Source organism: Macaca fascicularis, chromosome 14, assembly GCF_037993035.2.
Source record: "Macaca fascicularis isolate 582-1 chromosome 14, T2T-MFA8v1.1".
Lineage (NCBI taxonomy): Eukaryota > Metazoa > Chordata > Mammalia > Primates > Cercopithecidae > Macaca > Macaca fascicularis.
Window position 1 is genome coordinate 72,201,769 of NC_088388.1, and position 250,732 is coordinate 72,452,500.

The 250,732-nt window shown below is 43.9% G+C and overlaps 2 protein-coding genes and 1 pseudogene across 25 annotated transcripts; 2 read left to right on the forward strand and 1 right to left on the reverse strand.

Annotated features, from left to right (window-relative positions):
- Positions 1 to 6,107: 6,107 nt before the first annotated feature.
- RELT (RELT TNF receptor) lies at positions 6,108 to 26,403 on the forward strand. 15 transcript variants are annotated; one of them, XM_074014681.1, is made up of 12 exons: positions 6,108 to 6,247; positions 18,840 to 18,909; positions 20,287 to 20,361; positions 20,491 to 20,657; positions 20,880 to 20,959; positions 21,255 to 21,562; positions 21,952 to 22,209; positions 23,574 to 23,654; positions 23,972 to 24,053; positions 24,234 to 24,491; positions 24,843 to 25,041; positions 25,200 to 26,403. In XM_074014681.1, exons 7-12 carry the CDS (start codon positions 22,107 to 22,109, stop codon positions 25,245 to 25,247), a joined length of 771 nt encoding a protein of 256 aa, XP_073870782.1. In that variant the 5' UTR covers positions 6,108 to 6,247; positions 18,840 to 18,909; positions 20,287 to 20,361; positions 20,491 to 20,657; positions 20,880 to 20,959; positions 21,255 to 21,562; positions 21,952 to 22,106; the 3' UTR covers positions 25,248 to 26,403. The 15 variants fall into 15 exon arrangements, 13 of the variants coding, with proteins under 13 accessions (XP_073870782.1, XP_073870783.1, XP_045227273.1 ...); XM_074014682.1 differs by having other exon boundaries at positions 21,465 to 21,562; XM_045371338.2 differs by lacking the exon at positions 21,255 to 21,562.
- Positions 26,404 to 31,223: 4,820 nt separating this feature from the next.
- FAM168A (family with sequence similarity 168 member A) lies at positions 31,224 to 229,708 on the reverse strand. 10 transcript variants are annotated; one of them, XM_065528704.2, is made up of 10 exons: positions 228,626 to 228,826; positions 137,890 to 137,951; positions 99,205 to 99,292; positions 59,482 to 59,562; positions 55,199 to 55,225; positions 50,061 to 50,186; positions 41,876 to 42,018; positions 39,982 to 40,156; positions 38,010 to 38,140; positions 31,224 to 37,183 (listed from the first exon to the last, which is right to left on the reverse strand). In XM_065528704.2, the coding sequence occupies exons 3-9, from the start codon at positions 99,272 to 99,274 to the stop codon at positions 38,028 to 38,030; spliced, it is 735 nt and encodes a 244-aa protein (XP_065384776.1). In that variant the 5' UTR covers positions 99,275 to 99,292; positions 137,890 to 137,951; positions 228,626 to 228,826; the 3' UTR covers positions 31,224 to 37,183; positions 38,010 to 38,027. The 10 variants fall into 10 exon arrangements, with proteins under 10 accessions (XP_065384776.1, XP_065384775.1, XP_065384777.1 ...); XM_065528703.2 differs by lacking the exon at positions 137,890 to 137,951 and adding an exon at positions 188,891 to 188,966; XM_065528705.2 differs by lacking the exons at positions 137,890 to 137,951; positions 228,626 to 228,826 and adding an exon at positions 229,499 to 229,708.
- LOC123568840 (non-histone chromosomal protein HMG-17 pseudogene) lies at positions 210,574 to 211,254 on the forward strand (annotated as a pseudogene).
- Positions 229,709 to 250,732: the final 21,024 nt, after the last annotated feature.

Consider the following 250,732-nt stretch of genomic DNA (forward strand, 5'->3'; position numbering starts at 1 on the left):
CTGGCAGCAAGGAGCTGTCGTCACAGGGCATAGTGGTCCAGACATCAGAGCTGCATCTTAGGACATCTGGCCTCTCCACTTGAGTCGCCAGTGCCTCCCACACTGCCAGTCAGTTGCTGTTCCACTGCTTTCCAGCTTCTCCTACCTCAGGGGCTCTGCCTCCTCCACTCAGAGGCCCCTGGGCAGACTTCAGTTTTAGCACAAGATACCCAAGGCCAGATCCTCACCACTTCCCCGACTCAAGTGCCTCAGTAAGAATGGGCTTGGCCCAGCCCACTGTTACTTAGAGGGCCACATTCCAGGGCACTGGCCAGCCTGTGGACAGCCCAGACCCCGTCAGCTGTGGGCAGGGAGGCCCTGGAATGAGTGTCAGACCCCAGGCTCCCGGCCCAGGGGAGGCTCCTGGAAGGATTAGCTCCTCCGAAGCAGTGGTTCTCAGCCTGGGATGTGCATTATAATCATGAGGGCCCAGGCCAATCCCAAACCAACTAAATCTGAACTCTGAGGGTGGGACCCAGGTGTCTATATGTTTTTTAGAAACCTTTAGTTGAAATATAACATTTATACAAAAAAGGACACAAATCATTAGTGTGCAGCGTGATGGGTATTCATAAAGTGAACACACCCAGGTCAAGGAACAGAAAATCTCATCACCCCAGAAGCTCTCCTTAGACCTCCTTCTTGTCTACCCTTCAAGGGTAACCACCACCCCGGCTTCTGACACCATGATCTACCAGCCAAGGTAGAGAACTACTGCTTTAAAGGGTATGAGTATGGTTAGCCACTGGAGTGGGGGAAAGTGGGGCTTGGGTTTGATGTTAAGAGGGAACACCAGCCTGGCCAACATGGAGAAACCCCATCTCTACAAAAAATACAAAAGTTAGCCAGGTGTGGTGGCATGCATCTGTGGTCATAGCTACTTGAGAGGCTAGGGCAGAGAATTGCTTTAATCCAGGAAGCCAAGGTTGCAGTGAGCCGAGATTACACCATAACACTCCAGCCTGGGTGACAGAGGGAGACTCTGTCTCAAAAAAAAAAAAAAAAAGGAACAGCTCAAACCAAGGCAAGGAGGGGTAGAGGAGCCTGGTGCAGGCCTAGGTGGATGGGGGAAGAGGAAAAGGCAGGGGAGGCTAGATTGGGAGCTCCGTGAGCGTGGGATTTTGTTCTTTGCTCCATCCCCAGGCCTGCCACAGTGCGTGACACACAGTAGATGCTCAGTAAATATTTGTTGAATTAAATCTGGAGAATTCAGGTGAGAATCAACTGTAAGTCTTGAATAAACCCGGCTTCCACTTAGTGTTTGCTGCAAGCCAGGAGCATGGATCATCTCGAATCCTCACAATGGTCCTGGGAGGTTGGTACCATTATTACCCTCCTTGTCAGATGAGGAAATTGAGGTTCAGAGAGGTTAGATGCCTTCCTCAAGGTCACATACCCACTAACTGATAGAATCTGGAATCTGTCTTCAGGTCTCTGTATGTCATGGAAGAGGACGGCCAGCCGCCTGGTGTGGCTGCAGGACAGGAGAGACGGCCTGAGCACCCAGAGCCACACACAGTCACTCCTGAGGCTGGACTAATGTTCCTTAGACCAGCCCTGGGAAGAGGATCCAGATCCCAGATGAGTGAGGAGAGTCAAAGCCAGAGGCCATCTCCTCTTCAAGGGAGTTCTCTAGGTGGTCCCTTGGGTTAGGGACAGGGGGCAGGGTTTAGCTAGACCATCTACCTTATGGAAAAGATGAGGCACAGAGAGGGACAGGGACATACCTGAGGTCACACAGAAAGGCAGCATTGAGGCTGGGGGTAGCTGGGGAGGAGAGCCCAGGCAGGAAGGTTACCTGTGGTCAGAAAAGCCAGGAAACGACCCTTAAAGCCAGGGGAGGCAGAAGGCTAAATGAGCTGGCCTCCAGGGGCCCTGTCACACACCTCAAACCAGCCTCAGCACTGGGCTGGTCCAGAGGGCTTGGAGGGAGCAAGTCTGGCTAAGGCCTTACCTTAAACCATCTGGGCAGGGCCTGGGGAGGGGATGGGGGACCCCAGGGCCTGAACTCAAGCTCCAGCCTGGCCTCTCTGCACTGTGTGATGTCAGGCAAGTGTCTGTCCCTCCATGGACCTGGATGACCTCTGTGAGCCCTTCACATCTTCTGCACGCCTGCCAAACACCAAGTCTGTGTCCCCACAGACCTTAAGCCACAGGCCAGGTTGCAGGAAGCGGCAAGGGAAGTCTATTTTAGGCCCGATTATAGCCAGTAAGGAGTCCTGCCTGGCAAAGGCAAGTGAGCCGGCATCCCAAGCTGGGTCAGAGGTAGTTTGATGGGCTGGACTCGGGAGGGAGATAATGAGCAAGCATCAGGGTAAATTGGGCAGAGTCCCTGCTGCCCAGGACAAACACTCCACCAAGGGAAGGGAGAGAAGAGGGAGCTTCTGAGCCCAGCAGCCTGGAAGAAGCTGGTGCCCCCGATATGAGGTCTCAGCAGATCCTCATTACACGCTTGGATGGGCGAGTTCTCAGAGAGGTGAAGTCATTTGCCTAAGGTCACACAGCCTGGCAATGGCAGACGTGGGACTTAACCACTATCTATGTGACACCAAAGCATATATTCTTCCATTTTCCCCTAGATTTTCTTTCTCCAGGCTCCTTAACCTCAGATGCTTCAGCAAGCCACCTGCCTCCCTGGGCCTGGCTCACACTCCCTAGCTCTTGACCTGCTCATATTCTGGGCCCAGAGAGTAACTGGACTGCAAGTCTCACCCTGACAGTCCCCAGGGTCCCCACCAGCCCCATCGTCTGCAGTTCATGGCTCTGGGTTCCTCTCTCAGACTCACCATGGGACCAGGAAGACCCCACACCTGCCTCCCTAAGCACCAGTCAGGTGGGCAATAGAACCTGGGATGGATGGAACTGAGAGTGCTGGGCCTCCCGTGAGGGAACCAGTGAGGCAGTCACCAAAGACTTGACACCTCCACCCCAGTGGGATTCCAGACCCAGGCCAGGGTCTGGACCTAAATGCAGGTTGAACCTGGTCCTGAGACCCAGATAGCCCCAGCTCAGCTTCTGGCCTGGCCCCAGGCTGAGCCCCATCCTGGCCTCCTAGCCTCAGTTTCTCCTCAGATTGAGCCCACCCTCCCCTGGAGTTAAGACACAAACACAAGACAGCAGCCCATCTTCTTAGGGTTAGGACTTGGCCTGCTGGTGGTTAGCCTAGTTAGGGTAGAGCATTGAATTTATTTTTATTTTTATTATTTTTTTTGAGACGGAGTCTCGCTCTGTCACCCAGACGGGAGTGCAGTGGCACAATCTTGGCTCACTGCAGCCTCTGCCTCCTGGGTTCAAGTGGTTCTCCTGCCTCAGCCTCCTGAATAGGTAGGATTACAGGCGCCCACCACCACACCTGGTTAATTTTTTTTTCTTTGTATTTTTAGTAGAGACGGGGTTTCACCATGTTGGCCAGGCTGGTTTCGAACTCCTGACCTCAGGTGATCCTCCCACTTCGGCCTCTCCAAGTGCTGGGATTACAGGCGTGAGCCACTGCGCCTGGCCTGGAGCATTGAAATTTAAGTCTGAGCCTCCCATTCCTCCAGGCTTGTACTGTATGTACTTCCTTTTGGAATTCCAGCACAGCCAGCAAGTAGAGTGGCACCCACTACCTTTGGTCCATGACCCCAAGGCAGTCATCTACTCAGATCCCCGGTATACAGCCACACTGTGGTGGCTCTGATCCTGTGACCCAGGATCCCCACCCCAGACAGGGCCTGGCTGGGGCATGGCGCCTGTGCCCCTGCCTCCAGATCCCCATCACAGCTCATCCCAGTTTACTGGGACCTTGTGCTGTGTACCTACAATGAGGTGCACACATCCTCTGGGCCCACTTGCCCAGCTGTGGGCCATGTGAAGTTCAACAAGATGGTCTCTGAGGTCCCGGAGCTCAGGGATTCCAATGCTGACTCCATGGGTTCAGTTGAGATGCCAGGATTTTAGAAAACCTGTGACTCTGACAGTCCTTTGTTCTCAAGCCTGTGGTTCTCCAAGCTCCATAAAAAGCAAGTCTAAATCTTTCCTGTGGCTTCCACAACTCCTTCCGTGTCTACTCACTGTGGAGCAACCCAGATGCTGGTAGACTCTCAGGGAGGGGCTCACGTCACAGTGGTTTCAGAGTCAGAGCTGCCTGCAGGAGAAGCTGGCCCATCCACCCAGCAGTAAATAATAATTAAGCCACCTCCTAACCTGGGGGTTGCAGGGGCGAGAAGTGTTTGGGCTGTGGCCCCAGGAGATCTACCCTATGGAGCTGCTGCCAGGGCAGCCAGGTAGCCGCCTCCCACAGAGAACTAAAATGACCTTCAGGCAATATGTCTGGCACCCCAGTTTTCAGATGAGGAAACTGAGTTGGGGGTGGATTTGATCAAAACCTCACAGAGAGCTGGTGGTAGAGAGGGGCCTGGACCCTCTCTAGGATGTCTGATTAATAGCCAGTGCTCCTTAACCAAAAAGCATTTCCCCATTTAGTTTATTGATTGAGACAAGGTCTCACTCTGTCACCCAGGCTGGAGTGCAGTGGCACAATCGCAGCTTACTGCAGCTTCAACTTCCTGGGCTCAGGTGATTCTCCCACATATTTTTGTAGAGACTGGGCTTCATCATGTTGCCCAGGCTGGTCTTAAACTCCTGGGCTAAGTGATCCTCCCACCTCAGCCTCCCAAAGTGCTGGGATTACAGATGTGACCACTACACCTGGCCTTCCCCATTTGGTTTATTGAGTGACACCTGAAATTGCCACCATTTGAACTCTCGAATTTAGAGCTGGGGTGTAGATGGTCCCCTCACAAAGAAAACATTTCCAGGAGTGGAGGGCATTCTGGCTGCTCTGGCTCTCCATAGGCTGGGATGTGGGACCCTGGAAGAATCCCTGCCCTAGCCCTGGAGGTCTCCACTAACATATGAGGGTGCTGATGTCATGATCCTGACATCAATAACCTGCAGCTCCTTATGCCCTTCCCCCACAACCTGGGCATGACCCAGGGGAATGGAAACTCATCCCGGGCTCCCCTCCTCGTGCGGTGTCCAGTTCTCTTCCTGGAATCTCCTGGACCCTGGGGACCTGACCTTTCCTGTCCCCAGCCCCTGGGTTCAGATTCTATGATTGTTTAGAACCCCACCCCAAGCTATCTATCCCCAGCAGACTTATTTACCTTCCTTTCTCCATCTCTGTCATGGGCTGTGATTATCCTGACCCTAGCCAGGCCTCTGGCCCAGCACTAGGCCCTCCCTGGTGTCTCAGTCTCCCATCAGCCCTACTGTCCCAGGAGGGCCGCTTGAGATCCCCTGAATAGTACTGAGAGGGGGAACAGGCCACTGAGCTGCTCCCTCCAGTCCTGGCACACCCTGTAGCACAACTCCAGGGGACACGATTCAGAGTCGGAATACAGTGTGAATAGTGGCTGGAGTTTGTGATGACTGGCGTTGGAAACTGGCAGGATGGGATGGCTGTACTAGGGAGGGGGCACTGAGTCACCTGTCCTGCTGGAGGGAAACTAACACCCTGGCAGAGAGAAGTGCGGGGAGTGGGGGAGTGAAGGTAGGAGACGCCTCCCAGAGGATTTCACTAGGCCCGGAAGGATGTGCCGAAGCCCACTGTGTGGGTTTCCTTTATAGACTCACCTTCACCAGGCCTTTTCACCAACTAGGTGAGCGTTTCCAGGGTTGGGCCTGGGCCTCCTCAACAAGGCAAAGTGAGGTTATTCTTCCTGGCCACCAACTGGCAGGAGGAAGATGAGGCCCAGAAAGGGGCAGAGGTGGCTCTAGTTACACTGGCAATGGTAAGAGGACCCAGAGAAGTATCTCAGTCTCCAGTCTCCTTATCTTGCTTCGCACAACCCCTTCTTTCTTGGTTCGGAGCCCTGAAGAGGCGGATTCAAGAGGCCCTCTGGGCCTAGTCTCCCAGTCCCGCGCAGCCCCCTGCAGTTCCCAGGGGCGCGAGAGAGGGCGACGTAGAGCAGCGCCGCCCGGCGGCAGAGCGGCCAGACTCTCCGCGGCTCGGGGTGAGTGGGGCCGGGGGCGCAGCCAGGGCTCTGACGTCGGGGGCGGGGCCGGAGGCCGTGACGTGAGGGGGCGGGGCTGCGCACCTTCCCGGCCCGGCAGGCGATTCATTCAAAAGGCGCGCAGGCTGCGCTGCTTCACTGGCGCTAGCCGAGCCGGGCCGGGGCGCCGAGTCGAACGGGGAGCCGAGCTGGAGCTGCCGCGGCGCGGCCAGGTAAGGAGGGCGCGCGGAGCCCCCATCCAGAGTCCGCTCGCCGCGGCCGGGCCAGCGGGATACTGACCCTAGAGGCGCCCCCTGCCTCCCCGCGTCTCTGAGGAAGTTCGCGGGCGCGGCGGATGCTGCAGCCTTGCCGCGCGCCGCCCCCCCACTCCCCCAGTCTCGCGTCCTGTCCCGGCGCCTTCCGCGCACCGGCCCCCCCCAGTCTCCGAGCCCCGGGACCTGCAGGTCCTCCGGCCGCGATTCTGGGCCGGCCCTGCGCCGTGGCTGTCGGGGGGCGCGCGGGGAAGCAGCGGAACTTGCGGTGTGAGGGGCCGGTGGGGCCCGGAGAGATCCCTGACCCGGGAAACTTGGACGGAGACCAGGTTGGGGTGCGGACTGGACGGCGGCGCCTCGGCGCGGCTGCGGCGCGGGGCGGCCGAGGGGGGGTCTGGACGGTGTCAGCCCGTGACTGTGGGTGACACGGCGCGTGAGGCGGCCTGGCCGGGCGAACGTGTGGCTGGAACACTGGGCGGTGACGCCGGGCCGAGCAGGCGACACAGAGGGGCTCTGTGTGTGGGAGACAGGCAGCGTGTGTGCGTGTGTTGTGAGGGAGAGACCCGGGGTCACTGGGGTCACGAAGTGCGTGGCCTGGGGCGTGACCGACGCAGGGCCAGGGCCACCCGTTACTGTGAGTGTGAAATAGAGGGAGAGGAGACCAAGTGACTGAGAATGAGCCAAGCTAGCTGGCGCCATGGTGTGCGTGTGGGGTCAAGTGGTGTCAGAGCGTGTGTGTGTGTGTGTGTGTGTGTGTCTGTCTGTCTGTCTGTCTGCACCTAGGGCGATGATGAGTAAGAGGCAGGAGGAGGAGAGACCGGACCTAGGACACCTTCCAGCAGATGGGGGGTGATGAGGAAGTTGGGGAACCAGGAGACAAGGGTCTCCAGGGCTGTCCCCACGAGGGCACCCCTTAGGAGTTCAGCTTAGTGAGGAGATGGACCCTGAGGGACGTGCCCTGGCTGAAGGAGAGAGCCGACGATGGGCGACATCTGCTGGGGTGGCCCAGCTGGCAGCAGGGAAGGGGCCCTGTGGTAGTCTCAGCGTGTCCCCGCCTACCTGCACCCACACACCCATGCATCGAAGTCCCTACACCTGGCAAAGTTCTGCCCCTGTGTAATCTGTATTCTCAGTGGACCCAGGCACAATCTTGCTCTCAGACTCCCCCCGCATCCCCGCGCAGGCCTCAGTCTCCCCATCTGCACACTGAGGTGCTGGGCTTTGAATGGACTGTGAATCATCACTTTGGGATCCTCTATTGTTTTTGGGTCAACCGCCTGTGTTCTCCCTTCAGGCAGAAAAACTGCAGTGGGGGGGTTGGGCCAGGCTTCTCTTGGGGACACAGTGGCCCAGGGTCTGCACTCAGTGGCTACTGATAGGGTTGGAAGCTCAGCCTTCTCCAAAACTGGTCAAGAAAACATTAGCCTCCCACCCAAAGGCTTCTTGGTCCTCTGTCATGAAATGGATTGATAGACAATATGGATCCCAAATCCATAGACATTCACTTCTCTGTCTATGTGTCCTTTCTTCAGTTCCTTGGGTTGGGGAGAGTGGGGAGACTTGTTCCCCAGGAGTGGTCTCTGGTCTGGGAGGCTGAGTTCTTGCTGGAGAGCATGAACCCTTTCGCCATCTGGGCAAGACCCTTCTGAGGCCCCTTCTCCCATATGGGGCCTGTGGGGTTCATGCAGGGTGGGGTGAAAGCTGGGCTCCCTAGTCTGGGAGTGGGTGGCACTTGCTGTAGGATCTGGAAGTTCTGTCTTCTGCTGTTGTCCTCGGAAAATGCTGATTGCATTCTAGGGATGGGGGACAGGGTCGGGGACAGTGTCAGGCACTGTTCTGAACACTTCATGTTCTGTCTTGTTGAATCTTCTCAGTGATTCTGAGATGTAGTGACTATGTTTCAGAGAAAGGAACTGAGGATCAGAGAAGCAAAGTGACTTGGCCAAGGTCGTACAGAGTCAGGACAGTGCCAGGACTGGAATTCAGGTCTTCTGAACCCAGAGACCTGAGAGAGAGGATCACCCACCTTCCTAGTAACTGCTCCTGGCTTTCCTGGGCTTCTGTCTCTCAAACTTGGGCTAATAGGCATGGCCTTGCCACGGTGTCCCATTGTGAGTTCTAAGTATGATGTGTGTGTGTACACACATGTCTGGAACACTGGGGATGGGTGGGTTACATGGTATTCCTGTTCCTCCCCAGACCTCACTCCCAACCGGACATCATCAGAAAGACCTGTCCCCTGCCTTCTAGAGCCTGGACCTGGCTTTGGGAGTGTCCCCATGGCTTTGAAGAGTGTATGGAGTTAGCAGCACAGCCTAGGGGTAGCAGGGAAAATTGAGAGTCCCAGGTGACCTTCATCATACTTGAGAGGCCCCCTTCCCTTCTTTGCAGTTGCTCTAGAGGCATTTCCCCAAATCCATCTGCATGTTGTGGTGGGGAGCAGACAGGGAGTGACCTTGAGCTGATCTCTACTGTCTCTGGGCCTCGGTCTCCCTCTTCTTCCCAGAGACCCCTTTTGGCTCTGACCACTGTTGCCACTTGGCCAAGAACTGGAACTGGGGATCATGGTGTCTGTCCCTCGGTCCTCTCTGCAATGACTGAAGCTGTGCTGCTTGGGGCTGATGAAAATAGCTGTCATGGTCTCTAGGGGCTGAGCCCAAGTTATTTCCATCCTCAGCAATGAGGTGGAAATAGCTTAGGGCCTGGGAGGGGGAGCAAGAGGGGAAGGGTTAACTTCTCCTTATCCCAGCCTTGAAGGAGGCCCCCAGCCTCAGCCTGTGCCCTAGCCAAGCCAAACCTTTCTGGGAACTTGGGCCTCTGGGGATGACAGTGGGGCCAGGCTGGGTTTCCACTTGTGGCCACAGTTGGGACTGGTGTGATAGCTGCTAGAGGGAGGGGCCTGTGTCTAGCCAAGAAGGGGAGACATTGAGGGCCAGTCAGCACCTGCCGCTACTCATAGGGTCAGGTGCAATCTCATTTCACAGAAGGAGAGACTGAGGTTCTGAGAATTCAGGGACTTACCCAAGGTCTCCCAGAACCTTCACCCTCCAGACACGGTACCTGCCTTCTGTCCTGAGTTGGCCATTCTGTGTCTACACTCTCCCTGGCGGCTGGAGGTTGGCCAGCACTGGAAGTAGGCCCAAAACACACCTTCCGACGTCCGCCTGCCTCATATTCCAGCTCCGGCCTTACCATCCCTGCCCGGGCTCTGGTTCCAGCTTCTCTGCTTCCACATCGGTTCTCCCACACACTGCCAGAGTGACCTCCATAGAGTAACTCTTGCTTTTTGCCTACAAAGTAAAGTTCAAACTCCTCATCTGGCACTGAGGCCTTTCCTTCCAAGGTCTTTCAGAATTTACATCTTCACCCTTGCCTCTCCTTGCCAGATGCCTCGTCTGCCTTGCCTTTGCTTTTAAAGCTTCCCTCTTTCTAGAACCCTCTTGGCCATTCAGAGTATAGCCCCAGCTCTGCCTCGCCCAGGAAGCCCTCCCGGCCCAAAATTAGTCTCTCTTCATTGTTGCGGGCCACCGGCCAGGTGTCCTCCCTCACTGCTGGGGAATGAGCACAGGTTTGGGGCACCTGTGGGCACTGTGTGCTCAGCTTGGTGGGGCCAGTGTGGCCAGCAGCCCACCCCCTCCCACTGCCATCTCTGTGCTGGCGAGGCCTCTTCCTGAGGACGGGCAGCTGCCCTAGGATCCCGGCACCTGTGTGCTGGGAGGCACCGGGAGATTTGCACCCAGGTCTCTGGTGCTCACCATGACCTGAGGCAGAATGTGTGCTGGGGTTGGGGGCAGAGACTCACGGCCACTCCTGTGGGTAGGGGGCAAGTGTAGTGCTTGCCATGGTCCTCGACATCTTGTGTCAGTAGAGGAAACTGTCCCTGCTCAGGTCCTGCTGTGCGCCAGGCCCTGGGCCCAGCATTTCCTCACAACAGCACTCACCCGGGCCCTCTCCTTTCCAAGTTGGTATGGGGGAACCTGGACTCAGAGAGCAACCCTAGGCTGAGTCACGCGGCCACTCGTGTTGGAGTCAGGCCCTCCAGATCCCACCCAGCCCCCAGCCTGGTCTCCAGGCAGGAGGTGAGGGTCAAAGGGTTTGTCTGACAATTCTAACATTAGTTTCTTGAGAAGGGCCAGGCTGGTCAGTACCTAGTCTGGCTGGGTGGCACCTGACTACCTCTGTTATGGGGCCGGCCCTTCTACCAGGTCAGCAGGAGCGAGGACCAGAGAGGAAGGGGTTTTGCCTGAGATCACCCAGCAGGGCATGTTTGGCGCCATTCCCCACTCAGGATCGATGGGGGAGCAGGGATGTGGTCTCTGGACAGAGAGAACACCCACTGTGTGCTGAGCCTGTGTCTGTCTGGGCCTAGGCTTGGTGCTGCTGAGTGGGGCTGGGGTGGCAGAGAGGACAGAAGCCAATGCTGCATCCCTACTCTGCCCATCCCTGGGATTACGGCCCAGGAGGCTGTCACATCCTCAGCCTTATACTCCTGGGGGTCATCATTCCCTCCAAGCACAGGCAGGGAAACCAAGGCCCAGAGAGGGGAGGCACTTGCTAGGCCCCAGTGTCACTGGGATCCAAACCCAGGTCTGCTGGCCTTGAAGACCAGAGTTCTTTCCTAGGCCATCCTGGGAAAGATGAGAGCTCTATAAATCAACTGCCCATGTGGCTGTGAGCAAGTGCCCTGGCTAGTTGTCACAGACAGAGGGGGACAGTGGGGACCTCTACAGCCAGTTAGAAGCAGGGTCTGAGTGTGCAGGTAGAGAGAGGAGTGGGGGCTTCCAGAGGAGGGACCTGTGCTTAGCCCAGTGCATGCCCTGTGAGGAGGAACAGTGAGAGGGGAGGACGTTGGCCACCCGCACCACCGGCGCGCTGTGTGTCTGGCCTCCTGCACGCACCCAATCCCTCCTTCCCTCAAGGAGCCTCAACCCTTCTAGAGGAGTCAAGGGAGACTGAAAACTGATGGCGGGGGTGGGGGGTGGGGGAGTCTGGAGAGGGGAGGGGGCCCCCTTGACAGGGAGGCTGGGGAGGCTTCCTATAGGAGGGGATGCCTGGCCCAAGGCCTGATTGTAAGAAGAGCCCCTGTTGCCTGTGAACACTGAGTCCTCCACCACACCATGAGGTCAGCTGCACTGGCGCAACTGGGAAACAGGCTTGGGAAGTTGGGGCTGGGTTCCTGACTGCTGAACTACCCCTTACCTTCCTGACCGTGGCCCTGGCTGGTGTGGGAGCAGATGGATGCAGGCCTGCACAGAGGCTGGGACATGGGCACCCAGGGCCCTCCCAGAGAGGCCAAGGCCCCTCTACTCATGCTGCCAGGATTTACATGGAGTTCCCCAAAGCACTCTTGCCATACCCAAGCCTCTGGGTGACCTCGGCTGGCTGTTGCTTGGTCCTGAGCTTGGGTTCCTCTGGTCCTAGTGGGGCTGTGTTGAGAGCCCTCAGTGTCCCATAAGGCAGGGACTAGCACCCCTGTTTGCAGAGGAAGACCCTGAAACTCAGGGAGGGTAAGTAACCTGCCCAAGGCTACAGATCCACGAAGTGACAGAGCCAGAGTCTGAACCTTGGTGGGCTGCTCCAGGGCCCAACCTTGTCTCTTCCCTGCCCCATCACTGCACATGCACTGACCCCAGTCCTCAGCATAGCTCCACTGGGTAGGACCTGACCTGGGATGGCCCTGGAGGGGTGGGGGAGGCCTCTTTCCGCAGCACCCCAAGTCTGGGGAGAGTTGGAGAATGGGGCAGACCAGGGCTGTGGTCTCCCCCAAGTCCCTCCCAAAGCCTCCGCCCAGGTCTTCCAGGTCAGGGTGATTGGGGGCAGGGCCCATGCTGAGCACATTAGGGACTCGGGATCAGATTTATGGCCGGGGCAGGTGGCAAAGGTGGCTTCTTGGAGGATGTAGCAGAGCATGAGCTGGATTGCAGTGAGGTGTCCTTCAGCACCCCCAGACCCGTTGCTGTTCTGTCTCTGGGCCAGGGTGGGCAACACGGCTGTCCGAGGTGCTGACAGGTCGATGGTGGACCAGAAGCAGTGGAGATGCCAGGCCTGGGTGGCACAGGCAAGGGCCGCCTGCCAGTTGCCCCTGCTCCAGGGTAGGTAAACCTCATCTCCTTCAAGATGAAGTTGTTACAGGCTACCACCTGGCCTCTCTGAGCCTCAGTTTCTTCCATGTGAAACATGGAACACTGTCTTTAAGGGGTGAGACCCAGCCTACAGTGGGAAGGGGACAGGCAGTAGTGCTCAGTGAGGAGGGTTAGGGAGCCCCCTCTCTGCCAGAGATAACTGTCTGGGCTCAGACATCCCTCCTCCAGCCCCAGACTCGACCCAGGAAGTGGGGCGAGGACTGCACCTGTACCATACCCAGTCTGGGAGGAGCTGGGTGGGCCAGGTGTGGCCACCTCAGCCCTTTTCTTGGCCTCAAGGGGCCAATTTAGCCCCCTTAGCCTCAGCCCCACCCCATCCACCTGAGCCACTGAAGCCCAGGCCCGGTGGCAGCCAGGAGGTCTGAGGTGCGGAACCATGCCCAGCTTCTAGGGGTGTGGCTGAGGGTGGGCTGGGGAGCAGCTGCTGCCTGGCCACGAGGTGGTACAGGATTAGGGGTCTAGGATTTGAGGGGTGCATACCCCAGTGTGGTGACCTGGGAGCTCATGGCTGCCCAGACCTGTGGGAAGGGGCGGGAGTGGAGTGCCCTTCTCACTGAGTGGCCCTGAGCCAGCCTCCGCACATCTCTGGGATCCCAGCAGCAGCCCTAGTGAGCTGGGGCTCCACCCTGGGACCTCTTCTTCCCCGCTCTGGGAATTCCCAGACTTCCCTGGTCTTCCTGTCTCTTTCAGTTCCCAGCTCCCTTTCCTGCCAGAGCTGGCACAGACTAGAACAATATGCAAAGGAGTATAGATGCAGGCAACTCCTAAAGGCCCCATGGGATGGCGGTGCAGACAGCACCTTCTCCTGGGGCCCTCCTGGGTCCTTAGTAACAGACCCTCAGTTGAGCCGCCTACTGGGTGCTACTAGCTTGCTGGCCTCCACCATCAGGTTGGCAAACACTGCAAGGACGTTTACTATGTGTTAGGTCCTGGGCTAAGTTGCAGGGTGAAAGGATGTGCCAGGTCCTGGGCTAAGTTGCAGGGTGAAAGGAGGCAGAAGAGAGACAGTCCTGGGCTCCATTCCTGCTTCATCTCTTACTGGCTCCGTGACCCCCGCCAGTGACATCCCCTGACCTCAGTTTGCCCAGCTATGAAACAGGAATGCTCACTTCTCCTGCAAGTAAAGGCAGCAACCCAGGACGAGGGCCTGGCCTGCACAGGGCTGGGGTCTGTTCCATTCCCCGTGAGTGTGGAGGAGGGAAAGCCACCCAGTGTGGTCACTGCCCTACTTCAGCCCCAGTTGCCAGGGAACCGCTGGGCTCCTTGCTAACCTGGATTTCTCTGTTGATGGGTGGCCTTTGTCTTCCTGCCTTGGGTGCGGCCACCGCCAAGGGAGGCCTGTGTCCAGCTCTGTTTCCAGGCAACCCTAGCCTCTGAAGGCCAGAGGGAGGTCCACAGGCTCAGGAGCCACTATCTGGGAAGCAGAGTAGCTGCCTCCCCACCTGCCCTGCTCCAGGTGGGCGCTGGCCCCCACCTCCATCTCCCCCAGTGTAGCCTCTCTTGGCAGGCAGCCCGGGGAGCCTGCTGAGACCAAACTGTTCATTCTTCTCCCTCCCCTGCTTAACCCTTCCAGGCTCCCATAGGCCCTAGGGAGAAGTACAGGCTTTTTGGCAGGCAGCTGAGCCTTGGTGTGACCTGAGCACTGCCCACCAACCTTCCCAGACTCCTCCAGACTCCTACCGTCTCCTCCACCCTCCCGCCCTCCAGATTCCCACCAGGGCGAACCCAGCACCACCTGTGTACCAGACTCTGCGCCAGGCACTGAACGTAAAAAAAGTTGTGTGCCCTTCTCCACATTCCACACGTAGGGAAACTGAGTCACAGTGAAGTGTGGGGAGTGCTTACTCTGTGCTGAGTACTTAATGTGATTCTCTCCTTTCAGCCTCACCACAGCCCTCTGCAGGCGGGCCACAGAGCCAGTGCAGGACAGAGCAGAGCAGGACTGCACCCCACACTTTGTATCCCCAAGTTAACCCAGGGGTTCAGATCTGGGTTCTGACCCACCCCAGCCTCTGGGCTCCTTCCCCCTCAGCCTGCTCACTGGCCCTTCTAGCTCGGCATAGCTGGGCTCTCTACCAAGAGCGCCTTTTCTGCCTTCTCCCCCAAATCAGCCCATACCCGCCCGGGTCAGCACTGGGCATGGAGCAGGCAGCTCGTGGTGGGGAAGGGGCTGGGTAATGGGATCTGCATGGCACCATGAATGCTGAGGGGGAGGTGGGGGTGAGGGTACTCCCAGGAGGAGGTGACTTTGAGCTGAGCTCTAAGGAAGAGTGGGTGCTGGCCAAGCGATGAGGGGAGAGCAGAAAGCAGGTGCAGTGTGTGTGAGGGTGGAAAGCACTCAGCATGGCAGGTGTGTGGGTGGGGGAGGTTGGTGTCGGTGCGTCAGGACAGCATCCTGAGGGTGGTGGGAGCTGGCCCAGGGCCAGGGCCAGAACTAGGTGTCAGGGCACCGAGGCTGCAGGGCGGGACTGACCTGGAGGTCAGAGACAGGGTGACGGGGCAGGAGCAATGGGTGCAGGCCCTGGGAGAGCTTAGGGACTGTAGGGAAGGGGAGGGCCCCGCCTAGGGGAAGGGGAGTGGCATGGCAGGGCCCAGGTGACCCCAGTGAGCTTCAGTTCTGGGAAAGGGGAAGCTGCCTGTGGCCTGGGCTGGTGACACAACTTCCTCTTTCTCTGAGGCCTCTGGGGCTGCACCTCACTGGGGCTCCACCGCCTATGGCCTCAATCACGGTCTGGGGCCCTCAGCTTGGGGCCGTGGCCATGGCCTTTGCTAGTTGGCTTTTCTCCAGGGAATTTCTGGTTCTCATTTTTCGGGCATTTTTTTGGAGGGCTGAGTCTGAGGAAACCCTCCCCGCCTCGTGAGCCTGTTTGGAGGCCTCCTGCTTCAGACATGGGGCTGGGTGTGGAGTTTTGTGGCAAATAAAACAGACGTCCCTGGCCTCACCGCTGTCTGGTGGGGGAGCAAGGAATAAACAAGTAAGCAAACAAATACTTAATCACAGCCCTCTGCCAGCAGGGCAGAGGAGAAGGGCTGTGGAGAAGGAAATCCCATGACCTACTTTAGCTTCATTACCTCCTTTAAACCCCATGACTGGCTGGGCATAGCAGCTCGCACCTGGGATCCCAGCACTTTGGGAGGCCAAGGCCAGAGGATCGCTTGAGCCCAAGAGTTGGAGACTAGCCAGGGCAACGTAATGAGACCCTGTCTCTACAAAAAATAAATTTAAAAATTCAACCATGGTGGGGCATGCCTGCAGTCCCAGTTACTCAGGAGGCTGAAGCAGGAGGATCACTTAAAAGTTCAAAGTTGCAGTGGGCTGTGATTGTGCTACTGCAGTCCATCCTGGACAGCAGAGTTAGACACTGTCTCAGAAAAACAAAACAAAACAGAAATCCCCCAAAAACTTCGTGACAGCCTTGCCAGCCAGATGAACATCCCCATCTTGTAGATGAGGAAACTGAGACCCAGTGATGTCAAGGTCCCACAGGGAGTTGGTGGCAGTGGAGACTGGGCCCTAGGCTAGGAGACATGGGAGGAGTGGCCTCTAAGCTAAGTTCCTTCTCTGCTACTCCCTGGGGCCCCTCTTCCCCATCCACTGTGGCTGGGTGTGGCTCTCCTCTGTCAGGCATCAGAGGCTCTGGCGCCTCACTGACTGCCCAGCCTTCAGGGTGAGGCAGAGGTGGATATGGGGCCTTCACAAATCCCCTCGCAGCCGAAGGGGCTTCCATCTGAACTGTTTTTTTGGTCACGGTTCCAGGGCTGATTTAGATAGTGGAGGCCTCATGGGGCAGGGGGTAGGGGTGCTGAGCAGCAGGTGTGGACGTGTGTGTGCACCAGGCCTTTCTACCTGACTGGGCAAGTCCAGCAGGGGCTCAGTCTGGGCTGAGTGTGGGGGCCGGGCAGCCAGACTGGAGTAAGTGCTGATTTGGGGTAATGAGAAGGTGCATAATTAGAAGGCGCAAGGCCCTAGGTGGCAGTGTCTGTGCGTGTGCTGGAGTGGGCCCTTGCTGGCTTTGAGTCTGGGCCTTTGGACCCTGCTTTCCTCCTGGAAGGTTCTAGATCACACAGCTCTGCATCTGTCTGCAGATAAGCAGCTGCAAATCTGCTCCCTGTGGGCTAGCAGGTGCCACCTGGGGTCGGGGTGGTTATAGGGCTCTCTGCTGTGGTTGTTTGGCCTCTTTTCACCCCCGCATCAGCCCTCTGGGCCTACCTTGGGGACATGGAGGGCTGCTAGAGCTGGGGGCTGGGCTATCGGGTTGCCCCTGGCTTTGTCTTTTTTTTTTTTTTTTTTTTTGAGACGGAGTCTCGCTCTGTCGCCCAGGCTGGAGTGCAGTGGTGCGATCTCAGCTCACTGCAACCTCCGCTTCCCAGGTTCAAGCGATTCCCCTGCCTCAGCCTCCTGACTAGCTGGGATTACAGGCATGCACCACCACACCTGGCTAATTTTTGTATTTTTACAAGAGACGGGCTTTCAGCATCTTGGCCAGGCTGGTCTTGAACTCCTGACCTCGTGATCCACCTGCCTCCGCCTCCCAAAGTGCTAGGATTATAGGCGTGAGCTACCATGCCCACCACAGCCTGCCACCCCTCCTCCCCTACCATCGGGCTCTGTCATACACAGTCAGGCCTAGTGGGGAAGTGAAGCCTGAGGACTCGGGGCTCATGGTCAGGTCTGTGGGTTAGATCCCTCAAAGGACAGGGGAGGGGCCATGGGGAGACAGGCTCGAGGTGGAAGCTGGGCCCTGGCAAGGGGACAGGACACTTTGGGGCAGAAACTGGAAGGAGGACTTGTGACCAAATTCGAGGAAGGACAGGGGGCCCTCCCCACATGGCCTGGGGGTGTCATTTGTTGGGTGTTGACTGTGAAGTGTGGCCTCCACCCTATACTGTAGCCTTACCTTCTCCTGTCCCTGGCTTTTCCCTGAGCTGGCCTGGGACCCAGAGTGGTTGCCAGTGACCTGGAGAGTCCCGAGATGATGTGACCGCTGCCCACTCCCTCCCCTGAGTGTAACTCAAACCCTGGGCCCCTCTGAGGTCTGCCAAGAGGGAGGGTGGGTGGACAGATCGGTTTCCTGGGCTGCTATTCTAGGCGGGAAGGCCGGGCTGCCTGCAGGAAGAGGGCTCTGAGTGACCTGGGACCTACCACAGGAGGCGCTTTTCTCACCTCACTGGGCTTGGAGTCACAGCGGGGGGCCTCAGCCTGCGGCAGCCCTGAGCCAGTGGCTGGGTTCCCAGGCTGCCCCTGGGCTTAAGAGGCTGCGTGTGACCTGAGGAGAACAGCTTCTCTCAGCCTGGTGTCCCTGAAGCCAGGCCTCCAGGGAGTACACAGCGGACTTCCTTGCTCTGCCACCATACCTTCTGCTGTCTGATGTGAGTCCTTTGTCCTGCTGTGTCCACCTCCTCCACTGGCTGAAGGCTTCTCCAGAGCAGGCCACCATCACCTGGGGGCCTCAGTCTCAGACCGGTGGGCTGTGGCGCCACCATGGATATTTCTCTGAAGTATCACACACTGCACTCCCACTCTATTTTGTTTCTTGGCACTTACCACCAACTGGTGGGGACACCTCTCTGTTTGCAGTTAGGTCTCCCCTGGGCTGGAGCTCCTTGCAGACAGGGACCTTGTCTGTCTTGTTCATACTGATTTCTCCAGTGTCCGCACGCATTAGGTGCTGGAGAGATGACAGAGACAGAGCACTGGCTGCCATGACCACCCCAGCCCCATAGGTCTGCCTGAGGCAGAGCTGTGGCCAGACATGTCCCAGCCTCAAGGGAGGAGTCAGCCTCCCTGGAAGAGGTATGGACAGTGGCCATGCAGAAGGACCAGGACCTAGATGGGGTGGGGAGCTGTGGGAGCCAGACCCACTTTGGGGAAAGCTTCTAGAGAAGCTTCTGGAAAGAGAGGCCTTCGCATTGGGCTTTGAAGGGTAAAGGAAAAGGCCATCCTTGGACCAGAAGCTGCAGGAGTGAAGGCAGAGGCCGGGCATGCTTACAGACCTGTGAGGAGGAGGCGGCGGGAGCCTGAGCCTGGCGCACTGGGCTGGAGTGTGGAGGCGGGCTGGGGTGTTGGGTGTTGGTTGCAACCCTGTCATCAGGGACACAGGCCGCCACACGCACTTCCTTCCCCTCCTGATGCCTCGGGGCACCTGGCAGTTTAAGGAAGGGGAAGGAAGCCCTTCCTCCTCTGGGAAGTCTCCCAGCCTGCAGAGCCTTCTTCCTGCCTTCCCGCCTGTGCTGCCCTGTGAGGCCGGCTCCCAGGCAGGGCAGCCCCCTCTTGGGGGCTTGGGGGTGTGGAGCCAGCAGCACCTTGCCCGCTCCCCATGAGTCCTGTTATCCTGGAAGTGGTGCTGAGGGGACAGCAGCCGCCTGCCTGTCCCTGCCGCTCGGCCGAGCCTCCTCTCCATCTGCCCTAGGCCAGCGACCACCAGGGGCCTCAGGATGAAGCCAAGTCTGCTGTGCCGGCCCCTGTCCTGCTTCCTTATGGTGAGTTGGGGATGGTCCCTGGGAAGGAGAAAAGTCGCACGTCTGCCCTGCAGCCCTCCAGCAAGAGGGTGCAGACACTTCCCGGGAACCCCATGCCGGGCAGGGCTCAGTGACTCAGCTCTTGAAGACTCTGAGGCAGTCGGACCCTAGGAAGCACCTCTGGGCCCACCCAGGCTTGTCAGGGAGATGGAGAAGGAAGGGCCTGCTGGCATTTATGGGCAAGGCAGGCATGGCTGAGGGCAAGATGCCCGTTGGCACGCAGGCATGAGAACAGAGCCCAGCCTGGAGGGTAGGCTGGGCACCAAGAGGAAACTGGGCAAAAGAGGGCTGGGATTTGGACCCTGAGAGCCATAGCACCTCAGATGCTGGGGTTCAAGATCTGTATTGTTCTGGGGGGTCCCAGATTCCAGGTCCCAGGATCATAGGATCAGGCCAGCTGCCTGGAGCTTCTGGCGAGTCTGCATTACAGACTTACAGCATCTTGGGGTCTGCTCTGGGGCCCATCTTTCTGCTGTGACGCTAGAAGCTCAGGGAGGGCGAGACTTGGCCTTGGGCCTTGCTAAGGGTTGCTCCTTACAACAGGAGGCCTTCCAGCCTTAGCAGGTGCTGGGAGCCGCTCTGGGGTCTGAGGAGATCCCTGTTCCATCTCCAGGGCAGCTGATGGTGGCCCCATCCAGCCTAGGCCAAATTGGGGGACTGAGGTCTCCTCCAGGAGGGATTCAGGAGAGACAGTTCATTCCTAACAATGGGAAACAGAGGGAACTCCTAGTGAAATGGGCTGGGGACACACACTGAGAAGACGGAGCTTTCCTTTGGGATGTGGCTCCCTGTTTGGGTGTGTGGATGTGAATGGAGTGGCCTCGCGTCGAGGGGAGGTGGCAGAGGAGGATCTGGTCCTGGAGACTTTCGCTGAAGGGAGGGCCCAGAATAGGAAGCGCCACCTGCAGACTTGGCTCCAGGGATGATAAATGAGGCTGGTTAATGATATGCCCAGCTGTGATGGGGGCACAGATGGACCCAAGGCGGGAGGAAGGGGGACAGAATATGAGAGAGGATTCGGAAGCATTTCCTCCTCATTGTTCTGGTTAGCTGGAAGGGCTTGAGATCCTGATGTGGCCTTATCTGGGGTTTCCAGCACTTTCCAGAGCCAGATGTGGCTCTCTCCATCCCCAGGTACTGGCCACGCAGCAGGTCTGGGACAGGACAGGTTTTCCTCAGTGTGAGGGATTGAGGTTAGAAGAGTGTGTCCCTGAAGCCCGGGTGGAGTGGTCAGTGGTCCTCACCACTGGGCTTTCAGGAAATAAGTGGGGGATAGATGACCCCAGAGACCCCACACCCAGCACTTTCTGCCTCTTTCAATGCCTACTGTTCTTCCAGCTGCTGCCCTGGCCTCTGGCCACCCTGACATCAACAACCCTTTGGCAGTGCCCACCTGGAGAGGAGCCTGACCTGGTGAGCATTGCCCTGCCTCCTACCTGTCCTGGGAGGGCCCTGAGGGCCGGGGGCAGAGTCCTGTGCCTGGCCCCCCAGGGATCCTCAGACTTGACTCCTGGCCGTGCTCTCACCCTTTACCTCCCACAGAACCCAGGTCAGGGCACATTATGCAGGCCCTGCCCCCCAGGCACCTTCTCAGCTGCATGGGGCTCCAGCCCATGTCAGCCCCATGCCCGCTGCAGCCTTCAGAGGAGGCTGGAGGCCCAGGTGGGCACGGCAACTCAAGATACACTCTGTGGAGACTGCTGGCCTGGGTAAGCCAAAGGGAGTGCGGGGAGGGCTCCTGGCTGGGTGACCAGGACTCTGGATCCTGGGGTCCCAGCCTTATTGTATCCTGAGCAGGCCTCAGTTTTCCCATCTGTGAAATGGGATGGGGCAGGACCAATGAGGGTGCCTGGAAGGAAGGCATCCAGCCTCTCCTAAGGATAGTGTTTGGGGAAACTTCTGGGCCTCAGTGGTATCTTCCTTCCTCGCAGGTGGTTTGGGCCTTGGGGGGTTCCCCGTGTTCCATGTCAACCGTGTTCCTGGGCACCTCTGGGTATTCACGGCTGTGATGGTGAGTGGCAGACTGGTGCTAGGACTGGTGCAGGCGTATGTGCGGGAGGGGGCCAGTGAGCTGGAGCCCAGCAGCCTCTGCAGTGTTCATGTGGGGGCAGTGGGGTCCTTCTTCCAGCCCAGGGCAGGGCGTGTAGCCAAAGGGTCTCCAGCAGGGCACAGTCAGCCGCTCCCCTGGCTGTTTCTGTCCACCATGCTTCCAAGTGGCAGAGAGCATCCTGCAGGTGGCAGCCACAGCTGGGGGCTGGGGACTCACATGCTGACCTGTCCCCTGTACCCTGTCCCCATCTCCTCAGAGATTCATGCCAGCCAAGTGCAGTGGCTAATGCCTGTAATCTCAGCACTTTGGAAGGCCAAGGCAGGAGGATCACTTTGAGACCAGCTTGGGCAACACAGCGAGACCCTGTCTGCAAAAAATAAAAATAAAAAAATTAGCCGGGCGTGGTGGTGCTACTTGGGAGCCTGAGGTGGGAGGTTTGCTTGAGTCCATGATTTCCATGCTGCAGTGAGCTGTGATCACACCACTGCACTCCAGCGTGGGCAACAGAGCGAGACCCTGCCTAAAAAAACCCATGCAGATGAGTGAGCTCACGCACACACTCAGGTACACACATGCACCTCCTCCCGCTGCTGAGTCCGTCACCCCTGAGGCACTGGATTCACGGCCAGGCCACAGGGAGGCAGATCCCATCACCCTGTGCTGAGGCACGTGCCCTGTGTGCCGTCTCTTCACTCCCTGACCCAAGCGTGAGGGGAGGGTGGGGCTGGGTGTCTGAGCGTCTTGAGGAGGCCTTGTTCAGGACAATGCTTTGATGGCCAGAAAGGAAAACAGGAGGGCAGCGGGTTGACCTTTGCATCCCCAGCATGGCGGGGAGTGGGCTGCCCTGGGTGCATTGGCTCTCCTGCAGCCCCCTCTGACTCAGGCCCTGGGCCCCTGTCTCTCTGTGTTTGTGTCACTGCCTCTGTCCTGCCTCCATCGTCTGTGATGCTCAGAGTGGGGTCGGCGGGCCCGACGTGGCGTGGAGGTGGCAGCAGGGGCCAGCAGCGGTGGTGAGACACGGCAGCCTGGGAATGGCACCCGGGCAGGTGGCCCAGAGGAGACGGCCGCCCAGTACGCGGTCATCGCCATCGTGCCTGTCTTCTGCCTCATGGGGCTGTTGGGCATCCTGGTGTGCAACCTCCTCAAGCGGAAGGGCTACCACTGCACGGCGCACAAGGAGGTCGGGCCCGGCCCTGGAGGTGGAGGCAGTGGTGAGGCCCGGCTGGGGTCCAGGTGGGGAGGATGGGGGCATGAGCCCAGCCCCAGCTCCACTTGAGGGCTGCCAGCAGAACCTTGCCTGGCCTCTGGGGTCTGAGAGGGAGAGGCCTGGGAGGTGACAGCTGCAGACTGACAACATGGGAGGAAAGGTGAGGGGACAGAGGTGTGGCCGTGGGGGCAGAGCAGAGGCGGCACAGCTGGTCAAGCGGCTTCAGTGGGATCCCGCCCTGGGTGAAGCCTTGCCCAGATGTGGGGATCTGGACTCTTTAGAGGCCACAGTTGTGTGTATGGTTCCAGGGTCAGATGGCCTTGGAGTTACTCAAGGTGACCTCTGACCTCTGGCCTGCAGTAGGGGGAGTGCCCTGTGTCAGGAGGGCTGGTAGGGCAGCTGTTCTGTTCTGGGTAGGCACCACGAGGGGCTTGGGTTTCAGTTCCAGGCTGTCGTTTGAGTTACAAGGCCTGGAACCAGAGGGACAGGCATGTGGTACCACCTTCACCCCCAGGGCCCCGGGCCCCTTTCCTTCTTCCCCACACCACCACTCCCCTGCAGGGCAGGGGCCCACGTGCACACACCCTCCCCTGGGCCCATGGGATCCTATGGCCACATCATGAGTGAAATGGCATCTCCCTTGCTAGCACGCTGGGCTGTCTGGGGCTGGCATGGGAGCCAGAGCCCCTTCTAAGTCCTGACACTGAAGTCTGGCAGGGGCAGGAAGGGGACAGGATCATTAGGCCGGCAGGAGGGAACGTGGTGACTCAGGGCCATTTTGCCTGGGACTGCGCTTGTTTTCCTAGAGACTTCCTTTAACTGCTGGATGCTGCCTCGGTGCAAGTCCCAGGAGCTCTGTTTGCTGCTGGGCGCAGGGTTGATCACCGTGGCCCATTCTCACACTCTTGAGATTTGGGCCCAAAGCTGACTAGGGGCCCTCATTTAAATTGTTACACAGACAGGGCACGGTAAAGAGGCCATGGAATGGCAGTTTGCTGTAGATTTGGGGAGTTCTGGGTAGGGTGGCAGCCCACAGCTCCCTGAGGCTGAGGAGACAGTGCAGACCCAGTAGATGCTGATGCACCGCCCCCTCCCCTGCCCAAGTCAATGACTGGAGTTCTCGTGGCCCTGAAGCCTGTATGCACCCGGGCTCTTAGTGCAGGAAGCAGCGGCATTGAGTCGTGAACGTGATATGGGCTTCTCTGAGCCTGGATCCCACATTTGCAGGGCTCTAGGAGACTTGTCACCTAAACGCACATGCTTATGGCCCTTAAGAAGGCCAGGGGTGCCCTCTGCTGGCAGACGTGGTTTAGCTCAGGAGCGTGACTTCCCCCTCTTCCTGAAGATCAGGGCCCTTGTCTTCCCCAGGAATCAACCCTGCCTACCGGACTGAGGATGTCAATGAGGACACCATTGGGGTCCTGGTGCGCCTGATCACAGAGAAGAAAGGTGAGGAGAAGGTCTGACCCCATCCCAGTGCCCAGGAGAAGAGGGTTTCCTCCAGAAGCCTGTGAGGCAGCCGTGGTGGGCAGAGTACCCCCCTGCTCTGCCTTCCCTGCCAGGGTGCCTCGAGCCGCCTGGTGCTCTCTGACCCAGGAGTGCACACCTCTGCCTCCTGTAATTGCCTGATGAAGTGGGAGAAAAGGTGCACAGCCCAGGCTGGGTGCGGTGGTGTGGAGGGTAGGTGGGGGGTTCTCTGCTGAGGCAGGGGGTGGGAGGCGTGTCCCATCTGGCCAGAGCGAGGGTCTGACTGCAGCTGCCCACAGAGAATGCTGCGGCCCTGGAGGAGCTGCTGAAAGAGTACCACAGCAAACAGCTGGTGCAGACGAGCCACAGGCCTGTGTCCAAGTGAGTGGGCTGGTGGGAGATGACGAGGCCAAAACCCCATTAACCAGCCTGCCTCCTGGGGATCTCCCACTTGGGTCTCCCTCCTCGAGTCACCCTGTTCCCTCCACTGCCTGCTGGGGTCTCCTGCCCCTGGCCTGGCCTGGCCTGGCCTATGGCCACTTCTGCCTGTGCCCCCTGCAGGCTGCCGCCAGCGCCCCCGAACGTGCCGCACATCTGCCCGCACCGCCACCACCTCCACACCGTGCAGGGCCTGGCCTCGCTCTCTGGCCCCTGCTGCTCCCGTTGTAGCCAGAAGAAGTGGCCTGAGGTGCTGCTGTCCCCTGAGGCTGTAGCTGCCACTACTTCTGCTCCCAGCTTTCTGCCTAACCCGACCAGGGTTCCCAAGGCCGGGGCCAAGGCAGGGCGCCAGGGCGAGATCACCATCTTATCTGTGGGCAGGTGAGGTGGGCACAGACACAGCAGGGGCAGGTAAAGACGTGACAGCCTGGAGGCCTGGAGGGGGAGGCAGGGCCCCAGCTTGGGCCCTGAGCACCCTGCTCATTGGGAGCCCTGCCCTTATTGGGCCTCTCTGGGCAGTGGGGGTGGCCAGAGAGATCAGGACTTCCCAGTGACGCTGTGTCTCACATGGAACCCTTGTGTCCCTAGGGCAGCATCTTGGCCCCCATGGCACCCGGGCCTCCAGGCTCAGGCTTTGGACCATGAACTTGCTGTGTGACCCCGGGCATGTGCTGCCTTCTCTGTGCCTGGGGTTCCCCGCTAACGGGGATGATTGCCCCACTCTCCTCACAGGTTCCGCGTGGCTCGAATTCCTGAGCAACGGACAAGTTCAATGGTGTCTGAGGTGAAGACCATCACGGAGGCTGGGCCCTCGGCGGGTGATCTCCCTGACTCCCCACAACCTGGCCTCCCCGCTGAGCAGCAGGCACTGCTAGGAAGTGGCGGAAGCCATACTAAGTGGCTGAAGCCCCCAGCAGAGAACAAGACCGAGGTGAGGGCCAAGGAGAAAGGTATCTGTGGGCACCTGGGCCAACCCTGACCAAAGACGGGGTAGGGTTGGAAGTGCGGTGGGCCCTAGGCAGGGGCCACTTTCCTGGAGCCAGAAGCCAGCCCCTGACTCAGCTCTGACCCCTCACCCCTGTCCACCAGGAGAACCGCTACGTGGTCCGCCTAAGTGAGAGCAACCTGGTCATCTGAGGGGCGGTCTAGTCTGAGGACACTGCGGCCCTGCCCTGGGAGGTTCCGAAGGCTTCCTGGAGGAGGTGGAGCTGCAGCTGGGACTGTGAGGACCGAGAAGCAATGGCCCAGCAGACAAGACAGCAAAGACCAAGGCCTGGAGGTGGGAGTGTCCGCCCCAGTGAGGAGGCAGGTGGCGGCGGGCACTGTGTACAGGAGCACACTGAGCCCCGCCCCGGCCCTGCTGCCAGGTTGCTCCCCTGCAGGATGCCCCGACCCCCGTGCTTGCCCTGGCTGGATCCTAGGAGCCCACGGGATTCTCTGTATCATCAGAGGGCTGGGCTTGGCAGAGGGGAGGGGCCCGTGCCATCACCCCTGGCCCCATTCCTTGGTAATTAGCCACACCCTTGCCTCTGTACAGGGCCCTAGAGCAGATGTGCCTCCCCCTCCTCTTCCAGCAGGTCTATAAAGGGAAGGGGCAACAGAAAGTCCTGGGCTAGGAGAATGAATCCCTGGGTTCTAATCTTGGGCACGTCTGTGGCCATCGCTGGGTCCACTTTTCTGACTGTGAAGTAGGGAGAGACGTTCTCAGTACCCAGGGCCTCTTCAGCTCTTTGTGGGTTCTGGGCTGGGTTGTGGGGGGCTGGGGAGCTGGGCTCTACCATCCCTCCTATTAGTAGCTTTATCCAGCCCCGTTTTTGCTGCTTCCAGGGCCTCTGCCTTCTAGACCCCAACGGGGCTGTCCATCCATGGCTCTGCTACAGAAGGGGCTTAATGCATGTGCCTGCCCCTCCCCCAGCTTTTTAAAATGAAACCGAAAAAAACAGACTTGATCCCGGCAGGACTATGATACAGAGCCCTAGCCTGCCCAGCCGGCCCCAAGATCTCAGGAGCTTTAGGGAGAAGAGTGTTGGTGGGGCTGGAGCACACCTTGGGCCTCAGTGGTTTCTGCGTCCCTGTGGTGCCAGTGCTTCTGGGCAGTGCAGGTAGCTGCCAGGCCCAGCCCTGACCTCCACTGTGGCTCAGCAACCTGGTTATTTATGTGGGGCCGTGCAGGCATGGGCCCCGCTGCCTGTCCGTCCTGTTTCTCTTATTTATTGAAACTTGCCGTTGCCCTATCCTTGTGTCTCCATCCCCTTCCATGTGTTGAATAATAAAAGGTGGGAAAGTGCTGTCACGAGGAGCTCTTTTTCTCTGTGCCCTTCCCAGCTTATCTGCCTGTTCCACTTGTACCTGTCCAGCCCTGCCCTGTGTTGGGCACCATGGCAGGCTGCCCTCCCCTTGCAGTTCCTGCACCTCAGCAGCCGGGGAAGCAGGGCCCAGAGAAGACCCATCAGCTCATCTGGTTCTCACCAAAGCCCCTAGCTAGAGGCAGGGCTGTCCCACAGAAATAGTGTGAGCCACATATGTGACTTTAAATTTTCTGACAATCACATTTCGAAAAGTAAAAAGAAGCAGGTAAACTTAATTTTAATACATTTTTTAACCCAGTCTATCCAAAATATTTTCATTTCACTATAAAATCAGTATAAAAATTGTGAATGAGCTGTTTTTGCTTTTGCCTTGAAATCTGGAGTGTATCTATCTTACACATCTTGATTGGAACTCGAATATTTCAAGGGCTCCATAAGCCATGTGGCCAGCAGCTACCACGCTGGTCAGCGCAGCACCTGAGGAAGTGCACTGTGTGGAGCCCGGGAGGTGAATGGGGGTGAGGAAGATGTGCGGGCCAGGGAATGTGTTCCACAGAGAGGGACAGCATGTGCAAAGGCCAGGCACCAACACATAGTGGGCACCTGGGCCTTATGCCAAGGACGCCAGGGAGCCTCCAAAGCATTCAGTTCCCGCTTGGCCAGTGTGGAGAGGAAAGGAGCCACAGGAGTGGGTGCCACAGGTGAGATGGAGCCTCCGTCTCCATCTAAGATTCCTAGGGCAAGCTTCCAACCCGGCCCACGGGCCGCATGTGGCCCAGGACGGCTTTGAATGGGGCCTAACACAAATTCATAAACTTTCTGAAAACATTGTAAGATTTTTTTTTTTTTTTGAGACGGAGTCTCGCTCTGTCTCCCAGGCTGGAGTGCAATGGCACAATCTCGGCTCACTGCAAGCTCCGCCTCCTGGGTTCACGCCATTCTCCTGCCTCAGCCTTCTGAGTAGCTGGGACTACAGGCGCCCGCCACCGCGCCCGGCTAATTTTTTGTATTTTTAGTAGAGACGGCGTTTCACCGTGTTAGCCAGGATGGTCTCGATCTCCCGACCTCGTGCTCTGCCTGCCTCGGCCTCCCAAAGTGCTGGGATTACAGGCATGAGCCACCGCGCCCGGCCCATTAGGAGATTTTTTTGCTTTTTTCTTTTTAGTTCATCAGCTATTGTTAGTGTTAATATGTGGCCCAAGACAATTCTTCCAATGTGGCCCAGAGAAACTAAAAGATTGGACATCCCTGTGCTAGGGTTTGGTAATGGGAAATGGGTCAAGGACTTAGAGCCAGCTGGGTGGGGCAACAGGAACAGTCCTGGGGGCACCTGTGACACAGCCGTGGAGGATGTCCCAGGCCATCTAGGTGCGAAGGCCCGGAGCTCTCAGGAGACAGACCTGGAGACAAGAAGACCTACAGGCACTCAGGTGTTTAGGCCAGGACTAGGCTGGGAGGAAATGTCCTGGGGACAGGGCCTGGGGCGGATGCCTGGGCTGCTCCAGGGCACCACAGAGAAGGCACTGCCAGGGAGGCAAGAGAGAAACCAGGGAGGGCAATGTCCCTGGCAGTGTCCTGGCAGCCAGGGGAGCGGGTGAGGAGGCGGTGGGCGCAGGGTAGCCTGCAAGGCCAGTTGCTGCTGGGGGGTGAGGAGGACCACTCTGTGCCCTGGTGAGCAGCACAGGAACTTGGTGGGATTCATCTCAAGGGAGGGGGGAGACCAGGGCCAGGTGGGTTGAGGGAGACGGTTCCCTGCTGAAGCCTGGCACAGGCCATAGCTGGGTGGGGCCTCAGGTTCTGAGGAGAGACAATTTTCAGTTAATTTGAGGTTTTACTGGTGTTATGTTGTTTAAAGATGGAAGAGAGGGATATTTAAACTAACGGCCTCATGGAGAGGCTGAAGAACAAGAATGACTTTTTTTTTTTTTTTTTTTTTCCTTTTTTTTTTTTGGAGACGGAGTCTCGCTCTGTCGCCCAGGCTGGAGTGCAGTGGCCAGATCTCAGCTCACTGCAAGCTCCGCCTCCCGGGTTTACGCCATTCTCCTGCCTCAGCCTCCCGAGTAGCTGGGACTACAGGCGCCCGCCACCTCGCCTGGCTAGTTTTTTGTATTTTTTAGTAGAGACGGGGTTTCACCGTGTTAGCCAGGATGGTCTCGATCTCCTAACCTCATGATCCGCCTGTCTCGGCCTCCCAAAGTGCTGGGATTACAGGCTTGAGCCACCGCGCCCGGCCATGAATGACACTTGATGGAACCTGGGGAGGTGTGGAGAGGACCAGCCTGTGGGAGTCCCTGGTCTGCCTGCAGCTGGCACAGGGCAGCTATAGGGCGGCCATGCTGGGGCTGTGGGAGGCCTGGCTTCACGGAGGGCAGGGGCCTTTCTCCTAGGCAGAAACCAAGTTGGGGTCCTCCTCCTGCCCTGGGTAGACGTGCTTTGGGATTTGACCTCTCCTTGGGTACCTAGGGCACAGGTGTTTCTCTCGGGGGCTTCTCAGGTGGGCAGGAAGGGGAGGGACACCTCTGAAGATCCAGATGTTTCACTCGTACCAGAAGAGGGAAAGGAAACAGAGGGTGGACATCAGGAGGGATGTTCTGGAGCAGAAAAGGATGCCAAAGTGTAGGACAGGGTGTCCACTGTAGGGGACTAGCAGGCATCACCAGTGTACCCAAGGAAGTATTTCCTGCGGCTACCAGAGTGTGCTTGGAGTCCCTATTTGCCAGCTGTTCAGCTGCATCTCAGGGTCTGCCTTCTCCATCTTGGCTGGCCTTCGGCCTCCTTCCCCAGGGGAAGGCTGGGCTGTGGGGTCGAGATGCCCTCTCCGCAGCCTGCCCGTCTCGCCTGGGTAGAGGCACACACACACATGCAAGCCAGGGTGCACGGGGGCTGGGTGCAGGCTTCCAGGCCAGGGCTGAGCGCCCCCTCACAGTAAGCACTGTGCTCTCCTCCAGACCCCCGCCTCCAATTTTCTGCTTGATGAAAGGTATGGCCCTGGCCTATTTCTTCACCTGTCCCTTGGGGTATTGAGGCTAGCCTGCAAGAGTGGGATGAAGAGCTGAGGGCTCAAGTAGGAGTGTGTCTGATGTCCTTGGTCTTTAGGGCCCATACCCTCACCTGGAAGCGTTTCTGGCTTGCTCCATCTAAATCCCTGAAGTTTTGTCAGCTCTTGAGTTCAAGAGGCCCACGCAGAGGTGGGAGCTGGAGGACAGGGTGGGGTTCTGGGCTGACCACTGAGGGGAAGAGTTCTGAGCTTGACCTCTGTGCTCCACCCCTCTTCCCTATGGGCCAGAATGGTAGGAGCTGGGACCCAAGTCTCCACCTCCCCTCCTGGCCCTCAGCTCCTCCACTGTGACCTGGAGCTGAGCCTCTGGGAGAAAATCCCTTCCTGCACCGGATAAACTTGACTATGGTGACTCAGCCCCAACAATGCCTGTGGCCAGAGGTGCCGCCTCGGACACTGTGGGTGGGTTTCATATTGGATCAAGGACAGGAAGGGAGGCTGGGTGGAGGCACAGGGTGAGATTTGGTGAGAGGCATTAGAGAGTAAGGAGGTCTAAGTTTTCATTTCAGCTGCAGTGTGAGCCAAGCTACTTGGCCTCTTTTGGCCTGTTTCCTCTCCAGGTAAGGAGGCTGAGTTCTTGGAGATACAGCTATGAAGCATGAACTGTAGGCGCCCGGCCCTGGGAAGGAATGGTGGACAGATAACCAGGAAGAGAAGCCTGCACCTGGGCTAGGGCAGTGGCTTCACCCAGAGGGGAGATAAGAGATTCAGATGTTTAGGAGGCAAAACTGATAGCACTTGATGGGACTGCTTTGGATGAAGGCACCAGAGTCTCTCAGCTGTCCTTTTTCTGTAACCACAAACCACCAAGTCCCCCTTGGTTTCCCATCTGACAAATCCATCTTTTAAGAAAGCTCAGGGCGCTGGGTTCAGTGGCTCATACCTGTAATCCCAGGACTTTGGGAGGCTGAAGCAGGCAGATCGCTTGAGCCCAAGAGTTCAAGACTAGCTTAGGCAACATGGTGAAACCCCGCCTCCACACACACACACACAAAAATACAAAAATTAGCTGGGAGTGATGGTGGGCACCTGTAGTCCCAGCTACTCAGGAGGGTGAGGTGGGAGGATCACTTGAGCCCAGGAGGTGGAGGTTGCAGTGAGCCGAGATTGCGCCACTGCAGTCCAGCTGGGTGAGAGTGAGACTGTCTCAAAAACAACCACCACCACCAACTTGGGCCTTGCTTACTCTGAGATAGGCAGAACATGGGGCTTGGTGCGTGGGCTATGGAGTCAGACCAAATGCCAAATGTGAGTTCTAACTCTGCGCCTCACCAGCTCTGTACCCTCGGCCAAGGTACTTACCCTCCTCAGCTTCCCCATCTAAGATGGTGCTAACAACAGGGCTCACCTCATCTGTGCTGTGAGGACCGAACAACATGAGCAGCAGGCGCCAGCCACACACTAGGCAAACATGAGCAGCAGGCGCCAGCCACACACTAGGCACTCGATAGATGTCAGCTTCATTGAGCAGATGGCTCTATGGATTTCAACTCTGAATGGCCTCACTGTGCTCCCACATCACACACTTAGGGTAGGTGCTGAAGTTGTCCCTTATAGCTCCCCAGCAGCTGTGAGACCCTTAGGACAGACCCTTGTCAGATCAGCTGTGAGATGCACCATAGGTTTTTCTTGACTGCTGAGAACAAGTTTAGCATCAACTTGGGGAGAAGCCCAAGGGACTCACTGGCCCGGGACAGTCCTCTGTGCCTCCCTCCCCAAGAACCACTCAGTCTAGTCACCTAAGACTTTTTTTTTGGGAAACTTTTTTTTTTTTTTTTTAATAGTTATTGAGTGTTCTACAGCTTACAGTAAATATCATAGTTACAAATTCTTGGCTTCAATCTTTCAGAGTGATCACTGTCTGATCTTCAAAACAAAACAAAAACCCAAAAGAATCCAAAACAACAAAACAAAACCAGATTTACACTTCATACACACAAGCGAGGCCATGGGGCTTTCCAATCTTTACACTCTGGACTGTGTTTTGAAAACACCTATAAATTCTTTGATCAAACTACTTGGAAGACACCGGTCAAAGGTTTATTATTATTATTATTGTTATTATTTTAAATGTTTTTATTTCTTTTTAAAATGTGAGTTCCAATAAAATTTAAAAATTAGATTCCAACCTGTAGATTAAAATGAATTAAAAAATACAAAATCATATACAACGCTGTCTTCACAGGGATGTTACATGCCATGAGAACAGCTTTCTCTGTCATGTGGTATGAAACAGGGAAGGAGATGCCTTGAAATCAGGATGGGGACAGGCCCGTGGGCCTTTCAAGATTATTACAGACAACTCCAGGTTGCCAGAGGCCTGGCCTTACCTCCCCCTGGGTAAGGAAGAGCTTGAGTCACGCCATAGATCCAGACTATCTGGCTGACCCCAGGAGGTGGTCTCTGGGACAGTCTCCCCTCTTTCCCTGACTCTTAGGCCTGAGGAGAAAGGCTGGGGCCTGGAGATGCTGGTCTTGCTGGGGTCAGGCCCAAAGTGGGTTTCACCCATTTGATTCCTGTGGGCTGGTACTTATCTGCAAAGCTGTTACATCTGTTCTCCTCAGGAAGGAAAATCCTCCCACTATCAGTGGCTGGAATGGGGTAGAGGACCTCACTACCACAGCAAGAATATCCAGGGACTATCCATGTGGCCACAGGGAAGAAGGTGCTGTCTTGTCCCTTTCTAGCTTTGTGGCAGCCAGTCCCAATTCCTGTGTGCCTCGGTTGGCCTTTGGGTTGGACTTAACAGCATGCACCACAGCATATATCCACTGGAGAAACTGAGGGACCGGGACCCAAGTCTGGCTTAGGCAGGGCTGGCCATGGAATGTTGAAGCTGGCCTGCCAGGAATTTTGAAGGCTGGGCCCTGGAACCATAGAATGCCTAATTTCAGAAACAAGTTTTCTAGGAGAGGGGCAGATGGATAAGTAAAGGACAAACCCTGCAGCCCACCGGGCATGCCTGCCTGCGCTCAGAGGCTCTGGGGTGGAATCCCATCAGTTAGTGTGGTGTGTTTCTTCAGCTCTGCGGATGGGTCCACTGGCCCACTCTGCTACTGCCCCTCTCTGGATTCCCAAACTTGGCAAGCAGCAGAGGCTGCACAGCCAGTAGTGATGTGGGAGAATACAGGATAGAAAAGCAGACTTCCACGTATTTTCACTTAACTGCAATTGAGGAGGGATTCTGATACAGATGGTGATATAGAAGACAAAGTTCACTCTGGGCACAGAACAAAGCTGAGGAATTTGATATGGAAGCTTAGCCAGTGCCTCACTGGAATCCTGGATGAGTCCTATCTGTATGAGGAGCCAAAACTTGGTGACCAAGGGGCCTGTCCTTTTATACTTCATGTGATTCCTTTCTGAAGGCCATCAGAACAAAGTAAGCCCTCCAAAGAAGGACCCCCAGATCTCTGGGAACGGGGTACCTCAAATTTGGAACAATCTGGGTGGCCAGGGGTAAGGATGCTCAGAGTCTGGTTCTGGTCCTCACCCATGGGAAAAGCAAGCCCAGAGACTTCAGTCTGTATGCTTTTGGCCAAGGCTACACCAGATCCTCTTGAAGTACCAACTCACTGGATCTGGACAGTGGGCAGGCTCTCAGGGGATAGGAAGCCAGGTGTGCATGCTTACCAAGGACATGGGTCTCCCAGTAGAAAGATGCCTCGTGCTGTCCTCGAACATGTCTTCAGTCCTGGGCATTGTGACCCCAAAGTGTTTTGTCCAAGTGAGGCCTTTAGTTGCAAATTCTCATCCTCCTTGTGCTGCCAGCTAGATGTGCCTCTGGGTCCCTCCCCAGGGCTCATTACAGGTCCTGGCCCAAAGCAGTTCATAGAAATACGCTCAGCTCAGAGGACTGGGCTTCCCAGCTCTCTATAAAGTACAGTGAGCCCCTCCCTTCATGCTTGCCAAGAGGCCCAGCAGGTGGCAGCAGAAAGAGCAGAGGATTTGAAGAATCACTTACAAGCTGTGTGACCTTTTAGCAAGTGTCAAGCCTCCTGAGCCTTAGGTTTTTTGCCTGTAAAATGGAGGACTTTCGCAACCAATGTCAAAGTACTTTGCATACCAAAAAAGCTCTGGACGGTGTGTATGTCCCTGCTAGATATTCAGGAAAGGGGATATACATTTTTAGAGTCATTGCCAGGTAAGAAAGAACAGCAACTCCTATCTCATGAGGAAGAAATTAAATATGCATTTTTTTCAAAACACGGCAAACCATTATGTTTCAGGCTTTCACTATTTGCAGGCAATCCAGCTCCCAGACTCAAACTTCCTCGGCCCCAGGCCAGTGAGGAGAGGGGGTCAGGTAGAAGAAGTAGAGGAATTCAAAAGGGTTGGCTGGTGACTGGAACCATCTGGACCCCGATCCTGGCCACGGGCGTTACACCTGGGGAGAGGCAGTGGCGTGAGGAGGAGGGAGGGGTTTGCATTCTGGGGCCAGTGCTGTGCTCATTGTCGGCGGCCACATCCCTTGTCCTCTCTTGCTTGCCTGCCTTCAATGAGAGGGCCCTTCCAGCTCTGACTTTTTATCTCGCTTGACCACCGCGCCGTCTAGAATCTTTGGAGGATACCTATGGTACTTCCCACTAGATCTCTGTGTCCTTACCAGTAACTGTGCCCTTCCTACCAGAGGCACATGACTGCCCCCGCTCTCCTGGGCTCAGTCCTTTTGCAGTGACTCCCCAAGCTTGGCCAGGCTTGTGGATCTCCATCATAGCAAGAGGCTGAGGCCGGCTGAACTGGGGCTCATACTGAAAAAGGGGTGCTGGACCTAGGCTCCTCCAGACCACAGCCTTTCAGTGCCCTATTTTCACCTTGGGGCCTCCCTTTGCTCTTGAATTACATAGTAGGGGCTAAGATAGGGCACAGAGCACAAATGCTTTAGTACGTGAGCCTGTGTGGGGATCAGATGGAGGGGAACGAGACAGCAGACAGCCTGGGATTCAAGTGGCTCTGTCACTTATTAGCAAGTCACTTGACTTTTCCAAGCCTTGATTTCCTTATGGATCAAATAGGAGAAATAACCTCTGTTTCATCGGGTTAAACCAGATAATTTATGTTCAACTGTTCTGTGAACTCTGAGGTCCAGCTGTTAGTTTTACTTACTGGTGTAGAAAGAACAAAAGTTACAAGGTCATTCCTAGGTCTCCTCTTCTTCCTTTCTCCTCTCTGTGGTTCCACCCCAGCCCACATGGAGGCAGCAGGGTTCTGGGAAGCCTGGCAGACCAGCATGCTGTTCACTGTGGGCCTGTTCCCTTCCATAACCTGTTTCCTCATTTGTCAATTGACTGTAATAACTGTGATCCCATCCCTCTCAGGGCGAGTACATGAAAGGCTGTGAAGTGCTTTGAACTCTGTGATGCACCTGACAAATCCAAAGGTTTCTATTATTATTATCATCATTATCATTATTATTATTTTGGCATTTTTCAAACACGTATGACATAATCCAGAACAACCTTTACCCACCTTTACAAAACCAAAGCGGGTGGGAGGAGGTATTTGCAAAAAGTGAATTAACACTGGAAAACTTTCTGTTGTTTTAAAGTGAAACTTCATCAGCACCCCGGAACAGACAATTTAGAAAAGCTGAATTTTTTCTTACTGGTCCTAAAGTTCCTTGGAAGCCCAGGAAGGTGGGCCCCCAAACTCCTGGCTCTAGACCAAGGATGCTGATGGGCTTTACCCTCCTGGGAATGGCTAGACAGCTTCTGAGCTCCTTCCAACCCAAGGGTTTCCTGATTTTTCCCTCCCTTGGGGAGACATGGGGGGTAGGGGTAAGGGTATGTCCAAGTTTGCGTGAATTTAAAATGAAAGCAGTTTTTTAAAGTCCCAAATGTTGTCAATGATCCCATTTTGTACAGTGAAATGTTCGTGCCCCACCCCCAGAGGAGCTGCTGGCCCAGCCAAGCGCTGGGTGCCAGAGGCTGCTCCTGGGCAATCCAGGCTCCTGGCTGAGACTAGCAGGGACCTCCTGGTCCCAGGGGTCCCTCTTCTCCCAGATGAGCCTGTCTCCTGGGCCTCATCCTTGTCCTCCTCTCCTGATGACTCCCACTCTCTTCCTCCTCTTCCTCTCCTCTCGGGATGAGGGGCTACTGTCCTAAAAGTATGGCCTCTCCTTTTCAGCCAGCCCACCTGCTCCTTCTCCTGGAGGTGGAGTCAGGTACAGGATGAAAGTTCCAGATGTCTTCACAGAATTTCCAAATGCTATTTCTTCATTTGCCATTTCTGTTCCTGCCATCTGCCCCCATGTAGCTTCTGCCCAGTCTTCAACCCCCGCCTTTGGAGTCCGTGGAGGAAAAGGGCAGAAACAGGAGCCCAGAGACCGTTCCAGACTCACCAGGTATGGGCGCTGCCGACTTAATTTTTACAAAACCAAGCCAATCTGTCCCTAGGTACATTTTTGTAGGCAAGGTGCCCACTAGGTAGGAAGGCTGCATTTAATGCTAATTTACTGTAAGGTCTAGGGCAGTCCTTTCCTCTTCTCTGGGCCTCAGTTTCCTCATCTGCCAAATAGGGGAATGGATGAGATGATTGCTAAGGTCCCTTCAGTTCCATGAGTCTATGAAATGTTTATTGCTATTGCTTTTCCTTCACTATCCTGACCTTCAGAACTGCCAGCACCCACCTGGAATATGGTTCCTTCACTTGGGCCATGAATGGCACAGGTAACCAAGAGCTTGGCCTGCCTGCAAGCTCTACAGTCAGACAGGTGAGTCCTGGCACTGGGAAGGGCAAAAGGAAAGGGAGAGAAATGCCCTAGGTTCCCACTCCAGTCAGGAGGAAGCTCCTCATCAGAGTGGGTCCATGACAGCTCAGAGGCTGAAGTCTGGATGACACAGGGCATCTGGCCTTCCAAGGCCTCGGGATGCCGGGATCCCACCACCCTGCAGCTGCTTGGCAGGTCTAAGGTCAAAATCACCTTTTGAGGAAGTGCCAGGTCAGTTAACATCACTGTGCAAATCAGAAGGTCCAGGGCCAGATGCTTTGACCAGAGACCTTTCAAACCAAAGCCATGAGGCAAACACTGCTCCCTTCTCCCCTCTCCCCTCTCCTTCCCCACAATGCCCTCCCTCCCCCCACCCTCCCCCAAATTCTAAAGACTTTTTTCCCCAGGTTCTTGGCCTGGGGTATTAAGCTGCTAATAACATTCCTACATACTCAGGTGGTTTTGTTCTTGGTCTGTTGCAATGGTTCTCAGGAGACATTTCATTTGTGTCCAGGACATGGGAATGTCCTGAACTAATCTTGCTTAAGAAAAACAACCAGAACACTCCCCTAGAGATGCAGCCTGCTCAACAGCTCTGAGTTCCTATCCTGGACCACATCTGTTTATGCTCTTCAAATGGAATCCAGCCTTCAGATGAACCATTGCAATAAACCCTACTCTCTGCTTGCCTCTAGACTGGGATCCCCAGGGACAGGACACTTAGGGAAGAGCAGAGAGGACATGGCCTGGTCAGGTAGGAGGAAGTGGGTAGAGCTGGAAGGGCAGCGGCTAAGAGGGGTACAGTCGGGGAGAGGCAGGAGATTAGAAAAAGCAGCTTTTACAAAAACCAAAAATAAAAATCAAAACCATTAAAGATGCATAAAGTGACCCTTGCACTTCCGTTGTCTCTTCTTGCAAATAGAGGTGGTGCTGCTAGGGAACTGCTCCAGCACCGGTGTAAGACTTGAGTAGTTGCATACAATGTGTGACTCCAGATCTGTGGAGGGAAAGGGGAAAGAAACAGTGTCAGTGATATTCCAGAGGCCCCAAACAGTGTCAGTGATATTCCAGGCTTCCTCAAGGAAACCTCTGGACCCCTTCCCCTCAACTTGGGAGCCCTCAATGGAGCCTCTGTGACTTCCTAGTGAAGCTGCCCGCTTCCTGCCTGTGGAAGCTGTTGTACTCTGGTGCCAAGAACCCTGGAGGAGATAGGGGAGGCCAGATGATGTGGTGGGCCAGAGGATTTCAAAGTGACATCCCTGGAGCACTATGGTTCACTGTCACTGCCTCAGGAGCTGCTGAGGGGACCAAGGAAGCCAGTGGCCTGGGTCAGCCCAAAGCCTCCAAACAGCTCCAATCAAAGCTCTAACATATGATCTAGGTAAGAGTTCATTTGAAGAATGGGGCCCAAAGTTAAAAGAAATCTGAAGACCATAAGGTAAATGGCACAGAATTCAGTACTAGAGAACTGAAGTTTAAGCCCTAGCTTAATTTTTACTGGCTAAGTGATACTGAACTACATATTTATCTGTAAAATGGAGCTAATGATCCTTATTTCAGAGCAACTATAAGGATTATGAGATAACATAAACAAAGGGATAGCTACTATTATTTCTGTTCTTATTTAGATTTCAACAAGCAGTCAACAGAAGTGATAGCTATTATTAAGAGTGATATTATGGACCTTGGAGCAGGAAAGCAACTGATAACTTGACAGCTGTTACCTGCCCCAGCTGACACCTGTGCGCCAGACCCAAACCAGGGACTTTGAGGCAGTTCCTGTGTGTATCCCCCCTCCCACTTCTCACCCTGGCCACACTCACTTGGATGGGCTGCAGGCTTTACCAGTGTGGGGGCACGTAGCTGTACGCAGGGGTTCCTTGGGCCCTATATGTTGGCATGGAGACAGGGTGTGCCCCAATCGCCGTGTGCTGGGGTGTAGTCAGCAGGGTACCTGAGCATCCAGAGAGAAAAGAGTAACCTGACGAGGCTGCACCAGACACAGGAACGAAGAGGATGAAGCTACAGTCTTTCACACGGCTGCTCCCTCTGCCCAAATCCCCCACAGCTCCCTCACCTTCCTGATGAACTGCTGTCCGCCCTTCTCCACCTTGCCAGACTTCACCTCCTTAGGAGAATCTTTTCTGATGCTTGAGGACAGAATCAATCACTATTCTAAGTCCTCCTTTTCCCTTTTTCCTTGAGATGGAGTCTCGCTCTGTTGTCCAGGCTGGAGTGCAATGGTGCGATCCCAGCTCACTGCAGCCTCTGCCTCTTGAATTCAAGCGATTCTCCTGCCTTAGCCTCCTGAGCAGCTGGGATTACAGGTGCCCGTCACCACACCCAGCTAATTTTTTAATTTTTAGTAGAGATGGGGTTTCGCTATGTTAGCCAGGCTGGTCTCAAACTCCTGACCTCAAGTGATCCGCCCACCTCGGCCTCCCAAAATGCTGGGATTATAGGTGTAAGCCACCATGCCCAGCCTTCCTTTTACTTTTCCTTGTATGCTTCTCTTACTGCACAATCATACTGAGTAGTAATTGTGATGTGTGTGGTTGTATTTCCCACACTAACCTAGGTGTTCCTTAAGGACAGTGTTCTGATCTGATCTATTGATATTGGGTTCCCAGGACCTGAACAAGGCTGACACTGAGTCAGTTTGCCAACAGTTTGCCAACTTGATCTGGGGAGTAAGAGGCCTTAACCATACCCTTACGTTAGGGGCAGAATAAAATCCAAATGCTCACTCTACCCCTTATACTTTCTTACCTCAGATGGTATCCTACCTGGTTCTTTAAAAGTTGGGTCTCTAGGCTAGGCATAATGGCTTATATCTGTTACTCCAGTACTTTGGGAGTCTGAGGTGGGTGGATCCCTTGAGCCCAAGAGTTCAAGACCAGCCTGTGCAACATGGTGAAACCCCGCCTCCACAAAAAACCACAAAAATTAGCCGGGTGTGGTGGCGCATGCCTGTGGTCCCAGCTACTTGGGAGGCTGAGGTGGGAAGATCACTTGAGCCCAAGCAGATCAAGACTGCAGTAGGCCAAGATCGTGCCACTGCACTCCAGCCTGGGTGACAAAGCAAGACCCTGTCTCCAAAAAAAAAAAAAGGGGTCCTTGGGGACTTCTGCTTGTCTCATCCCTCATAATTATTATAATTATTGCACAGGTTCTTAAGCTCCTGCCTAATAAAGAGCATTGCCCCCTGTGTCCTCTTTTTTGGTGCCCCTGCTGTTATTGGAGTGCTAGCATCATCTCTCTCCCCTAAAGTACACTGACAACCTCCTTACTGAGCTACTTGCTTCCAAATCACCCCTTCTAATCCTGTCTCCACTCTGCAGCCAGAGAATGTTTAAACCTAACTGCATCCCTGCCCTGCTTGACCCCCTTTGTGCACAACAGAGGTACCACAAGGTGTTCAAGACTTTCCACCATCTTATCCTTGCCAGTGATCCAGCCACCTTCCAACTCCAAGCCCCTATTTCCTAAGGGCCATGGCTCCATTCCTCCATTCTGTGAACATGCCATATTCATGTTCCTTCTACACCGCCCTTCCCTCTTTCACTTCTCTAGTTAGTCTGTGTTCACCCTTTAAGGCCTAGCTCAATATGCCCTTTTTGGTGAAATCTTCCTCATCCCCACAGACAGATTTAGAGGCTCCTTCCTCTGGGTTCCCAAGCCCCCTGGCGCAGGATCTCTTGTGCTACGCTGCAGTCGATTCTATGACTGTGTTCTCCGCTCCGTTTTGAGTTGATAGAGGAAAGGGATGGACACTGATGCAGAAGCTGCCCTCACCTGCTGACATTGCCATGGTGGTGCCTGCCACCATGCCCATGGCCACGCCGTTGGTCCTGGGGGCGGCAACAGGTGCCGGGTAGATAGCAGAGGGGATGCTGTTGGGCTGGACGACCGTGGTGTGGTGGATGACATGAGGCTGGGCAGCATACACCGGCTGTGTGTAGTAGGCTCCCTGGGGGAAAGAGGCTGAGGTCACACAGGCATTTGGAGAGGTAGGTGGGATATGGAGAGAGCAGCACTGGCTGAAGGACACAAGGTCCGGACCCCAGCTGGGGTTCTGCTTGTCTTACTTTGTGACTGTGGTCAGTGCAGTGCTGGGCTCAGCTTCTGGTCTGAAAAATAAGGCCCTAATTCTGTCCTGCCTTGCTCCTAAGGCTGCTCTGATGATCTAACGGGATAAGAGCTCTACCCCCTTAACCTTGGTTTTAGCATTTTAAAATGTTTTAACTTACTGCAATGAACTTTTATAAACTACCTAAAATTTAAAGTTAGGAATAACAGTCAATCAGTTACCAAGCATGTGAACAGCGTTGGTAAACTCCAGAACACATACACGGAAGGATAGTTAGTAGTAGTATCATACTGGTACAAGTGCACGTTGTAAAAAAAGTACATGTTGAAAAAAAAAATGGCGGCCGGGCACGGTGGCTCATGTCTGTAATCCCAGTACTTTGGAGGCCAAGGCAGGCAGATCACTTGAGGTCAGGAGTTCGAGACCAGCCTGATCAGCACGGCGAAACCCCATCTCTACTAAAAATACAAAAAAATGAGCCAGGCATGGTGGCGCATGCCTGTGGTCCCAGCTACCTGGGAGGCTGAGGCAGGAGAATGGCTTGAACCCGGGAGGCGGAAGCTGCAGTGAGCTGAGATCACACCACTGCACTCCAGCCTGGGTAACAGAGCAAGACTCCATCTCAAAAAAAAAAAAAAAAAAAAAAAGGCATACATGGATAGCATTTCCCAGGATGTCTCTTATTAGCTATTTCCCTTTAGGTAAAAAGGCAAGGATGAAGACAGTGGTCCGAGGTGACTCCCAATGCCTGAATCACATGGCTGCTTCCTGCTACCACAATCCACTGGCCCACTGACTTCCAGGGGAAGTAAACAGGAGCCCCTGATATCATCTTAATTCAGAAATCTTCAAATGTTTCTATTAAATGAGATAAATTGATCTCAAGCCTCTTATTTTTTTAAGTTTTGTCTTCTACTCTAAAATATAGCTGTTTTTTAAACTAAAAAAGTATTCTCCTTACCACTTATACTTCCTATAGAGTTGTCACTCCAGAAGAATGTGTCATGGGTGTGCCAGAGCCCCATATGGTCCCCTGTCTCATACCAATCCTGAAATGCATACATCCTCTAGCTGAAGGAGCCCAGAAAGGCCCATCAGGCACAGAAAGAGAGAGTAACTTGCCTAAGGTCACAGAGCTCTGGTGGCAGAGCCTGTGTACTTTCATCCTCCCCACTCAGCTCACAGACTGAGGAAGGGTAGATGTGGGGGTTAGAGAGAAAAGACTAAGACATTGGGGTCTCATCTTGACCAACCAATAGCTCATGGTGTAACCCTGGACAAGTCATTCCCCTCTTTGGGTCTCAGTTTCCCCACTTGTTTAACAAAGGAGTTGAGCTAGAAAATCTCTGAGGGCCTTTGTCCTCTGACATTCTGGGCTCTGTTAATCTAAATGACTTCATGCCTCACCCCTCTAGGGGCTGAGGTGGAATGAGGGAGTAAGCAGACTGCAGGGATATCGCTTCCGTGATGCAACAAGGACAGCTAGCTGAGCCACTAAACATCCTCTCCTTCCCTCACTTCCTCACCCTACCCCACCACACTGCGCCCAGGCTGGAGGCTCCTCTACCTGCAGAAGAAGTGGCTTTGACGTGTACCTACCTGGGCATACAGATTCTGCTGGGGGTAGGCACTTCTGATTGGATACATGGCCGTCTGATAGGGGTTGGGTGATGGGGAGTAGGGGGGTGGAGCAGTATTACTCTGGGTCGGTGGGACCTTGTATGGTGTCCCCGCAGTATATCCTGTACCAAGGCAATAAGAGAGACTTCCAGTTAGTTGGCAGAAAAGCATTGCTAGAAGGCAGCAGGTCCCAGTCACAACTCCCCAGTCAAAGATGGGCTGAATCCAGGCAGGAAAGATAGATGAGAACAGAGAACAGGGCTCCACCCAGAAAGCCCTGGCCCCAGAGGCAGCTCCCTCAGTCCTGGTGCACAGGGCTGCATGGATGATTCTGGGCATCTTTTCTTTCTCTGGGTCTCAGGGCTCTCATCTATAAAATAAGAGGCTAGAATCAGATGGTCCCTTTTAGCTCTGACAGCCTGGGATTTGGAGCTGCCTTGTGAAACGGGCAGGTGCCCAGAGATGGAAGCCCTCAACTCACTTGCTCTTTATTGCTACTCTCTATCTACTTGCTTTTCTGTCTTCTCACACAGCATCCAGGGTATCCTTTTGCTACTGTTTCTCTCTTTTGCTCTATTTCTTTTTCTCCTTATCTCTCTCTCTTCTTGGACTTCCCTCCATCATGTTCCCCTGCCTCCCCACCAAGTTTGAAGGTGAAAACCCCATACAAAACACCATTCGGAGACCCTCATCTTCTGGGATGCTGACCATACAAAACACCATTCAGAGATTGTCATCTTCTAGGATGCTGAAAAACTGCTCTGCAAAGTTGGCTTCTCCTTCTCCCCTGGGCTCTAGGGGAAGGCCACCTCTGCCTGAAAAGACCTGAAGTCAGGGATCGCAAAGATTCACATCAACCTGGAACGTGGGCCATGTCTGTCCCTCAGCAGGACGGACAAAAGCTGGGGCTAAGAATGGAACTGAGAAGTCAGGCCCCAAGAAGCTCACAATTGCCCAGGTAAATAAACTGTGCTGCCTTTGAATCCTCCGGAAAAGAGTGACAGACCCTTTGTTCACAGAAAAAAACTTGAAACATGAGTCCTCCGTCTCAAAAAATAAATAAAAATAAATAAAAAATAAAAAGAAGCATGAGTCATTCAGGAACAAGACTGTCTTAGAATCACAAAATGGAATCATTCTATGGAACCCAAGTGATCGTCAAGTGACCCTAATCCTTGCATTTTACACAAGGGATCCTGGGCTCAGAAAAGGCAAGTGTTTTTAATAACTTCTCCTAAAAACTCTAAACTCTTCTAAGTTGAAGGGGCAGTGCCAGGGGACCCCAGCTTTGAAGCCCTGCTGGGGAGGTGCTGAGGTGACTTCTTTCCTGTGGTTCCATCTTGGGTAGGTATAGCAGACCTCACTGAAGCTCTCTGGGCTTCAGCTCTTTCACCTATAAGATGCTCACCAAGGACCCTTTCAGCTCCGAGGTGCTGTTTCTATTATACAATAAGGGCTTGGGGCAGAGTGGAGGGAGTGCTTTATTGGAAGAGAAGATATCTAGTCTTCAGTCCTGGCTTTCTCCCTAATTTTTGGTGACAACTGTCAAGTCTTTGGGCCTTAGTTTCTTATTTTGTAAAATCAGGTGGCTAAGAATGAAGATTTCTTCCTAAACAAAAATTCCATGGTTCTAAAGATCCTGGGTCTCTTCTACCTTAACCCCAAGTAAAAGCAAACTACCACATGGTCACAAATCTCTCTCAGTCCACATCACACCTCTTTGGCTTGGCACCTCCCTGCCCCTGATGACCCAGGAGGATAGGAGAGCTGCTGCACAGCTGCCACAAAAGTCAGACTATTCCCTGGATTCATGACATTTATTTTTTCACCTGCAGATCCATAGTTTTTTTTCCCATAGTTTTGTGGTCAAATATGCTTGGGAAGTAAGTAGCAATGACGACAGAGTGGAAAGGACATATTAAAGAGAGGGAAGCATGTTAAAGAGAAGTAGAAACTAACTGGAAGTGGGACTATGAGCTGAGTGAGAAGTCTAGAGCAGATTCCTCAAAGTTGCTAAATTATGGAGCTAATCATGAAATGTGGTCATAGGAGGAGAAGCAGATTCTGTGAGGGAGACAGGGAGTCCAGCTTTGCAGATGTCTAGAAGGAACCATCTGATGTGTACGGAGACACAATTTACTTATCTATAAACAAAGGGGTTTATAGATAAACCAGAGATAGACATTTCCCAAATGCGGACAACAGACTATAGATTCCAAGGGATCTTAATAGTTGTTTTTGCCAAAGAAAAGGAAAGAAAAGAGTTCTGTAGTCCCATATGTTTGTGAAGTCACAATGTAAAACAGAGATTAAACAATTATGATTTTGTTTTTATTCCATGACCCTGAGAAGTTTTTAAAACAATAGGGTGGGCTGGATGTGATGGCTGTCACCTATAATCCCATCACTTCGGGAGGCCAAGGCGGGAGAAGCACTTGAGACCAGGAGTTCAACGCCAGCCTGGGTAACATAGACAGACTACACCTCTAAAAAAAAAAGAAAAAAACGTAGCCAGGCATGGTGGCTGGTGCAGTGCCCAGCTACTTGGGAGGCTGAGGCATGAGGACGGCTTGAGCCCAGGAGTCTAAGGCTGTTGTGAACCATGATCACACCACTGTACTTCAGCCTGGGTGACTGCAGGACCCTGTCTCTTAAAGAAGGTGGGGGGGTGAACTGTGAATCTCTAAGATGGGAATATGTACAAGACTGTGTTTTCCAAATTAATTTTACCACAGAATCTTTTATTCATACTATAAACATTTACAACAATTAAATTTCAGCCATGTTTTTTGTAATTGAAGCTAGTTTTGGTAAACAAAGTTTTACTGTAACACACCCACATCCACTCATTTACATATTGACTAAGGCTACTTTCCTGCTACAATGGTAGTTACTGATAGAGAGCATATGGCCTTTGAAAAGCCTTTACAGGAATGTTTGCTGACCCCTGATTTAAAGGAATATATCAAGGTGTAGAGAATCCTAGCAGAGCTGAAAGCATCCATTTTCTATGCAGGAGAGTAGGACCCCCCTGAATCAGAAGACGCCTGTTTCTGAAAGCGCTGTAGCACAGAGCCGTGGTTATGAGCAGTCTGGAGACAGACTGACTGCCTGGGTCCAAACCCCCAGCTCTGCAACTTAATAGCTGTAGGATACATCAGTCTCCTTGTGTATGATATGGGAACAGTAATGGTACCTACTTCATAGGGTTCCTGTGATAAATGCATTAATTGTTAAGTAAAAAGCACTTAGAACAGTACCTGACATATTAGAAGCACTTTATAAAGATCAGTTATTATTATTTTCTTTCTCACTTTATAGAAAGACAGTAAGCTTCTGTCCTAAGGGTATGCAGGCAGAGCCTGGTCTGAGAGACTAAAGCTAAACTATGACTACTATGGTCTGTCCCAGCTTGAAACACAGACTCCAGGATTCTAAGATTCTAAAATGTTATGGCTTAAAATGCTATGATTTTATGATTCTTTAAAGTTAACAGGCCAACGATGCTGATGACTTTCCTTTATGCTCCTGGAGAATGTGCTCTGGAATTTTTCTCTTCCCTGGGGAAGCTGGATTACCCACTCTATGCCACAAGGACAGCCATATTACAAAGTGGTGAGACCATCCCTCTGAGGAAAATCAAAAAGCTCCAAGACACTGCAGCAGAATTTGGTTCCCACATCTAAGAATAACCTTGTCTGAGAATGTTTCCCTTTCTTTATGTTATGAAATGAGACACACACATACTCAGAATACAAATCAGTAGCCAAAACACCCTTGGCAGTCAAAGAGATGATGCTGCAGAAGGCCTTGCTTGTTTGTCCAGACAGTCTGAGATGGGAGAAGCAGAACTGCAGAGCTAGAAGACTCAGAGATCATTAAGACCAACGTAAACATTTCACAGGTGAGATAATGAGTAGTTGCTGAAAGAGAGAGCTGCTTGTGGGGATCTAAGACTCAGAGCTACTTCCTCTAACCACAGTGGTTCTCAAGGTTACTGTTTGTCAGGAGGATCTTCATGAGGCTGCAGAAACTGCTTGGGGGCCCTCATCCTAGGTTCTGTCAGTAAGTCTGGTCAATTCCTCTCTCAGGGAATATCCTCATTTGGATTACACAGTATCAGAGAACATTTCTAGTGCTGACATTCTAAGTCACTGAGTATTTCAGAAGACTTTCATGAGGAAATCATTGCAGAGGACTTTCCATAATTTACTGGTGGTCCTGTCAATACTGTTGAGGAACACTAAAAATTCCCCTGGAGCTCTAGCCTGAGCTTGGGTAACACAAAAATCAGGATTTATTACTTTGTGCATCTAAGTAAAAGAAGCTGTTGGGCTTGCTGCAAAAAAGGCTCACAGATTTTGCCCAAATGAACTTAGACTCAATTCACTCACTGGAGGCCTGGCTATCCTGAAAGGAATTCTAAGTCTAAAGGTCACAGAATTAAGACTTTGGAATGTTGTGCCTGAAGGACATTAGAGGTTTATATTCAACCTTCTCCCTTTCCGAGAAAGAATCTGGAGCCCAGAAGGACGGATTTTCCCCAAATTGTACAGCATATCAGTACAGAGCTGGGCCCAAAGTTCAGGGCTCACCATGCCCTAGGTAGAGCTTTTGCTGAGTTAAAGTCTCTGTAGTCCAATCTTGGGGATTTAATATACTGGCTTTTGTTGTCCCCATTTCACTAAAGGCAATATCATGAAAGAAAAAAGGAATTCAATCACTAGAAGTCCCAGCTCTGCCTTATAAAAGAGGCTTTGTTTATGATGTCCTATTCTTTCTCTTAGGTTCCTAACCATAATTTTAGAATCCATCAACTGGGATAATAAAAGAATATGTACATTAACAAGATAAAACCTTTTCAACCCTTTCTGCAATCCTTTCTTGCTGTCATAAATCTTTTTCAGTTGTAGAAACCCTACCACCTTCAAAGGCATTGATCCTCACATTACGGATGCCTTTTAGACTAATCGGTTTATTGATCATCAGATTTATATGTCTGGACAAAATAGAGTTCTATGTCTGAATCTTGCTTTGACCCCTAAGACTCCTTGTTGGTAGCCAAGTAAGACAGTGATGAATAAGTAGGAAACCTAATTACAAACAGGCTTGGCAAGTGTCAGTGAAATTGAACTGAATTTGTCAAAGTGCCCTGAATTTTCTGTGGTACTAGAAGCCACAAAATCTGAATGCTGGCAGGAATCTTTTTGAGTATGGGAGGGCCAGTCAACCCCAACTACATTAAAAAATGGCACAGGTTTATACATTACTTGCTTAAAAGAGAGGTAAGACAGGCATGGTAGCTGGTGGGCAGACAGCTTGAGCCCAGGAGTTTGAGACCAGCCTAGGCAATGTGGCAAAACCCCATCTCTACAAGAAATTAAAAAATTAGCTGGGCATGGTGTTGCATGCCTGTGGTCCCAGCTACATGGGAGGTTGCGGTGGGAGGATTGCTTGAGCCTAGGAGCTTGAGACTGCAGTGTGACGTGATTGTGACACTGGACTCCAGCCTGAGTGACAGAGCAAGCCCTTGTCTCAAAAAAATGGTGGGGGTGGGTATATTTTGGTCTTTTTCAGGGACTGTGATAGCCTGTCTGGGAGGGAACAGTGGGATGTGGCTGCTGGACACTTAATGGGAATTCGGAAAGATTTCAACGTAGTAGAAGGCAAGGCCTTCTGTTACTCAGACTTTCCAACTGTGGAAAGGGTTGCCTCTGAAGGGAATGAGTACTCCATTTTTGGAGATGGTTTGCTGGCCAGCTACTGTTAAGGGCAGCTAGAGAGGAGGTCCCTGTTGGGGTGGAAGACACTCAGTACACATCATCTTGCTGAGAGATAAGGAGTCTGATTGCAAGAAAGAACCTTCGAGATGATTTAGTTCAGTTCCCTCATTTTGCAGTTTGAAAAATCAAGGTCCAATGCATGGACATCAATTATCCAAGGTTACACAGAACCCAGTCTAGGATTCAAAGCTTTGGGCTTCCACTCCAGGTTGCTTTCTGCTACACTACAGTAGGTATGCCTATACACATCTATATCCAGATGTTTAGATGTAAGAGAGAATATGTTTATCCACATATATATATATATATATATATATAATCTTACGTATGTTCATTCATTCTACCTGAGGTATCTGGAGAAACTCCTTATGGCTGACATACTCTTTTTTTTTTTTTTTTTGAGATGGAGTCTCGCTCTGTTGCCCAGGCTGGATCTTGCAGTGGCGCGATCTCAGCTCACTGCAAGCTCTGTCTCCCTGGTTCATGCCATCCTCCTGCCTCAGCCTCCTGAGTAGCTGGGACTCCAGGCGCCTGCCACCATGCCCGACTAATTTTTTGTATTTTTAGTACAGACGGGGTTTCACCATGTTGGCCAGGATGGTCTCGATCTCCTGACCTCGTGATCCGCCCGCCTTGGCCTCCCAAAGTGCTGGTATTACAGGTGTGAGCCACCACGCCCGGCCTGACATACCTCTCTTAAAGAGTCAAATCAATCTCATGAAAAAAAGTCAGTAATAGAATCTTAACCTGGGTGATACCTTTTTCTGGCTGTGCTGCTTACTACCTGGGTGGCGTTGGACCTATTACCTTTCTGAGCCTCGTCTTTCAAACTAGGATGAAAATCCACCTAAGTAACTTAGTAGGAGTGTAGTGTAGATTAAATTAGAGGGTGATTATGAAAGTACATTTTACAAAAGGTGAGTTATGTTGTATAAACATAAACTGACGTTGACATCTAGGGGCAATGAAAACTCAGAAGAAAATGACATTGGATGTTGATATGGTTTAGATGTTTGTTTCCTCCAAATGTCATGCTGAAATGTAACCTCCAGTGTTGGAAATGGGGCCTGCTGGGAGGTATGGGATCATAGGGGTGGATCCCTCATGATGGCTTAGCACCATCCCCTTGTTGATGAGTGAGCTCTGATTATTTATAGAGTGTGGCACCTTCCCAGCCCCTTGCTCTCTCTCTCACCATATAATATGCTGGCTTCCTCTTTTACCTTCCGCCATGACTGTACGCTTCCTGAGGCCCTCACCAGAAGCTAAGCAGAGGTTGGTACCATGCTTGCACAGTCTGCGGAACTGGAAGCCAATTAAACCTCTTTTCTTTATGAATTACCCAGCCTCAGGTATTTCTTTATAATAACACAAGAACAGACTAACACAGATGTTTTAAAGAAAAGAAAAAAATACAATGAATTATTCTAGTCTACTTACTTAGTAGATTAATAATTTGTGGAAACACACACTATCAGGCCTTGTCTGGAATATCCCTGTGAGGGCTTGTCCAGCCCTTACAACTTAAGAGCTAAGTTCTCACCACATCCAAAGTCAGTCATTCCTCTATTGAACAGCTCCGACAAGACACAAAGTTCTTCCTTATATGGAGTCAAAATGCCACTCAGTAATTTCTAAACATTCGTCCTCATTTCCCCGGTGGAACCACTTTGTGTTAAAAATTAGATGTGAAGGTGACAACATCAGTTACCCTACTGAGCCTCAGGATGAATATGACGAGTCTGACTGGCTAGCTGGTTTCTGGCCTCCCTGAAGACTCCTCATACACATCTTGGTCCCACAGTGCAGCTTCCACTAGGGCAGTGTTTCTCATACAGAGGGCATTTGTGCCCTGTAAGGGACATTTAGCAATGTTTAGAAACATTTTTGGTTGTCATAATGAGGCTTTCCTACTGGCATGTAGGGTAGAGGCCAGGGATGCTGTTAAACATCCTATAATGCACAGGACAGCGCCCCCATAACAAAGAATGATTTGGTCTAGATGTTAATAGTGCTGAGACTAAGAAGCCCTGTGCTAGAGGGGGAGCCCTCTCTGTCCAAAGACCCACAGACCTTCAAAATGTGCCCTCTGTCTTTTCCCCCTAAAAAGCAGTAATAGTCCTTCCCCAATCAACTTGTTGGCTAGGTGAGTATTTCCTTCTCCCTCCCTCAGTGCTTTGTGTCTCCCCAAAGCTGAGTGCATGATCAAAGAGGATGACCTTTCTTGAATAAGGAGGGCCAATTTTTTGCCTGGGTAAAAGAACCTCTTAAAACAGTATTTATCTCATAAATGTCATTTTTAAAAGCTCCTTTCCTTTCTTCCTAAGAAACAAATCAGTCCCAACCAAGGGGAACAAGAAAAGGAGACAGGCTGTATTTACTGAAAGCCGCAGAGGATGCTTGGTAAGTTCGGTTCTCGGTCCCGGTGTCCACTGGGAGGTGGAAGGTGCCTTCAGTGCCACAGGAAGACGAGTTCTGTGGCCAGGCCTGTTTCATCAGCAGAGTTGCTTAAGGGAAGACACAAGAATGGCATTAGGCAGAAATAAGAAGTGGCCACCACCAATCACAGACACAAAGCAAGGGTCTTGTGCTGGACAGAAACATACAACCCAAGGGGCTTGTTCAGACACACAGGATGGCTCAGCCTTTCTGAGATGGTTAAGTGGGTTAGGAGGAATGCTGAAGTATGTTTCCAAATGATTGAAATCAGGGAAATCTGAATTTATACTAAAAGAGTCAGGATTTTCTACCTACTACTAAAACCACAAAGATGCCCATGAATGCCATCTCCTACTACCTGACACTGTGGCCTAAGGCTCTGATATATTCCTCAGTCACTTTCCCATTAATGTGTAGCAACGTGGGAGCCTTTGTGTGTTCACCAGATCAGCTGAGCACTCTTGGTTGTCTGAAATACCATCTGGAGGTATATTTATAAGCTGCTTTCAAAGACAGGCCCACAAATAATGACCACATTACATGAACCTTGTTGGACTACCATCCCTTCTGAAGGGACTGAGCTGTGGCCATGGTAGCTTAAAAGGCACTGGGCACTGTGTTACACTGAACCTAGTTAGCTAGTGGGTACTCCTTGCTAATAACTCCTTCTCCTGTATACCCAGCTGAGGCCAGACATACTTCTTGCATACCCCTGAATATCTCCTACTCACGTGTTACTGGGTGCCCCATGTGGGATATCTCCTCATGAATTAGAGGTGGTCCTTTGGGCCATTAAGAAAGCACATATGAAATTTGGGGTAGGTATGAAATATAGATGAGGCCCAGTTTAAGATGTGCAGAGACTTCCCAGGCTGACTCAAAGCTCAGCTCGAGACATTTGAAGGATGATAGGTTTTAGAAGTGGGGAGAGACTCAAATAACTTACCTTCGTGGTGTCCTGAGGGGGAAGGAGAAAAGAAACAGAGTTCTGAAGTGGGACTTGCCTAACTTTTCAGACATTTTCTTTGTTATAATTTCAAACACTAGAGGGGAAACATTCTTGACTCAAATTTCTGTTTATGGTAAAAAGAATAATTTTAGCAACATCTTTTCCACTCAAAGTCTTGGGGGGGTCATGGATACGGGGTGTTACATAGTATACTAGCAGAAGGTGGGGGCTACATTGGCAATACGTAAAACATTTAAATAAGAGGTTAAGACAGGGTGTTATGAGAATAAAGTATGCCTATACACTCTCTAATTCCACCAGGACAAGGACATTCTACCTCTAGAGAGATCCCGTAACCCTCTCTGCCCATTCAGGTTACAGGTAATACCTCTGGTTCCTTCTATCCCAGAAGTACTAGGGCCAGAGAAGGTCAAGGACTGTGCTGTTTTTGTTGAACCAAGACTAGAATTATAGCTATTGTAGGCTGACTCTGTGTTTGCATTAATGGCCTGCGATATATACAGCAGATGCTGAGAAATGAGAAGGAAATCATGGGCAGGAAAGTCACACTAAAAGGATAATTCTGTTAAGAGAAATGGAGACTCAGCAGAACTCCATGTAGAGCCCAGGGCCTTTCCTGGACATCAACACATGGCTCTGCAGACAATGCAGGAGGAGGATAGTCCGTTTTAAACAATCATTTTGCGTTTCTTTTCTTTGGGGGGTGGGAAACAGGAAAGGGGTAAAGAATCCAATTAGTGTTAACAAATCTTATAAACATGTCTCCAAATTTAGACTCTGCAACACATGTGGCTGGAAAGCAGTGGCCACCCAAAACAACTCTCTAAAAAGTAAAACATGTAGCTCTGAAAAGTCAGATAAAGCAAGCCCATGCCCTTAAGACCCCACAGGAACACCATCAGGGGGCAGGAGGCCTGAATTTAGCTGTAAGAATTTAGAGAATTTGGAGGTTCTATTCCATTCAAATTTTTTCCTCCAAGTGGTATATACTTTACCATAATTTTCATCATAAGCCAAAAGTCTGACATTAGGCTGAAGGACTGTGTGACCATTAAAGTTAGTAAGTCTAACTTAACTTACTCTTTACAAAAGAGTAAATCACTCTTTTATCCAAAGAGTGACTGAGGCCTACACTGCACTCAGCACTGAGGGGAGCGCCGCGGGTGGGAGGGAACACACCTGGGTCACAGTCACCGCACACAAGGTACTTATGGTCTAGCTGGGGATGCAACACAGCCACACGCCAACCAGGGAGTGAACAAGACAGCATGATACATAGTAAAATAATGTTCCAGGTTAACCAGGAAAGAAGCAAGTGCGACTGTGCCTTTGGTTACTATGTCTTTTCCAACTGATGACGTGAACTATACTATATCTTTTTCTGAATAAAAATATTTTTCTTTATTTTCTTCTGGTTTCATTATAAAGAAAATGAATTAGTATTTTCTGTACGTCTCTGTATGTTTGAATCCTTATAATTTAAATAACTAGATAAATGTGAAAACACATGAAAAAACAAATACTAGCTGTCAACTTGACCTCCCCATTAGTTAGTCGTACCATGTGATCCAGCCCCTCTGTATATAATTCTAAAGTCACCTGTTCTATTGGTGGGAACAATTCAGAGCTCAGCTGTGGGATGAAGACAATTCCAACTGAAGCTTTTAGAGGCATAGTCACAGAGGAGGCTGCTCAGAACGGCATGCCTGCCTTTGCGTGCCTGAAAAGTACCACTTCCTAGAGATGTTTTGTATTTTGAACTGAGGTAGTTAAATATAGGCATATACATATGTAAAGACATTATTAAGCTGTACACTTAAGATTAGTGTACTTTATATACTTTGCTGTCTATGTGTTATCCCTCAATTAAATGAGAGAGAGAGAGAGAGTACCCTTGGCAGTGAAGGGCCATGGGCCCAGTCACAGCATGCTGCCCACATCCAGGTGCTGGGTTGTTCACTTTCCTGGATACGGGGCCCTCACGCCCTCTGACAGTTGAACAATCTGTTAAGCACATTTACAAGGAGACAAGGCAGCAAGGGACCATCATCCTGAACAATGCACTGAGTCAGGAAATCTGAGTTGTAGCCTGGGCTCTGCCACTTAATAGCTGTGGGATCTTGGGCAAGTCACTTAACCTTTCTAAGCTTCAGTTTTGTTGTCTCATAAAATGGCAATAATCATCACTCCTTGATTGCTTCATAGTACTGATGTGAGGGTCAAAAATAAAGTGTCACCTAGTCTTCTAATTTCTAGTTCTGGTATCCATCCCCTCTCCCATCTCCAAAGTTATAGGCTACAGCTCTAACTGAAGCTCTCATCATCTCTCATCTCAACTACTGCAACTGCTTCCTCATGTTAAATCTGCTCCCTCCAATTTTCAAGCTGCATTCAGAGCGATATACCTAAGACCTAAACCTAACCATAAAACCCCCTTTCTTGAAAACATTCCATAGTTCTCCACTGACTCTAAGCTAAAGTTTGAACTCCTGTGTAGCACTCAATGCCCCACCATGATCATCTTGTCCCAGTGACCTCTCTAGACTCTCTCACTGTTGTCAATCTCCTGCCCATACTACAGCCACAGAAACTGCTTATCATTCCGAGAATATGCCAAGGAGCTTCACATCTCCATGTTTTTGTCCACACTGCTACCTCTTCTGGCATGTCTCTCCCCAAACTCCATCTGGTAACATTAATTAATCCATCAATCATGAGCTGAAGACTCACACCTACTATGAAGCCTTTCCTTCTCCCCACCCCTTAAACACAGCTCTCTCCTGCATCCCTATAAACTGACTATCCCAATCCCTGTGATTCTTGGAAGCACCTGTGCTTAACAGCATGTCTTCTCTCCACTAAACTGTGAGCTCCTTGAGAACAAGCCCCTTGTCTTACTAGTCTTCATATTTTCAAAGGGCCATCTTAGGGCCTGGCACAGAATTTTATAAAGTGAAGAGCTCCATCTGTATTCTTTACGCAGATCTATTTCAGATGCTATAACTGGAAGGGGAAGAATGAGAACTTCTCTAACTTATTTTATGCACCCTTCTGTCCAGGTTCACATATCCTGAGGCAAACAAAAAATGACTATATGAGAAACAGGTCTGCGACTAACAAAATTGAAGTAATAAAATTATAAGAGGACAATGTATTAGCATTTAAAGGGACCTCAGAGATCATGTGAAATTAAACAATTTATCTATGGCCTGGAGACATTAGTAAATTGCCCAAGATCACACAGCCCACAGCAGTGGCAAGGAGAAATTTCACAGCTCATCTCCTGACAGATGCGCGATACACAAATTCAATTTCCAGCATCCAAATAATTCAAGGTTAAAAGTTGAGAAAGGGTGCAGAGATTTTACAAAAACATTTTCCTGAACAGCCCAGGTGAGGGTGGTGAAAGTTGCAAGTCCTTCCCATGGTCCCTTCCTGTCTATGACAAAAAGGACCTAGTCAAGTTATACTGCTGGGACCCTCACAGGTGCCCAGAAGTTCCCGTGGTGCCTTGGGCCTGGAGTCCACACTGTCCAGAGAACCCAGTTCTGGTTCCTCATTTATTAGCACGCTTGCCCCACCCACCCCCCTCCACCTCTCAGCATCTTCTAGGAAAATGAGCCCAGAGCTCAAGTTCTGGGCTAAGGGAACAGATTGTATCTCAAATCAACCAGGTCTTCAAACATGTCAGACTGCCGATGGAGATGGAAAATCTGATCCTGGGGCAAACTAGTTTTTTGGGTTCTAATAGGCATAATCCAGGTACTCCTTCACAGAGGCTGCCACAAAGCCAACTGAGGAGCTGTGTACAGGTCCTGGAATTTTTGTTCATTTGTTTGAATTCAGCAGCCAGGTTAGGGTGACAAGACACCTTTTAATGCCATGATCCTTTGCTGCTGCCCTAGGGACGGTTCATGTGTGTCTCCAACCCATGATTTTGGCACCATCAGACATGTTCCTGCATGCTTTAGGAACTGCTGCTGAGCCACCTGGGGGGAGCCCAAGCCTAGGGGATGGGATTTGGGGAGGAAAGGAGAGGGGATCTATCACTGTTACAAGATTAACACATTCATAGGCTGTAATACAGATGAGGAAAAATAGCTTTCCTACCATAAGCTGAATGCAGGAACTGAAACTCTGTTGGATAGAAATGTTAGTTGAAATTACCACTAAGAATTTGTGCAAGGTTGTATACATTGCAGTTACATAAACACGTTTTGCAATAGCAGTTTCTCCCCAGCTTCACAAAAACAGTAAATAAAGATGTGAAGCACTTTTACCCTAGAGAGGGTGACAGACTTGTCATCTGGGAAAGTCCATTCAATGCAGAGAGCCCCTGGATGCCATAGTATCTTCCAGGCAGCTGACCCAGAGCTGCCTGGATGTGAACAAGCCCAAGTTCCTGCTTTTTGCTTGTCTCTTATAATACATTTCAGTTATCCCAGGAACTGCAGAGGGATTTCACATATGACAGAGACTTTGTGTTAGAGGAAGTGAAGGTTCAGAGACAATATCACCATCTTTGGCCTCTAAAGAGCTGTCTGTAAAACCTCTGAGATACGACCAATGCAGAGGCACTCCATCCCTGAAGCCTGTGGGTCACTGTGGTGCTATAGAAGGAGCACAGGTTGTGGGGTCAGACAAGTTGGGTTTGAATCCCAGCTATACTGCTTTTTTTGGAGACGGTGTCTCACTTTGTTGCCCGGGCTGGAGCGCAGTGGTGCAATGATAGCTCAATGCAGCCTCCAGCTCCTGGGCTCAAGTGACCCTTCTGTCTCAGCCTGCTAAGTAACTGGAACTACAGGTGCGTGCCACCAAGCCTGCCTATTTTTTTTAATTTAATTTTTTGTAGAGACAGGGTCTTATCATGTTGCCCAGGCTGGTCTTGACCTTTGGCCTCAAGGGATCCTCCTGCCTTGCCCTCCCAAATCTACTGGTTTTTAGCTGTATAACTTTGGGCAACTTATTTAACCTGTCTGAACAAAGTTGGAGGCAGGAAGCCCTAACTTACAAGACTAAGGTAAAAATGAACGTTTGTAACATGACTTGTGCAGGGCTTGGAACAGGGCAGCTGTTCAGAAAGCACAAATTCCTTTTCCCTACTCTTCTCCAAGTCTGTTGCATGTAAAATGGGAATAGTGTATTTCTACTTTATAGGGATGCTATGAAATCAAATGAGACAATAGGGGAAAATGTTTTTGTCAACAGATTCTCATGAGGAGGTTATTTTATTTTTATCTGTATTAGTTAATCTGTTTATCCATCCCTTCATTTATTTTCAAGCCAGGTTACCATTAATAGGTCCCTAGATTCTAAAAGCCAAGTCTTGATTGGCTCCTACCTCTTATGGGGCCAAAGAGTTCTTAAATAAGATCCCTGAAATCATTAAGAACTTGGGAAAAAGCTCCAAATACCCACATTGCTTTCAGAACCAATGAAAAGAGTGAAATGTTTCCCTGCATCCTGGACAGATGACATCTTAGGATACTCAGAGCTGCTAAAAATAGCTTTCTCTCAAGCAACTTCTTGGTCTCCTTAAAGCAGCTGAAAGAAATTTAAACCTAAGAGCCTGGTTCCTTCTGAAGGTACCTCTCTGCATCACAAATGGCTGGCTCTGGCAGGAAGGTGAGAGTAACCTACACCGTCCTCTCTGACCTTGAGCCAGCTTCTCCATGGTAGGAAGTCCCCCACAGTCAGGAAACCTGCACTGTGAATCCAGAGGCCAGCATTCCAAAATATGCTCTGTGTGTGTGTGTGTGTGTGTGTGTGTGTGCGCGCGCGTGTGTGTAAGTAACTCAAAGGGAAAGGGATCTTCCCAAAGTCACACCAAAATCAGAAGCAAAGCTAGTGCTACAACCTAGGTCTTTCAACTCCGAGTTTGGGGTCTTTAAATACAGTATTCTAGCATTACCCTCTCTTGTGGATTTTGTGCGTTTTTGAGAAAACAGTCTGGGTGACTTTAGTAGAAATATGTTGACTTTTAAAAACAAAATTGGGGAAAATCAAGTTAGATGAGGGCTTACTTTTTGCTTGTTTTAAAATTAAAGCTGAATACACATGCCAGGATGCACTCAATCTCAATCTCTCTTTTTTTCCCTACAGTTTCAGCCTCCTCCTATCTGCACTCCTTTCCCTCTTTAGCCAGTCTAATGCCTTAATTTCTCTCTGGCCCACTGACACAACTATAGTGTAGCAGTTAAGAGCTCATGTGGCACAATGGCAAGGTGCGGGCGGGGCTTGGATCTTTGGGCTAGTTATGTAAATTCTCTAAGCTTTAGTTTTCCCATTTGGAAAATGGGAATAATAAGGGTACCAACCTCAAAAGTTTATTGCAATATGCAACAAGCTAATATAGATAAAGAACTTCAAATAGTTCCTGACATATAGAAAACATTCAACAAACAGTAGCTATTTATTCCATGTCTTTCCACTTATTGGCAAACTGATTCTAAAACAATCCCACAATCTATCATTAGAAGTGCTGAACATTATGAGAAAATAGCCCAGTGCTGGGCATGAGAGCCTGGACAAATTCGCAGCCTCCACCACTCAGATAGGCCCCCAGTGTGACCCTACTCTGTTATCTTTTGGTAGTTTCCAGTCCTACTCCTTCCTGTGAGGCTCTCACATCCTGACCTCCCTGGTTAAGAACCCTCCCTTGATCCCTACTCCCCTCTGTCTAAGCAAATCAAGGTCATTAGATGAGAACTCTCCACTTTCCACTGGGCAATTTATTCTAAGCATATCTACCTGTCACGTTTCCTTTAGTCTTTCCTTTAGTTGCCCTCCTGCGTGTGGCACCCTGTCTCCACCCGCTACTCAACTTCCCAAACCAAAGAAGAGAACTGAGCTCCAGATTTCCCACCCCTACAGCAGCCTCTGTGGAGGCCTGGCTCTGACTGGCACCACCTCTCCTGTGTCTCTGACTTGTCCTCTCCACTTGCACCTTCCTATCAGTACCCCACACTCATATCCGAGAAAACCTTCCTTCAACCCTACATTCACTTCTAGTCAGTGTCCTTTTGTTTTTCCTTTCCTGGTAGCTAAGCTTCTAGTAAGAATAGGCTATATATGCTAAATCTACTTCTTGACTCCTGATTCACTGCACTCTGGTTTCTAGCCTCACCACCTCACTGACAATGCTTCCAGTGAGGTCACTGATGGCCTCCTGACTAGAAAGACAATGAATCTTCTTCATTCTTGATCTTACTTGACCTTCTGCAACAACTCATTTTGTTTTAGTCTAGACAGTTTACAAAGTCAGTTCACAGATCTCATAGCACTTAAATTTAAATCATTTATTTATATATGATATGCATGATCCTCGAAGCCATTGTACTTAAGATAGAACTTACCAAATTTGATTATCAGAGAGAATTTCTGTAGCTTTTATTATTTCTGTCTTCTATCATAGATCTTGGGGAAAATATTATATGTCATATTGACTAAAGGTAAATATAAAACCAATGCTGAGATACCATTATAGAACTTTAGCCCATGTGTCACTGCTCCCTTCAAAAGCTTTCCAAAGGCAGTGATTACAGCTTCCTCAAGTTTGAATCCTCTACAAGGTCTTCCAAAGTGCCTTGGGCATAACAGGGTGAGTCAAAATGTTGAGTAAATGGAACTTACATAAAACCATCCACAACCCTGAGGCAGGCAGTCACATCTGAATCTTAAGAGTGGTGAGGTGACTTGCCCAAGGCCTTAGAACTAGTGAGTTGGGGAATCAGAATTCAAACCCAGGACTTTCTAACCACAGAGCCCATACTCTTTCTCCTGCTCTTGAGTATTAGAGCACCAACTGAGCATGAGGGTTAAGATCAGAACTAAGACTGCTGCAATGCTCCGAGCCCAAAATAGAAAAAACCTTTTCAACATTTTCAAACCCATTTCAACCTCAATCCAAGTGTTGGGCCTTTATTACTTTTGAAAAACAAGTAGCTTATCTCAGCTTGAAAAACAGCTCTTTACTCTCTGGTGGCAAGAGCATGTGTGTGTGCCCCAAGGTGTGTAGGGGTGTGTGTGTGTGTCCCAAGGTGTATGTGTGTCCCAGTGGCAGCCTCAGGGAAAACTCAGCAGAGAATGAATTTGGACATTGCTTGGGAGAGCAGAAAAGGTTCCATGAGGAGGATGCAGGTCTCAGATATTCCAGCGTGGGAGAGATGAGTCAACCTTAAGTCCCAGACAGAGTGGAGGAGATTCTATTCCCGCCCCCACCCTGAGGCTGATTGTCCCAGTTCCCAGAGGGGACTCCCAGGAAAATCAAGCCTGGACAGGCTGGGACTGGAGCAATTAAGAACAGGAAAAGGCCAGCAAGTGGTTTTGTTTTTCCAAATAGAATCCCCCTTCCTACCCCATTTGCCACTGCTAGGTCCCCATTTTCTCTTTACCTGGAGCATAACTGGGACTATTGGTGGGGTACAGGCTGGGATTGTAGGCAGGGGCAGCTGCTGGATAGGCTGTGGGGTAACCTACAGAGAGATAAGAAAACGCTTATTTAGTTAGGCAAAAAACAAACAAACAAAGCAGATTTTTGAGGAAACAGAATCCAAGTCCTAGGCTTGGCCTTCAGTCTCTCCATGGGCTATTTCAGATAGCATATGTGACCAGTTTTCAGCCTCTCAAGAGAAAAGTTACCAATACCAAAATCCCAATATATGCAGACTTTTTGGTCTTTTTTTTTTTTTTTTTTTTTTTTTTTTGAGACGGAGTCTCGCTCTGTCCCCGGGCTGGAGTGCAGTGGCCAGATCTCAGCTCACTGCAAGCTCCGCCTCCCGGGTTTACGCCATTCTCCTGCCTCAGCCTCCCGAGTAGCTGGGACTACAGGCGCCCGCCACGTCGCCCGGCTAGCTTTTTGTATTTTTTAGTAGACACGGGGTTTCACCCTGTTAGCCAGGATGGTCTCGATCTCCTGACCTAGTGATCCGCCCGTCTCGGCCTCCCAAAGTGCTGGGATTACAGGCTTGAGCCACCGCGCCCGTACAAGAAATATGTCTATATGCTCACCATAAAAAAAAAAAAAAAAAAAAAAAAAAAAAGGAGTGGCCAGGCACAGTGGCTCACGCCTGTAATCCCAGCACTTTGGGATGCTGAGGCAGGTGGATCACGAGGTCAGGAGTTCGAGACCAGCCTGGCCAAGATGGTGAAACCCCGTCTCTACTAAAAATACAAAAATTAGCCAGGCGTGGTGGTGGGCGCCTACGGTCCCAGCTGCTATGGGGACCGAGGCAGGAAAGTCAGTTGAACTCGGGAGGCGGAGGCTGCAGTAAGCCGAGATCACACCACTGCATTCTAGCCTAGGTGACAGAGCAAGACTCCATCTCCCCCGCCCCCCCCCCAAAAAAAAACAACAAACAATGGAAGTAACATAGAAGTTTATAGTTTTTATGTTCAAGTTTACTTTCACATTCCTGCCACAATACTACTCTCCTCCCCAGAGGTAACATCATTAACAGTTTGACATCTATCTTTCCAGATGGCTTTCTACACATTTTTATACACATATATTCAGTGGTGTGCTGGTAAATATTTAACAACAGGCTCGAAGGGGTTGGCAACGGGAGCTGCTTTGCAGCATTTGCCAACTGCCATGGCATAAATGCTTCCACCATGACCAATTTGATGCTACCAACATCACTGAATGAGTAGCTTGGAAGAGGTGCCCACAATCAGCTCTCAAGAGCTTACACAGACCAGCTCCAGCTCACCACAGTATACTATATTCGGTTTGGGAGATTTTTTTGAAATTTTTTTATCATGGTAAAATACGTGTAATATAAAATTTACAATTTTAACCATTTTTAAATATATAATTCAGTGACATTAATGACATTTACAATGTTATGCAACTATCATCACCCTTTGTTTCCAAGACATTTTCATCATCCCAAACAGAAACTCTGTAACCATTAACAATACATCCCCCAATACTCAGCCTGGTAACCTCTAATCTACTTTCTGTCTCTCTGAATTTGCCTATTTTATGTAAGTGGAATCATACACTATTTGTCCTTTTGTGTCTGGTTTCTTTCACTTAGCATAATGTGCTTAAAGTTCATTCATGTTGTAGCATGTACCATAACTTTGTTCTTCTTTATGGCTGCATAATATTCCACTATGTGTATATGCCAGATTTTCTTTATGCATTCATCTGTTGAGGGACGCCTAGGTTGTTTCCACCTTTTGGCTATTGTGAATAATGGTACAATAAACAATGACATGTAAGCATCTGTCTGAGTACCTGTTTTCAAATCTTTGGGATACATACCAAGTAGTAGAATTGTTGGGTCATACAGTAATTTTATGTTTAGCTTTTTAAGGAATCACCAAACTGTTTTTCACAATGTCTGTACTATTTTACATTTCCACCAGCAATGCATGAGAGTTCAAATTTCTCTACATCCTCAACAACCCTTGTTCTTTTCTATTATTATTATGATAGCCATTCTATAGTTAAAGTGTGAAGTGGGATCTCCGTGTGGTTTTGATTTGCATTTCCCTAACGACTAATGATGCTGAGCATATTTTCGTGTACTTATTGGCTATCTTTATATCCTCTCTGGAGAAATGTCTATCCAAATCATTTTCCCATTTAAAAATACAATTATTTGGCTGGGCGTGGTGGCTCACGCCTGTAATCCCAGCACTTTGGGAGGCCGAGGCGGGCAGATCACGTCGTCAAGAGATTGAGACCAGCCTGACAAACAAGGTGGAAACCCTGTCTCTACTAAAAAAATAACAAAAATTAGCTGGGTGTGGTGGCACACGCCTGTAGTCCCAGCTACTAAAGAGGGTGGGCTGCAGTGAGCCGAGATGGCACCACTGCACTCCAGCCTGGTGACAGAGTGAGACTCCATCTCAAAAAAAAAAAAATAATAATAATAATAATACATTTTAAAAATACAATTATTTGTTTATTTTTTAGAGACAGGGTCTTGTTCTATTACCCAGGATGGAGTATAATGGCAGGATCATAGCTCACTGTAGCTTCAAACTCCTGGGCTCAATCAATCCTCCTGCTACAGCCTCCTGCTGGGCCTACAGGTGCGTGCCAACATGCCCTGCCTTTTTTTTTTTTTTTTTTTGCTTTGTTTTGTTTTTGTGTTTTTTAGAGACTGGGTCTCATTATATTGCTCATGCTGGTCTCAAACTCCTGGCCTCAAGTGATTTTCCTGCCTTGGCTTCCTAAAGTGCTGGGATTACAGGGCATTTTCCCATTTGTTCACTGGGTGGTTTGTCTTTTTGCTGTTATACTGCAGAAGTTCTCTATACATGCTGAATATTAAACCATTATCAGATGTATTACTTACAAATATTTTCTCCCATTCTGTGGGTTGTCCTTTTACTTTCTTGATATTGCCTTTGATGCAAAAAAAAATTCAATTTTGATTTAAGTCCAATTTACCTATTTTTTTCTTTTGTTGATTATGCTTTTGGTGTCCTATCTAAGAATCCACTGCCAAATCCAAGGTCATGAAGATTGACCCTTATGTTTTCTTCTAACGGCTTTATAGTTTTGGTTTATATTGAGATCACCGATCCATTTGAGTTAATTTTTATATATGATATGAGGTAGGGGTATACACCATTATATATTCTTTTTCACTTTAACATTATAAACAATTACTCATGTAATCACATATTCTTCGAAAGGCTTATTTTAATATCTTTATGATATTCCATATGTAGATATATCATTTAACCATTACCTGTTTTAGTTGTTTGAAAATTTCACTTTTGGGCCAGGCACAGTGGCTCACGCCTGTAATCCCAGCCCTTTGGGAGGCCTAGGCGGGCGGATCACTTGAGGTCAGGAGTTCGAGACCAGCCTGGCCAACGTGGTGAAACCCCATCTCTACTAAAAATACAAAAATTAGGCAGGCATGGTGGCGCATGCCTGTAATTCCAGCTACTTGGGAGGCTGAGACAGGAGAGTTGCTTGAACCTGGGAGGCGGAGGTTGCAGTGAGCCGAGATCGCGCCACTGCACTCCAGCCTGGATGACAGAGCGAGACCCTGTCTCAAAAAAAAAAAAAAAAGAAAATTTCACTTTTATAATAGCTAACAAACTAAAATAACCTAAGTAAATCTCTGACTGATTATTTCTTTAGGAATGAATTCTAGAAGTCAAATCTCTAGATTAAAGGATAGGCCTTTTTTTTTTTTTTTTGAGATGGAGTTTCACTCTGTCACCAGGCTGGAGTGCAGTGGCGCTGTATCAGCTCACTGCAACCCCTGCCTCTTGGGTTCAAGCGATTCTCCTGCCTCAGCTTCCCGAGTAGTTGGGACTACAGGTGTGTGCCACCATGCCCGGCTAATTTTTGTATTTTTAGTAGAGATGGGGTTTCACCATGTTGGCCAGGATGGTCTTGATCTCTCGATCTCATGATCCACCTGCCTTGGCCTCCTGAAGTGCTAGGATTACAGGTGTGAGCTATCGTGCCCGGCTGGGTAGGCCTATCTTTAAAGTTCATCCATCCAACAATTTGAGTATCTACTTGGTGCCAGACACTGGTTTAGGGGCTTTTGTCAGTGAACAAAACAAAGATCCCTTTCCTTGTGGAGTTTATATTCTAAGAGGGTGGGAGAAGGCACCCTTGGATAAATATTAAACATAAAGTCTTCAGTGCTATGGAAAAGAGCAAATGGGCAAAGTAAAGGGAATCAGAAGTGCCAAAGTGTCGAGGGTAAGGGCACTGCAATATTAAACAGAATAATCAGAGTAAGACACATTGAGAAGGTATTATTTTTGCAAACGCTTGAAGGAAATGATAGTGTTAAGCAGATAGCTGAAGGAAGAGTGTTTCAGACAAAACAGTCAGTGCAAAGGCCCTAAAGTGGACAGCATATGGGACAATGTTGGAGGAATAGCAAAAAGGCCAGTGTGGCTGGAATGGAACAAATGACGGGGCAGCAGTAGTAGAGGAAGTCGGAGAGGTAAAGGGCTGGCCAGTTCATGTAGGACTTTACAGGCCACTATGAGGACTTAGACTTCTATTCTGAGTGAAATGAAAAGACCTCATGGTTTTCAGCAGAAGAATAACATGCTTTGACTTATGTTTGAAAAGGGTCACTCTGATTGATGTGTTGAAAACAGACTATAATGGGGTAGAGAAGCATAGCAATCAGCTGAGAGCCTACTGCAAGCTCCTAGCAATAGATGTTGGGACTCAGACAAGAGAAATAGCGGAGGTGAAGAGACGTGACACGCTAAGAGCCTTCACATACTTTGCCATACTGTTTTCTAGAAAGACCATCAATTTGTACTTGTTCTAACCAATGTATAAGTGCCTGTCTCACTGCTTCCTGCAGTTGTTAGATGCTCACTGGTATTTTGTCTGACAATGAAAAGCTGGTTTTAAAAGTCAAAGATTAAACCCCTAAGTCCCTAAAAGCTTCTTTGGGATTTGTAAATATTGGAGCTTTAATAATGTATCTTTGTTAATATGCCTTTCCCTGAATCCTTTCCAATTCCAAAGAAAATTCACCTCTTTACCCCCCAATCATTTTCTGATTTTAGAACTGAGGTAGCTAACTTGTCAATTAATTAGCAATCTGGAGGCGTGCTACCTCTCAGGAAGAAAGTCAGGGGTCTAATCCGGGAAGCCAAGTGATCCAGTCTCATAGCCAAAATCTGTATTCAGCTTCATGTGAGAAATTGTGCAGCCACAGGTAATCACACTCCTGTTTTGTCATTTCAGATACCTTTCACTTTAGGGGCAATTATAGGATGTTCCTTCAATGTTTCCAAGTGGAATTATTTTTAATTCACTTGAACTTGGCAGATATTATATAATGGCAGCATTACGGGGAGCTTTATTTGGTCCTCCCTCCCTCTCTTTCCTTCCTTTCTTACTTCTTTTCTTACCTTCCTTCCTTATCTTCTTACCTTACTTACTTCTTTATTTATTTATTAATTACAGGGTCTCAAGCGTTGCCTGAGTCCAGGAGTTTTATAACTGTTAATACATTAAGTCTGATCAGGCATGGTGGCTCACACCTGTAATCTCAGCACTCTGGGAGGCTGAAGTGGGAGGATCGCTTGAGCTCAGGATCTCTACAGTCTTCTGACACATGACTGTCATTGAGACATACCATGTATATTTCACTCATTGCTCATACAAAAGATATTTTCACACTTGCTTTTCATTTGAGCCTCAGGTCAATCCTAATGTGATTTCTCCCATTTTATAGCTAATCAAATAGAGGTTGAGAGGTGAAGTAACTTTCTGGTTAAGATTATTCAGCAAGTCGGCTGGGCGCGGTGGCTCACGCCTGTAATCCCAGCACTTTGGGAGGCCGAGATGGGCAGATCACGAGGTCAGGAGATAGAGACCATCCTGGCTAACATAGTGAAACCCCGTCTCTACTAAAAATGCAAAAAATTCGCTGGGCGTGGCGGCGGGCGCCTGCTAGTCCCAGCTACTTGGGAGGCTGAGGCAGGAGAATGGCGTGAACCCAGGAGGCGGAGCTTGCAGTGAGCCGAGATGCACGCCCACTGCACTCCAGCCTGGGCGACTAAGTGAGACTCTTGTCTCAACAACAACAACAACAACAAAAAGATTATTCAGGTAGTCAGTGGTCAAATTGGGAAGGGAATCCCAAAAGCAATACCTTTTCCACACCTACCAAATAATTATCACTTTGTCCTTAGAAATAAACCTGCCCCTTTTGTATTGGTATTTTTTGAAGGTCAAGAGTGAAGAGAATAAATGGACACAAGTTAGCCTTTCTCCTTTGTATCCTAAAGGCTGCAATAGTGATCAGGTATTCTGGGATTTTGATGTGTACATTTTAATTGCTTTACAGATGTCAATACAATCTAATCCTCTTTTCTTGTTGGTACTAGGATTAGGACTAAAGAAATATAAAGCTATTTTTTTTATTAATATGGAAATTAGAAATTACTTTCAACAGAAATCAGGGGACTATTTCTGAAAATACTTTACCTTTAGGAGCTAAAAATAGCAGAGCATCAAAAGGCTAGAGGAAGACAAACTCCCTGGCTCAAAAAGACAAAGAGGCTTACTTCTTTGTGAGTAGGAGAATACTTAGGCAATGAAGACATTTTCGGTTTGAAGCTCACAATTAAAAAGAAAACTGCCCCGCATATGACCCCCTAAGGTGATCAAAACCAAAACAAGACCAAAAAAATCTTTATTCTCTCAAGATAATAAAGAAGAGCGCAAGAGGAAGGATGTAATTTTGAATCTGTATTATGTTCTGGCCACTGTGCTAGGCACTTCTTTATCTGATACAAAATATATTACTAGTTCCATTTTAGAGACGAGGATATTAAGACTTCTCTTACAGAGCTAATAAGTAGAGAGTGGCTGGGCGCGGTGGCTCAAGCCTGTAATCCCAGCACTTTGGGAGGCCGAGACGGGCGGATCACGAGGTTAGGAGATCGAGACCATCCTGGCTAATACGGTGAAACCCCGTCTCTACTAAAAAAAAAAAAATACAAAAAACTAGCCGGGCGAGGTGGCGGGCGCCTGTAGTCCCAGCTACTCGGGAGGCTGAGGCAGGAGAATGGCGCAAACCCGGGAGGCTGAGCTTGCAGTGAGCTGAGATCCGGCCACTGCACTCCAGCCTGGGTGACAAAGCGAGACTCTGTCTCAACAAAAATAAATAAATAAATAAGTAGAGAGTGGAGACAGAACCCAGACCTGCTGAGTGAGACAATATCCATTCCTACCAACCTCCCTGCCACTCCTCAAAATGAGTCTACTCAGAGAAAATCTCTGGATTTGGCTTCCATTTACTTTGCCAAGATTCTTTTACTTCATCTTCAAAACCAAGGAAAATAGGAAATTACTCTAGAGAGTCAATTTGGTCAAAGATGGCTGCGTTTAAAAAAAAAAATAAAACAACAACTACTGTTTCCACTCAGTGGAAAGGTCATGGTCATGTTATTGAAAAGTATCACAGGCACTGAATTATAGAGTTGGAAGAGGTATTAGAGGTGATTGAGGCCAATTTGTCACTCAGCACAGGAATACCCTTTACAGTGGCACACATGACTGGCAGCATAGCCTCTGCCAGCATACTCTTCTTTTTTTTCCCGAGATGGAGTCTTGCTCTGTCGCCAGGCTGGAGTGCAGTGGTGCAATCTCGGCTCACTGCAACCTCCGCCTCCTGGATTAAAGCGATTCTCCTGCCTCTGCCTCCCAAGCAGCTGGGATTACAGGCACATGCCACCACACCTGGCTAGTTTTTGTATTCTTAGTAGAGATGGGGTTTCATCATGTTGGCCAAGCTGGTCTCAAACTCTTGACCTCGTGATCCACCCACTTCAGCCTCCCAAAGTGCTGGGATTACAGGTGTGAGCCACCATGCCAGGCCACTCTTTTATTTATTTTTTTTTTTTTGAGATAGTCTCGCTATGTCGCCCAATCTAGAGTATAGTGGTGTGATCTCGACGCACTGCAACCTCTGCCTCCTCAGTTGAAGCAATTCTTCTGCCTCAGCCTCCCGTAGCATACTCTTCTAATGATGGTACACTCAGAACCTCTTCAGTGAGTCAAAGCACAGACTGGAGAGCTCTGAAATTAGAAAATTCTTCACTCTGAGCTAAAAATCTGACTTATTAGGTATCTCACCCTGAACACTTTTTCAGCCACTGGAGTGCAGAGGCTGAGGCAGGAGAATTGCTTGAACCCAGGAGGCAGAGGTTGCAGTGAGTTGAGATCACACCACTGCACTCTAGTTCCTGGTCCTAGTTTTCCCCTCACAGAACATGTCTGTTTCCTCTCCTCCAGGACAGCCTGCTAGAGATATGAAGACATCCATGATTCCTCCTGAATTTTCTTGTGTCCAAATCCAACAGACCCAGTTCCTTCAATCTTCCCTCATCCTGATTGCTCACTAGTGATCAGACTTCAATTTACAAATCCCCTTCCCTTAAAACAATTCAATTATTCTTCTTGCCTTGTTCATTCTTCTGCTGATAGTTTTTCCCCAATTAAAAAAAGATAATTGAACTGACATAACAAGACTATGGTGATTGTGGTCAGTGAAGGCCTAAAGTGACTGCATCCAGATTTCATCATCATCATCATCATAGCATCTGGCAAATACTCTGTGGCAAGCAGGGTGCTAGGTTCTTTACAGAGGCACTTACAGTCTAATGGGGAAATAATATAGTTATTTAAATTAATCTACAGGTGTAATATATGTAAGATATATTCAGAGAATGCTGAAAGTGTTATCAGAATGCTGAGGAGGAAATGAAGAACATGTTTAGAATAGTTGGGAAAGGCTTCTGAGAGAAATAAACATTTTAGTTGGCTTTGAACAATGAATGGGAGGAGTTTGTCAAGGTGTGGAGAGGGCAGGGACAAAGAAATATATACTGATTCCATGCATGAAGGTATGAAAGTGCATATCACATTAGGGAAATGGTAAATAGTTCAGTGCAGTTGAATTTACTGCATGTGGGGAAAAGTGGCAGGAAATAAAGATAAAAAGGTAGACTAGGGGACAGGCTGTGAAGGGATCTGAATGCCAGGCTAAGGGATGGAATTAATAAAAAAAAAAAAAAAAAATAGGAAAACATTGGAGGGTTGTAAACTGGGGGTTTCATGTGTGTGTTTTACAAAAACTACTCCGGCGGCAGCATGAAAAGTTCAGAGTGGTTAAGATCAGAGAAGGAGGAACATGATAGTAAGTCACTACAGTAGCCCAAAGGAAAAGTTAAAACACTAGCAATAGGATGAAGAGGGGGGACTACAAAGATGTTTAGGAGGCAGAGCCTACAAAATTTGATCCTGAGCACAAAAACCCCATTTTAGTCCTGTGGGCTAAAAAGCTACAAAGAAAGATGGGAAACGTTCTAACTGCAGGGTTTGCAAGTACTAGCCCCCCGCCCCACCCCCGCTTCTTTTCTTTGATAGGCAGAAGGAAATAAAATAAATAGACCCTTGAATCTGTTAGTTCCAGAAAAATGCATGAATCTGAATTTCTCTTACTAGCTGGGAGGCTTGGCTGCTGAGAGTGCTATACTGGTGAAAATGTAGGTCAGCCCAAGCAGGCAGCAGTTCTGTAGTGCTGGCTCTGAACCTGCCCACCAGACCTGAATCTAAGATAGCCTGTATATTAGATTCAAGGCCCAGCCACCCAGCCTTCCACTGGCGAGCTGCAGGGAATTGTAAAGGGTGTGAACTATAATAAATGAGGCACTGTTCTCATCTAGAGCAAGGCAGGTCCTCCTGAGGTAACAAGACAGGAGGAAATATCCAGTAATCAATTGTGCTCTGAGTTGTGCTGCATCTTCGGAGAAAGCATACCTATCCAGGTTAAAGGCCAGCAACCTCTGGGTCATTCACCTAGGCTGAGCCCTCGCACAGAAAGGCTGCTAAAACCAGATCAGCCTTAACTTCCTATGTCATTAGTGTACAAACAGTATCAACAACAAAAAAAGGTAAGAAAATAAGTTGCTTAGACGTTAGTAATATAACTGCTCCTAGGTAAATATATAAGGCCAAGTGTGTGCTGCTGCCTCAGGACAAATTTTTTTTTTTTTTTTTTAACTAATCTAAAAATATCTCTGCAGTTCCCTATCCGCCGGTAAAGGAGAGATTTTAATGTGAAGCAGATGGCTTATTCTCTCAATCCCCATTCCAGGAGTGTGCTGTTGCTTCTTTTTTCTCCTACATTTACAAGGCACTTCGGAGGTACTCAACACTTTAGAGGTTGTTTGGTGTCTCTAACCTCTGCGCATTTATCTTCTAAAACAGATCAAGGAGCAAGGTGAAATGTTGTGAATGGATAATCTGGTCCATGAATACCTTTGTCTCTCAGGTCAATTCACTCTTTTTTTTTTGAGTCGGAGTTTTACTCTTGTCCCCCAGGCTGGAGTACAATGGTGTGATCTCCGCTCACTGCAACCTCTGCCTCCCAGGTTCAAGCGATTCTCCTGCCTCCGCACCTGCTACTGCGCCCAGCTAATCTTTGTATTTTTAGTAGAGACGGGGTTTCACCATGTTGGCCAGGCTGGTCTTGAACTCCTGGCCTCAAGTGATCTGCCTGCCTCGACCTCCCAAAGTGCTGAGATTACAAGTGTGAGCCACTGCACCTGGTCCACTCTTTTATTCTACTGTTCCATTTAAAGACATTTACTAAAAGGAAAAATCTTGCTCAGATTCAATGTAATGTATTGGAACACTTGTTTTCCATGTAAAATAATAAAACTAGACATCCCCAACCCCACACCTCACACTTCTCCAATTCTAGAAAGACAAAAGATTTAAATATAAAATAAAACAGGCTGGTCGTGGTGGCTCACTCCTGAAATCCCAATGCTTTGGGAGGCTGAGGAAGGAGGATCGCTTGAGCACAAGAGTTTGAGACTTGCCTGGGCAATGTAGCGAGACCCTGGCTCTACAAAAAGTGGTGGCATGTGCCCATAGTCCCAGCTACAAGGGAGGCTGAGGTGGGAGGATCACTTGAGCCCAGGAGATAGCGGCTGCAGTGAGCCGTGACTGCACCACTGTACTCCAGCCTAGGTGACAAAGTGATACCTTGTCTCAAAAAAAGAAAAAGTAAAAAAAAAAAAAAAAAAGAAAAAGAAATAGGAGAATCTCAGAGTCCCAGAGAATATCAGTATAACCTTGGGATTACAAAGTGTTTCTTAGATGATACCAAAAGGAAGAACCACAAAAGGGTGAAAAATTTAATTAAAACATAAAATTCTATATGTCAAAAGATGCCATAAACAAAGTTAAAAGGCAAGCACAGAGAAATAAAAGACATTTGTAACATATGTTAACATTGGACTAGAGGCCAGATTAAAAAACTCATATTAATCAAGAAGAAATGAAAATAAGCCAATAGAATCTAATCAGGCAACAAAACACAAAAGAAACCAGACAGCTGACTGGGGAGCAACAGAAAAATGTTCAACCACAACAGTAATCAGCAAAATGCACATAAAAGGAATATTATATTATTTCATACCTATCAGATGGTCTTTTTCTTTTCTTTTTTTTTTTTTTTTTGAGAGGGAGTCTTGCTCTGTTGCCAGGCTGGAGTGCAGTGGCGCTATCTCAGCTCACTGCAACCTCCACCTTCCGGGTTCAAACAATTCCCCTGCCTCAGCCTCCCAAGTAGCTTACAGGGGTACAGGCACATGCCTATACCACTTGGCTAATTTTTTCTATTTTAGTAGAGAAGGGGTTTCACCACGTTGGCCAAGATGGTCTCGATCTCCTGACCTCGTGATCCACCCACCTCAGCCTCCCAAAGTGCTGGGATTAGAGGCGTGAGCCACCGCGCCTGGCCTAGACAGGCAAAAATTTTAAAGTGTGACAATATCAGGTGTTGAATAGGACCCAAAACAATGCTCATATTTTGTTCGGGGTTTCTACATTTGTATTCAAATGGGATACTGGTCTATCCACAGTTTTCTTGTGATGTCTTTGTCTGGTTTTGGTATCAAGGTAATATTGGCCTCACAGAATGAGTTAGAAAGTGTTCCTTTATCTTCTATTTTTTCAAATAGTTTGTGCAGGATTGGTGTTAGTTCTTATTCAAATATTTGGTAGAACTCACCAAAGACGCCATCTGGCTTTTCTTTGTAGAAAGTTTTTTGATTACTAAATCTCTCTCTGTTATAGGTCTGGTCAGATTTTCTATTTCTTTATAAGTCGGTGTTGGCAGTTTGTGTCTTTCTAGGAATTTGTCTGTTTCACCTAGGTGTCTAATTTGTTAGCATACAATTGTTCACGGTCTTACCTCATATTCCTTTTTATTTCTATAAAAGTCAGTAGTAATGTCCTCTGTATCATTCTTGATTTTAGTAATTGGAGACTTCTCTCTTTTGTTCTTCATTAGCCTAGCTAGAGCTAAAAGAGTTTGTTGATTTTGCTGGTCTTTTAAAATAACCAACTTTTGGTTTATTGATTTTCTCTATTGTTTTTCTCCATTTTATTTCATTGATTTCTTTATCATGTCCTCTCCTCTACTTGATTTAGGCTTCATTTGCTCTTTTTCCCCGCAGTGTGTTAAAGTGAAAGATTCAGTTATTGAGTTGAGGTCTTTTTTTTTTGAGATGGAGTCTCGCTCTGTCACCCAGGCTGGAGTGCAGTGGCGCAATCTCGGCTCTCTCAGCCTCCCAAGTAGCTGGGACTACAGGCGCCTGCCACCACGCCCGGCTAATTTTGTGTATTTTTTAGTAGAGACGGGGTTTCACTGTGTTAGCCAGGATGGTCTCGATCTCCTGACCTTGTGATCCGCCCACCTCAGCCTCCCAAAGTGTTGGGATTACAGGTGTGAGCCACCGCGCCCAGCCTCTTCTTTTTTAATGTAGGCAATTACAGCTATAAATTTCCCATACGTTTTGGTATGTTATGTTTCATTCATCTCAAAGAATTTTCTCATTTTCCTTGTGATTTCTTTTTTGACCCACTGGTTATTTAGGAATGTGTCATTTAATTTTCACATAATTGTGAATTTCTCAAATTTCTTTCTGTTACTGATTTCTAATTTTTTTCCACTGCAGTCAGAGAACATATTTTGGTATGAGTTCAATCCTTTATATGTACTGAGAGTTGTTTTATGGCCTAGCACACTGTCTATCCTGAAGATTGTTGCACGTATTCCTGAGAATTATATTCTTCTGTTACTGGAGTGCCCTCTAGGTGACTGTTGGGTATACTTGGTGTACAGTGTTGTTCAAGGCTTCTGTTTCTTTTCTTTTTTTTTTTTTTTTTGAGACAGAGTGAGTAAAGATGCTGACAGTAAAGGAAAGGAGAGGAAGTGACAGTTTGAGGAGACAGAAGAGTCCACAGGAATTTTCCCTTATATATATATAAAGGATATATATAGAGATATGTGTATGTGTATATATAATATAATATAGATCTGTGTATATATAGATATACAAGTTTTTTTGGCCAAGCCAAAAAAGGCTTGGCTCCTTAATACATACATAATATATATTATAATATATAATTATATATAATATATATAACATGTAATATTATATATTTGTAATATATACACAAATATATATTTGTAATATATATTATAATTTATATATAATATATAATATTATATATTATAAAATATATTATGTATATATTAAGGAGTCAAGCCTTTTTTCGCTTGTATATCTATATACACATATCTGTATTATATAATATATACACATACACATATCTATATATAGATATTATATATCTATATATACACATACATGTATTATATATTATATATAATGTTACATATTAAATAACATATAATATGTGTATATATTATATATTATATATCTATTAAGGAGCCAACCCTTTTTCTCCCCCTTAAAAATGAAGGAAATTAGGGGCACAGATCTAAAGGTATCTTTGTTTGCATTTACACTCAGATTGCTAACATTCACTTTTATATTTATTTTATCATCCTGAAGCCTGTATCCTACCTTTCTTAGACCTTTCCCAGTGCTATAATTAGTTGTGGGCTGGAAAGCCAAAAATCCATGCTTTTTAGAATTGTGTATATATTAAATGTTAATACTTGAGCAACTGCCTTCAAAAATGAGCCAAGTGCACAAACTTTGGCCAATTCAACTAAATAAATACTTATTTGAACACTTAATGTGTGCTAAGTGCTACAATGAATGCAAAATGAAAAGACATAATTCTTGCCCTCTATGAACTCACCATCTAATGAGAAAGACAAGCAAGCATATAAGTAACCCTGATATTAGGCTGCCAGGGACAAAGGCCATCACAGAGGGAGATATTAGGGTTGTGGGAGAACAGGGAAGAAAGACAAAAACACTTTTAATCTGGTCTGACTTCTGGATTGGAAAGGTTGCTGCAACTCCAAGTTAGTGACAGGAGATACCTTAAATAGAGTGTTACCTGTGCTCAGGTCATGTCCCCTTCCCTACTGTTGTGGACACTGACAGCAGGTGTCAAGTTGAGACAAACTGTACAGTGTTATGCAACAGTGGAGCTTCATTTATAGGCAGACCTAGGTTTCAATTCCAGCTCTTTTACTTTTTAGCTCTGTGACTTTGCGTAAATCACTTCAATTTTCAAAGTCTGGGTTTTGATATTTTAAAAAATAGACACAATCAGTTAACTTACATATTGATAAATAATTTTTGAGTACCTACTCTTATGTTGGCACCAGTGTCCCTTTTTTCTTCTGTATCTGCATGTGGGCTGGCTAGGAAGGTGAGCAGGGCCAGACTAGAGTAAGTTCAGAGCAAACCCTAACCTTACTTTGTAGAGACCCATCTAAACATTCTTACTGTGAATCAAAAGAAGATATTTCCTCCTCTGGCTATCCTAAAGGAGCCATCACAGTCCAGTGGGAAGAACGGGGGTTCTAAAGGCAGACAGTGTGGATTCAAAAGTCAGCTGTACCATTGACCAGATATCGTATCATAGGAAAGTCCCTTTACCTAATCCTCATGAACACAAGGATATCCTATACTGCAGGCTAGAAAATTTTAAAAGATGGCATGCAAAACACCTAGCATAAATACTTGGCACAGAGCAGTAAGTACTTCAGTAAATAATAGTCTCCCACCCATGCCCTTTTCATTAAAAGTTCCCTGTTGGAAACAATTGTGTTTGCCCATAGATTTTAAGATTGTTTAATGAAAAATCTTCCAGATCTCAATCATGTGCCTTATCACTCTGCTTTTCCCTCAACTCTCACATGGATCCAGTTGGTTAGGCCTATTATTGTTTGACCAAGCACAAGCTGGACAAAAGCAAGCTTCAAGTCAGCATGGCTTTTTGTAGAAACAGTAAATTAGTCATTCTCTGAATACGGGTAATTTTTTGTATACTGTTGTGTATATGTGTATTTACAATCTTTTGTGCATTTTAAAACATTTTTGTCCCTCTTTAAAAAATTGTAAATGAAAGTGTCCCCACATTTTTGCCTTTTTATTTGTAATATTTCAGTCTATTATTTCTGTTTTGTGCTACTAGCTAACAGGGAAAGTTCAAACAACCTAACTGTCTACCAACAGGGCATTAGCTGAAACAAATCTAAACCCAACCTAGAATTCCTTAAGTAAATTAAGGTGAGTTATAGAACTGTACATAGCATATAATCTCATTTTTGTTGAAAAACAATGTATGTATGTTCATTTTAAAAGACCTAGAAAAATAGATACACCAAAGTGTTAACAGTGATTGTCTCTGAATCAGGGGAATTATTAGTGTTCCTCTATGTTCTTCTCACGTCAGTATCCTCTAATTTTTCTACAATGAGCATACACTGTTTTGGAAATAAGGTAAAACAACAAGAGAAGCCATAAAATGATTACATTGGCTGGCTGCAGCGGCTCATGCCTGTAATCCCAGCATTTTGGGAGGCTGAGGTGGGCAGATCATCTAAGGTCAGGAGTTCAAGACCACGCCGACCAACATGGAGAAACCCCGTCTCTACTAAAAATACAAAATTAGCTGGGCGTGGTGGCGTATCCCTGTAATCCCAGCTACTTGGGAGGCTGAGGTAGGAGAATTGCTTGAACCTGGGAGGTTGAAGTTGCGGCAAGCCGAGATGGCGCCATTGCACTCCAGCCTGGGCAACAAGAGTGAAACTCCATCTCAAAAAAAAAAAAAAAAAAAAAAAAAAAAAGATTATTGGACATTAGATATTTTCAAGTAATCTCTTATTGTTAGACATGTCATCTGTTCCAAATAACTGCCACTCATACTTCTGGCAGAGCCAAGACTAGAACACAAACACCCAGATTTTCCAGATAACATGTAAAAATGTCTTTTTTTTTTTTTTTTTTTTTTTTTGGTAGAGACAGGGTCTCAGTATGTTACCCAGGCTGGTGTCTCCTGGCTTCAAGAGATCCTCCCTCCTCAGCATCCCAAAGTGCTGGGATTATAGGAATAAGTCTTAGGTCCAGCCTTTAAAAACTCTCATTGGGCCCTACAAATTTAAAGAGTTGTTGTTTCTACAGACCTTGTGAATACGCTGGTGAGGTCCTAAAGCAAGTAGGGGGGAAATATGTGCAACATGCACACCAGGACAGGATTTTCAATTAAAGTGAAATGGAACATATCTTAGGTCAATGATCTCTAGAAAATACTACAATTTCAACACTTCTTTGTTTAGAGCTACCACTAGGTTACTATATGACCTGGGCAAGACACTTAGAGCCCTTATCAAATTTTCTATCTCTGTTTCCTCATCTGCAAGATAGTAACAACAGCTACTACTAAATGAACATCTCCCATAATGTTTTACAAACGGGAAAACTGGGGCTCTAAGAAGTTAAGTAATTTGCTCATGGTTATGTAAGTGACAGTTAAGATTGAAACCAGATCTATCTGACAAAAGAGAATGAAGGTAGGGAAATGTTTGGCTCTATTTCTATGAGTTATTTTATTTTTTCCTTTTAACATTAAGGAGGTATCAGCAGAACTTTTTTTGTACAATGCAAATGACACTGTGTACTCTGTGGGACTGAATTAGAAGGTACATTGAATTACAATTAACTCAGGCCTCATCCTAACAGCTGAGTAATTAGATCAATCTAATCTGAATTTTATTGCTTGTTTTATTATGACCTATAATCGTTGAAATTACAACAGGAAGTCTAAAAGTCTTATACAAAGGCAACATGCTGCAAAGGGAAGAACATTTCCTAACTCTCAGTAGCTGGATGATTCAAGGCAAGTTACTTAACTACTTCGCACCACAATTTCCAAATCTATTAATATAAAATAGGAAGACCACTGTCCCACAATTACCAAGGTATACTGTTTAGAAATGCCCAAGAACTAGAAAAAGAGGGATTCCTCAAGGGATATGAGAAAATTACTTGAGCAACATCTAAAAGGAAAGATCTCTGACACACAGTCTGGCCTCAGTACTCCCAAGAACTCAGTGAAAGTCATGACCATGCAACCTGTCACCTTTGCTGGAGGAAGCCTGAGGTAAGTCCAGATTCCTCCTTCTCCCTCACTCCCTAAGTCCAACATCAAGTCCTAACTTCATTCATATTCCACAAATACTGAATGTCTACAGAAGGCTAGACACTGTTCTCTCTAAAAATGTCTCAAATATGTCCCCACCTCTGCATCTCAAATACAGCTTCTAGTTCAGGTCTCTTGACTGAAGTATCAATACCCTCCTAACTGGTCTTCTCCTTTTTCCCACTCTCTCCAATCCATCCATTTCGTTACATCCAGAGAGATCTTTCAAAAATGCCAACCTATCCATCATGCCTAAAAGCCTCTGGCAGCTTCCCACCACCAAGAATAAAGTTCCAAACTACTTATCATGGCATAAAGACCATCCAAGTCTAGCTCTTGCACATTTAGATGTCCTATTTTTTCTCCTGCCAAGCCGGGTCTGGCATCTTACACTTCAACAACAACACACAGCTGTTCTAACATTTGATTATTCTACTTTCATGTCATTGATCAGGCTCTTTTCAATGCTCAGATAGTCCTTGACCTTCTCCCCTTCAGACTAGATTAGGTGTTCCTTCTGGTTCTTATTCCCTTAAATAGTTTTTCTTATATTCCTTATCAAATTACATTTCCAGTTTTCTCAAATATTGCTGGGCATGGTGCCTCACACCTGTAATCCCAGCACTTTGGGAGGCAGAGGCAGAAGAATTGCTTGAGCCCAGGAATTTAAGACCAACCTGGGCAACATAGCAAGACCTCATCTCTACCAAAAATTAAAAAAAAAAAAAAAATTAGCCAGGCATGGCAGTGCGCATCTGTATTCCCAGTTACTTGGGAAGTTGAGGTGGGAGGATCACTTGAACCCAGGAGATCAAGGCTGCAATGAGCTATGATCATTACACCACTGCATTCCAGCCTGGGCAACAGAGTAAGACCCTGTCTCAAAAAACAAACAAACAAAAAGTTCATCGCCCAATTTGTTAGGTCTAGTATCAGTCCAGTGTTGGCCCCCTAAGTTGTGGTTCTCTTTGTCCTTGTATGTCCCACATGGGAGTTTCTGCTTGGGCTCTCACTGCCCAAACCTATATTTTTTTTTTCAGTCTTCCTCGCTCTCTAATCACTAAGCCCTGTGGCTGATAAGACCCCTTGGCCTGGGTCTGGCTAAGACAGACCCATCAGCTAACTACCATTTCCCTGCTGATTCAACTTCCACTGCAGAAAAAGCTGAATGGACTTTAGATTCAGAGACAGACTCAAATCCTAATTTTGTCATTTCAAACTGTAAATTCAGGCAAGTTACTTCCACTCACTGAGCTTTAGCTATCTCATATAAAATGGGATAATAATCACTTTGCAGAGTTGAGATGATAATGCTAATAATAAAAACCACTATTATTACTTATTATGTGTCAAGTTATTTTTTGTTTGTTTGTTTGTTTTGAGACACAGTCTCACTCTGTTGCCAGGATGGGGTCAGTGATGTGATCTCGGCTCACTGCAACCTCTGCCCCCCAGGTCCAACCAATTCTCCTGCCTCAGCCTCCCAAGTAGCTGGGACTACAGGCACACGCCACCACACCTGGCTAATTTTTGTATTTTTAGTAGAGATGGGATTTCACCATGTTGGCCAGGATGGTCTCGATCTCTTGACCTTGTGATCTGCCCACCTCAGCCTCCCAAAGTGCTGGGATTACAGGCGTGAGCCACTGTGCCCAGCCCCATTTGTCAAGTATTTATGCTAAGCACTTTACATTAATCCCATCTAATCCTCACCACCCCTTCATGAGGTAGGTCCTACCATTATCTTTATTTTAGAAAGCAACTAGAGAAGCTAATTTACTTGCCTGGGTAATTGTGATAGACAATGGGCTCGCTAACCCAATGATCATTCCCAACACCCTTTGCCCTTACCAAATGCTTTCACTACTAAGGCTGGAAAAGCTAAATACTCACTTTCTCAGCTTTCCTAGCACTTAGGAATAGCCATGTGGCCCAGTTCTGACCAATGAGATGTACACAGAAGTCGGCTGGGGGTATTTGGGTCTTTGCTTTCCTAGGAAAAGAATAGACATTACTCTTGTTCCTCTACACCCCTTTTTTCCTACCTCCATCACAGACATAATAGCTAGAGCTACAGCAGTCATCTCAGAGCAGGAGGAAAAGGCCAAAGAATCATAGAGACACTGGTCTTGTATTCCTGATCTAATAAATCAATGCCACCTGCCACTGACCTGCAGCCTTCTTTTTATGTAAGAAAAATATACCTCCTATTTACCTATTTAAGCTCCTGTTTTTTTTTTTTTCTCTCTCTCTCTCTCTCTGTCTCTATCTCTATCTTTCCTTTCCTTTTTATTGAGATGGGGTCTTGCTGTGGTGCCCTGGCTAGAGTGCAGTGGCATGATCATGGCTCATTGCAGCCTTGACCTCTCGGGCTCAGGCAATCTTCCTGCCTTAGCCTCCTGAGTAGCTGGGACCACAGATGTATGCCACCTAATTAAAAAAAATTTTTTGGAGAGCCAGGGTCTCTCTCTGTTGCCCAGGCTGGTCTCCAACTCCCGGGCTCAAATGGTCCTCCTGCCTCAGTCTCCCAAAGTGCTGGGATTACAGGTATGAGGCACTGCACCTGGCCAAAGCTACTGTTAATCAAGTCTTCCAGTAGCATATTCTGGCATTTATAACTGATGCACAGTGAGTGATCAAAAAATGGAGCTGAGATTCAAACATAGGCAATTCTTACCTACTAAGCTACATGAAAAAAAAAATCTGGCACTGGATTTATTAGGGAATGGGTACTCAAATGATGAAAATAACTATAATAATATGAATCACTCAGCCTACCTTCTTAAGGCTCCAAGCTCCTCTGGAAACTCAGGATGGTTAGTAACCTAAATTACAACAGAACTGCTTAGGATCAGGTCCCCTCTTTGGACAGTTTGCCCAGCCCTCTTGTCTGCATTTCAATTCAGAGCTCCCAGGTCAGGGTCCACACTAAGGCGGGAAGAGGGCAGGAAGGTTTGGAGTCAGGTCTTGACTCTCTGCCCATCCCCACCTATCTTATGGTACCACAAAGATTTCAGGCCTCCTGCCATGCAGGCATAAGGCAACAGAGTTCAATGAACTCAGCATAAACTTACAAATTGTGACAGCACTTGTGGTGACAGTGAAGGCCAGCTTCTCCTTGGTAGACAGAGACCTTTGGAGGTAACAAGAAGTATGGTTTTATAACTTGAACATTACCAAGGACTATTGATTTTTCTGCATCTTCTCCTGCTGACAGCAGTAATAGCAAAAATCTGATTTAGACACTTAAATTCAAGTACATTCCCCACCAGCTGAGTAATTTTCAAGTAATCACACTTTCGACCTTACCCAACATGAGTCCTTTTAAAGCCAATTTTGGGGGCCAATTATTTAGTTTTCCTAAAATGTGCAAAGAAAAAGAGAATTGTTCGCTATTCTGCTGGAAATTGGCTTGCATCCCTCTGTCCAGGGTTTAGGACACCCAGACTGTACTGAGAAGGTGCCAGCAGCCCCTTCTGTCATAGCTGACACATGTGTGACAGTTGACACATAACCTTTGTTTCTAAAGCTGTTCTGAACTCAAAAGAATTATGACATTCATGATGGCAAGATTCCTAGACAAGCTCACAAAATTGGGAGAGAAGAGGAAGACTATGGCACATTTACTAAATGGGAGATAGGTCCATTAGAATCATCTAGAGAGCTTGTAAAAACACCAATTTTGCTGGGAACCACCTCTAGGGTTTCTGATTCAGTAAGTCTGAAGCTGAGGCCCAAAAATTAGCATTTCTAGTAGGTTTGTAGGCCCAGGGGTTACATTTAGAAAATCACTGCTATAAAGTATAAATCAATTATTAGTCACAGAGACTTTGGAAACCGACAATTGGGCACCTCCAGATGCTGGAAAAGTTTCTCCATCCATAAGAAAAGGTTCACTGTATCAGGATATTCACCTAGCTTATAGCCTTTTTTTCCCTCCAGAAAACAAAACAACCCCCCTTTCTCCACTCCCCCCAACAAAATCTAAACACCAATAGCGACAGGTTTCAACTGGTTTCTTTTTATGGACCAGACAGACCCTGAATGCTAACATAGGGAAATGCCTGTGGGTTTTCACAAGGCAAAGCTGTCTCTTAAAAAAGATGCTCTGAGTTCAGAAGAGGAATTCTCCTAGAAGTTCCAGACAACATACCCTGAAAGAAAGGACAAGTCTACAGTGGAGGTTCTCTAATCTCCCAAAGTATGCATATACTACCACTAAGAAAAAAAAAAACTCTTAGACCAGCTCTTTCCAAAACACACCTGTGCTTACCATAGTAAGAACCAGGAATGAATAGGTGCAAGGATGGAGACGAGTGTGTGCATGTGTGAGTATATATTAGGGGTTGGGGAGACAAACATAAACCAGATAATTCTGAGAACTCCTTCATGGCAGCTTAGGAGCTATCTAAATGAGTTACAGGTGAGTTGAGATACTGATTCCTTAGGCTCTTAGGCTGTCTGGGAAGAAGGTGAGGCATAAGAGCTCCTAGGCAGCTTTGTCTATCAGAGTTCCCTACAAATAACATCATTTTCTGTGTGAAAGCACTGGCTTAGAGCTAAATGTGAATCACTGTTTAGAGAAGACCCTCGGGACAAAAAGTCTATTCCAAACTCTGAGGTCAATTTGCCAGAGAGATTTAGGGACCTCTGAAAAGGCTTCATTATTAGTGGTTTGATCATTCAGTCCTTTATTCACTCAACTAACCAATATTAGTTGAGAGTTCACTTTGTGTTAGGCACTTTGTGTTAGTACTGAGAACACAATGACCGCCTGTAAGAGCAATGGGTATTACTAAAGATATAAACAATTATAAGACAGTCTACAGTCATATGCTGCATAATGACATTTCAGTCACTGACCGCATATATGAAGGTGATCCCCTAAGATTATATTGCATTTTTACTGTACCTTTTCTATGTTTAGATACACAAACAACCATTGTGTTACAATTGCCTACATTATTCAGCGCAGTAACATGCTGTACAGATTTGTAGCCTAGGCTATATCACATAGCCAAGGTGTGTAAGTAGGCTGTACCATCTACGTCTATGTAAGTATACTCCATGATGTTTGCGCAACAACAGAATTGCCTAATTGTTGCATTTCTCAACATGTATCCCCCTTGTTAAATAGTCCATGACTGTAAGTTAACTATGTAGCTTCATGGTTAAGAGCATGAAACATCCTAACTTAAGCTTGATTCTGGCTTCTCTACTTCCTGGCTCTGACAGAAACAAGTCCTTTCATCTTTCTTGATTTGTGTCTACACCTATTAAAACTTGGATAATACAGATTAGGTAAGAGAAACCTTGCAGCACAGCTGCCAGCACTGCCACCACCTTGAGTCAGGAGAACCAAGCCCAGACTGGGGTGTTGGAAGTCTGGGGATTCCAGCCTCAGTCACTATGGACAGCTTTTTCTTTGTCTGTAGCTCTCTGGCCACACCCACTCCTTTACATTCAAGGTAGAGAAAGAAGATAATATGAAGCATGTGCTGGCATTAATTATGCTCTGCTTCACCAAGGGGGCTAACAATGAGTGAAATGTGGTAGAAGTTGTAACCTGGAACTATGACCACCAGGAGATTACAGTCTCTGTGGCGAACCTCAAGTTGTCCTGTCAACCCGTTACAATACGCAATGATGTTTCTGAGGAAGAGAAGGAAGCTGAGTTGTGCCCTATCCTTTCTGCCAAAAAGCAGTGGGGATAAGCCCTAACCCTCATTGTTTAGCTAGCTGCCTGCTACATGTGCCATATACCATTTTCATGGACAAGATTAAAGAATTCTGAATGTCTCTTCTCTGATGAAAAGGAGAGTCTGGGGTGAGTGGGTGAGTGGGAGGGACTTGGGCCAGTGCTAGAAGAGAAGGAGGCCTGTTCTCCATAGGGCCCTGGTGTTCTGGTCCTATACCATGTCTAGGGCTTACCTTTTCTCTAGGGGTGGGAAGCACTCTGAACTTCTATCCTGACCCTCTCTCCTCATCTATCTATGAAGATTGGAGGTCAGTATCCAAAGCTCAGGACTATACATTTTTAACACAGTTTACATTTTTGGATGAAGGCTGAAATAAAATGGTGTGGAATGTTTTGCGCAAAAAAAAAAAAAAAAAAAAAAAAGATTAAAATAATGACATAATTCTCAAACTGGGTACAGGAACTCCTGTGGTACTCAACAGTATGCTGGAGGGTACAAAAAAAAGTACTGAATAAATAGTAGTACCTTCCTGGGGTATTAATTTTACCAAACGGTAAATAATTTAAAGTGTTTGTTTTATGGAAAACAAGTACGACTACATAATGGTGCCTTAAGGCAAAATCCTTATGAATTCTGAAGATAAGACATAGACTTCAAATAAATGTTAATCTTGGAGTAGCTGCTGTGGGCTATTCACTCCCCCATCAATCCAGAGATGAATTCATTCTCCTCTGACAGCAGGTACACTTTGGTAGAAAAGTTTCCAAAGCACGGTGTATGGCCCATAATGGCCCTCAACAAACAGCAACCATTGTTATTCACAGATAGCTGTTATAATAAACTCATCCACTGGAGGAACAAAATGGGTGGGGAGGGGCTTCCTCTCTACCCAGACACCATTTTTTCCCCAAGCTCTGGACTTCTCTGGTTCCTGACCAGAATCCCTGTGATTCCATGGGAAGTAGAACTCTGGGAAGCTGGCCAATTCTGACCCCAAATGCCAAGGAGTTCTCTTCGAAAGAGAGATCAGCACTAGTAAAGTTACTAATCTAAACAGCCTCCTGGGGACCCAGCCTGCAAGCAATTAACCCTCAAGATAAGAACAGTCAGTCCAATGATCAATGCAGCTCTACCCCTGACTAGACATGTCACATTTAAAAGGTTCTTTGAGATCGATTATCTCCTTAAAGTCTCACAAACAAGTGATAGACAGGGTAGGTACTATTATTTCTACCTTTATAGAAGAGGAAACTGAGGCCCTTGGAAGTAAAGGAACTTATTAATAAGTTTTTAGAGGCAGAGCCAGGAGTCAGACTCAGGTCTTCAGACTTCAAGAACAGGCTCTCTCCACTACATTAAGCAACAGAAACCATTTCAATGAGAATCTATGCAGCACAAAAGCTCTTCCAGTCCTGGGTCCTGGGTCAACATCCCACTGATTTTCAGCTGTATTCAGGGCCACAAAAATTTTATTACCATTGATGGTCCTATATAAGGACCATAAGTAACTAATAGAAATCTAAATTAAATTGCATGCACTTAATTAGCAGGAAAAGGGAAGTCACTCACTGGTGGTAGCTATGGCTATACCTGTCCTTATATAGGATACTTACGGACAGGCTTTCATGGTCTCCTGTCGAGCTTGCCCAAGAATGTCAGAAGCTCCAGAGAAAGAAGCCCTGGACTGTCACTACAGGAGAGGGCTCTGAGTAAGGATACTGAGCTCACCTCATCTTATTTGTTTCTGAACCCTTCATTAACACCAGGGATTCCAAGAAGGAACACAGAAAAATTGCGTTCACAAGAAAATGCAAAAGAAAATAGACTAAGGGAAGGAGTCAGCCAGTTGATTTAAAATAAAAGAGATCTGGCCGGGCGCGGTGGCTCACGCCTATAATCCCAGCACTTTGGGAGGCCGAGGCGGGTGGATCACGAGGTCAGGAGATCGAGACCATCCAGGCGAATACGGTGAAACCCCATCTCTACTAAAAATACAAAAAAAAAAAAAAAATTAGCTGGGCGTGGTGGTGGGCACCTATAGTCCCAGCACTTTGGGAGGCCAAGAAGGGTGGATCACGAGGTCAGGAGATTAAGACCATTCTGGCTAACACGTTGAAAAATCCGTCTCTACTAAAAATACAAAAAAAAAAAAAATTAGCTGGGCATGGTGGCAGGTACCTGTAGTCCCAGCTACTCAGGAGGCTGAGGCAGGACAATGGCATGAACCCGGGAGGCGGAGCTTGCAGTGAGCCGAGATTGGGCCACTGCACTCCAGCCTGGACGACAGAGCGAGACTCAGTCTCAAAAAAAAAAAATAAAACAAAAAAAAAACCTTCAGATTCAGTTGGTAGACGGGACTACGGCTAGACATTGGAGAGAAGTGGCTTGACTTCAGAGGTACAGCTTAACAGCAAAACTTCAAATGATCTGGCTGGAGACAGTTGAACTTCGGGGGAAGATTACCTACCCAACCCATCCCCTTTTCAGCCCCTCTTCCCGTTGAGCCACTTTCATCGTCAATAAAATCTCCTGCATTTACCACCCTTCAATTCGTTTAAGCGACCTCATTTTTTCTGGACGCCAGAAAAGAGCTCGGGAGCCACGAGTGCAGGTACAAAAAGGCTGGCACACTGGTCCTTTGCACTCGCTGGTGGAAGGCAGCCTCACACAAAAAGGCAAAGGGCCCACTGGGCTGTTAACACCTAAACTGTTCATGGACAGCAGAGCTAAAAGAGCACTGTAACATGCCCTCTGGGGCTTCAGGAGTCGCAGGCACCCCCACCTGGACACTGCCTTGGGGCCCACACACAGTTCACTGATGCCGGAGCCCAAAAGCGGCCGGCTGGATCCTATACTCACTTGCCTACTGCTGCCTTCCACAAAGGGTTGAGCATGGTGAGCTGAGTAAGCAGAGTTTGTTCCTGCCAGTGCCCAAAAGCACTTGCTCCAGTTCCTGCACTGGTTCGCTCACACACTCCCTCTCACAAAGGGTAGACGAGGGTGGGATGAGTAAACGAGGCACCCCTGTCACAAGTCCCGCAAAGGGGTCAAGAAAATATCCTGCTTCAGTCTGACAGCGTTGTGGCCCCCCTCCATACACACCATGCTTCCACAGCAATTTACACATCTATTTATTATGTTAGGCTTTTGGAATACAGTGGCACATCCCTCTGAGATAATACTTGTCTTGGTGTATTCCGTCTTCCTACACTTCTGTTTTTCCATTTCTTACAGATCTGTGCTGGTTAAGGTGGAGTCTATGGAGGGACCATAAACACGAAGAACACACAGTCACTGTGTGTATGAGTCTTTATAAAACTGGTAATCTTACAATTTAAAGAACAGAGTATATAACAAAATTGGAAGGTCAGAATTCATCCAGTCCAGTTCATTTAGGCCCCCTCCTATGGCAGTAGAATCCTTCTCACCTGGATGCCTAACCTATAAAATAGGCAGGAGCAGATCTCTACTGGAGGGGAAGAGAGCACTTATGTGGCTTACTCCTTTCTCTTTTAACAGCTCCTAGGCATCTTGAGGCGCAATCTCCTAATTTTCTGAATGAGGAAACAGCTAAAATAAAGGAACTTTTTAATTCTAGGCTCTCCCTTCATTCAGCATGAAACAAAGAAAAAAGTAGAGCTTTTGAAGCCAGGCAAACTGGAAGGGAATCTTCTATGACCTTGGAAAAGTCACTTAACCTCTCTGCATCAGTTTTTTAACATCTATCTTCTAGGGATGTCATAAGGATGAAATGAAATCAAATATATAAAGCAACCAGCTAATGCCTGGTACAAGCTCAATAAATAGCCACCATGGAATTACTCTTACTTGATTCAGGGCTGGAACCTGGTATTCCCTCGAGTTCTGTTCAGCAAACCTGCCACCATCAAAGATTGGCTTGCCAGAGAAAAGATACGACCACCAGCACCCCCGGAGGGTGGCAAAGCAGGTTTAAAATACCTTGATGCAAAACCTTAAATAAAATCTCTCCAGATATAAGCAGGCACCTATATATTAATTCAAAACTCTCAGCATGGTAACGACTAAAGATTTTTTTCCCCCTACCAGGGCAGAAGACAGGTAAGAAAGTGAGCTAGGACAATTTTCCATCATTTTAAAGAAATTTACCAATGACTGAACATACTGCTATGTCCTGAGCTAATTGTGAGAATCCATCATTGTGAACAGATACATGGAAAGCATGTCTCTCACTGTCATGCAGGGTGATTATTCTTTATTTGCAAAGAATATTGTGATATAGCAAGACTTTAGCCAGAAAAAGAAAAAAAATCCTTACCTGATACTTTTCTTTTATGCAATGGTAACAAACTACATGACACGGACAATTTTTTGTTGTTATTGTTTTAAGGATACCTACACTGGGAGTGATGTTATGGACAAAGGCAGAATAGGAAGCTCTTTTCCTATTCTGCCTTTGTCCATAGGATTTCCTATTCTGCCTTTGTCCATAACAATCCTCCACCTAAACAACTACTGAGCCAACAGAAACTATCTAAAGTAACGATTTTGGAATTCCGAAGTCTAATCAGAACACTTGCAGTATGCAGAGGGAGAGTTTAATGAAGAGGCTGATAAAATTTTCAGAGAATTTCAGCCCAGGGGCTACCATCTTCCAAGTCCCTGGTGCAGATTGCTGGAGCTAGATGGGCAATAAGGACCTTGGCCTCCAAATATGGGGGTTATGCGTTCTGATTGTTAGTTTTGATCACTGAGAGGCCAGCACAGAGGCTGACAGCCATGGTTTCAACCTCTACTGGCCAAAGCAGATTCCAAGGCATTTAAAAGAACAGATGAATGAATGAATAAACAAATATTGTACGATTCTACTTATATGAAATATCTAGAATAGGCAAATTCATAGAAACAGAAACAGCCAATTACAATGGCTCATTCCTGTAATCTTAACGACTTGGGAGGCTGAGGTGAAATGATTGCCCCAAGTCAGAAGTTTGAGACCAGCCCTGGTAATAAAGAGAGATCCCTTCTTTTAAAAAAAAAAAAAAAAAAAACTTTTTAAAATTAGCCAGGCACAGTGATGTACACTTATAGTTCCAGTTACTTGGGAGGCTGAGACTGGAGGATCCCTTGAGCCAAGGGACTTCGAGGCTGTAGTGAGCTATGATTGCACCACTGCACTCCAACCTATGGGACAGAGTGAAACTATCTCGTTTTAAAAAAAGGAACAGAAAGAAATTTAGGGGTTACCAGGGGCTAGAGGGAGGGCAAAAGATGAGTAAAAGGAGAGTCACTGTTTAATGGTTACAGAATTTCTGCTAATGAAAAAGTTCTGGAAATGGTGGGGATATTTATACATTGTGAATGTACTTAATGACACTGAATTACACACTTAAAAATGGTTAAAACTGGCCAGCTGCAATGGCTCATGCCTGTAATCTCAGCACTTTGGGAGGCCGAAGTAAGAAGATCAACTTGAGCCCAAGAAATGGAGGCTGCAGTGAGCTATAATTGTGCTACTGTACTTCAGCCTGGGTGACAAAAAAAAAAAAAAGAAAGAAAATTTTAAAAAAGGCTAAAATGGTAAATTTTGTATTACATATATTTTAGCATAATAAACTTTTCATAAGTATACCCATATTTCACATAAGCTGGCTCTTATAAGCTATATGACCTTAAGAAAGTTACTTAACTTAGCTGAACCTGATTCCCCCATATGTAAAATAATAATAGCTCTCCCTTGAAGGATTATCACAAAAATTGGAGACAACATTTGTAAAGTGCCTGGCACTCCACTGACAGTAATTAATGGTAGTTATTATTATAATAACAGCAACAATAATATAATTTGTATAAACTAATACTGATAATTTAATTCAACATATATTTAATGAACTAACTGCCTACTCTGTTCTGGGCACAAGAAGTGCATAATTGCTGCCCTCAAGGAGCTCAAAGTCTAGAAAAACATACAAATAAACAACTTTTTGTAGAGAACAGGAAGCCAAGGAGAATTTAGGAGCAGAAAAACAGTAACCCAACAACAGCAATACTTCTTTGTTTGGGAGAAAAAGTTATTCTTCTTTACAGAGGTGGGAAATCATTTTGTAACCCAGGAAAGTAAATCAGTCACAAGCAAGGGGGTGTGGCTCAGTGGTAGAGTGGGTGCTTCGCATGTAAATCAGTCACAAGCAAACATGTAATGTGCATGATTCTCGCCCTGACAAGGTTTAATCCATCTGCTTTTAGCATCACACACAGTATATGAGACAGATACAAAATCACTGCTTATATGGACTGCAAAACCCAGAGAGGACTTGCCTGACACTTTGGTGGAGTGGAAAGAGCTTGGATTACTGAGTCTTTCCTCATCTGTAAAATAAATGTTCTAATATAAATTTCTTTCTTTTATTTTTTTTTTTTTGAGATGGAATCTCGTTGCACTGTCGCCCAGGCTGGAGTTGCAACAGTGCGATCTCAGCTCACTGCATCCCCGCCTCCTGGATTCAAGTGATTCTCCTGCCTCAGCCTCCCGAGTAGCTAGGATTACAGGCGCTCGCCACCACGCCCGGCTAGTTTTTTGTATTTTTTTAATAGAGATGGGATTTCACTATGTTGGCCAGGCTGGTCTTGAACTCCGGACCTCATGATCCGCCCGCTTCGGCCTTCCAAAGTGATGGGATTCAGGCGTAAGCCACTGCACCCAGCCTCTAATAGAAATTTCTACCTCACAGTGCTGTTGTAAGGATTAAATGAGATCACAAATGGTAATTTTAAGTTGTAAAGTATTGTGCTTCTTATGTATTATTATATGGCGTTTTGTAAGCCTTTGTTCTCACATGCTTCAGAGAAAATTTATCATAGGAAAGTCAAACTTTGTTTTTGCTTTGTTTTGTTTTTAGAGATGGGGTCTTGCTCTGTCACCCAGGCTGGAGTGCAGTGGCATAATCATGGCTCACTGCAGCCTCGACCTCCTGGGCTCAAGCAACCCTCCTGCCTCAGCCTCCTGAGAAGCTGGGACAACAGGCATGTGCCACCAAGTCCAGCCAATTTTTAAATTTTTTTTGTAGAAATGAAGTCTTACCCATCCTGGCTAACACAGTGAAACCCCGTCTCTAGTGAAAATACAAAAAAAAAAAAAATTAGCCCAGCGTGGTGGCATGTGCCTGTGGTCCCAGCTACTCGGGAGGCTGAGGCAGGAGAATGGCGTGAACTCGGGAGGCGGAGCTTGCAGTGAGCTGAGATAGCGCCACTGCACTCCCGCCCGGGTGACAGAGCGAGACTCTGCCTCAAAAAAAAAAAAAAGAAATGAGGTCTCACTATGTTGCACAGGCTGGTCACATTTTGTTTTCAAAAGTCAAATCTCCTGAGCAATGAAACTGCCACTCAAAATGAGCTAGCCTAAGGCCGACTACATAGGTAATATAAGAGGTTTGAAGACAGCTCTTTCTTGCTAAATAGCTCAAAGGAATTGTCAAATTTCAACTATCATTGTTCTAAAAAAGAATAATTCCTATAAACCAAGTAGGCAATGAAAGAGGGTCTCTTGCTTTCTCTGAGGGTCTCTGCTGTCTCCATATGACTCAAAAAACAGAAAAGTCTCCCTGTTCCATCTAGTCCATCCAGAGGGGTTGACCAGTCACAACAGATAATCCAAATGATTTTTTTTTTTTTTTGAGATGGAGTCTCTGTCGCCCAGGCTGGAGTGCAGTGGCGCCACCTTGGCTCACTGCAAGCTCCGCCTGCCGGGTTCATGCCATTGTGCTGCCTCAGCCTCCCAAGTAGCTAGGACTACAGGCGCCCACCACCACGCCTGGCTAATTTTTGTATTGTTAGTAGAGACGGGTTTCACTGTGTTAGCCAAGATGGTCTCAATCTCCTGATCTCGTGATCCGCCCACCTCGGACTCCCAAAGTGCTGGGAATACAGGCATGAGCCACTGCACCTGGCCTCCAGATGAATTTTTATTCACCTACAAAGCAGAAAAAATCTCTCCCATACTGGCTACCTGTCCCAGACTCTCCTTGCCATATCAGAGTACTACTCATTACCAAGGACAGGCAAATCACAGGAGTCTTTTTCTCAAACCCATCTCATACTTCTCTGCTGTGAACTCCTTCACTCATTAGAGTCTCATCTCCTTCCCTTTATTTCTTTCTTCTCCCCATTTTCTTCCTTCAAAATTTACTGAGAGTCAACTCTGAACCAGTCCCTGTGCTAGGTGCTAGGGATATAATGATCATGAATAATAAACAAAGGCTACTAATCCTTTTTTTTTTTTTTTTTTTTTGAGACAAAGTCTCACTCTGTCACCCAGGCTGGAGTTCAGTGGCACGACCTCGGCTCACTGCAACCTCTGCTTCCTGAGTTCAAGCGATTCTTCTGCCTCAGCCTCCTCAGTAGCTAGGACTACAGGAAGGTGCCACCATGCCTGGCTAATTTTTGTATTTTTAGTAGAGATGGGGTTTCACCATGTTGGCCGGGCTGACCTCAGGTCTCGAACTCCTGACCTCAGGTAATCCGCCCACCTCGGCTTTCCAAAGTGCTGGGATTACAGGTGCAAGCCACTGTGCCCAGCCCATCAAAGCACTTTTGAAGTAAGCAGACACTATTATCCCTACTTTATAGAAGAAACTCAGAGAGGTGGGAAATGACCTAAGATAGTAGAGTTACCTTGTTTAAAGAAATCTAACTACGTGTCTTAGAAATTAAAAAGCAGCTACAAGGTGAGTAGAAAGAGAGCTAGATCGGCTGCCAGAGGTCTGGGTTCTACTTCCAGCTTTGACATCTATCTGTCCATCCATTTGTTGAAAAACTAGTCAATATTCACGGCACGCAGGGGCCTAGCTGGATATTAGAGATACAGGAGTAAATCAGATACTGAATTCATTGTCAATCTCTTTTTTTTAAGACAAGGTCTCCACTCTTGTCACCCAGGCTGGGGTGCAATGGTATAAGCATGGCTCACTGCAGCCTTGACTTCTTGGGCTCAAGTGACCCTCCCAACTCAGCCTCCTGAGTAGCTGGAACTACAGGCAGGTGCCACCACATGCAGCTAATTTTTACATTTTTTGTAGAGATGAGGTCTTGTCATGTTGCTCAGGCTGGTCTCAAACTCCTGGCCTCAGGAGATCCTCCTGCCTCACTTTAATCCTCTTAAAGTGCTGGGATTATAGGTATGAGCCACAGCCCACGGCCCACTGTGTATCTTCAGTGCTTTCCTTAGGCACTTATTAGATCTCAAGTTTCTCATCTAAGAATAGGGTTGGATTCGATAGTCTCTAATAATCTTATAATTCTAGATAAAAACATAATACCAGCCACCAGCTGGACTGAGAATATAGATAAATAGGATGAGCAGGAGATGGGCTGGAGATATCTGAATGGTAAGGTCATAAAAACTTTCTACTGCAAGCTAAGGAGTTTGGACTTTATCCAAAGGACAGTAAAGAGTCATTGAAGGGTTTTTTAAGCTGGAGTGATGTCAAATTTTCAAGAGAGAAAAATGATTATGGCTACATTATGTAAAGAATAGACTGGGGACAGGGGTATATGAAAGGAGTTAGGAAGTCCAGTTAAGAGGCAACTTAAATAATCCCAGAAAGAGTAATGATGGCCTGAATGATAACAGTGGAAGGATAGGGAAGAAAAGTCTAATCTAAGAAAGGTAAAGGAGGTTTTTTAAAAATAAAAAGAACATTTCATATCCATTATGATAGCTATTATTTAAGGAGAGACAGAGACAAAAATAAGCATTGGCAAAGCTGTGCAGAAACTGAAACTTTTATAAACCACAAGGGAGAATGTAAAATGGTGCAGCCACTAGGAAAACAGTATGGCAGTTCCTCAAAAAATTAAAAATAGAATTACTGTATGATCCAGCAATTCCACTTCTGGATACATACTCAAAAGAATTGAAAGTAAGGTCTTCAAGAGATATTTGTACCTCCATGTTCATAGCAGCATTATTTACAATACACCAAAGGCAGAAGCAACCCAAGTGTCCACATACCACCGCACACAGTATACACACACAATGGAATATTATCATTCAGCCTAAAAAGGAAGGAAATCCTGATACATGGATGAAACTTGAGGTCATTAGGCTGAGTGAAATAAGCCAGTCACACAAGGACAGATATTATATGATTTCAGTTATATGAGCATCTAGACTAGTCAAATTCATAAAGATAATAAGTGGGTTGGTGATTGCCAGGAGCTGGGGGGAGGTTGAAATGAAGAGTTACTGTTTAATGGGTATTGAGTGTCAGTTTTGCAAGACAAAAGGAGTTCTGTGAATCCACAGTGATGACAGTTGCAAAACAATATGAATGTACTTAATGCCACTAAATAGCACACATAAAAATGGTTAAGATGGCTGGGCACAGTGGCTCATGCCTGTAATCCCAGCACTTTGGGAGGACGAGACAGGTGGTTCACCTGAGGTCAGGAGTTCGAGACCAGCCTGGCCAACATGGTGAAACCCCATCTCTACTAAAAACACAAAAATTAGCCAGGCACAGTGGTGCGTGCTGGCTACCAAGGCAGGAGAATTACTTGAACCTGGGAGGCAGAGGTTGCAGTGAGCCGAGATTGCACCACTGCAATCTCTGGGCTGAGGAGAGGAGAGGAGAGGAGAGGAGAGGAGAGGAGAGGTGAGGAAAGCAAGAAAAGGTTAAAATGGAAAATTTAAAAAAAAAATTTTTCTTTATTTTTTGAGACACAGTCTCACTGTGTTGCCCAGGCTGGAGTGCGGTGGCACGATCTTGGCTCTCTGCAACCTCCACCTCCCAGGTTCCAGCGATTCTCATGCCTCAGCCTCCGGAGTAGCTGGGATTACAGGCATGCGCCACCAAGCCTGGTTATTTTTTGTATTTTTAGTAGAGACGGGGTTTCGCTCTGTTGGCCAGGCTAGTCTGGAACTCTTGGCCAAGTGATCCACCCATATCAGCCCCCAAAGTGCTGAGATTATAGGTGTGAGCCACCATGCCCAGCCAAGATAGTACATGCATTTTACTACAATCTTTTTTAAAAAGGCAGGACTTAATAACTGGCTTTAGAAGGCAAAAGAGGCAAGAGTATCAAGGATGATGTTTTCTGATTTTAGGAATAGGCAGATATTGGTATTAATCACAAATGATAAAAAATGGGTTACAGGGGAATGATAAGATAATGAGCCCAGTTTTAGATGTAATAAGTCTGAGCAAAACATGAGACATTCATGGAGGAGATTTTCAGAAGACAGCTGGATAAACTAGTCTGAAGTTCAGAAGAACGGTTTGCCACAGTGCTAGAGTTTATGAATCATCAGCCTATAGATAGCAGTTGAGGCTAAGGGAGAAACAGAGCCCTTGTGCAACATCAACTTTTAATGGGTGAGCAGGGGAAGAAAATTCTGAAAGGCGACGAATTCAAGAACAGCTGGAGAAGAAGAAAGGGAAAACAAACAAAAATAAACAAACAATTACGGTCAATGAAAATTATGGAGGCAATGAAAGCTTGCTTCAAGACAGGGGTCAGGTGTCAAATGATATAGAAGAGTCAAATTAGGATAAAGGCTAAAAAGGGTCCACTGGATTTAATCACAAGATTATATTCATGAGAACAGTTAATAAATCTCTTTAGATGCTCTTCTTCAACCATAGGTGAAAAAGTAATCAAGTAATCTTGGAGTTCTCTCCTGAGCAGAGGAGATCAGTTTGAACATCAAAGGGGGAGTTGCGAGAGCAGTTTCAGGAATTAGAATCCATTTTCCAGGCTCATCTGAGATCCTAATCACTGTACTGTCATAGCCATGTATGCTAGAGCAGTAAAAGCACTTACTTTGTAACTGGGGTTAGTTTGGGCTCTGCTATACAGTGTGACCTTAGAGAAGCTTAATTTCATCTGGAAAATAAAGACTATCTTCCAGAGTTGTTATAAAAAATATATATATACGAAGGGAAAACCCCCACAAAAGTTCTTTGCAAAGAACAAACAAAGTACGAATGTCAGTTAATCAAAACCTCCAACAGGTGATCCTTACAAAGTTTTAAGCAAAAGCAGCAATCTGGGGGGTGGGAGGCGGGGGGAACCACCACTGGTTTAAAAAGAAAAAAAAAAAAAAAGATGGTAGTCTTTGAACAGATTAATTTCCTAGCCTTCTAACCTTGAGAGCTATATCTTTTGTTAGTGTATTTGTAGCATTTGGACTTGTGTTTTCTACTGGCTGAAACCAGGATATTCATTAAGGGTCAACACAGGAGGAGTCAGAAAGAACTCTTTAATTGGAGTGGGCTAGCAGAGGAATGTGAAGTGGCCACAACGAAATGAAGAGAAGGGAGGACACTTGTTATTCTGTGGTAGAGAGACAATGAATACACAGACCCAGATGGGGAGACACAGGTTCCAGACTCAACCCCAACACTTTCTTCAAAACACTTCTTATACTCCATCTTTTTATAAAATGATGGATTCATTTAGGGGCTTCATCTGTTCTCCCATTTTAGAATTATTTTCTAATTGTGTTTTGGAAACTTCATCACAAGTCAGTGGCTAGCCCTGTTACATTTATTAGTCTCAGCTGTCTTGTGAGGAAGGCATTCCCAACCCTGTTTTATCTTTTTTTTTTTTTTAAAGCAAATGATAGATTGAGGCCCAGAAAGTTTGAAAACTTATCTGATGTCACAGAGCTCTTAAGTGGCAGAATAAGGTCTGTAATCTAAGTCACTAACTCTATGACCCACGCTCTTTTCCCTGTAGGTGTATACTCATTGCTATGCATTACAACAACCATTAACTGAGTGTCCACTATGAGCCAGGCATGACACCAGAAGCTTTATAAACATTTTCACCGATTACAAACCAACCATCTGTATAGGTCATTATTCCATTTTACAGTCGAGAAAACTGAGATTCAGAAAGATAACTCAACCAAAGTTCCAAAGCTAATTAGTGAGAGAGACCAGATTTCAGCTGAGATCTGACACACTCCAGAACACATACGAGACCCCTGGGTGATGCTTGGACACTGACACCATCAGAACATTTCAGAAAACAAAAGACAAGAAGAAGATTGAGGTCTTGACTACCCTCCAAAATTCTAGCAGAAAAACCTTTATGAAGCTTTTGGAAAAAGAAATGCTCTGGTCTATAAACAGCCCACTGTTATGGTGAATCTAGGTAAAGGGTATTCAAGTGTTCACTGTACTCATTATCTGTCCGAATCAGCTTGAGTTGTCATAACAAAATACCAGACTGGGTGGCTTAAGCAACAGACATTTATTTCTCATAGTTCTGGAGGGTGGAAGTCTAAGATTAGGGTGCCAGCATGGTCAGGTTCCAGTAATGACTCCCTTCCTGGCTTGCAGATGGTTACCTTCTTGCTGTGTTGTTACATAGCAGAAAGAGCTCTGGTGTCTCTTCTTCTAAGGGAACTAATCCCATCATGAAGGCTCAACCTCATGACCTCATCTAAACCTACAACGGTTCAATCTCCAATTACCATCCCACTAGGGATTAAGGGTTTCAACATACAGATTTTGGAGGGACACAAACATTCAGTTCATAATATATAGTCTATGCTTAGACATTTGAAAGTATATGGCATATTACGTTCTCTAAATTCACTCTGCCAAAATATATAAGGAGCTAGTTAAAACCATGTTATAAGATTGCTGCAAGTGTAAAAATAGGTATTTTTTGTAAAATACTGAGCTCAGGCCGGGCATGGTGGCTCACGCCTGTAATCCCAGCACTTTGGGAGGCCAAGGTGGGCGGATCATGAGGTCAGGAGATCGAGATCATCCTGGCAAACATGGTGAAACCCTGTCTCTACTAAAAATACAAAAAAATTAGCCGGGCGTGGTGGCGGGCACCTGTAGTCCCAGCTTCTCAGGAGGCTGAGGCAGGAGAATGGCGTGAACCCGGGAGGTGGCGGAGCTTGCAGTGAGCGGAAATCGCACCACTGCACTCCAGCCTAGGCAACAGAGCGAGACTCCATCTCAAAAAAAAAAAAAAAATACTGAGCTCAGGTTTTGGCACACAGTAAGAACTCAGTAAAGGGGCTTTCAAAGGGAGAGAGAGAGAGAGAGAAAGAACACTGTCAACTGGCTAGAAGACAGCTGCTTACTGGAATACATTGTACCACAAAGCTATATTTTATTTCCCATCTTCAGACTTCAAGATAATTTCAAACCAGGAGTGTTTCTGACTCCTCTGTTCCCTGCGGCCACCATCCCATTTCCTCGGAAGCAGATGACACTACAGTGGACTTGACCCCCTGTACTTTTGCCCTCCTGAGCCTACCCCAAACTGCTGGGCAGGAACAGGCTTCTAGCTCCTCAAAGGGAAGCTTTCCTAGTCCTAGAAACGAAAAAGACAATTCTCTTCTTTAATTTATCATGGAGAAGAGAGAAAGTAGCACATATTTTAAGACAGATTAGCTTACTGTAACAGAAAGCACATATACTTTGAAACCACAAAGAATTGAGTTCAAGTATTTTCTCACCCCTTAGAAGCTATATACATTAGTCAAGTCACATGACCTGAATTAAACTACCATAGTTTTTTATCTATAAAAGCTACAGCATTTATGATTAATAAGATTATAATATATAGTACCTAGTATGTTCTTACCAAATGATAAGACTTTTAACATAACCATATAAATGTTTACTCTAACGTACTATATTTGGCATTTGTTTATAAATTATCTTCACTTAGATCTTCCATTTCCAGTAACACAGAAGAAAAATAACCTGAAAATCTGCCTACTGCATAATACCTAGAAAAGCTGGATGAAGTATAACAAACATCCTATGAGGCAGAGTTGAGATTTTAAGAAAGAAAAAGGAATCCCTACTACTCAAAAAATAAAGAGGAAACTAAAAATCAGGAAGTCTATGTAGTGAGCTGTTATCAGGCTGCTTTGGGGAGATTTTTTAGTCTAGGCACTCAAAGGGCTTGCTTTTTATAGCCACCAGGGGTAGGAGATAGGCTGTGGGCCCTGGAGCATCCAAGAGCTGCAACTCAAATTCCCCTGCACAAAGCTGGGACCTTGGAGGAGTCATACTGTCAGTTAAAAAAAGAAAAAAAAAAACCCAAAAGTACAGAGATACAACAGTCAAGGTTGGGTTAAAAAATAAAAAGTCTCCCTACAAATTTGAAACCTTGGCCTGTATGAAGTCTGAATTTATACTACTTATGTGGAGTTTATACTATCTGTGTGGTCCTAGAATCTACAGCAGGGAATTAACTTAAAACAGTTCCAGGCTCATAATATTCCTTGGTGATTAGTAGAAACAAAAAAATATCCTCCTTCCCTCTACAGGAGTACAAATAACCTTGTTTGATTCTCACAACTGTCCTATGAAATGGATAATATTTTGTCCCATTCCCAGAATTATCTAGTATGAAATAGATAATATTATCCCAGTTTATCAAAGAAATTAAGTCTGGGGAGGTTAGGGCAAGTTGTCCAAAGTCACCCAGCTATTCTTCTGACAGAGCGGGGATTTGAACCTGGTTGTTGTCCAGTCAGTCAAAACACATTACAAAGTCCTACTATGTGCCAAGCAGAGATAAAGTCTGTTCCCTTTCCAATTTTGGAAATTTGGAAAATTTGACAAAATCAATTCCCCTTCCAGATTTGCATTGCTTAATCTTGATGTAAATCAATAGATAAATGCAACTGTTCTCTTCCTTCTCTAGTTTAGCAACTTAGTAAGAATGAAGGCAGCCAGGATCAGAGCAAATAGGAAACCAAAGCTCCACAGGGTTCCCCTGGGCTCTGTCTGCCAAAGCAGTTCAGTTCCCTCTGGCAAAGGAATTTAAGTTGCTGGAACACTCTGAACTGGAAAGTGGAAAAGCAACAAGCTCCATGAGCTAGTAGGGTGTAGAGTACTGCCCCATGAGTCCTGGTTACTGGAAATTAATTTTGTTAGAATAAATATACAAATAGAAATTCAAACAGAAAATATTTACTGTTAAGGTTAAGTAATAAGGACAATGAAACTATTGTGATAAACACAAACATGTGAAACAGAAACTTAGGGATAACAGTTACAGTTATATCAGGCTCAAACTCCAATATATTTCTGAATGTTAATTTGATTGCATAGCACTGAGAAAACCCTGATTTAAAAACATAAGCAGATGTAAATGGTAGCATTTAAAAAAAATTAACAGGCATTCTTAGAAGCTTAACACACTGATCATCTAACACATATTCATGTTTTATAAAAATAGTTCTCAATATTTTAAAATAATCAAATCAAATGTTTATGGACTCTCTAAAACACTCTCCTGGTATTTTTGTAGAACAAAGTTTGGAAACAACCACACAACAGGTTCTCTGAGATCTTTCTACTGGACCTCAGACATATCTTCTGCATGTTCCCAAACTTTACCAAGACTTTTGGAGGTGTATGTTAGGAGGATGAGCAAGTTATTTGGTAATATCCTTAACTACTATTTCTCCAAATGAGAGCCATTCTCACACTACTCACCCGTGTAGGCCATGTTCTTAGGGTTGCCATAAGGAGCCCCAGGCTGCACGGGGCTGTAAACAGGGTTCATTGTGGAAGACTGAGGATCCTACAGAGAAAACAAACAAAACAGCACTGGTTATTGATTGTTCATTCTTCCTGACATCAGCTTCTCCTCTATAATCTTCAGTTTTCCCTGAAAGGAAAGCATCAGGGTATAGTGGAAAGAAGACTAAACAAAAAAGCTAATTTGCTTGTGCTTGGCCCTATGCTAAATACTTTCCCCATTTTACAGATGAAAATAGTAAGGAGCAAGGAAGTAATATAACTTGCCTAATGTCAACCCAGGCATTTTGGCTCTCAGTTCAGTGTTAGTCCCACTATCCCACAGACAGCTCTGGCACTAGATAGAGTACTATGTGGCACTGGCCATGTCACTTCCCCTGTCTGGACTTCAATGTCCTGATACAAAATGAATTAGTTTAAGATTTCTGAGGTCCTTTCTAATTCCAGTGTTGTTAGTTTAAGAGTTGGAAAAGGATATGCTTTCCATGGTTCACTAGTGGAGCCTGGTGCCTGATGATGAGCAAACAGACTGCTGGAAGGAAAAGCAGCGTCTCATCTGCCCCTTACACCTGCAGAGGACAAGATACCAGTTACCAGCAGCTTTAAAAACAAAAAAGGGAATTTGTTGCCACTGATAATTTTAATGCAGACAAAGAAATACAGCTAGGATTTCTCTCCAAATTTATTCAAGGGAAAGAAATAAACTTAGAAATTTGTGTGCAATAAGTATCACCTGCACAAGTGCTCTGTTAATTATCTTAATGAAGCACATTCTCCATTCTGATTAATGGAAAATCTGTCATTAAGCTCTATTAGCCAGCCAATTTGTCCCACCTTGTTTAGGGAGCCTTTCCTTACTATATAGCCTGACACATTTGTAAATGTGTCTCCAAATATATTATTTACTCATCATAAAAATCAAACAGTTCCTTCCTAACTAGGTTCACAAGATAGATGGGCAATTTTTTAGGTCATTAACTTCTCTTGTATCACTTCAAAATCGGAAACAAGTCAAACGTTGAAGGCAGGCAGTGAACAGCTGGTGTGATGACACTGCTCTGCGATTAGTCTGTCTAGGGTTCCAAAATGAGATGTGGAGAAAAGGGGGGCTAACAAGGAGAAGAAGCTGGGACCAACAGATAAGCAAAAGGGAAAATGCCACTGGCCAATTTCAGAGAACAGAATGTCCTAAAATGTACCTGATGTGTAGCCCTAGCAAACTACCCCAGGGCAACGAGCTAGATAAAATTACCATCAGCCAACAAACTGAAACTAGAACAACTTGAGGATGAAAGTTAAAGGAGTTATATACATTTCAGTTAAAGGAAAAAAATATTCTCACAGCCAGAGTTATCTAAAAATATACCCAAGTAACATGCACTCTCTCTAAATAAAAGCACTCTCCTCACAGAATACTAAGACATTAAAAATGAAAAGAGATCATAGATGTTAAAATAAGTTGCAAACTGTCAAGTGACATGCAAATGTAAACAATGATGATGTGACAATGTTGCCCATGTGACAACAGCAACACAGAGACTACTTGTACTCTTTTGGCTTTGGGTCTCTCTTCTCCCCAACCAGTTCTTTGCCTGGTACATCAAGGTGAGGAAGACTGATAAAGTGCTGCAGTGGTGTGAATGTTTCCCCCCAGAAAGCACGTGCTGGAAGCTTAATAACCATTTTAACAGTAATTAAGAGGTGGGACTGTTAAAAGATGATTAGGCCATGAGGGATCTGCCCTGATGAATGGGTTAATGCCATTATTGCAGGAGTGGGTTTATCACGGTGGGCATGGGTTCCTTATAAAAGGATGCGTTTGGCCCCCTCTTGCTCTCTGTCACCCTCTTTTTGCCCTTCTTTCTTCTACCATGGGATAGCACAGCAAGAAGGCCCTTGACAGATGCTTGTACCCTGGTATTGGACTTCCCAGCCTTCAAAACTATGAGCCAATACATTTCCATTCGTTATAAATTACCCAGTCTGTGGTATTCTGCTATAGCAGCACGAAAAGGACTAAGACAAGTGCTAAGCAGTACAACTTGCCTGTAAACATCTGAGCACTCTCCTACTGAGAAGAAACTCTGTGTTGCTGATTGGACAAAGTACAAAATTGCTTTTCATAATCAAAGAAACTCATCAGCTTTGAAACTGGTCTCCTGCTGCTCCAAAATGAGGGCCACTGCCACAGGAGGAGATCATGCCTGGGGTAGCACTCCATAACAGCATCAATTCCAGTCTCAACTAATGACTGACAGAAATGAGATCTGCCAGGGTTTCAAAATTTAGAATATGACAACCACTTCTAGGGAGCTGCTCAAGGGCAGACAGGATTCCTAGCTTCTAAAGGAAGGTTGGTCTTTTATAACAAAATCTGTACTGTTAATAGTTTCAGGGACAGGCTAAAAATGAGTAGGAAGATCATAAACTCTACAATCAGGCAGATTTAGGTTCAAATCCTGGAACTACCACATACCACGATGCAATCACAGGGTAGTCCCTTAACTTCTGAGTCTCTGTTTCCTCTAACCGCAAAATGGGGGAAAAAACAAAAAACATACTTTGTAAAAAAATTTTTTTAAATGATAGGTTTATTAAAGTATAATTTACGTATAGTAAAATTTTACCTCTTTTAGGTATATAGTTCTATTAGCCCCTGAAAAATGTATTCAGTTGTACAAACATCACCACAATCAAGATATAAAATATTTTCATTACCCCAAAAAGTTATCTTATACATTTGTAGTTAATACCACCCCGCCTTCTTCAAAAGCCTTACGAATAAAATCCAAACTCTTTCACAGAGTATACAAGATCCTTTATGCTCTATCTGGGATGTTGCTCAGAAATCTGTGTATTTATGTTCCCAAGGAGATTCTGATGCCCAGTTTGAGGACCATGCCTTAGACTTTCTTTCCCAAATGCCACTTCTCTCATATAGGCTGTCTAGGGGAGTTGAGATACAGCAGAGAACAAGAACAACAAAAATTTCTGCTTACATGCTAGTTGGGAGGAGGAAGAAAGAGAGATTTTTTTTCAAGTGAAAGATTTTTTTTCAGATGGCAATAAAAACTGTAAAGCAGGGGTTCCCAACCCTGGGGCCATGGACCAGCATCAGTCCATGGCCTGTTAGGAACCAGGCAGTACAGCAGGAGGTGAGCAGCAGGCAAGCAAGCATTACCACCTGAGCTCACCTCCTGTCGGATCGGCGGTGGCATTAAATTTTCATAGGAGCGTGAATCCTACTGTGAACTGCATATATGAGGGAATCTAGATTGTGTGCTCCTTGTGAAAATCTAACGCCCCCCCTCTCTGCCCCAACCCTACACATACCCCTGGTCCATGGAACAACTGTCCCGTGCCAAAAAGGTTGGGGACCGCTCCTGTAAAGAAATCCACTCAAGCTGTTTAGGGAGTGCTAAGGGCAGGCTGTTGCAATTTTAAATAAGATAATTAGAGAAAGTGTCATTGAGTGACATCTGAGCAAAGACCTGAATAAGTTGAAGGAGCAAGCCATGGAGATCTCTGGGAAGAAACTGTCTAAGTAGAGGAAACAGCAAATGCAAATGCCCCCAAAGTAGAAGCATTTTTGAGAAATAGCTTAGAGGCCAGTTCAACTGAAGTGGAGTAAATGAAGGGGAAGAATACGAAGTAAGATCAGATAGGTAATGAAGGCCAAATCATGCAGGGCCTTGTAGGCCACTATACAAACTTTGTTTTTTTCTAAATAAGATGGGAAGCCACAGGACTGTTTTACAAAGCAGAGTGAAATTATTCGTCTTCATTTTAAGAAGAGGTAGATTGTTGTACTGAGATCAGACAGCAGGAAAGCAAGAAGAGAAGCAGGGCAGTCAGGAGGTTTTAGAAACAGTTTAGATGAAAGATGATGGTGGCAGTAGCAGTGGTGGTGGTGGTGGTAGAAACTAGTCGTGTTTTTTATATATTTTGAAGATCAAGATGATAGGAATTGCTAACGGATTTAATATAAGGTATGAGAGGAAGAAAGACATCAAGAATGATGCCAAGGCTTGAGAAACTGGAATAATAAAAATGCCATTTACTGGTGAGAACTATGAGAGGAGTAGGTTTTGGGTGAAGAACAGAAATCTGGATTTGGACTTAGATTGGAGATGCCTAAGAATTTTGCTTAGAACAATGTTTGATACACAATAAACACCCTATAGAAGGTTAACCATTAGCACTACCATAAACATTACCTCTTTGGGGGTTCTGTGGAGGTTAAAAAAAGGAAAAAAGAAAATAAATAAATACTACCCCTACTACCAGCAGCTACCATTTACTGAACACCTACCATGTGACAGGTACTGTGCTAAGGACTTATTAAGTCCCTATAAGTCTTATAATACTTGCAAAATAAGTGTTATTTTTATTATATTACAGATAAGTAAACTGAAGTAAAAAAAAAAAAATGAAATGACTAGCCCAAGATCTCATAACTAAGAAGTGAGGAAAAGCCCATTTCAAAGCCAAATCTGTTTGATTTCAATGTCCAAGCTACTTTCACTATACTAGATGAGGCTCCCAGGCTCTCCAGTCACCTACCCCAGTTCTAGGTTCGCCTCTGGAACAGTAGGCCTCAAACCCTTGTTCAACTCAAGAGCCTAAGTGCTCTGCTTGGACCCTAACAGATCCCAACATGGAGGCAGTTCATATCTACCACAGTACCTGGCACCTGCTGGGTCACTGCTGGGCACCATGGGCAGTTATAACTGTATGATATGGCCTTATGTGATTACCTCTCTGGTTGCAACTTCTACTACTATCTTTTTGTTTTCTTCACTTCAATCACAATGACTTCCTTGTTGTTCCCTAAGACACCATGCATGCTTGTGCCTCTTGGTCTTTGCACTTGCTTTTTCCCCACACCTATGATGCCCTTTTCCCCAGGTATCCAAATGGCACAGTTTCTTACTTCATTCAGGTCTCTGCTCCAATGTCACCTTATCAGAAATGCCTTTTTTAACCAACTTATCTCAAATAGGTCCTCCACGTGCTGTTATTCTCTGTTCTCTCATACTTTCTAACCTCCCCCTTTTGTGGGGGGGCGGGGGGGGGGGGGAACAGAGTCTTTCTCTGTTGCCCAGGCTGGAGTACAGTGACGCAATCTCGGCTCACTGCAACCTCTGCCTCCCAGGTTCAAGCAATTCTCCTGTGTCAGTCTCCCAAGTAGCTGGGATTACTGGTACCTGCCACCAAGCCCAACTAATTTTTGTATTTTTAGTAGAGACGGGGTTTCACCATGTTGGCCAGGCTGGTCTCAAACTCCTGACCTCAAGTGATCCACCCACCTCGGCCTCCCAAAGTGCTGGGATTACAAACATGGGCCACTGCGCCTGGCTTACTTTTCTCATTTATACCTATTTTCGTCTGTTTTGTGCTGCTATAACAGAATACCTGAGACTAGGTAATTAACAATGAACAGAAATTTATTTCTCACAGTTCTGGAGCATGGGAAGTCCAAGATCAAGGGGGACAGCATCTGGCAAGGGACTTCTTGCTACATCATCCCATGGCAGAAAATGGAAGGGCAAGAGAGAGAATCTATTCCTGAAAGTTTTTTTAAAAAATGATTTTTTAAAAAAGAGATGGGGGTCTTACTATGTTGTTCAGGCTGGACTGCAATGTCTATTCACAGGCACAGTTATGGCACACTACAGCTTCAAACTGCTGGGCTCAAGTGATCCTCCTGCCCTAGTCTCCCAAGTAGCTCCCTGAAAGCTGGCTCCTCAAAAGCCTGTTTAAAAAGACATTAAGCCCACCTCTGAGGACGGGGCCCCCAGAACCAAAGTACCTCTTAAAGGCCCCACCTCCCAATACTGTTACATGGGCAATTAAATTTCAGCGTAAGTTTTAGACAATCAAACCACTACAATACCTATTACTGTCTGACCTATTTTCTTGTTTATTCTTTCCCCCATTAGAGTAAGATACATGAGAATGAGATTCGGTTTATCTTGTATCCCCAGTGCACAGAATATTACTGGCACAAAACAGGCACTAAATGCATACTAGTTGAATGAACAATGAGCTTTCATGCTTCTCCAAAATAAAACTGTGAAAAAAACTTCAAGATGTTTGGCATTTCTTGGCATATCCCAGTCAACTTCTTGGCTCCCTATCTCTCCAGCAGCTGCTTCCAATGCCCAGAGAAGCCTCTACTAGGAGCTCATCTTGGGCAAAAAAAGCAATGGTAAGGCCCAGTAGTTGCATGGTATGTGAGAGAGAAAAGAGAGGTGCTAAAGATTCCTCCTGGTGAAGCTGATTTTTCACTTCTAGACTCCTACCCACTGTTCTGCAAATGGCTTCCTGCTACCCTCAAAAACATCTGAACTATTTCTTTCAAAATAACAAAATCTATGACCATTAAATGACAAGCAAAAAAGTCCAGAGATTAAAGTAATATTTGCACAACATGTTGCAGTGTTTAAAATTAGTGTTTTAGTTTGCAAACTACTACTACATTTTGCAAACTAAAATGATAAAATTCTTTGAAATTCTACCATTTGAAAAATGGTAAAATGGTAAATTGTTCAAGTAATTTTACCACTTACGCAGTGCTTTAGAGTTTACAATGAGATTTTAATCATTATCTCACTTGGTCCCTTGAAGTAAGCAATGCAAAGATTATTAATTTCATTTGAGAGACCAAGAAACTAAAGCTTAAAGGTTTAATGCATTCTGGGATAGATACTGTTGGGAAAGGAAAAAGATTGTGTTTGCCTAAAAGAGGCTATGGTCTAGCTAGGAAAGTTTAAAAGTTAAATAAAAATTAAAATGCCAAAAGTAATAGAAGGAGGTGGAACTTCTGGAACAAAGTGCTTAGCAAACCCTTTCCCCCAAAAGCAAAAATAAAATGAGACGAAATGGTAAAAAACAACCATTTTGGGCCAAAGTATGAAACGTCTATTCAAGAAAAACTTCTGAACCACATTAAGAACAGTGAAAGTCCGTGGCATTTTACCCTGGGGCTGCCCCTATCCCAATCCCCAGCTCCATAGGGGGCCTGCTACTAAGGCAGGCTAGACCAGGCTACAAGGACTACTGCTACCAGAGTGGGCTGATTTAATTTGAAACTGAGCACAGAAAATCCTATGCCCAGAGTCATTGTCAAAAACAATAGTGAGGCAATTTGGGGAACAACAGCAAATAATCCAGGAAGGCCACTACTGCAGCTACTCTGAGGTCATAATACTAATTGGTGCAGGCAACAGACCTGCAGATAAGCCAGAATTTTTAAAGGGAGTTCTGGGGAACACAACAACCATAGTGGGTCTTGATAAACTTTCACAGGATCCCTAGCGGTCTGTAGAGGGCCTTCTCTATCTACTGATTCTGGGTGAATTTAAGGCCTTGAACATAAAACTAAAAGTTAGAGCATAATTGTAAATAGCCTGAATTTTAAATGCATTCCCTAAACCACATACAGATCCACTGGTAAAGGGTGGAAACCTTCCTGTCCTACGTTTAAGCAGAACTCCTGATCAAACATTGGATGGCCACTAATCTGTGCCAACCCAGGGGTGACCTTTAGGAAGCCAAGTTTAAAAATTAAAACAGTAATTAAAAAAATATGGCCAGAGACATCAGAAATCACACTGCAAAGGAGACAGACTCTACAGAAGAGTCTGAGCAAGTCACTAAACAAAAAATCCCAGCAACAACCTCCTGGTGGTGGGGCAGGCATGGGGCGGGCGTGGGGTGGGTGGGTGGGTGGAATCTGAATCAAGAGTTGCTACAATGTATTATCTAAAATATGTAGTTTTCAACAATATGGACAAAATCATGAAACATGCAAAGAAACAATAAAGTATGCCCCATCTGTGGGGGAAAAAAATAGGTAACAATAAATTTTGTTCTTGCAGGGGTCTAGATATTGGAATCAGCAGATAAATATTTCAAAGCAGCTATTAAAAATGTTAAAAAAAAAATAAAGAAAACCACACTTAAAGAATTAAAAGAAAGTATAACTTATCAAATAGAGAATATCAAAAAAATATATAAAAATAGAAAGAGCCAAATGGAAATTGTATTCTGAAATGAATCATTCAAGAGAGGCTCAGAAGCAAACATGAGCTGGCAGAAGAATCATTGAACTTGAAGACATAGCAATAGAAATTATACAATCTGAAAAACAAAAAGAAAACAATGAAGAAAAATAAACTGTGAGAAACTAGCAAGCAAAACAAAATAGAAAGCAAAACAAAACAGAAAGAGGAGAGAAAGAAAATTAGGTGGCAAAAATGGGAACACTATGCCATTAAAAAAATAAAACAAAAAACAAAATCATGTTCTCTGCAGTAACATGGATGCAGCTGGAGGTCATTATCCTAAGCAAATTAACCCAGGAACACAAAACCAAATACCACATATTCTCACTTATAAGTGGGAGCTAAACATTTGAGTACACATAGACGTGATGATGAGAACAATAGACATTAGGACTTACTTGAGCAGGGAAGGTTGAAGGAGGGTGAAAGTCAAAAAAAAAAAAACTGTCAGGTATTATGCTCGCTACCTGGGTGATGAAATCATTTGTACACCAAATCCCAGTGACACACAATTTATCCATGTAACAAATCTGCACGTTACCCCTGAACCTAAAATAAAAGTCAAGGGGGAAGAAAAAGAAATTATACAGCAAATTGAAAAAAAAAAAAGAAGACATAATGTCCAAAAACTTCCCAAATTTGATTAAGACAACAACAACAACACATATTAAACTACACATCCAAGAAATATCATCAACTTCAAGTTGGATAAACACAAAAAGATCCATAACCGGACACAATATGGTAAAACTCCTAAAAGTCAAAGAGAAAATTTCAAAAGTGGCAAGAGAAAACAACTCATAAGATAAAAGGGAATAACAATAAGATTAACAGCTGACTGGAGGCCAGAAGACAGGAGGTTGGTATATTCAATGTGCTGAAAAAATAAACAAAAAAAACCTGTCAACCAAGAATCCGAAATCCAGCAAAACTATCCTTTGAAACTGAAGTCAAAATAAACACATTCCCAGATAAATAATTGAGACAATTCGTTGCCAGCAACCTGCCTTTCAAAAAATACTAAAGAAATACTAAGTATTTATGACTGAAAGGAGTGATACTAGACAGTAATTCAAGTCCACACACAAAAATAAAGAGTACCAGGAAAGCTGATATGTAGAGATAGATATATATATATTTTAAAAAGTATAAATATTTTTCGTGTTAACTGGCTTAAAAGACAATTGCATAAAACAATTAACTATAAAACTGAATTGCTGGCCTTATGATATATAAAGATAACATTTACAAAAAACCAAAGAGTCCAAAGCAAGGAAGTATGGGAATGCTGCTATACTGGAGCAACATTTCTACATTTTACTGAATTACATTAATTTGCATCTGAACTAGACTGTAACAAATGCAATAAGTTATAATAAATTAAGATGCATATTTAATCCCCAATCAGTGAGAAAATAAATTAAAAATTTTTAAATATCAACAATATCAATAAAAAGGAACAAACTACTGATACATGTCACAACATGGATTAACCTTGAAAATATTATGCTAAGTGGAAGAAGTCAGGGCAAAAGAACACATATTGCATGATTCCATTTGTATGAAATGTTCAGAAAAGACAAATCTGTACAGGCAAACAGTAGATTTTTGATCATCTGGGACTCAGAGTAGGAATGGCGATTGACTGCAGATAGAAGAAAGATATTTCTTTGGTGTGAAAAAAAGGTCTAAAATGATTTTTGGTAGTTATAAAATTCTGTAAATTTACTAAAAAGCACTGTACACTTAAAAAAAACACTGTACACTTAAAATGAGTACATTTATCATATATAAATTATAACCTCAATAAAGCTACTAAAAATACAAGTTGGTGATTCAATAAATAGTTAATAATTTTTAATAAGCTAAAAGAGATTAAGTCATTTACTTCAGCACCCTCACTTTATATAAACTGATAACTTGCTGTGCCAGGCCATGCATAAAGTATTACAGATTCAGGGGTAAGAAGGCACAATTTCTGTCCCTGGGGTATTTATATGGGGGAAACAGCCTTGGAATTAATAGCAATATAGTACTGTTGTTATACTGAAAGCTAGAATTTAAAGAAAAAAACTATAGTGGGGTGATAGGGGAGCAGGTGGGCAGTGCTGTGACTGCCACTAGATGGCAACATGCTCAGTTAAAGGATTCTATTTCCCAGCTTCCCCAGGAATAGTTAGGTGTGGCTGATTAGTCTTGCTCATGATACTCTGTAGAACTTCTGAGAGGGCTGCTTAAAGGGAACTGTGTTACCTGGGGAAGGTGTCTTTCCTCTCCCCTTACTGTTTCCTGCTATCTAGAATTAGGACATGATGATTATAGCTCAGCAGCCTTCTTTTCCATGAAGTGACCTTGAGAATGGAGGTCTTAAACTGAGAAAGTTAGAAACAACCTCGATTTCATGGAACAATCATTTCAGCTCTGCTATATATATCTCTGTTCTTCTTTTACATGAGAAAATAAAACTATATTTTAAAACCACTATTATTTTTTATTACTGTTATATGTAGCTGAACTTAATCCTATTTAATTGGGAGGATAATACAGGTTTCCAAAAAATGTGTCATTTGATCTGTGTTTTAAAGGATGACAGGAATTCTAGAGAGAGAGGAGGAAAGGCCATTTGTGAAATTACACCGTGAGAGGGCAAGAAAACATTCAGAAAATATCAAGTAATTTTGGAAGGTTGGAGCATACAATCTGCGGGAAAACACAGCAGGGATTTTATTCCTGTCCCCATTTCTCAACTGAGTCCACTTAGCTCTTAGAAAAGATCTCAGAAAGGCAGACTGTGCATGGCTACAGGTAATTTTATGATCCCAGAGCTCTCTAGAAGTCTGTGTTATAAATACTCCTTGCAACTGTAATTTGCTTGCCCAATTCTTTTCTTCTTGCTACATTTTAAGCACCCTGAGATCAACAAACTATCTCTTTTATTTACTACTGAATTCCTGGAAAAGGGCCTGATATTAAAACAAGGTGCTCAATAAACATTTGTTGACTAGATGAATGAATGAATGAATGGATGAATAAAAAGAAACAGTTTACTGGAATTCGACAGCTTAATTTTACTTTAGAAATAATTTCTTCTTACCAAACAACTTTAACTCCATTTCAGTGGTTTTTTTTTCTTAATTCTATCAGTATGATACATAAGAAAGCCATTTTTATAGTAGCTGTCTGAGTCTTTATATTGCCTGCCAAATATAATCAGACAACATATTAGATTTCTACATTTTATAATACTGTATATAATATTTCATCTCAGAAAATGTTTCAATTTAAAAATGAAATGGAGGAGAACCCTGATTTCTAGGAATCTGCCACAGAATCTCAATATCTGAAAGGCTTCCACAGTTACCAGAAAGATCTTTCATGCAAAAGCTCAACACCCAGCTTTGTGCATGCCTGTAAATGAGATGCTTGTCTGCAAAATGTCACATTTCAACCACCAGAGCATTCAGCCCATTAAAATAGCTTTAAGAAAATGGCTTTTCAGCTAATCAAAACCACAACAAAATTACCTCTAAAGCAAATGCTTACAAATAATAGAAAATTTCTCTCTCTTTTTTTTTTTAAGAACAAACAAATTTCAGAGAACACCTCCCTAAATAAAGAACCTAACTAATTCACTACACCACACAAGTACTCGGACCTTACTACATGCCAATTCTCTGACCTTAAAAGAACTCATCTTTTAGTGGGGAAATAGTAGTATTTAAGATTGACTGTAATACAAGGTGCTGCATTAGAACAAAGTGCTGGAAACAGAAAGAGGATGTCATTTTTCTTGGTATAAGGGTTGAGAAAAGCTTTCACAGTATAGCACTTTTATAGCTTATAAAGAGGCTGCAAGAGTTAACAATGCCCATGACCATTTTACAAACAAACAAACAAACAAACAAACAAACAAAAACAAACAGAAGTTAAGTGATTTGTTCAAGGTCCCACAGACAGTGGGATGCCAGAAACTCAAACCTAGCCACAGTTAACAGCTGTGAGGCCTCAGATAACTTAATCTCAGTTTCCTCTTCTGTGTAGTGGGAAATACTAGTGGTATCAATATTCCAAGATTGCTGGAAAAATTAAATGAAATAATATATGTTCTTCCTGAGCACATGCAAACACAATAAATTGTAGTTTTTATCATTATTTTGCCTAGAGAAACATCCTCATCACATGCAACTGTCAACAACCAAGACCTACAGTGTCAATAGGGACCCAAGCCACTGGACTGTCCCTTTCCCAGGTCTAGGACTTTAGAAGGGTAATTACAGAGCCTCAAACGAGTAAGGACAGTGTTCATTTCACCTTGAGGCTATCTGCTACAGGAAGACAATTACCTCCCTTTCTATAAAACTGAAATACTGGCTGGGCGCAGTGGCTCACGCCTGTAATCCCAGCACTTTGGGAGGCCGACGCAGGCGGATCACGAGGTCAGGAGATTGAGACCATCCTGGCTAACACGGTGAAACTCCGTCTCTACTAAAAACTTCAAAAAAAAAAAAAAAAAAAATTAGCTGGGCACGGTGCGGGGGGCCTGTAGTCCCAGCTACTCGGGAGGCTGAGGCAGGAGAATGGCGTGAACCCGGGCGGCGGAGCTTGCAGTGAGCTGAGATCGCACCACTGCACTCCAGCCTGGGCGACAGAGCGAGACTCCGTCTCAAAAGAAAAAAAAAAACAGAAATACTACCACTTAATATAAAGAATTGCTATGAAGATGCTATGGAGGATAAAAGTAATGCTATGGAGAATAACAAAGTAATATAATCATATCTGTGTTCTAGAATAATATTTCATGGGAAGATGAAGGATGGGTTAGCAAAGGAGAAACAAAGTCTTAAAGCAGCTACCCAGGTTAAGGAAATTAAGGTCTGAACTAGAAAGGAGAGCTAAAACGGAAAAGAAGGAAAGAACATAGGAAAATATTTTCCAGTCAGAACCGACAGAATTTGAAAATTCTCTGTACACAGGGCTTGATGAGAGGAAAGTCAGAGGTTTCTGAGGTAAGCATTCAAGGATGGTGTTCATTTTGAAGAAGTAGAGACAAAGATGTCCAACAGACAACTGGGAATTTGGAAATACTGATTTGGGAGATGATGGCTGCTGTGAACTAATTACCCACCAACCATTATTTTTATTAGCTTAGAGGTTAGCAGAAGAGTCCAGCAAGAGTATAAAGGTAGTAAGGAATGAACATTGTATGGAAGAAGTATAATAGCACAAGAGAATATTCTGTCAGATGTAATAATTCAGAGCCAAACAGGGCTCTCAGAAAGAATGTCTTTTGAACCTTCTCAGTCATTAAAGAAGCAAGCCTGCTTGGTTCCCAATGTGCTTTCTTGCTGCTTCCTTCCTCCCTCCTTATCTTCAGTCAATAAACCTCTACTGGGTCTTTATCTTATGCCAGGACCAGCATCAGCACTGAGGATACAGAGTAAGTTATATACCATAACTGTTATGGTATATGCCCTTAAGGACCTTGGTGCTACCAGAAAAGAAAAACATGTAAAGAGTCAAATAAAAACACCAACATGCTACAGTAGAAATGAGTAGAGTGGTCTAAAGAACCTAACTCCAAGCATCCCTTCTCCATGATGTCTTCCTTGAATAAGATTATCAGCTAACAGAGCTTTAAAGATGTTAACATCTTTTAATTTTCACAGCAACTTTATGTATGATCCCCATTTTACGGATGTATAAGCTGAATAACCCAGCCTATGATGAACACTCTCCTCTGAGCTTTCACAGTCCTTACAAATTTTATATCACATAGTACTCTGTATCATCAGGTTTTCTTAAATAACCATAATTTATTCATATCCTTTTCTTCCCCAGGGTACAGCACAGGACCAACTACACACTATAGGTATTCAGTATTTGATGATTGTATTAGTCAGGGTTCTCTAGAGGGGCAGAACTTATAGGATAAATAAATATATAAAGGGGAATTTATTAAGTAGTATTAACCCACAGGATCCTAAGATTCCACAAGAGGCTGTCTGCAAGCTGGGAAACAAGGAAGCCAGTCCAAGGAGTCCGATGTTCAAGGACAGGAAGCATCCACCACAGGAAAAAGATGTAGGCTGGGATAAGTCAGTCTGGCCTTTTCACATTTTTCTGCCTGCTTTATATTCGCTGGTAGCTGATTAGATGGTGCCCACCCAGATCATGGGTGGGTCTGCCTTCCCCAGCCCACTGACTAAAATGTTAATCTCCTTTGGCAACATCCTCACAGACACATCCAAGATCAATACTTTGCATCCTTCAATCCAATCAAGTTGACAATATTAACCACCACTTTTATTTTAACAACCATCATGTTGTTAAATATACATAACACATCTAAAGGACTGTTTTAAAGTCATTCCATTGACCAAGTTTTTACATGAGATCCTAAAAAGTAGTAATTTCTTACTAATTCATTCGGCAAATCCTTAAGTACTAGATCTGAGCTAATCACTGGTACTAGATCTAGGAGAAACAAATAAATCACACACAGACCCTGCCATCAGGTTTACTATGGCACCCACTAACGTCATCTGTTGTTTAAAATGAGTTCTACTTCCTTCAGACATTAGAACCAGAGATACACATGTGTCTTTTGAATATTCAAACACTTACTAGGAATAAATTATCAGCTCAAAGAATAAATGAACGAATCATAGACAATCTGAACCTTGGACCAGGCCTTGCTTGGTCTGGTCACTGGAAAGCTGAGCATTCTTAGCAATAAGCAAAAACTTCTAGTACTAAATTTACCCTGGCTTCATTTACTATATTATCCTATTTCCCCTTCACTGTTAATCTGTTTGTTTTTCATCCTATTTTATTACGTGCATTTTAAAATTCATTCCCTTTAGGAAAAAACCATAGGTGTACAGAATGTAATCAATCAACCTGAAGATGGTATAATAAGTCTCCTACTTTGTCCAGATGCCCTGCTGAAGGTTTGGAGTCAAATCAGGCCCAATGTGCAAGCCAGCAGCAAAGTCAGTAGCTACTACTACCTAAGTTTAATAAAAAGGGTCTCTGCTGGAGGAACTGTGTTGCTTCAGAGCAGCCAGGGAATTCTATTCTTCAAAGCCCACCCTCTTCAAGTTTTCAGCCCCCACATTTATAAATAGGGAAGTTTTGGAACTAGACCATGGAGGACTATGTGTGTATCTCTATCCCTGACCTACCAATACCTTAGAATCAGCTTCTTATTTATTCTTATCTACCTACTACACAAATGTAAAGTTTGGGGGAAAACGGCTCATTACTGGTAATGCAATATGGGTATGGTTGACTCAGTTTAGACAAGCAGTCCTGTAAGCACTGAATACTGAAAACACTGGGGTTTTTTGCTTGTTTTGTTGTTAACATATACATAACACAAAATTGACTACTTTAATCATTTTAAAGTGTACAGTTTTGAGGCATTAAACACATTCACATTGCCACGCAACCATCACCCCCATCCATCTCCAGAACTTTTCATCTTTATGAACTAAACCGGACTCTTCATACCCATTAAACACTAACTCCCCATTCTCCTCTTCCTACCCAGTCCCTGACACCACCATTCTACATTCTGTCTCTAAATTTAACTATTCTAAGAACCTAATTTAAGATGATTCATACAATATTTGTCCTTTTCTGACTGGCTTACTTCATTTAGCATGACATCTTCAAGGTTCATCCATGTTAAAGCATGAAAATGCTGGTTTTTAATAACATTCCAGACTTCTCATTTCAGACAAAGATAATCACAAACTGTAAGTCTGACCATCATTTATTAGCTTTTAGAGATAACATTAAAAGCTCACTGTAGAATTTTTCCCCTTCTGTGCCACTGAGATTTCCACATTGATTTATAATCTGGAACAAGTATTTCTAAACAGATCATTTAGATGGAGCATCCTGCTACTTGGAAAATAAGTTCTAACGTGTTCATAAGGAAGCAAAATGGCCCTCAATAAAAAGGACAATGTGGTATCAATGTTTGAATAAAGATTAATGCCTAGCATAAGCTACTCATCTGTTTTGATATCCCTAGACATATTTTCTTGCAGGCGAACAAGTGTGCATCTGTCTGGTTTTCAGAATATATGTACAAATATTTCTTATTATAAGTAGTATGTTTTCAGTATTAATAAATTTATATCATCCACACTGATGAGTCATGGATTATTTTTTTAACCAGCAAGACCAATGTGAATAAAATATGAATGATCTTACTAAAAACAAACAGAAAAGACCTCTTCCTTCTCAGTTGGGGATATCATTTTTTGTTTGCTTTTTTCCTTTTTTCCAACTCTTATCTTCCAGACTTTAATCCTATATGGCTCTGTACATTCCATGTTCCAACTCTCATCACTCTCCCCTCTTCATCTCCTGATCTTTTTCTACTATATTCTCTGGAACTCAAGGTTAGCAAAATCCTCTACAACTTCAACCTCTCCTAAGAATGTCCTCTGCTCTAAGTGAAATCTGGCTGTCTCACATAATAATGCTTTCCTGTGCAGCACTTACAAGTAAGGGCTGATTTTCTCTCACTTGTCACCTTCCCCTGGGCCTTGAACCTCACTGTTGCTTCCAGAGCCTTCTCCATAAAAACATTCAGTTCTGAATCTCATATCATCAGATTCAACATCACCCCTCTTTGTAGCCATTTACTACTTCCAAGTAACTTTCCTCTTATGCCTTAAAGATTGTGGCTCCTACTTCACTATCATTCTCTCCAGTATATTCTTATAATTCCTGGTAATTTCAATAACTACATAAATAATGATTATAATGCACTGCTCTCTCAGTTATTCGACCTCTCCTCCACTGACCTTGACCTCAGCCTCTCATTTCCATGGTTATAATCCTTGAACGTGTTATTACTAATAACTGAAAGCTTTTTTCTCTAATCTTAATTTCAAATATCTCATTTGCCAAACACCATCTCTTATCTTTCAAGTTTGCTCACTATAGTACCCCAATTCTAACAATCCCTCAACCTATGAGGACATTCAATCTACTAATTCTACCTATATTTCATTGTCCATCACCCTCCTCATACCCTCACCTCTCTCCTAACCCTGGCTATCCTAAATTCCTTGGTCAATTTTGTAATAATCATTCCCTTGCCCCTCTATCACTTGTATTGACAGTAGTTTGGTTAAACCACAACCCTGGTTAAATTCAGTCACCATCTACTCTCTGCCAACACTGGTACAGGTCTTGGGAGCAGGAAAACACACAATTATGCTTACTAAAGTTAAAATGTAACTTTAAACTCATGATCACTATTTTCATGTGGGTCCTTTTTTTTTTTTTTTTTGAGATGAAGTCTCACTCTGCTGCCCAGGCTGGAGTGTGGTGGCACGATCTCAGCTCACCGCAACCTCTGCCTCCCGGGTTCAAGCAATTCTGCCTCAGCCTCCCAAGTAGCTGGGATTACCAGTGCCTGGGACTACCGGTGCCTGCCACCGTACCTGGCTAATGTTTGTATTTTTAGTAGAGACAGGGTTTCACCATGTTGGCCAGGCTGGTCTTGAACTCCTGACCTCAGGCAATCTACCCACCTCAGCCTCCCAAAGTGCTGGGATTACAGGTGCGAGCCACCGTGCCCAGTCTCATGTTGGTTCTAAATGAAATCTGACAATCATTCTATATTTGCCTCATCCATCCTATACTATTTCACGCTTTCTTTGCTAATCTCACTCTCAACTAGTGATTTTGCTTATTTGTCCAAAGAAAATTAATCATCCAGAAGAGAGCTTTCATGAGCTCCCACCACATTTACCTACCAAACTGCACCTGTACCCACATACTCTTAACTTCTCTCCTATCACCATAGATGAACACTCCACATCCAACCTTCCAGTGGTACACTAGATTCCATTCCCTCACCAAACAAAAGACACTACTTCAAGTCATTTCACCCCTCTTTCTTAAGCATTATTAGGACTTCATTTCTCTACAGGATTATTCATATATACATACTGTTACTTGTCTCACCTAAAAATAAATACATAAAATAAACAAAAAGTTATTTCTTGATTCCATCTAACACACCAGCTATCTTTTTTTTTTTTTTTTTTTTTTTTTTTTTTTTTTTGAGACGGAGTCTTGCTTTGTTACCTGGGCTGGAGTACAGTGGTGCGATCTCAGCTCACTGCAACCTCCGCCTCCCAGGTTCAAGCAATTCTCCAGCCTCGGCCTCCCGAGTAGCTGGGACTATAGGTGTGCACCCGTCTAATTTTTGTATTTTTAGGAGAGACAGGCTTTCACTATGTTGGCCAGGCTGGTCTTGGACTCCTGACCTCTTGATCTGCCTGCCTTGGCCTCCCAAAGTGCTGGGATTACATAGGTGTGAGTTACCTAAAGGTTACCTATGTAACATGAAAAGGCCCCAGTTACCATTTCATGTCTCCTTCCCTTCATAGCAAAATTCCTATAAAGAGTTGGGTTTTTTTCTTCTTTTAACCCTCCTGTATTGAGAATTCTAGAAAGAGCTGTTTTATACTGTACTTGCTTTCTCTCATCTTTCTTCCTATTCTTTTGAACCCACTCCAATCAGATATCTATTCCCACCACTCTACCACCATGTTCTAATCAAAGTCACCAATGACCTCCACTATGCTAAAACTAGTGGTCAATTTTCAACCCTCATCTTACTTGACATGTCATCAGCAGCATTTAATGTAATTGATCATTCTCTCCCCCACACCCATCCCCCACTTTTTCTTTTTCTTTTCTTTCTTTTTTTTTTTTTTTTGAGATCAGGTCTTGCTCTTTTGCCCAGGCTTGAGTGCAGTGGCATAATCATGGCTCACTGTATCCTCAACCTCCTAGGCTCAAGCGATCTTCCCATTTCAGCCTCTCGAGTAGCTGGGACTAAAGGCACACGCGACCACTCCTAGCTAATTTTTTTTCTTTTTTTTTTTTTTTTTTTTGTATGTTTTTGTATAGATGCCATTTTCCCTGGGCTGGTCTTGAATCCCTGGGCTCAAGTAATCTGCCCACCTCAGCTTCCCAAAGTGTTGGAATTACAGGCATGAGCCACGGTATCTGGTGTCTCCCCTCTTTTCAATACTTTTATCACTTGGCTTTTGGACACTATACTCACCTGGGTTTTGGTATGTTTGATTTTTCTCCCTATCATTCTGGCAGCTCTTTCTCAATTTCTAAACTTTTTGGTGACCTAGGCCCCTTCTCTTTTCTAAAGTCTCCATATACTCTCAAAGCCCCCTTATCTAATTGTATAACCAAATACCATCTACATTTTTACATTTACCACCTCCCACTCTTCTAAAATCTGTTTCTCCTGAAGTCCTCCCCAGTTCACTGAATTCCAACTCCATGCTTTTAATTGCACAGATAAAACTTTTGGTGTTGTTCTTGACTTCTCTTTTTCTCATACCTTACAACTAGTCCATCAGTAAATCACTTTCAGCTCTGTCTCTAAAATATATTCAGAATTCAATCAATTCTCACTACCCTCACTTCTACCATCTTAATCTAAATCACTATTATCTCTCACAAGTATTACTGCAACTACCTCCTAACTGGTCTCCCTGTTTTTGCATTTACTCCTTCTTTTGTCTATTCTCAACACAGCAGCCAGAGTGGCTCTCTGAAAACATAAGTTAGATCAGGTCACTCGTCTAATCCTCAATGACTTCCTACCTCACGCAGTGGGAAAGCTACGTCTTTACCAGGATCTAGAAAACCAAACAAGAACTGCATTTATAATGCCACACATTATAAATTACCACCTCAGCCTTCTGACTCCTATTACTCTCCTCAACTTCAGGCACTTCACTTCAGCCATCCTGTTCCCTGTTCCCCTGCTATTCCTTAAAATATACCAGGCCTGGCCTCAGGGCTTTGGCATCTGTTCTCTCTGCCTGAAATGTTCTTCCTCCAGTTCATTCTCTCACTTACTTCAGGTCTTAATTTAAACTCACCTTCTCAGTGAGGCTTTCCTTGGCTCCCTATCTAAAAGTGCAAAGCTTTAACAAACCGAACATTATAGTTATCTTCCTTGCTTTATTTTTCCTCTTTCCCACATATCTATTGTACTTAATATTTTATTTTTTATCTTCTTGTATGTCTTCTGCCCCCTTCACCCAAAATGTAAAGCTCCATGGTGATTCAGATTTTAATCTGTTTAGTCTACTGTTGCATCCCCAGTGCTAGAATAGCATCCAGAATATTGATCACTCTTCTCCCCACTTTTGAGAGAATAATTGGAGAGGTGTCCCTGTTCTATGACTCAGATGATACACAGATTATACATAATGAAAGCTCCCATTAGTCAGTGCCTACTGACAAATACTACTTTCAGTTGGCCTCACTGATATTATTATATTTACTCCTCATAATAATCCTGAGCCTTCCAGGACCAGCTGACGACAAAGAAAACACACATATAGACACATACTCCCCAGACAGCTGAGCACACAGGGAGGTTAGGAGCTGATGGGAGATGAGAAAAGAGCCCATGGAGAGTTCGGGAAGACCACAAACAGAAAAGAGACATGATGGGAAGTTACTTGTGGTAATACCACTCCAGCGGGAAGCAGACTTAATGTTTGGTCATCCATGGTGGAAGCCTGCATGTCTGCATAGTACTAACAACCAAAAGATGCTCTTACAAGGCACAATTCTTCCTACTGGACTGAGAGTTCCTAGAAGACTCTCCTTTCACTTCTGAAACTTCAGAATTCAGCTAGCACAGAGAAGACTCCCATAAATGTTTGTTAAATTGAACTCAATAATTATTGAGGTATTTATTCTTCTTTATTCAAGACGAAACTGAGTTTTCAACAGTATTATGTAACATATTCAAGGAGGATACATAGTCTCTAAGTAACAGACTGGGAACTTGAACTCAAGTTCCCTATTCTTTCTCCTGCACCACACTGTTGGCTGCTGCTGTTGTATAAAAATGATAATCTCTAGTAGAACACTGACTCTCATCTCATATGTGGAATGCAGACCTGTTAACCCAGCTACAGTCTAAGATGTCATAGAAAAAATCTTCACAAAGCAAGCCAGATCTCCAAACTGAACCACATAAGCTGGCAAGTCCAACATTCATATTCTCCAATTCTTTTCCCCATCTACCTCCTTTGTTCACTCCCTTGTTCCTTTGTGTTCATAACCGCCTGACCAATAAGGTGTGTAAAGTCCTTGGAGTACAAAGGCCATGTATGATTCTTCTTTCCATTCCTCCAGCACAGGGATGTTATATCAAAGGTACTTTGTGAACATTTGTTAAATTAAAAATGCTAAAAGCCAAAGAAATAAAAAGATAGCTTTATGATTTCCAAAGCATTTCCATAGTCTCCATGGAGAATCAGGGGTGGTATTAGCATCTACTTTACAAATGAGAAAAGCCTAAAAGGAGAGAAGCAACTTGCCCAGACTTTACCCTGACTCCTCACACGCCAAGCCCAGTGTTCCTCCCATCATGCCATAATGTTCACTGCATTTCTTAGAGCCAAGAAGATGGCTGAGGCAAGAAAGAAGGATCAAGATACACAAAAAAGAATGCTACACATTATAAATTAATCACTTAACAACATAACCAGCACATCCTGAAAAAATAAGCAAATATGACATTCATATCAGAGCAAAAGACTTGGTTTAAAATAAACAAACTCACTGAGCACGGTGGCTCATGTCTGTAATCCCAGCACTTTGGGAGGCCGAGGCAGGTGGATCACGAGATCAGGAGATGGAAACCATCCTGGCTAACACGGTGAAACCCTGTCTCTACTAAAAATACAAAAAAAAATCAGCCGGGCGTGGTGGTGGGCGCCTGTAGTCCCAGCTACTCAGGAGGCTAAGGCAGGAGAATGGCGTGAACCTGGGAGGCGGAGCTTGCAGTGAGCCGAGATCATGCCACTGTACTCCAGCCTGGGTGACATAGCGAGACTCCTTCTCAAAAAATAAATAAATAAATAAATAATAAACAAGCTGAGCCTGGCGTGGTGGTTTATGCCTATAATCTCAGCACTTTGGGAGGCCGAGGCAGTGGATCCCTTGAATCCAGGAGCGTTCAAGACCAGCTTGGGCAACCCGCATCTCCATAAAAAAATACAAAAAAATTAGCTGGGCATGGTGGCGTGCACTTGTAGTCCCAGCTACATGGCGGGGTGAGGCAGGAGGATTGCTTAAGCCCAAGAGGTCAAGGCTGCTGTAAGCTGAGATCATACCTCTGCACTCCAGCCTGGCGACAGAGTGAAACCTGTCTCAAAAGAATAAAATAAAATAAAACCATATTTAGTGATACTCTGCTCTGGATTATTCCTTACGTAAATCACTTACAGGTGGCATGGATGATGACAGAATAAGATATGTTTTGCCCTTAGAAGCGGATAGTCTAATAGCAAAAATGTGACTCAAATACTCAGAGTTCAAAATCCTGGTGGCAATGGAACACAATGCAGCCATAAAAAAGAACAAAATCTCGTCCTTTGCACCAACATGGATACAGGTGGAGGCCATTATCCTCTACTCATTCTGGCAAATGAATGCAGAAACAGAAAATCAAATACCACATGTTCTCACTTATAAGCAGGAACGAAACATTGGGTAAACATGGACATTAAGATGGCAACAACAGACACTGGGCTCTACTAAGAGTGTGGGGAAGGGTGGACTGAAAAACTACTTATTGGGTACTACGCTCACTACCTGGGTGACAGGATCATTTATACACCAAACTTCAGCAACATGCAATTTATCCATGTAACAAACCTGAACATGTACCTGTACCCTCAAACCTAAAATGAAAGTAGGAAAAAAAATCACAAAGTGAAAAAAGAAATTCCTGGTGGCAGACAAAATGAGAGAAGTAGCTTGAACTCATAGTTCCAAATAATAAAAGAAAGGCAAGAAAACAAGAGCTAAACGAACTTTACAGGTAGCCTGTAGACCATACATATACAGTTATTGTAGGGGTTCAGAGAAGGGAGGAAAGGCTCACTCTGACTATGTCTGTATCTTCAGTTTTTAGGGTCTTTTAAGTCTGTTTTGTTTTACGTTTTTGGGACTGGGTCTCACTCTCTCACCCAAGCTGGAGAGCAGCAGTGCAATCTTGGCTCACCACAACCTCTGCCTCCTGGGCTCAAGTGATCCTCCCAAGGCCTCAGCCTCCCAAGTAGCTGGGACTATCAACGTGTGCCACCATGCTTGGCTAATTTTTGTATTTTTTTGTAGAGACAGGGTTTCACCACATTGCCCAGGTTGGTCTCGAACTCCTGGGCTCAAGCAATCCACCTGCTTCTGCCTCCCAAAGTACTGGGATTGCAGGCATGAGCCACCACGCGCAGTCTTGTTTTGTTTTTATTTAAGGAGGAACATAATTTATCCTGAAAACTGTCCCAGAGCTTAAAAAGAGAACAGGTTTGGGAATTCACATGGAGATGGGGAGAGGAAAGAACAACAGAACAGAGGTGAAGACGAGACCGAAGACTCAAACACTGTCTCCTACATGAAGCTTCACAGACCCTTACAACTAAAACTAATCACTGTCCTCTATCCCAAAAATACATGGTGACAGTGCCATTCTAGAAACACTTCATATTAGAAGACCTAGTTGCTTATGCAACTGCTTCGCTCCTGGACTGTGAGCTCTGAAAGCAGAGGCTATTTTATTAACTTATGGAGTGCCCCACTGGCTAATAAAGAGCCAAGAATACCAAGACATGTACATTATATACACTACGTATATATACGTGTACATGTATGATTAACAGAATTGAACCAAAGAAAGTTAAAGCTTGGTAGGACCTCAAAGATCATTTAATTTAAGCCCTTCATTTTGCAAATGGGAAAACAAAGACTAAGTGACTCACTTAAAGTCACAGAGCAGGTCACAAATCCAGAACAGGACCTCAGGTTCCTAGAGTCCCAGCCAAAAGAATGGCAGTGAGGCTGCTCTTCTACTCAAAGGACAAGAGATCTCCCATGCTTATTGGTTAGTTCAAAGGCACTGAGCCATTGCAGAGGGAGGTCTAAGGCTCTGAATCAGGAACTGTTACATTCCAAGCGGTTGACACTCTGAATACCAGGCCAAGTCCTTTGTCTCAGGACAGAAAGGCTCAGAAAAATCTGGCAGAACCACCCTTGTCTGATGCAGAGGCCCCAGAACATTTTAGGCTGCAGACTTGGGCAAAGAACCAGGAAGAGTTTTGTTGTGATGAAGACGTAGAAAAGTTGGGGAAAAAATGGAGGATGGGAGCAATGGAGAGGTAGAGTCCTAGCAGCACCAACACCAGGAAAGCACTCTTGATGGAAAAGAAAGTACACTTTTAGAAGAAGTTAGCTCACGCCTGTAATCCAACACTTTGGGAGACTGAGGAGGGTGGATTAGTTGAGGTCAGGAGTTCGAGACCAACCTGGCCAATATGGTGAAACCCCACCTCTACTAAAAATACAAAAATTAGCCAGGTGTGGGGACCCATGCCTGTAATTCCAACTATTACTTAGGAGGCTGAGGCATGAGAATCACTTGAACCCAGGAGGTAGAGGCTGCAACAGTGAGCCAAGATCATGCCAATGAACTCCAGCCTGGGTGACAGAGTGAGACTCTGTCTCAAAAAGAAAGAGAAGGAGAAGGAGAAGCAGCAGCAGCAGCAGCTAAAGGCTCAGAAAATGGAAGAGAGGGTAATTTCAGGACTCAGTAAAGACTCCCCAGGGAATCACCTAATTTGAGGCTTAATGGTACAGACATAAAAAAAATCAAACTGACTCCGTCTCTACTGAAAATACAAAAAATTAGCCGGGCGTGGTGGTGGGCATCTATAGTCCCAGCTACTTGGGAGGCTGAGGCAGGAGAATGGCGTGAACCCGGGAGGTGGAGCTTGCAGTGAGCCAAGATTGCGCCACTGTACTCCAGCCTGGGGGACAGAGCAAGACTCCATCTCATAAATAAATAAATAAATAAATAAATAAATAAATAAATAAAATCAAACTGAAGAGTGTGTGATGCCAAGAATAACCCAATCAAGAATAATGCAGCTTGAGCAGCCAAGCCTCCTCATTCTCCATCACCACTGCTGGCCCACTCACCACCACTCTCCATTGAAATCACTTGGGGTGCTCTTCCAGCCTCCTTGAGTGACACCTTCAGGCATGGGAGCAAATCAGATGGATAGGGGTACTATTTAAGACATCAAGTTTTACAAATAATACAATTTAAAAATGGATAAAGAACTTGAACAGGCATTTCTCCAAAGATATACAAATGACCAACAAGCATATGAAGGTATGTTCAACATCATTAGTTTCCAGGGAAATACAACTTAAAACTACACCGAGATACCACCTCACACCCATTAAGATGACTATTATCAAAAAAACAGAAAATAGCAAATGTTGATGAGGATGTAGAGAAATTGGAATCCTTATTTAAAATTTGGTGGTAATATAAAATGGTGTAGCCACTATGGAAAACAATACAGAGGTTCCTCAAAAAATTAAAAATATAATAACCATATGATCCAGCAATTTCACTTCTGCATATACATTCAAAAGAATTAAAAACAGGATCTCAAAGAGATATTTGCACACCCATGTTCATTGCAATACTATGGACAATAGCCAAGAAGTGGAAGCAATCTAAATTTCCACTGATGAACAGATAAAGAAAATGCTGTATACACACATGCATACACACAATTCGCACACGCACACACATGCACGCTGGAATATTACTCACTCTTTAAAAAGAAAATCGTGCTGTATACTACAATATGCATGAAACTTAAGTAAAGTAAGTTACTCACAAAAAGACAAATACTGCATGATTCCACTTATATGAGGTATCCAAATAAGTTAAACTCTTAGAAACAGAAAGTAAAATGGTAGTTACCAAGGTGGAAGGTGAAAAGGGGAGTTGTTGTTCAATGGATATGTTCGGTTGGTGCAAAAGTAATTACGGCTTTGGCCATACTTTCAATGGCGAAAACTACAACTACTTTTGCATCAGCCTTTAGTTTCAGTTTGGCAAGATGAAAAAGTTCTAGAGATCTATCACACAACAAAGTGCATATAGTTAACACTACTGTAGTCTATACTTAAAAATGGTTAAGATGGTAAATTTTATGTTTTTGTTGTTTGTTTGTTTCTTTTGGTTTTTTGAGACAGAGTCTCACTCTGTCGCCTAGGCTAGAGTGCAGCGGCGCGATCTCGGCTCGCTGCAAGCTCCGCCTCCCGGGTTCACGCCATTCTCCTGCCTCAGCCTCCCAAGTAGCTGGACTACAGGCGCCCACCACCGCGCCTGGCTAATTTTTGTATTTTTAGTAGAGACAGGGTTTCACCGTGTTAGCCAGGATGGTCTCCATCTCCTGACCTCATGATCCACCCACCTCGGCCTCCCAAAGTACTGGGATTACAGGTGTGAGCCACTGCGCCCAGCCCTATATGTTCTTTTACCACACACACACACACACACACACACACACGAAGTTTTAGGTGTAACACCAAAACTACTAAGTCAGACCACCTGAGAATCAGAATTTTAAACAAACTCCTCACGTAGTTTTGAAAAATGGCCGAATTCAGAAAACACTTGCTTCAAAATAAAGTCCAGATTTGATTTCTGCATCAAAAGCCCTGCGTGATCCCATCCCTTTTTATCTTTCATTCTCACCACTTGCTCTTGCCTCAGGTCTCACTCTGTTTTGGGCCTCCGGCCTACGTACCAGGAGGACTACTGTCGGCTGTACTACTGTCGGCTGGGCACGGTGGCTCACACCTGTAATCCCAGCACATGTGAGGCCCAGACGGGCAGATCATGAGGTCAGGAGATTGAGACCATCCTGGCCAATATGGTGAAACCCCGTCTCTACTAAAAATACAAATATTAGCCGAGTGTGGTGGCGCGTGCCTGCAGTCCCAGCTACTTGGGAGACTGAGACAGGAAAATCGCTTGAACCTGGGAGGCGGGGGTTGCACCACTGCACTCCAGCCTGGTGACAGGGAGAGACTCCACCCTCCCCCCGTCCTGCAAAAAAAAAAAAAGACACACTGTCCAGCTGACCCTTCTATAATGATGGAAATAATCTAGTATATCTGTGCTGTCCAATATAGTAGCTATTAGCCACATGTAGCTACTAAGTACTTGATATGTGGCTACTGAACAGCACAGGACTAGAGCAATAATTAGGTCTCTAGAAGAAAAAGAGAGGACATGGTTAAAACTCAAAACAGAAAACCAAACACTGTATGTTCTCACTCATAGGTGGGAACTGAACAATGAGAACACATGGACACGGAGCGGGGAACATCACACACTGGGGCCTGTCATGGGGTTGGGGGATGGGGGAGGGATAGCATTAGGAGAAATACCTAACGTAAATGACAAGTTGATGGATGCAGCAAACCAACAAGGCACATGTATACATATGTAACAAACCTGCAAGTTGTGCACATGTACCCTAGAACTTAAAGTATAATATAAATAAATAAACAAATAAAAGTCAAAACAACTCCATGTAATTTTTTCTCACATATTATTGATATGCATTCATTCATTTAGCAAATATTTATTGCTTACTACATGCCAGATACTACTCTAGATACTGGTGAAACAGCCATGAACAAAACAAACACCCCTGCCCTCAAAAAGCTATGCTCTAATGAGGCCGACTAGTTCAGCAGTTAAGAGCAATGACTCTGGGGGCCAAAGATGGCCGACTAGAAGCTGGAGCGTTTAGAGGCTCCCATCAAAAAAAATATAACTATGTGAATCCTTCACCTGCCACCAAGGTATCTAGGTTCTCTCATCAAAATTGACTAGAACGCTGGCCTGGCACACAGAGAAAAGGAAGAGCAGTGCAGTACAGCAGCCCACCCAAGAGCTGTACAGAAAAGGGGACCCCCCTCCCCCCAGCCAAGGAAGGCAGTGAATGAGCACGCTACCCAGCCAGGGAAAGTGTGCTTTTCCCACGGAACGTTGCAACCCACGGATCAGAAGATCCCACTCGTGAACCCACGCCACTGGGACACACAGATTCTTACAGCCTCTCAGCTGGAATCTGCTTAAGCCTACCGAACTCCCTGCAGGAGGGGTGACCAGCACGGGCTGCGGCTGCCTGGCTGCCTGGCTGCCTGCTGTCTAAATCGTTTCAGCTCCTTGGGGAGGGGCAGCAGCCAGCACTGGAACTCGCAACTGCCTAACACGCTAAGCTCCCTGGGCAAGGTAAGGGCAGCACTCATTTCTATAGCTCCAGGCTGTGCTTTTTCCCTGCTGAAGCCCGGGAGGCTGAATGGCTTGGTCCCAAGACTTGTCCCCACAGCCCAACACACAGGCTGTGGCAGTTTGTGGGCAGAGTCCTTCTTCAGGTCTAACCCTGATCCATCCTTCCTCAGTGGGCGGGGCTTCCCTGCAGGATCTCCAATAACTCCAGCCAGAGGCTCAGGGACAGAATTCAGATCTCCCTGGGCCTGAGCCCCTAGTGGGGAGGGGTGGCCATAGTCTCTTTGGACCAGCAGACTTAACCTCTCCTGGTAGTTCTGAGGAATCTGGGCAGCCCAGACGAGTGAGTTTTCCCCCAGCGGAACATACCCTCTCTCCACCAAGGGACAAAGTGCTTCATTAAACAGGTCCTGCTCCCCATGCCACCCGAGACCCTTCAACAGGGTTGTCAGACACCCTACACAGGAGCAATCCTACTGGCACCAGGCTGGTGCCCCTCAAGCTCAGAGGTCCCAGAAGAAGGAGCAGGCACCCATCTTGGCTGCTCTTCCAGCCTCCTTGAGTGACATCTCCCAGGCATGGGAGTGAATCAGACGAATAGGGCCTGAAGTGAACCCCCGGCAAACTGCAGCAGCCCTATAGAAGAGGGACCTGATTATTGAAAGAAAAACAAACAAGCAGAAAGTGACAACAACAGCATCAACAACAACAAAAAAAGGCCCCCACAAAAACCCCATCCAAGAGTCAGCAGCCTCAAAGACCGAAACTAGACAAACTCACGAAGATGAGAAGAAATCAATGAAAAAATGCTGAAAACCCAAAAGGCCAGAGTGCCTCTTCTCCTCCAAATGATTGCAATGTCTCTCCATTAAGGGCACCAGAACTGGACGGAGGATCAGATGGATGAATTGACAGAAGTAGGCTTCAGAAGATGGGTAATAAAAAATGATGACCAAAAGGAGCATGTTCTAACCCAATGCAAAGAAGCTAAGAACCTTGATAAAAGGTTGGAGGAATTGCTAACTAGGATAACCAGTTAAGAGAGGAACATATATTACCTGATGGAGCTGAAAAACACAGCACAAGAACTTCGTGAAGCACACCCAAGTATCGACAGCCGAATCGACCAAGCGGAAGAAAGGATATCAGAGTTTGAAGACCACTTTACTGAAATAAGACATGCAGACAAAAATAGAGAAAACAGAATGAAAAGGAAAGAACAAAGCCTCCAACAAATATGGGACTTCATAAAAAGACTGAACCTACGGTTGACTGGAGTACCAGAAGGAGATGGAGAGAATGAAACAAGCTGGAAAACACACTCCAGGATATTATCCAGACAACTTCCCCAAACTAGCAAGACAGGCCAACATGCAAATTCAGGAAATCCAGATAACACCATTAAGATATTCCATAAGAAGATCAACCCCAAGACACATAATCATCAGATTCTCCAAGGTAAAAATGAAGGAAAAACTGTTAGGGCAGCCAGAAAGGCCAGGTCACCTACAAAGGGAAGCTCATCAGACTAACAGTGGACCTCTCAGCAGAAACTCTTCAAGCCAGAAGAGATTGGGGGCCAATATTCAACATTCTTAAAGACAAGAGTTTACAACCCAGAATTTCTTTTTTCTTCTTCTTCTTTTTTTTTTTCTTCTTTTGATACAGAGTCTCGCCTAGGCTGGAATACAGTGGTGCGATCCCAGCTCACTGCAACCTCTGCCTCCAGGGTTCAAGCAATTCTCCTGCCTCAGCCTCCTGAGTAGCTCGGACTACAGGTGCCTGCCAGCACGCCCAGCTAATTTTTGTATTTTTAGTAGAAGACAAGGTTTCACCATGTTATCCAGGCTGGTCTCAAACTCCTGACCACATGATCCGCCCACCTCGGCCTCCCAAAGTGCTGGGATTACAGGTGTGAACCACTGCGCCCAGCCTCAACCCGGAATTTCATATCCAGCCAAACTAAGCTTCATAAGCTAAGAAGAAATAAAATCCTTTCCAGACAAGCAAATGCTGAGGGATTTCATTACCACCAGGCCTGCACTGCAAGAGCTGCTGAAAGAAGCACTAAATATGGAAAGGAAAAACTGATACCAGTCACTGTAAAAACACACCAAAATATAAAGACCAATGACACTATGAAAAAACTGCATCAACTAGCGTGCAAAACAACCAAATAGCATCATGATGACAGGATCAAATTCACACGTAACAATATTAACCTTAAATGTAAATGGGCTAAATGCCCCAATTAAAAGACACAGACTGGCAAATTGGATTAAGGAGTCAAGACCCATCGGTGTGCTGTATTCAGGAGACCCATCTTATGTGCAAAGACACACACAGGCTCAAAATAAAGCGATGGAGGAAAATTTACCAAGCAAATGGAAAGCAAAAAAAAAAAAAAAGCAGGGGTTGCAATCCTAGTCTCTGACAAAACAACCTTTAAACCAACAAAGATCAAAAAAGACAAAAAAAGACATTACATAATGGCAAAGGGAACAATTCAACAAGAAGTGCTATTATGAATATATATGCATCCAATACAAGAGCACCCAAATTCATAAAACAAGTTCTTAGAGACCTACAAAGAGACTCAGACTCCCACACAATAATAGTGGGATACTTTAAACACCCCACTGTCAGTATTAGACAGATCAATGAGACAGAAAATTAACAAGGATATTCAGGTCTTGAACTTAGCTCTGGATCAAGTGGACCTGGCAGACGTCTACAGAACTCTCTACTCCAAATCAACAGAATATACATTCTTCCCAGTACCACATGGCACTTATTCTAAAATCAACCACTAATTGGAAGTAAAACACTCCTCAACAAAAGCAAAAGAACTGAAATCATAACAAACAGTCTCTCAGACCACGGTGCAATCAAATAGAACTCAGGATTAAAAAACTCACTCAAAACCACACAATTTCATGGAAATGGAACAACTTGCTCCTGAATGACTCCTGGGTAAATAATGAAAGTAAGGCAGAATCAAGAAGTTCTTTTAAACCAATGAGAACAAAGAGACCATGTACCAGAATCTCTGGGAGACAGCTAAAGCAGTATTAAGAGGGAAATTTATAGCACTAAATGCCCACATCAGAAAGCTAAAAAGATCTCAAATCAACACCCTAACATCACAATTAAAAGAGCTAGAGAGGCAACAGCAAACTAATCCAAAAGCTAGCAGAAGACGAGAAATAACTAAAATCAGAGAAGAATTGCAGGAGATAAAGACACAAAAAACCCTCCAAAAAAAAAAAAAAAACAGATCCAGGAGCTGGTTTTCTGAAAAAATTAACAAAACAGACAGACTGCTAGCTGGACTAATGAAGAAGAGAGAAGAATCAAATAGACACAATAAAAAACGATAAAGGGGATATCACCACTGACCCCACAGAAACACAAACTACCATCAGAGAGTACTATAAACACCTCTACATAAATAAACTAGAAAATCTAGAAGAAATGGATAAATTCCTGGACACATACACCCTCCCAAGTCTAAACCAGGAAGAACTCAAATCCCTGAATAGACCAATAACAAGTCTGAAATTGAGGCAGTAATTAATAGCCTTCGAACCAAAAGAGTCCAGGACCAGATGGATTTACAGCCAAATTCTACCAGAAGTACAAAGAGGAGCTGGTACTGTTCCTTCTGAAACTATTATAAACAACTGAAAAGGAGGGACTCCTCCCTAACTCATTTTATGAAGCCATCATCATCCTGATACCAAAACTGGGAAGAGACACAACAAAAAAAATTCAAGCCAAATACCCCTGATGAACATCGTTGCAAAAATCTTCAATAAAATACTGGCAAACTGAATCCAGCAACACATCAAAAAACTTACCCACCACGATCAGGTCAGCTTCATCCCTGGGATGCAAGGCTGGTTCAACGTACGCAAATTAACAAACATAATCCATCACATAAACATCCAAAGACGAAAACCACATGATTATTTCAATAGATGCAGAAAAGGCCTTTGATAAAATTCAACATTCCTTCATGTTAAAAACTCTCAATAAACTAGGTATTGATGGAACATATCTCAAAATAATAATAAATATTTGTGACAAACCCACAGCCAATATCAAACTCAATGGGCAAAAGCTGGACGCATTCCCTTTGAAAACCAGTACAAGACAAGGATGCCCTTTCTCACCACTCCTATTCAACATAGTATTGGAAGTTCTGGCCAGGGCAATCAGACAAGAGAAAGAAATAAAGGGTATTCAAATAGGAAGAGAGGAAGTCAAGTTGTCTCTGTTTGAAGACAGCATGATTTTATATTTAGAAAACCTCATCATCTCAGCCCCAAAACTTCTTGAACTGATAAGCAACTTCAGCAAAGTCTCGGGATATAAAATCAATGAGCAAAAATCACAAGCATTCCTCTACACCAACAATAGGCAAGCAGAAAGCCAAATCATGAATTAACTCCCATTCGCAATCACTACAAAGAGAATAAAATACCTAGGAATACAGCTAACAAGGAATGTGAAGGATCTCTTCAAGGATAACTACAAACCACTGCTCAAGGAAATAAGAGAGGACACAAACAAATGGAAAAACACTCCATGCTCATGGATAGGAAGAATCAATATCATGAAAATGGCCATACTGTCAAAATAATTTATAGATTCAATGCTATTCCCAAATAATTCACTGATATTCTTCACAGAATTAGAAAAGAAATATTTTAAATTTCATATGGAATCAAAGAAGACCCTGGATAACCAAGACAATCCTAAGCAAAAAGAACAAAGCTGGAGGCATCATGCTACCTGACTTCAAACTTAACTACAAGGCTACAGTAACCAAAACAGCATGGTACCGCTACCAAAACATAGAGACCAATGGAGCAGAACAGAGACCTCAGAAATAACACCACACATCTACAAACATCTGATCTTCAACAAAGTTAAAAAAAACAAGCACTGGGGAAAGGATCTCCTATTCAGTAAATGGTGCTGGGAAAACTGGCTGGCCATATGCAGAAAACTGAAACTGGACCTCTTCCTTACATCTTATACAAAAAGTAACTCAAGATGGATTAAAGACTTAAACGTAAAACCCAAAATCATAAAAACCCTAGAAGAAAACCTAGATAATACCATTCAGGACATAGGCATGGGCAAAGACTTCATGACAAAAATGGCAAAAGCAATTGCAACAAAAGCCAAAATTGACAAATGGGATCTAATTAAACTTGCTTCTTTTGTACAGTAAAAGAAACTATCATCAGAGTGAACAAGCAACCTACAGAATGGGAGAAAACTTTTGCAATCTACCAATCTGGTAAAGGTCTAATATCCAGAATTTACAACAAATTTAAACATATTTACAAGGAAAAAAAAAAAAAAAGCAACCCCATCAAAAAGTGGGCTAAGGATAAGAACCGATGCTTCTCAAAAGAAGACATTTATGTGGCCAACAAACATGAAAAAAAGCTCAACATCACTGATCATCAGAGAAATGCAACTCAAAACCACAATGAGATACCATCTCATGTCAGTCAAAATGGCAATTATTAAAAAGTCAGGAAACAATAGATGCTGGTGAGGCTGTGAAGAAACAGGAAAGCTTTTACACTGTTGGTGGGAATGTAGATTAGTGCAACCACTGTGGAAGACAGTATGGTGATTCCTCAAGGATCTAGAACCAGAAATACCATTTGACCCAGTAATCCCATTACTGGGTATATACCCAAAGGAATATAAATCATTCTACTCTAAAGACACATGTACATATATGTTTACTGCAACACTATTTACAATAGACATGGAACCAACCCAAATGCCCATCAATGATAGACTGGATAAAGAAAATGTGTTACATATATACCATGGAATACTATGCAGCCATAAAAAGAAATGAGATTATTTCCTTTGCAGAGACATGGATGAACCTGGGAGACATCATCCTCAGCAAACTAACACAGGAACAGAAAATCCAACACCACATGCTCTCACTCATAAGTGGGAGCTGAACACTAAGAACACATGGACACAGAGAGGGGAACAACACACACCTGGGCTTGTTGAGGGGTAAGGGGTGAGGGAAGGGAACTTAGAGTACGGTTGCAACAAACCACCATGGCACATGTATACCTATGTAACAAACCTGCACGTTCTGCACATGTATCCCATTTTTTAGAAGAAATCTTTTAAAAAGAAATATTATGCATACACATAACATGGACATTTTGCCAGCAACATTGGGATTAGTTCAAAAGTAGAAATTAAATGTCATGGAGTTTTGCAAAAAGGAAAAAAAAAAAAGAGCAACGACTCTGGAGACAGAGAGCTCAGGTTCAGATTCTGGCTCCACTGCTCACCATGTGTTCTTTGAAAATCACTAAACTTCTCTATAACTGAAGTTTCTTCATCTGTAAAATGACAATAATAATAGTACCATCTAACAGGGCTTTTGTGAGGATTAAATAAGAGCTAACATATGTAAAGTGCTTAGGACAATGCCCAACACATAAAAACTAGCTATTATCATTATCATTTTATTTTGTTGTTATTATTATGAATGGGGAGGAGGACAATTAGCAAACAGCAAAAAGTAAAGACTATTAGTGATACAGGAGAAAAATAAAGCAGGCCAAAGGGACGGAGAGTACCAGGACAGAAGTTACAGTTTTTAAGAGGACAGTCAAGGAAAGCCTCACGGAGAAGGTGCTACCTAAGAAAAGACCTAAAGGAGGAAAGAGAACAAGCCAGCAGGTATGTGAAGAAGAATGTAACTTCTTTGTGAAGTACTTGGTGTTATTAACACAATTTTATAGATGGGAAAACTGAGTCTCAGACTAAGGAAACTGTTACATGGCTGATAAATGACTGACCTGGAGTTGAATTCAGGACTGCCTGATTCTAATCCCTTCTTCACTGAGACACTGACTTCCATTCTTTTCTGGACCGAATCAAGATCAAAGGACCCTTTTCACATCAGCTTCCCCTTTTGGAACTGAGATTTATAGATTCAATACGACTATACAAGCTCTCTAGGTTAATGGGTTAACCAAAGAAGTTAAAGGCATAGGCCGGTTAACCCACTTGCCCACTCTCACATGCACTCTCTCTCACCCACCACTTCCTAAGAAGTTCTACACCAGGACCTCCATGTTAACTGCAGGCAGGGCATAGAAAACAGGCATTTATCAAGACCAACAAGGCTTAAATACCAAGAAGAAGAGGTAAATTATACATCAGAATCAAAGGCCACTTCTTCCAACCAGGTCTTCGAGGGGAAAAGCTCTGCTAGATGTGCGCTGTGAAGAAACTTTGATCAAAAATGAGGTTCAACCTACTGAATCTGATCTAATCTAACCTTGGTATACAAGATATATAGAAATAAGGAGAAAGGAGCTCCAGTGGCGCAATCAGTTAGCACATGGTACTTATGTGAAATAAAGAGAAAAAAAAAAAAAACCCTCCATATCTCACCTTAGCTTTAAAGAAGGCAGTGATTCAAAATACTTTCAACAATATTTTCTCTGTATGTTTTGCCTGTGCTCATGAAATCTTTGTGAAAATATTAGAAATCTATTACAGGAAATCATTAGTGCTTCCAGGAGCAGTAGATTCTGGTCCTCCTCTACAACTTACTAGGAAAGTCACTTCAACTTTCTGGGCCTCAGTTTCCCCATCAGTTAGAAGCAGAGAATAGACATGATATTCTTTCAAGGTCTTCCATCTTTAGCCCTCTATAGCATACTATGTTAATATGATAATGTATAACACATTTAATGTATTATATATTCACATACATAATAATGAAACAGTACTCTGCACCTTCAGACTCAGACCCAAAATTCACTCAATCAATAAACACAAGTACTAATAGTAAATCAGGCATTGAAAACACAGATATGGGCCGGGCGCGGTGGCTCAAGACTGTAATCCCAGCACTTTGGGAGGCCGAGACCAGCGGATCACAAGGTCAGGAGATTGAGACCATCCTGACTAACATGGTGAAACCCCGTCTCTACTAAAAATACAAAAAAATTAGCAGGTCATGGTGGCGGGTGCCTGTAGTTCCAGCTACTTGGGAGGCTGAGGCAGGAGAATGGCGTGAACCCAGGAGGCGGAGGTTGCAGTGAGCTGAGATCGCGCCACTGCCCTCCAGCCTGGGCAACAGAGTGAGACTCCACCTCGAAAAAAAAAAAAAAAAAAAAAAAACCACAGAGATATGCTAAATGACAAATTCATAAAAAGCGTCATTCACATATATTGCTTTCCCCACTCACAAAATCATTTCAGAGTTAAGTTCCTACTAAAACAAACAAACAAAAAAAACTTGACTCTAAGATTCTGGTTTTTTAAAAATCACACATAAGAGTGTTGCAAATCTTTTATTATCATATATTATACTTAACAACCCTCAAAAACACACACACAACAAAACCCTCCCTATTCAAACATAGCTCACACTGATATTTCCTGGCTAAGTCACTTATAGTCTGAACTACTCAGTGAGAGACTTTTATTTTTTCCTCACGAACTATATAGTGGGAGCACTTCTAATTGTGTTCAAGTCTTTTTCTGACAACCAATTGTTAGGTCCTTGGGAACAGACCCAACATCTTATTTTTCTTTGCCTCCCCAGTAAGACCATTTTATAATTTATTTATGATCCATCCAAGACTAATCCAAAAACAATGTGAAGTGGTTCATCTTATTAAGATATAAAAATAAGACAGTTAAAGATAACCCATCTGGGACAAAGTCCATTCTAAATTAAATAATCAAAATTCAGGTCCTACAAAGAGGGGAATAATAGACACTGAGGCCTACTAGACGGGCAGCTGGGAGGAGGGAGAGGACCCCAAAAAATAACTATTGGATACTGGGCTTAATACTGGGTGATGAAATAATCTGTACAACAAACCTGAGTTTACCTATATGACAAACCTACGTGTGTAACCCTGAACCTAAAACAAAAGTTAAAAGAAAATTTCAGGTCCTGATAATATCTACCATATACATGCCATGTTATTATTGCTAGTTTACTCATTTGTAAATGAACATGCAATATTAACAACTGACCTCTGAATAATATCACAGGTTTGAAATGTACTGATCCACTTATATGCCTCCCCCTGACCCCCTGACCAAATATGGATCACAGGATGCGAAACCAGCAAATATGAAGGGCCAACCTTTCATAATCATGGTCCTGCAGGGCTAACCGCAGGACCTGGGTATGTGTAGATCTGGGTATTCATAGGGGATCTTGGAATCAATCCCCTGGGTATACCGAGGGACAACTGTACTTCACAGATATAATACAATCAGCTGTTAGGCCAGACACTATTCAATTCAAATCATAGCTCCGTCACATTATTAATTGTGTACTCTCAGGTATAGTTACTTAACCTCTTTGGGTCTTAGTGTCATCTCTCTTAAGTGGTGATAATACCATTTTTACAGCTGATGTAAGAGTTAAATGAAATAATAAAGCCATTTAGCACAATGTCTAGCACACAGTAAGTACTCAATAAAAACTAGCATCATCGCTAGGTTGTTTATTAAAATATTTTAAATAAGTGGGGGAAAGGCTCTGAAGTTTAAAGTGCTATGAAATGTTCAGAATGCTTATTACTATTACTCATATCCAAAATTAAGCAGCAAATTAATAAAAAAGGAAAAAATATTCAAAGACAGTTGTCTTAAACAACATAGTTCTCTTTCGCATTTGTAGCCTCCCTTCAAACATCTTTAATACACAGTAAAATACAAATGGAAATAAATGCAAGCTATGCATTTGCAACTCACAGAAAGGTGAGGCCTGGGGTTTTTCCACCAAGTCAGAACAAAATTGCTATGTCTCCTACTTCTAGCCCTGTAGGTGTGTGTGTGCGTGTCGCCCTGAGAATACCAGAGGTGGGTAGGGGTGTGTGGGTGTTTAGGGGTATGTGCGTATATGGGTGTATTTCCCCTGAGAGTACTAGGGGGGTGTGTGTGTGCGTGCGCGCATGCCCTAATAGTACTAGACCACAGTAGTCCTCTCAGTCTGCAGCCTGCTCTATAGGATGACAGGATGTACAGCCTCCTGGCAGCAGAGGACATAAAAAAAGACAACCAAAAAAGGGTAAGACAGAAGAAAAATACTCAAAAAGCCAGTGTAACATGATCACCAATGGGAACTAGTTTGTGTGTATATGTTGAATAACCCAGTATGTGTGTAGTCACTGATCATTATGTTTTATTGCATTATGATCTGTGTACATGAAGAGTGTCAAAGAAAAGGCTCATCTGTGTCCCATATACAGAGTCTGTATTAGGCCATTCTTGTATTACTATAAAAAAAAATACCTGCAGTTGGGTAATTTATAAAGAAAAGAGGTTTAATTGGCTCACCGTTCTGCAGGCTATACAGGAAGCATGGTGCTGCCATCTACTTCTGATGAGGCCTCAGGAAGCTTACAATCATGGAGGAAAGTGACAGGGAAACAGCATGTCACATGGTAAGAGCAGAAGCAAGACAGTGGGGCAGCACTACACACTTGTAAACATCCAGATCTCCCACAGATTCATTCATCACCAAGAGGATAGCACTAAGCCATTCATGAGGGACCTATGATCCAAATACCTTCCACCAGGCCTCACCTCCAACACTGGGGATTACATTTCAACATGAGATTTGGAGGGGACAAATACCTACATTTCTGATATCAGAGTCCTAAAATATTAGAACCCAAAGAACATTTAGACATTATCCTGTTGATATTGTTTTGCTATGTCCCCACCCAAATCTCATCTTGAATTGTAGCTCCCATAATCCCCACGTGTCGTGGGAGGGACCCAGTGGGACGTAACTGAATCATGGGGGCGGGTTTTCCCATGCTGTTCTTGTGATAATGAATAAGTCTCACGAGATCTGATAGTTTTATAAAGGGCAGTTCCCCTGCACACCCTCTCTTGCCTGCTGCCATGTAAGACGTGACTTTGCTCCTCCTTCGCCTTCTGCCATGACTGTGAGGCCTCATCAGTCATGTGGAACTGTGAATCTATTAAACCTCTTTCCTTTATAAATTACTCAGTTTCAGGTATGTCTTTATTGGCAGTGTGAGAATGAGCTAATACACCAGTACAGCATCAATGTTATTACAGATGCAGTAACTAAGGACCAGAGAGGGAAAGAAGTTTATCCACGATCACACAGGCAAGTCAAGGAGCAGAGCTGGATCAGAACTTAGGACAAGGCTGATTGTGAACTCGAGTATGAAGTGTGTTAGGAAGGGAGTCGGTTAAAAACCTTATCATCTGTTAACAAATCTCCAAGGATGGCTTAAGAATTCCCACAGTTAGAAATCCTGCTGACTATTAAGTGGGAGTCACTAAGTAAATCCTGCTAAGTAAATAATTCCCATCCACCACTGCCTTGTTGAATGTTTTTCAAATGTTCACCTCAGAAAAATGGGAAATTATGACATGTCATGGACCTTTGAAGCTGCTCAAGAATAGCCAAAGTTCCACATATTAAGTACATCAAAGTGAAATATCCACCACAAAGCTCCAATTTGTAAAGGGTAAAAAGGTAGAGAGTTCTATACCCAACTGCTGTACAGGGTTGCCACAGCTACCTTTATAGAGGGATCAGTGGTATTAATGGAAACAAAAATTACATCCCCAAATCTAGAATTCTAGGCTTTTAAGACCTATCAGCCTCCACTCTCCAGCACTTAACAATGTTCTAGGCAAACTGAACAGGTGCTTGGCCTTCTAAACTTTGTGTAAACAGAAAGAGAAGTGTGTGTTCACTTTCCCTCCACAAATTTTATGCCATCTATGTAAATTCAAATCCTAGCCATCCTTCAGGGCTAGTTCAAAGCTCCCAACTCTGGGAGGCTTTCCCTAAAAAGCCCATAGTACAGAGATCCCCTTTTCACCTTTTTCCTCCAGCATTTCTCACTGCTTTCCCTTTAACCCCATTCACTTAATTCAACTTGTGCTCTGGCCACATTAGTCTAGTTGCTTCTCTCCAGGTGCAGCTAACACTCACTGCCTCCAGAGCTCTGCTCCGTCTGTTTCTCCCCCGTGAAAACTGAAAATCATACCTATCCACTCACAGTGTACTAGAAAGAAGATAGACAACTCAGATTCAGAATACCCAAGTTGGAACTTTGGCTCCATCTATTCACAGCCAAGATCCCCCATCCAAGCCTACCTAGCTCTTTCAACTAGGCAACACATCCCCATTATGTAAAACCTGATAATAACCACTAATTTAATAAACCTGAGAGGTTATAAGGCATACCTTTGAGGGATAAGAGATAAGGCATAATCTCTGTCCTCTACAGAACATATGATCTTATGTGACTAGAAAATTAGGAGGTAGCAGAGCCTCATAGGGAGAAAAACTGGCCTGGAGTCAAGGCATCAAAGTCCTAGTCTCACCTCTGCCACAGAATATGCGGAATCTGGGTAAGTATTAGGTTAGTGCAAAAGTAACTGCAGTTTTTGCCATTACTTTTGCACTAAACTAATACTTTCACTTACTGGGCCTAAGCTTTCTTCCTCTGTAAAATGAGCAGGCATTAGAGGCTGTCCCAGCTTTGATATTCTGTGGAAAATAACCACAGTACTAGCCTGTTCATGAGGTGAGCCAAAAGAGGGTACAGATAATGCCTAATGTAATCAGAAACAAGCTGCTGAATTCAATGGAAGCTGCTCTGTGACCACCAGATCCAACGGAACTTCAAAGAGGGGATGGAAAAGTTGAAGCCAGATGATGAATGCATCTGTTGCTAGGAGGTCATGGCTAATCACAGGAACACTTCTCATTCACAGGAAGCTCTGCACAAACCCTCCATTCAGGTCCCAAGGTCCTTTCCCACAAAAGGAGCCTCGTGGCCCAGAAAAGGAAAGGTACCAGTCAGGAGCCTGGAGACACAGACAATGGATAAAGCCAAATGGTGCAGAGCCCATCCAGCCCAGAGCCAAGGCCACATCTTGGGCCTTCTCAATTGTCAGGTTTTGTTTTTTTTTTTCCTCCCTCAGGTAAAGGAAGCAATAAGCTCCGGCAGCATTGAATTTTTCTTTTTTCTTTTTTCTTTTTTTTTGAGACAGAGTCTAGCTCTGTTGCCCAGGCTGGAGTGCAGTGGTGCAATCTCGGCTCACTGCAAGCTCTGCCTCCCAGGTTCCCACCATTCTCCTGCCTCAGTCTCCAGAGTAGCTGGGACTACAGGTGCCCAACACTACGCCTGGCTAATTTTTTATATTTTCAGTAGAGACGGGGTTTCACCTGTGTTAGCCAGGATGGTCTCCATCTCCTGACCTTGTGATCTGCCCGCCTCGGCCTCCCAAAGTGCTGGGATTACAGGCATGAGCCACCGCGCCCGGCTGAATTTTTCAGAATATGTAATGAATCTTAAGCTCTTTTAGCCAAAAACAGTTTTTGCTTTGTAGAACTTATTTGCAAATTTCAGAGAAATAGCAGCAAATTCTTTTTGTGAGCATCAGAAAGAGTAAAAATGCAGGTTTTGCATTTCATCAGATTCAGGTTCAATCTAAGCTCAACTATTTATTATCTAGATGATGTTGTGCAAGTTATTTAACATCTCTGAGTCTTAGTTTCCTCATCTGTAATAATGTGACTAAGGATCCCCACTTCACAGGATTAGCCTGAGAATCAAATAAGATACATGAGAAGCACATTTCAGTCACTCTGTGTACTCCTCTTTCCTTCTTGCTTCCATGTCACAGTGTATTTATTTCTACTGCAGCATTAATCCTAATATAAAGTATGATCTAGCTATCTATTAGTATATTTACATACTCTTTTTTTTTTTTTTTTTGAGACGGAGTCTTGCTCTGTCGCCCAGGCTGGAGTACAGTGGCCAGATCTCGGCTCACTGCAAGCTCCGCCTCCCGGGTTCACGCCATTCTCCTGCCTCAGCCTCCCAAGTAGCTGGGACTACAGGCGCCCGCCACCTCGCCCGGCTAGTTTTTTGTATTTTTTAGTAGAGACGGGGTTTCACCGTGTTAGCCAGGATAGTCTTGATCTCCTGACCTTGTGATCCGCCCGTCTCGGCCTCCCAAAGTGCTGGGATTACAGGCTTGAGCCACCAGGCCTGGCCTATTTACATACTCTTTATCTGTCTCTGTCATGAGATTGCGAACAGCTTGCAAACAGTGGAAGTATTTTAATCCATACTTGAGATTCCCTAAAACAGTACCTGGCACATAGTAGAGCCCTTAGGAAACTGGATAAATGTGCCTACCATGTGTCCAGTTCTATGCTAGGTATATATAAGGAATGAAAAAATGATCACAATAATATTGAACATAATAAGCACATAACAACAAACACATATAATTTACTTTGTGTTAGGCACAGTTCTAAGCCCTTTAACTCTTTCCCTGCTCCCATATCACACTAATAACTACCTGATGAGAAGGTATAATTATACCTACATTTTTTATGAGAAAACTGGGGCACAGAAAGGTTAAGTAGCTTTCCCAAGTCCAAAATAGGCAAATCCATAGAGAAAGAATGTAGATTATTGGTTGCCAGGGCCTAGGAAGAAGACAGAATGAGAAGTGACTGCTAATAGGTACAAAGTTTATTTTGAGGGTAATGAAAATGTTCTAAAATTAGATGGATGTGATATTTGCACAAGTCTGTGCAAATATTTCTAGTATAGTAGAAACCTCTGAATTGTGTACTTTCAAAGGTGGATAAGGGTGGATTTTACAATATATGAATTACATCTCAATAAAGCTATTTTATTAAAAAAGAAAAAAAAAAATCTTGCCCAGGGTCAGAGAGCTAGGAATTGGCAGACCCAGAATTCTGACCCTTAAAATCTGTGCTTTTAACCACTATTCTATACTGCACTATCCTATACTAGAAAGTTAAAATCTAGTACTAGCTAGTTATTATTATTTACATAAATATAATATAGCTAGCTAGCTAGCTAGACAGATAGAAACAAAGAGGCTATAGACATTGGAAAGAAAACAAGGCCTGGAATTGCAGGTGTTCAATAACGTTTAGTTGAATTGAACTGAAAAATATGCCCATTTACTAATTTAATCCCTGACCTCAAGGCATTCAGTATAAAACATGGTCCAGACATGCTAGTAAACTCGTCCCAGTGTAAAGCTGGAAGGAAACATGCACTACGTAAAGATATTGCCCTAGGGAAACATCTGCTGTAAAGTAGTCTGGCAGATATTCAGTATCACTGACTATCCATAAGCTCCTCAACAGTTTCCAGTTCCACGGTTTCTCTCTTGTAGTTAGCACCATGTGACCGGTTTTGGCCAATGTTCTATGAACAGAAATGACATGTTTCACTTCCAGGTAAAAGTTGGGGGTTTTTTTTGTTTTTTGTTTTTTTGGGTTTTTTGGGGGGGTTTTTTGTTTTTAATTTTTAATTTTTTTGAGACGGAGTCTCGCTCTGTCGCTCAGGCTGGAGTGCAGTGGTGTGATCTTGGCTCACTGCAAGCTCTGCCGCCCGGGTTCACGCCATTCTCCTGCCTCAGCCTCCCAAGTAGCTGGGACTACAGGCGCCCACCACCATGCCCGGCTTTTTTTTATTTTTATTTTTAGTAGAGATGGGGTGTCACCATGTTAGCCAGGATGGTCTCAATCTCCTGACCTGGTGATCCACCCGTCTCGGCCTCCCAAAATGCTGGGATTACAGGCGTGCACCACCACGCCCCACCAAGGTAAAAGAATTTAAAAGCTAATATATGATTCTTCTGCTCTCTCTCGTCTACAAAGACACCCTGGAAACCTCATGTTGAAGTGGCAGCATCATAAGACTAAAGCAGCCTAAATACACTAGTCATCACATCCTAGAGGGCAATGGCCCTCCAGAGTCACCTGACCCGCACTGGAATTCATAAGAAAGAATTCAACAAATCGTTCTTATATTAAACCACTGAAATCTTGGGGCCAATAAGTTACCACAGCTTAATTCTGCCTGTCTAATATAACAAGAAACAAATCCAGAATATGTGAATTCAAATCTGTACTCTACCACTTACTATTTTGGCTATGTATTTGAACTTTCTGGCCCTAGGTTTACTCATCTTTAAAATGGAGGCAGTGGCCAGGCATGGTGGCTCATATCTATAGTCCTAACACTTAGGGAGGCCGAGGTGGGCAGATTGCTTGAGCCCAGGAATTTGAGACCAGCCTGTGCAACATGGCAAAACCCTGTCTCTACAAAAAATACAAAATTTAGCCCAGCGTTATGGTACATGCCTGTAGTCCCAGTTACTCGGGAGGCTGAGGCTGCAGTCAGCCATGATCACACCACTGTATTCCAGCCTGGGCAACAGAGTGAGACCCTCTCTCAAAAAATAAATAAAACAAAATAAAAAGAAGGTAGTGAGCATGTCACTGTACTCCAGCCTGAGCAACAGAGTGAGACCCTCTCTCAAAAAATAAATAAAACAAAATAAACAGAAGGAGTTGTTATGATAGTTAAATGAAATATATTAATGCACCTGGCATAATACAACTGCTTTTGAGAAAAAAATAAAACTGAATCTGGTGCTTGATTGAGAAATTCTAATTGAATTTCTATGTTGTCAAAAGCAAGAAAGGGCATACATAGTGTTTGGGGGAAACTGTGCTTTAACTAGTTTAGAAAGAACAGTTAATTATTTCTCTAGGGGAGAAAAAAACAATCCCATACTTCTGTCTGCACAACACTTTATTTGTATGTCCAAAATAACCTCCTTGTGAGGTGCAGTGGCTCACATCTGTAATCCCAACACTTGGGAGGCCAAAGCAGGTGGATCACTTGAGTCCAGGAGTCCAAGACCAGCCTGAGCAACACGGCAAGACCCCTGTCTATACAAAAAACACAACAAATTAACCGAGTGTGGTTGTGTGCACCTGTAGTCCCAGCTACTCAGAAGGGTGAGGTAGGAGGATCACCTGAGCCCAGGAGGTTGAGGCTACAGTGAGCCATGATCACAGTACTGCATTCCAGCCTGTGTGACAGAATGAGATCCTGCCATCCATTCATCCATCCATCCGTAACTTGTACACTACTACATTTGATCTTCACAAGAGTCCAGGAAGGCCAAGATCCTTATCAAAGAAAGATTAACACAAGCCCCCAAAGCTTAATCTACACCTACCTATGGACCAGTGGGAACAGAACAGTGTCCTTTTAAAGCAATGGAAAGGAAAGGTACTTAACCTATCAATAGCTCCCCATAACCACCTCAAGGAGTAATAGAGGTGCTATAATTTGCTCTGCCCCAAAATAGCTCCCTCTGGCCCATTTATAGTGCCTAAGATTCCCTCATTAAGATATTCACTCCAGGAAGGGATAATACAACATCGACAATTAACATGTAAGTTCTTATAAACAAATGAAACGGCCAGGCACAGTGGCTCATGCCTGTAAGCCCAGCACTTTAGGAGGCCAAGGCAGTCAGATCACCTGAGGTCGTGAGTTCAAGACCAGCCTGACCAATACGGTGAAGCTCCATCTCTGCCAAAAATACAAAATCAGTCGGGTGTGGTGGCAGATGCCTGTAATCTAAGCTACTCCGGAGGCTGAGGCAGAAGAAGCACTTGAACACAGGAGGCAGAGGTTGCAGTGAGCCGAGATTGTGCCATTGCACTCTAGCTGGGATAACAAGAGCAAAACTCTGTCTCCAAAAAAAAAAAAAAAAAAAAAAAAACACCAACTATCTATTAATTTTAAAAGGAAAAGAAAAAGTACCATTACCAATCTATCTCATTAACAACAACAACAAAAATTCCAGGGGAGATATTAAAAAAACTATAATCATTCATAACATATAAATTATAAAATCCCATAACCTAACATAGGCGCTCAATTGAACTGGCACTAATCAAGAAGAATAGAAATGTCATAGAAAGAATGAGGTTGAGGAAACACTTCTCACAGGACAAGTATCATGAAAGAGGTAACATTGTGGCTGAGTCTGAAGGGTCTTAAGAATCAGAATCTTCTGGCCAGGCTCACGCCTGTAATCTCAGCACTTTGGGAGGCCAAGGTGGGCAGATCACAAGGTCAGGAGATCAAGACCATCCAGGCCAACATGGAGAAACCCCATCTCTACGAAAAATACAAAAATTAGGTGGGTATGGTGGCGTGTGCCTGTAATCCCAGCTACTCAGGAGCCCGAGGCAGGAGAATCACTTGAACCCAGGAGGCAGAGGTTACAGTGAGCCGAGATCACGCCACTGCACTCCACCCTGGTGACACAGCGAGACTCTGTCTTTAAAAAAAAAAAAAAAAAGAATCAGAATCATCTTAGAAAACTCCTGAAAGGCATTAAGATTTCTGGCTCTTTGGGGGAACATCTGGGAGCTCTATAAAATGAACTTGTAATATAATATAAAAGGCTTGTAGTCAAAAGACCTAAATGTATCCTGGCTCTGTCCTTTATTAGCTGTGTTACCTCAAGAAAGTTACTTAACCTCTCTGGTTTCACTTTCTCCACTTGTAAAATGGAGAATAAAACCACTTACCTTACTGGATTGTCAAAATAATTAAATGAGAGAAATTGTTGAGGAAGTGCCTGATAAACTGAGATTGCTAACAACACTTAACTCTAAATGAATATCCTTAGGACTAATACCCCTCCATCCCTACACTATGATAGAATCAAGTTTAAGTAATTTTCTACTGTTAAATTATTGCTGGAACTGAATGCTGTTACATTTCGAATAATTATACTTTAAACTAAGCCCAATTAAAGTTTACTTTTAAATGTAGATTCCTCACCTCCTTCTCTAGGTTTCCACAGAACTTCATGTTAAACTTCTAATATATATATTTTTTTCCATGTCCACCTCTTCTCATAGATTTTGAGTGTCTCTAGGGCAGAGATCATGGGCAATTCACTTCTAATGAGGTGCCTAGCAGTAAACGTCTGTTGTGTTGTCTACGAATGAGTCAATGGACCTCTGGTACTTTAAAGAATGCCTGCATGTTAGAAAACCCCTCATTCATTCATCCAAAAATATTTATTATGCACTTTCTATGTGCCTTCTCAATCTTACAGAAGCAGCAATGAGCAAAAGAGACATTATTCCTACCTTCATGGAGTTTACTATCTAGTGGGAAAGACACATATGAATCAAATAATTTCAAGTATACTAATAAATGATTTTTTTAAATGCAGATTGCTATGGGAGCTTGTAGTAGACAAGAGCATGTAGTAACCGAAAATTTGTAGCTGTAAGGCACTTGCAAGACCACTGATTCTACATACTTGCAGTGGCACAATCACAGCTCACTATAACTTTGAACTCCTGGGCTCAAGCAATCCTCCCACCTCAGCCTACCAAGTAGCTAAAATGACATGTGTGCACCACCACACCCAGCTAATATTTAAATTTTTTTGTAGAGACATTATCATGTTGTTCACGCTGGTCTCAAATGATCCTCTCACCTTGGCCTTCCAAAGAGATGGGATTATGGGTGTAAACCACCACACCCAGCCTCTACATACTTTTTAAAAAGTAACTGAGTAGTAAATAATCTCCCCCATCCCAATTTCCACACCCCTTCCCCTCATGCAGCTCGTCCAGAATCCGGATTACCTGACTGTTAGAAGCTATTTGCTCTTTTTATTATTCCAATTCATAGATTTCTAAATCCAACAGAAAAAGATTCTATATTATTAACAGTTAAAAGATACTGTTTCAGGGGGTGGGGGTTAATGCATGACATGGTAGATTATGATTGCCCATTAGTTCTTGGGAAGGTACACTCCTAACATGCAGAAATAAATACTTCTGTCTCTCAAGAGGATCAGGGAAAAACAGTAACTCAGAAGTGTCTTTTATACTGTACAACCTTGGTCTTGGGCTCAAGAATACCAATTACTTTTTTGAAATACCCGATATGACCTTGAGTGTTTTTTAACACAAACGCAGATACCGTAGCTTTTTAACATAAAACAGGAAGCATTTGCCATTCATATAAGGGTCAATTACAGAAGTAGAAGATTTGAAATCAGTCATTTCAGCGTATGTCAAAACTCAATAGCAAATGTCTATTCAAAAAGAAAAAGGAGTGGGGACTGTCAATGATTCCACTTACTGCCTTGCAGGCAGGAGCAATGGCAATCTGGTTCACTACTGCATTCTCAGTGTCTAACACAGTGTCCAGGTCTTGACACATACTAGTACTTGTTGAAAGAATGAAGAAACTACATTTTTAAACAGGTTTTCTTTTTCTATCACTAGTAAGTGACAGAACCAAGCTCTGAACTCCTGACTTTTACACCCTAGTGGTGACTATCCAGGGATATTAGAGAGTAGTATACAGGCCTATAACTGGGCTGAATCAATTTCCCAGGGAAGATATGCAGCACCCAGGTAGGAATAATCTCTTGTGACAGATTGTATTTTCCAAAGATGGTCACAATAACATCTCTGCTATAATTTGGAAATCTGACCTTCCAAAGCTCATGTTGCAATTTGATCCCCTATCCTAAGTGAAATAAAAGAAATTTTAAAATATTTAAAAACATTAAAAATTAAAAATTAATTAAAATTAAAGTATTTTAATATTAAATTTTTTTTAAAAAAATCAGATTCCCAGTGTTGGAGGTGGGGCCTAGTGGGAGGTATGTGGGTCACGGAGGCAGATCCCTCATAAATAGATTAATGTGGGGAGGGGGCATGAAGTGGTGGTGGGGGGAAACTCCTTGCTCTGTTTGTTCCCTCCAGTGCTGGCTCTTAAAATGAATGTGGGCCAGGCGTAGTGGCTGACGCCTATAATCCCAGTACTTTGGGAGGCTGAGGCGGGTGGACCACAAGGTCAGGCGTTTGAGAACAGCCAGGCCAACATGGTGAAACCCCATCTCTGCTAAAAAATACAAAAATTAGCTGGGTGTGGTGGTATGTGCCTGTAGTCCCAGATACTAGGAGGCTGAGGCAGGAGAATTGCTTGAACCTGGGAGGCAGAGGTTGCAGTGAGCTGAGATTGCGCCACTGCACTCCAGCCTGGGCGACAGAGTGAGACTGTCTCAAAAAAAAAAAAAAAAAAAAAAAAAATCTGGCACCTCCCTCACCTTCCTCTCTCACCATGTAATTTCACTGGCTCCCCTTCCCCTTCTGCCATGAATGGAAGCAGCCTGAAGCCCTCACCAGAAGCACATGCTGATGCCATGCTTCCCATATAGCCTGTAGGACCATGAACCAAAGAAGCCTCTTTTCTTTATAAATTACAGCCTTAGGTACTCCTCTATAGCAACACAAATGGACTGAGACAATCTCCCACCCCACATGCTCTACCACAATGTGATCTTGCCACAACTCCATCAAGAGGCAGATACTATTTCTCCTCCCCTTGAATCTGCGTGGGTCTGATCTTATGAATACCAATAGAATGCAGCTTTTGCCTGGTTTTCATGGGATGCTTCCTAGGAAGAAACTCTGAAAAACAATGTAAGGGTCTACTTCATTCATTCAGGCTTTTAACAAATATTTGTTATGAGTTCCTACCACGTGTCAGGCCCTAGACATTGTGTTAGGCACTGAGAATGCAATTATGCATTACTCAGCCACTGCCCCTGTCCTCAGAGTTTACACTCTAGAGGAGGAAAGAGATGAAGGGCAAGTGGGACAGACTAATACATCGTATAATTACAACATGTAACAGAAGCTTATAAAGAAGCAAAAAGAGATTTGCTTGAGGATGGCAAGTCAAGAAAGGGCATTCCAAGGCAGTGACATTTAAACAAGCCATAACAGAGAAGTAGTTAGCCATGATGGAGAGAGGAACAGGCAAATATTTTAGAAAAAAGAACAGCATGAACAAAGGTATTGAAGCAGAAAATAGCTTCACAGGCTCTCAGAGGAGCTGAGAGATGATGAGGACAGCTGGAACACAGAACGAGGGAGAGAGTAGCACAAAGACCAGGGTGGGTGTGTGTGTGTGTGTGTGTGTGTCTGTGTGTGTGTGTGTGTGTATATATATATTTTTCCCCCCCCCCAAGAGATAGGGTCTCACTATGTGGCCCAGGCTGGTCTCAAACTCCTGGGCTCAAACAATTGTCCCACCTCAAACTCCTGAGTAGTTGAGACTACAGGCAGTGACTATGCCCAGTACATAGATTTTTGAAGCAATACTGTTGGGTTAATCACAGGTCAAGAAGTGCAGCATATCAGATTCACCTGTTAAAATTATAATTTTATTGGCTGGGCGCGGTGGCTCATGCCTGTAATCCCAGCACTTTGGGAGGCCAAAGCGGGCAGATCACAAGATCAGGAGATCGAGACCACGGTGAAACCCCGTCTCTACTAAAAATACAAACAATTAGCCGGGCATGGTGGCAGGCGCCTGTAGTCCCAGCTACTCGGGAGGCTGAGGCAGGAGAATGGCGTGAACCCAGGAGGTGGAAATTATCATTACTAAAAAATTATAATTTTATTTTATTTATTTTTTTGAGACGGAGTCTCGCTCTGTCGCCCAGGCTGGAGTGCAGTGGCCAGATCTCAGCTCACTGCAAGCTCCGCCTCCCGGGTTTAACCATTCTCCTGCCTCAGCCTCCCAAGTAGCCGGGACTACAGGCGCCCGCCACCTCGCCCGGCTAGTTTTTTGTATTTTTTAGTAGAGACGGGGTTTCACCGTGTTAGCCAAGATGGTCTCGATCTCCTGACCTCGTGATCCGCCCGTCTCGGCCTCCCAAAGTGCTGGGATTACAGGCTTGAGCCACTGCGCCCGGCCTATTATTTTTTTTTTGAGACAGAGTCTCTCTCTGTCACCAGGCTGGAGTGCAGTGGCACGATCTCGGCTTACTGCAACCTCCGCCTCCCTGGTTCAAGCCATTCTCCTGCCTCAGCTTCTTAAGTAGCTGGGACTACAGGCGCCCGCCACCACGCCCGGCTAATTTTTTGTATTTTTAGTAGAGATGGGGTTTCACCATGTTAGCCAGGATGGTATCGATCTCCTGACCTCATGATCTGCCCACCTCGGCCTCCCAAAGTGCTGGGATTACAGGTGTGAGCCACCATGCCCGGCCAGGAACTGGGGTCATTAGGACTCTTACTGGCTATGTCAGATACTTTGCAGTGTCCCAAATGCAGAGGTTGTAACAGTCAATATAAAAGACAATGAGGCCAGGCATGGTGGCTCACACCTGTAATCCCAGCACTTTGGGAGGTCAAGGAGGGTGGATCACCTGGAGTCAGGAGTTCGGGACTAGACTGGCCAACTTGGAGAAACCCAGTCTCTACTAAAAATACAAAAATTAGCCAGGTGTAGTGGCAGGCATCTGTAATTCCAGCTACTCGAGAGGCTGAGGCAGGAGAATTGCCTGAACCCAGGAAGTGGAGGTTGCAGTGAGCTGAGATAGCACCACTGCACTCCAGCCTGGGCAACAGAGCAAGACTCCATCTCAAAACACACACACACACACACACACACACACACACACACACACACACACAAAATGAGAGGCTGCTGCTGGGACCACAGGTTTACTCATGTGAACATCACCAGCAAACACTCCAAAGGAGGTTTCTGCCTTCTCTAGAGCAGAAAGGGCAATGGTGAGAGTCAGAGAGTCAAAGCCAGAGCTGGAGTCTCAGATTCTCTAATAACTCATTCTAAAAACCTTTGGTCCCCTAATTCTACAGGCCTTATTTCCATGTATGGTAATAACGCTTTACTTCATATGTTTTTGGGGAGAAGGAAGGCATAATGATCATTTATAATTTAACTTAATTTTATTTTATTTATTTTTTAAGAGACAGGGTCCTGCTATGTTGCACAGGCTGGCCTTGAAGTTGGGCTCAAGTGATCCTCCTACCTCTGCCTCCCTGGTAGCTGAGACTATAGGCACACAGTGACCGCCTTAATTTTACATTTGATTAAAGCTAATAGATTGATAGTTTCACAAGTCAAACTCAATACTATAAGGTTTATATCAAAAAAGCAGCAATCCCCTATCTTACCTTTGACCTCTGCTTCCCAATGGTAATCACTTTCAACTTTTAGCACTATGCCTGGTTAATTTTTTTGTATTTTTTGTAGGGACAGGGTTTCGCCCCATTGCCCAGGCCAGCCTCAAACTCTTCATGGACCCAAGTCATCCTCCCACCTCAGCCTCCCAAAGTGCTTGGATTACAGGTGTGAGCCACCATGCCCAGCCCCTCTTCCTTTTCTACCTCATTTAGGTATATCAAACTACCAAGTTTTCTGAGATAGCACAGGTGGGAGATAAATCTTTTGAGATACTGTGTATCTGAAAATGTCTCTCCCCCTACATTTTTCATTTTTTTGAAGAGACAGAGTCTCACTCTGTCACCCAAGCCAGTGTACAGTGGTGTCATTATAACTCACTGTAACCTCAAACTCCTGGGCTCAAGCAATCCTCCCATCTTGGCCTCTCAAAGCACTGGGTATAGGTAGGAGCCACTGCCCCCGGCCCCCACTCTCAAAATTAATTGTTAGTTTTGACTGGGTATAGAATTATAGCTTGAAAATCCTTTCCTCTCAGAATGTAAGATAATTCCTCCACTTTCTTCTAGCTTCCAATATTGCTTTTGAGAAATCAAATGCTTTTTGTATATAACCTCTTAATTCTCTCTGGAAGCTTTTATACTCTCATTCCAAAATTTTATGGTGTTCTGAAATTTTATGGTGACGTGTTTCTTTTTTCATTCAGTGTATTGAAAATTGATAGGGTTTTCAATATAAGCACATGTGTACTTAAGTTCTGGGAAGCAGTATCATTTCTTTGATGATTTTTTCACTTCATAAGCCAAAATCTGACTACGAGGAGATCCAAAAATCTGAAGGGAAGAAACCAGAGAAATTGGAGAAAAGAAAATCATTTTTAAAAATTAAATTAATATTCTTAAATGTAAATATCTTTTAAATTTAAATCAATATTGATCTATTTAAATTGATCCTCTGATTTATTTCTTTCCTCTTCTATTTTCTACTTGTTTTCATTCTACTTTATTTTCGATATTATATATGTGTGTGTGTGTGTGTGTATATATATATGAAATAGAGTCTTGCTCTGTTGCCCAGGCTGGAGTACAGTGGCATGATCTTGGCTCACTGCAACCTCCACCTCTCAAACTCAGGCAATTATCATGCCTCACCCTCCCAAGTAGCTGGGATTACAAGCATGCGCCACCATGCCTGGTTAATTTGTTGTATTTTTAGTGAAGACAGGGTTTCACCATGTTGGTCAGGCTGGTCTCAAACTCCTGGCCTCAAGATGATCCACCTGCCTCGGCCTCACAAAGTGCTGGGATTACAGGCAAGAGCCACTGCATCCAGCCTACTTTCATTACTGTATTTTTAAGTGTCCAAAAATTATTTCTTGCTGACTATTCCTTTTTCAAATAGGACCTTATTCTTGTTTCACTAAGGTAATAACTTATTTGATCTGAGTTTTTTGCAAATTTTTTTTTCCCTCCTACATTGTTTCTCTTGTGCTTGTATGCTTTCCCTTTCCCTCAATCCCTCTCCCCTCTCCATTCTCTCTCTTTTTTGGGGGGTAGGGTTCCTTCTATTGTTTCTTTTAGTTTCTGTTATTCATGTTAGAAGTTTTTCTCAAATATCAGGTGATCTTTGCCTATTCTTTCATATTTAAGACTAAGACACATACAGACACATTGTACGAACAGTAGAGCATTTTAATTGCTAGGTTTCACTGTAACAAGAGAAAATGCCATGCCAATTTTTTTTTTAATTGGGGAAAGGGACATTCAAATGTCTATAGGTCAGTTTCTCAGTGATACATCCTGCAGTCTCCTCTCTGAAGAGATTAAGTCTGACTACCTATATCTGGGAATTGAGAAATGAATGAAAACCTTCACTAAATCCCTATTTTGAGAATGTCACCTCTCAGCTAAGTCTACATCCCCAAGTACAGGTCCTGCCTGATTTCATTTCTCCAGAAAATAAACCTCCAAAGTTCTGCTGAGAAAGGATGTGGGAGTTTAATTGTTCCTTATATAACCTTTGAACTAATCCTCCTCTTTTCTCAACATTCGAGAACCTCTAATACCTAGGGCTTTCTAGGGTCTGTACCACAAAATGACTGTTGATACTGACATTCTTCTGCAGCCTAAGTTTTCTGCTTTCTGCAATTTGCTAAATTGTTCACAACCTGCACCTCTTTTCCATCTTCCAAAATCTTGTTCCCTCTCATTTACTGTCATCTCCTTTCCTATCTTCTGAGCCCTTGTGAAAAACCAGTTTTGTTCCATTTCAATGTTTTTGAAAAGACATAAGATGTACATGTTCAAATTACCTTATTTTAATTACAAGCCCCCTCACGAAGTTCTTGAAAGGACAAGACATAAAGAATATGAACGTTTCTTGGAAAACTCAGAAAATAAATTTTAACTGGTAGTGTTAACAGTGGTAGTATTATGCTGTTTTTTAAATAGTCTAGTATAAAGGACTATCTTCTTTGGTGCTCTAGGGAAGCACAAAGTTTCACAAATAAAACATCAAAAATATTTGTACATGTATATCAAAAGAATTAATACTCTTAACATACAAAGAGTCTCCACAAAAGTGATAAGAGATGAAGAATCCAGTATAAAATGTGCAATAAATGACACAAAATTCACAGAACTATAAATGGCCAATAAACATTAAAATTTTTTTTAACTTTACTAGTAACTAGGGAGATAAAAATTAAAACAATGAGACATTTTTCTCTCAATGGAGTGGCAAAAATTATAGAGTGATAATATCTAATGTTGGCAAGGTGTGCAAGGTGTGACGATGTTCCTAGTGAAAACCAGAAACCTAAAAATAAAAGGGCTTTCTTGAGCCTGAGTTCTAATTCTAACCCGCCTTGGACTCAATAGGTGTCTGAATTAAGTCACCTCTTCTCTGGGCCTCAGTTTCCTCATCAGCTAAAAACAATAACAAAAATCATTAAGAGTATCTAACTTGCTTATCTTACAGAAGTATTATGAAGAAAAAAATGCAACACTGGCCATGAAAGGACTTTGAAAACATCATAGCTCAATACAATCTTGTAGCATTTATGAGAAGGAAAACCGGTGAATATTCTTGAAAACAAACTGCTTATTGTTGGTTAAACATCTTGTGAAATAAATAACTAATTTCCCCAAAGAACTACAGGAAGAAAGTTAAAAGGAAGAAATCTGGTTCACCATATGGCATTAAAAAAATCCTCTAATCTCTGCATTTTGGTTTTTGAAGATCTCTCCACTGCACTCCAGCCTAGCGACAGAGCGAGACTCCTTCTCAAAAAAAAAAAAAAAAAAAAAAAAAAAAGAGAAATGAAACAAACTGAAACAATTGGAATTCAAACTTGCCAGAGTCTCTGGCTTGAAAAGACTAAGTAGATCACACGTCAGCTTTGCAGGGACATCTAGCTTCTGGCCCACAAATATTTTTTACTGGAAAGCCCTCCTTTGTGGTTTGGTACAAAGAAATAGCAAAACTAACAGCAAGATTACACTCCTTAAAGGGCCATAACAAACACTCCTTAATCTTGTGTACTGACTAGACCCAGAAATACAAAGTATTGGAGGTTTTGAACCACAACTCAGCCTTTCTCACCCACTAACAGCAGAAATAGGACTAAAAGTTAGGAAGGAAACTCATGGGGGAAACGAGTTCCATGGTTCCATCTAGATACATGAATACCAGCAGACCACATAAAACTGCCCCTAAAGGAAAAGACAAGAGCACCCCACTGAAAGAATTAATCAGAGTCTGTATTAAACCCTGACCCATCCCACAGGAAATAACTACCCTTAATGATCTCTTTCTTTAGGTCTTCTAAAAACAATGGGTCATAATCACTTATTGAGCACTTAGCATATGCAAAGTCTATGTACCAAACATGCCAGTAGACATTTCCATTTCAATTAGCCAATTTCTTTCTCAAACCAAACCTATTGTTGAGGAATTATCGCATACATTTTACAGATAAATTGAAGTTCATGGAAACAGACATCTAAAACCATGGATTGCTATTGTCATTATTATCATTATTCTCATTTTAATGAGAAAACTGAGGCTCAGAAGGGATAAATAACTATTAAGTTTTTTTTTGTTTTGTTTTGTTTTTGTTTTTGTTTTTTGAGACGGAGTCTCACGCTGTTGCCCAGGCTGGAGTGCAGTGGCACGATCTCGGCTCACTGCAAGCTCCGCCTCCCGGGTTCCCGCCATTCTCCTGCCTCAGCCTCCTGAGTAGCTGGGACTACAGGCGCCCGCCACCGCGCCCGGCTAATTTTTTGTATTTTTAGTAGAGACAGGGTTTCACAGTGGTCTCGATCTCCTGACCTTGTGATCCGCCCGCCTCGGCCTCCCAAAGTGCTAGGATTACAGGCTTGAGCCACCGCGCCCGGCTATTAAGTTATTAAGTAGCAGAAGGGGGTATTGCCCAGGTGGGTTCTAGTAAAGCTCATACTAATTCCACTACACCACCTTTCCTGTTCTATGCTAAACGACAAAACGAAAAAAGACTTCAACTCTAAATAGAGTATGCAGTTAAAGATAAGTGACACATACAGACTCTTTCAGGTCCTACCAAAGAATAAATATCATCACTTCTGAAAAGCAGTTAGGCAGCAGTGTTTACAGCCAGTTAAACCAAAGAGGAAGGTGACTATCCTAAGATTCCCTCAATAATGATAGTACCAAAAGAAACTAAGGTAAGATGACATTGATCCATGGACTTCTCACTCTCATCATGAGAGCACACTTCCATGTCAGCCAGTCTCTGTAGCCATCCAGTGGATAATCACAAAACAAACAGCTAAATAATTTGATTAGCAAATCCTGACATTACTGGCCTCATCCAATACTTTTGATGAAAACTTTCTCCTAGAACAGAATCTCTCCCAGGCCATATGCAATACTCTTGTCAGAGGCGTTTGAACCAGAGCGACTCCATGTTGAGTGAGGGCTAGGAAAATGAGGCTGAGACTTGCTAGACTGCATTCGCAGAAAGTCAGGCACTCCTAGCCTCCAGATATTTACGATTAAGGGAACAAATTATTAATGTTTACTAAACAGTCCCACACTTGGGAGTGTACAGATATCCCAATATCCGGAAAACAAAGGCATTCCTAATTTTGCTTTAAAGATAATAACATCAATTCTTGCAAAATATAGTAATTAAGAAAATTAATCCTTTATCACAAACCCTTGTAGCAGAACACATCTCCCCATATATACAAACATTGTACTAGAGTGGATATGTTCCTCCTCTTACTTTCAGGAATGTCCTACTCTGTCTATGCAGTAGCTGTCCTTTCACCACTTTACTTCCTTAGTAAACTTGCTTTCACTTTGCACTGAGGACTCGCCCTGAATTCTTTCTTGCATGAGATCCAAGAACCCTCTCTTGGGGTCTGGACCTGAACCTCTGTCCCGTAACACTCTGACCCTGCAAGTAATGAGACCAGGGTCCCCACTTGTGCCTCGATGATGACCTGGGAAAGGCATAGCTGACTCCCAATCCTAAATACTTTACTGACAGTCTTTGTGTCTGTTGGCCCAGAAGCAAAAACACCAGCCTCATAAATTTTGCTTCCTAATAATAATTAAGTGGTCTACCTAGCTTCAGCCCCCCAAAAAGGAAAGAAACCTGCCAGAGCAAGAAAAGAGAGGCTTAATATTCCAGGGAATACATCTGCATTCTTTTGTGAGCTGCTAGTGTGGGATTAAAAAAAAAAAAAAATACCCTGCTGCTAGGTAGCAACTGTTTCACAAATCAGGTGTCTGAAGCTCAAGCTCTAACTGGTTTATGTAAAAGGTCAATTATTACCAAACATTATCACTGCAGCTTGCAAGTGCTGCTATTTTGCGTTGTTGTTGCTTGCTCAGCCCCCCAAACAGCTAGAAACAGAAATCACTTCCACAGATTTCTACTGCTATCAGCTAGTAAAAACTCTATCCTTGCCTTCATAAGCTGGAAGAAAGGAAGGAGTTGCCTGTTCAAATTTTAGAACAGCCAAACCTGGGCTCATGTCCTAGCTTTGCCTCTTACTTTCTGTATAACTTTGCGTAAGTCTCTCAACCTTTCTGAGCCTCAGTTTCCCCATCTGTAAAATAGATTTTAAAAATGGGCTCCAGAAATGAAATAAACTAATTGTAAATGACAGATAATGCTTGTCTCTTTGCCATTCTGAGGAGTACACTATGTGCAAAGCATCTACCCTAGATTTCGGAGGGTCACCCTTTAGTAAAGAGGATATGTTTAATCTCATAGAGTATATTAATATCTACAGTAGAATGTTCTCCTCACCCTCTCTCTAGCATCTAACACAAGCTATGCACATGACAGGCACAAGAAAAATGACATTCAATAAAGCTTTAACTTACAGAAGAAGAGAGCTTCTAGGGAGGATGCCTGTTCCAGTGGTCCCAATCCATTCCAAGAAGAATCAGAATTAAGCCAACCTAGAGAAACAGCTAACTTTCTCTATCTTCAAGAGACATTCATTCATTCAAACAATAATTTTTTCTTTCTTTTTTTTTTTTTTTTTTGAGACGCAGTCTTGCTCTGTTGACCAGGCTGAAGTGCACTGGCGCAATCTCAGCTCACAGAAATCTCCACCTCCTGGGTTCAAGCAATTCTTCTGCCTCAGCCTCCGGAGTAGCTGGGATTACAGGTGCCCAGCACCACATCCAGCTAATTTTTGTATTTTTAGTAGAGACGGGGTTTCACCATGTTTGTCAGGCTCATCTCAAATTCCTGACCTCAGGTGATCCACACACCTCAGCTTCCCAAAGAACCAGGATTACAGGCATGAACCACTGCACCCAGCCCAAACAGTAATTCATGATCAACTTTTTAGTGCCAAAGTCACTTCTGGGACAATGCAGATACGGAGACAAATCAGACACTGTTCCAGACACTACCAAGTTCATGGTGCAATAAGGAAGACATATCAAAAACAGACAATTATAATACAGAAGTTAAATTATTGCCTTACAGTTCCAAATCAATTATTCATTGCCTTGCTCTGTGATACTAGACTAGCCTAGGCTGACTATATTTCTCATTTCCCAGCGGAGTGAGTGGCTGTTAGGTTCTGCCAATAGAGGGTGCTAGAAGGAGAATACAAAGCTAGTTGCAATGTTCAGTTTTTTACAAGGTAGCAAGTAGATCAGTGTGCAGAGGGGTCTTGGTACATTTCAAAGCAGTGACTCTCCAGGTTCTGAGGTGAGCACCCACCAGCCAGTTTCTTCTTCACCACAGCAACAAGCAGCATACTGCCACAGCAGCCATACTCTTCTCAGAGGTCTGAATCTCAGCCTTGTGGAGCTCTAAGTTTCTCCCTTTTTCACTTTTCCCTCAGCCCTAGGTGTAGCAATCTTTTTCTGCAGTTACTATCTCTATTACACCTTAGAATTCTCTTTTATCTCTTTTAAGTAGTTAAAAACCTTTTACCTAAACAATTCTTAATATTAAATTTTACCTATTTAAATTATTGATGGCATTTCTGTCTCCCCAACTGGATCCTGACTAAGTAGGATAAATGCTATGATCCTGGTCATAGAGTACAGCCCCCATATTTTACAGATAAACTGGAGCTCCAAAGATTGGAGTGACCCGCCCAAAGTCACACAGTGGTAAACCTGGGATTAGCAGTCCTGTTCCCAACTCTCAAAAAACAATAAACGTGTAGCAAACACCTATTCTGCATCTGGGCTCTATGTTAGCTGTTGAAAAAATAAGAGATGAACTATTACAAATCCCTCCCATCAAGGGAACCTACTATCTAGTAAAGGAGACAGACACTGAAACCAGGAGTTCTAATGGAGGGTGACAAGCACTAAGACAAAGAGAAAAGGAATTACTAGCTCTGGAAGAGTGGGAGAAGGCTTCCTAGAGAGTCTCATTTCACTACACTTTACTCCCCAATCTGAAAGATACCTGAGTTGAACAGAGGGTTAAACAACCTCAAAATAAACCTGTAACCAAGGCTTAAGAAATGCAAGTAACCAAACAAGAAGCCTCAATTCTGGGCATAACCAGAAATATCACTAATGGCAAATCTTAAAGTAGAAAGCAATACAGAAACAAATTATGGATGAACACTCATTAATATTAACTTAGGAAATGAACTGCGCTGGCTCACAAAGAGCAACAGATATCGGATGAATGACAACATCCTGGAAGGCTTTTCAGAGGAGAATATAATTATGCTAACTAAGCTCTGAAGAAAGGCTGGCAAGACTGCAGAGGAGATGCAGCCTGTTTCAGAGAGCACTTGCACATGAGTAAGAATATACCTGTGGTGAGCAGACACTGGCACAGAGTAACAGGAAGAGATCTTGAGAGCCCCAGACCAGAGAGGAGACCTAGGTTACCTTACTCTCCAGTTCCAACTGAGTCAAGCTTCTCACTGCTTCCCTTAAACAACAAGCTCTTTCATATTTCTGCGATTTTGCATATACTGTTTTCTCTGCCCACAATGCCTTTCATTCCCTGTGTAAAGAGCTGACCCATCCTGCAAAGCACAGACCAAGTATCACTTTTCTTTTGGAGACAGGGTCTCCCTCTGTCACCCAGGCTGGAGTGCGGTAGTGTGATCACAGCTCACTGCAGCCTCAACCTCCCAGGTTTAAGTGGTCCTCCCACCTCACCCTCCCGGGTAGCTGGAACCACAGGCGCACGCCATCATGCCCGGCTAATTTTTTTTTTTTTTGGTAGAGAAAGATTTTCGCCATGTTGCCCAGGCTGATCTCAAACTACTGAACTCAAGCAATCTATCATCCTTGGCCTCCCAAAGTGTTTGGATCACAGACATGCGCCACCATGCCTGGCCCCAAGTATCACTTTCACTGTAAACTTTTCTCCAATCACTCCCTGCACCCTTGATCTGGGCAAAATTAATGATTCTCTGTTTAGTGCTCTTTATACATCTCTTCATTATAACTTATTATGCTGTAACGTAATTCTTTGTGTGTCTCTTTCCAAACAAACCATGAGATTCCTATCAGAACATATACCTACCCCTACCCAGTGCCTGTTATTATTCCTAGTACACAGCAGGAATAATGTATATAGAATTGTTCTACTGAATTGCCTGGATAAACTCAGCCCTTAAGCCTAAGAATGAATGGATCCTGGAGCCCTAAGATTTCCCAATTCATGATAAATCCCTCCTGGGGTCTAGAACATTAGGCTGTACTAGAAATTCAGTAAATATTTCTACTTGAGAGCTTAAGTATTTCTTTGTGCCAAACTGGCAATGCAACTGTATATCTTTAGAGCTTCCACTAAAGGAATCAGTTTTTTGCAAGTCCAAGCACAACAGTTCTTTATCCTCCTCCTCTACATAAATTGGAAAATAGACTGAGAATTCCAATCAGCTGAAACCTTCCTAGAGAAGAGGACTTGGTTGTTTACTACAGTTCAAACCATTGCTATCTGAATTTCAATGTTGCTGGCATATTTTTTCTTTTGGCAGCTCATTCTGACTTAGGGTGGATGCATCAGGCACTGCAATCAGAGAGCAGGAGTTGGAGTCAAAAGAAGAGAATGAGTCCCAGACTCTGTCACACCTTATTTTTCCAGGTGAACTTGGACAAATCATTTAATCTCTCTGAACTTCAATTTCCCAGCTGGGAAAGAGGAAAAATGCTACCTGTCCCACCAGGACAGGATGAAATGAGAGGTATTCCTTACTGCATTGCTCTCTGACCTTAAGAATCTGACCTTCTCTGTGGAAGCCCATATACAAAGGCTAGAACAGAGAAGAGACAGAGCATTAAGGTTCGAATCAGACAACCTGAGATTAGTCCCAGCTTACCACTCAATTATGTGATAAGAGCAAGGCATTTAATTCTCTGAACCTCAGATTGTCCAATCTATAAAATGGGGATAATCCTACCTGCCCTACTTACCTTATAGAATCATTATGAAGCTTTAAAAACATGAGATAATATAGATGAAAACAATTTATTTGAGAAAGCATGAAGTTTCATTATAATATGTCACTTACGTGGAATTCAGCAACCCAATTACCTTGTCTTTCTGGAACACACAGAGAACTAGGAAGTAAGCAAAAAAGGCCTCTCTAAAACCAAAATAACTGTCTTTAATTCTTCACACTTTACTACTAGTAGAGTCCCTAGGGCCTTACTCTTCCTTTGAAAACACACCTAATAAACAGTAAGTTGGGAGCACCACACAGAGTAGGAGAGAAGCGACAAAGTAAGAAAGGAGAACAATATTCTCTGTTGTGTTTCACAAACAGCAAGGAGAAAAAGCAGAAAAATAATTCAAAACAACCACAAAAATGTAAAAAGCATAGTATTCACACCAAAAAGTGGCTTTTAGCTTTTTGGTTTTAAAGTATAGTATTAGGGCATTTAGTATAAAATGTATTACTGTAACATAAAAAAGCAGACTAGCTGATGTTCAAAATAATTAACTTGAACCTCAAGAAAGATTCAGTAATGTTCTAACTATTCTGAAGAGGGTAATATATGTTTTTAGGGGGAAAATTCACTCAAAACAGTAAACTTTTGGGGGGAGTGCTTAAATGAATAAAGTGTCAACTGTCAAGGTAAGTTAGTCATCTGGTGGGTGCCTCTACCTAATTTGCTAATGGACATAAAAATTTATTGATGGAATTATGAATAAATGCCCTAAGGTCACACAGCTTGTTAAGCAATGGATTCAAAACCCAAGTTTCTCAGAATCAAAAGCAAATAGCTACCTTCAAACATGGTAATATACGATTTCTTCACCTGTCAAACAGGGAATGAAATGCTGATACAGACATTTTGATAAAGTCGATAAATTGAATAAATGTCCTCTCCTTAGACCCTACTTTTGGATTTTAAATAAAGTGTAAAACCATAAAAACAAAGAGAAATAGAGAACAGCAATAGCCATGAAACACTGAAAGCTAGAAAGCAGATGGATGAGCAGAAACTGACTTATTAGATCCAAGGAAAATGAATACTAAGTCAGCAGTGGGAAAAAACAAAACCTAACTCAATTTTACCTGTAGAAGCCACACAAGGCTCAGAAACTGGTGGTATCATGTATTTCTTTTTCTTTTTTTTTTATTTTTATTTTATTTTATTTTTTTATTTTTGAGACAGAGTATCCATGGCGTGATCTCAGTTCACTGCAACCTCCGCCTCCTGGGTTCAAGCAATTCTCCTCCCTCAGTCTTCTGAGTAGCTGGGATTACAGGCGCCCACCACCACACCTGGATAATTTTTGTATTTTTAGTAGAGATGGGGTTTCGTCATGTTGGCCAGGCTGGTCTCGAACTCCTGACCTCAGGTGATCTGCCCCCCTCAGCCTCCCAAAGTGCTGGCATTACAGGTGTAAGCCACCATGCCCGGCAGTACCATGTATTTCTAGAAAGAAAGCATGCTAAAATCACGAGAATTTATTACATGAAAATCTGTCTGAGAACCAGTTAAAGATCAAGACTGCCTCTGCTAGTATAGAAGACTAAGGTTTTCTTTTCCCTCTGGAGAGAGTAAAACAGAGAGGGTCTCCAGACAAGGAAATAACAGGCACAGTTGAGGGCAGGGTTACTATACAGCAAAGAAGACTATAAGTGAAATGAATGTTGATGATGCCCCTGCAGTCTTCTTCTCCTACTTAGCTTCCAGACCACAGGCAGCCAGGCCTCCAACTTGTAGGAAGGAGACTAGAGGATTCTTCCAGAGAATCTGACTAGCCCTAGTGAAAAAACCTAAAGATACTGACATGTAGTTGCCCCGCATATAGCCCAGGCATATCATCACACAGAGAAGTCCACAATCAGTAAGTTCAACTCATGTATTTAAAACCTTTTTTTTTTTTTTTTTACAGACAGGGTCTCGCTGTCACCCTGTCTTCACACTTTACTACTAGTAGAGTCCCCCTCTTTGAAAACACATCTAATAAACTCAGTAATTTGGGAGGATCATACAAGGCTGGAGTTTAGTGGCACAATCATAGCTCACTACAGCCTTAAACTCCTGGGCTCAAGTGATCCTCCCACCCTAGCCTCACATGTAGCTAGGACTATAGGTGCTTGCTGCCACATCCAGCTATTTTCTTTTTTCTTTTCTTCTCTTCTCTTTTCTTTCTCTCTCTCTCTCTTTCTCTCTTTCTTTCTTTTTGAGACAGAATCTTGCTCTGTCGCCCAGGCTGGAGTACAGAGGTGTGATCTACGGCTCACTGCAAGCTCCGCCTCCCAGGTTCACACCATTCTCCTGCCTCAGCCTCTTGAGTAGCTGGGACTACAGGCGCCCACCACCACGCCTGGCTAATTTTTTGTATTTTTAGTAGAGATGCAGTTTCACTGTGTTAACCAGGATGGTCTTGATCCTCTGACCTCATGACCCACCTGCCTCGGCCTCCCAAGCTGTTGGGATTACAGGTGTGAACCACCACACCCCACCCTTCTTTATTTCTTTTCTTTTCTCTTTCTTTTTTTTTTTTTTTTTTTTTTAAGAGATGGGGGTCTCGCTATGTTGTTCAGGCTGGTCTCAAACTCCTGGGCTGAGGTAATCCTCCCACCTTGGCCTCCCAACGCACTAGGGTTGCAGGCGTGAGCCACCACATCTGTCCTGCACTTAAAACTTTTTTTTGGCCGGGCGCGGTGGCTCAAGCCTGTAATCCCAGCACTTTGGGAGGCCGAGACGGGCGGATCACGAGGTCAGGAGATCGAGACCATCCTGGCTAACACGGTGAAACCCCGTCTCTACTAAAAAATACAAAAAAAAAACTAGCCGGGCAAGGTGGCGGGCGCCTGTAGTCCCGGCTACTCGGGAGGCTGAGGCAGGAGAATGGCGGGAACCCGGGAGGCGGAGCTTGCAGTGAGCTGAGATCTGGCCACTGCACTCCAGCCTGGGCGACAGAGCAAAACGCCGTCTCAAAAAAAAAAAGAAAACTTTTTTTTTTTTTTTTGAGACAGAGTTTCACTCTGTCACTCGTGGCTCACTGCAGCCCCAGTCTCCCTGGGCTCAGGTGATCCTCCCACCTCAGCCTACTGAGTAGCTGGGACTACAGGTGGTACACCACCACACCTGGCTAATTTTTCTATTTTTTGCAGAAATTAGGTTTCACCATGTTGCCCACGCTGGTCTGAAATTCTCGTCTCAAGCAATCTGTCTACCTCAGCTTCCCAAAGTGTTAGGATTACAGGTGTGAGCCATCACACTTGGCCAGCATTTAAAACTTCTAATCACCTTTTTAGTATTCCACTTTTAACAATGAACAGACAACCAAGAATCACCAGATATACAGGAAAGCCCCAACATAAAAGACAGAATTCAGATCCTATTTATACCAGAAGAAATTTGGGGCCCCAAATGAAAAGTTATTTGAAAGAAAGCATAAGTATGCTTGTCTTCATCAAAGTTTGTCAATGGTAAATCATATCAGGTGAACCTCAGCCATCAATCTGAGAATAAACAGCCCTCTCCAGGCCAGGCGCGGTAGGTCACACCTGTAATTCCAGCACTGTGGGAGGCCGAAGTGGGCGGATCACCTGAGGTCGGCAGTTCGAGACTAGCCTGACCAACATGGAGAAATCTCATCTCTACTAAAAATACAAAATTAGTCGGGCATGGTGGTGCATGGCTGTAATCCCAGCTACTTGGGAGGCTGAGGCAGGAGAATCACTTGAACCCAGGAGATGGAGGTTGTGGTGAGCCGAAATCATGCCACTGTACTCCAGCCTGGGCAACAAGAGCTAAACTCTGCCTCAAAAAATAATAATAATAATAATAGGCCTCTCCAAACCTAGGGTTTGTTTTATTGATGGTTATTCACTTCATCGGGGCAAGAGGTACAATAAAAAATAATTTGCATCATATCTGCATTTGTTTTCCTGATTCCAAAGATATCTGTTGTGAACGAATCCATATATGGATAAATTGAGTGTTCTAATGAAGGCACTAAAATAAAGAAACTACTGGGTCATAAACAAAGCATTAAGAGATGCATCACTGTGTTTACTAATCATTGATGCTACAACATGTAGTTAGATTTTTGTATGAGGAGGGAGGTCTCTCATGCCATAGCATTTCCCCTTCAGAAGTCAGGGAGAATTTCACACAAAACATGGTGCTTGAGAAGAGTTTTAAAGAAAGAGTAGAAGTTTGTCAGGCAAAACAGAGGAACAGAAAAGAGGGGAAGTGTAACATAAAAGAAAGACTACCAAGGGCTAGTCTAAATGAGCACAGAAGAGTTGAGAAACCGCAATTAATATAGTATTGCAAGAGCAGTAGGAAGTGAGGTTGAAAGGGCAGGCAGAAATCAGATCAAGAAACACTTTGTAGGCCAGGCATGGTGGCTCACACTTGTAATCCTAGCAATTTGGGAGGCCGAGGCTGGCAGTTGGCTTAAGCTCAGGAATTCGAGACCAGCCTGGGCAACATGGTGAAATCCCGTCTCTACTAAAAGTACAAAAATTAGCCGGGCATGGTGGCATGCGCCTATACTCCCAGCTACTTGGGAAACTGAGGTAGGAGGATCACTTGAACCTGGAAGGCAGAGGAGGCAGAGTGAGAGTGGCTATAATCTTCCAAGCTATGTACTAGCTGTTCCCAAAAGGCAGTTCTCATACTTACAAACTTCAGGTTCTGTTCTCAGCTTATTGTGAAGCAATTATTCCATCTCTAAGAGACCAGTGACAACCAGCTGAGGAAATCATCAGTTCAAGGCCTCTACCCTCAGGTTTTTTCATTTCTCCTCCTAAGGTCTTCTTTAAGCACACAAACATTGTGTTATGTTAGCTTCTCAGAAAGTATTTCTCAGTCTGGTTTCAAGGAAGACATACATCTGCCCCAAGCCTTCACTTCCCAGTTCCCAATTATGGTGGCAAATTTCAGCCACTTTTTAGAACTATATTGAACTAGCATGTGTACACACACTTGCATAAATGTCAGACTTCCCCATGTATACTCCTTAAGGAGACAGGAAGAAAAATAGAAGGGAATATTTAATGAGCACCAACTTAACACTTGATCCTTTCCTATATATTCTCTCATTTAATCATCACTGTAACCTTGGGCAAGGAGATATCTATAACTCCATTTTTAGAGATGAAGAAACTATGCCTCAGAAATTGAATGATTTACCCAAGGTCTGAAACTTGAAGCCACATGTCTGGGTTGACCAACACTTTTCTACTACCTCATGTTAGGTTCCCCATATCTTATTTTATTCATTACTAAATATTCACTTAACACAGTCTGCTGAATTGCATTATACTAAGCCACTCACTGAACAAAGTAGCAACCAGGAAAAGCAACTGAACAGAAAAATAAAGGACAAATTAAAAACTCCGACAATTAAGTTCCAAAAAGAGGTTCCAAAAAGAACCTCTTTTGCAGGTTCCAAAGAGAGAGAGAGAGAGAGTGAAGCAGCAACATTAACCCCAACAAGCTCTTCAGAGCCCTAACTAATAATGGCAAGGATTGAAATAGCCAAAATGCATGTTGATAGATCTCCATTCCAGAATTTTATCTCCTCAGCCAGCCCGGCAGAGTCCCTGGTAAATTACTGCCAGTCAGGCACACATCACAAATGAATTACAATAAGCAGATGCAATCTTTCCCTGTAGCCTTCCCACTCTTACAAAACCACCAGGAACTAAAGAAAGCTTTTGTTCTCCATCTGAACTGCTGGTAAAGGGAAACTGGGTTTGAGAAGCAGATGGCTTGTCAAAGAGCCTAAAACCTAAAGTGAAAAGGAAGTAATTTATTAAAACCAAACATTCCAAAAGAGAAACCAAGCTTCTCTGAGGTGACAAAGAGTGTCTTCATTGTCATGGCTTGCCCTCTAAACAGAGCGTCCCCAAATCACCTTGTAGGAGGGGCTGAGGCAAAGAGTCAGACTAGCTCTAGCCACATTCATCTAGATTTTTCTAGAAGTAAGCATCATTTGTTTGTAGCAACGGTGTTTAGAGATTTGACTATCAAAGTATTTTGTTATGGAAGAAAAGTACTACTACAGTAGTTAGATCCTCAATATTAAGAAGAGGAGACAAAAAGGAACTTACAGGTTAAATAAGATAATGTAAGTAAAGAAGCTAAAAACTGAGCTAGCACAAAGTAGATGATTAATTTGGCTGTGCAGTTCAATCTGCTATGCAACTTAAGTCCCTTCCCCTCTCTGGGTCTTCATTTTCTCAATTCAACAGTTAAATGGTATAACATTTAACTTAAAAAATCAATTAAATGAGCTCAAACACTCCAGGAATATAGGATACACAATCAAGACTCTTTATTTTTATTTATTTATTTTTTATTTTTAGTTTTTGAGATGGAGTCTCATTCTGTTGCCCAGGCTGGAGTGCAGTGGCACAATATTGGCTTACTGCAACCTCTGCCTCCCAGGTTCAAGCAATTCTCCTGCCTCAGCCTCCCGAGTAGCTGGGACTATAGGCGCAAGCCACCATGCCTGGCTAATCTTTCATATTTTTAGTACAGACGGGGTTTTACTGTGTTACCCACAATGGTCTCGATCTCCTGACCTCATGATCTACCCACCTCGGCCTCCCAAAGTGCGGGATTACAGGCGTGAGCCACAGCACCCAGCCACAATCAAGACTCTTTATTAGACAAGAAGTTCTTACTGCTCCTTCTCAGGACTAAGAGTTTACCTCTACCTGTCTATCAGCCACTTCTAAGCCAGGAGCATCCTTTACTGTGCAGCTCACCATCTGTGCTGGATGCTTCATTAAGTGTAAAGCTGATACCGTACTTTGTTAGAAGGCTAGTGCACAAATGTTACCTAGAGATGAATAAATCATTCCAGTTGTGTTGGGTTGCAATTGCAAGGGCTGCATTTGTGGGTCTGAAAACAGATGGTCTTATAAGGATGGAGGATTTGGCTCTTACCTGAATTTCCTAAGGCAAGCAGGTTTGGATCAGCAGGAAGCCGGATGGGGAAGTGCCAGAGTAGAGCCAGTATCCAGTGATGAGGAAAGATGACAGAATTGCACATGCAGTTTCTTTCCATAATAAATGAATATATCAGAGGATGTAATTACCAAAATCCCAAGCTCTTATTTTTGTACCTACTCATCAACTTCTAAATCATTTTCTTTTTTGTCCAACACTTTCTTATTTCAACACAAAGACGTGCTCAGAGAAATCACCTAGTAAAGCCCTGGCACAAAATAAGAACTTTAAGATTTACTGACTAAAACAAACTGAAAAAAACAAAGAAAAACAAATTAAACTGATTTGATAAAAGTAGAATAAATGCCTATGTTATTGTCAATAACAGTAGGTATGCATTAAACACGTTAATGTTTGAGGTCTAGGTATTTTACATATATTCTCTCATTCAATTCTCAAGGTAACCTTTAGTTTATTATCTCCAGTTTATAGATAAGAAACTTAAAGTTTCAAAAAGTCAAGCCGGGCGCGGTGGCTCACGTCTGTAATCCCAGCACTTTGAGAGGCCGAGGCGGGTGGATCACGAGGTCAGGAGATCGAGACCATCTTGGCTAACACCGTGAAACCCCGTCTCTACTAAAAATACAAAAAATTAGCCGGCGAGGTGGCGGGTGCCTGTAGTCCCAGCTACTCGGGAGGCTGAGGCAGAAGAATGGCGTGAACCTAGGAGGCGGAGCTTGCAGTGAGTCAAGATCGCGCCACTGCACTCCAGCCTGGGCAACACAGTGAGACTCCATCTCCAAAAAAAAAAAAAAAAAAAAAAAAGGTCAGATACTCTGCCCAGAGTCAGAGTCAGACACTAAATTACCTAATGGAAGTCAGAACTAACCCCCACTCCCACCCCTACCAAGGGCTAAATGACTCCACAACTTTATGCATTTTGTCCACCTCCTGCCCAACCAATTGCCTTCATACTATTCCACAAAATGCACCTGGCTCATTCCTACCTCTGGATCTTTCTACTTGCTGTTTCCTCTGCTGAACACTCTTCTATTATATCTTCTCATGGCTTACTACTTAAAATCATTCAGGACTCTGCTCAAATGCAATCTCTTCAGAGAGGCTTTTCTTGATCATCACCCCAATATATGGTGTTCCCTTATCTTGCTTTATTTTTTATTATGGCCCTTACATTATATTCTTTATTATCATATTTGTTTACTGTCAGTTTCCCCCACTAGAATGAAAGACTTATGAGGGTAGGAACTTTGTCTTAGTTACAACTGTATCTCCAGCACTTTGAGCAGTGACCACTAGAGCAGGTGCTCATCAAATATTCATTGAATAAATAATTAAATTAGGCCGGGTACAGTGGCTCATGCCTGTAATCCTAGCACTTTGTGAGGACAAGGCAGGTGGATCACCTGAGGCCAGGAGTTCAACACCAGCCTGTCCAACATGCTGAACCCCCTCTCTTCTAAAAATACGAAAAATGGCCGGGCGCAGTGGATCAAGCTGTAATCCCAGCACTTTAGGAGGCCGAGACGGGTGGATCACAAGGTCAGGAGATTGAGACTATCCTGGCTAACCCGGTGAAACCCCATCTCTACTAAAAAATACAAAAAACTAGCCGGGCAAAGTGGCGGGCGCCTGTAGTCCCAGCTACTCGAGAGGCTGAGGCAGGAGAATGGCGTGAACCCAGGAGGCGGAGCTTGCAGTGAGCTGAGATCCGGCCACTGCACTCCAGCCTGGGCGACAGAGCGAGACTCCGTCACAAAAAAAAATAAATAAATAAATAAAAATAAAAATACGAAAATTAGCTGGGTGTAGTGGTGCATGCCTGTAGTCCCAGCTACCCGGGAGGCTGAGACAGGAGAAGCACTTGAACCTGGGAGATGGAGGTTGCAGTGAGCCAAGATCGCATTACTGCACTCCAGCCTGGGCGACAGAGTGAGACTCCATCTCAAATAAACCAACAAACAAACAAACAAATAAGTAAATAAATAAATGTGCTCACAATCACAGAGCTCTATAATATTAGTGTAAAAAGGTAGTTGCTATATAATAGAAAGACCACAGGCTTTGAGATCAGGCAGACCTGCATTTAACTTTATCACTGATTATGATAGTGTAACTTTAGACAAGTCCCTAAACTTTTTTTTTTTTTTTTTTTTTGAGACAGAGTCTTGCTCTGTCACCCAGGCTGGAATGCTGTGGCGCGATCTCCGCTCACTGCAAGCTACTCCTCCCGGGTTCACGCCATTCTCCTGCCTCAGCCTCCTGAGCAGCTGGGACTACAGGCACCTGACACCACATCTGGCTAATTTTTGTATTTTTAGTAGAGACGGAGTTTCACGGCATTAGCCAAGATGGTCTCGATCTCCTGACCTCGTGATCCACCCGCCTCACCCTCCCAAAGTGCTGGGATTACAGGCGTGAACCACTGCGCCTGGCTCCTAAACTTCTTTAATCTCCTCATCTGTAAAACAGGTATAAATATCTAAGTCCCACAGATTTGTTATGATGATTAAATGAGATAAATTTATGAAAATGCTTTGTGTAAGCTATAAAGTATTATAGAATGTTTATGATGTTTATGATGATGATGGGAGAAAGTTTAGAGACAATCTAGTTAAGCCCTTCACTTTAGAGATCACCCCAAGGCCCTAAAAGGTAAAGTGAACTATCCAATGTCCCACAGTGATTTAAAACCAAACCATAATTAGACTCTAGGACTCCAGGTAATCACACTAGGACATCTGGCATTACCCACCACAGATTACCTGATTTCTGGAACTCCACTTTCTCTAGGTTCTTCCTCTACCCCACCGGCTACTCCCTTGATCTTCTCAACTTCTCTATGTTAGTGTCCAGAGTTTAGTAGTCAGATCTCTTCTTTGCTCTAACTACACACATTTCCTAGGTGAGCACATCTACTCCATGGCTTTATATATGCTAATTACTCCCAAAATGTATTATCTCCAACTTGAACTTCTCTGAATTTCAGACTTGTATATCCAACTGCCTGACATCTTTTGGTTATCTAATAACCATCGTAAAAATGTACTATTTCCAAAACCAAAAGTCTGACTCCTTCCTGCAAACCTGCTCTTCCCACTGTTTCCCATCTCTATAAGTGGCAATTCTAATCTTGTAGTTGCTCAAGGCAAAAACCTCCGAATCTTCTTTGACTACTTTCTTACTTTCATAATCCTTATCCAATCTATCAGCAAATTCTGTCAGCTCTACTTTCAAAACATACGCTGATTCTAACCATTTCTTACCATTACTACACTGACTCAAGCCTTCATTAATGCTTTTAACTATTGTAACAGCCCCTGCTTCTAGCCTTGCCATCTGCTTATCCTGTCTCTCTCTTCCCAGAAGCCAAAATGATCCTTTTAAAATCAGTTTGGAGCATGGAACTCCACTTTGTTCAAAACCCTGCAATGAGTTATCATCTCAGAGTAAAATACAAGGTCATTACCATGACTTACCAGGTAATCTAGCTCCCTTTCACCTATCTAATCTTACCCCACAACACTCTCCTCCTTGCTCCATACTACAGTAAAATTAAATTTCAGCATCAACATTTGTGTTGTTTAGACACCATTCTGAGGGGGCCAAAAGCACAGAAACCAAGAATATGCAAGCCTTGGATTGCTTAAGCTGAACAACAGGAAAATTCTCCTCTTCATGTTATTCTTTGAAAAACCAAGTACATTCTCACTTCAAGGACTTAGTACTCATAGTTCTCTCTGCCTAAAGCATTCTTCCTTCAAATTATCAATACGACTTGCTCCTTTATTTCATTAAGATCTCTACTCAAATATCACCTCATCGGCAAGGCCTAAGTTAACTGATTGTATCTAAAATAGCTCCCTCCCTTTCAGTCATACCCTTTTCCCATATACTGCCTGTTTTTTTCTATTTACTAGGACACAACTGAAAGCACAGACTTTATTTTATTCACTGCTGTATCCCCAGAGCTAAGATCATATTATAAGTATAATCAATACCAGTAATCAATTTCAGCCATTAATTGTTCTTTTTCTTTTTTTTTTTTTTTTGATGGAGTCTTGCTCTGTTGCCCAGGCTGGAGTGCAGTGGCACAATCTCAGCTCACTGTAACCTCTGCCTCCCGGGTTCAAGCAATTCTTCTGCCTCAGCCTGCCGATTAGCTGGGATTACAGGCACCCACCACCATGCCTGGCTAACTATTCTATTTTTAGTAGGCATGGGGTTTCTCCATGTTGGCCAGGCTGGTCTCGAACTCCCAACCTCAGGTGATCCACCTGCCTCGGTCTCCCAAAGTGCTGGGATTACAGGTGTGAGCCACCACGCTCAGTTCATTAGTTGTTCTTTAACTATATCTTAAGTGTTCAATCTGGTCTTCCCCTAAACAGACTGAATATTCTTTGAAAATGGCCATTTTCTAGATATCCTGAGTACTTTCAATTTAACCTAACAGAAGTAACCAATCCTGAGTACTTTCAATTTAACCTGATAGAAGTAACCAAAAGAAGGAAAAATGATAAGATTAAGCTATATTTATTTCCTCTGGGACTCTCTTATAATCAACTAACAAATCAGTATTAAGCACTTTTGGGTGCAGAGTACCGTTTTTTTTTTTTTTGAGACAGAGTCTCGCTCCGCCTCCCGGGTTCATGCCATTCTCCTGCCTCAGCCTCCCAAGTAGCTGGGACTACAGGCACTCACCACCATGCCCGGCTAACTTTTTGTATTTTTAGTAGAGGCAGGGTTTCACCATGTTAGCCAGGATGGTCTCGATCTCCTGACCTCGTGATCCACCCGCCTCGGCCTCCCAAAGTGCTGGGACTACAGGCGTGAGCCACCACGCCCAGCCAAGTACCATCTTACTAAAGAAGGATATCACCAAGCTAGGTAGTAAAGCATAAAGCGATACATAAAGTGGCTCATATTTATAATCTCAGTACTTTGGGAGGCCAAGTCAGGAAGATCTGCTCAAGCCCAGGAGTTAGAGACCAGCCTGGGCAACATAGCAAGACTCTACCTCTACAAAAAATAAACAAAATTAGATGGGTATAGTGGCACAGGCCTGTAGTCCCAGACAGTTGGGAGGCTGAGGCAGGAGGATCACTTGAGCCCAGGAGTTTGAGGCTGCAGTGAGCTATGATCCCACCACTGCAATCCAGCCTGAGTGACAAAGCAAGATTCAGTCTCTTAAAAAAAAAAAAAAAAAGTCCGGGCACGGTGGCTCAAGCCTGTAATCCCAGCACTTTGGGAGGCCGAGACGGGCAGATCATGAGGTCAGGAGCTCAAGACCATCCTGGCTAACACGGTGAAGCCCCGTCTCTACTAAAAAAATACAAAAAATTAACTGGGCGTGGTGGCGGGTGCCTGTAGTCTCAGCTATTCGGGAGGCTGAGGCAGGAGAATGGTGTAAACCCGGGAGGCAGAGCTTGCAGTGAGCTGAGATCCGGCCACTGCACTCCAGCCTGGGTGACAGAGCAAGACTCCCTCTCAAAAAAAAAAAAAAAAAAAAACAGTAACAAGGTGAGCAATGAGCTAATGAAAGATGTTCAGCATCATTAGCCACCAGGGAAATGCACATCAAACCAAAATGAGATACCATTTCACACTGAGTAGGTTGGCTAAAGAAAAAAGACAAATAACAAGTGATTACAAGGATGTGGAGAAAATGGAACCTTCATACACTGTTGGTAGGAATGAATGTGAAGTGGTACAGCCACTGTGGAAAACAAGTCCTCAAAAGGGTTAAACATAGAGTTACCACATGCTCTAACAACTCTACTCCTAAATGTGCATCCAAGAGAAATAAGAAACCTATGTCCACATAAAAACTTATATGCTAATGTTCACAGCTACATTACAAATAATAGCTAAAAGTGGGAACCATCCAAATGTCCATCAACTGAAAAACGAATAAATAAAAGGTGGCATATCCATACAATGAAATATTTAGCAATAAAAAGGAATGAAGTACTGATACATGTAACAACATGAATGAACCTTGAAAATGTATATATTGATATATATATTTTTTGGAGACAGTCTCCCTCTGTCACCCAGGCTGCAGTGCAGTGGCACAATCTTGGCTCACTACAACCTCCACCTTTTGGGTTCAAGCGATACTCTTGCCTCAGCCTCCCGAGTAGCTGAGATTACAGACATGCACCACCACATCCAGCTAATTTTTTGCATTTTTAGTAGAGATGAGGTTTCACCACGTTGGCCAGGCTGGTCTCTAACTCCTGACCTCAAGAGATCCACCTATCTCGGCCTCCCAAAGTGCTAGGATTACAGGCATGAACCACCACATTTGGCCAAACCTTGAAAATATTACACTAAATGAAAAAAGCTAGCTATAAAGGCCACATGTTATATTATTCCATTTATATGAAATATCCTGAATAGGCTGGTGATTGCCTAGGGCTGGTGGAGAAGGGGGTGCAGAGGGTGATTGCTAAAGGGTACAAGTTTCTAATAGGTAATGAAAATACTCTAAAACTGACTGTGGTAATGATTATACAACTCTCTATATACTAAAAACCACTCAACTATACAATTTAAATGAATGAATTATGTGGCATATGAATTATATCTCAGTAAAGCTCTTTAACTTTTAAAATGTAATCTTGGGCTTATTTTGAATTCAACTTAATATTTATTGAATACTATATACTCTTTTTTTTTTTGGAGACAGGGACTTGCGCTGTCACCCAGGCTGGAGTGCAGTGATGCGATCACAGCTGTACTCAAACCCCTGGGCTCAAGTGGTCCACTTGCTCCAGCCTCCCAAAGTCTTGGGATTACAGGCGTAAGCCACAGCACCCAGCCAACATACTCTTTATTTTACCTAATATTCACGACAAAAAAATCCTATGAGATTAGGGTTATCAATTCACCCATTTTGCAGACAAAACACCTACATCTCACAGAAATTAAAAGATTTAAGGTTTTTTAGAAAGTTATCAGGGCCAAGAGTTGATTCTGCATTCACTATCTCAATCTAGGGCTCTTTCTTCGCTCTTCCCACTTCTTACTACTGAGCATACTTAAGACCTAGCTTATAGTTCTTATTTATAAAAGCTTCTATGGATTAATAAACCAAAGACTAAGATCATAAGAACACAGATTGACAACTACAGATTGAGAGAATGTTTGCCAAAGCTATAAATCATAAGATCCCATATCCCTGCATTTAATTATTTGGTCAGCAGTAGTACTCTGTTACATGAAAAGAAGGGGCTAAGTCTGATTCCCAAGTTCACCTATGTGGGGGGCGGGGCAGGGAGAAAAAGTATAGAGTATTTCCCAGCAAATCAATCAAGAGCCATAAGCACTTTGGACTAATTTACAACTGACTAACCAATTTTGAAATAAGACAGCTTCTCAACAACACTACTGGAAAGCACCTATTAAAAAGCTAGCTGTTGGGCTGGGCACGGTGGCTCACACCTGTAATTCCAGCACTTTGGGAGGCTGAGGCAGGCAGATGACCTGAGGTCAGGAGTTCAAGACCAGCCTGACCGAAATGGTGAAGCCCTGTCTCTATCGAAAATACAAAATTGGTCGGGCACGGTGGCTCACGCCTGTAATCCCAGCACTTTGGGAGGCCAAGGCGGACAGATCACAAGGTCAGGAGATCGAGACCATGCTGGCTAACACAGTGAAATCCCATCTCTACTAAAAATGCAAAACAAATTAGCCGGGCATGGTGGCAGGCGCCTGTAGTCCCAGCTACTCGGGAGGCTGAGGCAGGAGAATTGCTTGAACCCGGGAGGTGGAGGTTGCCGTGAGCCGAGATCACGCCACTGCACTCCAGCCTGGGTGACAGAGTGAGACTCCGTCTCAAAAAAAAAAAAAAAAAAACAAAATTAGCTCGGTGTGGTGGCACATGCCTGTAATTCCAGCTACTCAGGAGGCTGAGGCAGGAGAATCGCTTGAAACTGGGAGGTGGAGGTTGCAGTGAGACTAGATTGTGCCATTGCACTCTAGCCTGGGCAACAAGAACGAAACTCCATCTCAAAAAAAAAAAAAAAAAAAGCTAGCTGTGATGAAGATTATTTTTAGGGTAATGGAACTGTTCTATATCTCGACTGTGGTGTGGTGACAGTTACACAAAGTATGCATGTGTTAAAATTAAAAGAATTTTATTACAAGTTTGATTTTACTGTTGTTAACTTTAAAATAAAATTTAACAAAAACTGCATATGAAAAAATAACAACAAAACAATTACAATTTTAAAATGTGCAAAGAACTTGCATAGACATTTCTCCAAAGAAGATATACAAACAGGCTGCACACAGTGACTCTTACCTGTAATCCTAGCACTGGGAGGCCAAGGTGGGAAGATTGCTTGAGCCCAGAAGTTCAAGAAAAAAAAAAGAAAGAAAACAAAAGGAAGAAGAAAGAAAAAGGAGGAGGAGTAGGCAGAGAAAAAGGGGTAGGGGGAAGAGGAGGATGAGGAAGAAGAAAGAGGAGAAAGGAGGAAGAGGAAAAAAGAAGAAATACAAATAGCCAACATGCATTTTAAAAGATGCTCAATATCACTAACCATTAGAGAAATGCAATCCAAACCATAATATCACCTTATATCCATTATGATGGCAGGTATTAAAAAAAAAATCCAAGACAAAATAGAAAATAAGAAGTGTTGAGGATATAGGGAAACTAGAACCCTTGGGCACTGTTGGTGGGAACGTAAAATGGTGCTGCTGCTATTGAAAATAGTGTATCTGCTTGCAGGAAGTAACAAAAGAAAAAGAAAAGAATATAGTATAAAGCTTCCTCCAAAAATTAAAAATAAGCCAGGTGTGCTAATGCACACCTGTAGTCCCAGCTACTTGGGATGTGGAGGCAGGAGGGTCGTTTGAGCCCAGGAGTTCAAGGATAAGAGTGTACTGTTATCATGCCTGTGAATAACCACTGCACTTCAGCCTGGGCAACATAGTGAGACTCCATCTCTCAAAAAATAAAAATAGAATTATTATATCATCTGGCAATTCCATTTCTGGATATACATCCAAAAGAACTGAAAGCAGAATCTTGAAGAGATATTTGCGTATCTGTGTCAGTGCAGCATTATTCACAACAGCCAAGAGGTGAAAGCAAACCAAATGTCCATCACTGAATGAATGGGGGGGGGAAAAAGCGTGGTATATACATACAAAGGAATAGTATTTAGCCTTAAAGGAGAAGGAAATCCTGTCATATGCTACAGCATGGATGAACCTCAAAGACATTATACCCAGTGAAATAAGCCAGTCACAGAAAGACAAATATTGCACGATTCCACTTATATGAGGTATCTAAAGTAGTCAAACTCACAGAAACAAATAGTAAAATTGTGGTTGTCAGGAAATTGGAAGGAGGAAGGGACAGTTGTTGTTCAATGGGTATAGAGTTTCAGTTTTGCAAGAAGAAAATGTAGAGATCTGTTATGTAACCATGTAAATTAGTTAATACTACTAAACTAAACTATACACTTAAAAATGGTTAAGACAGTAAATTTTATGTTACGTTTTTCATCACAATTTATAAATAAATAAGTAAGCAAGCAAGCTGGGTATACATGGTAGTATGAAATAGGAAGTAAGATAATAATAATAATAGCTAACATTTACTGAGTGCTTACTATAAGCAAGCACATTATTTCGCCCAACTGTGACTAAAGTGGGGACTATTATGACCTTTCTTTAAAAATGACAAGGCTCAGCCTAGAAAAGTCAAATCACTTGCTCAAGATCAAACAGCCAGGGGCTCCAAGACACTGTAATTCTTTTTTTTTTTTTTTTTTTTTGAGACAGAGTCTCACTCTGTGGCCCAGGCTTGAGTGCAGTGACGTGATCTCGGCTCACTGTAAACTCCGCCTCCCAGGTTCACCCCATTCTCCTGCCTCAGCCTCCCAAGTAGCTGGGACTACAGGAGCCCACCACCATGCCCGGCTAATTTTTTGTATTTTTAGTAGAGACGGGGTTTCACCATGTTAGCCAGGATGGTCTCGATCTCCTGAACTCGTGATCTGCCTGCCTTGGTCTCCCAAAGTGCTGGGATTACAGGCGTAAGCCACCGCACCCGGCCAAGACAGCGTAATTCTTTAAGCTGCATATGTGACAACCAGTTATATCTACTCATTTTTTAAGACTCATAAAGATATAATACTTTCTTGAATCCCTCTCCCCACTCCCAGAACTGACCTAATCCTAGAGAGAACCCTAGATGTATTTCTTTTTTTTAACTTGATTTTTTTTTTTTTTTTTTTTTTTGTGAAAGGGTCTTGCTCTGTTACCTACACTGGAATGTAGTGGTACAATCATGGCCCACTGCAGCTTTGACTTCCTGGGCTCAAGAGATCCTCCTGCTGAGTAGCTGGGACTACAGGCGTGCACCACTAAGGCCAGACAATTTTATTTTTTGTAAAGGTGGGGTCTCCCTATGTTGCCCTGGCTGGACTTGAACTCCTGGCCTCAAGTGGTCCTCCCTCCTTGGCCTCCCAAAGTGCTAGGATTATAGGAGTGAACCACCACACCTGGCTCCATAGACCTTTCTCTTTTTTTTGTGATGGAGTTTTGCTCTGTCGCCCAGGCTGGAGTACAGTGGCATGATCCCGGCTCACTGCAAACTCCACCTCCCGAGTTCAAGCAATTCTCCTGCCTTAGCCTACCAAGTAGCTGGGATTACAGGCATGTGCCACCACACCCAGCTAATTTTTGTATTTTTAGTAGAGATGGGGTTTCACCATGTTGGCCACACTGGTCTCGAACTCCTGACCTCAGGTGATCCACATGCCTCGGCCACCCAAAGTACTGGGATTACAGGCATGAGCCACTGTGTCCGGCCTCCATAGACATATTTCTATCACAGTACCTACCACATTTAATTGTACATGCTTATTTACATGTCTGTCTCTCCACTGATCGGCACCTCTAGATCTGAGCTTCCCATAGCCGTTAACCATTCATAACTGTTTAAATTCATATTTAAATTAATTAAAAGTAAAAAAAAAAATTAAAATTCAGTTCTTCAGTCTCACTATGCATATTTCAAGCACTCAAAATCCACACATAGCTGGTGACTACTGTATCGGACAGCATGGATATGGAACATTTCCATCACTGCAGAAAGTTCTGCAGGACAGTGCTATGTCTAAATTCTGTGTGTTCCCGGAGGCACAAACAGTCTAGCAGGCAGTCTGGCAGGAGCTACACCTAAGTCATTTTTGTATCCCAGCACCAACCTTTAGTAAACCTCCAGTAAGTGTTTCTTAGCAATGACATGGGTAACACAGAATTTGTTCTACCTTATTATCACATACCACCCATGATTTAAGTTCCATACATTCAATGTCCCTTACAGGCTAGCATCAGTGTAATAACCCACCATCATCCCAACCTGTGGAAAGAGGCAGGAATCACAATAGGTAGAGCTAATCAAAAAGTCTTTGTCTAGTCCTTCACCCCAAACCAAAGTTCCACTACTTACTGTGAGACTTGATTAAGAAGAGGGTTTATTTCTTGCTTCAGGTTTGGCATGTAATTAAACTGCAGGTGTTTCTAAAAGGAATTTTTTTTCAAACATTGGAACAACCTCACAACTTGGCAGAAATAAAAATAAGAAGACTGGTTGAAATTTATCATACTTTTTATCATATCATTCATACTCTATGAATAAATATATATGAATGAACATATCCTCAGGATGCTCTTTATATTTAAAAAAAAATAGTCACTTGACACACATTTTCTGAGGAACTGTAATAAAGAGAGATAAATAGTGTTGGTAGACAGAAACTTAAATTGGAATAATAGAAAGTGGTAAGAGCTCTACAATAGAAAGAAATGCTAGGAACTATGAAGACCACAAACGAGGATCAGAACCCAGTAGTGAAATGGAATAGAAGGTGGGGAAACCACAAAGGAAGCTACTCAGAGATAAGCCTCAATTAAGTTTTAAAGGGTAATTAAGGCCGGGCTTGGTGGCTCATGCCTGTAATCCCAGCACTTTGGGAGGCCAAGGCAGGCAGACAGCTTGAGCCCAGGAGTTCAAGACCAGCCTGGGCAACACGGCAAAACCCTGTTTCTACAAAAAATACAAAAATTAGCCAGGTGTGGTGGCAGGTGCCTGTAGTCCTAGCTACTCAGGAGGCTGAGGTGGGAAGATCACCTGAGACAGGGGGGTCGAGGATGCAGTGAGCTGTGATCGTATCACTGTACTCCAGCCTGGGTGACAGAGTCAGATCCTGTCTCAAAAATAAATAAATAAACAATAAGTAAATAAATATTTTTTAAAAAGGAGGGTGGGAGGGGTGTACCAAATAGAGATAAATGTGATGGATGAAGATACAGAAATATGACCTGGACAACAGGTGCAAAGTAGTTCAATTTGGCTGGAACAACATATGAAAAATAAAGGAGAATTTAGCTGGGCGCGATGGTTCACGCCTGTAATCCCAGCACTTTGGGAGGCTGAGGTGGGCAGATCACAAGGTCAGGAAATCGAGACCATCCTGGCTAACACGGTGAAACCTGTCTCTACTAAAAATACAAAAACAAAATTAGCTGGGCGTGGTGGTGGCGCCTGCAGTCCCAGTTACTTGGGAGGCTGAGGTAGGAGAATGGTGTGAACCCAGGGAGGCAGAGCTTGCAGTGAGCTGAGACTGCGCCACTGCACTCCAGTCTGGGCAACAGAGTAAGACTCCATCTCAAAAAAAAAAAAAAAAAAAAAATGGAGAATTTGAAGCTAATGAGGCAAGCAGAGGCCAAACCATGAAAGAGCCTGCAAGCTAAGTTAAGGGGTTTGAATTTTATCCTCCAAGTTACGAAAAAAACCCTGGAAGATTTTAAAGCACAGAAGAGTGCAATCTGTATTCAACAAAGCTCAGGGAGAAGCAGGAGGGAGGACAGATTTGGTGGTGGTGAGACAGCAGGTAGGGAGACCAGTCAGGAAGTTATTGCAAAAAGTAATGAGACAGGAACTATCTGATACAAATAGTTTTAAACATACCCTATCTTAAATGGGTCTCTCTCCATTAGTCTATGCCTCTCAAAGCTGGAGCACCATGATTCAGTTATATAGCACAATTACAAAAACAACAGTTAATTCTATAAACTAAAAATTTAACTGCACTCCTTTATTCAATAGCCATTCCAGATTTCGAACTAAAACTGCTCATTCTTCTCTTTCCCACTGCACATAATTTTGGAAAAACATTTCAGCCAGACGATCACATCTGTGCAGTGTGCCACAAGTGTAAACAATTTAACAGGAGTTTAATGAAACATTTCCTATTCAATTGGAGAAAAAGATTAGAAAATTCTAACATGGCAACATCAGGTTGCAAACTGACATTTTTTAATTAGCTTTTTTAAAAAATATGAACATGCCAATTTTAAATCCCATCTGGTTGCATGTTGCAGCTGCCCTGAATGAATTTCCAGTTATTATGCACTTGGCTAAAGCATTCAGAACTGCCATGTGCTATCAGCAGCAGCAGCTACAGTGCAGTACTTAGGAAGTACTTAAATACCCATGCTGGTACAAAAGGATTTCTTAGTCTGTCCTGGAGAGAAAGGAATATATGGGGAAGAGGAAGGAACGATATCACATTTTTAAGAAAATATATTTCAGTTTTGCCTCCTCTCCTCCTCAAAAGCAATGGACTTTCTTATCTTTGACCTCACAGAGCCTTAGCCTACAGAGTTTTACCTACTCTTCTGCCTTGTATAAACAAAATCCTAAGAACCAAGGATTCTGAATTGGACTAAAACTGGGTTCAATTCCAACTCTACCTCTCTTACAAACTGTGAACTTGGGCACATTTCTTAATCTTCCTTAGACTCTATTTCCTCATGTGTAAATGATAATGCCTAACCTTGAAGAGCTGTGGTAAAGATGAAAGAAAATGTATATAAAATATCTATACAATGTCTGGCTCATATGGGCATTCATTCAATACATGGTAACATTTAACACTCTCCTTTGTATTCCACTATAATTTGTACTTTACAGTAATTATGCACCTTCTTTAAAAGTTTAAGAATTAAATGAATTAATTTAGGTAAAGGCTTCATAACAGTGCCTGGCACACAGTAAGCAAGCATTAAGTATCAGTTGCAGTTGTTGCTATTACATACCAATATCATAGTATGTTTCATAGTGAACTGCAATTTCTTTATTAGTTGTTTACCTTCCTATCTAGTACTTAGCATAAAACCCAGCACGAAAGAGGTACTCAATTAACATCTGTTAACCAGTTGAATAAATAACGGATGAGGCCAGGCATGGTGGCTCATGCCTGTTATCCCAACACTTTGGGAGGCCAAGGTTGGTGGATCACTTGAGGTCAGAAGTTCAAGATCAGCCTGGCCAACATGGTGAAACCCCATCTCTACTAAAAATACAAAAATTAGCCTGGTGTCGTGGCACACAACTATAATCCCAGCTAGTCGGGAGACCGAAGCAGGAGAATCACCACAACCCAGGAGGCAGAGGTTGCAGTGAGCCAAGATAGCGCCACTGTCTTCCAGCCTGGGTGACAGAGTGAGATCCCGTCTCAAAAAAATAAACAAATAAATAAATAAATAATGGATGAATGACTGAAGGAATGAACTGAATTTATCATACAATTTTGCAAAGTAGCCATTCAATATTGTTTTATAAATTAATTAATCCTATCAAGCCCATATGATAAGAAAGGGAGTTATTATTATGGCCCTTTTTACAGATAGTAAACAGAGGCCCAGAGAGATCAAAGGTTAAGGTCACCCAGGTAGAGTAGAATCCCTTTGGTCTCTCAGAAACTAACTCTAGATTTTTTTTCAACGAGACCTTAATCTCTCTCCATATTTTAAATATTACCTACGAGATCGGTCAAGTTTTTTAAGTCTCTACGGTTTCAAAGTCAGAAGATGTTACCAATAAATGATGGAAGGGTGAAAAAGGAACATGACCAAATGAGAAGTTCAGTATCTCCTCTTTGGGAAAAAAGGAATAAAGACCTGATTTCATCTGGCCTGAGCACAGAGAAAGCAATTAAGTATGACTAATAAGAGCATAAAGCCCTCACTATAAACAAATGAGGATGGAAGACAATGAGAGGGTCAAATATGAAAGGCAGTATGGGGAGTTAGAGCCACTCATCTACTCCTGTAAAGAGCATGACTACTCACAGTCTTTCTGGGGGGTAGTCATTCTTTCATTTAACAAATACTTAGTCCCTGCAATGAACTAGGATAATAACAGTGTATATCAAGAGCCTTAAAAAAATTACACCTGGATGGGCGCAGTAGCTCATGTATGTAATCCTAGCACTTTGGGAGGCCAAGGCAGGCAAATGGATTGAGCCCAGGAGTTCAAGACCAGCCTGGGCAACATGGTGAAACCCCGCCTCTACAAAAAATTAAAAAAATTAGCCAGGTGTGGTGGCATGCACCTGTAGTCCCAGCTATTCAAGAGACTGAGGTGGGAGTTTGAGCCCAGGAGGCGGAGGTTGCAGTGAGCTGAGATTGTGCCACTGCACTCCAGCCACGGCAGTCTAGCCTGTGTGAAAGAGCCAGACGCTATCTCAAAAAAATAAAAATAGTAATTCCAGCTACTCGGGAGGCTGAGGCAGGAGAATGGCGTGAACCTGGAAGGCGGAGCTTGCAGTGAGCTGTGATCCGGCCACTGCACTCCAGCCTGGGCGACAGAGCAAGACTCCGTCTCAAAAATAAATAAATAAATAAAAATAAAAAATAAATAAAAATAAAAATAAATACACCTTCACTCCAGTTACCCTATTCCTATTTATCCTAGGAAAACTATAAAAAAAATAAAGACTGAGGCCAGGCACAGTGGCTCACACCTGTAATCCCAGCACTTTGGGAGGCCAAGGTGGGAGGATCGCTTGAGCCAGGAGTTCGAGACCAGCCCGGGCAACACAGGGAGACCCCATCTCTACAAAAATAAAAATTTTTAATAAGGTGGGTGTGGGGTGCGCGCCTATAGTACCAGCTACTTGGGAGGCTAAGGTAGAAGATCACTTGAGCCCAGGAGTTTGAGGCTGCAGTGAGCTGTGATCGTGCCACTGCACTCCAGCCTAGGTGACAGACCCAGACTCTGTCTCAAAAATAAAAGGAAAATGCTTATGATATAATGTTAAATTAAAAAGTACTCCAAAAGACTACCTATAGTATGATCTTAATTATATAAAATAATTAGAAAATAACTTTTCAAAAAACCCTAAATGGTGAGTTTTAAAAGTAATCTCTGCTTGGCAGAATATAGAGCGATATTATTTGCCAAGGTTTTGTTTTTTTTTTTTTTTTTTGAGACGGAGTCTCGCTCTGTCGCCCAGGCTGGAGTACAGTGGCCGGATCTCAGCTCACTGCAAGCTCCGCCTCCCGGGTTCATGCTATTCTCCTGCCTCAGCCTCCCGAGTAGCTGGGACTACAGGCGCCCGCCACCTCGCCCGGCTAGTTTTTTCTATTTTTTAGTAGAGACGGGGTTTCACCTTCTTAGCCAGGATGGTCTCAACCTCCTGACCTTGTGATCCGCCCATCTCGGCCTCCCAAAGTGCTGGGATTACAGGCTTGAGCCACCGCGCCCGGCCATTTGCCAAGTTTTCTAGTTTTTCCATAACAGGCATTTTTCCAAAAAACAAGGTGAAGGAGACTTTAGGACAAAAAGTAAATATATAAAATGCCATCAGGATTAATTAAGATCATTAGAATCTCTGCTAGGTGAGAAATATATTAGAGGCATATTATTTTTACACAAAAAGATTATGTTAATCCTACTGAGAACTGACACAAATGCAAGGGTGAAATACAATGAGAGAGCAATAAAGAGAAAATCCCATCAGATTCCCAGGAGGTCGCTTTCATTTCAGAATGTCTGTCATCAGCAAAGCCAAGTTCAATGAGTAAAGAGAGAAATGAAACTTGATGGGTGAAGAAGATGGCAAGCTAAGACCCACTGCTAAAATCCATAAGTTCCTTAAGATCATGGAACCTGTCAATTACCATATAGTGTGACAAAGGCCATGGAAGGAAGGCAGCAGCAGGAATGTGGCAAAGTCAAGAGAAGGGCAAGGTAGCCTTTGTTGAAGATGACTAATTTAAAGGGGAAAGACATTAGCCTAGAGGAAAAGGGCATTCTAGGAAAAAGGGAGAGACTAGAGAATAGAAACAGCTTAGCATGCCTTGGGAAATGACATTTATTTCAGTGTTACTAGAGTCCAAAGTGCAAGGCAGGCTATGGTGAAAGATGTAGTTGCAAAAGTCATCAGGGGCCTGTCTCAGAGGACCTGAATATCTGGTCTATGATTAAGCCAAGCAGCTATACATGAGTCAGTCAACAAGGGTACCATTCCAGTAGAAGAGAGAGTTAGGCAGCATTATACTAAAGATAAGTGATGGGTAGTTAAAGCAGAAGAGGAACACCCAGTCCAGCCTGGGGGCTCATGAAAGGCATGTGAGAGAAAGTGACAAAGTAAGGCACAAAGGAAAAATGGGGCTAAGGTCCCAGCACTTTGGGAGGCCGAGGCAGGTGGATCTCTTGAGGTCAGGAGTTCGAGACCAGCCTGGCCAACATGTCAAAACCCCAGCTCTACTAAAAATACAAAACAAATTAACTGGGCGTGGTGGTGGGCACCTGTAATCCCAGCTACTTGGATGGTTGAGGCAAGAGAATTGCTTGAATCTGGGAGGCAGAGGTTGCAATGAGCCAAGATCACACCACTGCACTCTAGCCTGGGCGACAGAGCAAGACCCCATCTCAAAAAAAAAAAAAAAAATGGAGCTAAGGTCTGCAACATCCAAAGTGATGACACACAGTTGATACCTGGCCTAATCATAAACTCAGCAAACCAGGGAACTAGTCCCTGGCAAGGCTTCCAAAGAGGGAACCATTCTCATCACCAGAATGTAACCTCCAAGGACCTTGTTAGTCTTGTTCACTGCCAGGCTTCTAATACTAAAAATAGTGGACATAAAGAAGCTGCTCTATAAATATTTGTGGGAAAAAAAAAGAAAAAGAGAAAGGAAGGCTTGCTATTATATTAAAAAGCAATGGGTCTGGTAAGCTTCAACCCACTGTCATGTTAAAGAAAAAACAACAACAAAAAAAGCAATGGGGCTGGGTATAGTGGCTCACATTGTAATCCCAGCACTTTGGGAAGCAGAGGCAGGAGGATCACTTGGGGCCAGGAGTTCAAGACCAGCCTGCACAACATAGTGAAACCCTGTTTCTACTAAAAACAAATTTTTTTAATTAGCCAAGTGTGGTGATACACACCTGTAGTCCTAGCTGGTTGGGAGGCTGAGGCAAGAGGATGGCTTGTGTCTAAGAGTTCAAGGTTGCAAGAAGCTATCATCGTGCCACTGCAGTCCCTCCTGGATGACAAAGTGAGAACTCTGGCTTTAAAAAAAAAAAAACAGTGAGAACCCATTCCCTCCACCCCACCACTAGCAAATTAAAAATAATAATAATTTAAATAATTAAATAAAATAAAAAGACAAATCCTATATGATTCTACTTATATAAGGCACTCAGAATCATCAAAATCATAGAGACAGAAGACTGAATGGTGATTGTCAGGGGCGGGGGTAGGAAGAATGGGGCAATAGGGAGTTCCTGTTTAATGGGTAGACAAATTTCAGATCTGTAAGATAAAGAGTTTTAGAGATAGTTGACAGTGATGGTCACACAACATTACGAATGTATTTAATACACTAAACTATACACTTTCTTTCTTTTTTTTTTTTTTTTGAGACGGAGTCTCGCTCTGTTGCCCAGGCTGGCGTGATCTCGGCTCACTGCAACCTCCGCCTCGCAGGTTCAAGCAATTCAGCCTTCCGAGTAGCTGGGATTACAAGCGCCCAACACCATGGCCGGCTAATTTTTGTATTTTTAGTAGAGATAGGGTTTCACCATCTTGGCCAGGCTGGTCTTGAACTCCTGACCTCGTGATCCACCCACCTTGGCCTTCCAAAGTGCTGGGATTACAGGCACGAGCCACCGTGCCTGGTCACTAAACTATACACTTTCAAAAAATCGAGATGATAAATTTTGCATGTATTTTACTGCAATAAAAAAAAAAATTGGGGGCCAGTTGCAGTGGCTCATGTTGGTAATCCCAGCATTTTGGAAGGCCAGGGCAGGCGGATCACATAAGGCTAGGAGTTCGAGGACAGCCTGGCCAACATGGCAAAACCCTGCCTCTACTACAAAAAAAAAATACAAAAATTAGCCAGGTAGGGTGGCACACACCTGTAATCCTAGCTACTTGGGTGGCTGAGGCACAAGAATCGCCTGAACTCAGGAGGCAGAGGTTGCAGTGAGCCAAGATCACACCACTGCACTCCAGCCTGGGCAACAGAGCAAGACCCTGTCCCAAAAAAAAAGAGGAAAAAAAGCAATGGGAAATTCACAACCACCAAAAGGTGAAAGCAACTTAAGTGTCTGTTGATGGATGAATGGATCAAAAAACTGTGGCATATACATACAATGGAGTATTATTCAAACTTAAAAAAGAAGGAAATTCTGACATATACTAAAACATGATGAACCCTGAAGACATTATGCTAAGTGAATTAAACCAGTAATAAAGGACAAACACTATTATTCTACTCATATGAGATACATAGAATAATGCAATTCTTGGACACATAGTTGAATGGTGGTTGCCAGGAGCTGGGGTAGGGAAGAAATGGGAGTTACTGTTTAAGATGATAGTGCCCCGGCAAAATTTTTGTTTTATTTTCAGCAGAGATGGGATCTTACTATGTTAACTAGACTGGTCTTGAACTCCTGAGCTCAAGCGATCCTCCTGCCTCGGCCTCCCAAAGTGCTGGGATTACAGGCATGAGCCACTATGCCTGGCCAAAATTAAGTTATTAATTTAAAAATCCTGTATTCATTAATTGGAAAATGTAATATTGTTAAGATGCCACTTCCAAAGCAATCTATAGATTTTATCAAAAGTCCAAAAACCTTTTTTTGTAGAACTGGAAGAGCCAGTCCTCAAATTCATATGGAATTGCAAGAGGATACAAATAGCAAAAATAATCTTGAAAAAGATCAACGAAGTTGGAAGACTCATACTTAACAATTTCAAAATTCACTACAAAACTATGGTAATCAGTACAGCATGATACTCGCATAAGGACAGGTATATAGACCAATGGAACAGAATCACAAGTCTAGAAATAAATCCATATATCTCTGGCCAATAAATTTTCAACCAACATGCCAAGACTAATCACTAATCAATGAGAAAAGAAAAGTCTCTTCAACAAATGGTGCTGGGACAACTGAATATCTACAAGCAGAAGAATGAAGCTGGACCCCTACGTCAAACCACATATAAAACTTAATTCAAAATTAAAGACCTAAATTTAAGGGATACAACCATGATAAATCTTCATGACCTTGGATTTGGCAATGGATTCTGAGCTATGACAACAAACTAAGCAACCAAAGAAAAAATAAACTGGACTTCATCAAAATTTAAAACTTTTGTGCATCAAAGGATATTATCAAAAAAGTGAAGAGGCCAGATGTGATAGCTTACACCTGCAATCCCAGCACTTCAGAAGGGCCAAGGTGGGAATTCAGCATCAGCTTGGGCAAACAGCAAGACACTGCCTCTACAAAAAATGTAAAAAAGAAAAATTACCCAAGCATGGTGGTGCACATCTGTAGTCCTAGCTACTTAGGAGTCTGAGGCTGGAGGATCACTTGAGCCCAGGAGTTAAAGGCTGCAGTGATCTATGATCATGCCACTGTACTCCAACCTGGGCAACAGAGCAAAACCCTGTCTCTAAAAAAGAAAAAAAAAAAAAAAAGTGGAAAGAAAACCTACTGAATAAGAAAAAATATTTGGAAATCATATATTTGATAAAGGTCTGGAATCCAAACTGTAAAAGAAACTTTTATAATTCAACAACAAATAGGCAAAAAAAAAAAAAAAAGTTTTTTTAATGGGCAAAGGACATGAATAGGTATTTTTCCACAGATATACAAATGGCCAACAAGTACATGAAAAGATGCTTAACGTCATTTATTAATCATTAGGGAAATACAAATCAAAACCATATGATATGCCATACTCATTATAACAGCTATTTATTTTTTAAAAATGAAGAAGGAAATAACAAGTATGAGCAATAATGTTAAAAAATCTGAACCCTCAAATATTGTTGGTGGGAACGTTAAAATGGTGCAGCCATTATGGAAAGGTCTGGCAGCTCCTCAGCAAGTTAAACATAGAATTACCATACGACCCAGCAATTCCATTCCTAGGTATACACTGAACTAAAACAGGTACTAAAACAAATACATCTACCCACATGTTCATAGCAGCACTCTTCACAATAGCAAAAGGTAGAAACAACTCAAATGTCCATCAGTGGACAAACTGTAGCATATCCATACAATGTAATATTACTCAGCCATAAAAAGCTTTAAAAAGTAATGAAGTACTGGCCAGGCGCAGTGCTTATGCCTGTAATCCCAGCACTTTGGGAGGCCAAGGCAGGTGGATCACCTGAGGTCAGGAGTTCAAGATCAACCTGGCCAACATGATGAAACCCCGTCTCTACTAAAAATACAAAAATTAGCCGGGCATGGTGGCAGTCACCTGTAATCCAAGTTACCAGGGAGGCTGAGGCAGCAGAATCGCTTGAACCCAGGAGCTGGAAGTTGCAGTGAGCCGAGATCATACCATTGCACTCCAGCCTGAGCGACAAGAGTGAAACTCCGTCTCAAAAAAAAAACAGTAATGAAGTACTGATACATGCTACAACATGAACATCAAAAACATTATTCTGAGTGAAAGAAGCCAGACGCAAAAGGCCACACACTATATGATTTCATTTATGTAAAATATTTAGAATAGGTAAATCCATAGAGACGAAAAGCAGATTGGTTGTCGCCAGGGGCTAGGAGGGAATAGGAATGGGAATGACTGTTTAATGGATACAGAACTTCCTTTTAGGGGGATGAATGTTTTGGAACTAGACAGAGATGGTTGTTGCACAACACTGGGAGTGTATTAAATGCCACTAAATTGTTCACTTTACAGTGGTTAATTTCTTTTTTTTTTTTTTTTTTTTTTTTTTTCTTGAGACTGAGTCTGGCTCTGTTGCCCAGGCTGGAGTGCGGTGGCCAGATCTCAGCTCACTGCAAGCTCCGCCTCCCGGGTTCACGCCATTCTCCTGCCTCAGCCTCCCGAGTAGCTGGGACCACAGGCGCCCGCCACTTCGCCCGGCTAGTTTTTTGTATTTTTTAGTAGAGACGGAGTTTCACCGTGTTAGCCAGGATGGTCTCGATCTCCTGACCTCGTGATCCGCCCGTCTCGGCCTCCCAAAGTGCTGGGATTACAGGCTTGAGCCACCGCGCCCGGCCAACAGTGGTTAATTTCAACAACGATATATAAATTTCACCTCAATCAATCAATCAATAATGAGAATCCTCCATTCACACAAACTTCCCAAAAATTGTTTTGTTATCTTTTCTTCTTTCCATTGCCCAAACTGTAACCATAACAGATGGCAAAGCATTTCTTGATTCTCAGCAAGAAAAAAACACAACAGCACTGAGGAGTTGTCACTAATGAGAACAATGTAAACAAAATCCTTAGTACCACTACTGCAGCATTAAATACATCCAAGCAGTTATATCCACAGAATTAGTCTCATTTAAGGAAAGGCCAATGAAGGTTTTTTTCTTGTTGTTGTTTTCTGAGACAGGGTCTCACTGTCTCCCAGGCTGGAGTGCAGTGGCATGAACATGGCTAACTGCAGCCTCGACCCTCCAGACTCAAGCAATCCTCCCAGCTCAGCCTCCCGAGGAGCTGAGACTATAGACATGTGCCACCATGACCATGCCCAACTTTTTTTTTTTTTTTAAAAGAGAAGTGGTCTCAGTATGTTGCCCAAGTGGTCTTGAACTTATGGCTTCAAGCATTCTTCCTACCTCAGCCTCCCAAAGTGCTGGGATTATAGGCATGAGCAACCATGCCCGGTCTCCAATGAAGGTACTTTTGCTAAGGTGTGTGAAGATACCTGTTGCTGGGATCAGGAGACATGAAGAAACTAAGAAAAAAAAATACTGGGAAAAGTTTTCAATAGCTTTGTAAGCCTTCAGAATTTAAAGTACATTAAGAAATAAAAACTTAAATGCAGTGGGTACAAATATGGCAAATCTGAAAGCTAAGCCTGACTAAGGCTATCAACCTGCCATGTGCTAAAAACAAATGTACTCACTCAGAGAAAAACTGAAAGAAGTACTACATACCTATTAAAACAGCTAAATTTAAAGAGTGATAATACTAAATGCTAACAAGGATGCAAAGAAACTGGACTTCTCATATATTTCTGGTAGGAAGGTAAAATGGTACACACACTCTGGAAAATAATTTGGCAGTTTCTTATAAAACTAAACATGCAGCCAGGCATCACTGCTCATGCTTGTAATCTCAGCACTTTGGGAGGCCAAGGCGGGCAGATAGCCTGAGACCAGGAGTTCAAGACCAGCCTGGCCAACATGGTGAAACTGTCCCGACTAAAAATACAAAAATTAGCCAGGCGTGGTGTACACCTGTAGTCCCAGCTAATCAGGAGGTTGAGGCTGGGAGAATTGCTTGAACCTGGGAGGCAGAGATTGCAGTGAGCCGGGATTGTGCCACTACACTCCAGCCTGGGCGACAGAGCAAGACTCTGTCTCAAAAAAAAAAAAAAAAAAAAAAAAAAAAAAAAAGGCCTGGGCGCGGTGGCTCATGCCTGTAATCCCAGCACTTTGGGAGGTAGAGGTGGGTGGATCACCTGAGGTTGGGAGTTCAAGATCAGACTGACCAACATGGAGAAATCCCGTTTCTACTAAAAATACAAAAAATTAGCCAGGCGTGGTGGCACATGCCTGTAATCCCAGCTACTCGGGAGGCTGAGGCAGGAGAATCGCTTTAACCTGGGAGGCGGAGGTTGCAGTGAGCCAAGATCGCGTACCATTGCACTCCAGCTTGGGCAACAAAAGCGAAACTCCATCTCAAAAAACAAACAAAAAAAAGTTATCCTTTTCTCCTAGGCTTCCAGGAAATTCAGGGGTAAATTTGTAGCTCACCTACAGCAACTGGGGAGACATACATACATACATACATATATATATATGTTATTCTATTTTCAATAGTACTCAGCATTTTTCTTTTTTAGGTTATTTTACTAGATTACTTTTGTAAACTACTCTCAATCCCTTGTGGAATAAATAAAGACCACTCAAACATGGCAAGTGCTACTCTATCCCTAATAAATATGTTAAAATTATTCCATAGAGAACTAGAAATGGCACAGCCATTCCCGCTTTTTTTAAGCATTTGATCATACAAGCAGAGCCATTCACTTTTTTTGTTGTTTGTTTTTTAATTCACAAACCAAGATCTTTATGAGACCTCCCTTCCTTTACTGAAATAACTTTTACTTTTAAATCTGTATCAACTAAGGGGTAAAACTGACACTAGTCACTTTGGACAATAAAAATAAATTTTTAGATAATTTTAATACCCTCTTATCCCATATGATTCTTGATCTTGAAGTTCAATGCTGCAATCTTAGGACTGTGGTTTAAAACATTACAGAAGAATTTTTTTTTTTTTTTTAAAGACTGAGTCCCACTCTGTTGCTCAGGCTGGAGTGCAATGGTGTGATCTCAGCTCACTGCAACCTCCACCTCCCAGATTCAAGCGATTCTCCTGCCTCAGCCTCCTGAGTAGCTGGGATTACAGGCACATGCCACCACGCCCAGCTAATTTTTGTATTTTTAGTAGAGATAGGGTTTCACCATGCTGGTCAGGCTGGTCTTAAACTCCTGACCTCATGATCTGCCTGCCGCGGCCTTCCAAAGTGCTGGAATTACAGGTGTGAGCCACCGCGCCTGGCCTACAGGGGAATATTTACAGCTGTATGACCTCTCTTCATCTCTCTGACCCTCATCACAAGTGGGGATGGTAACACTTATGCTGAAAGGTTCTTTTGGGGATTATATAACATATGCAAATCATCACCAGGTCCTTGTAAACAGTATCATCTGACTCAGACCTCGGTCTACAATCGGATGTCTTGCTTCAAAAAGAAAGTGTTTTCCATCACAGAATGCAGCATATAATGCCAGTTAGACTTTTTCATTTGATTTCTTGCCTAATCTAGAGTCTGAGTTTAACACTCAATAAAGAATAGAAGGTTGGCCTGGCACGATGGCTCACGCGTGTAATCCCAGCACTTTGGGAGGCCAAGGCAGGCAGATCACCTGAGGTGAGGAGATCAAGATCAACCTGGCCAACATGGTGAAACCCTGTCTCTACTGAAAATACAAAAATTAGCCGGGCATGATGGTGGGCGCCTGTAATCCCAGCTACTTGGGATGCTGAGGCAGGAGGATTGCTTGAACCCAGGAGGTGGAGTCTGCAGTGAGCCGAGATCGTACCACTGCATTTCAGCCTGGGCAACAGAGCAAGACTCTGTCTCAAAAAAACAAAGAATAGGCCAGGCGCGGGAGCTCACGCCTGTAATCCCAGCACTCTGGGAGGCTGAGGCGGGCGGATCATGAGGTCAGGAGATCGAGACCATCCTGGCTAACACAGTGAAACCCCATCTCTACGAAAAAATACAAAAAATTAGCCAGGTGCAGTGGCGGGCGCCTGTGGTCCCAGCTACTCGGGAGGCTGAGGCAGGAGAATGGCGTGAACCCGGGAGGCGGAGCTTGCAGTGAGCCAAGATCGTGCCACTGCACTCCAGCGCTCCAGCCTGGGCGACAGAGCAAGACTCCGTTTAAAAAAAAAAAAAAAAAAAAAGGAATAAAAGGTTACCTACTAACACAGTAGTTCTGCCTGAACCCGAGCAAAATGTTCCCTGAGTACCAGCTGAGCATATTTAGTAGGCATCAATTCACACAGGCCCCAGGGAGGGGACATTCACTGTAATATTCAAAAGGACATCACCATAATATACAGTATCCTTGTGACCAGTATTTCTAATGCTACTACTCTCTATATCTTTTATTATTATTTAATAGTGATGCAATGGATTAGTGAAGTCAATTAAACTATGCCAAGAAAAGACTTGAAAAATAGCTTTTCAAGCAATTCCAAACCAGGCCAGGATTTCATCCCCATCAGGTATTTACTTGATGTTCACCTCTATCATTCACCTAAGGCAGACACCTCAGACATTCCTGGTATATGCTTTGGAAGGCTCCATCACATTTATTTTCCATCGTAATTCAACCAACAATTTCAGCTCTCCCGTTTGTTAGCTATGCAACTATTCTCTGAGGACAATACTGCTTATCTAATAGCTATCTAATACTGTTATTTGCTGAGGTTTAGAGATAATTTATGTAGAATGCCTACACACTATCTGGCCCAATAAACGTATGCAATAAACTGTAGCTGCTATTGTCATCACTAATAAATACTCATGAGTGCCCACTATTTTCCCAACATTGTGCTGAGCAGTAGGAGGAAAACGATAAGTATGTAAGATGCCATCCACTCTAAGGGGGTACACAATCAAGTTGAAACAAAAAAAACCATTATACAATAGTTATATGTAATTATATAATTAAATGGTCAATTGTTTGGTATAGACTAAGTGCAGAAGGAGAGACCCGAAAGCTTTTCCTTCTATTAACTCACAACAACCCTTGGAGCCAGGCAGGCAGAAATTCCCATTTTACAAAAAGAAACTGAGACTAAGAAAGACAAAGTCATAGAGTTCAATCATTTACCCAATTAACAAATTCTAGGCTATGAACTATGCTTAAGTGCAAAAGAGAAATAGATTAGTTAAGACTCTTGGTTGTAAATGACAGAAAACAAACTGGTTTAAGCAAAAAGCCTAATTACTGACCTAATTAACTGAAGCCCAAGATTAAGGTAGACTATGGGGGAGGCTCATTTCAGAGCTCAAAGTCACTGCCTCCACCTGTTTAGCTTCACTTCCTCAATGTTGATTCTATCATAAGCCAGACTCTCTCCTCCTAATGTGGCAAAATGGCTATAGCAGCTCCAGCCACACACCTCTGTAGTATAGCAGGACTTGCAGAAGGTCTTCTATAGAGGCTTACAAAAGTCCTGCTTAAAACATATTTACCCCTAAACCAATCACTATGGCCAGAGTAATGTGATGCCTTGGTTACGTTGAGCCTGGTTCATGTAACACTAGAGCTAAGAAATTCCTACCCAAACTATATGAAGCAAAACAGGGGGGAAGGTGTGGTTCCTAAAACGAACATATGAGGCCATTGCTGAGATAAGAAGGAAACTACAGAAGCAAACTACAAATGTCCACAACAAGGAACCCTGTGACTGTGCTCTCACAGAATATACAGTTTGGGGCAGTGATTCTCAAGTACAGATGGGCTGGTAGTAAAAAGAAGGTTAGAGGTGGCCAGGCACAGTGGCTCACGCCTGTAATCCCAGCACTTTGGGAGGCCAAAGCAGGCAGATCACAAGGTCAAGAGATCAAGACCATCCTGGCTAACACAGTGAAACCGCGTCTCTACTAAAAATACAAAAAAAAAAAATTAGCTGGGCGTGGTGTTGGGCGCCTGTAGTCCCAGCTACTCGGGAGGCCGAGGCAGGAGAATGGCATCAACCCAGGAGGCAGAGCTTGCAGTGAGCCAAGACTGCGCCACTGCACTTCAGCCTGGGCAACACAGTGAGACTCCGCCTCAAAAAAAAAAAAAAAAAAAAAAGGAGGCTAGAGGTATAGTTCTAGTCTGAAAGAAATATAATTGCAGAACAATGTGGTAAGTGCCATACAGACAATACTTAAAACAATGTGTCACAGTGTCCAGAAAAAAAAAAAGGAAGGCCACCCTAAGACTTTAGGGAAGTCTTCCAAGAGGTGGTACTGACCAAACTTAGTCCTGAAGAAAATAGCTCAGTTAGCAAATCACCTAACTGCAACTACAGCATCAAAGTTTCCTGATTCCCTATCAAGAGCTCTTTCCACTACTATGGTGGAGAGGAAAATGGGCACTGAGGCCTCAAGAGAATTGACTGCCACAGAAGCTCATTTAAACCAGCTGTCATAACTGCTCAGCACTTAAGTACGCTGTAAACGACTTGTCCACAATGCAGCAGGATCACAAAGACCCTGCCAACCTTACCAGAGGATGTTTCAGCTAGATAACAGTCATGATCTAAGCATGGAATGGGATATTCTGTTATTTCCCAGCACTTTGGCTTCTTCACCTACTACCAGCCTGCTCTTTCCACTATATGTGTAAGGGCTGACAGTTGAAACAGAAAAGTACCAAACACAGTAAGCTAAATTGAGACCACACTGTAAGTTAAAGGAAAAACCCACTATACTGATACTTCCACACATGCAGTTTATGCTCATTGAGATAGGAGGTAAATAAAGGGTTTGCATCAGTAGGTAGGGTTTGCATCTATCTCTACCACTTACTAATTGTGTGACCCTCAGCAAGTCACTTTTCTGACCCTCAATTTCCTCATCTGTAAAATGGGAAGCATTATAATACCTTTCTTGGAGCTACTATAGGAATTAAAACAAGATAAAAGGAAAACACTTGGTCAAATTGTAAAGCATCAAGTAAATATTAGTTATGTTCCCTAACTCTTCAAGGAGAGACATTTCAAAGTACTATATGACTTCTAACTTTATAAACAGCAGAATTCTCAACACTCCATTCCATTTGGACTTGAAGCAATCAAAACTCTTTCCAGGGAAGGCTTTTAAAAACAATACCACATTAGGCCGGGCGCGGTGGCTCAAGCCTGTAATCCCAGCACTTCGGGAGGCTGAGACGGGCGGATCACGAGGTCAGGAGATCAAGACCATCCTGGCTAACACGGTGAAACCCCGTCTCTACTAAAAAATACAAAAATCTAGCCGGGCGAGGTAGCGGGCGCCTGTAGTCCCAGCTACTCGGGAGGCTGAGGCAGGAGAATGGCTAAACCCGGGAGGCGGAGCTTGCAGTGAGCTGAGATCCGGCCACTGCACTCCAGCCTGGGCCACAGAGCGAGACTCCGTCTCAAAAAAAAAAAAAACCAATACCACATTAAACATTGGTGATTTGTTTTAAAAGCTGCAATTAAGAGGATTCCACTGTTTCACCAGGCTCTTGTGGCATCCAATTAACTAATAACATGAGAGAGGAGCTCTTAATTATGGAGGAAAACTTCCACAAGCCAGTGACAGGTGTGCAGGGCTCAAGCTGAGATCAAAATAGTTGACTACAGCATTAATTTCCCCCTTTCCTTTTTCCCAAAGACACTTAAGTTTGCATGCAATTAGTTGAAAAGTAAACCAGATCGAATGACTGCCATATTTCAAGCTTTATTACCTTTTATCATGTTAACATCTACCAATTGAGTTTTAAGGGATTAACACCAAAACAGATGGTTTAAACGCACAATAAGTGAGCCTCAATGATCAGAAATTATAATAGCCAAGCTGGGTTTACACTTACACTGAGATGTTAGCATTTTTCCCTAAATTATGTCTATTGTAAATTAAAGTTATTCCTTTTCTATTTTCATGTATACACTTTGTAAATAACATTAAAAATAAAACCCTCTTCAAGGGGATGCATTTTTTTCTAATTTGCCTGCCTTCTCTCCAAATGTAAAGCAAACCTCCTTTATCCCTTGATGTAATCAATAAAAATTAAAGCCAAACATCCAGCATTTATTTATTTTGCAAGTTACAGACAACGGTTTTAGCAGCACCTACCAAAAAAGCACACCCCCAACATCCAAATGGAAAGAGAATTAAGCATCCATTTGTTGAAAAACCCCTTTTTAGGGCTACACTTGATTGCCAATGAAAAGAGCTCCTGGAAAGTGAGACCTCCAAATTTGGTGTTGGGAAGCAACTCAGGAAATATGTACACACTTAACACAGGATGAGCCATCATGATAAGAAAAACACAAGATTTGGATTCAAGTCCCAGTCTGTCATATGCTCTACTCATTCAAGCAGTTATGGAGTAGCTGTTTTCTATCACGTACAATATTGAGTGCTAATGATAAAAAGCAAGACACATTACAAATTATTATTATAAAATGTTACAGGTCCTATAACAGGCATCAACACAAGAGAAGAATGAGGAGAAAACAGTCAATTCTACCTGGAAAAGAGAGCAACAACTTTATAGTGGAAGCAATGTAGGTGGTAGATTTTTTAAAATAAAATAAGGCCATGTTTGCCAAGTTGAGAAGGGAAGAGGACCATTTGAGCAGAAGAAGCAACACGAGTACAGATTTGGCAGTTTAACAGTATATAGTAAGTCCCAACGATTGCAAGTGGTTTGGCAGGGTTGGGCTGCGAAGATGGATTCACTGGAGGTGACCCTGGCAGCAGATGGAAGAATGGAGGCTGCTGTCCACACAAGAGCTGCTGAGAGTCTGAGCTAAGGCAATAGCCATGGGGATGGAGAGAAAGGCACAGATTTGAGAAATGTTAAGGTGATCGTATCTACACAGCTTAGTGACTGAAGGAATATGAGAAGATAAGGAAATCCCAAATTTCCGGCTTGAGTGAGAAAATGGTGATGTCATTCACTGAGATAAGAAACACAAAGAGAAGGTATGGGGGGAAAGGATAATGAGTTCAGTTTTGAGCTACACTTGTGACTTTAAACCAGTCACCCGATACCTCAAAATCAGTTCCCCAGTTAGCAAAATGGTTATAATACCACTTACCTCAAAGAAATTCTCAATGTGGTGAGAATTAATATAATGAATGAGGAAAAGGTTTTATTATTTTTACCCTCCAGCTATGACTCTGTGGAAGAGACTGCTAATAGTATCCATTTTCCCTTGCTTCCTTTCAATACAGACACTCCCTTACGGTAACCCTCTGCCAAAATAACTGAGCACATGCAACCGAGTTGGAAACTACATTTCCTAATGTTATTTATAACTAGATATGTCTTGTTTCTAAAGATAATGAACGAGATGCTGGGAGAATTAACATATACAACTTCAGCTCACTTTTTTTTTAAGGCAACTATGTGTCCTCCACTCTCTCTTCTCCCTTCTCATGGACTTATTTCAAGGTAGATGTGTTAATAAGCTATCACTGAGAATGCAGATGAGGGCATCACCCCCAGACAACGAGATAGAAGGTGCCTGAATCTCTAGATGATTTCATGGAGCAGAACCTCTGCCCACTGTGGTCATAAGAGACTTACCCCTGAACTGTTTTATGAGATAAATGTCTATCTTGTTTGAGCCACTGAATGTTTGGGTCTCTTTCAGCAGCTACCCTGTACTCTAACTACCCACCTTTCAAGCTTGTAAAATCTGTAAGGAAACTGAGCAAGACAAAATTCAGGGCTCTAGAAATCTACTAGACATTGGCAGTACCTTTGAGACAGGAGAGAGGAACATCCATGAGTACATACACACATGCACAACTCACAGACATAAAATGAGAACAAGAGTTGGACTGATGTGTGCCAAGCAACAAAGCAGACTGTAGCCAATTAATCAAGGCTGAACTAATCAAACAAAGTAGACGGTAGCCAACTAATCAAGGCTGAAAATTCCAATTTTTTATCTCATGTGGCTTCTACATTAAAACAACTAATTCTTAAAAGATCCAGTAATATATAAATTACTACCTGACACTCAAATCTACAATCTGGAACAATGGAATCAATTATGACATTCTTAGGTGAGGGGTAATTTACCTGAATATAACAATCTCAGACTAAAATAAGAAGAGAAGCTCAGGAATTCTTAAACATTTTGCACTATAATCATACACAAAAATAATGCAGGGCAGGGCACATGGAAAACCAAGTAGCTATGCTATGACATGACTGTATTTGAATGTGATATAACCTAGAAGCTAAATGAAGTATAATGGCTTCTTCTCAATGGTCAGGAAGAAGGCTATTGAGAACTAGACCCTTGGCCAGGAGGTGATGGCTCACGTTTGTAATCCCAGCACCTTGGGAGGCCGAGGCAGGCGGATCATGAGGTAAGAAGATTGAGTCCAGCCTGGCCAACACAGTGAAACCCTGTCTCTACTAAAAATACAAAAATTACCTGGGCGTCATGGTGGGTGCCTATAATTCCAACTACTCAGGAGGCTGAGGGATGAGAATCGCTTGAACCCAGGAGGCAGAGGTTGCAGTGAGCAAAATCCAGCCACTGCATGAGCGAAACCCCGTCTCAAAAAAAAACAAAAACAAAAACAAAAAACGCTGAAAAACGAATTTGCCACTGTCATATCTTATTTATATAAAATACAAAAGAAATCTGACAAGGCAATCAAAAAAGAATCCAATACAATTAAGTTCACCTAGACATCAGAAAAATTGTTTCTTCAGTGTTACAAAATGCTTAAGTGTAATCCCTGTCTTATATGAAGGCTCTGTTATAGACAGTTACCATATGCTGGCTCAACTATATTTAATGCCACTATATTAGGACTGTTGTAACTCTCAAACATAATCAACTAGTGACTAAGAAGGAAGCAATCAGGAGAAATCATAGGATATAAAAATAAACTAGCAATTTTAGTATCATCACTCTTTAATACTAGACACAGCATCAACTTTTTAAATCATGCATTCCCTCAGCAATCATTATGGAAAACACACTGTTGCCAGCTACTAAAACAGAGATAATACACACAGGAACACACACACACAGCTGTCTTATCCACCTTCAAGGAGCTCTCACAGACTTATCTATCGCGGTATTTTGCTCCTTGGATTTGAGAAAGAAAGATGCACAGAAAGATTTTTAGGGTTATCTCTTATCTTCAGTTAGTCTCAACGAAAGTATCTATTTTCCATACGAAAAAGACTATTGTGTATTCCTAAGAAAACAGATGTTGGCCGGGCACGGTGGCTCATGCCTGTAATCCCAGCATTTTGGGAAGCCGAGGCAGGCAGATCATGAGGTCAGGAGTTCGAGACTAGCCTGGCCAATATAGCGAAACTCCGTCTCTGCTAAAAATACAAAAATTAGCTGGGTGTGGTGGTGCGCACCTGTAGTCCCAGCTACTCAGGAGGCTGAGGCAGAAGAATCGCTTGAACCAGGGGAGGGGCGGAGGTTGCAGTGAGCCAAGATCTCACCACTGCATTCCAGCCTGGGCAGTAGAGCAAGACTCCGCCTCAAAAAAAAAAAAAGAAAGAAAGAAAGAAGATAGATGTGAAGCTCTAACCAACAGCTAAAAGTATTATAGAAGGGGAAAAAATATGAGATTTGGAGTCAGGAGACCTGGGATGTGGGGTCCAGATTCTGTTACTCAGCAAATGAATGATCTTGTGTAATTAATTCATCTTACTTTTCCTAACCTATAGAATGGATATGAAAAGCATAATTAACTGCTTCACAGAGTTTCAAGGGTCAAATAAGAGAGATAATATCTTTCATATATACCTACATATTCATACAAGCTGTTTCTGAGAAAATATAAGGGTTAAGTATATAGCTCTGAAATCAGATTGCTTGGGTTCTAATCACAGCTGCATCCCTTCACTAGCTGTGAGACTAAGCAAGTTACTTCCTTTCTCTGAGACTCAGTTCTCTCCTCTATAAAATGGGGATAATGAGGATTAAAACAAATATTGCACTTGGCACATGCCTGCATATAACATAGTGTTAGATAGTATCATTATTCTGCCAGGCGCGGTGGCTCAAGCCTGTAATCCCAGCACTTTGGGAGGCCGAGATGGGCGGATCACGAGGTCAGGAGATCGAGACTATCCTGGCTAACACGGTGAAACCCCATCTCTACTAAAAAACACAAAAAAACTAGCCGGGCAAGGTGGTGGGCGCCTGTAGTCCCAGCTACTCGGGAGGCTGAGGCAGGAGAATGGCATGAACCCGGGAGGCAGAGCTTGCAGTGAGCTGAGATCCGGCCACCGCACTCCAGCCTGGGCGACAGAGCGAGACTCCGTCTCAAAAAAAAAACAAAAAGATAGTATCATTATTCTTAGCTCTGTCCTAAATAAAGTGAGTACAAAGATGAAAAAAAAAAACCTGGTCCACAAAAAGAGCTACCGGTTTAGTACAAGAAACGTATCAGTAAAAAGGAAAATTGTAGACTGGACATGGTGACTCACACCTGTAATCCCAAAAATATGGGAGGCTGAGGCTAATGGATCACTTGAGCTCAGGAGTTTGAGACAAGCCTAGGCAACAGGGTGAAACCCCACCTCTACAAAAAATTAGCTGGGCATGGTGGCATGCACCTATGGTCCCAGCTACTCAGGATTGTGAAGATCATTTGAACCTGGGAAGCTGAGGCTGCAATGAGTCATGATCACATCATTGTACTCCAGCCTGGGTGACAGAGTGAGATTCTGTCTCAAAAAGGAAGAGAAGAGAAGAGAAGAGAAGAGAAGAGAAGAGAAGAGAAGAGAAGAGAAGAGAAGAGAAGAGAGAAGAGAAGAGAATATTTAAGTACCATAAAAACATTTTACAAAGAATTAGGCAAATATCAGTTGACATTATTATATATAAAGTTAATATGATAAAGTAACTCAGGCTAATTCTGACTGGGGTCTATGGAAACCCATCTCCTTACTTAATCACTGTATCATGTTCATACTAGCAGACCAAGAACAGAGAAGAGAGATGCCTAAGTTTGCTCTTACAGTCAAATAAAACACAGAATTTGAAACCGTCCTGGACAACAACTATTCTGCTCTAATACTTAATATAGAAGGCAATGATCCAGACAACATAATGCAGTTACTTGCAGTAAAGAAAAACTGACATCCCCCTGGGAAAAAAATGAATAAAATCAGTGTAGTACCAAAACTCAGAGCCAGAAGCCTCTTCTCATACAGAAAAATCCTTAACTAATACACTGCAGCATTCAGATACATCAATAATTAAACATATTGAAAATTTAGGTTGATGTTCCACTTAGGAAAAATATCATCCACATTACTGAAATGCTGTAAACAGAATCAATTTTCAGGTAAGAGATAAACTAAATAAGCCTCCATAAAATTAAGCATTCTAGCCTGTGGAGGCAGGTCTCCCACTTGCCAGCCACCATCTGCACCTCTTTAAATGAAGATACATCAATGTGCTCACCTGAGAGACACCACTGGATTCATACACAATAATCACAAGATGCACTTGGAACTTCCCCTAAAAACAGACACACTTAACTGTTAGAAGGTAGAAAGAGGAATGAAAAAAAATCTATTTTAACTTCTATACATACTCCTAGAAAGCTTAAAACCAGGATTTCAACTTGAGTGCCATCATGAGGGAAGCTAGAGTTGTTACCTCTATCCCTATTCCTCAATCAGTTCTCCACACACTACCCTGTGTCCTAAGTTTTTCTAATCAAGGAGCCTCCCACTTCCTTGTTCTAGGGATCAAGACTAGACCAAGATCCAAACCTCAAGTCTAAGATCTTCTCTAAGTCCTCTGGGCCTGCCTCACAGTAGCACCTCACACCATTCTCACTTCCACTATGCAGTTACATTCACTCAATACTTTTATCTACCAAGAAAGTCATTCTGGCCTCTTTTCTTCTTGCTGTCCCCAATGACTACCATAATAAAACTCATCAAAATGTCTTTATATAGTTCAAGTGAAATTCTGAATTTCCCTCTTAAAATGGCAGTGAATTCTGGCAGGGCACAGTGGCTCACGCCTGTAATCCCAGCACTTTGGGAGGCCAAGACAGGAGGATTGCTAGAGGACAGGAGTTCAAAACCAGTCTGGGCAACATAGAGACCCTGTCTCTACAAAAAATTCAAGAATTAGTCAGGCATGGTGGTACATGCCTATAATCCCAGCTACTCAGGATACTGAGGTGAGAGGATCACTTATGTCCAGGAGTTCTAGGCTGCAGTAAGCTATGAGCGGGACTCTGCACTTCAGCCTGGGTGAAAAAGCAAGATTCGTCTCAAAAAACCAAGGGGCAGGGGCAGGGGGCAGGGCATGGTGTTGCACACCTGTGGTCCCAGCTACTGAGGAGGTAAGGCAGGAGGATCACTAAGCTCAGGAGGTGGAGGCTACAGTGAGCCATGAGCCCACCACTGCACTCCAGCCTGGGTGACAGAGCAAGACCCTGTCTCAAAAAAAAAAAAGGCAGTTAATTCTCTAAGCCCCACTTACCACTAATTATGAATGTCACATAATAGTTACTATCTCGCCTGGCATTTTTCCAATTTAAAAGGCATTTTCACATTCATTATCTCATTTGATCTTCACAACAATGGGAAGGTCAGCTATTATTATCTCTATCCCAAGTTTAAAACAGAGAAAGTCAGTTGTCCCATGAAACGTAGCTAGTAAACAGCAATGCTGGAGCTCCCACCAAGTTTGTATGATCACAAATCCAATGCCCTTTCCACATATGCACTCACTATCTTGACCCAGAGAGTGTAAAAAAATACATCATTTGTCTAACTGTCCCTTAAACGAATTACCCAGATGGAACACCTAGAGAAAAATAAGTTCTATTAGTTTAACAGTATCACATGAAAATATAACATAATGTTACTTGAAGTTGGCCATCTTTTTTTCTGAGATGGAGTTTTGCTCTTGTTGCCCAAGCTGGAGTGCGATGGCATGATCTTGGCTCACTGCAACCTCTGCCTTCTGGGTTCAAGCGATTCTCCTGCCTCAGCCTCCCAAGCAGCTGGGACTACAGGCGTGTGCCCCTACGCCTGGCTAATTTTTTTTTTTTTTTTTTTTTTTTTTGTACTTTCAGTAGAGACAAGGTTTCACCATTTTGGCCAGGCTAGTCTGGAACTCCTGACCTTCAGTAACCTGCTCATCTCAGCCTCCCAAAGTGCTGGGATTACAGGTGTGGGCCACCGTGCCCAGCCAATGTTAGCCATCTTTCAATAAATCTTGAGGCTAATGATGAAAGCACCAAATTATCCCCTGATACTCTACTAGTAGTAGCATTAGTCAAAAAAGGAAACCAACATATTACTGAGTCCCTACCATGTTACAGGCATATACTAGACCCCACCATATACATTAACCCCAACATCCCTGTAAAGTGTGTATCATATCCCTATTTTGCAGATGAGCAACACAAGGCTCATACAAGAGTAAGGCTTATCCAATAATGGTCAAGAGGTTTATCCAAGATAAACCAATAAATGGCACTGCCAAGATTTTGAAACCCAAGTCTGAGGCTATTTCCAGTGACTATGCCATGCTTTGGAGCCTTTTAAAGAATTCTTAAAACAGGATTATGCCTAGAAGTCCTTTAATTTTGGTAAGATAATCAAAATACTCCATGGATGTTACTGCTGTAAAACAAGAGTAAATGACAGGAAGAATAATCAGATATATATATCTGATGATAGGTACTAATTCATGTATAATATATTTTTGAGCCAAATGGTGTCATATCTAATAGTCTAATAGAAACTTGAATGTATCTTCAGAATGTCTTACCCTATAATTGAAAACCTAGTATAAGCTTTGAATCTGGTAAACTGTCTTCCACTAATTAGCTGTCCCTTAATTTAGTTACTAAACTTGTCTTAACTTTTTACATAGGTAAAATGGGAACAATACCTACCTATGAGAATAATATCAGAGTTCTCATTAAGATTTAGAAATGGCTGGGTGTGGTGGCTCAAGCCTGTAATCCCAGCACTTTGGGAGGCTGAGGCAAGTGGATCACTTGAGGTCAGGAGTCTGAGACCAGCCTGGTCAATGTGGTGAAACCCCGTCTCCACTAAAATATAAAAATTAGCTGGGCGTGGTGGCAGGAACCTATAATCCCAGCTACTTGGGAGGCTGAGGTAGGAGAATCGCTTGAACCTGGGAGGCGAAGGTTGCAGTGAACCGAAATCGTGCCACTGCACTCCAGCCTAATCGACAAGAGTCAAGCTGTGTCCCAAAAAAAAATTTAGACATAATGTAAGTAAAACACCTATGGCAATGTCTAGCATGTGTAGCTATTATCAGCCTCTGCCCTCTGTGGATATTCCCTGCCAAAACATGCACATGAAAATTTAAAACTCAAACATAGGATATTCCAAATATAAAGGGTTGTTTGGTATCATGGAAAATAAACATTCAGATGAATTAAATTTTCAATTTTCATCAAATATTTTGGTATTAGATAATTCTTTTAATCCCAGATAATCCAAACAAACCTGGATATTTGCCTTGAATCCCTAAGCAGAGTTTCTTCCCCGCTCAGAAGATCTTCCAGTTACCTAGTAACCACCTGCCAGCCCCAAACTAAAAAAAAACTCTCTCTGCTCTGGGCTAATTACCCAACCAGTATGAACAATCTAAATCGAAGTGTAGAATAAAAGGAATTGTCAGCCAGAATGTTAGTGAAATTATCCACAACAGGAGACCTGAGAATCCAAATACCACTGGGCAGTTATTTCCATGAGAATGAAATCACAATTTATGAACCCTGCAAATTATACCATTATTAAAACAAACATCCCATTGAGGCTACAGCCATCAGATAAATGGTTTTATTGTCCCCATTGTTTCATCTACTGCAGCAAAGAGGTGAAAACTGAATGAGCAGTTACCAGAAGCAGTAATTTCTAGGAAATTACAATGCAGACCTCCATCTTAAAGCTCCCTTTGTGTTGGAGTGTACAGGATTTGGAAGGGAAGAGGGAAATGGGGAATCAACTGTTTCCTACATGCCCCCCAACCCAAAGATCCTAACAACTTTACAAGCAGAACTCACCAGTTTTCTCCACATTTTCCTATTTCTTTTCTTGCCCAGTAGTTCGATCCTGGGCTCACCCAGGAGGGAAGAATCTGAACTCAGCAAATCTGCTTTATTCACTAGGGAACTTTTAGACAATACTCCAACCCAAATAAACACAGAGAGACAAGAAAATGGCCCCTGGTTTCCCTGGCTCTCACAATACAAAGTGTCTCTAGCTAGACAGAGTGATGAGAATTGATGAGAAAGTACAAAAGCAAAGCACAGGTTCCTCTCATTATTTAAAAAAAAAAAAAAAAGACAAAAAAATTCCTTTGCAATAACTGCTAGCAACACAAACCTCAAACGACATTTACAGACTAGAATGGGAAACCTGAGACACTACCTAAGAGCTAACCTGTGCTGAACTGCATCACGGAATAGATAAGGCAAAAGTAATCCCTTCAGGAATAGTTCAACGAATCCACAAATCTACTAATTTTGGAAATGGAAAGAGTGAAGCTAGCATCACTGGGCATCTGCTATATGCAAACTACTGTACACATATTATTTCTAATCCTCCCAACAACCCTCTGAGGTAGAACAGATATGCCTTATTAACAGGTGAGAATTTAAGGCTCAGAGAAATTAAATAACTTGTCCATGGTCACACAGCTACTTAACTAAGATCTGAATTAAAGTTTCTCTGACTTTAAAATGGAAGCACTTTTAACCTTGGGTTTTTGCCATTTTTTTCTATTAGTAGAGCCTAATTTAAAATACTTATATTAAAAACATGTAAGATATCAGATTTAAATGCTACCTGATCCTTTTACAAAGTTCTAACACTGTGAGGCAGTCATGGGAGGATGCAAATGAACTATAACCTCATCATACAATTCACTTTCAGAATTCTCCTTTGATCCTCTCAACAAACTTCTGAGGTATGACTCCACCACCACCACTTTACACTGAGAAAACTGAGGCTCAGAAAGATTTTATGATTTGCCCAAGGCAGAACAGGAACTAAAACCCAGAACTCTGACTACAAACTCACTGCTTATGCAGCTTGATCACAATGCCAGACTTAAACATAACGCATAAAGAGCTCAAAAATCTGCTGTGGAGATCTTTGCTTATTTTTGAAGAACATCTGTTCAAAATTAATAGCATGTGGAACACTGGGCATGAGGGAGGGAAGGTAGGAGCAACAGAAAGTCCCTTAGGGTCTTAAGCTGCCTAAATGTAAATTTTCCTGTTTCAAAAACACTGGAAGCCCATTCAGTGGAAGAGAACAGGAGCTCTAAGTGACAGAAATGCATTTCGGCACTCTGAACTCCTAAATGTACTCTAGACCACCAAGTGAAAGCTTGCTGGTAATACTGGCTTCCAGGGACTGAGGGCCTACTATGCATCAGACATTATGGTAGGCTCTTTATATACATTGTTCCTAATCTTCTCTGATGGTCCTTTGGGAAGATGGTAGAATCCCTGTTTCACAGATGATCAAACTACAGCTGAGAGGTGAACTGAATCCTGATTGATCTGACCATTGTTCAATTTATAGTGATAGAAAAGCCGATAGGAGTTGCTTAAATGGGGGGATATAAGGAGAACAAGGAGGGAAAGATTTCAAAGGGGCACCAAGAAACTTTTGAGAGGTGACGGGTATGTTCACCATCTGCTTTGTGGTGATGGTGTCATGGGTGTATGTGTATGTCAAAACTTAGCAAACTGTACATAAAATTTGTATCACTTATTGTACGTCAATTTTACTTCAATGAAGCTGTTTAGGAAAAAATACACTCACACACACACACACACACACACACACACACACACACACAATTTTCTTTTGACTAACCACTGACTACCACCCCAGAATATCTGCCCTAAAACCATCTGATCACAGAGAGGCCAGGCCAAAGAGTTCTTTCTCTAACCAATTTAGCTTCAAGTTTATGTAAACAGTTAGTAAAACATCACTGAAAGTTTTAAATACCCCAAAATAACAAATTATTTCCAAGCACTCTACAGCATTTCAGAATACGTTTCCATACAAATGAAATGTTAACTATAAAATGTAGCCTAGTAAAAGAATAAACAGTAAAGTCTTTGGCATCACACAAACCTGGATTGAATCCCATCCTTGCCTCTTACTATGAATCTAATCAAGTTTCTAAATCTGTATTCACCTTCTCATTTATAAAACGAAAGTGATAATAACAATGCTATCCATCTTAGTTCAGGCTGCTGTGTATGTAACAGAATACCACAAACATTTATTTTTCACAGGTCTGGAGGCTGGGAAGTCTAAGATCAAGGTTCTGGTAGATCTGCTATCTGGTGACAGACAGCTTCCTGGTTTGCAGATGGCCCTCTTCTCACTGTATCCTCACATCGTGGAAAGCAGAGAGAGAGGAAATAAGCTCTCTGGTGTCTCTTGTTGTAAGGACACTTATAGAGCTCCATCCTAATGACCTAATTACTTCCCAAAAATCCCACCCCAAACATCACACTGAGGATTAGGGTTTCAACATATGAATTTTGGTGGGATACACTCAGTCCACAGCACTACCATTTTCTGAAATCATACTACGTGCCAAACACTGAACTAAGCACTTCAGTTGCTTCCTAATAATTATGTAATATAAATACCATTATGTCTCCATCTAATGGATAGAGAAAATAAGTTACAGAAAGATTAAGTAACTATATAATATAAATGCCATTATTTCTCCACCTAATAGATGGAGAAAATAAGTTATAGAAAGATTAAGTAACTTTGAAGGTCACACAGCAAGTAAGTACAACAGCTGGGATTTAAACTTACCTTGCAAAATTATTGAGGAATAACTGGAAGAAGGTGGTAAAATATCATCAGTGTCAGTAAAGCATAAATAACAGAATTCCCCCTGCCCACCATTTAGAGCAAGTTTCTCTAAAGAAATCTAGTGTAATTAAACAGAAATTTGTTTAATATTCCATAAATTAAACATTTAACTGATGAAAGCTAGTGGTAAGCAATTTATCCAGTTTATTTCTAATTCACAGTCTATAAAGTAACTATTATTTTTCTCTTTTACTGATGGAGAAAATGAAACTCTGAAATGTTAAATAACCTTCAATGGTGGCACAGATATAAGCTGCATCACTTGGATGCAAGCATAAGTCTTCTGACAGGAAATGTGGCTCTTTCTAGTTCAGCTTGTTGCTATCCAAGCCCCTCAGAAGCAAACTCAATAATTTTTCAGATACCGTTCATTAGGTACCTTAAGCAGTATCTTGCATAATAGCACAGAATCAAAGTGTCATGGATCTGAACTTTAAAATATTTGCCCTGATACATGTTTACAGTGCTAGCACTTCATAAATGACATCTACACACTAATAAACTTAATCTTTTCCTCACTTATTTCTGCTTTAGGTCAGAAAATTGATGCTACAATCTGTCAAAATATAATTGTCAATGAATAAGTAAAAAACAAAAACCAGAAGAAGAGGTGAGAACGACCCCCAGACCAACTAAAGCCTGTGCTCTGCTGCATCCCACACCCAGTGCCTACGTCCCACCACCATCACTGTCACTGCCACCATGCCCGAGAGAAAGGCTGAAGGGGATGCTAAAGGATATAAAGCCAACGTGAAGGAAGAACCACAGAGAAGATGAATGAGGTTGTCTGCTAAACCTGCTCCTCCAAAGCTAGAGCCCAGGCCTAAGAAGGCCCCTGCAAAGAAGGGAGAGAAGGTACCCAAAGGGAAAAAGGGAAAAGCTGAGGCTGGCCAGGAGGGGGATAACCCTGCAGAAAATGGAGATGCCAAAACAGACCAGGCACAGAAAGCTGAAGGTGCTGGAGATGCCAACCGAAGTGTGTGCATTTTTACTAACTGTGTACTTCTGGTGCCTGTACAGTCTGAAATACTATTTTTAATCAAGTTTTATAAAAATGCAGAATTTTGTTTTACTTTTTTAAGCTATGCTGTTAACACACAGAATATGTCATTGTTGTTTTGAGAGGAAGGGGCATATGTCACTAATAGAATGTCTCCGAAGCTGGATTGATGTGGGGAAAACACCTTTCCCTTCTAGTTTTGAGAGACTTCCTCTTGGCTCCCAGGAGCAGGGATTCCCTGACTTTGACACACATGGCCACCTTGGCACAAAAGCCTGTGGTATGGAAAAACAAATTTGTTTTTATGTCCTCTTCTCCCTTTCCACCTTTCAGCTAGACTTAACTCCCTTAAACCCAGACATCTGTTGGGACCTGACCCCTAATCATTGGTTACCAGTGTGTCAGGCAATCTGGACTTTCCAGTGATGCCACTGAGATGGCACCTGTCAAAAGAGCAGTGGTTCTGTTTCTAGATTGTGGATCTTCAGGTAAATTCTGTCACTTTCACTTCACTTCCTGAAAGTCAGGGTCGGCTGGTGAAAAGTTGTTAAACAACATGCTAAATGTGAAATGTCAACCGTCACTCTAAACTTTCCCTGTTCAGAGCACCAGATGAAGACTTCATTGGGATTTATAGTGGCTTTCTGATTTTTGGTAGTCCATTGAAGAAGGGAGTTTGAAAGTTGTTGTACACTGTTAACGATTGTCTGCCCATGTCCTGCCTGAAATGCTATGATTGTTTATGAAAAGTATCTTTAATACAGCTGGATACAGTTTGGCTTGGGGAAAAAAAACAGAATATAATACTTGTATACCATATTTAGGAGCTAAAAAACCGAATATTTGTATACCACATTTATGAGCTTCTTTCAAATGTATTAAATTTTAAAGGTGGATATAGATATGACTGTCCCCACTTTACATGGGAAAAAACTGAGATTTGCAGAGTACTTAAACAACCTGTCCAAGTCAGACAGCTTAGTAAGTGGCTGAGCTGGGGTTCAAATTCAGTTCTTCCAACTCCATGTACAGAATTGTCCACACATAAGACCTAGTCTTCTTTCAAAAATAAGCTCAGGTTACTCTTCCCCCAAGAACTCTTCCCTAAAAAAAGGTTTGCATACCCTCTCTCTGCTACTTATTTTATAACATCTATAACATTGAACTGTAACTTGGTTTTTCTTTTTCTTTTTTTTTTTTTTAGATGGAGTCTCCCTCTATTGCCCAGGATGGAGTGCAGTGGCACAATCTCGGCTCACTGCACCCTCTGCCTCCTGGGTTCAAGCGATTATCCTGCCTCAGCCTCCCGAGTAGCTGGGACTACAGGCATGTGCCACTATGCCCAGCTAATTTTTGTATTTTTAGTAGAGACAAGGTTTCACCATGTTGGCCAGGATGGTCTCAAACTCCTGACCTTGTGATCCACCCACCTCGGCCTCCCAAAGTGCTGGGATCACAGGCATGAGCCACCACACCCAGTCAACTTATTTGTTTATATCTTATCTCTATTGCACCTGGGAGCTCCTTGAAGACAGCAACTACACCTAACTCATCTCCGTGTATCATCAAAACCAACCTAACACAGAGGCTGATATCCATGTTGACTAAAACAATGCATAGAGGCATAAGTGATTATTTTTGCTTGCTACAAAGATTTTAATCAGCAAAATATTTTGGGGAATCATAATTAAAATTGCCTGCCACACTCATGCCTGTAATTCCAGCACTTTGGGAGGCCAAGGTGGGTGGATCACGAGGTCAGGAGATCGAGACCATCCTGGCTAATACAGTGAAACCCCATCTCTACTAAAAATACAAAAAAAAATTAGCCAGGCATGGTGGCACATGCCTGTAGTCCCAGCTACTCGGGAGGCTGAGGCAGAAGAATGGCATGAACCTGGGAAGCGGAGCTTGCAGTGAGTCGAGATTGCGTCACTGCACTACAGCCTGGGCAACAGAGCGAAACTCTGTCTCAAAAAAAAAAAAAAAAATTGCCTGCCAGAAACTACTGATGGCTTAATAAGGCAGTTATTAAAAACCCACATTTCCTAAAGTCTCAATCTTTCCACCATCAAACAGTTAAGTCTTATATTTCAGTTGTAAAAATCAAATGCACAAGCATTTGATACAATTTGGTTTTATAGCATTCGTTTTACATTATCTATAAATTAAAACTGACCAAAGGTTAATAAAGAGGAAACTTGGAAGCAGAAAAAAGAACTCTAGACTAAGAGTCAGAAAAGCAATCATAAGGTCCCAGTTTCTCCATTTACCAATGCGATCTTCATTCATTCCAGGTGAAATTCCAGGGACCTGTCATAAATCAAGTTCTTTCTGAGTCTCTTTGTGTCTACTCTGTACACAGCTCCACTGACCCAGCCATGGGCAAAGAGTAAAGGAAAGCTACATGAGAGTGGGCTGAAGTAGAGTAGAGATAACACAAGGGGCAGGGAGCAAGGGGCAACAACAATGATAGAAGACACTCTAACTCAGCCCAGGCCAGGTGTAATGGCTCATGCTATAGTCCCAGCACCTTGGGAGGCAAAGGAGGGCGGATCACGAGGTCAGGAGATCAAGACCATCCTGGCTAAAACAATGGAACCCCGTCTCTAGTAAAAATACAAAAATTAGCTGGGCATGGTGGCGCACGCCTATAATCCCAGCTACTCAGGAGGCTGAGGCAGGAGAATTGCTTGAACCCGGGAGGCGGAGGATGCAGTGAGCCAAGATCACACCACTGCATTCAAGCCTGGGCGACAGAGCAAGACTCTGTCTCAAAAAAAACAAAACTCAGGCCAGAGCAACATGGAGTAACTGACTCATCGGGAAATTACAGCTGTTAATAGGCCAGTTTGAAATGATGAATTCACCTGACATGTTTTTACTGATGCCTATTCTGTACAAGGTCCCAAGATGGGCTCTGAGAATAAAAGGATGATCAGATACAACTCCTGTCCACTGCAAGTGGAAGAGACCAACAAATAAATGGATAACCACAGTCAGAGTAACCCAATTCCAACCTAGGAAATCATGGAAAACCTTCTGGAAAAGGTTATCTCCTAGGCTGAGTCTTAAAGGCTAAATCAGAGTAGACCAATTAACAGTAACAAAGAGATATCTAGGCCAAGAGAATAGCACGTCCAAAGACAGTGAGAAAAGAGGCACTGCACATCTGAAGAACTACAGGCACAGTACAATGCAAACTTCACGAGTACTGGAGGTAAAATGTGCAAGCCAGGAGGAGAAACAATAAATGACAATGGTCAGGAAGTTGGGGAGAGGATCCTGAACTACCTCAGATACCATACTGGGAAACCTGGACCTCAACTCAAAGGTTTTAAGTCAAGAGTTTCATACTAACGCCTACCTAGGAGACAGTGTCCCTACAGTGACACTTGGTTGAAGGGCAGGCTTTCAGACGTGCTCATTTTAAAGGGTGTTGGTTTTTCCCTTCATAATTATACAGCCTGATCAAAATGTAAATAAACACAGAAAAATATTTTTAAAAACACTCTTTTGCTTCTGGGGTAGGGAATTTATGGAGAAACACTGTACCTCCTCAATGATGATTGATCTAGTTAGAAAAAATTTAGAAAGGGGTGTTTTTACATTCACTGACTTCTTTATTGAGACACTGTCTTACTCTGTCACCCAGGCTGGAGTGCAATGGTGTGATCAGTGCTCCCTGCGGTCTCAACCTCCTGAGCCCAAGCGATCCTCCCACCTCAGCCTCCCAAGTAGCTGGGACCACAGGCATGTGCCATCACTCCCAGCTAATTTATTTTTATTTTATTGTAGAGATGGAGTCTCCCTATGTTGCCCAGGCTGGTATCAAACTCCTAGGCCCAAGTGATCCTCCTGCCTTGGCTTCCAGAAGTGCTGGTATCACAGGTGTGAGCCACCATGGCTGGCCCACTGACTTTTTTTTCTTTTTTTTTTTTTTTTTGAGACGGAGTCTCGCTCTGTCACCCAGGCTGGAGTGCAGTGGTGAGATCTCAGCTCACTGCAAGCTTCACCTCCCGGGTTCACACCATTCTCCCACCTCAGCCTCTGGAATAGCTGGGACTACAGGCACCCGCCACCACACCCAGCTAATTTTGCTTTTGTATTGTTAGTAGAGACGGGATTTCACCGTGTTAGCCAGGATGGTCTCGATCTACTGACCTCATGATCCAACAGCCTCAGCCTCCCAAAGTGCTGGGATTACAGGCGTAAGCCACTGTGCCTGGTCCACTGACATTTTTAATTGAGAAAGAACTATCAACCTCAGTGAACTCTCCAGAACAATCCAATCTGTTTCAACCAAACACCACAAAGTTTAAAAAGATGATAGAGTCCGAGCACTTTGGGAGACCAAGACAGCAGAGGATTGCTTGAGGCCAGGAGTTCAAGACCAGCCTGGGCAACATAACAAGACTCCATCTCTACAAAAAAAAAGAAAAGAACGATGGAGAGTCAAAGGTCATACCATACCTCCATTGGTTCACCAAGAAATCCAAGCAAATAGCCAGTTTGGTCTCTGTTGCCAAGAAGAGACCAAGTAGGCTACAACCAGAAAATCGGTCCCAAAATACAAAAACCAATAAAGTCAGCACTTAATTTCTCTAATAAAGGTGTTTTAACAGACAAAACATTATTCCTTCTTCATATACTGAAAGTCACAGTAAATTCTATACTTCCACTCTAGAAAGATAACATTAATAACAGCTACCATTTATTGAGTAATTATTATTTGCCAAGCACTGTAGTAAGTTCTCTATGAATTATCTCATTCAATCCTCACAACTACATAGGAATTATGTACTATTATTACTACACTTCCCTTTTAAAGGTTACAAAAATGAAACACAGAAAAGTGCAGTAACATACCCAAGGTCTCATAGCTATTAATGGGATGATCTCTTTAGAAATACATACTGCATCTACTTTGTTCTGGCTTACTCTCTTAATAGCTATGGGAAAATTCATCCCATTAAATTTCTTAGACTACTAAATATCCAAATTATTTAAATAGTTTTACATTTATCATCAAGATTATGTAGATTATGTATCATCAAGATTATCAAGATTGACCCTGGCCAGGCGTAGTGGCTCACACCTATAACTCCAGCACTTTGGGAGGCCAAGGCAGGTAGATCACCTGAGATCAGGAGTTTAAGACCAGCCTGACCAACATGGTGAAACCCCATCACTACTAAAAATACAAAAATTACCTGAGCATGGTGGTGCGTGCCTGTAATCCCAGCTACTAGGGAGGCTGAGTCAGGAGAATCACTGGAACCCAGGAGGCAGAGGCTGCAGTGAGCCAAGATCATGCCACTGCACTCCAGCCTGGGTGACAAAGTGAGACTCTGTCTCAAAAGAAAACAAAAAAACAAAAAAAGGAGATTGACCCTTTCCCTATAGCAACAAACCATGACCAGATACTAGTGTACAAAATCACTGCATAACTCTATACTTTGTAGTACCAACATGCACATTAGCTCAGAGTGGGTGAGTTACACCCTGCTCTGTGAAAACTGGTTCACTCACTTAGCACTGTTCTCAATTACTCCACAGAAATGTACTAAGCCCCTGCTAGGTTCCAAGTATCAAGGATATACAAATAATCAGTGAGACACTGTCTCTGGAAGGCAGTATGTCACATAGGAAAAAGCACTCATAGGTTTTGGAGGCAGAAAAGTCTGGGGATTAAATCCCACCCTAGTCACTGATGGGCCTGCATAGGCTCAACATCTCTGAGCCTCTGTTTTCTTACACATAAAATAATTATGACCACCACAGCAGGGCGCAATGACATACACCTGTAGTCCCAGCCATGCAGGAAGCTGAGGCAGGATGATCACTTGAGTCCAGGAGTTCAAGACCAGCCTGGGCAATAGCAAGACTCCATCTCAAAAAAAATAAAAAATCATCATCATCATTTTTTTAAATGTCTAAAACTAAAAAATATGGCCACATACACACAGAAAAATTGTCAGGTTTAAGTAAGATAACAAGGCCTAGCACAATGTCGGTACACAATGAATGTTATTTCCTACCCCCAGAACAAAGGTTCCAGGCTATACAGGGGTGTTAACTGGAAGATAAAACAATGTTTAGCACTATGACTTATCTAGACTACTTCTTTCTCCATTCTCCTCTGTCCAATCATAGTGAAAAACCGAAGTCATTATACAAGATTATTTGCCTACGACTTCATCTGTACCTTTGTCTTTTTCTATTGTAAATGTACCAGGCTAAGGGTAGGGAGACCTAATATACCTCAAAAATCACTCTTATGCATAGCTATGGATAGTTCTCTAAAAGCCACTTCACACCCTTCCTTAACTACAACGTGGAGAAAAGTAAGCACCAAGCCCAATTAATTTTCTAACATCCTGACAAAGTTGTGAAACTGTTCAATTCTAAAGGTTTTTTATTATACTAAGGCAAAGAAAAAATTGCATTCACATTGGCTTTCAAAACAGTATTTTTAGTAAAGGTTTGACAACATCAGCTATTCCCCCAATAAGAAATAAGTAAAGCCTAGAAACATAATCATATCAACAAATAAAAATATATCATCCTATACTGAATCAAGGCAGTGACACCAAACTGTAATAGTGTCATTGCATTCTTCACGGACATGTTAAAAAAAAAAAAAACTTAAGTTTCAGTTTCATTAAAGAATGTTCTTGCTGGACGCAATGGCTCACACCTATAATCCCAGCATTTTGGGAGGCCGTGGGTGAATCACCTGAAGTCAGGAGTTCGAGACCAGCCTGGTCAAATGGGGTTTGGCCAAGGCAAAAACCCCATTTCTACTAAAAATACAAAAATTAGCCAGGCATGGTTTCAGGCGCCTGTAATCCCAGCTACTTGGGTGGCTGAGGCAGGAGAATAGCTTGAACTCAGGAGGCAGAGGTTGCAGTGAGCCCAGATTGCACCATTGCACTCCAGCTGGGGTGACAAAGTGAGATTCCGTCTAAAAAAAAAAAAAAAAAAGTCCTTGAAGTCGTAAAAACTATTAATTATAGCCAGGCACAGTGGTGCAGAGCTGTAGTCCCAGCTACTGGAGAAGCTGAGGCAGGAGGAGCACTTGATGCCAGGAGTTCAAGACCAGCCTGGGCAACACAGCAAAACTCCATCTCAAAAAAAAAGTATTAATTTTACTAAATCTTAATCCTAATTATACATCTGTTTCATATTGTGTGAAGAAATGGAAAAATGGAATGTACACATAAAGCGTTCCTTTTTTATTTATTTATTTATTTTTTTTGAGATGGAGTCTAGCTCTGTCGCCCAGGCTGGAGGACAGTGGCGCAATCTCGGATCACTGCAACCTCTGCCTCCCCAGTTCAAGAGATTCTGCTGCCTCAGCCTCCTGAGTAGCTGGGATTACAGGTGTAAGCCACCACGCCCAGCTAATTTTTGTATTTTTAGTAGAGAAGGGGTTTCACCATGTTAGCCAGGCTAGTCTCAAACTCTTGACCTCAGGAGATCCAACTGCCTTGGCCTCCCAAAGTGCTGGGATTACAACGTGAGCCACCGCACCCAGCCTCACACAAAGCATTTCTGCTGCATATTAAGGTACAAGAATTGTCTCAAAGAAAAGCACTAAAGCACTTGTGCAATTGAGTTGCAAGCTGTACTAGCTGCTTCTTTTCATAAACACCATTTTTACTTGAAAAAAACGACTGGCAGAAAAATTATGATTATTCAGACTTGGATGTCTGGCAGACAATTTTTTGAAAATGAACAATGTGAGACTGTCACTTCAACGAAAACAACTATCAGTATTGGTTGCCAATGATAAAATTTGAGCTTTCAAGTGAAAATTAGAAAAGACTTGTCTGATGAGATGAGTGGTGATATTAACAAATGTGGGTTCTTAAACATTATACAATTCAGATCTGCACATGGCCAGGCGCGGTGGCCCACATGTGTAATTCCAGCACTTTGGGAGGCTGAGGCAGGGGGACCACTTGTGCCCAGGAGTTGGGGACCAGCCTGGGCAACACAGTGAAATCCCATCTCTACGAAAAAATACAAAAATTAGCAGGACACGGTGGCCTGCACCAGAAGTCTCAGCTACTCGGGAAGCTGAGGTGGCAGGATTACATGATCACGTGAGCCCAGGAAGTTGAGGCCAAAGTGAGTCGTGAATGCACCACTGCACTCCAGTGTGAAACCTGGTCTCAAAAAAGAAGCTCCACATAACTCAGTAATATAGATTGAATTGCCTCCCCCCAAAATTCATAAATTGAAGCCCTTTTCCTCAATGTGATAGTATCTGGAAATGGATCCTTTGGGAGATAATTAGGTTTAGATGATTTATAATTAGGTTTAGATGAGGTCATGAGGGTGGGGCTGCCATGATGGGATTAGTGCCTTTAAAAAGAGACACCAGAGAGCTTGCCTGTTCACTCGCACTTATTCTCTCTCTCTCTCCTCCCTCTCCAATCCACCATGTGAGGAAACATCGAGAAGGTGGCCATCTAGATGCCAGTAAGAGAGCCCTAACTAAAAACTGACCATGCTGGAACAATGATCTTGGACTTCTTTCTAGCCTGCAGCACTGAGAGAAAATAAATTTTTGTTGTTTAAACCACCCAGTCTATGGCATTTTGTTATGGCAGCCTGAGCAGACTAAGATACTCAATGAACCAATATTTTCCAACTGACCAATGCATAATGCTACAAAAATTATGCATGGATAAAAGATCTATTTAAAGTACATAACAGACCAATGGTTTTTCTTGGAGAAATAAGCAAATTAAAAAATAATAAAGAAAAAAACAGACCAATGGATTTTAATGTAACAGAGCATGAAAGCTCAGTGATATGGTTCAGACTGTACACGGCAATGAACCTTAACAAACTACCAATTGTCAAGTTTTGGTGTAACACGGGTGTCCAACCTTTTGGCTTCCCTGGGTCACACTGGAAGAAAAATTGACTTGGGCCTCACATAAAACACACCAACACTAACAATAGCTGATAAGCTTAAAAAAAAAAAGAAAAGAAAAGGAAAGGGAAAAAAGTGTGTATAATTTTCATGATATCCACCACAGATAAGCAAAAAAGTTCTCACATTCAAAGGGCTGGACATGACTGGTGTAGTATCAAAGAGGAATATCCACAATTACATAAAAACATTCCTCCTTCTGGCTGGGTGCGGTGGCTCACAGCTGTAATCCCAGCACTTTGGGAGGCCTAGATGGGTGGATCATGAGGTCACGAGTTCGAGACCAGCCTGGGCAAGATGGTGAAACCCCCCCCCCTACTATAAATACAAAAATTAGCCGGGCGTGGTGGTGCATGCCTATAGTCCCAGCTACTTGGGAGGTTCAGGCAGGAGAATCGCTTGAACTCAGCAGGCGGAGGCTGCGGTGAGCTGAGATCGTGCCATTGCACTCCAGCCTAAGCAACAAGAGCAAAACTCTCTTAAAAGAAAAAAAAAAAAAATCCCTCCTTTTTCCAATTACCTATCTATGCAGGACTGAATTTTCTTTATATTCCATGCAAAACAACAAACTGCAACAGATTGAATGCAGAGGCAGATTCAATAAGATACCAGAGATTTTTTAAAATGTAAAATATTATTCTAATTTTTTTCATTTAGAATAATATACTTATTTTCATTAGAATATGCTAACACAGCTGAGGGCAGTAGCTCACACCTGTAATCCCAGTACTTTGGGAGGCTGAGGCAGAAAAATTGCTTGAGCCTAGGAGTTCGAGACTAGCCAGGGCAACAGAGCAAGATCCTGTCTCTACAAAAAAATTTTAAAATAACCAGGCATAGTGGCACATGCCTGTAGTCCCAGCTACTTAGGAGGCTGAGGCTGAAGGGTCACTTCAGCCTAGTAGGTCAAGACTGCAGTGAGCCATGACTGCGCTACTGCAAGCAAAAGTTCTTTGGAGTCGTCAATAAATATGAATATGAAGACACCAAAATGTTTGAGAACTGTTGTTACATAGCAATAAGCAAGAACACACTATACCTACATACGAGAACATAAATGAATCTCACAAGTATGTTATATAGGAAAAGCCAGTCATACCTATGAAATGTCATAAACAGGTGAAAATAATCTACAGTACTGGAAGTTGTTGGTTTCCTTGGAGGAGGGGATAATGTCCCTTTCTTGATCCGAATGCTGGTTATACATTTTGTGCATTTTTTTCTATGTACCTAAATATAATTTATTTTTAATTTATATTTTCTATATAAATATACACACATCTGCCTTATGTTCACCTACAGAAGTTTTGTTCACACTGGTCCAGAGTAGAACTGACACGTCTTTTTTTTTAAACAGATCCTCAGGTGATTCTAAAGAGTAGCCAGATACTACCCTAAGAAGGTTGAAGACTACTGATTTAGGCTGGGCGCAGGCTCATGCCTGTAATCCCAGCACTTTGGGAAGCCAAGGCAGGCAGATCATCTGAGGTCAGGGGTTCGAGACCAGCCTGGCCAACATGGTGAAATCCCATCTCTACCAAAAATACAAACAATTAGCCAGGCATGGTGGCACGCGCCTGTGGTCCTAGCTACTCAAGAGGATAAGGCAGGAGAATCGCTTGAACCTGGGAGGAAGAGGGGTTGCAGTGAGCGGAGATCGCACCACTGCACTCCAGGCTGGGAGACAAAGCGAGACTCTGTCTCAAAAAAAAAAAAAAAAGGAAGAAGACTACTGATTTAACAGCTTAAAACCAGGAAGATTTATATGCAGTACAACAAAAAGAACAATGGCTCTGGAGCCAGGCAGATCAGGTTTTTAAATATGAGTTTTTCTTCTCTTACTAGCTATGTAAATAAATGCAAACTAGTTGAATCATTATATGCTTCAGTTGCTTCCATTTCTTCTTCTGTGAAATGGTCACAATTCCTTATACAGTAGAAATGTGAGGATTAAATTCTATCTATAAGGAAAAGAAAGCACCCAGAATACTGCCTGCCATAGACACTCAAATGTTAGGTACCTTTTGTCTTTCCCTACTAATTCCCTACTTGTCTTAAGGCCTAAGACAAATTACCCTTTTGAATCTTTTTATTCATTTATTTATTGAAACATAGTCTTGCCCATGCTAGAGAGCAGTGGTGTGACCATAGCTCACTGTAGCCTCAAATTCCTGGGCTCAAGTGATCCTCCCACCTCAGCCTCCAAAATAGCTAGGAACACAGGTGCATGCCACCACATCCAGCTAGAGACTGGATCTCACTATGTTGGTCAGATTGGTCTTGAACTCCTGGGCTCAAGCGATCCTTCCACCTTGGCCTCCCAACGTGCTGGGATTACAGGTGTGAGCCACTGAACCCAGCTACCCTCTTAGAGTCTTAATTTCTTCATCCTTAAAATGAAAACAATGCCACATGACCAACCTAAGAACTATATATCAAATAAAATAGTACCATTATACTTGCATAAGTATAAGTAGCATAGCTATTATTTACTGATAGAGACATTTGCTATCAACACAAAAGAAAAGATAGAGGAAGACATATTAGAAAACTAAAATACTTAGAAAAATTATAAAACAGAGGCTAGAAAAGAAATACAAGTTAGCAGAAATCATCAAGCTTGAGGGACATGATCAGAAGGCAAATCAAGATCATAATCTCAAGTCAGCCAGGGATTGAAGTTTACTGTGAAAAATATATCATCTCAGGGTTCCTTCAAAACGTCTATATCTAAGAAAAAGCACAACCTGTATCATCATAAAATAGGCATACTCTGAAAGGACCCAGACACCTGCCTAAACAGCATGAGGAGGAGTTGTGCTGGAACTTTATAAACTGAGGTTTCCTCAGTGTCTTCATACAGAAAATAATGGCTCATTTAATAAAATGTTAAACTTTCAGATAAACATAATTTGACAAAAAAATTCTATACCATTGTTTTCAACACTAAAGATATGCATAACTGTCCAAGGAACTAAATTTAACAAAATAAAGCAAGAAATATGAACTTGGTTTAGTCTCTTTGCTCTTCAATATTTTACAACTTTGAGTTGATTTCTGTTAACATACCAGGGGTCAGCAAGCTATGGCCCGCCCATGGCCTATTTTTGTATGGCCTGTGAGTTTTTACTTTCTTAAAACCACGTAAAAGGAGGAGAAAGAGAAGGGGAGGGAGAAGAAAGACTGGGGAGAAGCAAGAGGAGGGGCTTGGGGAAGGAGAAGAACAGGGAGGGAGACGGGGAGACAAAAGGGAAGGGGAGTGGAAGGGAGGAGAAAGAACAACAAGAGGCCATATGTGGCACAAAATATTTTCTACAAAAAGCATTTGTCAGCCAGGCATGGTGCCACATGCCTGCATTTGTAAGCACTTTGGGAGGCCAAGGCAGGAGGATCACTTGACCAGGACAACATAATGAGACCTTGTCTCTACAAAAAAACAAACACAAAAAAAGTGTTACTGGGTAATGGGACTAAAAACAATACTTTTGCTTCTTTCTACTTTTTGTAATTTTTAGTTTCTATCATGAGCATACATTATTTAATGGTGGAAGAAATAAAGCTTTTTTAAAAGTTAAAAAATAAGAATAAATAAGAATAAAGCAAGTCAATATTTATCCTATAATTCTATTTATAAAAAGTTGCAAAGGTAAAAAATATATGGTTTAGGGATATGCACATATCTGGTAAAAGTATGAAGAAAAGCAAAGAAATGATTCACATAAAATTTAGCAAACTGTTTACCTCTGAGGGAGAGAGAAGGTAGGAGACTCAATCAAGTAGGACCTCACAAGAGGCTTTAAAGGTACTAGAAATCTCCTTTTTGTTAAGCTGGGTAGCAAGTAGAAAAGTCTTCAATTTGTTATTCTTTAAGTTGTGGGTTTATGTTAAATATACTTTTATACATATGACATATTTTACAATTTAAAAAAAGATATAAATGGGGTTGACAAATTAGAATTTGGGGGCTGTAACCCAGACTTTTCCACTGACTTGTGTAACCTTAAACAAGTCATTTAACCTCTCAAAGCATAATTTTTCTTCTTATTTCATTAATGAGGAAGCTAACAGCTAACATCTGTTTAGGACTTTGGTATTTAAAGAACTGTTTAAACTTCCCAGACTGTACACATGCAAAAATGCATGAGATCATAATACAAAATAATACCTCATTAATATATACCACAATACTAAGAACTCATTGGTAGGGCCTACAAGGCTATTCATTCTAGCCTCTGCCAATCTTTCTAACAATAAAGGCAACAACTAATATTTTTTTAATGTGTACTAAAAAACATACTGTGTTAAATGCTTTCCATTGCCAGGCGCGGTGGCTCAAGCCTGTAATCCCAGCACTTTGGGAGGCCGAGACGGGCGGATCACGAGGTCAGGAGATCAAGACCATCCGGGCTAACACGGTGAAACCCCGTCTCAACTAAAAATACAAAAAATTAGCCAGGCATGGTGGCGGGCACCTGTAGTCCCAGCTACTCGGGAGGTTGAGGCAGGAGAATGGCGTAAACCCGGGAGGCAGAGCTTGCAGTGAGCTGAGATCCGGCCACTGTACTCCAGCCTGGGTGACAGAGCGAGACTCCGTCTCAAAAAAAAAAAAAAAATGCTTTCCATTGATTATCTTATTTAATCCTCAAAACAATCCTATGATATTAATTCTATTATCCCCACTTTACAGATGAGCCCATTGTGCCCAATGTCACACAGCTAATAGTTAAGTGGTAGGCAGACTTCAAAACCCACATTTAACCATAGCATTCATTTTGCCTCATTTTTCTCACCATATTTAATTTGTCTGTCTTTCCCATGACACTAAAAGCTCCTTGACAACTACTTTCTGTTCATTTTTATTTCCCCGGCACTTAGCAGACATTCATTAAATAAATAGTGAACAGATATTTCATATATGTACAGTGTTTTCAGGACATGAACTGGTTTGTTCTCCTTGACAGCCTTGTAAAGTACAAAAGTTTGATTGTGTGACAGGGTCTCACTCTGTAACCCAGACTGGAGTGCAGAGAAGCATGATCATGGCTCACTGCAGCCTTGACCTCCCTGGCTCAAGCAATCCTCCCACCTCCCCCCTGAGTATCTGGGATTACACGTGTAGGCTACCACACCCAGCTAATTTTTTTTTTTTTTTTTTTTTTTGTAGAGACGGGTCTCCCTATGTTGCCCTCACCAATCTCGAACTCCTAGGCTCAAGCAATCCGCCCAGCTCAGCCTCCCAAAGTCTGGGATCATGGGCGTGAACCACTGTGCCTGGCCAGTTTTTTTGGTTTCTAAGGTTTTTTTGTGTATTTTTACCTTTTTAACCAAATTTAAGTGTACAATTCAGTGGTATTAATTATGTTCACAATGTTTTGCGGCCATTACCACTAAATATGAAAGGGTTTTTTTTGTTTTGTTTTTTTCAAGACAGAGTTTCACTCTTGTTGCCCAGGCTGGAGTACAATGGCGTGATCATGGCTCACTGCCCACCTCCCCAGTTCTAGCAATTCTCCTGCCTCAGCCTCCCGAGTAGCTGGGATTACAGGCACCTACTATGCCTGGCTAATTTTTGTATTTTCAGTAGAGATGGGGTTTCACCATGTTGGCCAGGCTGGTCTCGAACTCCTGACCTCAAGTGATCTGCCCACCTCAGCCTCCCAAAGTGCTGGCAGCCAGCACTTTGGTCAGCACTTTGGTGATAAAAATCAAGGTTTTTAATGACTTGATTGAAATCACTCAGCTTTCAAGTAGTAGAACTGGGATTTGAATCCAGGACTCAACTCCTAAACTCACAGGCTATTCATTCCACCAAGGCTTCTGTCTACCAATACCTCCATCTGCTCTCTTCTCACCAAGATATCTGGAGGATCAAATGAGGTAAAGATACAAAAACACATTACTACTACACAAGTGACCATGGCTGTGGAAAAAAAAATCCACCAACACATTTCTTCCAGGCAATTACTTTTCATGTTGGGCTCTCAAAAGCTAGGGCTTTAATATAAACATCCCGCCTCTAGACCAAGCCCACAGATCTGCAAAAACAATGTCTAGACCCCAGAGTAAAGTTATGAGGGAAATGCTTGCATTAGATTACAGTCTCATTGAATTACAGGTAACTGCTCAAACCTGATTTCTATTATAATACAGAAAGCTTCCTCATTACAAAACACTTTCAATTCAAAGGATAAGTCCAACTTTCCATCATTCTGCCCATTTTGGAGCTAAAAAAAAAAAAGATTCTAAATGGTATTTTTATATGCTCAATTGTGAAAGCCAAGGAAAATGGTTTGTTTGCGAGTTAAACTCTGCAGCTTAAACAAAAATAAAAAGAATTATTTCAATCCCAATGGTGCCAATTTTATCTACTTTACATCCCTCCTCATTTTTTTTCAGTCTGAGCTCTAATCAACAGCCACTTTATGTTTAACATATTATAACAGTTAATGCAATTAGGTCCAGAAAACTGTTTCTCTAATGATGTTCCCTCCATTTACACTCCTGCGTACCTTCCATTATCACCATTCTGCCCTAAGAATGAGCATATCACTAAGGTTTAAATCAAATTTCTGATGAATAGATGGAGATATTGTTTCTGTAGTTAATACAATGTACCTACATTAACATCATTCTCTAAAAAATAAAATAAAAATGACTCAATATGCTTTATTTATTCACATCTGACAGAATTCTGATCACCTGAATTCCTTTGGAAGAAAATTCAATCTTTAGAAATAAGAGTCCAATTATTTTCAATCTTATAAATGTCAAAAGACAATCATATGAAAAACTCCATCAGTACCAAACCATCTCACCAATGAATATTTATGACATTTCCATATTTCCTGTCTTCTCTCTGTTTACATAAAGCAGTGGTGCCAAGACTCATCTCAGGATTATTAGCCTGCAATACAATGATGGGCCTAATTGCCTTGCAAACCAGGACACTAACAAATGGCGTCTTCAAGCAATCAATTTAAAAAGGGGATAAAAAAGACCCAAGCTCTTTTTGCCTATGTGCATGTTGCCTACCTACAAAATAAATTCAGTCTCATATTTTTCAGGCTTACTCATTAGTTCTCAAGCAAGAAATGTACCCTTAACTATCTCAAGCTCATCAAATCTATTTAAATTTCAAATTCCAGGTATAGTTTTTAAATGCACCAGGAGGAGAGGGGAAAGGAAAAGGCAGAAATATTATATAGAAAGATATCTATTACATTCCAGTTTATCTTCTCCCACCTTTAGTTTGGAAGTATGCTCCTTTTCCCCCAACTTACTTTTTATGATATACAAATAACAGAAGACACCCTCCCCTCCTTAATTTTACCTTAACTAAATCCCCTTTCAACTTTACCCTTTGGGCTGACTTGACTTCCAAATTATACTAATATAAATAAAACAAACAAAAAGATCAACCGAACAGATTAAAATGGCCCCTAAGAATGAGATGCTCTCTTCTGTGTCCCCTGCAAAGTCCCCTCTAACAGGCTTACTGCCTCTCCCCCAATCACAGCCACCAAGGCTGTCCATTTAAGTATTCCAACCCTTAACCCTCATGTGTCTCTTGGAGGCCATCCCAATTCTTCATCTCCAAAATAATCCAACCCATTTCCACCCCCTTCTCCCGCACAGCTCACTGTCCCTCTCCATCCTCTCTGCCCTATCCATACCAACAACTCCAGGTCTCCCATTCCTTAAATTTCCCCTGTGCCACCTCACCATCAGCAACCACCTCCCCAGGCCTACCAGCTCATCTCCGAAAGTCCTTCTCCAAAACTCCCTCTGCCACCTTGGCCAAGGGACATTTTCTTCAAGATACCATCCCCCAACTTTGCTCACCCCTGCCGCTATCCTTTCAATGAATGCAGCCCAGTGATGTTTTATGTGCCCTCTGCCTTGACCCTGGAACCAAGGAGCCACCATGCCCTTTCCAGTGATTGTAAGATCACCCTAAATCCAACCCACTGTGCCCCACACTCTATTTCCATCCCTGTCCTCCCATTTCGGGCCTGACTTCCAATGTGACCCCTTCCTGCCAGCTCACCATCACACTCCCCTCACTGAATGTTTCACCTCCACCAACTCCTATTCCAACCTCCATCAGCCCACCCCAGGAAACCCCCAAATTGCACTCCTCTGCTCTATCCTAACCCATGCTATTCCGTAAGTCTCCACAAATTCCACCAGCCCCAGATGACAAACACCCACTTCAAGCTCAGGTCTCAACCCATGCCAAGCCCCTCACCCCCAACTCCTGCCACCTCCATCATCCTGCCCCAGGTCTACCCCAAATTCCACCCTCCTGAATTAACACTCCGCAGGGTCCTGTCCAGCCCTGTACATGCCACTCACTCTCCGTTGAAATCATTCCCCTACCCCTCACCCCAGCTCAGATCCCAAGCTGTCAACTGCTCCAGGCCAAACCCAAATCACCACCCTCATTCAGTCCCCTCCCCCATTAAAAGCCATCCCACCCTAGTCTCATCTTCCACCTCGCCCCAAGACCATCCCGAATTCCAACCTGGCGCCCCCACCCCACTCTCCTGTCCCAGGTTGTGTTATTCTCCATCAAAAGTCCTCCTCCCTGGTCGCCCGCCCCCCAACCTGCTTGGGTCCCACCCTCACCCCACCCCCAGCCAGCGCCTGGACAAGTCTCCCCCACCAGCCCGCCGTTCCATCGCGACCTGAACCCCCTCCCCACCACCTGCACGGGGGCTCCGCAGCCCCCACTCTCATTCTCGCCAGCGCCACCGGCCCAGGCTCAGGACCAGCGGACCGGGTGGCGGGGGGAGTCTCCTCACCGGTGAGCAGCTGCAGGCGAAAACGGCGGCGGCGGCGGCTGAGGCGGCGATGCCCTTGTCTTCTCCGGAGGCTACGGCGGCGACGCTCTCGCTCCCTCGCCCGTGTCCAGTAGGGTGGCGGATGGCGCGCGGGGACCGGAGCCTCCTCCTCCTCAGCCACTCGGCTCTGAATCCTCTGCAGTAGCCGCCGAGGAGCCCGACGGGTTGGGGGAGGGGACGCTCGGCTGCGGGCGAGGGAGGAGGAGGCGGAGGGAGGAGGCGGGGGACCGCTGAGAAGGGCAGGGAAGGAGGAGCCGGCGCGGCGCCGCGACACGTCCCACAGCCTCAGAGCGCCGGGACCACAACTCCCGGCATGCCCTGCTTTAGCCCGCGCGCGGCCTGAGCCTCCCGCCGCCAGCCCGGTGCAGAGGGGCCGCGCCCTCTCCGGTCACGCACAATGGAATAAAGCCAACCATCCGCTGGCAGACTCTGTAGACTCAAAGACCACCTGTGAGGAAAGTCAGGTCGCCCGAGGCCCCATCCCCAAGGGGCCATACTCGCAACGTCTCCATCCTCTTTGCATAGACACACACTCTCTCTCTTTCTTTCTCTCTCTCTCTCGCTCGCGCTTTCTCTCGCTCTTGCTCTCTGTCTCTCTCTCTCTTTCTCTCTCTCTCTCTCGACTACACCTCCCAGCATGCCTCTCAGCTTCCTGTTCTCCTTCCGGACCCCTCTCAGACCCGGCACTACAGTTCCCTGGGAGTGTGGTCCCTGCGAAATGCTGGGAGATGCAGTTCTCGGTTCTTCCTCCATGTTAAGAAAAAGAAGTGAAAGAGAGGCAAAGGGAAGGAATATGCCAGCCCACCGAGGATGGGCCTTGATGGGCTAGATCACCTGTAATTCTGTTCTTCCCTCGCCATCTCTGTTTCAGTTGTCTTTCACCAGAACTAATGCCGGAGCTTCCTCGCTGGTCTCCCTGCAAATTTGAGGACGATTCGGCAACTTGAATCCAAACGACAAAGCGCATACTTCTTGACCCAGCTCCATTACTTTCAAGAATTTACCTTAAAAAATAATCGAACAATTTCGAAAAGATGAATGCACAAAGTTGTTATATGACGTAGTTAATTATGGGGGGAGTAAATGTTCATCAATAGGGTGCTGCTTAAATAAGGCGTGACATATACATACAATGCAATACTAAGGAGCCATTTAAAATGATGATATAAATCTATTGATATGAAAAGCTATTCACAATTTATTCTTCAGGGAAAAAAACTGATTACAGAACGTCATGTCTACACGGGTACATTTATGTGAAGTTTGACACAATATTCTATAAGCATGGAGAGATTTCAGGAAAGAGGTTCGCCAAAATATTAGCAATGATTATCTTGGGGGAAAGGGTGTCAGATTGCACGTAGGGTTTTTTTGTTTTTTGAGACGGAGTCTGAATCTATAGCCAGGCTGGAGTACAGTGAGGCGATTGCGGCTCACTGCAACCTCCGCCTCTCGGTTTCAAGCGATTCTCCTGCCTCAGTCTCCTGAGTAGCTGGGATTACAGGCACGCGCCACGCCCAGCTAATTTTTGTATTTTTAGTAGAGATGGGGTTTCACTGTGTTGGCCAGGATGGTCTCGATCTCCTGACCTCCTGACCCGCCCGCCTCAGCCTCCCAAAGTGCTGGGATTACAAGCAGGAGCCACTGTGCCCGGCTGTAATTTTTATTTTCATATTGTTTGAATTGTTTAAAAGGAGCACCTAACAACTGTTTTTTGTTTTCTTTTGTTTTGTTTTTTGTTTTGTTTTAATTGTAAGAGACCATCGTGTCACTATATTGCCCAGGCTGGTCTCAAACTCCTGGCCTCAAGAGACCCTCCTGCCTCAGCTCTCAAAAGTGCTGGGATTACAGGCATGAGCCACACTACACCTAGACAATTTTTTAAGCTGTACTACTTCCACAAAACATAATTTCCAAATCTAACCTTTCTTTGCTGCCTAGATGCTTTCCATGACTTCCCATTGCCTCATTCACGCTTCAGCACTGTGCCTGCCTGGTTTTAATAGTTACACTATTAAAAAAATAATAGTAGTCACTTCCAATTCATAAAGTTAGAAGGGAGAATTTTCTCAATTTTCAATGCGCCTTCTCAAAATTTTTCCTTTTCTGGTCTTTCCACACCCATTTTCTCCTTTTCTCTTATTCTTCAAACTCAAACCAAAGTCCTACCTTCCCTAGAACATTTTTAGACACACTGATTTTCCTTGTATCTGAATTCTTTTTTTTTTTTTTTTTTTTTGAGACAGAGTCTTGCTCTGTCGGCCAGGCTGGAGTACAGTGGCGCAATCTCAGCTAACTGCAACCTCCGTCTCCCGGGCTCAAGCAATTCTCCTGCCTCATCCTCCTGAGTAGCTGGGATTACAGGCATGTGCCACCATCTAATTTTTTTTTTTTTTTTTTTTTTTTTTTGTATTTTTAGTAGAGATGGGGTTTCACCATGTTGGCCAGGCTGGTCTTGAACTCCTGACCTCAGGTAATCTGCCCGCCTCGGCCTCCCAAAGTGCTGGGATTACAGGCGTGAGCCACCGCTCCCGGCTTATCTGAATTCTTATAGCAGTGGTTTCTAATCTGTTGGCCAGAGATCACGGTGGGGAGAGGAAGTGAAGAGACAGATACAGAGTTATTGTAAAGGGCCTATGAAGCTCTGCCTACACAAAACTATATGTCTTTCACTTTTAAAAAGTTTTTCTCTTCTTCTGGCACCTGTGTCCAGCTCTTCTAGAATACAGAACATAGTATCAGATTATTTTTGATTTCACAATTTTTTTCCTTTAAGCCCTGTTTGACTTGATGTTTTCTTTTCTTTTTTCATTTTTTGAGACAGAGTCACTCTGTTGCCCAGGCTGGAGTTCAGTGGCATGATCACGGCTTACTGCAGCAGCGTCTCCCTGGGCTCATGTGATCCTCCCACCTCAGCCTCCCAAGTAGCGGGGACGACAGGCACCACCATGCCCAGCTAATTTTTCTTTTTTCTTTGTTTTTCTTACAGAGACAGGGTTTCACCATGTTGCTCAAGGTGGTCTCAAACTCCTGGACTCAAGTGATCTGCCCACCTCGGCCTCCCAAAGTACTGAGATTATAGGCATGAGCCACTGCGCCCAGCAGGATTTGATATTTTCAATTTTATATGCCCTTATTCCTTGGTGTTCTGTAAGAACCACCAGGACACTATAGCTCTACTACAGGCCTACAGGAAAAAGCCCAGGTTGCTTAGCTCAGAGGATAACTTATTCCCCATCCTGCTGCAGCCTCTCTAGCTTCACCCCACCTCACTCTAGTCAGACTCCTGTTCCTCAGGACTCACTTTCCCCAATACATCAGGCACTGTCTTTTTCAAACTGCCTATCTCCTTTTACATCCTATTCTCCCAGCCTTAAAATCTCAGCCTCTCTTCTCCCTTTTCTGAGAATAATGAGAAAGATACCTATCATATGTTGGCTATGTGACAAACAAGTCTCTTCCTTAGTGTTACACTGACCCTGCCCTGTTCTTTTTTTTTTTTTTTCCCTGAGATGGAGTCTGGCTCTGTCGCCCAGGCTGGAGTGCAGTGGCACCATCTCGGCTCACTGCAAGCTCCGCTTCCCGGGGTCACAACTTTCTCCTGCCTCAGCCTCCCCAGTAGCTGGGACTACGGGCGCTCGCCATCACACCCGGCTAATTTTTTGTATTTTTTTTTTTTTAGTAGAGACGGAGTTTCACTGTGTCAGCCAGGATGGTCTCCATCTCCTGACCTCGTGATCCGCCCGCCTCAGCCTCCCAAAGTGCCGGGATTACAGGCATGAGCCACCGCACCTGGCTAGACCTTGCCCTCTTCTAAACCCCGCCTTCTCCTCTTCCATTTCCCCACTTCTTTCTCCTAGTGGCACAAAGTATGGGCTAGTTTGGTCTATCCAGCAAGTAAAGCATTATCTGAGTTAGGTGAATAAATAGATATGAGAAGCTTATTGGACTAGTAATCTGGGAATCAGATCCTAAATTAGAACTTGCCGGGCGGGCGCGGTGGCTCACGCCTGTAATCCCAGTACTTTGGGAGGCCGAGGCGGGCGGATCACGAGGTCAGGAGATCGAGACCATCCTGGCTAACATGGTGAAACCCCGTCTCTACTAAAAATACAAAAAAATCAGCCAGGTGTGGTGGCGGGCGCCTGTAGTCCCAGCTACTCAGGAGGCTGAGGCAGGAGAATAGCAGGAACCCAGGAGGCAGAGCTTGCAGTGAGCCGAGATGGAGCCACTGCACTCCAGCCTGGGCGACAGAGTGAGACTCCGTATCAAAAAAAAAAAAAAAAAAAAAGAACTTGCCATAAACATGATGGGTGACATTTAGTAAGTCCCTTAACTTTTCGAAATCTCAGTTTCTATAATACATCCACCTGCCCTGCCACCTCATAAGGTTATTAGGAGAATCCAATGAAACAATGGGTATGAAAGTGCTTTAAAGACTATAAAATACCACTTACAGTCCAAACCCTTCATCCAACCATTTGAGAATTCTCTCTCCAAATCACTGCAAAATCACGACATGTAAACTTTCAAGTCTGAATTATATCAATATTAATGAATTTATGAAAGTTTTAAAGAAATTAACTCTATGAAACCAATTCAATTCCTGGATAAGTTTTTGATATAGCACAGTTAAGTGATTTCTAACTTTTTTTTTTTTTTTTTGAAGCAGAGTCTCGCTCTGTCACCCAGGCTGGAGTGCAGTGGCACGGTCTCAGCTCACTGCAAGCTCTGCCTCCCGGATTCATGCCATTCTCCTGCCTCAGCCTCCTGAGTGGCTGGGACTACAGGCACCTGCCACCACGCCCAGCTAATTTTTTTGTATTTTTAGTAGAGACGGGGTTTCACCGTGTTAGCCAGGATGGTCTCGATCTCCTGACCTCATGATCCGCCTGCCTCAGCCTCCCAAAGTGCTGGGATTACAGGCGTGAGCCACCGCCCCCCGCCTCAAGATATATTATTTAGCAGCTTGTTGCAGTGGCTCATGCCAATAATCCCAGCACTTTGGGAGGCCAAGACCGAAGGATCCGTTGAGGCCAGGAGTTCAAGACCAGCCTGGGCAACATAGTGAGACCCTATCTCTTAAAAAAAATAGAAAAATTGGGCTTGGCATGGTGCCTCACGCCTGTAATTTTAGCATTTTGGCAGGCCGAGATGAGTGGATCGCTTGAGGTCAGAAGTTCGAAACCACCCTGGCCAACATGGTAAAAACCCGTCTCTACTAAAAATACAAAAAAATTAGCCAGGTGTGGTGGTGCGTGCCTGTAGTCCCCGCTACTCAGGAGGCCGAGGCACAAGAATCACTTGAACCCGGGGGTCAGAGGCTGCAGTGAGCAGAGATCGTGCCACTGCACTCCAGCCTGGATGACAGAGCAAGACTTAATCTCAGAAACATAAATAAATAAAATAGAAAAACTGACTGGGTGTGGTGGTACGCACCTGTAAGTTCTAGCTGATCAGGAGGCAGAGGCGAGAGGATCACTTGAGTCCAGGATTTTAAGGCTGCAGCAAGCCATGATCGCACCACAGCACTCAAGCCTGGGTGACAGAGCAAGACTCTGTCTCTAAAAAATAAAAATAAAAAAAGGATATATTCTTCATGAATTTTACAAGAAAAAAATTTGATTCACCCAACAGTTATATTTTATTTTTATCAATTTTTACTTATTATTGGTCTGTTATAATGAAATTTCTTTGTTAGTCATTATTTCTACCAAGTCCACCTTTTCCTGACAGTAATTGGAACCATTGTTGGATTTATCTTGTATTGATTATTTCTTTTTTTTTTTTTTTTTTTTTGAGACCGAGTCTGGCTCTGTGGCCCAGGCTGGAGTGCAGTGGCGCAATCTCAGCTCACTGCAAGCTCCAGCTCCCGGGTTCACGCCATTCTCCTGCCTCAGCCTCCCGAGTAGCTGGGACTACAGGCGCCTGCCACCACGCCCGGCTAATTTTTTGTATTTTTAGTAGAGATGGGGTTTCACCTTGTTAGCCAGGATGGTCTCGATCTCCTGACCTCATGATCCGCCCATCTCAGCCTCCCAAAGTGCTGGGATCACAGGCTTGAGCCACCGCGCCCGGCTGTATTGATTATTTCTAAGTAGAATTTTCCCAGGGAATAACTTTGCAGATTGCAGTGTTACCAACAAAGATGGGATCATTCAGTTTGCTTTTTTATCCATAGTAAATTTCACTATGTGTAGCTTTAGCCATTGTCAGTTTTATTTTGTGTTTATTATTTCTACCGTAATTTTTTTCTGCAACCCCATCAAAACAAACTCGGAGTCAAAATGACAGTGTCAAAACACTATCCTTTGCCTGTTACTATCTGATTAACTTGTACTTTGCAATGGTTTTCTCCCAGCTGTGTTAACATGCTTCTTTGCCACCTCTCTTTCAAAGCATCTCTTTGGGAGCTTTGGCACATATGTGTCGGCTTTACTTTAAGAATTGCTCTAGGCCAGGTGCAGTGGCTCATGCCTTCAATCCCAGCCCTTTCGGAGGCTGAGGCAGGTGGATCACTTGAGATCAGGAGTTCGAGATTAGCCTGGCCAACATGGCAAAATCCCATCTCTACTACAAATACAAAAATTAGCTGGTAGCACTTGCCTGTAATCCCAGCTACTTGGGAGGCTGAGACAGGAGAATCCCTTGAACCCGGGAGGCGGAGGTTGAAGTGAGCCGAGATGGTGCCATTGCACTCCAGCCTGGGCGACAAGAGTAAAACTCCATCTGAAAAAAAAAAAAAGAATTGCTCTAGAATCACAGGAAAATGAACATTAGAGATCATGCTAGGAGAACTGATCTTGAATGAAGCAGGTATTATGCTGGCATCTAAGATCCATTATCTCATTAAATCTTTCAGCTTAAACATCCCTCACATGTCCATTTTATAGTAGAAGAAATTGAGACCTGGAGAGAAGAAGGGATTGGCCACACTAGGATTCGAACCAGGTCTTGGTTTAATCCTCAGTGCAATTGGAATGATTATAAATTGCAAAGTTATCTCATTTAATTAAAAAACTTTTGTAATGATCTGATTGGAAAATTAAATATAATTTTTCAGTTTAGCTAAGACAAGAGAAATCACATGAATATAAACAGAGCACTCTCAAAGAGCTTTTTGTCACAGCAAATGAGACGAGAAGTGTGAAAATGTTTTGTAAATGACCCAACGCTGGGCAAATGGAAGTTACTGCCATTTATGCTGAAGGCTGTTATATAAACCTGCTATGCCTGCTTGCCAGAGTGTTAGAAAGCTAACAGCATACCATTAATATCAACAGATGAGTATCAAATGCCCATCGTAATATTTAATTATATTAGCCAATATTAAAGGCATAAAATTGCATCCTGCTTATCCTTCAAGACCTAATTCAGACATCAAGAAGCCTCTGCTGACCTCTGGCTAGATTAGAAGTCCACTCTGGGCTCCCACAGCCCTGCTTACATTCTGTGATCATTGTCTATGTGCTGCCCCCAAGGACAAGGCTTGAGGTAGTCTGATCCACCTCTGTGGCCCAGAGTTCAGTCCAGCTCAGAGCTTCTCACAGGGTAAGGGTTCAATAAATGGTGGTTGAATTAATGAATCAATCAATTAGCATGACAAGTATATAGACTATATAGATAATCAATTAGAATGACAAGGGAAAAGTACACATTAAATAAAGTTAAGGGCAAGAGTAAGTCACAAATGAGTCTGCATGAACTGATTACAGCCACTGAAACTCTTGTACAACAGCAACTATACAAGGAAAGAGCCTTGATGTTCTAGGTTCAATTCCTGCCTCAGCCACTTCCTAGCTAGGTGTCCTCTGTCAAATCACTGCCCTGGATGTGCCTGTTTCAACATCTGTAAAATGGCCAACCTGGCCAGGTGCAGTGGCTCACACCTGTAACCCCAGCACTTTGGGAGGCTGAGGCAGGCAGATTGCATAAGCCCCAGGAGTTTGAGACCAACCTCGGCAATGTAGTGAGACTCCATGTCTACAAAAAAATACAAAAATTAGCTGGGTGTGGTGGTACACATCTGCAGTCTCAGCTACTCAGGAGACTGAACTGGAAGGATTGCTTGAGCCTGAAAGGTTGAGGCTGCAGTGAGCCAAGCTCACACCACTGCACTCCAGTCTGGGTGACAGAGCAAGACCCTATCTCAAACAAATGAACAAACAAAAAAAAGCCAACCTTGCAGACCTCCTAGGGCAGATAAAATTGTTAACTAAGGTAACAGATGCTTTGCATGTCATGAAGAGTTGATAGAGTGAGAATTGTTACTGACAAAGACCAGAAGATAATCTGGAGGGAAATGGTTGGAGTTTAAGTCTAACAGGATCCTTTACATAAAATCCCTCAAGTTCATAAAGTTGGGGGGAAAAAAAGAGTATCAATTGTAGTAAGTTGAATTGTGTCTCCCCAAAAGATATGACCAAGTCTTAACTCCCATATTTGTGAATGCGACCTCATTTGAAAGTAGGGCCCAAGGTGGTCTGATGCATCTCTGTGGCCCAGAGTTGGTCTAGGTAGATGTAATTAAGAAAGGATCTTGAGATGAGATCTTTCTAGATTTAGGTGGTCCCTAATCCAATGACCGATGTCTTCATAAGAGAAAGCTCTGTGCCTGAGACATAGAAGAGAAGGCTATGTGAGAATGGAAGCAAAGATCAGGCCGGGCGCGGTGGCTCAAGCCTGTAATCCCAGCACTTTGGGAGGCCGAGATGGGCGGATCACGAGGTCAGGAGATCAAGACCATCCTGGCTAACACGGTGAAACCCAGTCTCTACTAAAACGTACAAAAAACTAGCCGGGCGAGGTGGCAGGCGCCTATAGTCCCAGCTAAAAAAAAAAAAAAAGATCAGAGTCAGGAAGCCCCAAGCCAAGGAATGCCAAGAATACTGGCAGCCACCAGAAGCTAAGAGAGAGAGGCATGGAACTGATTCTTCCTCGGCACCTCCAGAAGGAACTAATCCTGCAAGCACCTTGATCTCAGACTTCTGGTCTCCACAGCTGTGAGAGAATACATATCTGTTGTTTTAAGCCACCCAGTTCGTGGTAATTTGTTAAGGTAACTTTAGGAAACTAATACACCAATTAAGTTGGGTTAGGAAACTAATATACCAATTAAGTTGGAAACCCATGAAATCAAATAATTAGCAAGTATTTTAAGTCCCAGATTCAGAGGAACCTATTTTGGTAAATGTTCATCAGTTCTGGGCCAGGTGCGGTGGCCCACGCCTGTAATCCCAGCACTTTAGGAGGCCAAGGTGGGCAGATCACCTGAGGTCAGGAGTTCAAGACCAGGCTGACCAACACAGTGAAACCCAGTCTCTACTAAAAATACAAAAAAATTAGCCAGGCATGGTGGCTGGCACCTGTAATCCCAGCTACTCGAGAGGCTGAGGCAGGAGAATCGCTTGAACCCAGGAGGCAGAGGTTGCAGTGAGCCGAGATTGTGCCACTGCAGTCCAGCATGGGCGTGGCAGAGCGAAACTCCATTTCAAAAAACAAAAACAAACAAAAAAAATGTTCGTCAGTTCCATTTAATTTGTCATCCCTAACAGCAGCTGTGGAAAATTGATATTAACATCCATTGTCTTTGAATCTGTGCCTTTTCTCTTTTTAACTCCTATTGTACTCTTAGTTCTTGCCTTGTCTCCTGGGATAGCCAATATTTCTAATTAATGTGTGAATAACTCTGATGTCATACAAAGTGCACAGACACAGGGAGGCCAGACCTGGATTCATACCCCACCTGAGTAACTTACAGGCTGTGACACTGGAAAAATAACTTCTCCTTACTGGACCTCTGTGTCCTAAATTGTAAGATGTGATTAACGTTATCTCCTTCACAGGATGAAATGAGTTAATTCATGGAAAACCCAGTGCCTAATCTAGGACTTTCATAACTTTGCCTTGTCCAGAGAGCAAGAGAGATTTGGGGGCATGGGGCAGGGGGAGGTGGTATTTGCTTATTTGTTTCTGGAGTTATGGATGTTTGAATAATGGGAGATAGGGAATGAGGGAGCCACCAATTTTCACTTTAGCTACAAGGTGGGAAATCTCTCCTGAAAAAGGATCAGAACTGAAGGGCATTTATTCCTAGAAGACTTGAGTTTCCTCTAGCTGGGATCTGTAGACCCATGGAAGGTGATGAACAACACTGAATATTTATTCATTTTTCACTCAGCTTATGGTACTAACCAGGTCTTTTGCTGGTGCCAGGGGCCTAAAGGAGACTCAAGCGTGGCTTTGTCTCCAAGGAACTCTCACTCTGAGGAATACACTGACACAGTTACATCCCAGTGTAATCAATACCATGGCAGAAGACAGCGAGGGGCTGCAGGAACCCAGAAGAAACACCAGGCCAAGCACAGTGTCACCACCTGCACATTCTCCTCCAACTGCTGTAAACTCCACAATGGCAGTGGCTCATGCCTATAATTCCAGCACTTTGCGAGGCCAAGGTGTGAGGATTGCTTGAGTTTAGGAGTTGGAGACCAGTCTGGGCAACAGGGCAAAACACTGTCTCTACAAAAAATAAAAATAAAAAAATTAGCCAGGTGTGGTGTGCACACCTGTGGTCTCAGCTACCCAGAAGGGAGGATCACTTGAGCCTGAGAGGTCCAGGCTACAATGAGCTATGACTGCACCACTGTACTCCAGCCTTAAAAACAGAGTGAGGCCGGGCGCGGTGGCTCAAGCCTGTAATCCCAGCACTTTGGGAGGCCGAGACGGGCGGATCACGAGGTCAGGAGATCGAGACCATCCTGGCTAACCCGGTGAAACCCCGTCTCTAGTAAAAAATACAAAAAAATAGCCGGGCGAGGTGGCGGGTGCCTATAGTCCCAGCTACTCGGGAGGCTGAGGCAGGAGAATGGCGTAAACCCGGGAGGCGGAGCTTGCAGTGAGCCGAGATCCGGCCACTGCACTCCAGTCTCGGCGACAGAGCAAGACTCCGTCTCAAAAAAAAACAACAACAACAACAACAACAAAAAAAAAAAACAGAGTGAGACCCTGTCTCAAAAAAATAATAAATAACAAGATTTCACTGCCAGTTTAAGTTTGACTGCCAAAAGTTTACAGTAATGATGAACACAAATAATAGTTTGAGATATCTGCAACAATTGTAATGTGATACGAAAACACCTGTGATTTCTGTTAGTGACAAAGTCACAAGTACTGTGACACTGCAGTTTGACTGTAGTTTGTTATGTATATTCAGAATTGGAGGAAATACTAAATTTCTGTAAATATAAATGAATGTAAAAATGTAACTTTCCCATCCAAGATCATGGAGCTCCTGAGTTCTCTCTGTGGACTCTCAGATAGGTTCCAGGTAAAAAATCTCTCTCACAATTAGTTGGACAAGAGCAGGGTATCTGGGGAGGAATGACAAAGATTGAGGGTTTGTGCCTGTGACAGTGATTTTTAATCAGGTATTTTGTTGAAGAGGTAGTGGGATAGAGTTGGCAGAGACTAAAGACCCAGACAGAATTGAATTCCAGTCCTCCTCCCAGTCTGTCCTTGTACCAAACCAAGCTATGTGACCTTGAGTATAAGTCATTTCACCTTTCTGAAAAATGCAGATACTGACATATAACCTTATTTATGAGAGTCCAATGTAAATTTCTCATCAACTCTAAAGCTCTGCACAGAGACAAACAAGACACAAAGATTTTGTGTTTTGTTTTATTTTGTTTACATTTGTATTGTTTTGGTTTTTTATTAAGGAAGTAAGCTCTAGAAATGTTGGCAGGAGGCACTTAAGGATGTCAGGGTGGAGTGTAGCAGAGTGGACAAGATCAGGAGGAGAAGTTGTCTCAGGATGGAACAACCTAGCATTTCTCAGAGAATATACTCTAAGTAAGCAAAACAGTACAGAGAGTGGGGCTGAGGCAGGAAAGCCTCCCAGAGGGAAAAGCTGGGAAGCTGGAGCCCCCACAAAGGCCAAGGCTCTGTCCAAATACCTATGTTGTTTTATGTTCCTGTTCATAAAATCCAATAGATAGGCCAGGCACAGTGGCTTACGCCTGTAATCCCAGCACTATGGGAGGCTGAGGCAGGCAGATCACTTGAGGCCAGGAGTTCAAGACCAACCTGACTAACATGGTGAAACCCCGTCTCTACTAAAAGATACAAAACTTATCCGGGTGTGGTGATGCGCACCTGTAGTCCCAGGTACTCAGGAGGATGAGGCACGAGAATCCCTTGAACCTGGGAGGCAGAGGTTGTAGTGAGTCAAGATTGCACCACTGCAGTCCAGCCTGGGTGACGGAGCAAGACTCTGTCTCAAAAAAGAACAAAAAATAAATAAAATAAAATAAAATCCAATAGATAGAAAAGGTCTATCAATTCCTAATGTTTTGCAAGAGTGCTTCATTAAAAAAATATAAAACATTGCAGGTAGTGTTGAAAATCTCTGTTTCTCTGTATCCTGTACTAGCTGTAAATTGATAATTAGTTCAAGAGACTTGATTATACTCAGATTCTATATTTTGGGAAAAAGATACCCCATATGGTGTAGTATACTTTCATCAGAGGCAAATAATGTGAAATTGTTTCTCCTTTGATGATGTTGTCATTCACTGATGATGATTCCTAGATCCAGTAATCTATTAAGTGTTTCAAAATGGTGACATTATAATTCTATCATTTCCTCTTCCTTTACTAGCTGGAATTTTTCTTCTCTTCATCAACTATTTAATTACCCTGAAGTATGTAATTCATTCAGAAAAGACTACAATAAATGCTTGATACTTTCCTTTATTTGCCAATTTTCCAAACAATTAGTTGGTTCATAGCAGTCTCCAAAGGTGACCAGTGAGTTTTTGTTTTTGTAGTATCATTACGAATTCCTGGATTTAAATATGTGTAATGTATTTTCATCCACTGCTGTTAGTATTCTTGGCTCCAGCTATGCTTAGCGGGAGCTTCTTCAACGTGGTTCCTGACACAACCCCAATGGCATTTAACAGATTCCTTGATTCCTGGTTCAACAAGACCTTCCAAGCTCACTTTGCAATTCCTTCCCTGAATATAGAATTAGTTATTTTTCCAAGAAGCCCTGGCTTATTTAATGGCACTTACAGTGTAGGTTAAGTGCTTATTGTTATTGGTTAGTCATTGTTTCTGGGTTTTTCTTTTTAGTGGATGAAGTTGGGAAATAACTTTTTTTTTTTCTAAAAGAAAAATGTATCACAAGTTCATAATGATATTTCCAATTTAATTCTAGGCTCATAGGCTTTTTACTTTTTTTTTTTTCTTTTTTTTTTTTTGAGACAGGGTCTCACTCTGTCACCCAGGCTGTAGTGCAACGGTGTGATCATAGCTCACTGCAGCCTCAACCTCCTGGGCTCAAGCCATCCTCCCACCTCAGCCTCCTTAGTAGTTAGGATCATGTGTATGCACTACCATGCCCAGCTAATTAAAAAAAAATATTTTTTTGTAGAAATAGGGTCTCACCATGTTGCCCAGGCTGGTCTCAAACTCCTGGCTTCAAGCAACCCTCCTGCCTTGACCTCCCAAAGTGCTATGATTATAGGCGTGAGCCACTGCACCCGACAGGATTTTTACTTCTTTATTATATATCTATATATATTTTTTCCAATACACTGAAAACCTTGGTTCCTAGCAATATTAAGATAATTACTAATTTGCTTGGTCCTACTATATATGGGTGTATATATGAATATATATGCATGTTTATACTGAACATATAATATATAGTAGTTTCAGACTATATAGATCATTTACTAACAAAATGATCATTGAACATAGGATTTCTGCAGTACTTTTTTCCTTTGAATCTTACCTCCCTCTGCATGTATAGTCAAATTAATATATTTAAAAGTCAGTTAAAATAATTCATCTCTGGCTTAATATAGAGTTTTGTTTATTTTATATTTTATTTGTGGGAATTATTGTGTGTGGTTTTTTTTTTTTTTTTTTTTTTTTGAGACAGAGTCTCTCACTCTATCACCCAGGCTGGAGTGCAGTGGTGTGATCTTGGCTCACTGAAACCTCCACCTCCCAGATTCAAGTGATTCTTCTGCCTCAGCCTCCAAAGTAGCTGGGATTACAGGCACGTGCCACCACACCTGGCTAACTTTTGTATTTTTAAGTAGAGGTGGGGTTTCACCATGTTGGCCAGGCTGATCTCGAACTTCTGACCTCGTGATCCACCCGCTTTGGCTTCCCAAAGTCCTGGGATTACAGACGTGAGCCATTGCCCCGGCCAGATTTTTCTTTTTTGTAATTTTTTTTTTTTTTTTTTTTTTTTTTTGAGACGGAGTCTCACGCTGTTGCCCAGGCTGGAGTGCAGTGGCGCGATCTCGGCTCACTGCAAGCTCCGCCTCCCGGGTTCCCGCCATTCTCCTGCCTCAGCCTCCTGAGTAGCTGGGACTACAGGCGCCCGCCACCGCGCCCGGCTATTTTTTTTGTATTTTTAGTAGAGACGGGGTTTCACTGTGGTCTCGATCTCCTGACCTTGTGATCCGCCCGCCTCGGCCTCCCAAAGTGCTGGGATTACAGGCTTGAGCCACCGCGCCCGGCCTCTTTTTTGTAATTTTATCTTACAACTGTGTAAAACATTTATGTAATTCCAAAACCAAATCTGCAAAACAAGGTATATTCTCCAGAGAAATCAAGTTTCTATTTTTCCTTCCACAATGTTCATCCCTTCCCCTGCAAGTAAACTTTGTTTCCCTTAGTTTTTGGTTTATACTACTACCTTTGAAAATATATACAAATTTACAAGTATATTTTTATTCCACCTCATTTGTTAGCTTAACAGTAGCATACTAGACACAGTTTTCTCTTTCTTTTTTCACTTTATAATCAGTCCCTGAGATCATTCCACAGATATGTATAGAGAGAGTGGGCCGAGCGCGGTGGCTCACGCTTGTAATCCCAGCACCTCCGGAGGCTGAGGCAGGCAGATCACTTGAGGCCAGGAGTTCCAGACCAGCCTGGTCACCATGCTTAAACCCTATCTCTAAGAATACAAAAAAAAAAAATTAGCCAGGCATGGTGGCGCACGCTTATAATCCCAGCTACTCAGGAGGCTGAGACAGGAGAATTGCTTGAACCCAGGAGGCGGAGGTTGCAGTGAGCCGAGGTTGCGCCACTGCACTCCAGCCTGGGTGACAGAGTGCGACCCTGTCTCAAAAAAAAAAAAAAAAAAAGAAATACGTAGAGAGAGTCCACTCTCTGTTCTTTTTTTGCAGCTGCATCATATTGCATTCTACAGATGGATTTTTGCTAGTTTTGAGAGTGAGAAATTGTTTTTCAGTGTAGTTTTAATTTGGTTTCTCTTATTATGAGCAAGGTAGGTCATCAGGTCATCTTTTCATAAGCTTAAGGATTATTTGCATTTCTTTCTCGATAAACTCTTTGTTTCTGGTTTTGTTTTGTTTTGTTTTGTTTTGAGACAGAGTCTCGCCCCATCGCCTAGGCTGGAGTGCAGTGGTGCAGTAGCACGATCTCGGCTCACTGCAACCTCTACCTCCAGGGTTCAAGTGATTCTCGTGCCTCAGCCTCCCGAGTAGCTGAGATTACAGGCACCCACCACCACACCCGGCTAATTTTTGTATTTTCAGTAGAGACTGGATTTTGCCAGGTTGACCAGGCTGGTCTCAAACTCCTGGCCTCAAGTGATCCACCCACCTCAGCCTCCCAAAGTGCTAGAATTACAGGCATGAGCCACCACGCCTGGCCACTTGCCCATTTTTTTTTTCTAAAGGATTGCTGCCATCTTTTTAAAGCATTTTACTTTGAAAAAATAATACACTTGAAGAAAGTTGCAAAAAGAGTACATAGAAAAAAGTAAACGTAAGAATAAATAGTACATAGAGTCCCATGTACCCCTCATCCAGCTTCCACCAATAGCAACATCTTACATAATGGTAGTACAATATCAAAACCAAGAAATTTACATTTGTAATTTTTTTTTTTTTTTTTTTGAGGCAGGATCTCATTCTGTTTGCCCAGGATGGAATGCAGTGATGCTACCATGGCTTACCGCAGCCTCAACCTCCTGGGCTCAAGCAATCTTCCCACCTCAGCCTCCTGAGTAGCTGGGACTACAGGCGCACGCCACCACACCTGGCTAATTTTTAAATTTATTGTAGAGACAGGGTCTTGCTATGTTGCCTAGGCTGGTCTAGAATCCCTCGGCTCACGTAATCCTCTCACATTGGCCTCTCAGAATGTTGGGATTATAGGTTTAAGCCATCGTGCCTGGCCGGTAAAATATTTTTAACTAAACTACAGACTTGGTTAAGTTTTCACCATTTTTTACATGCATTCATTTGTGCATGTGTGTGTGTGTGTGTGTGTGTATAATTCTATGAGATTTCTTATGTACAAATTCATGTACCACCACCACAGTCAAGATACAAAACTGATCCATGCACTACAGAGGAACTCTCTTTTTTTTTTTTTTTTTTTTTTTTTTTTTTGAGACGGAGTCTCGCTCTGTCGCCCAGCCCAGGCTGGAGTGCAGTGGCGCGATCTCGGCTCACTGCAAGCTCCGCCTCCCGGGTTCACGCCATTCTCCTGCCTCAGCCTCCTGAGTAGCTGGGACTACAGGCGCCCACAACCGCGCCCGGCTAATTTTTTGTAATTTTTAGTAGAGACGGGGTTTCACCGTGGTCTCGATCTCCTGACCTTGTGATCCGCCCGCCTCGGCCTCCCAAAGTGCTGGGATTACAGGCGTGAGCCACCGCGCCCGGCCAGAGGAACTCTCTTGTGCAGTCCCTCCCGCCTTGTCCCCTGGCAACTACTAATAAGTTCATCTCTCTGGTTTTGTCATTTAGGGAATGTAACCTTTTGAGATTGACTTTTCATTAAGCACAATGCCCTTGAGATCCATCTAAATTATTAGATGCATCAATAGGTCATTATTTTGGATGATTGGATAGTATTCCATCACGTGGATGTACCAGAGTCTGTTTAGCCATTCACTCATTGAAGGATATCTGGATTTTTTCCAGTTTATTTTTTTTTCTATTATGAATAAAATAAAGCTCTATGCCCATTCATGTGTAGGTTTTTGTGTGAACAAAAGTTATTTCTCCGGGATACATGCCCAACAGTATGATTGCTGGGTCATATGATAAGTGCATGTTTAGTTTTATAAGAAACTGCTGGCCAGGCGTGGTGGCTCATGCCTATAATCCCAGCACTTTGGGAGGCTGAGGTGGGTGGATCCCCTGAGGTCAAGAGTTCGAGACCAGCCTGGCCAACATAGTGAAAACCCATCTCTACTAAAAATACAAAAATTAGTCGGGAGTAGTGACGCACACCTGTAGTCCAAGCTACTTGGGAGGCTGAGGCAGAAGAATCGCTTGAACCCAGGAGGCGGAGGTTGCATAGAGCCGAGCTCATGCCACTGCACTCTAGCCTGGGTGACAGAGCGAGACTCCATATCAAAAGAAAAAAAAAAAAACTGCCAAACTGTTTTCCACAGTGACTGTATCATGTTATGTTCCCACCAGCAATGTATGATGATTCAATTTCTCTACATCCTCATCGGCATTTGGTGTTACCACTTTTTTTTTTAAGTCTACCTGTTCTAATAGCTATGTCCCAAAACCTCATTGTGGTTTAGAGGGTTGTTCCTTTTTCCTCTATTTTCAGAAAGCCTTTATAGATCGTGAACAATCACCCTTTGTCAGTCAAAACCGATTTCAAAGAGGGTAAGAAATCTGTGTTTCAGGCCGGGCGCATGAGTCACACCTGGAATCTCAGCACTTTGGGAGGCTGAGGCTACTGGATTTCTTGAGCTCAGGAGTTCAAGACCAGCCTGCACAACATAGGGAGATTCATCTCTACAAAAAAAAAAATTTTCAATTTATGGGGAACGGTGGCATGCGCCTATAGTCCCAGCTGCTCAGGAGGCCGAGGTGGGAGAATCACTTGAGCCCAGGAGATCAAGGTTGCAGTGAGTTACGATCTTGCCACTGCATTCCAGCCTGGGTGACAGAGTGAAATCCTGTCTCAAAAAAAAAAAACCTCAGGCCGGGCGCGGTGGCTCAAGCCTGTAATCCCAGCACTTTGGGAGGCCGAGGCGGGCGGATCACGAGGTCAGGAGATCGAGACCATCCTGGCTAACACGGTGAAACCCCGTCTCTACTAAAAATACAAAAAGAAACTAGCCGGGCGAGGTGGCGGGCGCCTGTAGTCCCAGCTACTCCGGAGGCTGAGGCAGGAGAATGGCGTGAACCCGGGAGGCGGAGCTTGCAGTGAGCCGAGATCGCGCCACTGCACTCCAGTCTGGGCGACAGAGCGAGACTCCGTCTCAAAAAAAAAAAAAAAAAAAAAAAAAAAAAAAAAAAAAAACCTCATACGCTACATAATCAACAGAAAACAAACAAACAAAAAAACTGAAAATGGCTACATCATACTAAATATACAGTGAAATTACTTATTGACTAAAAGTTGATGGAAAAATTTTAAAAATCTTATCTGGGCGCAATGGCTCATGCCTGTAATCCCAGCACTTTGGGAGGCTGAGGTGGGCAGATCATCTGAGGTCAGGAGTTCGAGACTAGACTGACCAACATGGTGAAACCCCCGTCTCCACTAAAAATATAAAAATTAGCCGGGCATAGTGGTGCATGTCTGTAATCCCAGCTACTCAGAAGGCTGAGACAGGAGAATTGCTTAAATCTGGGAGGCAGAGGTTGCAGTGAGCCAAGATTGCGCCATTGCACTCCAGCCTGGACAAGAGTGAAAGTCCGTCTCAAAAAAAAAAAAAAATCTTGACAAAGTATAGATCTGCAAAATTCATCCCAGAAAAAGTGGACTTGAAAGAAGATAGAAATAACGACCACAGGCCGGACGTGGTAGCTTACACATGTAATCCCAACACTTTGGAAGGCCGAGGTGGGCAGATCACTTGAGCCCAGGAGTTCAAGACTAGCCTTGGCAACATGGTGAAACCCCGTTTCTACAAAAAATACAAAAATTAGCTGGATGTGGTGGCACACACCTGTAGTCCCAGCTACTCGGGAGACTGAGCTGGGAGGATCACTTGAGCCTGGAAGGTTCAGGCTGCAATAAGCCATGATTGTGTTACTGCACTCCAGCCTGACAGAGAGAGGTGAGACCCTGTGTCAAAAAATAAATAAAAAATAAAAAGGACCACAAAATATAACTTACAATGGCAAGAGCTATAATTATTAAGCTGTGATATAGATTTTTAAGATTGATTGATGACTCAAATAATCATAAACTTTATATTGAAAATCATTTTTCAGATGAAGATAATTGAGTTCAAATTAAATTAAAATGGGTAAGTCAGAAATAGATTTCATAGGCTAAGTAGAAAATCAAAGGTATTGAACTGACCTAATGGCATTTGTTCTGGTAAATATTCTCAGTAAAAAACAGTCAATATGATGTAATTCTATCTAAAAGCCTATATTCACAAACACAAGACAAAAACATCTGTAGGGTCAAAAGAGGAGTTCAAATAGCCTGACACTCTGCTGGAGCTCCTAAAAAGAAAACAGAAATGGAGACAGTGGCCAAGCATTTCCTGATTTATGTTTTGTTTTGTTTTGTTTTGTTCTGTTCTGTTTTGTTGAGACAGGGCCTCTCTCTGTCACCCAGACTGGCATGATCATGGCTCGTTGCAGCCTCAAGCTGCCTGGGCTCAGGTGATCCTCCCACCTCAGCCTCCTGAGTAGCTGGGACTACAGATGTGCATCACCACACCCAGCTAATGTTTGTATTTTTCGTAGAGATGGGGTTCCACCATATTGCCAAGGCTGGTCTGGAACTCCTGGGCTCAAGTGATCTTTCCACCTTGGCCTCCCAAAATGCTGAGGTTACAGGTGTGAGTCACTGTGCCTGTTGATTAGTGTTTTGTCAATGATATTTATTGTATTGTTTCATCAATAAAAACTTTCATCGTGTGCAGTTTTACTGTTGTAAGTTTCATTTTCTTCTGTTGATTATGTAGTGGTTACTGCTTACCTATTAAAGGCCCCTACCTTGGGGTCCCGTGGTTTAATACCTCCCTTGTCTATTCATCTCTCTGTCCATTCAGCAGATATTTAGCAAGTGCCTACTCTTTGCCAGGCCCTGGCAGAAGAATCAATCCAAGTCCGTGCCCTCAACTAATAACAGTTTTACTTACTTATTGATTAACTGATTGATTGATTGATAGGGGGTCTCCTCCTGTTGTCCAGGCTGGAGTGCAGTGGCACAATCACAGTTAACTACAACCTTGAGGTCCTGAAGGCATCCTCCTGCCTCAGCCTCCTCGGTAGCTGGGACTACAGGCATGTGAGACACCATGCCCAACTAATTTTTGTATTCTTTGTAGAGACAGTCTCACTATGTTGCTTAGGTGGTCTCAAACTTCTGGGCTCCAGCGATCCTCCTACCTCGGCTTCCCAAAATGCTGAGATTACAGGCATGTGCCATCATGCTGGCCTATTTGTTTTCTTTCTAATTCTACACCTTTTTTTGTCTCATTGAGGAGAACCTCAGGTACAATGTTGAATAGAAGTGGTGATAGTGGGAACCCTTTTTCATTATTTTCTTAGGGGAAAGATGTTTATATCTCACCAGTATGATGTTTGATGTAGGTGTTTTGTGCAAGCTCTATCAGATAAAAGAAGTTGCCTTCTATTCTTAACTTGAAAAGAATCTTATAATAAATAGGTGGTGGCTGGGCATGGTGGCTCATGCCTGTTGGGAGACCAAGGTGGAAGGATCACTTGAGCTCAGGAGTTCGAGACGAACCTAGGCAACATAGCAAGACCTCCTCTCTACTAAAAATCAAAATAAATAAATAGGTGGTGACTTTTTTTTTTTTTTTTTGTGAGATGGAGTCTTGCTCTGTTGCGAGGCTGGAGTACAGTGGCGCAATCTCGGCTCACTGCAAGTTCTGCCTTCTGGGTTCAAGTGATTCTCCTACTCAGCCTCCCGAGTAGCTGGGACTACAGGTACGTGCCACCACGCCCAGCTAATTTTTGTATTTTTAGTAGAGATGGGGTTTTATCATGTTGGCCAGGATGGTCTCGTTCTCTTGAACTTGTGATCCACCTGCCTCGGCCTCCCAAAATGCTGGGATTACAGGCGTGAGCCACTGCACCCAGCCAGTGGTGACTTTAATCAAATGCTTTTTCTGCATCTCTTGAGATGATTCTATGATTATTTTTAAGTTTATTCTGTTAATTTGGTAGACTATATTGATTGGTTTTCAAATGTTAAACCAACCTTGTATTCCTAGAATAACCACAACTTGGTTGTGTAATATTATCCTATTTATAGATCTTTGGATTTGGTTTGCTGACATCTTGCTTAGAATTTTTGCATCTTTGTTTGGCCAGTTATTTTTCTTCCTTATAATGTTCTTGTCAGGTTTTTGTATCAAGGTAATGCTGGACAGATAAAATGAGTTAAGAAGTATTCCCAGTTTTTCTGTTTGCTGGAAAACTTTGTATAAAGTTATTATTATTTCTTCCTTAAATGTCAGAAAGAATTCACCATTAAAACATCTGGACCTGGAGTTTTCTTTGTGGGAAGATTTTTATAAGTAACAGAACCAATTTCTTAAAATAGGACAACTAGGCTGTTGTTCTAGAATATGTTTGTTTTCTAGAACATAGTTGTTCATAATATCCTCTCACTATAGTTTAATACATGCAGGTTCTGTAGTGATGGCCCTATTTCCATTCCGAAGGGATAGTTTTTTATGTCTCCTCTTTTTTTCCTTCATCACTCTTGCCAGGAGTTTATCAATTTTGTTTTATTTTTTATTTTTATTTATTTCTTGAGACAGAGTCTCACTCTGTTGTCCAGGAGTGCAGAGGCGCAATCTCGGCTCACTGCAACCTCTTCCTTCCAGGTTCAAAAGAGTCTCCTGCCTCAGCCACCCCAGTGTGCCACCACGGCTAGCTAATTTTTATATTTTTAGTAGAGAGGGTGTTTCTCCATGTTGGCCAGGCTGATCTCGAACTCCTGACCTCAGGTGATCTGCCCACCTTGGCCTCCCAAAGTGCAGGGATGATAGGCATGAGCCACCACACCCCGCCAACTTTATCAATTTTAGTAGTTTTA

Bases quoted from the DNA above. Each gene is read 5' to 3' on its own strand.
- RELT (XM_065528697.2), top strand. The intron at 18,910-20,286 runs GTGAGTTGGGGA...CTGTTCTTCCAG, and splicing joins CCCTGTCCTGCTTCCTTATG to CTGCTGCCCTGGCCTCTGGC. The intron at 20,658-20,879 runs GTAAGCCAAAGG...CCTTCCTCGCAG, and splicing joins TGTGGAGACTGCTGGCCTGG to GTGGTTTGGGCCTTGGGGGG.
- FAM168A (XM_065528705.2), bottom strand. From the start codon at position 99,274: ATGAACCCTGTTTACAGCCCCGTGCAGCCTGGGGCTCCTTATGGCAAC. The intron at 55,226-59,481 runs GTAAAGAGAAAA...TCTATCCAACAG, and splicing joins TAGTCCCAGTTATGCTCCAG to AGTTTCAGTTCCTGCATTCA. The intron at 50,187-55,198 runs GTAGGAAAGCTA...TCTTCCCTTAAG, and splicing joins GTTCCTGCATTCAGCTTATG to CAACTCTGCTGATGAAACAG.